The sequence below is a fragment of the Coregonus clupeaformis genome, chromosome 20 (genome assembly GCF_020615455.1).
Source record: "Coregonus clupeaformis isolate EN_2021a chromosome 20, ASM2061545v1, whole genome shotgun sequence".
NCBI lineage: Eukaryota > Metazoa > Chordata > Actinopteri > Salmoniformes > Salmonidae > Coregonus > Coregonus clupeaformis.
The window spans coordinates 35,430,150-35,716,167 of NC_059211.1; the positions used below are offsets into that span (position 1 = coordinate 35,430,150).

Consider the following 286,018-nt stretch of genomic DNA (forward strand, 5'->3'; position numbering starts at 1 on the left):
CCCAGCTGGACACTGCGGTGGAGATGGATCTGTGCGTAATGCCCGCTCTATATCCGTGTCCATCGCCCATACTACCGGCGCCACAATGCAGGAGGCCAGGAGTATGGGGGTGTTGTCTCTGGGCCTCTCCTCTATGTCATACAGCTGGGACAGTGCGTCTGCCTTCACGTTCTTCGTACCTGGAATGTATGATAGTGTAAAATCAAACCGGGTGAAGAATAGGGCCCACCTAGCCTGGCGAGAACTCAGCCTGGATGTACTCCAGGTTACGGTGGTCCGTCCAGACGAGGAAAGGGTGTTTCGCCCCTTCGAGCCAATGCCTCCACATGGTCAAAGCTCGGACAACAGCCAACAGCTCCCGATCACCAACGTCGTAGTTCTGCTCCGCCGGGCTGAGCTTCTTCGAGAAGAAAGCACACGGGCGGAGCTTGGGTGGCGTGCCCGAGCGTTGGGACAGGACAGCGCCTATCCCTACCTCGGACGCATCCACCTCTACTACAAACCGTAGTGATGGATCGGGGTGGGCCAGTACCGGAGCTGAGGTGAACAGACCGCGCAGTCTCCTGAAGGCCAGATCCACCTCAGCAGACCAGCGGAGCCGGGACGGCCCACCCTTCAACAGGGATGTGATGGGAGCTGCGACCTTGCCGAAGCCCCGGATAAACCTTCGGTAGTAGTTGGCAAAGCCAAGGAATCGCTGCACCTCCTTAACCGTGGTTGGTCGGCCAATTATGCACGGCTGAAATGCGATCTCCCTCCATCTCCACACCTGAGGTGGTAATGCGGTATCCGAGGAAGGAGACGGACTGCTGGAAAAACATACACTTCTCTGCCTTGGCATAAAGGTAATTTTCCAACAGTCTGGCAAGCACTTTGCGAACCAGGGACACATGCTCGCCGCAAGTAGCGGAATACACCAGGATGTCATCGATGTAGACCACTACACCGCGACCAAGCATGTCCTGTAACACCTCGTTCACAAAGGACTGGAAGTCCCCTGTAGATTGGGTCCCCTGTAGCTCAGTTGGTAGAGCATGGCGCTTGCAATGCCAGGTTGTGGGTTCGTTTCCCATGGGGGGCCAGTATGAAAAATGTATGCACTAACTGTAAGTCGCTCTGGATAAGAGCGTCTGCTAAATGACTAAAATGTAAATGTAAGACGGATGGAGCATTCATCAAACCGTAGGGCATCACCAGGTATTCATAATGCCCCGTGGTTGTGCTGAATGCCGTCTTCCACTCATCCCCATCCCGAACACGCACCAGGTTGTACGCACTCCTGAGATCTAGCTTTGTGAAGAAGCGCGCCCCATGCATTGACTCGATCACTGAAGGAATGAGGGGGAGAGGATAACTAAATCTAATCGTCTCCTTGTTTCAGTGATCGATAATCAATGCACGGGCGCAGACCTCGAGGTTCTTCACAAAGAAGAAACTCGAGGAGGCGGGTGAAGTGGAGGGATGTATGTGGCCCAGGGACTCGGAGACGTATGTTTCCATAGCCTCCGTTTCAGCCTGCGACAGGGGGCACACATGACTCCTGGGAGGTACAGCGTCTACCCGAAGGTCTATCGCACAATCCCCCGCCCGATGAGGTGGTAATTTAGTAGCACACGTCTTGGAAAACGTGTGCACCAAATTGAGGTATTCGGGGGGAATGCGCACGGTGGAGGTACCGTCTGGACTTTCTACCGTGGATGCATCAATGGAAACATCTAGACACCTACCCTGACATTCACGCAACCACCCCGTGAGAGCCCTCTGTGGCCATGAGAAAGTGGGGTTGTGGAGTGCTAGCCAAGGGATACCTAATACCACAGGGAAAGCAGGAGATTCAATAATCGAAAAAATAACCTGCTCACAATGAGTCTTCTGGGTGATCATGGTGACCGGTATAGTGACTTCCGTAACAAACCTGGACCCTAATGGTCGACTATCGAGTGCTCAGATGGGGAGTGGAATGGAGAGGGGAACCAATGAAATGCCTTGACGGCGTGCGAATGCCCTGTCCATAAAGTTCCCAGCTGCGCCTGAATGGACTAACGCCTTACACTGGGGAACTACCATGTGATCGGGAAAGTGGATAGGTAGGGTACAGTGTGCAACAGAGGGCTCTGAACAAGTGTGGGTGTTTGATACCTGGGGTGATGCGTGAGTGCCCTGCCTGCCGCCTCCCGGTCCAAAATAACGTTGACTACGACGTGTGGTGTACTGTCCCTTCGTGCCACCAGAGTGGCACTGTCGCTGTCCTCCTCTGCTCTCTCGGCGGTCGGCTCCACCCAGCTCCATCGGCTCGGGATCCGAGTCGTCCGTGGTAGAAACGGGCACACCCCTAACAGGACGTCCTCTGGCTGTCAGCAGGTTGTCCAAACGAATGGCCATGTCCACCAGTTTATCAAAGGACAACATGGTGTCCCGGCAGGCTAGCTCCCGTCGGACGTCCACCCGCAGATGGCACCGGAAATGGTCGATCAGGGCCCACTCGTTCCACCCGGACCCCGCTGCCAGCGTCCGAAACTCCAACGCGAAGTCCTGCGCGGTCCTCGTCCCCTGCCTCAGGTGGACCAGCCGCTCACCCGCCTCTCGACCCTCGGGCGGGTGATCGAAGACCGCCCAAAAGAGGCGAGCGAACTCCCTGTAGTCCTCCAATATGGCTCCTCCCTCGTTCCACACCGTGTTGGCCCACTCCAGGGCTTTCCCACAGAGGCAGGAAACGAGGATGGACACCTTCTCCCGCTCCAATGGCGCCGGTCTGATGCTGGCGAAGTAAAGCTCCAATTGGAGGAGGAATCCTGGCACAGCGCCGCCGTCCCATCAAACGCCCGTGGTCGGGATATCTGGATGCCTCCGGGTGCTGGGGTGTAGATGGCTGGATCCGATTGGCCAGCTGGTCTCGACAGATCGGGTCTTCTCATCTCAAGGCGTTGGACGACCTGAAGAACCCGATCCATCGCTTCCCCCAAGCTGGCCAGCATCGTGGAATGCTCCTGGACCCGTGCCACGACTCCAGGTATGCGCTCTTCTCCCGCTGACTCCATAGCAGGTGGGTGATTCTGTGGTGAGTGTGGTGAAAGGAGTCAGGCACAGGAGGGTAATCACCGAATACAGAGTTTATTCCTTCGTTGACACACAAATGCGCTCCAATAGCGATCAACGAAACAGTCACAGGGGAAACAAACATCCTTGGCAATTACACTGTAACGGAATCCAATAATACATAGGCACAGGGGGAAAATCAATCCTGGCAACACAATGTTATGAGTAGCTCCACCGAGCTACATACTCTCACAATTAACAATCACCCACAAGGACAAGGGGGCAGAGGGAACACTTATACACAGACTAATTAGGGGATTAGAACCAGGTGTGTGTGATTGACAAGACAATTGTGATGATGATTGGGGCGGCAGTGGTTAGTACTCCGGTGACGACGAACGCCGAAGCCTGCCCGAACAAGGAGGGGAGGCAGCCTCGGCCGAAGTCGTGACACAAACAGAGCATATCCCATATGCTGCAAAAACACCTATATGCCTCCCCTTCTAGTAGCCTATGCATTCACTACCTGGTTATGTTTTGAGATAACCAAACAAAAATGAAAAACAAGTCTTGTGAATGTTGGGCTGGTATCTAATTTCCTTATCATCAGGATATTCATTCCTTGGACCATGTTGATCATGTTCAGCTTCATTTATGAGAAGTGGAATTTCGATAGCATCCACTTTATCGGCAATGACAAAGGCAAATGCCATGTCTACCATTGTCGTGTTACCTAGAAACAGCGGAAGTTGTCCGACTTGCTATCGGTGCATACAGTTGAAGTCGGAAGTTTGCATACACCTTAGCCAAATACATTTAAACTCAGTTTTTCACAATTCCTGACTTTTAATCCAAGTACAAATTCCCTGTCTTAGGTCAGTTAGGATCACCACTTTATTTTAAGAATGTGAAATGTCAGAATAATAAATTTAAATTGTTTAACTTGGGTCAAACATTTTGGGTAACCTTCCACAAGCTTCCCACAATAAGTTGGGTGAATTTTGGCCCATTCCTCCTGACATAGCTGGTGTAACTGAGTCAGGTTTGTAGGCCTCCTTGCTCGCACACGCTTTTTCAGTTCTGCCCACAAATGTTCTATAGGATTGAGGTCAGGGCTTTGTGATGGCCACTCCAATACCTTGACTTTGTTGTCTTAAAGCCAATTAGCCACAACTATGGAAGTATGCTTGGGGTCATTGTCCATTTGGAAGACCCATTTGCGACCAAGCTTTAACTTCCTGACTGATGTCTTGAGATGTTGCTTCAATATATACACATAATTTTCCTTCCTCATGATGCCATCTATTTTGTGAAGTGCACCAGTCCCTCCTGCAGCAAAGCACCCCCACAGCCTGATGCTGCCACCCCCGTGCTTCACGGTTAGGATGGTGTTGTTCAGCTTGCAAGCCACCCCCCTTTTTCCTCCAAACATAACGATGGTCATTATGGCCAAACAGTTCTATTTTTGTTTCATCAGACCAGAGGACATTTCTCCAAAAAGTATGATCTTTGTCCCCATGTGCAGTTGCAAACCGTAGTCTGGCTTTTTTATGGCGGTTTTGGAGCAGTGACTTTTTCCTTGCTGAGTGGCCTCTCAGGTTATGTCGATATAGGGCTCGTTTTACTGTGGATATTGATACTTTTGTATCTGTTTCCTCCAGCATCTTCACAAGGTTCTTTGCTGTTGTTCTGGGATTGATTTGCACTTTTCGCACCAAAGTACGTTCATCTCTAGGAGACAGAACGCATCTCCTTCCTGAGCGGTATGACGGCTGCGTGGTCCCATGGTGTTTATACTTGCGTACTATTGTTTATACAGATGTACGTGGTACCTTCAGGCATTTGGAAATTGCTCCCAATAATGAACCAGACTTGTGGAGGTCTACAATTCTTGGCTGATTTCTTTTGATTTTCCCATGATGTCAAGCAAAGAGGCACTGAGTTTGAAGGTAGGCCTTGAAATACATCCACAGGGACACCTCCAAATGACTCAAATTATGTAAATTAGCCTATCAGAAGCTTCCTAAGCCTTGACATCATTTTCTGGAATTTTCCAAGCTGTTTAAAGGCACAGTGACCCACTGGAATTGTGATACAGTGAATTATAAGTGAAATAATCTGTCTGTTAACAATTGTTGGAAAAATTACTTGTGTCAAATTACTTGTGTCATGCACAAAGTAGATGTCCTAAACGACTTGCCAAAACTATAGTTTGTTAACAAGAAATGTGTGGAGTGGTTGAAAAACAAGTTTTAATGACTCCAACCTAAGTGTATGTAAACTTCCGACTTCAACTGTATGTATTCCCCTGACTTTACTCGTCAACTTCCGTCTACAGTCGACTACTTTCACCTAACCACTCAAACGCGCCCATTAATTTGTCCACTGAATACATGAATTGTGCAAAGTTAGTTCTTGTTTCATTCATGTCTTTGGTCACGTTCATGTGGGTCAAATAAAAACACCCTAATGATTGGTTGACAATAGAGCCTCACACAACACAGGCAATGGCTGCAGGATGAAGCTTAATATCCTTGTCATCTATCGCCCTCCAGGTTCCCTTGGAGAGTTCATCAATGAGCTTGACGCCTTGATAAGTTCCTTTCCTGAGGATGGCTCACCCCTCACAGTTCTGGGGGATTTCAACCTCCCTACGTCTACATTTGACTCATTTCTCTCTGCCTCCTTCTTTCCACTCCTCTCCTCTTTTGACCCCACCCTCTCACCGTCCCCCCCTACTCACAAGGCAGGCAATACACTTGACCTCATCTTTACTAGATGCTGTTTATCTACTAATCTCACTGCAACTCCCCTCCAAGTCTCCGACCACTACTTTGTATCCTTTTCTCTCTCCCTCTCCTCCAACACTACTCACTCTGCCCCTACACAGATGGTAATGCGCCGTCGCAACCTTCGCTCTCTCTCTCCCGCTACTCTCTCCTCTTCCATCCTATCATCTCTTCCCTCTGCTCAATCCTTCTCCCTCCAATCTCCTGATTCTGCCTCCTCAACCCTCCTCTCCTCCCTTTCTGCATCCTTTGACTCTCTATGTCCCCTATCCTCCCGGCCGGCTCGGTCCACCCCTCCAGCTCCGTGGCTTGATGACTCATTGCGAGCTCACAGAACAGAGCTCCGGGCAGCTGAGCGGAAATGGAAGAAAACTAGACTCCCTGCGGACCTGGCATCTTTTCACTCCCTCCTCTCTACATTTTCTTCATCTGTTTCTGCTGCTAAGGCCACTTTCTACCACTCTAAATTCCAAGCATCTGCCTCTAACCCTAGGAAGCTCTTTGCCACATTCTCCTCCCTGCTGAATCCCCCCATCCTCCCTCTCTGTGGATGACTTCTTCAACCATTTTGAAAAGAAGGTTGACGACATCCGATCCTAATTTGTTAAGTCAAATGACACTGCTGGTCCTGCTCACACTGCCCTACCCTATGCTTTGACTCCTTCTTCCCTCTCTCTCCAGATAAAATCTTGCGACTTGTGACGGCAGGCCGCCCCTCAACCTGCCCGCTTGACCCTATCCCCTCCTCTCTTCTCCAGACCATCTCCGGTGACCTTCTCCCTTACCTCACCTCGCTGATCAACTCATCCTTGACCGCTGGCTATGTCCCTTCCGTCTTCAAGAGAGCGAGAGTTGCACCCCTTCTCAAAAAACCAACACTCGATCCCTCTGATGTCAACAACTACAGACCAGTATCCCTTCTTTCTTTTCTCTCCAAAACTATTGAGCGTGCCGTCTTTAGCCAACTCTCCTGCTATCTCTCTCAGAATGACCTTCTTGATCCAAACCAGTCAGGTTTCAAGACTGGTCATTCAACTGAGACTGCTCTTCTCTGTGTCACGGAGGCTCTCCGCACTGCTAAAGCTAACTCTCTCTCCTCTGCTCTTGTCCTTCTAGACCTGTCTGCTGCCTTTGATACTGTGAACCATCAGATCCTCCTCTCCACCCTCTCCGAGCTGGGCATCTCCGGCGCGGCTCACTCTTGGATTGCGTCCTACCTGACCGGTCGCTCCTACCAAGTGGCGTGGCGAAGCTGTCTCCACACCACGTGCTCTCACCACTGGTGTCCCCCAGGGCTCAGTTCTAGGCCCTCTCCTATTCTCGCTATACACCAAGTCACTTGGCTCTGTCATATCCTCACATGGCCTCTCCTATCATTGCTACGCTGACGACACACAACTAATCTTCTCCTTTCCCCCTTCTGATAACCAGGTGGCGAATCGCATCTCTGCATGTCTGGCAGACATATCAGTATGGATGACGGATCACCACCTCAAGCTGAACCTTGGCAAGACGGAGCTGCTCTTCCTCCCGGGGAAGGACTGCCTGTTCCATGATCTCGCCATCACGGTTGACAACTCCGTTGTGTCCTCCTCCCAGAGTGCGAAGAGCCTTGGCGTGACCCTGGACAACACCCAGCTCTACAACATTCGGTGAGTACGACCCTGCCTTACACATAATAAAAAATACAAAAAAAAAAAAAAAAAAAAATGTAAAGTGGATATCCCACTGGCTATAAGGTGAATGCACCTATTTGTAAGTCGCTCTGGATAAGAGCGTCTGCTAAATGACGTAAATGTAAATGTAAATGTAAATGAAGTTGGTTAAGAGCAACTGCAGTCAAAACTTCATGACCTTCGATCACATGGTTTTTGTAAAGTTCATGTAGTCGTCATGTAGTCGCAAGTCAGACAATTTCTATCTCCATAATGCAACACTCTTTGGAATGTGGTGACCAACGATGGCCACCGACTTGACAAAATTGATCCGCTCGAACATGCCCAATGGCTGTGTTCGAGAGAATCAAATCAGTAATGTATCATGGGTAAATAGATCAGTCAGTCAGCAGTTGCCTGCACTATCGGCTGCAATGTCGAACAAGCCCAATATTTTAATACCATTTCAATTTAATTTATTTGCAAGTAACATGCTTGTTGTGCCAGGTGACATAGGTAAAAGGATGTACTTTTACCACAAATGCATGAATAGGCACGAATATAAATGGGTATTAAATATCATAAATGCTCATATTGCATTCGATCCCTCCTTACAAATAAATGAAACAGTATACTATTTAGAATTTTGAACTAGAGGGATTGGCATCTTTAAACCAGGCCAATCTAATTTTTATAATGTTCTGATATAATGACAGGGTTGGTTCTGTGACAAAGAAGGCATACAAATTATGTCAGGTTGTGTCTGTCTTCCATACAGTCAATGGTCTATTCAGTAGGTCAGTTAAAAAGATTGACAAAGGCTCCCCAGGCTTCACATTATAGTTTATTTGCTTAAAAAATCAAAATGGTGCAGACCTGGCTCAGCGGATTTCAAAATGCAGTGTGTAGGAATAGATACAAAAAAAGTGTACAATATTGAACCATCACTGTTGTTCTATACAGGAATCTCATAATAACAACATTCTCAAATATCTGAGCAAATAGTCAAAAAAATACAAAAAGAACAATATTTTCCATAAGACAACACTACCTGATAGAGGGGCCGCGTCCCAAATAACACCCTATTCCCTGTAAAGTGCACTACTTTTGACCAGAGCCCTGGTCAAAAGTAGTGCACTAAATAGGGAATAGGGTGCCATTTGGTACGAACCCAGGGTGTGGGACAAGAGGGATCCCAAAGGATTGTGTCCAAAATAGAGAGGAGCAATCCAGTGACACATATAGCAGACAAACGCCACAGCTCAACCTCAGAAGACATGACACAATTTTACAATGCCGCGAAACATTATACAACATTACGTTAAAAGGCACCACACAATACAAACTCACAAGGAGATTTTGCCACACATTTGTAATGTTGTAACCTACAAACTTTAAGGCGGATGTCATGTGCAAAAAAGTATTGAATATGTGTCAAACTACTGTACTACTCAGTGTCCTCTCAATAAAATGTGCTTTTTTTCTCTTTCACTTTCGCTTGACATTAAAAAAAATATCTGAAATGTGCAAAGATTTAAAGAATGATTGCATTATCATTATATTGGTTGGTCTTTCACAGGCATATTCCAGGCTTCCAGTGGTAGGGGTGGCTGGTGGGGACGGAAGGAGGGAGGGAATGCAGGAGGGAAGAGGCCCCGTTCTATGGTAGGGGTGGCTGGTGGGGAGGGAGGGGGGAAGTGAAGGAGGGTGGAGGCCCTGTTTTAGGTTGTGTCCCAAATGGCACCCTATTCCCTATATAGTGCACTGCTTTTGACCAGGGCCCATAGGGCTCTGGTCAAAAGTAGGGCACTTTATAGAAAGAATTGTGCCATTTGGGATGCACACCTAGCTAGATTCAGTTTCTGTAGGTTTTGCGGCCCTCTCCCTCTTTGAGGAAGGTCCATATGAGTGTGTTGACGATGTCAGGCTGGTCCTGCTGTAGCCAGTGGCTGGCCCCGGAGATGATGTTGAGTCGGAAGTGATTCCTGATGTAGACACGGCACGCCTCAGCCATCTCCTGCTCCAGGAAGGCATCTCTCTCACCCCACAACAACAACACCGGGGACTTGACATCATTCTGGCTCAGTGGGAGGGAACTGTTGAGAGAATATTAATAACAGACCTGAGATGAGTTGCTTAAAACTGGTTAAACTCAATCATATGATGTGCTATACAGATCTGAGATGGGTTGCTTGCATGAAACTGGTTACAGTAAACACTGGCGTTCCATCATGATGTAGCAGAGTTTTATATTTTCATGTGCTATCCATGTTACCTGTGGAGAAAGCATGATCAGATCTGAAATGGTTTGGGGTCAATTCCATTTCTACTCAGTCAATTATGGAAGTAAACTGAAAATTCAAATTTTCCACATTAAAAAGCAACCCATCTGAGAAGTAGAAAACTGGTTTAATGCAGACTTTCAATCCCATGATGTTTAGTATTCACGTGGTATCCATGTACAGTGCCTTGTAAAAGTATTCATCCCCCTTGGCGTTTTTCCTATTTTGTTGCATTACAACCTATAATTTAAATTGATTTTTATTTGGATTTCATGTAATGGACATACACAAAATAGTCCGAATTGGTGAAGTGAAATGAAAAAAATAACTTGTTTCAAAAAAAATCTAAAAAATTAATAATGGAAAAGTGGTGCGTGCATATGTATTCACCCCTTTGCTATGAAGCCCCTAAATAAGATCTGCTGCAACCAATTACCTTCAGAAGTCACATAATTAGTTAAATAAAGTCCACCTGTGTGCAATCTAAGTGTCACATGATCTGTCAGTATATATACACCTGTTCTGAAAGGCCCCAGAGTCTGCAACACCACAAAGCAAGGGGAACCACCAAGCAAGTGGCACCATGAAGACCAAGGAGCTCTCCAAACAGGTCAGGGACAAAGTTGTGGAGAAGTACAGATCAGGGTTGGGTTATAAAAAAATATCAGAAACTTTGAACATCCCACGGAGCACCATTAAATTCATTATTAAAAAATGGAAAGAATATGGCACCACAACAAACCTGCCAATAATAATAATAACAATTAATCATTTAGCAGACCCTCTTATCCAGAGCGACTTACAGGAGCAATTAGGATTAAGTGCCTTGCTCAAGGGCACATCGAGAGATTTTTCACCTAGTCGGCTCGGGGATTAGAACCAGCGACCTTTCGGTTACTGGCACAACGCTCTTAACCACTAAGCTACCTGCCGCCCTGCCAAGAGAGGGCCGCCCACCAAAACACACGGACCTGGCATGGAGGGCATTAATCAGAGAGGCAACAAAGAGACCAAAGATAACCCTGAAGGAGCTGCAAAGCTCCACAGCAGAGATTGGAGTCTGTCCATAGGACCACTTTAAGCCGTACACTCCACAGAGCTGGGCTCTACAGAAGAATGGCCAGAAAAATCCATTGCCTAAAGAAAAAAAGAAGCAAACACGTTTGGTGTTCACCAAAAGCCATGTGGGAGACTCCCCAAACATATGGAAGAAGGTACTCAGAGCTTTTTTGCCTTCAAGGAAAACGCTATGTCTGGCGCAAACCCAACACCACTCATCACCCCGGGAACACCATCCCCACAGAGAAGCATGGTGGTGGCAGCATCATGCTGTGGGGATGTTTTTCATCGGCAGGGACTGGGAAACGGGTCAGAATTGAAGGAATGATGGCTGGCACTAAATACAGGGAAATTCTTGAGGGAAACCTGTTTCAGTCTTCCAGACATTTGAGACTGGGACGGAGGTTCACCTTCCAGCAGGACAATGACCCTAAGCATACTGCTAAAGCAACACTTGAGTGGTTTAAGGGGAAACATTTAAATGTCTTGGAATGACCTAGTCAATGCCCAGACCTCAATTCAATTGATAATCTGTGGTATGACTTAAAGATTGCTGTACACCAGCGGAACCCATCCAACTTGAAGGAGCTGGAGCAGTTTTGCATTGAAGAATGGGCAAAAATCCCAGTGGCTAGATGTGCCAAGCTTATAGAGACATACCCCAAGAGACTTGCAGCTGTAATTGCTGCAAAAGGTGGCTCTAGTTATAGAATAGTTATGCACGCTCAAGTTCCGTTTTTTTGTCTTATTTCTTGTTTGTTTCACCCCAAAAAATATTTTGCATCTTCAAAGTGGTAGGCATGTTGTGTAAATCAAATGATACAACCCCCCCCAAAATCAATTTTAATTCCAGGTTGTAAGGCAACAAAATAGGAAAAATGCAAAGGTGGGTGAATACTTTTGCAAGCCACTGTATGTTACCTGTGTTGTAAACTTGTGGAGAGGCTAATTGAATAATGTATTTATAGAACACGTTTCTCACACTAATTGATAATGTGTCAGTGACATTATTATTATATAATTCAGAGCAGAATAAAATATGCTGTTCTGTTCTGAGAGATGCTGGCTGCTTAAGGAAGGAGAGCAGATGGTGAAGTCAGTCATGCATGTACAGTTCACATGTCAAAAACACATGTACTCTCTGATGCTGTGTGTGAGTGAGTGAGTGAGTGAGTGAGTGAGTGAGTGAGTGAGGAATAATTGTATCAACCCGGAATCATCCAGGCTTTGTCTTATTCATTATAGGAGTCAACTTGTCAAAGTCTTTGACTCAAAGACAAACAATACAACAAAACAAACTGAATACATTATTCCAAAGCCCAATTATTTCTCATCATGCAGTCTGATTCCAAGACCTCTTTACCACTGGCAAGCCAGGGGACTTATTATACAACCACTGAGTTTTCCTAAGAGGAACTTCTTATTGAATGTACTGTAGTATTGCACTCTGATCAAAACAGCATTTACAACACAAGGCGCTAATGATTCACATTATCATAAGGCGCTTGCAGTAATACTGTATCTCAAATGAGGAGGCACAACAATGGTGGTCAGCTACGACATGTTCACTGGGCATGTCATACATAAATCCCTACTTATGTATGCCCAAAGGAGACATCCAAATACAGAGCTCACTAAGGAAGAATTTCATCGGTTCATAATCTTCACCTGAAGACATTCCTGTAGTAGTTGAGGGCCCCGGTGAGGGCCCCTGGCTGGGAGAAGGCGTAGAGATAGGCCTCCATGTCCTCTGCAGTGAGCCATCGACCCTTCCTCCCAATGCCTGTACTACGGCTGGTGAACAGACCCTTCAGTGCCTACAGTACAGAGGGGACAGAAGGACACACTGGGTGAGTGTGTGTGTCTCCGGATGTGCTCAAGGTGTGATTGGAACTGGATGGCACACAGAGAGAAGGTCGCTTATGTCACTGTCACAGTAATACAGGTCATATGAGGCTCTAGAAAATGCCATGGCGGTTGTGTTGACTACTGTGAGATGACCTACACTCAACTGAGAAGGACTTAGGCATAACATCATGGATGACAACCGTCTCTCTCCCCTACAGTATATATTGGAACAAAATAAATATGGGAATGCATAGCTTTTTTTTTTTTAGACATGATCAATGTGATTGCCTTATTGTAACATAGTTAATCATTATTAATTATCCATTGATATTCATGATAGCTACAAAAAAAAAAAGAAGAGGCACAGCCATCACAACAAGAATTCCCTCCCCTTCGACACACACACACACACACACACACAAAATAAACTTCCTGTTGCCTGGAGCAGTTCTGTATTTTTCACCTTGAGATCACTCAAACACATGCAACATGCTTCACCTTGAAATCATTGATGGAGAGCATGAGCTCTGGGAAGCGAGGCAGCTGGAAGAAGAAGAAGTAGCTGGATTTGAGCAGCTGACTGGGATGACGCAGGGCATAATCTAGAAACATGGAGGAAAGAGGAGAGAAGAGAGAGGGAGAGAGGAGGGCAGGAGAGGAGGGAGGGAGGGAGGGAGGGAGGGAGAGGAGAGGAGGGGAGAAGAGGAGAGAACAGGAGAGAAAAGAGGAGAGGGAGAGAGGAGGGCAGGAGAGGAGAGGAGAGGAGAAGAGGAGAGAAAAGAGGAGAGGGAGAGCGGGAAAAGAGGAAAAGAAACCCAAAAAAGAGAGGATGAGAAAAATTGAGTAAGGAGCTCCAAAATAAATATAATATATATAATATGCCATTTAGCAGACGCTTTTATCCAAAGCGACTTACAGTCATGCGTGCATACATTTTTGTGTATGGGTGGTCCCGGGGATCGAACCCACTACCTTGGCGTTACAAGCGCCGTGCTCTACCAGCTGAGCTACAGAGGACTGCATACCACTTAGAATGAAGCAATGTTTTGGGCATGTATTCTATGTGGCATGCAAGTATGGACGTTAGAAGTGTGTACATTAAGAAATAGACGAATGCAGCGTAGTGCAGTTGCTATGGCGAGAGAGGCTGTGGATGTCTGCCAGTGACCTCCCCTCTATCCTCTCCTCTCACTTCCTCTACTCCAGCCCAGTCTAACCAGCTGCTCCAGCTCCATATTAAAGCACTACTGTATAATTACCTCCTCCATCTTCCCCTCAAGGAAGGAGACTGAGGAACTACCAGATGGATGCAGCAAACACTGCATGGAGGTAATAAAACCTCATAATTAAAGATGCTAATCATGCTAATAACCCCAGAGCCAAACATCTCTTCTCTAATTAGCACAAGGAGGAAGAGCAGGTTTCTCTCACATCCGATTGATTTAATAATTGTATATTTACATCCGATTTATCTAATAATTGTATATTTGTGACATACAGTAGGCTGTTTCATCTGTTGTTCATGGTGATGATGTACAAGTTAACACAGAGGGATAGGGGCAGTTCAGGACAATGACGTACCAGGGACTAGTCGATTGGTGTATTCAGTCCACAATGTACCCACCTATGTATTCACCTATGTAGTCCCTGTCATTTGTCAATGTACATTTTTATGTATTTTATGCTTGACTTTTTTTGTTAAACTAATTTCCTTTGCAAAACTGAAACTTGAACTTGAAAACAGAGGGTTGTTAGGATGTGCCAGTGAAGACAGAGGGGTGGGGGCAGTTTAGGACATACCACTGAAGACAGATAGATGGGGGCAGGTTAGGTCATACCACTGAAGACAGATGGATGGGGGCAGTTTAGGACATACCACTGAAGACAGATGGATGGGGGCAGTTTAGGACGATGAGTTTGGTGACCATCTCGGGGTATTGGATGGCGAACAACCAGGCGATGGTTCCTCCCCAATCATGGCCGACCAAGTGACATCTGTTGTAACCTGAGGAGAGATGGAGTAAGTCTGTGAGTGTGTGTGTGTTTGTCCAGCACCATCCATTCATCTTCTCTGAGTTGAGTCTCCTTGCCAAGATACAGTACCTCCTGAAGTAGAACAGTCCTCTTACAGTGTGCAATGTGAACAATGTGATGCCTGATTATTCAGCTTATTAGTCATCTTCTTAGTCAGCGTATAGGGAACAACGGAGCCAGTCTGGTGTGCAAGTGCGACAGATTATGTTTTGTATTTTGGGCAGGAGTCTGGCATGATGAATATAATGTTGATTTAAAAAGGGTCAATATTTTGCCTACAAAGAAAATAATAGTCAGTTTTACTGCTATTTGAAATATCAGTCTGACACAAGGTGAGGGATACTGGTGTTACACAGACACAGAGGCCCCCAGGTCTGAGTGGATACTTCCTGTTTCACTGAGTGATAGAGAGCGTGCTCTGTGCTGTCTGCTGCCAGCCCAGCAGGCTGGGGGCTCTGTAATGTGTGTGTATCAGCACGACGACCCATGGTCAGTCACCATGAGTCAGACGAAGCCTGTCATGTCCTGCTGTGTTGTAGGCCCACAGGATGTTCACAGGCTGTCCAGTCCACACAGTATTACAATGAGAAACAAGTTTAACTTTGACTCAGCTCAGGACACCAGGCTGTGTCACCCTGCCTCTTTGTTCCCATGGAGTGATGTTTCATAATACGAGTAGTCATGGTCCCTAAAGTGTTCATCCCTGAATCAGAGTGGGCATGTTTTGTTTCATCTTTCATCATATATACAACATACACCTGTCTTCTTGTGTATTTCTGCATAAACTAAGTAAACATGGATATAAAATACAGATAAAAGATGTGGTTGTCCACTCTCCTCTCTTACCTAGGTATTCCACAATGTCCTTGACGTCTGTGACCAGGTAGTCAAAGCGGTAGCTCTCTGTGGATGACGGCAAGTCGGACTCCCCGTAGCCTCGCATGTCAACGGCCACCACACGGAACTCACTCTTAAACTCACGCAGCTGGTGGCGCCAGGAAAACCTGGGGGCAGGTGGACAGACAGAGAGAAAGAGAGAGAGAGAGAGAGTGAGTGAGTGAGTGAGTGGGGAGAGATTGAAAGAGAGAGGGAGAGAGCGAGAGACGGACCGAGACAGAGAGAGAGACACACAATAACCATCTTAGTCTTGATGAGATGAGAAAGTCACACACAGGACAGTACTTCATAATTAAACCCTATCTCCACTACGGCAATCAAAAGAGGACATTCAGTATATTGCACACTGCTGAAAAACCACTTACACTTCTACCTAGGCATATATTCTTATATAACATACTGTGTTTCTCTCTTGAATATACCTACACAGTTGCTATATCTTAAACTGCATTATTTCTACTGGCACGCAGCTTCCCTTCTTCTCTTCCAAACTGAGTGCAGGTCACCTTTGTATAATATTAGATGTTTTTTCCCCCCGATTCTAATCCGCTCAATCATCATAGAGGAGAGCAAAAGCTCTCTAATTGAAGATCTTGTCTGCTGTGGATCTATCTGCTGTGGACTGGAGGCTGAGGCTCCTCAGAGCTCAAAGCCCCACAGAGGAGGAGCACAAGGCCTGACTGGGGTTCTGTTGAGTCAGGATAAGAGCTCTGAGGAGTAGTGCAGTTTAGGGAATACGGTGCCATTTGGGACACAGATCTGGAGCAGAGAAACCCAACATCTTAGAATATAGATGAGGTTTAAAATAACACAGGCACTTTGAGTTCCTTCACAGCCCCCCACCTCGCACCCAATCCCCCACACACCAAGACTCTCTCTATCCTGAGTGATAAGGTAAACTGGGGTTTAGCACTTTTTAAACACTGAATTTAGTAGGAGAAGAAAGTCGTAAGTGGAAGAGAGTCTGTCTGTCCAGCTAGCACGGCAGAGAGAGACGCTACATCCAAAATGGCACACTAATCCCTATTAAGTGCACTACATTTGACCAGGACCCATAGCGCTCTGGTCAAAAGTAGTGCACTATATACGGAATAGGGTGCCATTTGGGACACAGTTCATCATGGATTCCTGTGCAGTTGATGGGCAGTGAGGCGGAATAGACCCAAGAAGACCTGTTAATTAAGCCTGGTCCTGTCCTTTCTGCAGCTCTGTGAATTCCCTGAGATATGGACTAGCTTACAGCACTTGACAACCTCTTAATTCGGCCCCATTCCAGCGGTCGCCCTCACTACTACGCTCCATATAATTTTTTATGAAACATGGTGGAAAGAGGAACCTTAGAGCCTTAGCTATCCTAATAAGTAATGAAGTATAATAGGAATATTGTAATTGAAGAATCACATAATATGAAGATCCCAACTGAGAGATGGTCTTATGATGCAGAAGTAATGTACAGCAGAGCAGAGCGTTGGTTACATGATACAGTACTGTTGTGTGGGATTGATACAGTAGTGGGCTACTGTTATGGGGTCGGTGTTTCATGGGGGTCCTGGTTGGTTAGTTTTGGAGCTCCTTTCCTAAATGCTTTCTCAGCATAAAAACACAAAAATGAACTGGCCAGGCAATACCAATACATTCGTTTAGTCTCTATGGGCCTGTTTCCTGGACACAGATTAAGCATAGTCCTCGACTAAAAAGCAAGATAAATTGAGAATTTCAATTGAAAGTGCCTTTTAGTCCAGAACTAGGCTTAATCTGTGTCCGGGTTGAAACACCGGCCCTTTATGTGTGTATAATGTGCAGATGCACTGTGTAGTCTGCTAAATGGCTTATTATTATTATTATTATTATTATTATTATTATTAGTCTAGATGTCTTACCAGAACTCTGGGAAGCCATGCAAAAACAGCATGAGCGGTTTCCCTCTCTCTCCAGCAGCGACATAGTGAAACCTCAGACCAGACTCCTGAGAATAAAGAAAGGAGACAGAAGACAGATCAGTCAGTCACCAGGGACACACTGCTATAGGATGTCAACACTTCCCTGATCACGTAGGCTCTTACTGTCTGCTGGTCTCTGTCTGCGTCCCAAATGGCATCCTATTCCCTATATAGTGCACTTCTATGGGCTCTGGTCGAAAGTAGTGCACTACATAGGGAATAGGATGCCATTTGGGAAGTAGATACTGTCTGCTCTCTGTGACATAAAACTCTCATCATCACTGTGTGCTTTATGGCGCTGTAAAGCAGGGATAGAACAGGGACAGAGCATGGCATCCCATAAATTCAGCCCTGGCCTGACTTCTGTCTGGTCATTCCAGTATGATGCATTCTTTATATTATGAAATCTGTCACTAACATTTATAGCCAATTCTATTCAAATTCTTGTGAATTGATGTTGCAATAGCATGTAGAATAGGTTGTTCTTATGGTCTACCCATTGAGTAAAGTGTGGATTAATTTGTTTGGTTTATATGCATGGACTACTGTAGTTTACTGTATCTAATTTCTGATTTAATAACATTGTCTAGTTGTACCGCTCAAGCGTTTTCTGGCCAAATGTAGCTACTTACTGGCACCAAGTTAAATAGCACAGGTTACTTTGGATATCAAATAATATAGGGGATTCTTTTTACAACTGAACTGCCACATTCTTATTATGAGCATGCGTTTTATGCTATGTGAATCCTATATAAGGGACATTGTGTTCATAAATAAACATTTCAACAAAAAGTACAAATGAAATGTTAATCTACAGTTTATAGCACCTTTAATCTTGGTACTCATATGAAATCGTGACATTTGTCACGATTTACTATAGCTGCTGCTGTTATAGGGGACTGTCCGTTCAGCACTACGGCGTGAGCGCATATACAGAGACAGTAGATTAGAATAATAACAGAAGCCTACGCTGCAAATATAATATCTGCATATAGTGTTTCCCTGAAATTCGCCAAAAAAGAAACACCACGATTTACACGTAGCCTGCAGGCCTATTTGGATTGATTTCTGATTTCAATACTACAAGCACTAGGCACACACGGAATTACCTTCGCAGACGTCTCATGCACACAAAATACTATTTCCCAATCCCAAATAGGCTCCCTCTCACGTGCAATGTAAAGTGTGCCATACCTTTATTCTAACGTAACAGTGGGTTCCCAAGGACGTGTCATTCAGGCAAGCAGGGGGAGTTTCGCGAATTCCCCACTGGAAGGTGGTTGACGGCCTTAAAATGATGCTCCACCAAAGTTTCAGCAGCGCTACGGCAGTGCAGAGGGCACAATAACCGTATATCAACGACCAATACCCTAAAACTCGGATCTTCAGCGTGAGTCTGACTGTAAACAGGAGCAAGTTGTGGAGCACTCTCGTCATCTTTAAATTACTTAGGTAAAACGCAGATTACGTCACCTACGTATTGATTTATTATTTTGTTAATTATCTTGAAATATCTCTCATCGTTATCCCGTAGCTCCGCTAACAGCGCATCTGCTTGTCCTGTCTGTCTGCCGCTGTCCTAGGGAGGATCCCTGAATGAAATGTACAAGAGGGGAGCAGCACGTCAGACTCACGCGTGCGTGTGATGACAGTAGAGGCTGTTTATGAGACCCCGCGGCACCTGCAAAAGATTATTTTCTGAAACCCCTTTCCACGTGTTTAGACTGCAAAATAAGAGAGGTGGATGAGCAAGCAAATGCCTGTCTCAGATTGATCCAGGGACATGATTGTGACCTAGAGCTCTCTGGGATTAAAGGTGAAAGACAGTTAATGCCTCAAAGGGAAAGAAATGGTGATCGCTGACTCCTAGGGCTGTAATCCACTGCTCAATCCAAGGGTGCTGATATGGGAAGTAGGAATGTAAAAAGGTTAATAATGTACAGGACTGACTTCCAGTGAGTATGTAGCTATTATTGCAGTATATTGGCATGCAGTTGAGGGCATGAGTAAGACTAAATTAATATAGACAATTGCTAAGAATATACACTAAATTAAGGTGTAGTGAGTTCAATTTATCAAATCTTAGTCACTGAACAAATGCAAGTGTGTAGATCTGAATGTGCACTCGGTTTTCCAGTATTGAGTGAACTTTTTATTGTAATATAGACTCTTTCTGGATATCCTCCTTGATGGACTGGCTGATCATTAGTGCTTAACTTGGGTAGGAGCTCACCGGAACAGCAGCTAATGGGGATCCCTAATACATACAAACTGAGTACTGGCACCTAAAATGTTATATTGCTTGAGTTCCTACACCTCTTATAAAATATTAGCTTAAAAGTATTGTGAAGTTCCTTCACTTAAATAAACAGTACCAGCAACCAAAATGAGTACTATAACCTATTTCAGTCCAAGTCAAGCACTTCTATAATCATCCATGAAATCTCAACACTAAACAAACACAGAAAACACAGTGCTTCAATGAAAATCTTTTTTTATGATTTAGCTTTTAGTGTGATCTTCTCAAAATTATATTAGTTCTTTCTCTATAATGGTATGACATGCACTCATACCACAAGATACAGAATAAAGTGCTACTGTTCGTCATGTCAGAGAAATAAAAAACACTGCAGAATAGCTAGAACCATAGGATCAAACAAACCATTAACAAAGTCTTACATGTTGTCTCCCAAAACATTTAGTCAGGAATGGATCTTGATTAGAAAAAGCGAACAATGCAGGCATCAACAATGCCTAAAGTTCGCTATAAGCACACCACTATATATGGCACTTCAACTTTTTCAAGCAGAAACTCAAAACAAGGAAAGTGTATAGTTTTAAATAAGTCCCACATTTGAAACTTACATTTTGGCAAAGACTGACATCTTCAGCCTCCGTGTAACAAAATACCAAGTATGATTTCATACAGATAAACAAAAATATTTTATGTTCACACATTCTGGAACAGAAAGGCATTTTTATACTTAAGTCAGTCAAATAGGACATGTATTGTAAAAGTCAGAGCATCATATTGAAGATTTTTCCACAAAAAGGTGCAGAATTGTAACTATGAATGAAGTATGAAGATAAGCACTATAACTGGAGAAACAATACAGTGCAGTACATGGATATATATAATAGTATTACTATTTGGGAGTGTAGCAAACTCAAAAAAAGGTCAGGTTATGCATTTCAGCCAAGTCAAAGAGTTGGAATGTTAAGAAGTGTGTAAACCGCTTGATGTGTACTGCAGTCATAGGAGGACTCACCTAGTATAGTGCCCCAAATGGCACCCTATTCTCTATATAGTGCACTACTTTTTACAAGAGCCCTGTGGACCCTGGTCAAAAGTAATGCACAACAAAGGCAATAGGGTGCCATTTGGGATGTAACCTAGGTGAAAAGAAACAGAGCGAGGACTCCACGTGTTGGTGGAAACAGTTACATTTTCAACAGCTCTTCATTTTGCTAACTTTTTACTTAGTCTTCTTTTTCTCTAAGAGGTAAGCATTACTTCAGTGCAGCAGATATTTACAAAACCACCATCACCACAAGTAAAAAAATAAAAAAAATAAAAATAAAAGAAAGACAAACACCATCTATCTATGGTCCATTGAGTGTTTTTTTGTTGCAATATCAATATTTTACATCTTACAGTATCTTCTTACAGTTGACAACAATACTAAAATGTACTGGGGTTTTGTTATGTGATGCTGCTATAGTACAGTACAAGCTTCCCCTGGTAAGGATAGTAATAGGCTGTCCCAAATGGCTCCCTATTCCCTATTATTGTACTAATTTTGACCAGAGCCCAAAGTAGTGCACTATATAGGGGGTAGGATTGTCATTTGGAAAGCAACAATGACCCGTTTTCTTAATTTAGATGCAGCTTGCTCTGTTCAGACAGCCAGTGTCTGGAGGGAGAGAAGGAGCCTAGGGTGCTGTCTACTGGAACACCATGCTCATTTATTTATTGTCCAACAACAGAAGACATCAGTCGGTCACAAGCTGCACTGTCTGCTGCCATTTTAGTTTAGTCCAGGTTCTTCTCAAACGTTGCCATGATGTCACTCTGCATGGTCATGTCAATGATACCAGACATCTGAGGAAGGAGAGGACGTAGGTTATGAGATTACACAGTCTGGGATTAAACTGTACAAAAGAACAGAAGAATGACTGGCATAACAAGATACATGGAAGAAAAAAAACAATGAACTGAAGGAGGTATTTTGTTAAAAATATTTTCTTAATGAGAATAACCTGTATAAAAGGTTAGATAAAAGGAACGTACAGCCTCTCGTCTGCGTCGCTCCTGTTCTCTCCTGCGGGCCATCTCCCTCTCCTTGTCCACAGAGGTCTGAGTAGTGAGGGGCGGAGGAGGGGTTGGGGCAGCCGCTGGAGGCTCCTCTTTCAGGGTCTCTGGAGCTTTAGGAGGCGGAGGCTCCACGATGGCCTCTGTCTGCAGGGGGATCTCTGCTGGCTCTGGGGTTGGAGTTCTACAGGGCAGGGGCTCCGGTTCTGCTGCTCTAGGTGGCACTGGTACTGGCACCGATACTGGCATAGTCAGGCTGAACAGAACACATCACAACAATGTCAGCTGGCACATCAAGTACCACTCACGTATTGATAGAGATCTACTGTTTTATTTGAGTATTTTGGGTGAGGCAGCATTACCTACAAGATATGAAACTGATAAGACTACAGAATAAATTAAGAAAATATGTTTATGAGTGAATGGATGAATAATACCTGCTCTTCCCAGAAGCCATCTCCTTCATCTGCATCCTCCTTAGAATCAGAGCTTTCTCTCGCTCCTCCTTCTCTATGGCTGCCCTGCGAAACTTATCAAAGCTCTCCTTCGATGACCTCACCGTGGAGGTAGTGGAAATGGACATCTTCCTCAGACTAGCCCAGGAGTCCGCGTTCTTCAGGACAATATCCTACACAGGATAGTTTCACAAATGAAGTTACCTTTTTCGGACAAATAATATAAAACGCATCAATGGGCATGTATACAGTGTATTTCAAGTAATTAATGATGGTAGTGTTAAGTTTCATTCACATTTGCTTACTTTTTTGGCAGGCGTGTTTTTTCCATCTGCAGTGGTTTTATTCGCTGGATGAGATAGGCTGGTGGTGCCACCATCAATCACACTGTCAGAGGGTCTGGGATCTGGGGAGGCAGAGTAAATAGAGTCCATTAAAACGATTTCTGTAAAGAAATTCTGAAGGAAAACATTTACACAGCGTACACGGACACACAGTTCTGCTTACTAGGCTGTTTCTGAAGCATCCTGTAGTGAGTCTCCTCCAGTGCTTCTGAGGGCCTCCTGTCATCCTTCACAGGCTGCAACGGGCTGTCTTGTAGAGGGGACAACAGTACTGGGCACGGCTGCTACCACAAAGTGAGATTTACAGTGTTAAACCTCCATTACCACTCCCAGGGCTAAGGCCAATGCTATTTCACACAATCAACCGGCTGTCTCCACTCATTAAGGACTTGGCAAGTGAAATACACATTTAAATCGCAACAGAAAGGAAAATAACACTGTAGACTTGTATCAATTTTTATCAAATTTCCTTCCAAAAAAATATACCAAATCAACTCATGCGATATTAATAAATGCCAAGGACAGAGACATTTATTTAAACAGTGATTTAATCCAGTGTCACAATTCATCCATCAACAACAGGAAGAGGAGAGCATACCTCATATCTGCTGGCAGCAGCCTGTAGGAAACCTACAGGAGGAGAGGTCAGAGGGGACAGCAGCGCAGACAGACCTGATGTACAGGAGAAAAACAAAGCAGTGTATTATTCTCCACATAGACACGAACACTGTGGATGTAAGCAGGCAGCAGTTGATGGGGAGCAGAGCGGGACAAGATATGCAGCCTGTGCTACAGCGATGGTGACATGGCATCTATAACACACTGTAAACAAAGAGACAAAACACACCATCTACAGACATGATCAGCTATGGGCTGAGAAGCAGGCAGCACACAGGGGAGTGGACATGCTAACAGCTACAAGCTAGGGGGGAGGGTGATGCTTAGCTGACTGAAGAGACCTTACCTTCCTGTTGTGCCCTATCAGGTGGATTGAGATAAACTGGCCCAGTTTTCACCTCCTGTGTCTGGCCTGGTGAATGACACTGAGGAGAGGGGAGGTGTGCTAGGGGAGAGGGAGGGGGCCGGGGCGAACAGAGTAGGCTGGAGGGAGGTTTGTGTGTGGGGGTGGGTGTTGTGCTGAGTGGGTCTGTGGGCAGAGTTAGAGTCAGGGAGGGGTCACAGGAGGAGGAAGAAGGGGGAGTGAGGGATGGGGTAGTAGGGCTCTCAGATGAGGGGTCTTGTAGTTGGGGCTGACTGTCAGTGAGCTGCAGGGGAGCCACCATGTTTTTGCGAGGTAGTGGTGCTGCTTTGGAACTAGGTCTTGAAGGCTGCGGAGGCAGGCGGCTGTGTAAGGCTGAAGACAAGTGGGGAGGGGGAGATTCAAGAGAAACAGTAAGACAAGGCTTCCATTCCAATCTGACTTCATAGCTAAAATCAACTACACCCATGAGACACAGAAACACTGCCCAGAGAAACCTGGCACTCCAGCTATTTAATCTCGAACACAAAAAATGCAATCCTCATGTGATTTCCACAGGGGCCCCGGTCCAGCCTGCGACTTTCCATGGTCTTAAAACCTGCTCCTTTCAGGAGAAATTGCATTTCCATAGCTAGGGCTGACACTAAGGACTTTGGAAGAGCAGTGTCAACCACCTTTAAATAATCAAAGATAGTGTTACAGAACTTGGCATGGTTGTCCATCGAGTTCCTTTACAGCCCACACAGAATGTGAAGGCAACAAGCGTTTATTACCTGGGGGTGACATGAGCAGATCTAGAGGAGGCTGGGCTGGGTGTTGCTGTGTAGACTGGCCTTTAGTGACTGCTGCTGGGGGTGGAGAGGCAGGCGGGGGCTGGCTGGTCTGGAGAGAAGACTCCGACGATGAGCCTTTCTTCACAGATTTCTTCTTTTTAGACTTCAGATGGGAAGGAAAGGACTTACAATTTATAATAAAAATGCACTGTAGTTCCAACCTTCAAGTATATTCATCCAAATATCACAAAAGTGAAAGTATAACCATGTGAATTAGACCACTAGGTTAAAGGAAGTAGGGCCTATGTTACAGATTTACCTTCGTCTTGACCTTGTGGGGTGTGCCTTTGCTTTTGTTTTTCACTGAAAGAAAGGCACAATAGTAGTTTAATTTACCCACCGTTGGATAACTGGAAAATAAAAACTAAGATCTACTTCACTAACCTGAAATAATACCAAAACAATTCCACTGACCTACTCTGGAATCACTACTCTTTCATACCAATTTTCAGTTAAAGCTTAAGTTGTGGTTGCAAGCAAAATGTGTCAAGTAGGCTTTAACGATTTGTGACAAAAATGAAAAGAAAAACACAACTTAACAGTAAAATTGTCTATCAAAATGTATTTATTTGAACCTCTAGGTGTTGACCACCAAGACAAATACGTTTAAATTCTAACTATGTTAGGTTAAACTGGAACAAAAAAACATTAGCACTGGCTACAAAATGCAGTAGTGCAGCAGAAATCCTACTCCATCAAGGTCTGCATTAACGTTACAATCTGGCGAGTACTTTAAATACATCATAGATTGTATGCGTTTTAAGCTAATATTGCTCCTTACTAAATCGTGCAAAAATCCAACACAGAAAGTACAAAAATCAGAGTACAATCAAAACCAGTGTAATAGTGATGAGGACCAGCTTTGACTCTGCAATGGTTCAGAGTATGGAGGGTGAGATGAGGGGGGTGAAGAGCATGGTAACGCTGTCTGGTACTTCTCTAGCCCTACCCATCTGATTTTTGCTATGTTTATCAAAGATTTATAGCTACCGGTAGGAGTGAAAATAAGATGTTTAGCTTATAACTAGTGCCTGGTCTGTATGGGCAGTTTAAGAACTTGTCCCTATTCTTAATTGACTTCAGATTTGGACGGTAGCAGCAGTCTGGGGCCCGTTGGATAATTGACATTTTGCACAGAAGGCTGGCTGGCTGGCCTCAAAGGAAGGTCAAATAAATTCAGTGAAACTGCAACAAAACAATAACATTATTAAACATAAATATAGCACCCTAATAATCTGAAGGAGAGGTTTGTGTGACAGAGTTGGCTATATAGACAGACTAAGCGTACGTAATAATAAAATAAAACATACAAAAATACACATTCATATTTCTTCAAGTATTATGGTTTTGCCAGCAGGTGAAAAAGTGACAGAGTTCTGTGCTACAGGGGCTAGAGAATCCCAGAGGGTTTTAAGCCATATATTGTTCTCTGTGTAGAGAGTGGGGAAAGGGAGTGGGTAGGTAGGGTAGTGCTTAGTGCTGAGGAGAACAGCTAACCTGATTCAGAGTCCCTGCTATCAGAAGTGCTAGAATCACTACTACTGCTGGAGCTGTCAGAGCCGCTGCCCTCACTGAGATGGGACGGCTGGGCCAGGTCTGGGACAGCAGGAGCCATGGGGAGCTCATCTTGAGGGAAACAGAGAGGGACAACTGTCACGTATAGGACAACAGAGAGAAAGACTGAAGCAAGCACTGCACAGTTGAGTTATTCACTATTGGAGAGTAGAGAGAAAACATAGAAGAACCCATATTCCCTGACCCTCCTAAGGACAACAAGGCCCCTAGATCACAGACACACTGGTCCTTGACAGAGCCATATATACATTTGAGGGAGAGAGGCCAGGTTTTAGAACGGCCGCCATATTAGCGCCCATATAGAACTTTATTCTTGAAACGTTGGTGATGTAACAAAACGAGAGCGCCTCCGACTGTTCCCTAAGAAATGACCCACTGTAAACAAGCAAAACAAGTTGTTATTGATTAGCATTCGGGATAATGTGTATCCAAGTCTTTACTGTGTTGTAGTGTCAACAAATTGCATATCTGCTTTCAATGGACATCTTCATAGGTTTTGAAAACTATCAGAAATAAACATCATGAAGCAAAAGCGTTATCACTTAGCAATGGCTATGGAAGAGAAAGTGGCGCTCTCGGAACGTTCAACCGCATTGGCCCAACTCTTTATTTACACTGTATGGCTCTGGTCCATGCTACCACAGCTTCAGGGTTTACTTACTGGTTGTCTTTTTCTTCTTGGCCAGTGAGCTCGGCTCCTCAGTAATACTCTGGAGATGTTTCTCTGAATCCTGCTTCTTCACAGTCTGCATCTCTCCTTTGGTTTTCACCAGCTTATTCACTGGAAGAAAGAAGATGGAAAATAACTATGTCATTTGAGCCTGGTAATGTCCTTGGTCAGGAGTACAGAGATCTAAATTATGTGCAATTATCAACCCCCAAGGAAGCTCAGAAAGAAAGGTGTGTACTACAACTACTCACGCTTGGGTTTCTTGGGCCGTTTCCTGAGGCAGGTCATGGCGAAGCTCTCCAGGGCCCTGAGGGTGGAGGGCTTGAGGGTCTCAAAGTCGATCTCGATCTCCTCAGGGTTGGAGTCTCTGAGCGATGCCTCCCTGGCCTGAATGATGTTCACCACCTTGCCCAGTTTGTCCCCCGGAAGCTTGTTGATGTCCAGGCTCAGCTGCCTCTTCTCACCGTACGACATGGGCACCGCTGGCTCCTCTTCCTCATCAGACTTGTAGGGCACCACTGGGAGCGCCATCCTCCTCCTCTTGCAGTGCCTACAGAGGGGTGAAAAGACATTAAGAAACTCTAGGACGATGGAAGTTTGTTTCAAAGTAACATAGGCAACTGGCAACAATAGTTTGAACAAAATAGATAATAATCCTGTGTATTGGCTGAAGAAAAGGAGTCCCACTGGGGATAGGGATTAGAACACAATTAGAGCAATTTATCAACAATGTATTGGTCACTTACACAGCAGGCGTGCCCTTATTGATGCCCCTCTGCTGTACTTTGTGTTTCCTCAGGTCTTCTTCATGCTTCGGTCTACTACTCGTTTCCTTCTTCCTTCTTCTCTCCTTTGATTTCTCTTTCTTCTTTGGTTTGAGCAGGGGCTCCTGGGTGAGTTTCTGTAGCTGATCGTGCACCGCTTTCAACTGAAAAGAAGAGGAGGAGAGGGGGAATCAGTTAGATACAAGGTAGTAGGTAACAGAACAGTAATGTCAGCATGCCCAGGTAAGATGACACAACATACCTGTTCCTCTAGTTTAGCCAGCCGTAGAGCTCTGGCCTCCTCCTCTTCTTCCTCCTCCTCTTCCTCCTCCGTGCCAGAGGAGGACTCCGATTCAGAGGAGCTCTCGCTGTCACTGCTGCCTGTGCTGGAAGAGCTCTCAGGCCCATCTCCTCTCCCTTTCTTGTCCCTGTGGTGACCGTGGTGTCCTGGATCACCAGCACTCCTCACTGGCTCGTCTGGAAGCTTCAGCCAGCGTGCCTCAAACACATCCTGGTGGGTAGGGGCCACATGTCATCTAGTCAAACCTTCTCACCAACCATCTATTTTAATTCATATTGTACTTTCGTTATTGCATCGCAATTTATTTAGACAGCTTCTAGGGACTGGACTGGCTGAAACCAAGGGCAATCATACCTGGAGTTTTCTTGCCATAATAACAACCTCGTGGGTGGGTGGGTTGTATTTGTAACAGTTGGAAAACATGAGTCTGAAATCAGCAGCAAACTCCTGGGCATCCATGTATTCACGTCCGTCCATTTTTTTCTGTGAGAAAACACGTACATCTTCAGTGTCATCACAAATACTGTAATCTTCATAATAGTAAGAGAGAACAAGATACAGCTAGACCAAAGTAACCCTGGCAGATACTAACTAGCCTCTCTTGTTCAACACAAGTTTAGTTTAGTGTAATACGGCTATCTAACCCGTATGGTGCCCAGGTCCATGGGCTGCATGATGATGTCGTGGTAGTCACGTAGACCCAGGGCCTCCGTATCCACCGGCTTATAGAAGGGCCAGGCGTAGGCCGCGTGCCTCTTGGTGAACATCTCCTTCAGGATGCAGTTACAGAAGCGGAGCTGATCAGAGAGCTTACTCTTCTTGCTCTGGTGGTGCTGGGGAGAGTCCGGCAAGTCTTTCCTGGGGGGTTTGATGGGCCGACCGCTGCCCCGCCTGGAGAACAGCTTACAGGCTGTCGAGCCATCAATGATGGGGGACGACTTGCAGCTGGTGATCGGAGCAGAGGCTGTCGGCGTGGTGGTGTCTGCTTTTCTCTTCACACCTTTCTTGATCTGAAACGATATGAATACAACAGGGGTGGGTGTTATCTGAGAAGGGTGGAAATGCAATCACAAAATACAGACTAAACAGAGTTTGCACAGTATACATGTTACAAAGTATTCTGTAAACTACAAAAGCGATGTTTATGTGGCATGTATAAGTGGTATAGAGGTTAAAGCTGCTGTCAAAATATATACAGTACACACTGAGGTAATTGTGAAGAGGTACTGACTTTGGCTGCTATGTGTGAGGAGAGCTGGGCAGCAGGGGGGACGGTGTGGAGGGCCTCAGGAGGGATGACTGTCACCGTCTGCTGGAACACCACCTCAGACACAGGGGACTGGGGCCTCAGCTTCACCACACCTACACAGAGGAAGATATTTAGCAGGCAGAATGTACTCCTAGGAATACATGAAAGATAGTACAGCGCTCTATGGCCCTGGTCAAAAGTAGTTCATTATAAAGGGAATAGGGTGCCACCCATTTGGGACGCATACAATGTATGTGCACGATTAAGCAGCTGGTGCAGCCTACCAGCAGAGGAGGACTTCCTCCCACCCTTCACTGGTGTCTTGGTTGTGATGTCAGATATCTCAGTCTCTTCCTGGGGCATCTCAGCCACTCTCTGTAGGAAGATCTTCTCCAAGGCTTGGGCCATCAGAACTATGTCATCTCCAGGCTGGAAAAAATGTAATCACAATTATTGCGCTTTCTGTCATTCAATAGGAGACCATGTAGGCCTACACTACTGGTGTGTGGCGAATGAATACAACACGATTATGAAATAAATAAATAAAAAATCCTTACCCGATTATATACATAGCAGTTGGTGAAGAGTTTGTTGAAGTCCTGTATGCATTCCAATGCCTTGCAGTAATAATTATTCTGAAGACGCTTCTTGATGGTGCTCAAGTCCATTGGCGTCTTGATAATTGTATAGTAATCCTAAAATAGAGAAACAATGGGAAGTTGTTAAATACAAAAGTTAAGATTCTTAAGTGGCCATGATGGACGTGCATGGAGGAAATGCAGAAAAATAAACAAGTAAAATAAAACATTTGACAATTACATTTTAGTAATTTAGCAGACACTTACCTAGAGCAACTTGGTCAGTGCACTCAACTTACACTGAACAAAAACATAAAACGCAACATGTAAAGTGATGGTCCCATGTTTCATGAGCTGAAACAAAAGATCCCAGAAATGTTCCATATACACAAAAAGCTTATTTCTCTCAAATTTGGTGCACACATTTCTTTACATCCCTGTTAGTGAGCATTTCTCCTTTGTCAAGATAATCCATCCACCTGACAGGTGTAGCATATCAAGAAACTGAATAAACAGCATGATCATTACATAGGTGTGGCATATCAAGAAGCTGAATAAACAGCATGATCATTACATAGGTGTGGCATATCAAGAAGCTGAATAAACAGCATGATCATTACATAGGTGCACCTTGTGCTGGTAAGAATAAAAGGCCACATTAAAATGTGCAGTTTTGTCACACAACACAATGCCAGAGATGTCTCAAATTGAGGGAGCGTGCAATTGGTATGCTGACTGCAGGAATGTCCCTCAGAGCTGCTGGCAGAGAATTGAATGTTAATTTCTCTACCATAAGCAGCCTCCAACGTCATTTTAAAAGAATTTGGCAGTACGTCCAACCGGCCTCACAACCGCAGACCATCTGTAACCACGCAAGCCCAGGACCTCCACATCCGGCTTAGTCACCTACGGGATAGTCTGAGACCAGTCACCCAGACAGCTGATGAAACTGAGGAGTATTTCTGTCTGTAATAAAGCCCTTTTGTGGGGAAAAGCTCATTTTGATTGCCTGGGCCTGGCTCCTCCCAGGCCCACCTATGGCTTCGCCCCTGCCCAGTCATGTGAAATCCATTGATTAGGAGCTAATGAATTTATTTCAATTGACTGATTTCCTTATATGAACTAACTCAATAAAATCTTTGAAATTATTGCATGTTGCGTTTATATTTTTGTTCAGTATAGTAAGGAAAAACAACCATATATAAAAAGTCATTGCAAGTAACAAAAAGTGAGACTCACTGGAATGTGCAGTCCGACAGCATCGACAGGCGTCCTGAAAGGCCAGGAGAAGTTGTGTCTCCACAGGGCCTTGACTACCACCTTCTCCAGGTACTGCAGCTGGTTGGTGAGGCGACCAGGCTTCTTTGGGTTCTTGAACTTCGGCGGAGGAGGGTTCACGCCTCCCACCCTGGACATCGAGGGGCATTTGGCGTCTGTCATCGTGATGCAGTCCGAAGCGCAGTAGACACGGGTAGCAGTTCAGAGCGACACTTATTTTCCGTAGCTCAGCTCTCATCACACATCTTCCTCCAAGACTACTGAAAGAGAGGGGTGATTTTCAGCATGGATGTGCATTTCTCTATAGATAACTGTATAATAATAATAATAATAATAATAATGACAAAACCCCTTTTGATCCCCTGGTACAATATCCAGAGCAGAATCACACTGCCATGGTGATAAAGTTGCTGAATTTACCGTTTTATTAAGATGGGAAGACTTCAGCCACAATTTTAAAAAAAACACAGCCTTGAAAATGCCATCTGCATAAAATTAAAGATGGCTCTGAAAGCCCAATAGGTAAACCCATCACTGCCATATCGTACACCAGTGTGTCCATAGACGGCGCCATACAGGCACATTGATGTGGCGATTTTGTGCAACAAAAAAAAACAGTTTTACAAAATAAAATTACGAGCAAAACATAACTACAAAAAGCAAACAATTAATCCTATGCTATTCAGAACTGGTTTCTACTGCCACCTACTGGAACTGTTTATTTTGGGCTACAGGCAACATTACAATTCTGATGTCCAATGTTGTGGCATCTAAAGCTCCAAATTTGCTTACCTCAACTAACTGTAAGTCGCTCTGGATAAGAGCGTCTGCTAAATGACTAAAATGTAAATATGTCAGAGGAATATGGCTTGACAAACAAAACCGCAGATATTTGTACTAATTCTCCCATCAGAACCCACAGCAAAGCCCCTCTGTGAGCAGTCCTCTCCTCTACCATCCAACCAAATGGTCTTATGAAAAGTATGGGCGTATCAATTGACTCTACAAAGCACCATGCCAAGTGATGAACTTGTAAGCATCTATGTTTTCAGTCAAACATTTTGGACAATTAGTTACACTCAAATAAGTAGCAACATTCTAGGCATCAAGCATTAGGCCTCTTCACTTCGCAGAAAAAAATAGAAAATAGTCACTAAGTTCAAGGTTCTGCATCACAGTCTCAATGTTATATTCCAGGAAAATGGCTATTACATATTTGTATGATGATTCAACTTAACCCCTTGTTATTCCATTCAAAAACATTCATAAAGTACCTAACTTTAAGCCATGAAAATGATTCAACATAAGATGAATTACATAACATACGAACAAACTACGCTGTCCATAATACAGTAAACTATCGGCCCAATTTCTCTGGGAAATGCCCAATCAGTCAAACGTTTTCAACTTTTCACTCATAAAATGAGAAAAACACTTCCAACAGACTTGTAGGCAGGGGACGTTTAGTGTCATTCACCATCTTGAAATTCAAACTTGGTAGCTAACAGGTCACAAAAAAACATATGTGCTGGCACAGATGGATGCCTATGTTACCCACTTAACCAATCAAGAATATTGCAATCTTCCAAAAAAGGTACACATTAAATGAGATGTAACTTTTGCCCATACCCAATCAAAGAATTTACATTACAAGTTATGTTGATATTTCTAGGCAGTTTATTTTTTCTTTCAATAAATACAGTGTACTTTTACAGAAACTATAATTTGTCCTCCCAAGGACATACAAAACAGAAAATAAACATTAAAAATAAACATTAGAAAATGCAATTCATAACAAGACTAAAATGTGTTTACAATTAACGTTGCCTAATGTTAGATAATGAAGTAGTATGTTATAAAAAAAATACATGCAGCTAATACTGAACAAAACATTTTTGGGGGTGCAAAACTTAAGCTCTGGACTGAATAGAAAGAAAAACAACTTCATGCATTTTTATTTACTAGAAGAACCTAACGTTACAGATGAATGTGTGTATTACATGTGAGAAGTGATTGATATATAGGTGCATTTTATCATTTAAACATGCGGTTGTTTACTCACTAGTTACCACGAAAAACAACAATGCATCACTGTGCAATTTCTGACTGCCCTCTACTGGTAGACATGGGAGTAACTAGTTGGCATCATTAGCCATCAGGCCAGGGTCTGTGCTATTGGAATCCTTGGGAAGTCCCTTAGAAGCTCAGTTCTGGTGACCTTTTAAAACAGGCCATTTACTCCAAAATTAATGAAAATAAAATGATGCCGACAATCAAAAATATAATTTCCAACTCCAGAAACGGGCCCAATAACATATTGGTAAAAGTGTTTAAATTATTTCAACATAATATTTATATATTTCTTAATTTCATTATTTTACTTTTAGATGTGTATTGTTGTGAATTGTTAGATACTCTTGTACTGTTGGAGCTAGGAACAGAAGAATTTCACAACACCTGCAATAACATCTGCTAAATATGTGTATGTGACCATGCACAGAGTATATTATCATTCGTTATGCACTCAAAAAACATATTATTTTTGTTTCTATTACAAAGTGTGTCATTGCACTTTTAAGACACCATTGCGCCTTTAAGAGTTCTGTTGTGCATTTAAAATACCCAAATGCAGGACAAGAGGATGATTTTGCAGGACAGTGTAGTCTACATTAACTTTTTTAGGGACTATTCAGCTAACCATCCTAAAATCTTATAAGAAATGAGGTGGTGTAAACAGTAACACTATGCTATTATATTTGGTTCTGTTATGTAGAATCATTATGTGATCTTCCAATACATTTATTCAGCTTTGATCTTACTTTACTAAACAAGCACCATTGTGAGCAGTGGCGAGTGCACTCCAGCAGTACTACACCCCTGCTTCACCAAACAAGATAATTGAAAAGCACCTAGCCTACTCTTTTGCCTCATGCAACATTTGGTGATGCAGAAACGAGAGTCCACGTGGGGCTCTTTTATGAAAATCTGGGAATATTTGGCCACGGATACATTGCTGGTTGGTCTCAGCTCTCAGGGAATGTAAAACAGTTAGGAAGGGAGACTTAAAACAGGATAGAGTGAAGTACCAGAAAATATGTTAAAAGCAACTAATGAGCATGAAGAGCCTAAGGTTTGACGAAATTACCTTATATCTTTCAGTCTAATACAGCTATTAACTTTTGAAGCTCTGTCAGAAGCACGCTTTTTGTAAGTAGTTAGTCCCAATTGTCCTCCCAAGTTTAGCTTAAATTTATCCTGATTTAAGAAATGTGATGTTGAAGATAGGACTATGACATTGGCCTACGTCTCGTCTTGCGCAGAATATCAGATCTCAACAAAGATTGGAGATGTGTTTAACGCCTCGATCACGTCAATGCGCTAAATGGTACGCAGCATCATCTGGATATGTATGCAACAAAAGTTCAACATTCGCCTTCTGCTAACATTTCTGTCAAGCCATCTACCCATTAAGTTTGATGCACCGCAAAGCAAAGCTGCAAGGCAAACGCAGCGTTCCATTGGAAATGAACGTACTTCTTATGTACCAGAATGCAAGACACGGTCAGTGTGATTGAGGCCTTAAAGGCGCTACATGGTCATTCTGACGTCTGCAATGGCCATGTAGCATACTTCTTGTGCATCGCAGAACAGCACAGAGCTTTTGTGAAGGAAGTTAAGAGTTCATACAGGACATCTCGCCCTCACCTACCGTCAACCAAATCATGTCAATGCGGAACTATACTGAGCCCTCCGCATTGTTACAACATTTCAGACGCACATGGCGAAGCTGTTCGTCTGAATTCAATTTGGCCTCTGCGTGCCTCCGGTGGTTCCACATTTGCGCCACACCATCCATACAGCATCTCCGACCACATTTTCGGATCAAGCATGAATTGACTCTTACACACCGCTGTTTGAGTTCAGCATCGAAGTGGTGCGCGTTATAGACTATTTAAATGCCTTCATCTGAATATAGGAGTGTCAGAAAAAACATGCATGTCAGTTCAGTGCACACAGCGTAACAGAAAATAAAATATTTGAGAAGACACGCGTTTTGTAATATATCTAGTAGAACAGACATGCTTATGTAGGTAATAGGCAGCCAAGCGTCTGCTAAATTACTAAAATGTAATGCAAATCTCCAAACCACCCCCCCTGATATTTATATTGCGGATCTACACTGAAAAAACGATCTCTTCAGAATCCATGACGGAAATCCGTCGCAGTGACGGAGAACTTTAACCCCTGCTGTACATCGCCAGCTAGCCAACCTTAGTCAACTACAATAATAATTAGCAGACTAGTTCGTTAAATAACTTCGACTTTAACAATGTTAATTTCTAGTTAACGTTACAATCGTTACCTATAGTTTTTGCGAATCATTGGTCAACTCCACGCTTGCATCACGCAATTAACATGGTTGGACCGAAATGTGGCTAGCGCGTGAGCTAGATTAACAACGCGAAATTCGTCCCCAAACTCGAAAGCTTCGCCCAGCCTACAAAATATCAAATTCTACCTTATGTCGCTAATGCTTGACTCCTAAACATGGCGATTTTTTGCACTGAATGTGAAAAGCGAATCTTAGTTGGCTAGTTATAGCTTGTTAGCAATGCTAGTTAGCTTACGTAACAAAATGGTGACAGGAAACGATTTCCGTGTCAAGGGCCCACACAAAAAGGAGGCCAACCGCTCAAACTTGAAACAGCTCCCCCCCACACACGCCTTCCGTTTCAACGTTATAAGGAGATACACTGAAAATAACCAGCTGATTAAATGCAATGTGTTGGATATATATCCCGGACCTCTTTTCACATTTACCTTTCCGTCTCTGGCACAACAAGATTGTTTTTACTGCCGAACTGAGACAGACGCTCTTTGCCGGCCGTGTTCTGCTGGAACGATGCCCAATGAAACTGTCGCCGATGATGCGGTGGATAAAAATGTTGCTATTTTTAGTTTGCTAACAAATAATAAAAAAAACTATGCACGGTTTTAACAATATCAAGGAGGTTGAAAAGTAGTCTTCAATGGCGGACGTCTCTATGGGCAACCGCCTCATATTTATACACTTCAGTTCAGAACTCGAGCGGTGATTGGTCAAACAAGCTCACGTGATACATTCAGTCCATTTGTTCACTAGCGTGGGAGAGGATTTCGTTTTACTGAAATAAAAATATCCTAGATATTGTAACATCAAACATCGGTTCACCTTGAGCTCACTGACATTCGCGTCCTCTTTTTCGATGCGGTAACCTAGATATTTTGAAAGTTAGAGAAGGCACTCCTGAAAAACAAACACGGAAAAGCAGGGTATTTTTCAAATAGCAACATAACTGGTCAAACCACATCACATGACCATTCTAGAACCTTCCATTGACGTGTAAGTATGAAAATTGCCGCTAAACAATACATTTCTTGCGAACATTATACACAAATGTGTTTCTAATCGCCTGTCCCAAAGAAAGCGTACAGCCAAGCGGTGTAGCTGGTTCAGCTAAGAAAATCACAGTTTCTAAACCCAGAAGCGCAACATCGCGAGACTTCCGGGAACTCTTGCCAAACAGACCAAACAGACCAATCCGGGGTTTGGGGTTTGAGAAGTCAATGAGAGAATTGAACAATTCTTCATTAGTTGTTAATCTTCTCGAAATCTAAAGGCACAATCTAGATTCTAGCCAATTACTTAAGTAGTTGAACATGTTATTACTCCAATCTCGTGAAAGTGACAAGCTGACACGTTTTAATTTTCGTCAAAAATAACTTTATATCGAATGAGTGCCTCTGATTTGACGGCCTGCACATGCGCAGTTCGGCGCGAGACCACCGTTAGACCCGATGACGTTTTCTACGCATGAGCTTAGCTAGCCAACGTCGCCATGATATCGCCTACAAGTGTGATCGGGGATTTCTATTGGAGAAGCAGTTTTAGCCTATCTACATACTGTACTGTCTTTGAAATATGTTGAAATGCTTTTCGAGTGTGTGGGGGGGAATTCCGTCAAAATACGCATGCGTACTCTTTGGCTCTGCGATTGGCTCAGTAATTGGGCCTTACCTGACGTCATGTCTAGCCTTGTTGTTGGCTCAGCTGATACAGAATTGATTTGAACCAACCAGTGGGAAGGTGAAGTGTTGGGGAAGCTACTCAGAAAATATAGTTTACCAATTACTTTACACTAGAAGAAGTCACTGTTACAAGCCGGCTGCCACCCGGTACTCTACCCTGCACCTTAGAGACTGCTGCCTTATGTACATAGGCATCGAACACTGGTCAATTTAATAATGTATACATACTGTTTTACCCACTTCATATGTATATACTGTATTCCAGTCAAGGCTCATCCTATATAACTACTGCTGTACACACCTTTTCTATTCATATACTGTCCATCAGTGGAGGCTGCTGAGGAGAGGACGGCTCATAATAATGGCTGGAACAGTCAATGGAATGGCATCAAACACATGGAACCCATGTGTTTGATGTATTTGATACCATTCCACTCAATCCATTACCACCAGCCCGTTCTCCCCAATTAAGGTGTCACCAACCTCCTGTGCTGTCCATACTGTCTATACTCACCATTGTATGTATTATATATATACAGTTGAAGTCAGAAGTTTACATACACCTTAGCCAAATACATTTAAACTCAGTTTTTCACAATTCCTGACATTTAATCCTAGTAAAAGTTCCCTGTCTTAGGTCAGTTAGGATCACCACTTTATTTTAAAAATGTGAAATGTCAGAATAATAGTAGAGAGAATTATTTATTTCAGCTTTTATTTCTTTCATCACATTCCCAGTGGGTCAGAAGTTCACATACACTCAATTAGTATTTGGTAGCATTGCCTTTAAATTGTTTAACTTGGGTGAAATGTTTCAGGTAGCCTTCCACAAGCTTCCCACAATAAGTTGGTTGAATTTTGGCCCATTCCTCCTGACAGAGCTGGTGTAACTGAGTCAGGTTTGTAGGCCTCCTTGCTCGCACACGCTTTTTCAGTTCTGCCCACAAATGTTCTATAGGATTGAGGTCAGGGCTTTGTGATGGCCACTCCAATACCTTGACTTTGTTGTCCTTAAGCCATTTTGCCACAACTTTGGAAGTATGCTTGGGGTCATTGTCCATTTGCGACCAAGCTTTAACTTCCTGACTGATGTCTTGAGATGTTGCTTCAAAATATCCACATAATTTTCCTTCCTCATGATGCCATCTGTTTTGTGAAGTGCACCAGTCCCTCCTGCAGCAAAGCACCCCCACAGCATGATGCTGCCACCCCGTGCTTCACGGTTGGGATGGTGTTCTTCGGCTTGCAAGCTGCCCCCTTTTTCCTCCAAACATAATGATGGTCATTATGGCCAAACAGTTCTATTTTTGTTTTATCAGACCAGAGGACATTTCTCCAAAAAGTACGATCTTTGTCCCCATGTGCAGTTGCAAACTGTAGTCTGTCTTTTTTTATGGCGGTTTTGGAGCAGTGGCTTCTTCCTTGTTGAGCGGCCATTCAGGTTATGTCGATATAGGACTCGTTTTACTGTGGATATAGATATTTTTGTACCTGTTTCCTCCAGCATCTTCACAAGGTCCTTTGCTGTTGTTCTGGGAATGATTTGCACCAAAGTACGTTCATCTCTAGGAGACAGAACGCATCTCCTTCCATGGGCGGTATGATGGCTGCGTGGTCCCATGGTGTTTATACTTGCATACAATTGTTTGTACAGATGATCGTGGTACCTTCAGGCGTTTGGAAATTGCTCCCAAGGATGAACCAGACTTGTGGAGATCTACAATTTTGGCTGATTTCTTTTGATTTTCCCATGATGTCAAGCAAAGAGGCACTGAGTTTGAAGGTAGGCCTTGAAATACATCCACAGGTACACCTCCAATTGACTCAAATTATGTCAATTAGCCTATCAGAAGCTTCTAAAGCCACAACATCATTTTCTGGAATTTTCCAAGCTGTTTAAAGGCACAGTCAACTTAGTGTACTTCTGACCCACTGGAATTGTGATACAGTGAATTATAAGTGAAATCATCTGTCTGTAAACAATTGTTGGAAAAATTACTTGGGTCATGCACAAAGTAGATGTCCTAACCGACTTGCCAAAACTATAGTTTGTTAACAAGAAATGTGTGGAGTGGTTGAAAAACGAGTTTTAATGACTCCAACCTAAGTGTATGTAAACTTCCGACTTCAACTGTATGATACCAGGAAGAATGGCGCTGGAGGGGATGGCTGCCGTTTTACGGGCTCCTAACCAATTGTGCTATTTTGTGTGTTGTTTCGCATTGTTTGTAACTTATTTTGTACATAATGTTGATGCTATCGTCTCTTATGACCGAAAAGAGCTTCTGGATATCAGAACAGCGATTACTCACCTCGAACTGGATGAAGATTTTTTCTTTAATGAGTTGGAAGGGAAGGGTATAATGTTAATCCCAAACAAGGCCCAAGTCCCCATCATTTGCATGAAGAAAAGAAGGTTACCCACTCGTCAGCGAGTGGGTAACCCGCCTCTACCATCCGTTCTATTAGCCAACGTGCAATCACTGGAGAATAAACTGGATGAGCTACTGGTTTTGCTAGCACAGACTGGAATATGTTCTGTTTATTTAGTAAATATTTTCTTAACTCTATTGTCTTAAAACTGCATTGTTGGTTAAGGGCTTGTAAGTAAGCATTTCACGGTAACGTCTACACCTGTTTTATTCGGCGCATGTGACAAATACAATTTGATTTGATTGATTTGATATATATTTATATTCCGGACTCTGACATTGCTCGTTCTGATATTTCTAAATATATATTGTGATGTCACGAGAGGCTGTGTCCTGGAGGGACGTTACATCCCCCTGAGGTGGCTGCAAACCCAGACAGCTATGGCTCCATCTGCTGGTATGGTCGGGAACTCCACCCCTCTATGGCCAATCTTCCCACGCAGCTGAAACAAATGAGGAGCTGATGAGCTGAAGTTTTTGGGGAAGGGAAGAGACACAGTCTCCAACCGGGGCTCTCTGGAGGACAAGAGTGCTGCACGTCCACTTCCAGGAGGAATATAAGGATTTGGAGATACTTACCTTTGGGGAAATACTCACCTTTGGATATATGCACCGGTGGAAATACGTGTGGGACATTTGGAAGGACGTTTTGCTGGGTTGGCCACTAGCTGCAACGTGGAATACAGTAAGACTGGGGAAAAGTTATTTGAGCGAGGGAGAGTTATGATTTTGGATGTGGAAGAGACATCCCTGAACTGTTAACCCTTAAAGAGCCACCAGAGAACAGAATTGTGTTATACTTTCGTTAGTTTCCCAAGACCTTTAATAAAATCCTTGTTTTGGTTGAACCTGGTCTCCTTGCACTACTTGAGCAATCCCGCTGAAAGCTGTGTAGCCTCTCGTGACATCACAGATGGTGGAGAATACGGGCAGGCTCAAGCGTTAATAGTGCATGTCAGAGGAGGATACCGAAGGTTTGATCACCCAGTTTTCCAAGTTGGCCGTAGGCTCCCCGCCGACTGAAATGGAGGACATATTGAAAGCCCTTGTTGCTGGCCAGCAAGCCCAGATGCAAGCAACCGTGGCTCTCTTGGAGGAGCAAAAGAAAGCCAACCTTCTGAAGGCAGAGGAATTGCAGTTGCAGAGACAGAGGGTGGTCCAAAATACCCGCCCAATAAAGGCAAGTGCCTTTATATCTAAGATGGGAGCTACCGATGACATTGAGGCATACCTGCATGCATTTGAGGCCACGGCCACTAGGGAAGCCTGGCCCAAGCAACAGTGGGTTGGTCTGTTAGCCCCCTTTCTAACCGGGGAATCGCTGAATGCTGTCCGGGACCTGGGCCCTGACCAGGTTACTGACTATGATGCCCTGAAGTCTGAGATCCTCAGCAGATATGGACTCACAAAGTTTGGTATGGCCCAGCGCTTTCACAGCTGGACCTTCCAACCAGACCAACCTCCTCGGGCGCAGATGCATGAACTTGTCCGAATCGCAAGGAAATGGCTGGATCCGCAGAGGAATACAGCAGCGGCGGTGGTGGAGGCCGTTGTGGTGGATCGTTACCTACGCGCCCTGCCTTATGAGGCAAAACGGTTCATCAGTCAACAGGCCTTGACCACGGCTGATCTGACCGTGGAAGCTGTGGAAAAGTACCAGGCCACAGCGGAGATGCTGAATGCTTCCCGAAAAAGACCCCAGGAGGGCGGCCCCACCACAAATGGGAAGAACCCGTCCAAAGGACCCCCAAGGTCTCGAACCCAGCCACGTCAGGACTTATCCCGGCTCCAGGGGGAGCCAGAAACCAGGCGGGTCCAAGAAGAGTACACCAGGAGGGGGGAAACTCGACAGTGTTACCGGTGTGGGGAGATGGGACATATCTCCTGGCAGTGTGGGAAACCAGCCGATGAACCTATGCCCACTGCGGAGTCCTCCAGCTCAGCACCCACACACCGTTTTGCCTCGCTCTTGGGAGTCGTAGATGGCGGCCCAGATCGACCCCCCCACCTGCCCGGTAACTGTGAATCACCATGATGTGGAGGCCTTACTGGATTCTGGTAGCCAGGCCACCCTGGTGCGTAAGGATTTGGTGGGCCCAACGTGTCTGACCCCGGGAAAGTCCTCCCAGTTTCCTGTGTCCATGGGGACACCAGAGAATACCCCATTACTGAACTTACAATGACCAGCACACGGGGAACCATACACACGACGGCGGGGGTGGTTGATTCCCTCCCGTTCCTGTCCTAATTGGACGAGACTGCCCAGCCTTTTACCCACTCTGGAGAGAGTCTCAGGAGAGGATAACCCGAGTACCTCGGAAACGGAGAGGCAAGACTCATCCTGGGAAGGCTCCGGTGCAATCCTCCGAATTACTCACTCCCGCCCGGGCTCTGATAGGGATGGCAGGTGCCCAGACCGACACAGAGACGGAGCTACAGAATCTGGACAAAGAACTGTCTGGTCTGAAGGCGACCGCTGAGAGGTATCGGTTGTTAAAGCAACAGTTAGACATGAAGACAGAAGAGTTAGATATCCTCCAGGCTAAACTCCAACAGAGCTCCTTCCCTAAGCAACAGGAGGAGCTGGAGAGGCTGCGCAGGACCATCGAGGAGTGTGAGGAGACCCTGCGCAGTAGTAAGGAGGTCCAGAAGAAGGCAGAGGAGAAGTACAAGGTGTTGGAGAACAAGATGAAGAATGCGGAGGCAGAGAGAGAGAAGGAACTGAAAGCTGCTCAACAGAAGCTAAACTCTGCTAAAACCAAGGCTGATGCGTTCAGTAAGAAACTCAAGGAGAGACAACAGGAGGCTGAGTCCCTGGTCCTAGAGTTGGAGGAGTTGAAGAGAGAGCAGTCTGGCAAGCACCACGGCAATGCGGACGCCCTCTCCCGGCGTGATGCCTTCTTCGCTGCCTTTACCCCGACGAGGACGTCGGTCCCGAGGAGGGGGATGTGTGATGTCACGAGAGGCTGTGTCCTGGAGGGACGTTACATCCCCCTGAGGTGGCTGCAAACCCAGACAGCTATGGCTCCATCTGCTGGTATGGTCGGGAACTCCACCCCTCTATGGCCAATCTTCCCACGCAGCTGAAACAAATGAGGAGCTGATGAGCTGAAGTTTTTGGGGAAGGGAAGAGACACAGTCTCCAACCGGGGCTCTCTGGAGGACAAGAGTGCTGCACGTCCACTTCCAGGAGGAATATAAGGATTTGGAGATACTTACCTTTGGGGAAATACTCACCTTTGGATATATGCACCGGTGGAAATACGTGTGGGACATTTGGAAGGACGTTTTGCTGGGTTGGCCACTAGCTGCAACGTGGAATACAGTAAGACTGGGGAAAAGTTATTTGAGCGAGGGAGAGTTATGATTTTGGATGTGGAAGAGACATCCCTGAACTGTTAACCCTTAAAGAGCCACCAGAGAACAGAATTGTGTTATACTTTCGTTAGTTTCCCAAGACCTTTAATAAAATCCTTGTTTTGGTTGAACCTGGTCTCCTTGCACTACTTGAGCAATCCCGCTGAAAGCTGTGTAGCCTCTCGTGACATCACAATATACAGTGGGGGAAAAAAGTATTTAGTCAGCCACCAATTGTGCAAGTTCTCCCACTTAAAAAGATGAGAGAGGCCTGTAATTTTCATCATAGGTACACGTCAACTATGACAGACAAATTGAGATTTTTTTTCTCCAGAAAATCACATTGTAGGATTTTTAATGAATTTATTTGCAAATGATGGTGGAAAATAAGTATTTGGTCACCTACAAACAGGCAAGATTTCTGGCTCTCACAGACCTGTAACTTCTTCTTTAAGAGGCTCCTCTGTCCTCCACTTGTTACCTGTATTAATGGCACCTGTTTGAACTTGTTATCAGTATAAAATACACCTGTCCACAACCTCAAACAGTCACACTCCAAACTCCACTATGGCCAAGACCAAAGAGCTGTCAGAGGACACCAGAAACAAAATTGTAGACCTGCACCAGGCTGGGAAGACTGAATCTGCAATAGGTAAGCAGCTTGGTTTGAAGAAATCAACTGTGGGAGCAATTATTAGGAAATGGAAGACATACAAGACCACTGATAATCTCCCTCGATCTGGGGCTCCACGCAAGATCTCACCCCGTGGGGTCAAAATGATCACTAGAACGGTGAGCAAAAATCCCAGAACCACACGGGGGGACCTAGTGAATGACCTGCAGAGAGCTGGGACCAAAGTAACAAAGCCTACCATCAGTAACACACTACGCCGCCAGGGACTCAAATCCTGCAGTGCCAGACGTGTCCCCCTTCTTAAGCCAGTACATGTCCAGGCCCGTCTGAAGTTTGCTAGAGTGCATTTGGATGATCCAGAAGAGGATTGGGAGAATGTCATATGGTCAGATGAAACCAAAATATAACTTTTTGGTAAAAACCCAACTCATCGTGTTTGGAGGACAAAGAATGCTGAGTTGCATCAAAGAACACCATACCTACTGTGAAGCATGGGGGTGGAAACATCATGCTTTGGGGCTGTATTTCTGCAAAGGGACCAGGACGACTGATCCGTGTAAAGGAAAGAATGAATGGGGCCATGTATCGTGAGATTTTGAGTGAAAACCTCCTTCCATCAGCAAGGGCATTGAAGATGAAACGTGGCTGGGTCTTTCAGCATGACAATGATCCCAAACACACCGCCCGGGCAATGAAGGAGTGGCTTCGTAAGAAGCATTTCAAGGTCCTGGAGTGGCCTAGCCAGTCTCCAGATCTCAACCCCATAGAAAATCTTTGGAGGGAGTTGAAAGTCCGTGTTGCCCAGCGACAGCCCCAAAACATCACTGCTCTAGAGGAGATCTGCATGGAGGAATGGGCCAAAATACCAGCAACAGTGTGTGAAAACCTTGTGAAGACTTACAGAAAATGTTTGACCTGTGTCATTGCCAACAAAGGGTATATAACAAAAGTATTGAGAAACTTTTGTTATTGACCAAATACTTATTTTCCACCATAATTTGCAAATAAATTCATAAAAAATCCTACAATGTGATTTTCTGGATTTTTTTCCCTAATTTTGTCTGTCATAGTTGACGTGTACCTATGATGAAAATTACAGGCCTCTCTCATCTTTTTAAGTGGGAGAACTTGCACAATTGGTGGCTGACTAAATACTTTTTTCCCCCACTGTATATATATATATATATTTTTTTTTTTGTGGATTTGTGTGTTTTGTATTGTTAGGTATTACTGCACTGTTGGAGCTAGAAACATAAGCATTTCGCTGCACCTGCAAAATATGTGTACATGACCAATAACATTTGATTTGAAGTTAAGCTACACTAAAGCTACCCTTAAGAAAAATATACACTGAACAAAAATATAAACGCAACATGTAAAGTGTTTCATCAGCTGAAATAAAATGTAAATAAAAAGCTTATTCATCTAAAATGTTGTAAACACATTTATTTACATCCCTGTTACTGAGCATTTCTCCTTTGCCAAGATAATTCATCCACCTGACATGTGTGGCATATCAAGAAGCTGATTAAAAAGCATGATCATTACACAGGTGCAACTTGTGCTGGGGACAATAAAAGGCCACTCTAAAATGTGCAGTTTTGTCACACAGCAATGCAACAGATGTCTCAAGTTTTGAGGGAGCATGCAACTGACTACAGGAATGTCCCCCAGAGCTGTTGTCAGAAAATTTAATGTTAATTTCTCGACCATAAGCTGACTCCAACATCATTTTAGAGTATTTGGGAGTATGTCCAACCGGCTTCACAACCGCAGACCATGTATAACCACGCCAGCCCAGGACCTCCACATCCTGCTTCTTTACATTATTTTCTTAACTTTTTGCAAAAAAAATTAGTGTGTAGTTCCAGTAGTTAGCTACACCACTGCATGGCTAAAAAATAATCAACCACTGGTAACACTACCAAGATTTGAATTTAGTTCAACTGCCACCAAGCTTCCTCAAAATGTAGTTAAATTACCAATTGAACTACATATAGTTCACTATTCCCCAACACTGGTAAGGTATGGTCGAAGAGTAGATGATTAGGTTTCAAACTTCTCTAATATTGTTCTGTCATGGTGGGAGGGATATGGTAAGCCTGAGTGCCAGTCTGTTTGTGCTATCATTCCAACTCCTTGTCATTCATTATATGCCAAACATTGTTTGGCTTGACAATGACAGCAATGGGACCAGGATATGGGGAGAATCTCAATTGGTTTTGCTCGCCTCCTCTCTTCCATCCTCCGTCCTCTCCTCACATCTTTATGAAAAGGGTCAAAGGTAATCGAGGAGCGAAGGCTCTGATTCTGCCGGGAGACAGCGAGGAGGGGGAAGATGGCGGAAGAGGATGCTGAGTTCGAATTAAGCAGCGTGTCGAGTAAATATGGTGAAGACGAATGTTGGAACAAAAAGTGGAGCATACATGTATAAATGATAATGAATCGCTTCTTGTTGGGATGCATTTGTTGAGTAAGGATGCATATGTGGGAAACCCGTTTGAGGTGTCGAAAATGGTGAAGTATGCGCTTGGAAAAGTGGAGTCTGTCAGAGTGACCAGGAGTGGTCTTATTTTTATTAATTTATTTCTGAAGAGCAGAGGAAGATTGCAGTGGGCCTCAAAAGAATCCGGACAACAGAAGTTTTGTGTTTTGATCTTGTAGCCGGTGTAGTAGGATTCAATATTAGTCCTGTATTGACGCTTTGCCTGTTTGATGGTTCGTCTGAGGGCATAGCGGGATTTCTTATAAGTGTCCGGATTAGTGCAGCTGTTGCCTGTAATCCATGACTTCTGGTTGGGATATGTACGTACGGTCACTGTGGGGACGACGTCGTCGATGCACTTATTGATGAAGCCGGTGACTGAGGTGGTATACTCCTCAATGCCATTGGATGAATCCTGGAACATATTCCAGTCTGTGCTAGCATCCGCGTCATCTGACCACTTCCGTATTGAGCGAGTCACTGGTACTTCCTGCTTTAGTTTTTGCTTGTAAGCAGGAATCAGGAGGTTACAATTATGGTCAGATTTGCCAAATGGAGGGCGAGGGAGAGCTTTGTATGCGTCTCTGTGTGTGGAGTAAAGGTGGTCTAGAGTTTTTTTTCCTCTGGTTGCACATGTGACTTGCTGGTAAAAATGAGGTAAAACAGATTTAAGTTTGCCTGCATTAAAGTCCCTGGCCACTAGGAGCGCCGTTTCTGGATGAGCATTTTCTTGTTTGCTTATGGCCTTATACAGCTTGTTGAGTGCGGTCTTAGTGCCAGCATCGGTTTGTGGTGGTAAATAGACAGCTACGAAAAATATAGATGAGAACTCTCTTGGTAGATAGTGTGGTCTACAGCTTATCATGAGGTACTCTACCTCAGGCGAGCAATACCTCAATACTTCCTTAATATTAGACATCGTGCACCAGCTGTTATTGACAAATAGACACACACCCCCACCCCTCGTCTTACCAGACGTAGTTGTTCTGTCCTGCCGATGAACGGAAAACCCAGCCAACTGTATATTATCCGTGTTGTCGTTCAGCCACGACTCTGTGAAACATAAGATATTACCGGTTTTAATGTCCCATTAGTAGGATAGTCTCGAACGGAGATCATCCAGTTTATTCTCCAGTGATTGCACGTTGACCAATAGAACAGATGGTAGAGTCGGGTTACCCACTCGCCGACAAATTCTCAGAAGGCACCCAGATCTCCGCCCCCTGTATTTCTGTCTTTTCTTCACGCGAATGACAGGGATTTGGGCCTGGTCTCGGAGAAGCAGTATATCCTTCACGTTGGATTCGTTAAAGAAAAAATCTTTGTCCAGTTCGAGGTGAGTAATCACTGTTCTGATATCCAGGAGCTCTTTTCGGTCATAAGAGATAGTAGCATCAACATTATGTGCAAAATAAGTTACAAACAATGCGAAAAAACACACAAAATAGCAAGGGTTGGTTAGGAGCCCGTAAAACGGCAGCCATCCCCTCCAGCGCCATGGTACTACTCGTCATCTCAGGGGTGACGATGGATGTTCAGGTTGAATACCTGAAGAGAATTCCTGGTGTGGTTGGTGCCCGGCGTCTGACCCGCTAGGTGAATTGAAAAAAATAAGAAAGTCTGTCGGTCCTGTTGGTTTTTGATAAAGAGCAAATACCTACGCATGTGAAGTTTGGTTATGTAAGATAAGCCGTAAGAGCATTCGTCCCCAAACCACTGCAGTGTAAGAATTGTAAAGGATTTGGCCATGTTTCAAGTGTGTGCAGACGAACAGAGTATACTGAAGAAAGGTGTGTAGAAGGACAACGGTGTTGCAATTGTGGTGGGGATCATGATCCTGAGTTCCTGGAGTGCCCTGTAATGATGAAGGAAATTGAGGTGGCAAAAGTTAGAGCGGTCAATCAAATCTCCTATGTGGAGGCGATTAAAATAATTGAGAAAACAAGTGATGCTAGTGAAGAGATGGTAGTGGATACACCACAGCCTCTAGTAAATGTTTGCTGCCAGACAAAAGATACCCTGTGTGTTAAAAAGGTGGATTTTGTTGCGTTCATTGCCACAGTTATAAACTGTACAGCACAAGTCTCAAAGAAGTAGAAGAAACTAGATATTATTGTGGCTGCAGCAGAAACGTTTTTGGGACTCAAGGATTTTACATCGGAAGACTTGCAAGGGGTATTTGTTATGTATGGTACAACGTGCTGTACGTCGTACTGTACGTTGTTATGGTTTACGACAGTGTGCTGCTTTACGGATGAATGGGTTGTCAGAATGTGTGGCACATGTCATTAAACGACAGAGTGATGTACAATGTGAAACTGTGCAGATGTCCGTTCTTCTACAGCTAGGCTAGATATAACAGTATTGTCGCTGGAGGACCCGCCCTCCCAGGTCCTCCTTTATTTAAAAAAAGTTGTTTGATTTATTTTTGGTCGTTTTATGGTTGTTCTGTTACCATCCCTCATAGTAGGTGGCGGGATCCACATTAAATTGTGTGATCGCCAATATACCATAGAAGAAGAAGAAAAGGAGCGAAGGCGAGGAAACATTGAAACAAAATGCGCTTGTATGAAATGAGACACTCCTTCTCTCAAAATAAATGTGTAACGTGATGGCGGGTTTTAAAACACTTCCACGTGACAATACTATTGTGCATCCTCTGCCGAAGTAGTCTTGGAGAGGACAGACTTTTTCCCAATTGAGAATCTCTGCCATGGTGGGATAGGGTTTGGCATCAGATACCTAACAAGAACAACCATAGTTCCTATGCAGGACTGCTGGCACTTACATGGAGTTATAGGTAGGGGTGAAAGGTAGGCGGTATGGCAAAAATAAATAGTGGGGGTACGCCATACCGGTAAAACATGAGCCTATCACAATAATTAAAACAAAATGTCAAGAAAACTATAGGCTATTATACCACTTTGTATCATTACCAAAATTAGCGAATTAGATGAGAACATCATCACTGGTTGTGTTTATGCCATAATAAAAGGTAATACATTTTAAAAGTTACATTACAAATCTTTACAACATGGCTGACAGCGATCCTATTGAATTAATAGGGATTCTATATGTAATTCTATGATTAAGCCCATAAAAATTGTTGTCTCACGTCCCATACCTGGAAGAAATGAATTCTACTTTCATCCCTGGTTATAGGCCACATGTAGCAAAGATTGTCTATTATATCACAGATTATGCATTATATTGACCAGATACTCAAGTGGCAGCTCTAACAATGTCACGAATGTCGGTGGAATGTGGTAGGCCAGAGTCAAGCGCAGGACACAGAATGAGATGAAGAACCACTTTACTGAGTAGTAAAGAAATACAAGGAAAATCCTCCAAAACAACAAAGGAGGAGCAAAACCCGCTCACAATAATGACACTCGTACATACAATAAACACGCACACCAAACAGTGGACGTGAACAGGTTAAATAGGCAGACAAACTAACATAATGGGGAACGGGTGTGCGACAACAGACAACAATCAAGTGAACATAGAAACATATAACATAGAGCGGCAGCAGCTAGCACTCCGGTGACGACGAACGCCGAAGCCTGCCCGAGCCAGAAGGAAGGGCAGTCTCGGCTGAATCCGTGACAGTACCCCCCCCTGACGCGCGGCTCCCGCCGAGTGGGATGGTTCTGATGGAATTCTCTCAACAAGGATATCCCTCCTAGGAACCCAGCACCGCTCCTCCGGACCGTACCCCTCCCACTCCACAAGATACTGCAGGCCCCCCACCCTACGCCTCGAATCCAGGATGGAACGGACCGAGTACGCCGGTGCCCCCTCGATGTCCAGTGGGGGCGGAGGAACCTCCCGTATCTCAGATTCCTGGAGTGGACCAGCTACCACCGGCCTGAGGAGAGACACATGGAACGAGGGATTAATACGATAATTAACAGGAAGTTGTAACCTATAACATACCTCGTTCAATCTCCTCAGGACTTTAAATGGGCCCACAAACCGCCTACCCAACTTCCGGCAGGGCAGGCGAAGGGGCAGGTTTCGGGTCGAGAGCCAGACCTGGTCCCCCGGTGCATACACCGGGGCTTCACTGCGGTAGCGGTCGGCGCTCGCCTTCTGACGCCTGCTGGCCCGCTGCAGGCGTTCATGTGTAGCGTCCCAGGTCTCCTGCGAGCGCCGAACCCACTCGTCCACCGCAGGTACCTCGATCTGGCTCTGATGCCACAGTGCCAGGGCCGGCTGATAACCTAACACACACTGGAATGGTGTGAGGTCAGTTGAGGAGTGGCGGTTGGAGTTTATAGCCATCTCTGCCCAGGGTAGGAAAACCGACCACTCCCCTCGCCGGTCCTGGCAATACGACCTCAGAAACCTACCCACCTCCTGGTTAATTCTCTCCACCTGCCCGTTACTCTCGGGGTGAAAACCTGAGGTAAGGCTAACCGAGATCCCCAACCGTTCCATGAATGCCCTCCACACCCTTGAGGTGAACTGGGGACCCCAATCAGACACTATATCCTCAGGCAACCCGTAGTGCCGGAAGACGTGTGTAAACAGGGCCTCGGCAGTTTGTAGGGCCGTAGGGAGTCCGGACAGAGGAAGGAGGCGACAGGACTTAGAAAACCGATCCACAACGACCAGGATGGTTGTGTTCCCCCTTGAGGTAGGAAGATCAGTCATAAAATCCACCGATAGGTGGGACCACGGTCGTTGTGGAACGGGTAGGGGTTGTAATTTCACTCTAGGCAGGTGTCTAGGAGCCTTACACTGGGCGCACACCGAGCAGGAGGAAACATAAACCCTCACGTCCTTGGCTAAGGTGGGCCACCAGTACTTCCCACTAAGACAGGTCACTGTCCGACCGATGCCAGGATGACCAGAGGAGGGTGACGTGTGAGCCCAATAGATCAAACGATCGCGGACCTCTAGCGGTACGTACTTACGACCCTCTGGACACTGGGGAGGAGAGGGTTCGCTACGTAACGCCCGCTCGATGTCCGCGTCAACCTCCCACACCACCGGTGCCACCAGACATGACGTTGGAAGTATGGGAGTGGGCTCCACGGAACTCTCCTCTGTGTCATACAGTCGGGACAGAGCATCTGCCTTAGCATTCTGGGAGCCCGGCCTGTAAGAAAGGGTGAAAACAAAACGGGTTAGAAACATGGACCACCTTGCCTGGCGAGGGTTTAACCTCCTCACCGCTCGGATGTACTCCAGATTGCGGTGGTCAGTCAAAATGAGAAAAGGGTGTTTAGCCCCCTCAAGCCAATGTCTCCATGCCTTCAGGGCTTTGACCACCGGCAACAACTCCCGGTCCCCCACATCATAGTTGCGCTCCGCCGGGCTGAGCTTCTTCAAAAAGAAAGCACAGGGGCGGAGCTTGGGTGGCGTGCCCGAGCGCTGAGAAGGTACAGCGCCTATCCCAGCCTCGGATGCGTCCACCTCAACCGTGAAGGCCAAGGAGGGATCCGGATGAGCCAGCACTGGAGCTGAGGTAAACAGCTCCTTCAGGTGACTAAAAGCCCTGTCCGCCTCAGCTGACCACCGCAGACGCACCGGTCCCCCCTTCAGCAACGAGGTAATGGGAGCCGCTACATGACCAAAGCCCCGGATAAACCTCCGGTAGTAGTTGGCAAACCCCAAGAAACGCTGCACCTCCTTTACCGTGGTTGGAGTCGCCCAATTACGCACGGCCGAAACGCGGTCACTCTCCATCTTCACCCCAGACGCGGACATGTGGTACCCTAGGAATGAGATGGACTCATGAAAGAACAGGCATTTCTCTGCCTTGGCATACAGGTCATGCTCTAACAGTCTTTCAAGCACTTTACGCACCAGACACACATGCTCGGCCCTTGTAGTGGAGTATATAAGTATGTCATCAATATACTCCACTACCCCTTGTCCGCACAGGTCCCTGAAAATCTCATCCACAAATGATTGGAAGACTGATGGAGCATTCATTAACCCGTATGGCATGACAAGATACTCATAATGTCCAGAGGTGGTACTAAATGTCGTCTTCCACTCATCTCCCTCCCGGATATGCACTAGGTTGTACGCGCTCCTGAGATCCAATTTTGTGAAGAAGCGTGCCCCGTGCAATGAATCCGTCATACTAGCTAAAAAAAAAAACCACTGCATTCCACAATAAGAACATCATACCAAAGGTCAAGCATGGTGGTGGTGGTGTGATGGTTTGGGGATGATTTGCTGCCTCAGGACCTGGACGACTTGCCTTAATAGAAAGAACCATGAATTTAGCTCTGTATCAGAGAATTCTACAGGAGAATGTCAGACCATCCGTCTGTGAGCTGAAGCTGAAGCGCAGATGGGTCATGCAGCAAGACAATTATCCAAAACACACATCAAGTCTACATGAAAATGGCTAAAAAGCAACACATTTGAAGTTTTGGAAGTTCAAAGTCCAGACCTAATTCCAATTGAGATGTTGTGGCAGGACTTGAAACGAGCAGTTCATACTTGAAAACCCACACGTCACTGAGTTAAAGCAGTTCTGCATGGAAGAGTGGGCCAAAATTCCTCCACAGCGACGTGAGAGACTGATCAACAACTACAGGAAGCATTTGGTTGGAGTCATTGCAGCTAAAGGTGGCACAACCAGTTATTGAGTGTAAGGGGGCAATTACTTTTTCACACAGGGGAATTGGGTGTTGCATAACTTTGTTTATGAAATAAATGAAACAAATATGTAATTGTTGTGTTATTTGTTCACTTAAGTTCCCTTTATCTAATATTAGGTTTTGGTTGAAGATCTGATAACATTCAGTATCACAAATATGCAAAAGTAGAGAAAATTAGAAAGGGGGCAAATACTTTTTCATAGCACTGTATATTCGATCAAATAAGTCTCACATAGCAAATAAACCATACAAATGTTTGTTGACCAAATTCCAAACTTGCTCATTGACCTCCATACAAAAACTCCTTGCTTGGTGGGCGAAGAAACGCCACCTGCTTGGGAAGACAGATTTTGGGCCGAGTTGGGCCTCTCGCTTCACATCTTCCTCTCTGATTATATTGACAAGATATTAGAGTGACCACTCTAACAATGGAAATACATGTCCTCAAAGATGGAAGGCAGGCGAGATCAGGTGGGACCATTCTAGCCAATGTGAGGGTAGATACTCGTGTTAACGACATGCCATAGAGTTAGAGGGCTAATCTTTGTATCTGTGCCATTATAGTGAAGAAAGTAGAGGAAGATGCGTCAAGGGGGTGGGATCTTGAGAGGAGTGGTGTGAGTAGTAGATCTGTACCAGTACCAATTTTTAGCGTTTATAGCAATGGTTATCAACTGTACTGTAGGGATGGAACGTAAATCGCAGAAAATTGTGAGTGTAGGGTTAGATGGTAGGGTATTTGTTGATTGATTTGATTAATTTTTTCAAGCAAAGTATAAGGGAGTTACAGTGGCTTGGGAAAGTATTCCCCAACCTTAGCATTTTTCCTATTTTGTTGCCTTACAACCTGGAATTAAAATGGATTATTTGGGGGTTTGTATCATTTGATCTACACAACATGCCTACCACTTTGAAGATGCAAAATATTTTTTATTGTCAAACAAACAAGAAATAAGAGAAAAAAAAGACAACTTGAGCGTGTATAACTATTCACCCCCCCAAAGTCAATACTTTGTGGAGCCACCCTTGGCAGCAATTACAGCTGCAAGTCTCTTGGGGTATGTCTCTATAAGCTTGGCACATCTAGCCACTGGGATTTTTGCCCATTCTTCAAGGCAAAACTGCTCCAGCTCCTTCAAGTTGGATGGGTTCCGCTGGTGTACAGCAATCTTTAAGTCATACCACAGATTCTCAATTGGATTGAGGTCTGGGCTTTGACTAGGCCATTCCAAGACATTGAAATGTTTCCCCTTAAACCACTTGAGTGTTGCTTTAGCAGTATGCTTAGGGTCATTGTCCTGCTGGAAGGTGAACCTCTGTCTCAGTCTCAAATCTCTGGAAGACTGAAACAGGTTTCCCTCAAGAATGTCCCTGTATTTAGCGCCATCCATCATTCTTTCAATTCTGACCAGTTTCCCAGTCCCTGCCGAGGAAAAACATCCCCACAGCATGATGCTGCCACCACCATGCTTTACTGTGGGGATGGTGTTCTCGGGGTGATGAGAGGTGTTGGGTTTGCGCCAGACATGGCGTTTTCCTTGATGGCCAAAAAGCTCAATTTTAGTCTCATCTGACCAGAGTACCTTCTTCCATATGTTTGCGGTCTCCCACATGCCTTTGGCGAACACCAAACGTGTTTGCTTATTTTTTTCTTTAAGCAATGGCTTTTTTTCTGGCCACTCTTCCGTAAAGCCCAGCTCTGTGGAGTGTACAGCTTAAAGTGGTCCTATAGACAGATACTCCAATCTCCGCTGTGGAGCTTTGGAGCTCCTTCAGGGTTATCTTTGGCCTCTTTGTTGCCTCTCTGATTAATGCCCTCCTTGCCTGGTCCATGAGTTGGGCGGCCCTCTCTTGGCAGGTTTGTTGTGGTGCCATATTCTTTCAATTTTTTAATAATGTATTGAATGGTGCTCCGTGGGATGTTCAAAGTTTCTGATATTTGTTTTTAACCCAACCCTGATCTGTACTTCTCCACAACTTTGTCCCTGACCTGTTTGGAGAGCTCCTTGGACTTCATGGTGCCGCTTGTGTCACGATCGTTGATGAACGGGTCAGACCAAGGCGCAGCGTGAAATGCATACATGTTTATTGAACTGAATAAACATACAAAAAACAACAAAAGGTAACGAAACGTGACGTCGGAAGGCTATACACGAACAAGCCAAAACTCACCAAACACAAACAAGATCCCACAACACAGGCAGGAAAACTGGCTGCCTAAGTATGATCCCCAATCAGAGACAACGAGCGACAGCTGCCTCTGATTGGGAATCACACCCGGCCAAACATAGAAATAGAAACATAGAATCCACACATAGAAAAACCAAAACTTATATTCACACCCTGACCGAACTAACTAGTCTATAGGTCAGGGCGTGACAGCTTGCTTGGTGGTGCCCCTTGCTTAGTGGTGTTGCAGACTCTGGGGCCTTTCAGAACAGGTGTATATATACTGAGATCATGTGACAGATCATGTGACACTTAGATTGCACACAGGTGTACTTTATTTAACTAATTCTGTGACTTCTGAAGGTAATTGGTTGCACCAGATCTTATTTAGGGGCTTCATAGCAAAGGGGGTGAGTACATATGTATGCACCACTTTTCCGTTATTAATGTTTTAGAATTTTTTGAAACAAGGTCTTTTTTTCTTTCAACTTCACCAATTTGGACTATTTTGTGTATGTCCATTACATGAAATCCAAATAAAAATCAATTTAAGTTACAGGTTGTATTGCAACAAAATAGGAAAAACACCAAGGGGGATGAATACTTTTGCAAGGCACTGCATACTCCAGTCTAGTAGGTGGCGGTAATGCAACATTTATTGGATGCCAACCGCTGTTAAAGCTCATCAAAGAAGAAGAAGGGAAGAACTTCCTGCTCTAAGGAAGATGGACATCAGTGGTAAGATGGTGGACAGGAAAAAAAGGAGGAACGTGGAACATATTCTGAGTAAATATGGAGGGGGGGGGATTACACAGAACTTTTAGAATAGCTACAGAAGGAAATTGAACATGACGAGAGTGAGGATGAATTATCTGCGGTGGCATGTGTAGTGATGACTGCCGAGAAGGAGCTGAGTGTAGAGGGAAGCGGTGGGGTGAGGAAGGATCCTTGTTTTCTGGCTGATCCATATGTGGTGTCAGGTTGGGTGGAGAAGAGGTTGGGGACTGTTGAGTCGGTGAAAGTAACTAAAAATGGACTAGTGATGATTTATTGTGTTTCCTACGTCCAGAAGGAGTGGGTGCTCCGGACCATGGGACTAGGGACAAGAACTGTGACTTGCTTTGCTCTTCGGGGGCAGGGCGCCGTTGGAAGGAGTGATAACGGGGGGTGGTATTAAGTGTTGAGGAGGATCAGCTGAAATGGAAGATTCCTGGTATCTGTGACGCCCGGCGTTTGGTGTGACGCAGACCCGGTGGAGTGCATGGTGAAACGGAGAAGACTTTGTCTGTCCTGCTGAGTTTTGATGCAGAGTCTTTGCCCAACAAGGTCAAGTTAGGATGTGTCAGTTATCCCGTGAGAGCTTTTGTTCCAAAAATACTACAGTGTTTTAGGTGCAAAGCTTATGGTCATGTTGCAGTAGTGTGTAGGAGGGAGATTCCTAGATGTGCAGGAGGGCATGAGATGAAGGAATATGTAGTATCAGTGGAGAAAGTTGTATGTGTTAGCTGTGGGGGTGCCCATGGGGCTGGAGATCGGAGGTGTCCGGTGAGAGAAAGGCAGGTTGAGGTTGCCAGGGTCAGAGTAGCACAGAAAGTGTAATATGCTGAAGCAGTGAAGAGAGTGGTAGAGGAAGATGGGTACAGGGTGAGGGATCCTGAGAGGATTCCTGTGAGGAGGCAGAGACCAATAGAGACTGATGGGAATAATATGTGCTTTAGGAAGGTGAGTTTCTTAGCATTCATAGTCATGGTTGTCAACTGTACTGCAGAAATGGAACGCAAGTCACAGAAAATAGGTTGTGGTGGCAGCTGCAGACAAAAACTTGGGATTGCGAGATTTTACTGCAAAAGAGTTGCAGGGGGTGTTGAGTGGTAGTGTTCTGTCCTCCCAGACCGTAGGCCTGGAGTAGGATTAGATGGGGTTAAATAGTGGAATGGGGTGGTAAAGTTAATGGATTGTACAGTAGGTGGCGGCAATACACCAATAGGTGTAGTCTGCCCTTAAACCTTAAAGAAGAAGAAGAAGAAGAAGAAGAAGAAGAAGAAGAAGAAGAAGAAGAAGAAGAAGAAGAAGAAGAAGAAGAAGAAGGGTAGAGCGAAAACCAGCAGACACTCGGCCCTCATTGAGTTTGACACGTGAGTTTGACACGTGCTCTATTCAATCAAAGAAGCCTCACGTATCAAATTAGGAAATACATTTGTTGTTGACTAAATTCGACACTCTCATTGACCTCCATACAAAAACTCATTTTTTGTGGGCTTCTTTTCAGATTTTGGGCGGACTAAAACCTCTCCCTTCACCTCTTCCTTTCTGCATGTAGGTACACAGTGAACCAGTATCTGTGCTTTAGAGACCTCTCTAACGCCCAGAAAGCTCAGATTCAAACTCCCATTCACCAGCTCTGCAAGCGCTATGTCAAAATACGTAAATTGATCACCAAATATGGAGTTTGCTGAGCAACTATCTTCATTTACTCCCGTTACGGACGGTTTGTCCTTCCAGTGGTGTAAAGTACTTAAGTAGTTATTTTGGGGTATCTGTACTTTACTTTACTATTTATATTTTTGACTACTTTTACTTTTACTTCACTACATTCCTAAAGAAAATAATGTACTTTTTACGCCATACATTTTCCCTGACACCCAAAATACTTGTTACATTTTGAATGCTTAGCAGGAAAGGAAAATGGTGCAATTCATGCACATATCAAGAGAACATCCCTGGTCATCCCTACTGCCTCTGATCTGGCGGACTCACTAAACACATGCTTTGTTTGTAAATTATGTCTAAGTGTTGGAGTGTGCCCCTGGCTATACATGAATAGAAAAAAACAAGAAAATGGTGCCGTCTGGTTTGCTTAATATAAGGAATTGTAAATGATTTATACTTTTACTTTTGATACTTAAGTATATTTTAGCAATTACATTTACTTTTGTTACTTAAGTACATTTAAAACCAAATATTTTTACTCAAGTAGTATTTTTACTTTTACTCCGGTATGAAAGTTGGGTACTTTTTCCACCACTGGTACTTACAAAAAAGGTCAAAATAAAAATGTACAAGCAACCGAAAAAAAGCCTGTTCAGCATCTCCAATCACTCATTACTGCCACGCACAGGTCGGAAGTCTACAACAGCTCAATACATTGGAGGTGCCAAAGAGGACTGTTTTTGGTTACTTGTACATTTTTATTTAGACCTTTTTTGGAAGTACATACCGGCCGTAACGGGAGTAAATTAAGATAGTTGCTCAGCGACACTCCATATTTGGTGATCAACTAACATATTTTGACATTATAACACTTGCAGAGCTGGTGAATGGGAGTTTGAATCAGATCTTTCTGGGCATTAGAGGTCTCTACACTCACAGATACTGATTCACAGATACTAGTTCAGGTACACATGTTGTTTTGCTTCACACACATGCCTGCATGCACGCACGCACACACACACACATATACTATTTGTTTGCCGTTGTATTTGTGCTGTTGCCAGTACCTTCTTCTTCGGTGAGGTTTAACGGCGGTTGGCATCCATATGTTGCATTACTGCCCCCAACTGAACTAAAGTATAGAGCCATTACACTTTGTGATACAAAATGGGAAAGGGGAACTGGGAAAATAATTGTAATTACCCTACTACCTAACCCTATACTCATTAAAACCCATCACCTTATTCCACTACTTTAACCCTATCTGGTCCTACCCCAGGCAAACGGCCTGAGAGGACTGGACACTGCCACTCAACACACGCTGTAACTCTTCTGAAGTCAAATCTCGTACCCCCAAGTACTTCTCTGTAGCTGCCACTACAGCATCTACACTACATAAGTATGTGGACACCTGCTCGTCGAACATCTCATTCCAAAATCATGGGCATTAATATGTAGTTGGTCCCCCCTTTGCTGCTATAACAGTCGCTACTCTTCTGGGAAGGCTTTCCACTAGATGTTGGAACATTGCTGCAGGGACTTGCTTCCATTCAGCCACGAGCATTAGTGAGGTTGGGCACTGATGTTGGGCGATTAGGCCTGGCTCGCAGTCATCGTTCCAATTCATCCCAAAGGTGTTCAATGGGGTTGAGGTCAGGGCTCCTTGCAGGCCGGTCAAGTTCTTCCACGCCGATCTCGACAAACCATTTCTGTATGGCCCTCGCTTTGTGCACAGGGGCATTGTCATGCTGAAACAGGAAAGGGCCTTCCCCAAACTGTTACCACAAAATTGGAAGCACACAATCGTCTAGAATGTAATTGTATGCTGTAGCGTTAAGATTTCCCTTCACTGGAACTAAGGGGCCTAGCCCGAACCATATAAAACAGACCCAGACCATTATTCCTCCTCCACCAAACTTTACAGTTGGCACTATGCATTGGGGCAGGTAGCGTTCTCCTGGCATCCTCCAATCCCAGATTCCTCCGTTGGACTGCCAGATGGTGAAGTGTGATTCATCACTCCAGAGAACGCGTTTCCACTGCTCCAGAGTCCAATGGCAGCGAGCTTTACACCGCTCCAGCCGACGCTTGGCATTGCACATGGTGATTTTAGGCTTGTGTGTGGCTGCTTGGCCATGGAAACCCATTTCATGAAGCTCCCGATGAACAGTTCTTGGGCTGATGTTGCTTCCAGAGGCAGTTTGGAACTCGGAAGTTAGTGTTGCAACCGATGACAGACGATTTTTACACGCTACGCACTTCAGCACTTGCCGGTCCAGTTCTGTGAGCTTGTGTGGCCTACCTATCCTATGACGGTGCCACGTTGAAAGTCAACTTCACCCGACTCCTTTCCCACCCACCCTGAAACCACAAATGGTTATCCCCTGTCCCCACAGGAGGCATTTTGCCTCTTGCCAGGCTGTCCGTAATTGTAAATATGAACGTGTTCTTAATTGACTAGGAGGGACCAGGAAGTGTTAGGCAAGGTGAGAGGAGAGAGCATGGTTCTTACAGTCTCACTAGAACGCTTATGGAATTAATCTCATCATGTTTGTAAGGTCATATTTTGTATTGGATCTCTGTATTATTTATTCTACAATAAATGGGAACATCACTCAAATAACGATCTACCTCTGGAAAGCTCATTCTATGTGGACACGTCAGGAACTGCTCTCAGGAACTGCTTTTAAGCAGGTCAACATTCACAAGGCCGCATGCACTGACCAACTGGCAAGTGTCTTCACTGACATTTTCAACATGTCCCTGACTGAGTCTGTAATACCAACGTTTCAAGCAGACCACCATAGTCCCTGTGCCCAAGAACACGAAGATAACCTGCCTAAATGACTACCGACCCGTAGCACTCACATCTGTAGCCATGAAATGCTTTGAAAGGCTGGTCATGGCTCACATCAACACCATTATCCCAGAAACCCTAGATCCACTCCACTTTGCATACCACCCCAACAGATCCACAGATGATGCAATCTCTATTGCTCTCCACAATGCCCTTTCCCACCTGGACAAGAGGAATACCTACGTGAGAATGCTATTCACCGTGTGGTGCCAGGATAACATCCTCTCCCTCAACGTGATTAAGACAAAGGAGATGATTGTGGACTACAGGAAAAAAAAATATGACTGAGCACGCCCCCATTCTCATCGACAGGGCTGTAGTGGAACAGGTTGAGAGCTTCAAGTTCCTTGGTGTCCACATCACCAACAAACTATTGTCATGACTTGCCCTTATGGGCTGAGGATCAAAGATTCCTGCTAGGCAAAGGTTTGAACATCCCATTTCCTGGGGGCCAGTTTTATGACCGGTCGTAAATTCCTTGCAGAGACTCTCTTCCTTGCCATGAAGTATTGGGAGAAAGGACCCCTTTGTTAACAAAGGAAGTCTTCCTGCCAAAACTCCAACGAGTGACAGCTGCCTCTGATTGGGAATCACTCCCGGCCAAACATAGAAATATCAAACTAGATCTAAACATAGATATACAATGACATAGATCTCAACTGAAACTCACACCCTGACCCAACCAACAAGAGTTCTCTAGATCAGGGCGTGACACCATTCTAACCAGCACTACAACCAGAAACTCTACCAAGGACATTGGGATCTCTGGTGGGCAAACCAGAGTCCTACATCATCAACTCAAATATCGAGGACAGCTACATGTAAATACATGTTGCATTTCTAATCCGAATGAGCGTTATTAGGGTGCATAAGTATTATGATTACTGTGAGCGTAGTCTCCAAAGTAACCACGATAGTTTTAATCTGTCTCTCCCTTCCACTCTGACCCTCCTTCTACCCAAGCAGTCATGCGATTGTTAGTCCAGTCCACGTGGGACCTGTTTTCATTGTATTACGTTAGTAATCAATAACCTATGTGTGTTTTGTATTGTGTTATTATTTAGTTAGTTAGTAAATAAATAATTAAGCCAATTTGTGTATTGCTGATTCATCAATAAAGTTAGGGTTCTTGCAGGTTCAAGGATTATGCGACGTTCAGAATGAGACTGATAAGAGGTAATTATTTAATAAGTGACTGTTATCGATATATAACATATATATCTTCTAAGAGTTTAATTCGGGAGATGGTAACTTGTTAAACAACTTCTTCCGTGGTGCCCCAAATTCCTAATGAGTTAATTGTTACATGATTAATTTAATCGAGTGACAAATAAACATAGTTAGGTGATTCAATAAATAACAGTCATACATTAAAGTAAGTCACGTAACGACAAACTATCATGGTCCAAACACACCAAGACCATCATGAAGAGGGCACGACAAAGCCTATTCCCCCTCAGGAGACTGAAAAGATTTGGCATGGGTCCTCAGATCCTTAAAATGTTCTACAGCTGCACCATTGAGAGCATCCTGACTGGTTGCATCACTGCCTGGTATGGCAACTGCTTGGCCTCCGACCGCAAGGCACTACAGAGGGAAGTGCGTACGGCCCAGTACATCACCTCTGTAGCTCAGCTGGTAGAGCACGGCGCTTGTAACGCCAAGGTAGTGGGTTCGATCCCCAGGACCACCCATACACAAAAATGTATGCACGCATGACTGTAAGTCGCTTTGGATAAAAGCGTCTGCTAAATGGCATATTATTATTATTATTATTATTATTATTATTATTATTATTATTATTATTATTATTATTATTATTATCACTGGGGCCAAGCTTCCTGCCATCCAGGACCTCTATAGCAGGCAGTGTCAGAGGAAGGCCCTAAAAATTGTCAAAGACTTCAGCCACCCTAGTCATAGACTGTTCTCTCTACTACCGCACAGCAAGCGGTACCGGAGTGCCAAGTCTAGGTCCAAAAGGCTTCTTAACAGCTTCTACCCCCAAGCCATAAGACTCCTGAACAGCATTGTCCCCCCACCCCACCCCCTCCTTTACGCTGCTGCTACTCTCTGTGTATTATCTATGCATGGTCACTATAACTCTACCCACATGTACATATTACCTCAATTACCTCGACTAACCTGTGCCCCCGCACATTGAGTCTGTACCGGTACCCCCTGTATATAGCCTCCCTACTGTTATTTTATTTTACTGCTGCTCTTTTTAATTTTTTACTTATCTATTTTTTTACTTAACACTTATTTTTTCTTAAAACTGCATTGTTGGTTAAGGGCTCGTAAGTAAGCATTTCACTGTAAGGTCTACACCTGTTGTATTCGGCGCATGTGGCAAATAAAATTTGATTTGATTCAACCTGTGTCAATGGTGTTTCATTGGGAATCAAAAGTAATTCATGTTCATTCAGCAAAGTTTCTTTGTAAGTGCCTTTTTTAAACACGAACAATACTTATTCAAAGTTACCAATAGTGTTATGATTAACCACAAAATACATGAGGATTTGTCTGACAATACAGTAATGACAATGACAATACAGTAAAATTGTTGGCCTGCATGTTTATTGAATCAGAAGGAGTGCTATTTGCAAACAGCCACAGGAGGGCAGTATTACCCACATTTTGTGTGTTACAGAAACTACTCAGCCATCGGCAAACTGGAGAACTGACATGCAAGGACCATGCATTTAATATACTGTTATTTTCCATACATTGTTTGACAAAACTTTGTCACTCAGTGAGGCAGCCACAGTGTTTTGGTCATGGCTCGTGTGTTTACTGTTTTTGTTAACGTCTATATTCTGTCTGTATATTTTGTTTGCATATTTTGTCAGTTGCCGGCAGCACCACTTCACAGAGTCAAATTCCGGGTAAATGTACTTGGTGAATAAAGTGATTCTGATATGTCTATCAACAATCAATAGTCTCTGTCATTATATGGGATTTTCTTTCTCTGCACAAGATGAACATGCTGTGCAGTTCTGTTGGCTATTCAAACTGTGAGCTATTGTCCAGTGGGCAACTTTTGATGCCTTTTTCATGTTTGCTCATACATAACTCACATAATACATAATCACTCTTTGTGAGACAGAGGTCAGGGGTTATACCCCCTCACATTCCACAGAGATCATTGCTCATATGTGAGAACTGGTTCCTGTGACAAACTGTGCTTAGTAAATGAACAAGTAGAGCCAAACATGCCAAAGGCAAATCACTTGACTGTCTCACAATAAAAGAGAGAGTGGTTTGAAGCTGTGACCTTGAATCTGTAACGGTTTTGAAAATCTAAGCCAAATGTTTTTTTTCCCCTTACTCTTCAGGTTTATATTAAAATGTTAAGAATTCATAAAAACCACAGCTCCTTTTTTTTTTTTTACTACTAACTATAGTACTACTTTTACTTCACTGAAATTAGAAGATATCATGCTATTTTTATTTTCTTAATCACACTTATTTTTTCTCTCTGTCTGAGATGTCGGCCTACCCTCAGCCCAAACATTGAACACAAATAAACATACAGCAACATAAGCAGGCCTTTCACTGTCATCATACATACATATGTATGAGACGTAAAATGATTTGAGCCCTTTGAGCGTTAGCTTGTCAACTCTCAGAAGCAGCACATCAGTGTTGTTATGAAGGCATCAAGGTGTTCCAAAACAAAGTTTCCTCCCCTCTTGTCACAGGTGCCGGCTCATTAGTGGCAAATCAGCTCTCTGACATTTGTGTTGTACCCTGCCATATAGCATCTCCCTCTCTGTGGAGCGATGATATCACATCAAAGAAAAAACAGATCTGTTTGTTCAGAGATACGAGCTGAGACGAGTTGACGAGGTAGGTACAGATATATGCAGGCAATAATATCAACATACACACACACACATACACACACACACACACATCTGGATTTGAAATGATACAATGACTATGAGGTTAAAGTGCAGACTGACAGAAATTACAGCACTTTTTGTACATAGTCCCCCCATTTTAGGCGACCACATGAATGTAGACCTGTTTAGAAACATATTCTATTCTTATTTACAATAAAAGGGACTCCAAAATGACACAATACATTATTTACCATTCATTTCTTTAGCACACAAAATAATCTGAAACACAACCAAAACAAACAGCAAATGCATCCAACAAATTTGTAGAGTTACAAGCTTGATGTAATCATTATGTGTTAGGAATATGGGACCAAATACTAAACGTTTGAGTACTTTAATAAGTTAATTTGTCCCAATACTTTCGGTCCCCTAAAATGGGGGAACTATGTTCAAAAAGTGCTGTAATTAGTAAATGGTTCACCCGATATGAATGAAAATACCCTCAAATTAAAGCTGACAGTCTGCACTTTAATATCATAGTCATTGTATAATTTCAAATCCAAATTGCTAGAGTACAGAGCCAAAACAAATAAAAAAACGTGTCACTGTCCCAATACTTTTGGAGCTCACTGTATGATAAACAGAGTAGCAGCAGTGTAAATGATGATTGTATTTGTGTGTGTGTGTGTGTGTGTGTGTGTGTGTTGAGTCAGTGTAAATGTGTGTGCATGTTATGTGTGTGTGTAGAGTCCTGTGAGTGTGCATAGAGACGGTAATTTCTTTTTTTATACAAGAGTCAACTCAGTCCGTGTAGCCATTCTGTTAGCTATTTAGCAGTCTTATGGCTTGGGAATAGAAGCTGTTCAGGAGCCTGTTGGTGTCAGACTTTATGCACCGGTACCACTTGCCGTGTGGAAGCAGAGAGAACAGTCTAGGGCTTGGGTGGCTGGAGTATTTTACAATTTTCCGGGCCTTCCTTTCACACCGCCTGATATAGAGGTCCTGGATGGCAGGGATCTCGGCCCCAGTGATGTACTGGGCTGTCCGCACCACCCTCTGCAGTGCCATGCGATCGAGGGTGGTGCTGTTGATATACCACGCAGTGATGCAGCCAGTCAAGATGCTCTCAATGGTGCAGCTGTAGAACCTTTTGAGGATTTGAGGGCCCATGCCAAACCTTTTCAACTTCCTGAGGGGGAAGTCATTACAACTAATGACTTATTATGTGTTGAGTTTAAAAAAAATAAAACAACGACAACAACAACATTGGAAAATGCTGCTTATAAAGAGTCCCAAACATTGTCATTTTAATATTAATTATTAATTATGAATCATAACCCAATAATAACAATAATATTGTATTAATTGTATAGTTCAATTAGCCTATATTGTGTTTGCCTAATGCCATAATGTGCAATCTGTTTGGACCATAATTATACTTTCACTGTAATGACAGCAGCAACTGTCTGCTCTTCTCCAATGAAAACCAATTTGTTGACTGATGTAGCTAGCTAGTTTACCTCTCAGCCTCCTCCCACCACAAGACCCACCCCCAAAATGAAGTGCCTAGAGAAAACGGAGATAGGTATTTAAAAGTGTTAAGCGATAGTAGTGGACTCACTATTCATAAACTCGGCAAATTCTGTTACATGACATCCAACGTTGTTTTCCATGGACGCGGTGGGGTTTTGAAGTTTTTTCCAGGAAAGGAAAGGATACATTTCGCATCCATTCGAACCGCTGCAAGGCAAACTAGCTACAACTTACAACAAAGTTTACTTTGACGTTTCTGGATATTCTGCATGGTACGTCAGAGTTCTTATTCAAGCGTTAAAAGTTGTCAAACATGTTATACTAGGCCTACATTGTAATTATTTTAATGAAAATTATTTATATATATATCTGCATGTTTTACTGAACATCTCTGGGCCAAATAATTGCTGTGTCCGCGGCTCACAACCCCGCACTTCAAGGATGCAAATACGGCACGTTTTATGTCTGCTATTCTGTGATAGGCTATATTGTTGCAAGTGACTGAACAAATTTGTTGTCCACGGACGCTGTGTCACACTCGCAAACCAAAAGTGCTTTGACTGTTGCTTTGACATGTTCTTCCAATGCACACACAATAGTTCTTAGTGGATAAACAGGGATGAACTTTAGCATTTTGTTTTGCCACTTATCAACTTTTATGACGTCCTATTCTTTCCTGATTAAACAACTGTCCCAAAAGCTATTTGCAAAAAGATTTGGAGTATATTGAAACTGTCAAGCTCTCAAAACCAAACACGCATGGCCAGTTTCATGGTCCTTGGGCACACCTACAGCTACCCATCACCTCTCAATTAATGTGTCAGCATTGTTGCTTCTAATATTCAACTGGTTTATAACTGTCTATAACTAACTAAATCAATAAATATTCACATTGGATAATTGATTTCAATCATTTATTATAACATTTTAAATAGTAAACATAGTAATGCAGGCTTATGTATTAGGCTACATTAGTATTAGGCTATTTATTTGTGCAACCTTTGATTTAGACAACATGGTCAGAGGATCACTGGTGGGAAGGAACTTTAACATTACTCAACTGACCTGCCATAACCAGATATCACACCTTAGTGCTGAACATCACTCTTTTGTATGATTTTGTTTTGTATCCATGCCTTCAACAAATTCAAGTTGTGTTCAAGTGTAGCATCACTGATGTGAAAGCAAAGCATGATACCAACCTGTCTACAGCAATTTCCGATAGGATGTGAATGCATTAACCATAATGATTGATACGTTTGCAGTATGCATCTATCTTCCTTTAGTTCGAGTTCTCTGTAATTTTTGCAGATTTAGTTCTGCAGTTCTGTCATTTTAGGAGCCGTTTTCAGAAACCTTTGATGCATTATAATAATGTTATTGACTTGATAAAAGTGGACATAACTGTTTGCCTTGTTATGATGAAAGAATATCAGATATATACAATAGTATGTCTGATATGGGAAAAGTCATAATTAATGTACTTATAAAACATGAGCTGAAAAAAAGCTTTAGATTTCAGATCGAGCGCTGTGTCAGAAAGCTATTTGAATTGCTTTCTAAAGACTTGCTTTAGGGATTTCCTAGGAGGATTATTGTTGGGCAGCCTTGTAGGGCATTGTAGGCAGAGTCTGGGGCATGATAGGCTGTGTTAGTCAGCTGAAGCTATGCCCATTGCATTGTGAGACATACTTATGTTTGATAGCAGCTGTAGTGTTGTGCACATGTTTAATAGCTATATGTTTGATAGCTGAGGTAAGGGCTTGTACCTATTCCATGGTGTCAGAAGTAGGAAGACGGTGAGGAGGAGGATAATTTAAGATACTGTTTGAAGAGGTAGGGTTTCAGATGTTTTTGGAAGATGGGCAGGGACTCTGCTGTCCTAGCTTCAGGGGGAAGCTGGTTCCACCATTGGGGTGCCAGGACAGAGAAGAGCTTGGACTGGGCTGAGCGGGAGCTGCCCTCCCGTAGGGGTGGGAAGGCCAAGAGACCTAAGGTGGCAGAACGGAGTGCTCGGGTTGGGGTGTAGGGTTTGAGCATAGCCTGAAGGTAGGGAGGGGTAGTTCCTCTTGCTGTTCCTTAGGTAAGCAACATGGTCTTGTATTGGATGCGAGCTTCAACTGGAAGCCAGTGGAGTGTGCGGAGGAGCGGGGTGACATGAGAGAACTTGGGAAAGTTGAAAACCAGGCAGGCTGCTGCGTTCTGGATAAGTTGCAGGGGTTTGATGGCACAAGTTGGGAGCCCAGCCAACAGCGAGTTGCAGTATTCTAGACGGGAGAGGACAAGTGCCTGGATTAGGACCTGCGCCGCTTCCTGTGTGAGGTAGGGTCGTACTCTTCGGATGTAGAGCATGAACCTGCAGGAGCAGGTCACTGCTTTGATGTTTGCAGAGAACGACAGTGTGTTGTCCAGGGTCACACCAAGGTTCTTTGCACTCTGGGAGGGCGACACTGTGGAGTTGTCAACCGTGATGGAGAGGTCTTTGAGCGGGCAGGCCTTCCCGGGGAGGAAGAGCAGTTCCGTGTTGTCGAAGTTGATCTTGAGGTGGTGGGCCGACATCCAAGTTGAGATATCTGCCAGGCACGCAGAGATGCATTTCGCCACCTGAGTGTCAGAAGGGGGAAGGAGAAGAGTAGTTGAGTGTCATCCGCATAGCAATGATAGGACAGACCATGTGAGGATATGACAGAGTGACTTGGTGTATAGAGAGAAGAGGAGAGGGCCTAGAACCAAACTTTTTCAAACTGGTCCCCCTCGGGAATCAAACCCACAACCCTGGCGTTGCAAGCGCCATGCTCTACCAACTGAGCCACACGGGAGGACGGACAGACGGACGGCATGCACAGACAGACAGACAGACAGACAGACAGACAGACAGACAGACAGACAGACACACACACACACACACACACACACACACACACACACACACACACACACACACACACACAGAGAGAGAGAGAGAGACACCATCCCTAGTGTGCATCCCTTGCATTGACACGTGGCTTCTCACTTCCACAAGAGGGGATGTGGGGAGGGAAGATTAGTCTCTTCTGGACGAGCACATTGTCTATTATAAACAACTGTAGTTACTCTGCATCACTGGTGTCTTATGTAGTTGAGAAACTGAACTTTGTTTAGACTGAACAAGCCACTCTTAGAAAAAAGGGTTCCAAAAGGGTTCTTCAGGTGTCCCCATAAAATAACCCTTTTTGGTTCCATGTAGAACCCTCTGTGGAAAGGGTTTTACATGGAACCCAAAAGGGTTATACCTGGAACCAAAAGGGTTCTACCTAGAACCAAAAAGGGTTCTTATAAGGACAACCGCAGAACCGTTTTAGGTTCTAGATAGCACCTTTTTTTTTCTAAGAGTGTACTTCAATCAGTGAACTAGTGAAATGAGAGCAGCCAGATGGGTGTCATTTTAGGTTATGAAGCTTCTCAGTGTCCTATTGCAGAAACATAACTCAAATTCTGGATGGGAAGTTTTCCAGATGGACTAATGAACTGAGATGAGGTGGTTGGGGACGCTCATTCAGACACATTAGCCGTATTTAATAGGTGATTTATGCTTGAAGAGTGGCAGAGCATGCAAGTTACTGGTCTCTGGGTGGTTTGTGGCCAGCACTGGACATCCTTCATTAGACAGCCTTTGTTAGATTGGAGGGACTTACATTTACAGCCCTTTTTAACACTATTGATTCATGATCTGCCTACTAAGGATGCCTAAAACTCATAAAACTGTTTGAGTATCATTTTGCATTAGATGTGACTAGGGGCCAAATGTATCAAGTGTCTCAGTATAGGAGTGCTGATCTAGAATCAGTTTAGCCTTTTAGATCACAATGCACAAGTTTACATGGATGTGGGGGGACTAATCCTAGATCAGTACTCCTACTCCTAGATGCTTGCTACATACGGCCACAGTACTATGTTCATTCATCTCAGTTTATCTTCATGTAAACAATTCTGCCTGGATGCCTGGATTCAGGATAAGGCTGCTGCGTTTTGGAAACCATGTGGCATTTACGGTCCCTCCTACGCTGCTATAGTGTAGAGTACTTCATAGCTACTTATTATGTTCAGTCTGGGGTCTGCAGTGTCTCTAATGGGTTTTCCAGAGCAGCTTGGAGTGAAATGGAAGCTCTGCTTGGACGGATGGCTAGAGTTAAAAGACAAGTCACATGAGGTGATCCTACTGTTGCGGCAACAAAGAGTCAGTCAGTTTCTCGCATCGGTTTGAATCAGGGGAGAACGACTGCCCCCTCTCATTGAAGCCGCGGTAGTTCAAGGCCGACCGCGGTACTGTAGGCATTGTTTGCAGAACACAGGATCCCCCATTATAGTGAATGGAAAAATCTTTGGGGTCAATCTTCGTGTAAATAAATAAAATATTTTGAAGACAATCATGGTACCAATAATTGCTTTTAATACACCAGATGAATGTCCTTGAACCGATTATTTTAAAATCACACACAGAACAAATTATAAGGATAATTTAGTTACTGATGGCAGCCTGCAGTACCCCTGCTGGCCTTAAACTTGAGTTACTCAATGAGAGGGTGCAGTATTGGGCTTCTTTTTATTTTATTTTATTAGGATCTTCATTGGCCGACGCCAATGGCGACAGCGAGTCTTACTGGGGTCCGAAACATAACGAAAAATACATTACATTTTCAATTTACATACATTTAAAGCATTAACATGTAGTGTGTGTGTGTGTGTGTGTGTGTTTGTTTGCATCTATCAGTTACACATACATGTCAGTACATACACACAAAAGTAGGTCACATGGGGGAGAGGCGTTGTGCCGTGAGGTGAATCTTTATTTGTTTTTTGAAACCAGATTTGCTGTTCACTTGCGCTATATGAGATGGAAGAGAGTTCCATGCAATCATGGCTCTGTATGATACTGTACGTTTCCTTGGATTTGTTCTGGGGACTGTGAAAAGACCCCTGGTGACATGTCTGGTGGGGTAAGTGTGTGTGTGTCAGTGCTGTGTGTAAGTTGACTATGAAAACAATTAGGAATTTCCAACACATTAATGTTTCTTATAAAAACAAGAAGCAAAGCAGTCAGTCTTTCCTCAACTCTTAGCTAGCATGCAATGTCACTTCCTGGAGTAGCTCAAACTGCGCATTTTATGTCTCCATGAGACGCCATCTTAACTGACTTAATTTGGCTTCAATGCACTATTGAGTCTTCTCATAGGAATTCATGGTGTCACGTGATCGATGGCTTTGTCCATTCATAATGTATATACAGCCATTGGTTTGAATCCAGAGTCCAGACCCATGCAATAACCCTTAGACTGGTTGACTTGACTCTTTCATGATAGGCTGGGCCTGTTCTTTTTTTTCTCCTGGAAACAATTAGGCCTAATGAAAGTGCTTCTGAACCCACTGTGTCACAACCATCAATCTAAACGCTTCAGCACTTTCTCTCATTTCACTCTTCTTGCTCCAGACCACAACCGGTTTCCACTCTGTACTCTGTGGTGTCGCAAAACAGTTTAGCCCTGGCCTGAACACTCTGAATAATATAATGCCATCTAGCTTCACTTTGAAATGGTGTTTGGCCTAGAGAGGAGAATGGAGGGACAGAGTATACCTCCACTTATGAAAGGGGAAGGGGGGCGTTGGGAAAGGGGCCGACAAATCAGAAAGAGATGGCACCAGCCCCGCTCTGCGAGCTGGAAGTGTAATATTTGTCGTGATCATCCAAAATGACTTCCCAGCCCACACAGCTGCCAGGGTCTGAAAGGCCCTTTGTTCCAGCAGCTGTTTGCACTGTGGAGCTCAGCGATGCACCTTAGCCCTCTTCAGTTCTCATCAGCCCTCGGCTCCCTCTGTCGATGCACCTTAGCCCTCCTTCCATCTCTTAGGCCTCTATCCACTCCGTACTTCAGAGCACTGCAATGCACCTTAGGCATCCTTAGCCCTACTTAGGCCTCCGTCCGTACATCTCTCCTCCCATGCATTTCTCCTCCCATGCATCTCTCCACCCATGCACTCTCTCTGTTGCTGTGGACAGGTTAAGAGGTGCGTAGTAGGAAAAAGACAGAGATGCTTCATCTGTAACATGACCACATCTCTCTCACTCTGCTCATCACTGGGCGGGCAGTCACACCAGATCACCAGCATGTCTTCTTACACCAGTCTTGTCATCAACTGGCGGCAGCCATGATCCATGAGCGCTGATCATAGAGCAGCCCTGCTGGCCACTGGCCCAAATATTATATTATTCTGTAGGATAGATTCTGGAACTCATGTTGCTTTGAGGTGGGCTGGCAGGTAAGTCTGAGGGGGGAACATACAGTTGAAGTCGGAAGTTTACATACACCTAAGCCAAATACATTTAAACTCAGTTTTTCACAATTCCTGACATTTAATCCTAGTAAAAATTCCCTGTCTTAGGTCAGTTAGGATCACCACTTTATTTTAAAAATGTGAAATGTCAGAATAATAGTAGAGAGAATTATTTCTTTCAGCTTTTATTTCTTTCATCACATTCCCAGTGGGTCAGAAGTTCACATACACTCAATTAGTATCTGGTACATTGCCTTTAAATTGTTTAACTTGGGTGAAATGTTTTGGGTAGCCTTCAACAAGCTTCCCACAATAAGTTGGGTGAATTTTGGCCCATTCCTCCTGACAGAGCTGGTGTAACTGAGTCAGGTTTGTAGGCCTCCTTGCTCACACACACTTTTTCAGTTCTGCCCACAAATGTTCTATAGGATTGAGGTCAGGACTTCGTAATGGCCACTCCAATACCTTGACTTTGTTGTCCTTATGCCATTTTGCCACAACTTTGGAAGTATGCTTGTGGTCATTGTCCATTTGGAAGACCCATTTGCGACCAATCTTTAACTTCCTGAGTGATGTTGCTTCAATATATCCACATCATTTTCCTTCCTCATGATGCCATCTATTTTGTGAAGTGCACCAGTCCCTCCTGCAGCAAAGCACCCCCACAGCATGATACTGCCACCCCTGTGCTTCACGGTTGGGATGGTGTTCTTCGGCTTCCAAGCATCCCCATTTTTCCTCCAAACATAACGATGGTCATTATGGCCAAACAGTTCTATTTTTGTTTAATCAGACCAGAGGACATTTCTCCAAAAAGTACGATCTTTGTCCCCATGTGCAGTTGCAAACCGTAGTCTGGCTTTTCTATGGCGGTTTTGGAGCAGTGGCTTCTTCCTTGCTGAGCGGCCTTTCAGGTTATGTCGATATAGGACTTGTTTTACTGTGGATATAGATACTTTTGTACCTGTTTCCTCCAGCATCTTCACAAGGTCCTTTGCTGTTGTTCTGGGATTGATTTGCACTTTTCGCACCAAAGTACGTTCATCTCTAGGAGACAGAACGCGTCTCCTTCCTGAGCGGTATGACGGCTGCGTGGTCCCATGGTGTTTATACTTGCGTACTATTGTTTGTACAGATGAACGTGGTACCTTCAGGCGTTTGGAAATTGCTCCCAAGGATGAACCAGACTTGTGGAGGTCTACCATTTTTTTTCTGAGGTCTTGGCTGATTTCTTTTTATTTTCCCATGATGTCAAGCAAAGAGGCACTGAGTTTGAAGGTAGGCCTTGAAATACATCCACAGGTACATCTCCAATTGACTCAAATGATGTCAATTAGCCTATCAGAAGCTTCTAAAGCCATTACATCATTTTCTGGAATTTTCCAAGCTGTTTAAAGGCACAGTCAACTTAGTGTATGTAAACTTCTGACCCACTGGAATTGTGATACAGTGAATTATAAGTGAAATAATCTGTCTGTAAACAATTGTTGGAAAATGACTTGTGTCATGCACAAAGTAGATGTCCTAACCGACTTGCCAAAACTATAGTTTGTTAACAAGAAATTTGTGGAGTGGTTGAAAAAACAAGTTTTAATGACTTCAACCTAAGTTTATGTAAACTTCTGACTTCAACTGTACATTAAAATTAACAAAATTCTGATGTTGACATCATGTCATCTCCTGGTAACAATGGCGCCGGAAGAAATGGCTGCAGTTTTATGGACTCTTAACCAACCGTGCTATTTTGTGTGTTTTTTTGTATTGTTTGTAACTTGTTTTGTACATTAATGTTGCTGCTACCGTCTCTTATGACCGAATAGAGCTTCTGCTGGCGGTTATACACTGTATCGGCAGGATAGAACAGCAGCCTCTGGTAAGACAAAGGGTGGCGGTCTATGTATATTTGTAATCAACAGCTGGTGCACGATATCTATGGAAGTCTCAAGGTTTTGCTCGCCTGAGCTATAGTATCTCATGATACGCTGTAGACCACACTATCTACCAAGAGAGTTTTCATCTATATTCTTCGTCGCTGTCTATTTACCACCACAAACCGATGCTGGCACTAAGACCGCACTCAATGAACTGTATACGGCCATAAGCAAACAGGAAAACGCTCATCCAGAGGCGCCGGTCCTAGTGGCCGGGGACTTTAATGCATGGAAACTTAAATCCATTTTACCTAATTTCTACCAGCATGTTAAATGTGCAACCAGAGGGAAACAAACTCTACACCACCTTTACTCCACACACAGAGACACGTACAAAGCTCTCACTCGCCCTCCATTTGGCAAATCAGACCATAATTCTGATTCCTGTTTACAAGCAAAAACTAAAGCAGGAAGCATCAGTGACTCGGTCAATAACAAAGTGGTCAGATGAAGCAGATGCTAAGCTACAGGACTGTTTTGCTAGCACATTCTGGAATATGGTCCGGGATTCTTCCGATGGCGTTGAGGAGTACACCACATCAGTCACTGGCTTCATCAATAAGTGCATCGATGACGTCGTCCCCACAGTGACTGTACGTACATACCGCAACCAGAAGCCATGGATTACAGGCAACATCCGCACTGAGCTAAAGGGTAGAGCTGCCGCTTTCAAGGAGTGGGACTCTAACCCGGAAGCTTATAAGAAATCCCGCTATGCCCTCCGACGAACCATCAAACAGGCAAAGCGTCAATACAGGACTAAGATCGAATCATACTACACCGGCTCCGACGCTCGTCGGATGTGGCAGGGCTTGCAAACTATTACAGACTACAAAGGGAAGCACAGCCGCGAGCTGACCAGTGACACGAGCCTACCAGACGAGCTAAATCACTTTTATGCTCGCTTCGAGGCAAGTAACACTGAAACATGCATGAGAGCATCAGCTGTTCCGGACGACTGTGTGATCACGCTCTCCTTAGCCGAGTAAGACCTTTAAACGGGTCAACATTCACAAGGCCGAAGGGCCAGACGGATTACCAGGACGTGTACTCCGAGCATGCGCTGACCAAATGGCAAGTGTCTTCACTGACATTTTCAACCTCTCCCTGTCTGAGTCTGTAATACCAACATGTTTCAAGCAGACCACCATAGTCCCTGTGCCCAAGAATACTAAGGTAACCTGCCTAAATGACTACTGACCCGTAGCACTCACGTCTGTAGCCATGAAGTGCTTTGAAAGGCTGGTCATGGCTCACATCAACACCATTATCCCATAAACCCTAGACCCACTCAAATTTGCATACCGCCCCAACAGATCCACAGATGATGCAATCTCTATTGCGCTCCACACTGCCCTTTCACACCTGGAGAAGAGGAACACCTATGTGAGAATGCTATTCATTGAGTACTGCTCAGCGTTCAACACCATAGTGCCCTCAAAGCTCATCACTAAGCTAAGGACCCTGGGACTGAACACCTCCCTCTGCAAATGGATCCTGGACTTCCTGACGGGCCGCCCCCAGGTGGTAAGGGTAGGTAACAACACATCCGCCACGCTGATCCTGAACACGTGGGCCCCTCAGGGGTGCGTGCTCAGTCCCCTCCTGTACTCCCTGTTCACTCATGACTGCATGGCCAGGCACGACTCCAACACCATCATTAAGTTTTATGATGACACAACAGTGGTAGGCCTGATCACCGACAACGACGAGACAGCCTATAGGGAGGAGGTCAGAAACCTGGCCGTGTGGTGCCAGGACAACAACCTCTCCCTCAACGTGATCAAGACAAAGGAGATGATTCTGGACTACAGGAAAAAGAAGAGGACTGAGCACGCCCCCATTCTCATCGACGGGGCTGTAGTGGAGCAGGTTGAGAGCTTCAAGTTCCTTGGTGTCCACATCACCAACAAACTAACATGGTCCAAGCACCACAAGACAGTCGTGAAGAGGGCACGACAAAACCTATTCCCCCTAAGGAGACTTAAAAGATTTGGCATGGGCCTCAGATCCTCAAAAGGTTCTACAGCTGCACCATCTAGAGAATCCTGACTGGTTGCATCACTGCCTGGTATGGCAACTGCTCGGCCTCCGACCGCAAGGCACTACAGAGGGTAGTGCGTATGGCCCAGTACATCGCTGGGGCCAAGCTTCCTGCCATCCAGGACCTCTATACCAGGCGGTGTCAGAGGAAGACCCTAAAAATTGTCAGACTCCAGCCACCCTAGTCATAGACTGTTCTCTTAGCTACCTCACGGCAAGCGGTACCGGAGCGCCAAGTCTAGGTCCAAGAGGCTTCTAAACAGCTTCTACCCCCAAGCCATAAGACTCCTGAACATCTAATCAAATGGCTACCCAGACTATTTGCATTGCCTGCCCCCCCTCTTTTACACTGCTCCTACTCTCTGTTTATTATCCATGCATAGTCACTTTAATAACTCTACCTACATGTACATATTACCTCAATTAGGGAAATACCGAGCACAGTATATGACTGTGGTCTGTGTTGGCCCTCTACAATGTGAGAGCATACAGAGAGAGGAAACCACAATAGGGCTGGCCTCTGGCCTGTCAGGACTCTGCACTGGGGTCTTAATCTGAACGGCCATGCTGTGGTGGTGCATTCCTGTGTGTGCTGCATTAATGCTCTATTGTTCAGATAATCCTTTGCTTTTGTAGAGTAATCCTAACAACTCAATGAGCTATGAAAAATCCCTTTCCCTAACTGACTAACGTTGTGATAGTGATACTGAGGCAGGCTTACTGTTCACTTATCATTCCACAAAATATTTAAACATATGCACTATGTAGAAATCGCTCCGCCATTTCCTGGTTGCAAAAATTCTAATAGTTAGCCTAATTTCAGTTTATGTGACAAAATAAGCAAGTATAGTGTAGAGAATCATTTATACAATCCAACAATATTGTATTCAACTGTTTTGAAGCTGTTGTACAAAACCGAAAATAAAAGACGCAAAAATGAAACTTAAGACCAGGAAGCATAGAAATAGTGTTGTGGTTGTAATTTTTATCATGTATGATATGTGTATATTATAAATACATCATGAGACTCGTAATAAGACTAAGCAATTAGCCTATTAAAATGTTTATTTGACTCCATAAAGATAATTGGCAATATGCAAGAGACTATGGTTGAGTTACAGTAATAGGCAATGGAGAAATGTCTGAGAATGGAATTCTAAATACAAGTGTATTTAATTACTTTGTAAAATGAATGGATTCACACACAAGGCATCAGCTTAAGTTACAAAGCATTAACAAGCATTACAAGGCATTATTTTAAGCATGGTGAGAGAGAGAGGGAGAGAGAAACCATAGCCTGAAAGGCCATGCCCCAAAAGTCCATGGGGTGGAGAGAGGAAGAAATAAATAAATAAATAAAGGGTATTTCACCACAGCAGATCAGGAACAAATAAGAGAATGAACAATGAATCTTAGACCCTTTTGTAAGCATCTGAGTTGTAAGGATTCAAAACTTGAGTTGTTGACCAATAGTGTTACTCTAAAGTTAACCTCCAATCAGATATCAGACCTACATGATGTAACCTCTGCTTCTCAGAGGTGTGACAATTCAACACAGAGAATGCTGAATTCCTAAGACAACAGAGGAAATGAATACAGTTTATAAGAGTCACTTTGGGGGCTGGGCTGCCCTACATAATCCTCCTTTGGACGCATCTGATTCTGCATCAGACAGAAGTGTTCAAAACCGGACGGATTGGAGCCAAGACAATGCAGGAGTGGCTTCAGGACAAGTCTCTGGATGTCCTTGAGTGGCCCAGCCAGAGCCCAAACTTGAACCTGATCGAACATCTCTGGAGAGACCTGAAAATAGCTGTGCCGGGACGCTCCCCATCCAACCTGACAGAACTTGAGAGGATCTGCAGAGAAGAATGGGAGAAACTCCTCAAATACAGGAGAAAGCTCAAAATCTACCCTATGCTGCAAGTAGAATTGACATGGTCTGTCTCTACCTAAATCCCAACATTTCTGCATCGTATGACCACTTCTGTGATAAGAGTTACAAAACCTAACTGAATAGTTGGTTCTACTCTGTGGGCCTGCAGGCTGCCTAAAATGTACAGGAGGATTTCCTCTACCTAGGTTCCAACAACGCCTGATCATATGCCCTTCCCTTTTACAGAAATCACAACAACGCTTTGTGGGCTGTGTGGGATTATCCTCTGTACCTGTCCCAATAGCTGCAATGGGAGCTATTTTGGTAGCTTGGCCCGTTCGCACACCAGAGAGGAAGCATTACAAGGCATTATTCCAAGCATATAGATCCTAAGGTTAACTTACTCGACAAAGCATGAACAAAGAGATGCTTACTAGACCAAAGGCCTAGAAGTCTAGGAAATGATAATTGATCATATAACCTTCCTCCATGGACTGGATGCAGAATAAGAGAGAGAACAAAGGCATTTCATTCCATTTATAACATCTGAAAGTGTAACCTTTCAATCCAAGACCAACCACCATTGGCCAATCAAACGATACCAAGTTTACAGTGTAACCTGACCACCAAGGCCCAATCTCCACAGGGTGTCACAGCATTTAAAGGCTTGTGTGGGGAATGAGACCAAAGTAAATGAGACAGAATTCCTGAGAGGACAATAAAATCCCTTTGAGAGTAATTTAGAGTTCACCCTGTAGATATACAAGTTACCACAGAGATAATACATCCATATAGATAGCATCAGAGTTATCCTCAGTGAACAAGTTTCGGGAGGGGGATAGGGCTGACAAGTCCTTTGGCATTGACCTTTGTCTTCCTTGTGCTCCTGGACCATTTGCCATGCAACTCCAGGTGTCAGAGAGCACATCAGTTAGGGCCGAGCCTACAATGGCACACATAGAACAGATCTACCGCTTGCTTTCAATAAGAATGACAGATCTATAACTCACATTTCTATGTGAATTTGGTTGGGCCGCTCAAAAAATTACATATTGCAGCTTTAAAACTAAAAAGTAAAATCTGGCCATCATCCGTTTGAAAAAACGAACAAACTGTCACCATGTTGAAAATGTCCAGGATAAATGACATTCAAAGCATATTTTTGATCTCGCCTGGTACCCTAGTGTATTTGCTGTAGCCAACTTTTCTATTGTTGTCAAGCCATACACATCTTTGGCATGCCAACAAACGGACACAGAGAGCAGTTGGCTAAAGCTCAACCAGAATGGACCACCTGGCTAATTCTGATGCCTTTGTTTAAAAAAATGACTGACAAGGTTTTCTTTTTTTTAAGACTGATTTGACGTGGATGACACATGAGGGTTGTTGCGTTATAATCTTTTTTGACATATCAAAGCTTTGAGTTGTAAAAGGTAGAAAAAGAACTACAATATATAAAGATTTAATTAAACATAATGGTAAAACGTTTTTAATGAATTATATTCTATTTTATCAGGACATTATATGATCCATTATTAGATTCCATTCATTGATTTTAGAGTATTTAATTTTATTGTGTTAAGATAAAGGAAGCAATAGGAATTTAATTATTAAGACCATAAGGGTTTTATGGTGCTATGCCCTGTTTCAGATGGTGGTCTAGCAGGGTGTGGGCTATAGCCTGGTCAAGTTAAAAAGTTCAGCTATGGTCATGCTGATTAGCAGAAAAATCGACCCCACTAGCACAAAGCAGCTTAACCATGACCCTACTGGAGGATACAATCTTTCCCAACGATCTCAATTGAAATATCCCACCCACCCCATACCATGTTCAGAAAACAATGTTTTCACACCCACTGGCCACCCAGCCAAACCTCGACCCTCAGATACCTCTCTTTGACTGACCGTGCGTGGGCTGTGGTGGGGTAGGTGGGTGGCCGGTATGGGTACCAAGAACAGGGACTCAAAAAACTCACATGATGTCTAATTAGCCACATGAGATAAATCCTCCTGGTCTCCTGGGCCGCTGTCTCCCCTCTCTCCTGTCTCTTCTCATCAGTTCCACAGGGAAGTAGATCCTAATGCCCCTTCGGTTACTTACCACTGCTGAGTTCCAAATGGCACCCTATATCAGGGCACATAGGGCTCTGGTCAAAAGTAGTGCACTATGCAGGGAATAGGGTGCCATTTGGGATGCACAATCTGTCTTACTCTTTGGCTATGCTAAACGGTTAGCCACCATGTTCGGTTAGCCACCATGTTTCTCTGTCTCACTCTCTCTCTCTACTCCTGTTCTTTGCAGCAGGAGCTCCTGTGAGGTTTCTCTCTACTGACTGACTGTGTGGTGGAAGAAGAGTTGTCCTTGTGAAGCACCAGGAGGAAGGGAAGGCCGGCCAATACATCCTGTCCTCTTCTGAATAAGCTGTAGGCCAGTTCTACTACAGTATAACTGCAGCATTATGATGCCAGACAGACCCATTCTACCCCTGTTTCTCCTGGCGTTCTGCTGCTCAGCATTTGCAGGTAAGTCATCTTTGGCTGCTTATCTATCTGTAGACATAGGGATTTTTGAATGATAAATTATAGGCTATGTTTTTTTTATACAAATGTTCAAAGAAAGATAAGAATGAAGGCTTTTGGTAATACAGTAGCAAAACATGTATCAATCAATCAATCAATTTTATTTTATATAGCCCTTCTTACATCAGCTAATATCTCGAAGTGCTGTACAGAAACCCAGCCTAAAACCCCAAACAGCTAGTAATGCAGGTGTAGAAGCACGGTGGCTAGGAAAAACTCCCTAGAAAGGCAAAACCTAGGAAGAAACCTAGAGAGGAACCAGGCTATGAGGGGTGGCCAGTCCTCTTCTGGCTGTGCCGGGTGGAGATTATAACAGAACCATGCCAAGATGTTCAAAAATGTTCATAAGTGACAAGCATGGTCAAATAATAATCAGGAATAAATCTCAGTTGGCTTTTCATAGCCGATCATTTAGAGTTGAAAACAGCAGGTCTGGGACAGGTAGGGGTTTCGTAGCCGCAGGCAGAACAGTTGAAACTGGAATAGCAGCAAGGCCAGGCGGACTGGGGACAGCAAGGTGTCATCATGCCCGGTAGTCCTGACGTATGGTCCTAGGGCTCAGGTTCTCAGAGAGAAAGAGAGAACGAGAGAATTAGAGAGAGCATACTTAAATTCACACAGGACACTGGATAAGACAGGAGAAGTACTCCAGGTATAACCAACTAACCCCCAGCCCCCCCGACACATAAACTACTGCAGCATAAATACTGGAGGCTGAGACAGGAGCGGTCCGGAGACACTGTGGCCCCATCCGAAGAAACCCCGGACAGGGCCAAACAGGAAGGATATAACCCCACCCACTCCGCCAAAGCACAGCCCCCGCACCACTAGAGGGATATCCCCAACCACCAACTTACAATCCTGAGACAAGGCCGAGTATAGCCCACAGAGGTCTCCACCACAGCACAAACCAAGGGGGGCGCCAACCCAGACAGGAAGATCACGTCAGTAACTCAACCCACTCAAGTGACGCACCCCCCAGGGACGGCATGAAAGAGCACCAGCAAGCCAGTGACTCAGCCCCTGCAACAGGGTTAGAGGCAGAGAACCCCAGTGGAGAGGGGAACCGGCCCGGCAGAGACAGCAAGGGCTGTTCGTTGCTCCAGCCTTTCCGTTCACCTTCACACTCCTGGGCCAGACTACACTCAATCATATGACCTACTGAAGAGATAAGTCTTCAGTAAAGACTTAAAGGTTGAGACCGAGTCTGCGTCTCTCACATGGGTAGGCAGACTGTTCCATAAAAATGGAGATCTATAGGAGAAAGCCCTGCCTCCCGCTGTTTGCTTAGAAATTCTAGGGACAATTAGGAGGCCTGCGTCTTGTGACCGTAGCGTACGTATTGGTATGTACGGCAGGACCAACTCGGAAAGATAGGTAGGAGCAAGCCCATGTAACGCTTTATAGGTTAACAGTAAAACCTTGAAATCAGCCCTTGCCTTAACAGGAAGCCAGTGTAGGGAAGCTAGCACTGGAGTAATATGATCAAATTTCTTGGTTCTAGTCAGGATTCTAGCAGCCGTATTTAGCACTAACTGAAGTTTATTTAGTGCTTTATCCGGGTAGCCGGAAAATAGAGCATTGCAGTAGTCTAATCTAGAAGTAACAAATGCATGGATTAATTTTTCTGCATCATTTTTGGACAGAAAATTTCTGATTTTTGCAATGTTACGTAGATGGAAAAAAGCTGTCCTTGAAACAGTCTTGATATGTTCGTCAAAAAGAGAGATCAGGGTCAAGAGTAACGCCTAGGTCCTTCACAGTTTTATTTGAGACGACTTTACAACCATCAAGATGAATTGTCAGATTTAACAGAAGATCTCTTTGTTTCTTGGGACCTAGAACAAGCATCTCTGTTTTGTCCGAGTTTAAAAGTAAAAAAGTTTTCAGCCATCCACTTCCTTATGTCTGAAACACAGGCTTCTAGCGAGGGCAATTTTGGGGCTTCACCATGCTTCATTGAAATGTACAGCTGTGTGTCATCCGCATAGCAGTGAAAGTTAACATTATGTTTTCGAATAACATCCCCAAGAGGTAAAATATATAGTGAAAACAATAGTGGTCCTAAAACGGAACCTTGAGGAACACCGAAATGTACAGTTGATTTGTCGGAGGACAGACCATTCACAGAGACAAACTGATATCTTTCCGACAGGTAGGATCTAAACCAGGCCAGAACTTGTCCGTGTAGACCAATTTGGGTTTCCAGTCTCTCCAAAAGAATGTGGTGATCGATGGTGTCAAAGGCAGCACTAAGGTCTAGTAGCATCAATGAATTTTTGTGTTGTCTGAGAATTTATAGCACGACTTTTGATGCTCCTTGGTTGGGGTCTGAGCAGATTATTTGTTGCGATTGCAAACGTAATAAAATGGTGGTCCGATAGTCCAGGATTTTGTGGAAAAACATTAAGATCTACAACATTTATTCCATGGGACAAAACTAGGTCCAGAGTATGACTGTGGCAGTGAGTAGGTCCAGAGACATGTTGGACAAAACCCACTGAGTCGATAATGGCTCCGAAAGACTTTTGGAGTGGGTCTGTGGACTTCTCCATGTGAATATTAAAATCACCAAAAAATTAGAATATGATCTGCTATGACTACAAGGTCTGATAGGAATTCAGGAAACTCAGAGAGGAACGCTGTATATGGCCCAGGAGGCCTGTAAACAGTAGCTATAAAAAGTGATTGAGTAGGCTGCATAGATTTCATGACTAGAAGCTCGAAAGATGAAAACGTCATTTTTTTTTTTGTAAATTGAAATTTGCTATCGTAAATGTTAGCAACACCTCCGCCTTTGCGGGATGCACGGGGAATATGGTCACTAGTGTAACCAGGAGGTGAGGCCTCATTTAACACAGCAAATTCATCAGGCTTAAGCCATGTTTCAGTCAGGCCAATCACATCAAGATTATGATCAGTGATTAGTTCATTGACTATGACTGCCTTTGAAGTGAGGGATCTAACATTAAGTAACCCTATTTTGAGATGTGAGGTATCACGATCTCTTTCAATAATGGCAGGAATGGAGGAGGTCTTTATCCTAATAAGATTGCTAGGGTGAACACCACCATGTTTAGTTTTGCCCAACCTAGGTCGAGGCACAGACACAGTCTCAATGGGTATGGCTGAGCTGACTACACTGACTATGCTATTGGCAGACTCCACTAAGCTGGCAGGTTGGCTAACAGCCTGCTGCCTGGCCTGCACCCTATTTCACTGTGGGGCTAGAGGAGTTAGAGCCCTATCTATGTTGGTAGATAAGAGGAGAGCACCCCTCCAGTTAGGATGGAGTCCGTCACTCCTCAGCAGGTCAGGCTTGATCCTGTTTGTGGGTGAGTCCCAGAAAGAGGGCCAATTATCCACAAATGTTATCTTTTGGGAGGGGCAGAAAACAGTTTTCAACCAGCGATTGAGTGCTGAGACTCTGCTGTAGAGCTCGTCACTTCCCCTAACTGGGAGGGGGCCAGAGACAATTACTCGATGCCGACACATCTTTCTAGCTGATTTACACGCTGAAGCTATGTTGCACTTGGTGACCTCTGACTGTTTCATCCTAACATCGTTGGTGCCGACGTGGATAACAATATCTCTATACTCTCTACACTCGCCAGTTTTAGCTTTAGCCAGCACCATCTTTAGATTAGCCTTAACGTCGGTAGCCCTGCCCCCTGGTAAACAGTGTATGATCGCTGGGTGATTCGTTTTAAGTCTAATACTGCGGGTAATGGAGTCGCCAATGACTAGGGTTTTCAATTTGTCAGAGCTAATGGTGGGAGCCTTCGGAGTCTCAGACCCCGTAACGGGAGGAGTAGAGACTAGAGAAGACTCAGACTCAGACTCCGACTCGCTACATAATGGGGAAAACCGGTTGAAGGTTTCTGTCGGCTGAATGAGCGACACCGGTTGAGCATTCCAACAGTATTTCCCTCCAGAAGCCATGAGAAAGTTGTCCGGCTGCGGGGACTGTGCGGGGGGATTTATACTAACATTACTGTCTGTACTTACTGGTGGCACAGACGCTGTTTCTTCCTTTCCTACACTGATATTACCCTTGCCTAACGATTGCGTCTGAAGCTGGGCTTGTAGCACAGCTATTCTCGCCGTAAGGCGAGAATTCTCCTGTATATTATGAGTACAGCGAGTACAGCGACTGCAATTAGAAGACATCATGTTAATGTTACTACTTAGCTTCGGCTGTTGAAGATGTTGATGAACCATGTCCAGGTAAAGCGTCCGGAGTGAAAAAGTTGAATAAGGGAAAAAAGTTGCGATGGAAAAAAGGAAAATAACGTAAAGTTGGCAGCTAAAACGCACAGGAAAATGACTCTTCTGTCTCGGGATAAACGTCCGGGGTGAAAAAGTTTAACGAAAAAAGATGAGTGAGGACAAAACTAAAAAGTTGGTAAATTTGTTGAACACAGAGATTGATTAAACGTTTATTAAAAGTAAAACGTGAATAGTTTGTTAGGTAGCCAAGTAGCAACAAACAGCAGAGCAGCACGGAGACAATGCGGAAGCGAGACGGAAGTTTAGTGCTAGATGTTTTCTATGTGAGTAGTCAATGCATGCTCTTATCTATTGAGTCTTCACTGTGGAAGGCAGCCAAGCAGTGGAATCACTCTTAGGAACTGGAAGCACACTTTGCACTCCGGGCCTCATCAGGGCGAGCCTGGTGTTGCCTGTTTTTTCAGGCAATCACAAATCGCCCCACACTCTGGGAATTTCCCCTGTTTCTCTCAGCAGGCAGGCCTCCCCAGAGAAGAGAGTGGTTGTTGGAGCTCTGAGACTGAGGCAGGGCTGAGGCAGGGCTGAGGCAGGGCTGAGGCAGGGCTGAGGCAGGAAGAAAGTGCTGACAGCTTCGATCTCACAGCAGGTCCAGAAGGCCTCCATAATGTCTTCACGTGTATCTGCCAGATTGATTGAAATGAGATTCAGGCGAAGCCAAAAGCACTGTGATTTACAGCTGCTTGGCAAGGCAGACTGCAGAGATAGGAGAGAAGAAGAAAACAACAACACGCAAATAAACAAAAAAGATTATGCCTGCAGCAAACCTGTGGTTATGTGGCAGGCTTTCAGATGTTGAAGACTCAGTCTGCTTATCAACATTGGGTTCCACTTTAAATAAACTTAATAAACCACTTGTAAGACCTATGTAGGTGCTTCAGAAATATTAATAAGCAAATGGATGTAATTACCTTTTATATCACCCTTTATGGAGCATGATTATGATTGTAAATGATTTGTGAAGCATTTATGTAGTGTTTATCTAGACCTTTGAATCCTGTAAATCAGGGATCATCAACTACAGTAGATGCAGCTGCGGTCCGATTTTATCTTGAGTGGATGGTCGGGGGCCCGGAACATAATTTCAAATAATTTGTATACTGCAAATTGACCACAAGAAGCCCAAACAGATATAATATTTGACTAAAACATAATAATTTCAAACCTTGCTTACATTTTTATACAATCATGTGTCTCTCTATTATACGTGGGAATAATTGGGTGCAGATTTCCAAAATTATAGTCACTTGGAACTGATTTCCTGGTGTTTTAACAGTCTTTTATGCCAACAATGATTTAAAAAAAGAAATATATATATATACACACTACATGACCAAAAGTATGTGGACACCTGCTCGTCGAACATCTCATTCCAAAATCATGGGCATTAATATGGAGTTGGTCCCCCCTTTGCTGCTATAACAGCCTCCACTCTTCTGGGAAGGCTTTCCACTAGATGTTGGAACATTGCTGCGGGGACTTGCTTCCATTCAGCCACAAGAGCATTAGTGAGGTCAGGCACTGATGTTAGGCGATTAGGCCTGGCTCACAGTCGGCATTCCAATTAATCCCAAAGGTGTTCGATGGGGTTGAGGTCAGGGCTCTGTGCAGGCCAGTCAAGTTCTTTCACACCGATCTCGACAAACCATTTCTGTATGGACCTCGTTTTGTGCACAGGGAATTGTCATGCTGAAACAGGAAAGGGCCTTCCCCAAACTGTTGCCACAAAGTTGGAAGCACACAATCGTCTAGAATGTCATTGTATGCTGTAGCGTTAAGATTTCCCTTCACGGGAACTAAGGGTCCAAGCCGAACCATGGAAAACAGCCCCAGACCATTTTTCCTCCTCCACCAAACTTTACAGTTGGCACTATGCATTCCGGCAGGTAGCGTTGTCCTTGCATCCACCAAACACAGATTCGTCCGTCGGACTGCCAGATGGTGAAGCGTGATTAATCACTCCAGAGAACGTGTCTCCACTGCTCCAGAGTCCAATGGCGGCACGCTTTACACCACTCCAGCCGACGCTTGGCATTGCGCATTGTGATCTTAGGCTTGTGTGCGGCTGCTTGGCCATGGAAACCCATTTCATGAAGCTCCCGACGAACAGTTCTTGTGCTGACGTTGCTTCCAGAGGCAGTTTGGAACTCGGTAGTGAGTGTTGCAACCGAGGACAGATGATATTTACATGCTTCAGCACTCGGCGGTCCCATTCTGTGAGCTTGTGTGATCTACCACTTCGCGGCTGAGCTGTTGTTGCTCCTAGACGTTTCCACTTCACAATACCAGCACTTATAGTTGACCGGGGCAGCTCTAGCAGGGCAGAAATTTGATGAACTGACTTGTTAGAAAGGGGGCATCCTATGACGGTGCCACGTTGAAGGTCACTGGCCTTGCTGAAAAGCTCATTCTACTGCCAATGTTTGTCTATTGAGATTGCATGGCTGTGTGCTCGATTTTATACACCTGTCAGCAACAGGTGTGGCTAAAATAGCCGAATCCACTAATTTGAAGGGGTGTCCACATACTTTTGTATATATGTATATAGTGTACATAAAAAATACAGTGTATATACCGTATTGTTTTGCTCAGAAAACTTGAGGGGGCAAATAAATCCACCCGCGGGCCAAATTCCGAAGTTGTGGAACCCTGCTGTAAATGACTTAATCTTAAAGTATGACCCAACATAGAAAATATTTGTATTTCATTGTGAGTGCCTGAAGTGGAACGTTTTGATAATGACCATCATTACAACCTCAGCTTTGGCTGCAGTCTTTGCACTATTCTCTGTAGGCAGTTACCACTCTCTCTAGAGACTTGATGTTGACTATACAGCAAATAATAGCGGTCCAGGCTGGATCTGCTGTGAGTGGAGCAAACGCTATCTCTCCCACATTGACACAATGAGCTCACGCATGATATTTTCCACAAAATTCTTCCACTTGCACTCTGCTGCCAGCATTGCTGCATGTCCCAATACACCTCCACCTCACAACACACAAACACACAAACACACAAACACACACACACACACACACACACACACACACACACACACACACACACACACACCTGCCAAATTGACTTACAGTAACAGTGTTTAAACATTCCACACTAGCTAATAGATGACCAGCACATTGTATACAGTACATCTTAGATTGTGTTCATCATCATAAGGTGTAGTGTTTTCTAGTTACATGAGTAATATTTGTGAAGATCCTGCTGATGAAAGATGTTACTCTTACATTGTCTCAGTAGTTCGACCAATTAAGTGGTGTTAAAGACGTGACAAGCCTTGTGCTGAAGTGTGTGCCAAAAAAACTTGAAGGTGACTCTGAAAGATCACCAAAAAGACTATGAAACAAATAGAGATTCAAAGATAACAAATTATACTACAGAAGAGGTAAATAAGAGGAGAACGGGAACATTGCATCTTTGTTTTTGTTACACCTTCCAGCTTCTCTAAGTCCTTCTGAAGTCTCATCAAATACGGCCAGCGATCTCGCTCCCTCTCTTTTAGTCATGCTACAGTAAACAGTCACATCTGCCCTGTGAACTTGTCAGAAGGGCTCTTAGTTACGTAATGTTTAAATTGGTCAGTGATGAATCTTCTCTCATTGTAATGCAATCCAGGATACAAGCCATAACTCTCTCTGAAGTTTTACCCAAAGTACCTTGATGGCTCTCTTCCCATCTGTCTGTCTGTCTGCTCTGTCCTTCTTTGCTGCCTCTCTGTCTCTCTGTCTCTCGCTCCTCTCTCATCTCTCATCTCTTTCTCTTTCTCTTTCTGCCTCTCTCTCTCGGTCTGCTGCCTCTCTGTCTCTATCTCTCTCTCATTCTCTCTCCCTTTTCCCTGGGACTGTTTATACTTTTTGTGCATTTACCCTGCTACCTTTTCATTTCGCGTGTGCCTCTCCTCACCTTGACAAAACTCTTTATTCTCTGAAGGATATATTATGGACTGGTTGTGCCGACCTCAGGTTTCACTGTGAAATAAAAAGGGTAACCGGAGTCATGCCAGATATTAATTTGATGCACTTGCCAAAAACAGCTCAGGCAGGATGCTTGTTATACTGCAGGCACAATGCACGGCTGGTGGTTCTCTCAGAAACACACGCTCATGTGTTGAGTGCCGAGGCACTTTTTCTCCTTGAGCCGTTCACGTGTTATTATCTCATAAGCGGCTCTTTCTGATGAGTGACACATAGCCGAGAGAAAGGGGTAGTCTGAGTCTCAATTGGAAGGCATGGTGATACTGTATGTAGGGACTTTGGAATGATGACAGACACATAGATGGGCCTGAGGATTCACTCATATCAAGTTTTAACGGCTATAAAAGACAATGGTAACGTGACAAACTAAGTCAGGCACCCTGGCCTGAGTCATCAATTACTTAATTCCATGACTCCAAAGCCTGGTTCACACTGCAGGCCTTAATGCTCAAATCAGTTTTGTTTTTCAAATCCGTTGAACAAAAGGATGGCCTGTAAATCACAATCTACTGTATATCCACAATGCTGCTGTTAAGGCCTGCAGCATGAGGAGGAGACTGCCAAAATGGATTGTGCAACTGCTGTAATCTGAGGGGAGGATGGGGGAGGAAGGGGAAGAGGGGTCCAGTCCAAATCGACACACTCCGCACACACGCGCACACACACACACTCCACACACACACTGAGCCAAACTGAAGAGAGAGAGGTCCCTCCCAGCACGTTAAACCAGATGTTGGAGTGTGATTCATGCTAACAGTCAGAGCAGCCAGTCAGAGCGGTACAGAGACTATGACTGCGTACCAAATAGTAACCTATTCACTATATAGTGCACTGCTATTGACCATAGGGCTCTGTTTAAAAGTAATGCACTATGGAAGGAATAGCATGCCATTTGGGATGCACATATGACTGTGTGTGTTGTTGTAGACTAGAGAGTGGTGGGGATATTTACGTAGAAATGGGAGCCCTGCTTGCCTCGAGCGTCTCTACTTACAGACCTGGGCTCTTCCCCGCGGTTAAGTCTTTATCTCAACAACACTGCCGATGAGGGAGGAGGGAAAGACACAGGCTTTCTCTCAGCTTGAGAAAGTCATTTTGTAAGTAAGTGTAGATTTATTATTGAGATTAGTGATGAACAGCAGTGGATGTACACTGAGTGTACAAAACATTAAGAACACCTGCTCTTTCAATTACATAGACTGACCAGGTGAAAGCTATCATCCCTTATAGATGTCACTTGGTAAATCCACTTCAAACAGTGTAGATGAAGGAGAGGAGACGGGTTAAAGAAGGATTTTTAAGACTTAAGACAATTGAGACATGAATTGCATTTGTGCCATTCAGTGGGTGAATGGGCAAGACAAAATATTTAAGTGCCTATCAAATCAAATCAAATCAAATTGTATTGGTCACATACAGTGGGGAGAACAAGTATTTGATACACTGCTGATTTTGCAGGTTTTCCTACTTACAAAGCATGTAGAGCTCTGTAATTTTTATCATAGCTACACTTCAACTGTGAGAGACGGAATCTAAAACAAAAATCCAGAAAATCACATGTATGATTTTTAAGTAATTAATTTGCATTTTAATAACCTGCAAAATCGGCAGTGTATCAAATACTTGTTCTCCCCACTGTACATATATTTAGCAGATATTATTGCGGTTGTAGCGAAATGCTTGTGTTCCTAGCTCCAACAGTGCAGTAGTATCTAACAATTCACAACAATATACACAAATCTCAAAGTAAAATAATGGAATTAAGTAATATATAAATATTAGGACAAGCAATGTCACAGTGGCATTGACTAAAATACAGTAGAATAAAGTATATGAAATGAGTAAAACAGTATGTAAACAGTATTAAAGTGACCAGTGATTCCATGTCTATGTACATAGGGCATCAGCCTCTAAGGTGCAGGGTTGAGTAACCGGGTCGTAGCCGGCTACTGACAGTGACTAAGTTCAGGGCAGGGTACTGTGTGGAGGCCGGCTAGTGATGGCTATTTAACAGTCTGATGGCCTTGAGATAGAAGCTGTTTTTCAGTCTATCTGTCTCACCTTTGATGCACTTAGCGGCTGGGGAGAAGTCTGTCCATAATAAAGCCCTGCTCTGCCTTAACAGCACTATCAACAAGACAGGTCCTACGGGCCCTAGTTTTTTCGCACCTGGACTACTGTTCAATCGTGTGGTCAGGTGCCACGAGAAGGGACTTAGGAAAATTGCAATTGGCTCAGAACAGGGCAGCACGGCTGGCCCTTAGATGTACACAGAGAGCTAACATTAATAATATGCATGTCAATCTCTCATTGCTCAAAGTGGATAGAGATTGACTTCATCACTACTTGTATGTGTGAGAGGTATTGACATGTTGAATGCACCGAGCTGTCTGTTTGAACTACTGGCACACAGCTCGGACACCCATGCATACCCCACAAGACATGCCACCAGAGGTCTCTTCACAGTCCCCAAGTCCAGAACAGACTATGGGAGGGGCACAGTACTATATAGAGCCATGACTACTTGGAACTCTATTCCACATCAAGTAACTCATGCAAGCAGCAAGCAGATAAAAATACCTTATGGAACAGCGGGGACTGTGAAGCAACACAAACATAGGCACAGACACATGCATACAAACACACAATAACAAAACGTTTTGAGAATGACACAAGTATTGGTCTTCAAAAAGTTCGTTACTTCAGTGTTATGAGATATTTTTGTCAGATGTTACTATGTTATACTGAAGTATAATTACAAGCATTCCATAAGTGTCAAAGGCTTTTATTGACAATTACATTAAGTTTATGCAAAGAGCCAATATTTGCAGTGTTGACCCTTCTTTTTCAAGACCTCTGCAATCCGCCCTGTCAATTAACTTCTGGGCCACATCCTCACTGATAATCAATGCTTGGAGTTTGTCAGAATTTGTGGGTTTTTGTTTGTCCACCCGCCTCTTGAGGATCGACCACAAGTTCTCAATGGGATTAAGGTCTGGGGAGTTTCCTGGCCATGGACCCAAAATTTCGATGTTTTGTTCCCCGAGCCACTTAGTTATCACTTTTGCCTTATGGCAAGGTGCTCCATCATGCTAGAAAAGGCATTGGTGGTCACCAAACTGTTCTTGGATGGTTGGGAGAAGTTGCTCTCGGAGGATGTGTTGGTACCATTCTTTATTCATGTCTGTGTTCTTAGGCAAAATTGGGAGTGAGCACACTCCCTTGGCTGAGAAGCAACCCCACACATGAATGGTCTCAGTATGCTTTACTGTTGGCATGAAACAGGACTGATGGTAGCGCTCACCTTGTCTTCTCCGGACAAGTTGTTTTCCCAGATCCCGCAGCTGAATCAACTTTAGGAGACGGTCCTGGCACTTGCTGGACTTTCTTGGGCGCCCTGACGCCTTCTTCACAACAATTGAACCTCTCTTCTTGAAGTTCTTGATGATCCGATAAATGGTTGATTTAGGTGCAATCTTACTAGCAGCAATATCCTTGCCTGTGAAGCCTTTTTTGTGCAACCATGGTTAACAGAGGAAGAACAATGATTTCAAGCACCACCCTCCTTTTAAAGCTTCCACTCTGTTATTCTAACTCAATCAGCATGACAGAGTGATCTCCAGCCTTGTCCTCGTCAACACTCTCACCTGTGTTAACGAGAGAATCACTGACATGATGGCAGCTGGTCCTTTTGTGGCAGGGCTGAAATGCAGTGGAAATGTTTTTTTGGGATGAAGTTCATTTTCATGGCAAAGAGGGACTTTGCAATTAATTGCAATTCATCTGATCACTCTTCATGACATTCTGGAGTATATGCAAATTGCCATCATCAAAACTGAGGCAGCAGACTTTGTGAAAATTAGTATTTGTGTCATTCTCAAAACTTTTGACCACGACTGTACACACATGCAGACATGTATTTTGTGTTATGTGGTAGTAGAGTAGGGGCCTGAGGTCACACACTTAATGTGTTGTGAAATATGTTGTGAATGTATTGTAATGTCTTTAAAATTGTATAACTGCCTGAATTTTGCTGGACCCCAGGAAGAGTAGCTGCTGCCCCGCCTTATCGAACCATAATTAAGGGGATCCATAATAAATACAAATACAAATACCTGTACTGACCTCGCCTTCTGGATGATAGCGGGGTGAACAGGCTGTGGCTCGGATGGTTGATGTCTTTTTGGCCCTCCTGTGACATCTGGTGCAGTAGGTGTCCTGGAGGGCAGGCAGTGTGCGGGCGGTTTAGTTGCCGTACCAGGCGGTGATACAGCCAGACAGGATTCTCTCAGTGGTGCATCTGTAAAAGTTTGTGAGGGTCTTAGGGGCCAAGCCAAATTTATTCAGCCTCCTGAGGTTGAAGAGGCGCTGTTGCGCCTTCTTCACCACACTGTCTGTGTGGGTGGACCATTTCAGATTGTCAGGGATGTGTATGCCAAGGAACTTGAAGCTTTTCACCTTCTCCACTGCGGTCTCGTCGATGTGTATGGGGGCATGCTCTCTCTGCTGTTTCCTGAAGTCCACGATCAGGGAGGGAGAGGTTATTTTCCTGGCACCACTCCGCCAGGGCCCTCACCTCCTCCTTGTAGGCTGTCTCGTCATTGTTGGTAATCAGGCCTACTACTGTTGTGTCATCTGCAAACTTGATGATTGAGTTGGAGGTGTGCGTGGCAACACAGTCATGGGTGAACAGGGAGTACAGGAGGGGGCTGAGCATGCACCCTTGTGGGGCCCCTGTGTTGAGGATCAGCGTAGTAGAGGTGTTGTTTCCTACCTTCACCACCTGGTGGCGGCCCTTCAGGAAGTCCAGGACCCAGTTGCACAGGGCGGGGTTCAGACCCAGGGCCCGAGCTTAATGATGAGCTTGAAGGGTACGATGGTGTTGAAGGCTGAACTTTAGTCAATTAACAGTATTCTTACATAGGTATTGCTCTTGTCCAGATGGGATAGGGCAGTGTGCAGTGCAACGGCGATTGCATTGCGATCTATTGGGGTGGTATGCAAATTGAAGTGGGTCTAGGATGTCAGGTAAGGTGGAGGTGATATGATCCTTAACTAGCTTCTCAATGCACTTCATGATGACAGAAGTGAGTGCTACAGGGTGATAGTCATTTAGTTCAGTTACCTTTGCTTTCTTGGGTACAGGAACAATGGTGGACATCTTGAAGCGAGGGGGGACAGCAGACTGGGATAGGGAGAGATTGAATATGTCCATAAACATATTCAATATTAGAAAGGTGTTCTTAATGTTTTGTACACTCAGTTTATATGAAACTGTGGCATAATCATATATTTTTGGACTTGAGTGTAGGCGGGGGGCTAAACGGGACAGTTGAGTCATATGTCCTCTGGGGCATTCATTGCCAGAAATGAATCACTCAGACACAGGCACGCACACCTTGTACCTAAAAACTTGGCTAGTACACATTTTAGAGGTTATTCCTACTTGATCAGTGAGTCAGAGCTGGTAGCACATAGAGCTGGGTTCCACTTGCCAGTATGGTCTCACCAGAAAAACAAGCCATACTGTTACTGAAGCACCTCCGCAACACCACCTTACCTATAGCTTCCTCGAAAGCACACACATGGAGGAAGGCACTTCTCACTGTTCCAGTCTCTCTCCTCTGCTCCAGTAAGCAGTGGTCGGGTAAATAATATTCAGCCAGCACCCTAATGGGAGACCGCTGGGGTGATCCTGCATTTTCCATTGTGTTTCACAGCTCTATGAAAAAAATACAGGCAGGCCCCTGAAGGGAGGACGGAGAGAGTAAGAGTAAGGGAGTGATGTGGAGTGTGACTTCACTGAAGAAAGAGAAAGGAACAAATATTACTAGAGTGTAACTCTCTCTTGTCCTGGTGTTGGAAGAAGGTAGACAGAGTAGTAGGGCATGTCTCTGTTGTTTGCCTCTTTCATGGTAGGTTGTCAGAACTTGGCACTCTTCTTCTGACTAAGCAAGTGGGTGTGAGTTGAGTCATTTATTCACTGCAGGTTTAGCTAAAAGTCCTGATCTCTGTCCCCACATGTTTTCTGGATGGATATGAATTACTTGATATCCTCTCATTTTGAAGTTCATTATCAGGTTCTTTGTCATCACCACCAGACGTGACATGTCACTTTCTTTCTCTGCAGTAAACAATCTATATGCTTCCCTCCCTCTCCCTCCCTCATCTTAAGTAGGAGCAGGGATGTGAGTGAGTTAGCTGAAGGCTTCCAGGTGGTGGCTCTCCTCTCACCACCTCAGTCTCTCCCGAGCCTGGGACCCACCTTTCCCCCCTCCATTCCCCTCAGATAAGTTGTGCTGACAGGTCACGTCGGCTAAGCCCCACCGTCGGAAAGTTTCTTTGGAAAATATCAGCCAAGGATTCTTCCAAAGTAACAGATCCTCCTCAGTCTGAACACTAAATTACAGATATAATTTGCCTTAGATCACATGCACAGTCACACACAAACTAAATAATTATATTTTCAAGCTTGTTTTTTCACCTTGGGTCTCAGCTCTGGAAGATGGGACTTGCCTAACGAAGAGAGAGTAGTTGGTTGTGGTTAGCATCATTGCTGCTGTGTAGAGGATCGAGAGACTCATCACATTTACCACAAGGGTTTCTCCTCCACAATGTGATGCATGGTTATGTGTGAGGTGGAAAGTTATTCTGTTTATTGTATATTCGTGGGAGAAACAAACTTCTGTGAAAGTCTCACCCACGCGCCACTCTCATATTAAAACACTTGCACACTAAACTTTTTTATTAATTTCATGTCATGGTATCTTCCATTTTGTTGAGAAAAATTACCTGTTGTCCACACTGCTTGATGAACTATAACAACAATTTAAATATACTATATTTCAATTGTTCTACTGTATAAATAACAATATATTTGTCGAGCTGGTGGGCGAGCTCTGCTGTGTGGCAGTTAGTCAGATGTGTAGTTCTCTCTCATGGGGTTCTAGCGGAGGCTGATCTAAAGTCTCAGGCTCCTTTAAAATGTAAAGACCTGCCTTTGTTTTCTATTCATACTGGCCTCGCCGGCAACCCGCTGCTTCTCCTAACCCATCAGTCATAATGATGTACATAATGTATATAACAATATAATCAAAGTATTCATATGACTATAACACTAGGCGGCTAGCGCCACAGAGTGATTGATGCACTACATGACCAAAAGTATGTGGACACCTGCTCGTCGAACATCTCATTCCAAAATCATGGGCATGAATATGGAGTTGGTCCCACCGTTGCTGCTATAACAGCCTCCACTCTTCTGGGAAGGCTTTCCACTAGATGTTGGAACATTGCTGCGGGGACTTGCTTCCATTCAGCCACAAGTGTTATTGAGGTCGAGCACTGATGTTGGGAGATTAGGCCTGGCTCGCAGTCAGCTTTCCAATTCATCCCAAAGGTGTTCGATGGGGTTGAGGTCAGGGCTCTGTGCAGGCCTGTCAAGTTCTTCCATGGACCTCACTTTGTGCACTGGGGAATTGTCATCCAGGCTCTGTCGTAGCCGGCCGCGACCGGGTGACCCATGGGGCGGCGCACAATTGGCCCAGCGTCGTCCAGGGTAGGGGAGGGAATGGCAGGCAGGGATGTAGCTCAGTTGGTAGAGCATGGCGTTTGCATCACCAGGGTTGTGGGTTTGATTCCCACGGGGGGCCAATATGAAAAAATATTTTAAAAAAATAATGTATGCACTCACTAACTGTAAGTCGCTCTGGATAAGAGCGTCAGCTAAATGACTAAAATGTAAAAATGTAATGTAAATGTCATGCTGAAACAGGAAAGAGCCTTCCCCAAACTATTGCCACAAAGTAGCGTTAAGATTTCCATTCACTGGACCTAAGGGGCCTAGCCACATCATAAAAAACAGCCCCACACCATTATTCCTCCTCCACCAAACTTTACAGTTGGCACTAGGCATTGGGGCAGGTAGCGTTCTCCTGGCATCCGCCAAACCCAGATTTGTCTGTCGGGCTGCCAGATGGTGAACGTGTTTCCACTACTCCATAGTCCAATGGTGGCGAGCTTTACACCACTCCAGCCGACGCTTGGCATTGCGCATGGAGATCTTAGGCTTGTGTGCGGCTGCTCGGCCATGGAAACCCATTTCATGAAGCTCCTGACGAACAGTTATTGTGCTGACGTTGCTTCCAGAGGCAGTTCGGAACTCGGTAGTGAGTGTTGCAACTGAGGACAGAAAATTTTTACACACTACACGCTTCAGCACTCGGCGGTCCTGTTCTGTGAGCTTGTGTGGCCTACCACTTCGCGGCTGAGCCATTGTTGCTCCTAGACATTTCCACTTCACAATAACAGCACTTACAGTTGACCGGGGCAGTTCTAGCAGGGTGGAATTTTGACGAACTGACTTGTTGGAAAGGTGGCATCCTATGACGGTGCCATGTTGAAAGTCACTGAGCTCTTCAGTACGGGCCATTCTACTGTCAGTGTTTGTCTATGGAGATTGCATGGCTGTGTGCTCGATTTTCTACACCTGTCAGCAATGGGTGTGGCTGAAATAGCCGAATCCACTAATTTGAAGGGGTGTCCACATACTTTTGTATATATAGTGTTTGTTTTGGAGATAATCCCTCAAAAACTGCCCCACTATTGCCATGGCATCCAGACAACATACAGTATAATAATCCTATATATTTTTAAATCTTTACTTACTCCTCTTTGCTCCCTCTGGAACATATATCCACCTTTTCATGTTGTAATGACCCCAAATATTATTCTATTGACGTCAAAATTTCAGGCTATATCTCCATTGGAAGATTACAGTTGGTTTCATTATTTCCTGTAGAACCATGACCTAGATATTTATGTGCTGAGGCTGGATCCATAGTGTGTATATGAGTCAGTATATTTGAGGTGTAAAGGGGCTGTACTCTGTTTACCCTGATACTCAATCCCTTCCTGCTGTTTATGGTAAAAAACAAACAAGCAGGGGTACGTTTATTCAGTTGATATCACACACCACATTTATTTAGTGTGTGTACATGTCTGTCAGTGTTTCCGTTAGGAAAATGTGGCGCCGAACATTTGACAGGCAGCAATTTTTATTTATCGGACGTTTGAGCTCAGTGATATACAGTACGTTATGTTAGAATTTTCTTCTGATATACGGCCCAAAATGCACTAATAAACAACTGGCTTCAGTCAGTATGTAATTAAAAGCGTATTCCTGTCCCCAGCGTCTACAACTTCTAGCTGCTGATGTAACCTTCACAGGATCTGTATAGGACTTAGAGTCTGAAGAAGTGTTCTTTAATACTTAAAGTGAGGTGGGAGGAAACTTCACATTGGTGGTTTAACTAGACTGGCTTTTCAGCCTTTCTATTGTTGTAAAATCTTTCAGCTTTCTATTGTTGTAAAGTAAACACTAATATGAACAATACTAGACTGGCTTTTCAGCCTTTCTATTGTTGTAAAGTCGATATTAATATGAACAATACTAGACTTGCTTTTCAGCCTTTCAATTGTTGTAAAGTCAATACTAATATGAACAATACTAGACTGGCTTTTCAGCCTTTCTATTGTTGTAAAGTCAATACTAATATGAACAATACTAGACTTGCTTTTCAGCCTTTCTATAGTTGTAAAGTCAATACTAATATGAACAATACGAAGGGCCAAGATGAGAGCTGGCTGGGTGGGTCATTCAGAAAATGAATGGTGTCAGGAACAAGCAGGACAAGTGGCACTCAAGACCTTCACTGGGCCTGAAACCCTGGCAGAGAGGCCTGTGTGTGTGTGTGTGTGTGTGTGTGTGTGTGTGTGTGTGTGTGTGTGTGTGTGTGTGTGTGTGTGTGTGTGTGTGTGTCTGAGTCTGACTCACACTGGATTTGAGACCCTGAAAAGAGGCCTGAGACGGGTGGGAGGCTGAGAGAACAGGGTTAAGAGGGTGCTCCTGAGACCTCTGACAAGACTGGATGAAAGGCCCTGGGGTCTCTTTGGCGCCTGTGAGTGATGGGTGAAAGGTCATTGAAGTGGCTGGGCATTTATTCATTTACAATTCCTGTCTCCTGTTGCAAAAGGCCAAGGGACGAAAAAGCAAAAACATTTTAGATGTATGTTTATGTCACCCTCATTCTTGAATATCCAGTTATATAAAGGTGCCAACGGAAACATTTTTATCTTTCTACAACAATCCATCATAGTCAGTCATTTTTGTTAGCACATACTTAACCCTCCACTAAAGAATAGCATGACTTGGGAGAACTCTTTCTAGTCTCTACACCCATGAGTCCATACAATGCCTTGCAAAAGTTTTCAGACCCAAAAGGATTTCATCACATTTTATTGTGGGATTAAAATGGATTTAATTGTCATTTTTTGTCAACAATATCCACAAAATACTCTGTAATGTCAAAGTGGAAGAAACATACAAAAATTGTATTAATAAAAACAAATAACTTAAATATAGTCATTGTGTAAGTATTCAACCCCTTTGTTTAGGCAAGGCTAAATTAGTTCAGAAGTAAAATTTGGCTTAACAAATCACATAAAAAGTTAAGTGGCTCTAAAGTAATACTGCAATAAAACATGGCAAAGGAATACACTTTTTGGCCTAAATGCAAATCCCTTTGTTTGGGGAAAATCCAACACAACACATCACTGAGTAACTGCCTCCTTATTGTCAAGTATGGTGGTGGCTGCATCATGGTATTGGTATGCAAATACTGATGTACATGTAACGTTTTTCAGGATAAAAAGAAACGGGATAGGGTTAAGCGCAGGCAAAATCCGAGAGCTAAACCTGCTTCAGTCTGCTTTACACCAGACACTGGGAGAGCAATTCACCTTTCAGCAGGACAATAACCTACAACACAAGGCCAAATCTACACTGGAGTTGCTTACCAAGAAGACCGTGAATGTTCCTAATTGGCCAAGTTACAGTTTTGACTTAAATCTGCTTGAAATACTATGGCAAGACTATGGGAAGACTTGAACATTGCTGTCTGCCATGATCCCCAACATCTTGACAGAGCTTGAAGAATTTTTAAAAGAATAATTGGGAAATATTACACAATCCAGGTGTGCAAAGCTCTTAGAGACTTACCCAAGAAGACTCACAGCTGTAATTGCTGCCAAATGTGTTTCTAACATGTATGGACTCAGGGAGCTGAATACTTATGCAACGACTATATATATATTTTTTTTTTTGTTTGTTTATTCATCTTTTTATTTATTAATTTATTTTATTTTTTACTTTGACCCTACAAAGTATGGGTTAAATCCATTTTAATCCCACTTTGAAACAAAAAAAAGGTGAAGAAATCCAAGGGGTCTGAATACTTTTGCAAGGCACTGTACATGTTTCCTAGCCATTTTCACAGTTTTATCATCTTCACTATGCCCGGCGGAGAGGTAGTGTCAGCACTCAGCACCCAGTATCAGTAGAGACATACTATCACAGCCAGCCAGTAAAAGCTCTAGTCATGTACACACATGTTACTGGCCTGGTTCTCCTGGCTATCCCAGCTGTCTCACTTTACACAGTGGCTCCTGTGTTCCTGGGGGAACTAGCCATGCTATCCATCATGTCATCCATCAATTCAAAGGATGAAGATTTATGTCTACATACATACAAGGTTAGAGAGAGACATACCAAGACCGACCTACATACAAAGATAGAGACTAGAGAGAGAGACATACTGATCTGTAGGGATAGAGAGAGACATACCAAGTATGACCTGTGAGGAGCATATAGTATGTTGTGGACTGCTAATGTCTGTCTCCCCTCTCTAAGCTTGGTCTAATTGGATTTACAGTGCATACAGATGCTTTAGTTCAGTAACAGCTGTCCAATGCTCCCCTACATAGTCAGTAGTGTTGAGTACCTGCCTTATTCTGTGTCAGAAAATTCACTCACTGATTCCTCTTTCCATTATTTCCAAGCACTGGCTGATGATGTCATTTTTTACAAGGGTGATCTGTACAAAACGCAGCCGTTTTTATATCAATATCTGTACCTTACTGTAATAGTTTTCCATTCAAATGGACAGAAATAGCTTTTTAGCAAAAAACTATTTCTCAAGCAAGAATGTTGCTAGGACTGTCTGGGAGTGGTCAAGTGGGAGGAGAGAAAACGTAAAACTAGCTGTTATTGGCATAGAGGTTTGGAACGCTCTTTATTATTGGTCTATTAACCAATTTACCACCTGGTGATGTCGCTAGGCAAGTCGAAACTCCCACTCATGCAAACAGGCTTATTAGAAGGTCCTGTGTAGATTGTATTTTCAAACAGCAACTATCATTTTCAATCTTTTACAGTGTTAGTTTCATCAGCTGGAGTACAATATGATACAAAACACAGGAAAAACAGAATTTTGTCTGCACTGGGTCTTTAAGGTATCATATTCACACTCTAGCCCACTCCTGAATTAATCCATCTCAGTACATACAGTTTCTGCAACTGCTATGCCTGTGTATAAAATCTAAACAGATAGCCATTCCTAGACTGGGCCAGTCTGTTTATTATCACTTGATAGACAGATGGGTCCCGATTGGATTGACGGTTTCAGTCCTAGGTCAATAGCTCAATTGTGACTGTATTTTTTATGGACACAGATGTAGGATTTATGACTAGTATCCACACCTGGTAACACACTTGGAGATGGAACAAAGATTCATTAAAATATTCTTCTTACTGTTTTTTTCTTATGTAAATGTTATTCAGTTATGCAATCAAGCTTATTGTAAATCTTATTTTTCAGAATGGCAGCCCTTTCAATTATTACTATAATTTCATTGTTTATTACCGTTGTTTCGCAATAGCTAATACAATTTTGTCAGATCAGATTGATTCGTCAAATAAGGGATTGTTTGTCTGATGCTGGACCGTGGACAGGTTTGTGGGACGTTTGATCTCAGATTTCACGCTTTGATGGAAAAGTTATATGACTTTCCTGACCGACTGCAGGGCAGCCCCAGTCTCCCACTTCCTCCTCCCGTCCTCCCCTGTCAACCACTCTACACCCCCACCTCTTCCCCCCCTTCCTCCCCCATGTCTCCCCCTTCCTACCAACTTCCTCCCTCCCGTGCTTCCTCATTTTACAGGCTCATATTGGTTCATGATGAATCCATATTTCATAGCTAGCAGACATAATTAATTGAGCTAGTACTATCCCTATGAAAGGCTTTATTCACTTCCTGTATTTGTGGCCTCTGGCTAACTCAGCGCTGAGTGAGTTACTGTTAGTGTCAGCGCTGCGGGCCTAGTGATTGTGTAGTTCCAAACTAAAGCCCCTTAGAAAAACATGACCGGGCAGAATATTGCTCTCCCTAAACTGGTTTGCGTGTTCTGTTGACCCTGAGAATCTCTGCTAGGAGACGAGGACCAATGAGATTGGAGGATTGAGACCACAGGTTTAATGGATAGAACTACACATATTGACATAGTGGCCCCACCAATCTCCTGTCTATTACATGTATTTTCCTGTAATCAATCCTGCCTTATGATGTCTTTGTGTAATTGTTTTAAAACCCGTTTGCCTTTATTTGGGAATGTGTACAGGATACAGGATGTATTCTGATATAGGCAGTGCACAGGCAGCGTCATCTATTTTGTGAAACACACAAAAGTATCTCCCTCTGAAGAAATATACAATAGTCTACTGCTGAGGGATGCTGGGAATATGACACGTGCACTTGTGTCTGTCTGAGTGAGTGTGTGTGTGTGTGTGTGTGTGTGTGTGTGTGTGTGTGTGTGTGTGTGTGTGTGTGTGTGTGTGTGTGTGTGTGTGTGTGTGTGTGTGTGTGTGTGTGTGTGTGTGTGTGTGTGTGTAGTGCGTTGGGGGAAGGGTCTGTTTGTTTCTTATCGGAAATGGCTTTGTGGGAATATCAGATATGTTCCTAACGGGCACATGGTATGACATCACATCCTGTACCCAAGTCTTGGCATGTCACCAGCAGCATATTGTAGCAACAGAGTGCATTTCTTGGAATCTAGTCAGTGGCTGCATCCTTAAATGGCACTATATTTCCTATATAGATCACTATTTTTTACCTGGGCCTATAGGTCAAAAGCAGTACACTATATAGGGAATAGGTTCCCATTTGGAACACTTCCAGTGTGTTTAAATACGTCTTAAGTGGGTTGGTTTAGAGAGTATTTCTACAGTCTCTGAGATTTAAATATCGTTTAGAGTTTCTATACGCTTCCTGACTCTCCCACTAATAACCCTTTTGAGAGCGATCCCGATACTGTCTATCCACGTTCCTCATTCCCCAGTCTTCAACATCAGTGTAATAATCAAAGCACTCAACAAGCCTTTACTACAGAATCAATTTTAGTTCACATATACAGCTTCTGAGTAGAGACTGCTATACTGTGACCACCTGATTTAATCTGTGTATACTCAGACTGGTGGAGATTGAAAAGTACACCAGTTCTGCTACTGGCTGTCCGTGCTTCTCAACTCCCACAACGTCAGATAAGTTAAGTGGAGTATAAAGGAGTTATACTCATCTGAGTCAGAGTGCCTTATTATCTTTCAGTGTCAGTGCCTCCCCCATACATGAACTCTCTCTCTCTCTCTCTCTCTCTCTCTCTCTCTCTCTCTCTCTCTCTCTCTCTCAACTCCTAGTTTGATGTGTGAAGATGTGAATGCCTGTGGTTTCTACCCTGTGTAAATTCAGTAACCTATACCGTCGTCATCTGCTATTGATGACTTTCCCAGTATTACTATAAGAACCTAGGAAATTCAGCAACCTAAACTTCATCTACTCTCTCTAAGGCCTTTTCCAGTAGTACTACTATATAACCCAGTCAGCGTATTCATTCATCTGCATCCCAAATGACACATTCAGCTGCATCCCAAATGGCACCCTATCCCCTTTATAGTGCACTACTTTTGACCAGTGCCCACAGAGCCCCTTGACTCACTCTTGACAGCCCTCCCCTGGTATCTACAGTGAGGGGAAACAAGTATTTGATCCCCTGCTGATTTTGTACGTATGCCCACTGACAAAGAAATGATCAGTCTATCATTTTAATAGTAGGTTTATTTGAACAGTGAGAGACAGAATAACAACAAAAAAATCCAGAAAAACGCATGTCAAAAATGTTATAAATTGATTTGCATTTGAATCAGCAGGGGATCAAATACTTTTTTCCCTCGCTGTACATGATATACTGTAGGAGAGAGCGAGAAAGGGCAGTGTGTTTGTCAAAGGCACAGTGGGCTATCAGCTCTTTTTCATTTTCTCTGGCATCTAATTTGGCCGTGAAGCATGTGTGCGGGTGGCTTATTGGTCTTCCTCCACTCAAAGGACTTCATTGAAACTATGGCTCATATTGAAACTTCTAACAAATGCCTTTTCAGTACTGACTGACTGCCCCATGACGCCAAATGCCTTTTCAGTACTGACTGACTGCTCCATGACGCCAAATGCCTTTTCAGTACTGACTGACTGCCCCATGACGCCAAATGCCTTTTCAGTACTGACTGACTGCCCCATGACGCCAAATGCCTTTTCAGTACTGACTGACTGCCCCATGACGCCAAATGCCTTTTCAGTACTGACTGACTGCCCCATGACGCCAAATGCCTTTTCAGTACTGACTGACTGCCCCATGACGCCAAATGCCTTTTCAGTACTGACTGACTGCCCCATGACGCCAAATGCCTTTTCAGTACTGACTGACTGCCCCATGACGCCAAATGGCCTTGAATGACATTTATGTTTAGCAAATGGTTTCAGCAATGGTTTATTACAGTTACCCGTCATACATAGTTGAACCTTCCACAAGATAAGATGATTATACCATATCGTCACTGTCTGATGAAAACCTATGATCTCCAAAAACAGAGACTTTTCATAAAGATTGCCATATTTCTCCATTAATGAACACACAATTATAAAACTTCAGAAGTTATTTTGAATACATTTTCTTGGTCCTAGAGTCATGAAATGTTCAGAGTACATTGAGGGTATTTACTGCTTTCAATAAATATACAAAAATGAAAATTGGTAAAAATTGAGTTACGATGTTTTCATCAGACTGCAACGATATGTAAAAATAATTATCAAAATTTGATAGGAAAGGATAGAATACCTGTTACGGATACAGGTATCCTGTGTCTTTTTGTGTTTTTCCTCTCCTTCTGCCCTAATCACAGGTGTCCTTTATGTTCCTGATTGGTGGTCGTTGGGGGTGTCCCACCTGTCCAACATCCGTTGGTCTGCTGATTGCTGAGGTGGACCTATCAGTGGACATTCCTCTGTATTGCACCACCTTTTTCTGGTTTCCCACTTACACCTCCCATTGTTTAAAAGCCAGTCAGTTGTGTTTGTAGAGAGAGACTATTTTCCGTATGTGAGTATGGATACTGTGGTGTCCTGTGTTTTGTGTACGCACTCATTTGCTGGTTACTCTGTTTGGTAACTATGATGTGTGTTTCTGGGAAAAGGGGAATTTAAGCAAGTTGCCCTTGGGCATACATTACCCGTAGGAAGAAAACTGTCTAAAAACACTAGTTAGACCTGAGCGGACAACCCACTGTAATCTTTGTATGATTAGCAGTAGCTTAGCGGTTCTTGAGGCAGGCAAGATCAGTTTAGTTTTTTTTTACACTATTGTTTCCTTTCTTGGGTCCTGCTCAGCCCTTTTTCCCAAACCTTTACCGTGTGTTCAAAAATAAACATTTTATGTTTGACGGTAGTTTATGGTTGTCGTGTAGTTTTTGTTTTCACTGTTTCCATGTCACGATTCTAATTTGCATGAATTATGTTACGGGTCTCTTGTCCATCCATCCTAGATGCGTAAAGCCACGGGGTTCGTAACAATACCGTTATGAAAACAGGTTAACAGGATGTATATATGAACAAGTAGGTTAATGGCTTATAGCTGTAAAAGTTGTGGTCTGGTGTGTCTGTGCTCTCTTTAAACAGGTGCATGTGGGAGTGAAAGAAAAAGGCCTAGCATTTCCAGTCAGAAAGTTGAGGTAGCAGCAGAACGGTGGCTAAAACACCTTGTACAATATGTCTACCATCATTGACAGTTCATCCTTTATAGAACTGAGATGTCATCCTTCTGTTACTTTGATTACACGTTTATCAAATCATTATTTTCTAGCATGCTAGCCTGGGGAAACAAGACCGTTCTAGATCAGTCAGTTTTATAGAAACCTACAGTGAGGGATTTTGTACGTTTGCCCACTGACAAAGACCTGATCAGTCTATAATTTTAATGGTAGGTTTATTTGAACAGTGAGAGACAGAATAACAACAAAAAAATCCAGAAAAACGCATGTCAAAAATGTTATAAATTAATTTGCATTTTAATGAGGTAAATAAGTATTTGACCTCTCTGCAAAACATGACTTAGTACTTGGTGGCAAAACCCTTGTTGGCAATCACAGAGGTCAGACGCTTCTTGTAGTTGGCCACCAGGTTTGCACACATCTCAGGAGGGATTTTGTCCTACTCCTCTTTGCAGATCTTCTCCAAGTCATTAAGGTTTCGAAGCTGACGTTTGGCAACTCGAACCTTCAGTTCCCTCCACAGATTTTCTATGGGATTAAGGTCTGGAGACTGGCTAGGCCACTCCAGGACCTTAATGTGCTTCTTCTTGAGCCACTCCTTTGTTGCCTTGGCCGTGTGTTTTGGGTCATTGTCATGCTGGAATACCCATCCACAACCCATTTTCAATGCCCTGGCTGAGGGAAGGAGTTTCTCACCCAAGATTTGACGGTACATGGCCCCGTCCATCGTCCCTTTGATGCGGTGAAGTTGTCCCCTTAGCAGAAAAACACCCCCAAAGCATAATGTTTCCACCTCCATGTTTGACGGTGGGGATGGTGTTCTTGGGGTCATAGGCAGCATTCCTCCTCCTCCAAACACGGCGAGTTGAGTTGATGCCAAAGAGCTCGATTTTGGTCTCATCTGACCACAACACTTTCACTAGTTCTCCTCTGAATCATTCAGATGTTCATTGGCAAACTTCAGACGGGCCTGTATATGTGCTTTCTTGAGCAGGGGGACCTTGCGGGCGCTGCAGGATTTCAGTCCTTCACGGCGTAGTGTGTTACCAAATGTTTTCTTGGTGACTATGGTCCCAGCTGCCTTGAGATCATTGACAAGATCCTCCCGTGTAGTTCTGGGCTGATTCCTCACCGTTCTCATGATCATTGCAACTCCACGAGGTGAGATTTTGCATGGAGCCCCAGGCCGAGGGAGATTGACAGTTATTTTGTGTTTCTTCCATTTGCGAATAATCGCACCAACTGTTGTCACCTTCTCACCAAGCTGCTTGGCGATGGTCTTGTAGCCCATTCCAGCTTGTGTAGGTCTACAATCTTGTCGCTGACATCCTTGGAGAGCTCTTTGGTCTTGGCCATGGTGGAGAGTTTGGAATCTGATTGATTGATTGCTTCTGTGGACAGGTGTCTTTTATACAGGTAACAAGCTGAGATTAGGAGCACTCCCTTTAAGAGTGTGCTCCTAATCTCAGCTCGTTACCTGTATAAAAGACACATGGGAGCCAGAAATCTTTCTGCTTGAGAGGGGGTCAAATACTTATTTCCCTCATTAAAATACAAATCAATTTATTTCATTTTGACATGCGTTTTTCTGGATTTTGTTGTTGTTATTCTGTCTCTCACTGTTCAAATAAACCTACCATTAAAATTATAGACTGATCATTTCTTTGTCAGTGGGCAAATGTACAAAATCAGCAGGGGATCAAATACTTTTCCCCCTCACTGTATCTGATGTCAAGCTGGTGAAGTACACAGAAACTGTCCTCCATAGTTTTGTGTTTTTGTTGTCATTTATTATGATTTTTATTTGGTGCTCCTGGCTGTGACTAGGTCTTGGTGGTGAGGATAGTAGGTTATTGATGTTGAGTCTGTGGGTCCAGGCCAGGCAGGACCAGACCAGGCTGTCTGTACTCACACAGGTGTGCTCTATCCCACGCGTTGCACTCCTGCAGGGTCCTCTGTCTGTCTCATCTTTTTTTAACATAATTTGATCAACCAACATTGGCTTCACGCTGCGATTCACAGGTCCTTGACCTCATTTTCCACCATTACATTTTACATTTTAGTCATTTAGCAGACGCTCTTATCCAGAGCGACTTACAGTTAGTGAGTGCATACATTTTTGGATACTGGCCCCCCGTGGGAAGACAATTGACAATTGACCATGACCTTATTCTCCCAACCAAAATTGGGGATAAATATTTTTCTGTTAAGGTAGACATCACAGATGGAATATCACTTGTTACTGTCAGATATGACTGGATCTGCTGGGCTTAGGTCTTGGTGGTGTCTGCTCTGCAGTGTGTGTAGTCTGTCTAGTAAAGTGTCTGGTGGGCTGTCTAGGCTTGGTTGGTTTTTCATGCAGAGCGAACAACAGCTTCTCTCATTCCTCTCCTGTGGGCGTTCGTCCGGCTTGGCCTGGCCAGAGTGCCTAGCAGCTGCTGGACAGGATCTCTCTGTACTCCCTCCGCTGTGTAGTTAAGAAACACAGAGAGGGGGGAGAGAGAGGGGGGGAGAGCGAGAGGGGGGAAGAGGGAGAGCGAGGAGAGAGAGAGAGGGGGGAGAGAGAGAGGGGGAGAGAGAGAGAGGGAGAGAGAGAGGGGGAGAGAGAGAGAGAGAGGGGGGAGAGAGAGAGAGAGAGGGGGGAGAGAGAGAGAGAGAGAGAGGGGGAAGAGCGAGAGGGGGGGAGAGCGAGAGGGGGGAGAGCGGGGGGAGGGGGAAGAGAGGGAGGGGGAAGAGCGGGGGGAAGAGAGAGAGGGGGGAAGAGCGGGGGGAAGAGAGAGAGGGGGGAGAGAGGGAGGGGGAGAGGGAGGGGGAGAGAGAGGGGGAAGAGAGCGAGGGGGGAGAGCGAGAGGGGGGGAGAGAGGGAGAGGAGAGAGGGATGGGGGGGAGAGAGGGAGAGGAGAGAGAGAGGGTGGGGAGAGGAGAGAGAGGGGGAGAGCGGGGGGGAAGAGAGAGAGAGGGAGGGGGGGAGAGCGAGAGGGGGAGAGAGGGAGGAAGAGCGAGGGGGGGGGAGAGAAAGAGAGGGGGGAGAGAGAGGGGGGAAGAGCGGCGGTGGAGAGAGGGAGAGAGAGGTATGGACAAGGGGAGAGGGATCAGACATACAAGGTGACAGAAGAGACAAAGCTGTGGCAAGGCCAGCAGATGCAAGTCTTTTTCTTCTCCTCTTTCCCCCCCATCTCCGTGGAGGCTGCAGACTGTGATGACCATACCAGATGTGCAGGATTAGACTCCAGTTGGTTTCAGCTACACAGAAAAATACCAGATATTATGGCTATAATAGAGGATTGTTGTATAAGTACAATGCCTTCAGAAAGTATTCATACCCCTTGACTTATTCCACATTTTGTTGTGTTACAACCTCAATTCAAAATGTATTATATATTTTTTCTACACACAATACCTCATAATGGCAAAGTGAAAACATGTTTTTAGAAATGTTAGCAAATGTATTGAAAATGAAATACAGAAATATCTAATTTACATAAGTATTCGCACCCCTGAGTCAATACATGTTAGAATCACCTTTGGGAGCGATTACAGCTGTGAGTCTTTCTGGGTAAGTCTATAAGAGCTTCGCACACATGGATTGTACAATACTTATTTTTAAAATTCTTCAAGCTCTGTCAAGTTGGTTGTCGATCATTGCTAGACAGCCATATATTTTCAAGATGATTTAAGTCAAAACTGTAACTTGGCCACTCAGGAACATTCAATGTTGTCTTGGTAAACAACTCCAGTGTATATCTGGCCTTGTGTTTTTAGGTTATTGTCCTGCTGAAAGGTGAATTTGTCTACTAGTGTCTGTCAGAAAGCAGCCTGAGCCAGGTTTTCCTCTAGGATTTTGCCTGTGCTTAGCTCTATTCCGTTTCTTTTTATCCTAAAAAAATCCCTAGTTCTTGCCGATGACAATCATACCCATAACATGATGCAGCCACCACCATGCTTGAAAATATGTAGAGTGGTGCTCAGTGATGTGTTGTGTTGGATTTGGCCCAAAACTTTGTATTCAGGACATAAAGTAAATTTCTTTGCCACCTTTTTTGCACTTTTACTTTAGTGCCTTAGTGACTTATTTTTGTCAGGCTTCCTTCTTTTCACTAGTAACTACAATGTTGTTGATCCATTGTCAGTTTTCTCCTATCACAGCCATTAAACTCTGTAACTGTTTAATCTCTGAGCGGTTTCCTTCCTCTCCGGCAACTGAATTAGGAAGAATGTCTTTATCTTTGTAGTGACTAGAAGTATTGATACACCATCCAAAGAGTGATTAATAACTTTTATTTTTATTCATCTAACAATAGGTGCCTTTCTTTGTGAAGCATTGGAAAACCTCCCTGGTCTTTGTGGTTGAATCTGTGTTTGAAATTTCGCTTTGGATAAAAGCGTCTGCTAAATGGCATATTATATTAAATTCACTGCTCGACTGAGGGACCTTACAGATAATTGTGTGTGGGGTACAGAGATGAGGTAGTCATTCAAAAATCATGTTAGACACTATTATTGCACACAGAGTGAGTCCATGCAATGTATTATGTGAATTGTTAAGCAAATTGTTACTCTTGAATTTATTTAGGCTTGCCAAAACAAGCCAGTGACACAAAATCTCAATTTAATCAATTTTAAATTCAGGCTGTAACACAACAGAAATGTGGAAAAAGGGGTGTGAATACTTTGGATGTCTATTAAAGTTCCTGTGTATGAATATATAAACTAAGTTCCCTCTTGTAAATGTCTTGTAATGTAAATATGGCAGGCCCATAAATGAATATATAATTCACAAATAATCTGAGTTGTTGTCTGAGTTTGTGTAACTGCTTTAGTTTTGGTGGAAAGTATGGCCCTATTGTTGCTCAATCCCATCTCGGCCAAAACCATTTTGTCCTGATATGATTTTTATCTAGATACCGACGATTCCATTATTCTTTGGGATGGAAACTTTGTTTATTACCCACAGCTCCATTTGTGTTTCAGGGTTATAAAACAAATGTTTGGTTTCCTTCCATTACTGTCCAAATCTTCTGGATAATTTTTTCCAACACACTTTTATTGTCTCTGTATAGCCCTTTTTTCCAGGAAGTTAAATAAAGAAACAACATCACTGCCCAACAAGTACCGTAATCTCTTAGCCGTCTTCCAAAAAGGTCTAATTATTTGTCTGTCTGACTGGTGGGGTGGTTGTTATTTCACAATGTGTGGTGTGGGGAAAAAATTGAGTTTGAGTGCTCTGAGATTAGGACTGAAGGGTGAGGCGTGATGACTTTGGATAGAGTGGGACTGGCGTGTACTCCTTGGGGAGGAGAGGGGGGTTGGAACACAGATGCACCACAACAAGGTTTTGCCATTAAGGTTTTGCTGTTTTTTCCCCTTGACTCCAGCCATCCGTCACTGTGTTTTTGAATGTATGTTCCCATCAAGCACATCAAAGTAGAGCTCCTATGGGCTGTATGGGGAATGGATTCACTAGCACCAGGAGACAGCAGCTGTAGGAAGAGAGAATAGGTGAAAGACATCTGTCAGAGGCTCTCAGGGTCTCTCTCAGGAGAGACAAGACAATAGTAAAGCAATTCTGTCCTCGCAACATGCAGATAGGAAGGTATGTCATGTCTCAGGCTTTGTACGGATCACACGTATAGTGTGTGTGTGTGTACAGTACTGCAAAACAATAACAGTCTGTTCTCAGAGAGAAACCTTCCTCTAGCAACCCACTGTAGAGGTACAGTATTTTTGTCAGAGACGGTGAAGTTTTAAAGTTGTTATCTCCCCTGCCTTTCATTTTCTCTTTTAATTATTTCAAAATGTTTCCCCCTGTTCGCTATCGGCAACCATAGCGTGTTTATCGTGAAGTGTTTGAAACGTGAGCAGGGCCTGAGCTGACTGGTTGGCCCAAGGAATGTCTGTGAGGCTGTGGAGCAGAGTAGAGAGTAGGGACTGACCTGCAGGAGGAAAGTCTGGCCACAACTTGTCCCCTGAGACACAGTTTCTCTAATTGAAATGGCCTGTCCAATGCCTTGCACAAAACCTCAGGGCTGTGTGTGTTTTAAGTGTGTAAAATCACTAATGTTAATGTACAATAATGTTAACACTGTAGAGACATGTCAGATAGTGGCAGTGTAAGGTTGTAGCCCACCTGAAAGCTTGTGGCATGCGTTGCTTGTGCACATGGCTAAGGCTATGCCCTGATGTAAGAGCGGTCCACAGAGCAATGTGATTAGCTGGCTGATGTGCTGATGAGCTTACCATTGTGACCATGATGACATGCTGATGAGTTTACAAGCATGGTATGATCTGAGTTTAAATCCAAGCGCTCCAGACGCTCACTGCAGCCTGCTCTGTAGGTGAGGGACAAATGTGCTTTTCCAGGCCAGCAGACCAAACACAGAAACCCAGCCGGCCCCCCAGCCCCCTACCAGGCCTCCCAGACAGACTGGGCCTTAGTGTCCTCTACTGGGCTGCGTCCCAAATGGCACCCTATTTCCTATATAGTGCACTACTTTTATACTACTTATATAGTGCACTATACAGTGGGGAGAACAAGTATTTGATACACTGCCGATTTTGCAGGTTTTCCTACTTACAAAGCATGTAGAGGTCTGTAATTTTTATCATAGGTACACTTCAACTGTGAGAGACGGAATCTAAAACAAAAATCCAGAAAATCACATTGTATGATTTTTAAGTAATTAATTTGCATTTTATTGCATGACATAAGTATTTGATACATCAGAAAAGCAGAACTTAATATTTGGTACAGAAACCTTTGTTTGCAATTACAGAGATCATACGTTTCCTGTAGGTCTTGACCAGGTTTGCACACACTGCAGCAGGAATTTTGGCCCATTCTTCCATACAGACCTTCTCCAGATCCTTCAGGTTTCGGGGCTGTCGCTGGGCAATACGGACTTTCAGCTCCCTCCAAAGATGTTCTATTGGGTTCAGGTCTGGAGACTGGCTAGGCCACTCCAGGACCTTGAGATGCTTCTTACGGAGCCACTCCTTAGTTGCCCTGGCTGTGTGTTTCGGGTCATTGTCATGCTGGAAGACCCAGCCACGACCCATCTTCAATGCTCTTACTGAGGGAAGGAGGTTGTTGGCCAAGATCTCGCGATACATGGCCCCATCCATCCTCCCCTCAATACGGTGCAGTCGTCCTGTCCCCTTTGCAGAAAAGCATCCCCAAAGAATGATGTTTCAACCTCCATGCTTCACGGTTGGGATGGTGTTCTTGGGGTTGTAATCCTTCTTCTTCCTCCAAACACGGCGAGTGGAGTTTAGACCAAAAAGCTCTATTTTTGTCTCATCAGACCACATGACCTTCTCCCATTCCTCCTCTGGATCATCCAGATGATCATTGGCAAACTTCAGACGGGCCTGGACATGCGCTGGCTTGAGCAGGGGGACCTTGCGTGCGCTGCAGGATTTTAATCCATGACGGCGTAGTGTGTTACTAATGGTTTTCTTTGAAACTGTGGTCCCAGCTCTCTTCAGGTCATTGACCAGGGCTGATCCCTCACCTTCCTCATGATCATTGATGCCCCACGAGGTGAGATCTTACATGGAGCCCCAGACCGAGGGTGATTGACCGTCATCTTGAACTTCTTCCATTTTCTAATAATTGCGCCAACAGTTGTTGCCTTCTCACCAAGCTGCTTGCCTATTGTCCTGTAGCCCATCCCAGCCTTGTGCAGGTCTACAATTTTATCCCTCATGTCCTTACACAGCTCTCTGGTCTTGGCCATTGTGGAGAGGTTGGAGTCTGTTTGATTGAGTGTGTGGACAGGTGTCTTTTATACAGGTAACGAGTTCAAACAGGTGCAGTTAATACAGGTAATGAGTGGAGAACAGGAGGGCTTCTTAAAGAAAAACTAACAGGTCTGTGAGAGCCGGAATTCTTACTGGTTGGTAGGTGATCAAATACTTATGTCATGCAATAAAATGCAAATTAATTACTTAAAAATCATACAATGTGATTTTCTGGATTTTTGTTTTAGATTCCGTCTCTCACAGTTGACGTGTACCTATGATAAGAAATACAGACCTCTACATGCTTTGTAAGTAGGAAAACCTGCAAAATCGGCAGTGTTTAGTTGTAGCCTATTTATTATAATTAGTTATGATTGACTTTAGCTACCTATAGCATTATCTTCAGTTTTGAGTAACATCCAGGACCTCACAATGTTACCTGCACCACCTATTAGGCTAATCAGTGTGGAGAGAAATGAAAAGATACAAAAAGTGAGATTCTGATCCAGAGAGAGAAAAAGGAATCCCACAACCTCCATAATATGACCTTGTTAGGACAGCCCTTCGAGGAAGTTTTGTTAACAAGTTGTGCTCGTTATGTTCAACTGCTTGATCCCTGTTATAGTCCATCCGTTCTTGTTGTCCTCCAAGTCCAAGGTCACCAGTCTCTCTGTGCTGCAGGGCACCAGTGGGAGTGTAACACACTCACTCACACACACACACACACTGTAAACCAATCTGGTAGGCTTCTCGCCAATCTAACAGGCTTCTCACAGGAACACCTCCAGCGCCACATCTCCATAGCAACTTCTATAACTGACCACAGTCATAACGGCTAATTATGTGCAGTCCAGAGACAAGAGCACTAAAGTGTGAAGTGTGGTCCACCCCCTGTAGGGATTAGGGAACTAAGGGAAGGTCAGATCTGAACATTTAATGGAAAAGAGAAAGAGGTGAAAGTGACATAAAGGGGATTATAATGGAGGTCTCTCTGGGTCGTCTTGATTATACGTCTGGCACCATAACATCCTGTAGAGGGTCAGCTAGACACTGCTTTGTTCAGAGGCAAGGCCAGTCTTGTGTTAGTGGCCTGTTGAGGGTCAGAAAGCGTGGTGCTGCTCTTTGTTGAGAGGCCAGTCTGATGTGTTAGTAGGCTGTGGACTGGAGAGAATGGCCTACTTTGAGAAGTAATGAGCTTTGTGCGCAGACAGTGTTTTATTTTGCTATACCCAATTTAGATAATGATTATGTCACTCATTATGGTTGCATGCTGACACTCTTTATTTGCCCTCATCATTCATAACTTGTTCATCAAATAATTGCTGATTCATACACTATCTATTTATACTCAATCTAATTATGGACAGTCTATAAATGATTTACAGAACCTTCATATAAAGTGTTCTCCAGTTTGTTGGACTGTAGCTGCAGTGTGGAAAACGTCTTACCTCTGTGCTGTTGGCTTTTTCTTGAGGACTACTTTATGTTTATTTATTTTAATTTTTTGAATGAAGATTCTCTAGCTTCACACTGGTGATCTTGGATTCTTGAAAAAAACATTTAATGGATTCCACTCATCAAATGTGTATTTTCTCCCCCCAGGTCCGTTGTCTCGTAGCCCGTGTGAGCTGCTGCCAGTAGGCGTAGGCCACCCGGTGCAGGCTCTACTGAAGAGCTTCACGGCCCTGTCAGGCTGTGCCTCCCGTGGAACAATGGGTCTACCGCAGGAGGTCCACATCATCAACCTGAGGGGCAGCAGCCCTGAGGGGTCAGACGGCACACCTCCAGAGGTCAGTCACCTGTATATAATATAACCACCTATATAAAATACAATGTATAACAATATACTGTAAATAATATGATGGACCAGAGGACACACCTGACCAGAGGTCAGTCACTCACCTGGCTGAGCCAGCCCAGAACATCCACACCTGACCAGAGGTCAGTCACTCACCTGGCTGAGCCAGCCCAGAACACCCACACCTGGGCCAGCCATCACTGTTTCACACTATCATGCCAACCTCAACTGCACTGTGCAGGCTCAGATATGTCCTATCCAGCATGGTACCAGCAACTATGGTGGATGCATAACTAGGCCAGTGCAGTACAGCTCTGCTTGGCTCAGTAGTGTGAAAATTACTAGAGAATATTAATTGGTATTATAAAAATCAACACATGTGCTGTAGACCAGGGGTTCTAAAACCTTTTGGGGCCCAGGGACCCCTTTTGTGGTAGCAAATTCATTAGGGACCCCTTCATAGCTCGTGTAAGATAGAAATAGCATACCAGGAGTTTTACTATGACTTCCGCAGTGCATGTCTGGACAAACCATGTCTCGGGCCCTGGGAAGGAACATTTTAAAGGCCCGCCTCTTGGCATCGAAGACAACATTTAGCATTTTTCAAGCTTATTTCCTGTAATTCTACATACCTCTGTTTGGGTAAAAAGCTGAGGGCCTGGAGAAATGTAACCACTCTCAAATTCATAGACAGAGATATGGATGCAAGGACTGACTATCCATGATATCAAAATGATAGTTTTAACAATGTTTTTAGGCTATAGAGCAGGGTTCCCCCAACTGGCGGTCGTGGGTGATTTTTGTTTGCCCCCCAAGATTTCTGACTGAAAAACATATATAAAAATATATTTATTGTTGACTATAAAAACACCAGCAAATCAGCTCTAAGTGATTTTAATTTTGGAAATCTGTTCCAAAGTATTCACAGGCATAATAGAGAGGTATACAGTCTGTGATCGTATACAAATTGCAGTCAATGTGCAGTCTACAAATTATTTGTAATCATGTTCCGGCCCCCGACCATTCACAAAAATAATAAAATGGCCCGCGGCTGAATCTAGTTGATGATACCTGCTTTACAGTGTTTGTTTACATTTACATTGTTTACAAACATTGGAGTAAAACAAGCTTATATTTTGGGTTCTGATGGGGTACGACAGTTTAACTTTGCTCATGAGGCATTTATAAGTTATATTCTTCAAGAATCAATGGGTACATCATGGTATTCCCTACCATAAATTAATTTAGCAACTGAGGATTCTAGCTTTAAATTACAGTGCATTTTTTGGGAATACAAGATGTATTAAGTTTAAAAATGTATAAGTGGTGGAGCACTATGGAAACCAATATCCCTGTGAGCCTCCAAGGCCCATGTTGCCCAGGGTTAAGAACATCAATTGTAGATGAATAATATTATGTTGTATTGTATTTTATTACACCCTTTAAACTTATTCCATGGATCCCTTGGCCAAAAATATTCATACACATTTTTTATTATATATTTAAAAAATATATATACACTACCATTCAAAAGTTTGGGGTCACTTAGAAATGTCCTTGTTTTCGAAAGAAAATAAAAACAATTGTCCATTAAAATAACATCAAATTGATCAGAAATACAGTGTAGACATTGTTAATGTTGTAAATGGCTATTGTAGCTGGAAACGGCTGATTTTTTTATGGAATATCTACATAGGCGTACAGAGGCCCATTATCAGCAACCAACAGTCCTGTGTTCCAATGGCACGTTGTGTTTGCTAATCCAAGTTTATCATTTTAAAAGGCTAATTGATCATTAGAAAACCCTTTTGCAATTATGTTAGCACAGCTGAAAACTGTTGTGCTGATTAAAGAAGCAATACAACTGGCCTTCTTGAGACTAGTTGAGTATCTGGAGCATCAGCAATTGTGGGTTCAATTACAGGCTCAAAATGGCCAAAACAAATAACTTTCTTCTGAAACTCATCAGACTATTCTTGTTCTGAGAAATGAAAGCTATTCCATACGAGAAATTGCCAAGAAACTGAAGATCTCGTACAAAGCTGTGTATTACTCCCTCCACAGAACAGCGCAAACTGGCTCTAACCAGAATAGAAAGAGGAGTGGGAGGCCCTGGTGCACAACTGAGCAAGAGGACAAATACATTAGCGTGTCTAGTTTGAGAAACAGGCACCTCACAGGTCCTCAACTGGCAGCTTCATTAAATAGTACCCGCAAAACACCAGTCTCAAAGCCAACAGTGAAGAGGCGACTCCGGGATGCTGACCTTCTAGGCAGAGTTGCAAAGAAAAAGCCATATCTCAGACTGCCCATTTTAATATTTTATTTTTATTGGCCAGTCTGAGATATGGCTTTTTCTTTGCAACTCAGCCTAGGAGGTCAGCATTCCGGAGTCGCCTCTTCACTGTTGACGTTGAGACTGGTGTTTTGCGGGTACTATTTAATGAAGCTGCCAGTTGAGGACCTGTGAGGCGTCTGTTTTCTAAGTGACCCAAAACTTTTGAACTGTAGTGTATATATATTTTTTGTTGATCTGGCCGCAGACCCCCAGCAGTACCTCGGCAGTCCCCACTTTGATAACCCCTGCTGTACACTGTAGAGTCTCACTCTATCCACATCTTTATATACTGTTATACAGTAACTGTAACCCACAGTGCACAACTCTGTCAGACTGCTAAATATCTAACATGCTCCCAGCATACTGTTTTTACCATAACATAAACATTGATGTCAACAAAAATACTGGTGTCATTTTGAGTTTAGTGGCCTCAGCAGATGAGCACATTAAAAAAATCGTCACCTCCTCCTGTTGATAACTCGATCAGTATCGTTCCATGGGCAGTGTGCCATTCTAAAAAAGTACATAACGGTGTGGGTTGGCTTTCACTTTCAACAGCTCCATACCAAGATAATTGATGCTATAATTACTGGTAGACCTCTCTGGCTGTGAGCTGGGCAGACTCAAATGCTTTCTGGGGAGAGCTGCATTATTTCTTTTTTACTTTGTCATTGCTGAGCAGCAGGGCTGGAGAGAAATGTGTGAATGAAAGAACGAAGAAAAATAAAATAAAATATAGTGGACCCCCCTCCGCTTATCAAATTGTACTCATCCCAAGAATAACAGCAGCATTAACTGAGGAGGTAGTGGTGGGAGGTTGTTGCTCAATGTAGGGGAGATTACAATACACAATAGTTAGATGTTGTCAGCCATGCAGATCTTAGGTTGCAGGCAACCAGTCTGAATGCTGTTCTTGACCCAGAGTCATTAAAGACAGTAGACCAGAGAACCTTACATGACCTTTCTTGTGATTTATGCATTAGAGGGCAGGGTTATGGTCATTAGAGCACACTGTTGAAAAATGTTTAAAAAACTTAAACAAGCATTTTTTTACAGGATAGGTAGTACCTCCCTGTTTCACTCCATTTTCTTATTTTTGTTTGCCTATTGATTGAACACTACCCAGGCTTGGGTTATCTGTGTAAAGATGGATGGCTCTCCTGTCTCTCACCACTCTGCACACAGGCCCCCTCTCCCTGTGAGCTGCTCCTTCCATGGTGTATCTGTAGAGTACAATAGAGAACACTGTATCTGTAGAGTATAGTAGAGAACACTGTATCTGTAGAGTATAGTAGAGAACACTGTATCTGTAGAGTATAGTAGAGAACACTGTATCTGTAGAGTACAAGAAAGAACACTGTATCTGTAGAGTATAGTAGAGAACACTGTATCTGTAGAGTACAAGAAAGAACACTGTATCTGTAGTATAGTAGAGAACACTGTATCTGTAGAGTATAGTAGAGAACACTGTATCTGTAGAGTATAGTAGAGAACACTGTATCTGTAGAGTATAGTAGAGAACACTGTATCTGTAGAGTATAGTAGAGAACACTGTATCTGTAGAGTATAGTAGAGAACACTGTATCTGTAGAGTATAGTAGAGAACACTGTATCTGTAGAGTATAGTAGAGAACACTGTATCTGTAGAGTACAAGAAAGAACACTGTATCTGTAGAGTATAGTAGAGAACACTGTATCTGTAGAGTATAGTAGAGAACACTGTATCTGTAGAGTACAAGAAAGAACACTGTATCTGTAGTATAGTAGAGAACACTGTATCTGTAGAGTATAGGAGAGAACACTGTATCTGTAGAGTACAATAAAGAACACTGTAACTCTAGTATAGTAGAGAACACTGTATCTGTAGAGTATAGTAGAGAACACTGTATCTGTAGAGTATGGTAGATATCACTGTATCTGCAGCATCTATCCCCTGCCCTCTTCTGCCCCCATTTTAATCAGGGGCCCAGCAAATGGCGTCCGGTCCTTCCCCCCTGGTGCCGACAGGAAGCCGAAGAAAGGCTTGTTGGCCAAAACAACGCAGCAGAAGATTGTAAACATCCGTGGGAGATCAGATTGTTGTTGGAGGGCTCCACGGCTGCGTCCCAAATGACACCCTATTCCCCTACATAGTGCACTGCTTAGTAGTGCACTATATAGGAAATAGGATGTCATTTGGGACATAGCATTGTTGTTGGAGGGCTCAGCTCCATGATCCTGATAGTTGTAGTGTGTGCCAACTGCCTATAGGCTTGAACCCTTCTCTCTTTCAGGGTTTAGGCTTACAGTACAGGTGTATATCAGACTATTGAATGGCAAGACCCTCTGTTTACATTAACATTTGCTCTACCATAAGTCATGGGTGTCAGATCTCTCTGTGTTGACTGCGGACTGAAGGATGTGCTTGTGCTGTGATATTTAAGTGTCCCACTCCCTACCCCTACTGTCATGGTAGTGTGAAAAGCAGCATGTCTCGGCCTGCACTGGGGATTTCACTGCTGAGTTAGGCAGACTTAAATGTTGCTAAGGTCTGATGCATACACAAGAACAGGAACTGGGTGTCAGGCTGGTGTGTTATGTTGAGTCAGCATGCAAATAAAGACATCACTCTGGTGATTTTATCATAACACACCAGCCTGACTTGTGGGCTCCTGAGTGGCGCAGCGGTCTAAGACACTGCATCTCAGTGCTTGAGGCGTCACTACAGACCCCTTGGTTCGATTCCAGGCTGTATCACAACCGGCCGTGATTGGGAGTCCCATAGGGCGGTGCACAATTGGCCCAGCGTCGTCCGGGTTTGGCCGGTCATTGTAAATAAGAATTTATTCTTAACTGACTTGCCTAGTTAAATAAAGGTTAAATAACAAATAAAAATAACACCTTAGTGCACCTTGCATATATGTTTTTATTTAGCCTTTATTTTAACAGGGAATACCTATTGAGACCTAGTTGTCTTTTACAAAAGCGCCCTGTATATACAACATAAATATACACATTATACCCAACCTACAGTGGGGAAAAAAAGTATTTAGTCAGCCACCAATTGTGCAAGTTCTCCCACTTAAAAAGATGAGAGAGGCCTGTAATTTTCATCATAGGTACACGTCAACTATGACAGACAAAATTAGAAAAAAAAATCCAGAAAATCACATTGTAGGATTTGTAATGAATTTATTTGCAAATTATGGTGGAAAATAAGTATTTGGTCACCTACAAACAAGCAAGATTTCTGGCTCTCACAGACCTGTAACTTCTTCTTTAAGAGGCTCCTCTGCCCTCCACTCGTTACCTGTATTAATGGCACCTGTTTGAACTTGTTATCAGTATAAAAGACACCTGTCCACAACCTCAAACAGTCACACTCCAAACTCCACTATGGCCAAGACCAAAGAGCTGTCAAAGGACACCAGAAACAAAATTGTAGACCTGCACCAGGCTGGGAAGACTGAATCTGCAATAGGTAAGCAGCTTGGTTTGAAGAAATCAACTGTGGGAGCAATTATTAGGAAATGGAAGACATACAAGATCACTGATAATCTCCCTCGATCTGGGGCTCCACGCAAGATCTCACCCGTGGGGTCAAAATGATCACAAGAATGGTGAGCAAAAATCCCAGAACCACACGGGGGGACCTAGTGAATGACCTGCAGAGAGCTGGGACCAAAGTAACAAAGCCTACCATCAGTAACACACTACGCCGCCAGGGACTCAAATCCTGCAGTGCCAGACGTGTCCCCCTGCTTAAGCCAGTACATGTCCAGGCCGTCTGAAGTTTGCTAGAGTGCATTTGGATGATCCAGAAGAGGATTGGGAGAATGTCATATGGTCAGATGAAACCAAAATATAACTTTTTGGTAAAAACTCAACTCGTCGTGTTTGGAGGACAAAGAATGCTGAGTTGCATCCAAAGAACACCATACCTACTGTGAAGCATGGGGGTGGAAACATCATGCTTTGGGGCTGTTTTTCTGCAAAGGGACCAGGACGACTGATCCGTGTAAAGGAAAGAATGAATGGGGCCATGTATCGTGAGATTTTGAGTGAAAACCTCCTTCCATCAGCAAGGGCATTGAAGATGAAACGTGGCTGGGTCTTTCAGCATGACAATGATCCCAAACACACCGCCCGGGCAACGAAGGAGTGGCTTCATAAGAAGCATTTCAAGGTCCTGGAGTGGCCTAGCCAGTCTCCAGATCTCAACCCCATAGAAAATCTTTGGAGGGAGTTGAAAGTCCGTGTTGCCCAGCGACAGCCCCAAAACATCACTGCTCTAGAGGAGATCTGCATGGAGGAATGGGCCAAAATACCAGCAACAGTGTGTGAAAACCTAATGAAGACTTACAGACTTGTTTGACCTGTGTCATTGCCAACGAAGGGTATATAACAAAGTATTGAGAAACTTTTGTTATTGACCAAATACTTATTTTCCACCATAATTTGCAAATAAATTCATTAAAAATCCTACAATGTGATTTTCTGGATTTTTTCTTTCTCATTTTGTCTGTCATAGTTGACGTGTACCTATGATGAAAATTACAGGCCTCTCTCATCTTTTTAAGTGGGAGAACTTGCACAATTGGTGGCTGACTAAATACTTTTTTTCCCCACTGTATAGAGTAGAACACCTACTCATTCAAGGGTTTTTCTTTATGAAACTATTTTCTACATTGTAGAATAATAGTGAAGACATCAAAACTATGAAATAACACATATGGAATCATGTAGTAACCAAAAAAGTGTTAAACAAATCAAAATATATTGTGAATCAGGCCTTCATGGTCGAATTGCTGCAAATAAACCACTACTAAAGGACACAATAAGAAGAGACTTGCTTGGGCCAAGAAACACAAGCAATAGACATTAGACTGGTGGAAATTTGTCCTTTGGTCTGGAGTCCAAATTGGAGATTTTTGGTTCCAACTGCTGTGTCTTTGTGAGACGCGATGTGGGTGAGCGGATGATCTCTGCATGTGTATTTCCCACCGTAAAGCATGGAGGAGGAGGTGTTATGGTGTGGGGGTGCTTTACTGGTGACACTGTCTGTGATTTATTTAGAATTCAAGGCACACTTAACCAGCATGGCTACCACAGCATTCTGCAGCGATACGCCATTACATTTACATTTACATCATTTAGCAGACGCTCTTATCCCAGGTATTCCTTAAAGAGGTGGGGTTTCAAATGTCTCCAGAAGGTGGTGAGTGACTCCGCTGTCCTGCTGTCGTGAGGGAGCTTGTTCCACCATTGGGGTGCCAGAGCAGCGAACAGTTTTGACTGGGCTGAGCGGGAACTGTGCAGAGGTAGGGGAGCCAGCAGGCCAGAGGTGGATGAACGCAATGCCCTCGTTTGGGTGTAGGGACTGATCAGAGCCTGAAGGTACGGAGGTGCCGTTCCCCTCACAGCTCCGTAGGCAAGCACCATGGTCTTGTAGCAGATGCGAGCTTCAACTGGAAGCCAGTGGAGTGTGCGTAGGAGCGGGGTGACGTGAGAGAACTTGGGAAGGTTGAACACCAGACGGGCTGCGGCAACCCATCTGGTTTGGGCTTAGTGGGACTATCATTTGTTTTTCAACAGGACAATGACCCAACACACCTCCAGGCTGTGTAATTGCTATTTTACCAAGAAGGAGAGCGATGGAGTGCTGCATCAGATGACCTGGCCTCCACAATCCCTCGACCTCAACCAAATTAAGATGGTTTGGGATGAGTCGGACAGCAGAGTGAAGGAAAAGCAGCCAACAAGTGCTCAGCAAATGTGGGAACTCCTTCAAGACTGTTGGAAAAGCATTCCAGGTGAAGCTGGTTGAGAGAATGCCAATAGTGTGCAAAGCTGTCATCAAGGCAAAGGGTGGCTATTTGATTTGTTTAATACTTCTTTGGTTACTACATGATTCTATATAAGTGTTTTTTCCTAGTTTTGATGTCTTCACTATTATTCTACAATGTAGAAAATAGTAAAAATAAAGAGAAACCCTTGAATGAGTAGGTGTCCTAAAACTTTTGACCGGTAGTGTATATACACACATTAAAATACAGAAACACAGTCATGGGAAGCACAAATAAAACATCACAGAGGTTGATAGGACTTGCACTGTGGCCTATGCTGAAAACATTCTCTAAAGAACGAGCTTGAGGTAAATTATTTAATTAAAGGTCTCCTTTGAAACGTACAGTATCAACAAATTTCCCAAGAAGGATCGAGAGCGATGTTGGACAATAGAATACCATAGTATGAACACAATGTAACATAACACATTGAAGTAATTGTCACACTGAAAAGAAATGCATGCAGCGAAGTTAAGTCTGAGTGATGCCATACCTGTCATTACTCCACATCCAAAACATGTGCTGTTCTGATTGCACTCCTTTGGCTTATATTTCTTTATTCTGTAGAAGAACAACCTTGCCAAGAACAGAGATATCCTGCCACTTTTGAATAAGAGCAGCAACATATACACTGAGTGTACAAAACATTAGGAACACACACACGAGAGAGAGAGAGAGAGAGTCAGTGTTTCTGTAGTGTTTTCAGACAGTACATGAGACCACAGAAAACGCCTGAAGCCAAGTAATTACCAGCCTAATGATACCTTTGTCTGGTGTTCATCTCTCCTGGGTGGTAAGGGTACCCTTGAGAAAACTCTCTCTCTCGCTCTCTCTCTCGCTCTCTCTCTCTCTCGCCTGCGTACCTCTTAAATAAAGACCCTCTTTCCAATGTGGCTCATTTGACTTTGCCACTGTTGCAGTAGGGTAGGCTGGGCTCGTCACCTTTCTCCTCTGTATCACCAGTCGTCATATAAACCATCCAAACAGCTTAGCAACCGGGTACTACCTGGGGTTTGAACCTGTGACCCTCGCTCCTTTGGTGTTCTGAGTTCCGACACTTGTAGTTCCCTCCAAACAGCATAACACCCATGAGCACCAACAACACCACTTAGTGTGTTGTGAATTGTGTAATGAATGTATTGTAATGTTTTTAAAATTGTATAACTGCCTTAATATTGCTGGACCCCAGGAAGAGTAGATGCTGCCTTAGCAGCAGCTAATGGGGATCCATAATAAATACAAATACAAACACCCCTGCGGTGTGTCTAGTTGAGAGGGTTTTACTAAACCATATCACCTTGCTGCTCTGCTAATGTAAATCTGACTGGATGGGATCTACACAACATCTCTCTCTGGCTTCTCATCATTGAGGTAAAAAAATAAAAAAATATTATTGTCACATACACTGGATAGGTGCAGTGAAATGTGTTGTTTTACAGGGTCTGTCATAGTAGTTTAGCACCCCTGGAGCAAATTAGGGTTAAGTGCGTTGCACATCGACAGATTTTCACATAGTTGGCTCAGGTATTCGAACCAGCAACCTTTTGGTCACTGGCCCAAAACTCTATCCGCTAGGCTACCTGTCGCCAATACCTCAGAGGAGGAAGTAGCTAAACTTGTACAGCAGGCGTTAGTTGACTGCTGAGCCTCAGACACACAGAGCCCAGAATCTGGTCTGGTGGGTTTTCCTAGACTGGTTCAGACCCAGCCAGCTCTCTGACAGGGATGTGGGCTGCACTGTGCAGACGGCAGTGGTGTGGTGGCTGTGGCCATGTCGTTACCCTAACCTTGTCTGTGGTGAGAGTTGGTTGGCACCAGACACCCCTGTAGTTGATGGGAAAAGCTCCAATTCCGAACCCAACCCCTTCAATGTGGGACCATAAACGAAGGATGCATATACACTGAATATACAAAACATTAAGAACACCTGCTCTTTCCATGACATAGACTGACCAGGTGAAAGCTCTAATCCCTTATTGATGTCACTTGTTAAATCCACTTCAATTAGTGTAGATGAAGGGGAAGAGACAGGCTAAAGAAGGACTTTTAAGCCTTGAGACAATTGAGATATTGTGTATGTGTGCCATTCAGAAGGTGAATGGGCAAGACAAAAGATTTAAGTGCCTTTGAACAGGGTATGTCTACTGCCAGGCGCACCAGTTTGAGTGTGTCAAGAACTGCAACACTGCTGGGTTTTTCACGCTCAACAGTTTCCCGTGTGTATCAAGAATAGTCAACCACCCAAAGGACATCCAGCCAACTTGACACAACTGTGGGAAGTATTGTAGTCAACATGGGCCAGCATCCCTGTGGAACGCTTTCGAAACCTTGTAGAATCCATGCCTCGACAAATTGAGGCTGTTCTGAGGGCAAAATGATGGGGGGGGGGTCTACAGTGGCTGGCAGATAAGATTGTTCCGCTCACCGCTCACCACCACATTCCAACCCCTCAGGTATTTGTTGGTCTTCGATATCTCCTGCCCAATTATTGTGCCTCTTTTGATTTGAGGTAGAGATTGGTGCAGCACGGGACAAAGGCCAGAGAGGACCCTTTGACGTACACTACAGTATCCACATCTGGGATATATCTGGTCTGGAGACTGATACGCAACCAGAGACATAATGGGGACACCAAGGATGCGTCATAAATGGCACCCTACTCTCTTTATAGCGCACTGCTTTTGACCTGGGAAAAAGTGGTGCACTATGTAGGGAATAGGGTGCCATTTGGGACTAAGTCATAATAGGGAAACCAAGGCCTCTCTTTCTCACTCTGCAGTGTTGAGGTGGTGCTCTTCACGCTGAGAATAAACCCATGAGAGTTTAGCTGTCCAAAATCCTGCAATTATTTTCTCTTTAGAGACCTCTCCTGCTTGGTGTCACCGCCCAAATAACGACTTCAATTACTGTCATCTAATTCTGCTTGGGAGGTACAGAGTCCACCGAGCACATAGTCCAAAGCACACACTCTGTTCCCTAAGGATAACTGTCATGGCTTATGTCGACATTTGAGAATGGCTTGTTTTGCTAGTGAAATTCTCAGATGTAATATATCTCATGTGTTTTGTTTGTCATTTTGGCCAGTGTTAATGTTTTTCTGACTTTGTGTCATTGTTCATCTTCTGACTGCATTAGTTGGACTGTAAATCAGACTAATAAATGGTATTTTATATAAGCAATGTATTTTACTGAGGGAGGGAGAAGGGACATGTTCAAATATCATGGGAAACTCTTGTCATCATTGCAAAGAGTGCATTTAATTTCATGAGTTTCATTTCACATCATTGTGGGTGTCACATGAACCCCCCTAAGCAGTTTGTTTTTGGCCAGTTCCAAGATGTGTCCCAATTCTTTGCTCAACAACATATGTATGGATGATGATGATTCGCACACTCCGTTCTGCCAATGAACAATTGGTTGGTTACTTACCGGATAGAATGGAAAGTGCTGAATTGTTCTAGAATATTCCTGTTTGTTAGAAACATCCTAGATTGTCTGTGTAACATAACTATTGTCTGTCTATTTACCTAACCTTGCCTTCCAAAGCCCCCCTCTCTCACATGTGTTGTCTAGATTTTAGGGTCAGGATTGTGGAAGAGCCTAGGCATGTCCCTGTCCCTGGTCAACCCCTCTATCCCCCCTCTCCACCCACCCCTCCAAACCCTGTCCTTGGCTGCAGAAAGCAACTCCGTCTCAGGCAGAGAGTGATATGCATAATACTACTACTACTAATAATATATATAATAATTGTATAGTGCTTTTCAATACAGGTAAGAAGGTGCTTCACATCATAAAACAATAAAAAGAGGCACTGAATCTGCAAGCCTGGCCTGGCAGACCATTCCAAAGTCTAGGGGCCCTAATGGCAAATGCCTGGTCTCCTTTAGTTTTCAACCTAGACTTTGGAATCGTCAACAGTTCCCTGCCAGTGGATCTCAGGCTGCGTCCTGGCTCGTAAGGAGATAAAAGATCAGAGATATAGGATGGGGCTAAACCAAGCTTTAAACATGAAAATGGCTGGTAGCCAGTGTAGAGAAGCTAAAATAGGTGTGATATGGTTACATTTCCTGGTGCCTGTTAAAAGCCGAGCTGCAGCATTTTGAACTAACTGTACTAACTGATGATGGAGCGATTTCTGACTGAGACAGGTATACAAACAGTTACAGTAATCTAGGTGTGAGGAAATAAAATCATGCATACATTTCTCCAGATCAATGACTGAAATAAAAGACTTGACTTTAGCTATATTTTTTATATGATAAAAGCAGGACTGGACAACCTTCTTTACATGCTGCTTGAGGTTTAGATCAGGGTCAAAGAAGACACCAAGGCTTCTGTCCGTAGGCTTTACCTTGGTGGACAAATAACCATGGTTATTTACAATCTGAGATAGAGAGAGAGAAGTTGGCCCTGCACCGGTTCTCCCTGTGACCGTGGGTGTGTGTTTCTGTGGAGATAAGCGTCCTAACTAAACCAATCCTGATCCTTGACATTATAACGGCTGACCTTCCTACAGTACCTGAGACGGGGGTCCAGATGTGCCTATCTGGACATTCCGTAGTCTCAGTCTGCATCCCAAATGCCAGCCTATTCCTTTTAAAGTGGACTAGTTTTGACCATAGCATATGGACCCTGGTCAAAACTAGTGCACTATATAGGCCAAGGGATTAAGGTGCCATTTGGGACACAGATTATGTCTCTGTCTAGCCTTCCCTCATCCCTTGTCCTTCAGTCGTACACCCAGGCAGGGACCAGGGTTTGGTTTCACCACGTACACAGGCAGCCCTTGACACGTACACAGGCTGCCCTTGACACGTACACAGGCTGCCCTTGACACGTACACAGGCTGCCCTTGACACGTACACAGGCTGCCCTTGACACGTACACAGGCTGCCCATGACACGTACACAGGCTGCCCATGACACGTACACAGGCTGCCCATGACACGTACACAGGCTGCCCATGACACGTACACAGTCTGCCCATGACACGTACACAGGCTGCCCATGACATGTACATAAACTGCCTGTGATCATGACCTTCAGTCGCAGATGGAAGGGATACTCAGACACATAAACATTTCACTGGACATCTGATTTACTAACTCTGCCTAGTCTGCCTCCGCTCCTGTTACCAACATGAACTCTGTAAGCCTAGAGGGGGATGGAAAGTTGCCTGCACAAAGTAATTGCAGTCATGCATCTCCTGTCTCCTTAAGGTAAGCTGGCCTACTCCGTATTGAGACAAACACGAGGGAAAGTTTGCTAATACTGACATTCAAATCCATTTTATTCAGTCCTTTCAGGGGGCATGCTAATTCATCACCCTCTGCTCTACGTAATTAGGTTTTTCCTGTTTGCTTAGGAGTGTGTGTTGGATGCTTGTTGATGTCAGAGTTAGTACAGAGGTAGCTGGTCAGTCAGGGCAGTCAGTGATTATGGAGAGTTGTTTTCCCCAGTCTCTTCTCTGTCTCATGATGGAAGAGGGAGTGGTGACTGGCCCGTAGAACGGACTGTGTGTGTGGTGTGTTTTGATGTTTACAGTGGATTGGCCTGCAGCACAAGCAGGGGTCTGTGGCTTGCTCTGGCTGAGACTCTCTTCTCTGGCTGGGCTGTTTGGGCTCAGGGGCCGATGTGGAACATGTCCTTTTCTGTTTTGAACTGACTGTGCAGCAGCCAGGGACTGTTTTTTCAACTGAACTGACCTATCAAGTCAAGTACACAGCTACAGTGAGGGAAAAAAGTATTTGATCCCCTGCTGATTTTGTACGTTTGCCCACTGACAAAGACATGATCAGTCTATAATTTTAATGGTAGGTTTATTTGAACAGTGAGAGACAGAATAACAACAACAAAATCCAGAAAAACGCATGTCAAAAATGTTATAAATTGATTTGCATTTTAAATGAGGGAAATAAGTATTTGACCCCTCTGCAAAACATGACTTAGTACGTGGTGGCAAAACCCTTGTTGGCAATCACAGAGGTCAGACGTTTCTTGTAGTTGGCCACCAGGTTTGCACACATCTCAGGAGGGAGTTTGTCCCACTCCTCTTTGCAGATCTTCTCCAAGTCATTAAGGTTTCGAGCCTGACATTTGGCAACTCGAACCTTCAGCTCCCTCCACAGATTTTCTATGGGATTAAGGTCTGGAGACTGGCTAGGCCACTCCAGGACCTTAATGTGCTTCTTCTTGAGCCACTCCTTTGTTGCCTTGGCCGTGTGTTTTGGGTCATTGTCATGCTGGAATACCCATCCACAACCCATTTTCAATGCCCTGGCTGAGGGAAGGAGTTTCTCACCCAAGATTTGATGGTACATGGCCCCGTCCATCGTCCCTTTGATGCGGTGAAGTTGTCCTGTCCCCTTAGCAGAAAAACACCCCAAAAGCATAATGTTTCCACCACCATGTTTGACGGTGGGGATGGTGTTCTTGGGGTCATAGGCAGCATTCCTCCTCCTCCAAACACGGTGAGTTGAGTTGATGCCAAAGAGCTCGATTTTGGTCTCATCAGACCACAACACTTTCACCCAGATTCATTCAGATGTTCATTGGCAAACTTCAGACGGGCATGTATATGTGCTTTCTTGAGCAGAGGGACCTTGCGGGCGCTGCAGGATTTCAGTCCTTCACGGCGTAGTGTGTTACCAATTGTTTTCTTGGTGACTATGGTCCAGCTGCCTTGAGAACATTGACAAGATCATCCTGTGTAGTTCTGGGCTGATTCCTCACCGTTCTCATGATCATTGCAACTCCACGAGGTGAGATCTTGCATGGAGCCCCAGGCCGAGGGAGATTGACAGTTCTTTTGTGTTTCTTCTATTTGCGAAATATCGCACCAACTGCTGTCACCTTCTCACCAAGCTGCTTGGCGATGGTCATGTAGCCCATTCCAGCCTTGTGTAGGTCTACAATCTTGTCCCTGACATGCTTGGAGAGCTCTTTGGTTTTGGCCATGGTGGAGAGTTTGGAATCTGATTGATTGATTGCTTCTGTGGACAGGTGTCTTTTATACAGGTAACAAGCTGAGATTAGGAGCAATCTTTCTGATTGAGAGGGGGTCAAATACTTATTTCCCTCATTAAAATGCAAATCAAATGTATAACATTTGTCATGCGTTTTTCTGGATTTTGTTGTTGTTATTCTGTCTCTCACTGTTCAAATAAACCTACCATTAAAATTATATACTGATCATTTCTTTGTCAGTGGGCAAACGTACAAAATCAGCAGGGGATCAAATACTTATTTCCCTCACTGTATGTCCACGTACAGAGTTTCCTCCAAACCCAACTTCCACCCAGTAGTAACACCTTTTTACACCTTGTCTGTACAGACTGTGCACGCACCTTCAAGTTCCACTGTCTACACAGGGGAATTGATGGAACATAAGATCCATATAAAACCATGATCTTCCGTACAGTCAGGCCTATTTGTAACTATTTCTCAAAATGATTATTCTAATTGGACATTGGGTATAGGTTCAAGATATTACTGTAAATAGGTTTAGTTGCATGAGTCTCTCTTGTTACCAGGATGTGGTCCATGATATCTCTATCCTGATAACCATGCATCTGGTTTCCATGGTTACAGGGAGGGGCAAAGAGGAATGAGGATAGGGAGCAGGAAGAGGAACAGGATGTACACCAGGGGTCTCCAACAGGTCGATCGCGAGCTACCAGTAGCTCGCAGCCCAGCTATGAGTAGCTTGCCAAACAATTCTGAAAGTACATGCAATTTTCACGTGTTCCATCGCAAACTGTACAGACACCGCAAGCTCCCAGCTACTATTTAATCAATGCAACATTGACATTATCCCACCCCTGGTTAGCAACTATTGTCTTAAAAAGCCAAACCTAACACAATATCTGCCAATTAATTTCCAGCAATATTGTCTTGTCTGTCTGTGTGGTGCGCTTGTTTGTCAATCACTCCGTGTGTAGCCAGTTAATGTGATTATTGTCTTCTGGGTTGACAGAAATACTTTCCCCAAAACATTCTAAATTAAATGTTAACTGCAAAGTAGGCTTACCTGGCAGAAGTATATATTGAGTAAGAATATATTTTGTATCTATTGTTATTTGCAAACTTTGCCATGAAATGAGCAGAAGCAGTACAGAACCATCGCTAGACCGGGACATTAGACATAACATTCCTCACTTGCTAGATGTGCAATTAAAAGGGCCAGCTGAGAAATTAAAGGGGAACTACACTCAAAATAAAAAGGTGTTCTTCCAGACCTAAATAAGATGGTCTTCTGATGTGATTTAAGCATTGACATGGACTCAGAACATCAAATTGAGTTGTTTTTCTATGAACAATTGTCATTTTGAAAATGAAAAACAAAACAAAATGTAAAACCAGGAAAAATAATACTGAGAAAACATAATTTTGGGGAAAATATCTGAGTTTATAGGGCCCGTCTTAGAGTTGTTTATTAACCATTATTTTACCATGTAACGATCCCGGCAGTCTGAGTCGGGTCCTGTCTGTGTACTAGTTTTTCTGCTCGTGATCTCCAGTTTCCCGAGGGTTCTGGAACGCTCCCTGCCTGGTTGCCGGGCAACGTTGCTAGGCGGGAGCTCTCTTGATTTCCGCACCTGCATCCCATCAGCAATCTGCACACCTGGTCCTGATCATCACCCTTCTTAGGCTCTGGCCTAACATCCATTCCCTGCCGGATCGTTAGCCATGAACAGTATGTTTATCAGCGGATCAGTCTTAGAGCTTAGAGCATTAGTTTTGTTGTTTTGCACCTGGTTTGCTTGTTGTATGCTTACCTCCGTTTTGTTCTCCCTGCAGTCACTCGTCCGGAACCTTCACCCAACCTCTGCCTGATGGTCGGCGGCTGCCGAGCCATCATTGGATCAACTACTGCACCCTCAACAACTCATCCACGCCGCCCGCTCTGTTCCCTGGATTATTCAGCAGCACTCGTGGATCAGTTAAATAAACACTCACCTTTGACACCACTTACCTTGTCCTGGTCTGCTTCTGGGTTCTGGCTTAGTAAACCGTGACAGAACGATCCGGCCAGTAATGAACCCAGCGGACCTGGACTCTGTTCGCCATGCCATTACCCATCAGGAGAAGATGTTGGGCCATCATAGCACGGAGCTACAGGAGATCGCGTTGGCAGTTCGGAACCTTTCTACCGGTCTGACGGAGGTCCAGAACCAGCGCAAGTTTCCGGTGGAGGATCCACTACCGGTTTCACCCATCTCGCCTGCCGCTTCTGGAGCTGTGTCCTTCCGTGAGCCCAAGGTTCCGACGCCGGATAAATATGAGGGGGAGCTGGGAAGATGCCGTTCTTTCCTTATGCAGTGTGGGTTAGTGTTCGATCTACAGCCCTACTCTTATGCCACAGACAAGGCTAGGATAGCCTTTGTGATTGAGTTGCTGCGTGGTCGAGCGCTGGAGTGGGCTTCAGCCGTTTGGGAACGACAAGACCCCTGCATGGCTTCATACCAGGGGTTCACGGCCGAGATGAGGAAGCTCTTCGACCATTCCGTCCGAGGGAGGGACGCAGCTAGGCGCCTGTTTTCGCTTCACCAAGGAACTCGCAGCGTGGCCGACTTCGTGATCGAGTTCAAGACGTTGGCTGTGGAGAGTGGGTGGAATGAGGAGTCTCTGCAAGCGGCCTTTTACCAGGGTCTGTCGGAGCAGCTCAAGGATGAGTTGATCTCCTATCCGGAGCCTAGTGACCTGGACAGCTTGGTAGCCTTGTCTATTCGGGTGGATAATCGAGTCCGAGAGCGAAGGAGGGAGAAGCAATGGGTTCCGTCCAATCGATCAGCTTCTCAGGTTCCAGTCGGGTCGGGGATTGGACCAGAATACGTCGATCATCGTCCACCACACAGGATTAGTGGAGAGGTCCTGTCTCCCGATTCTGAACCAATGCAAGTAGGGCGGCACGGGTTAACCAAGGAGGAACGCCAACTCAGACGTAGGACTAACTGTTGCCTCTACTGTGGTGGTTCGGGACATTACCTCGCCACCTGTTCCCGGGCGGTCGTCAAACTGCGCGGCTCGCTAAAGTTGGGAGGACTTTTAGCGAGCCAGTTTCGACCTCTCAATACCTCTGTCAGACCCCGTTTCCCGGCTACCCTTATGAACAGGAATCAGAGCTTAGCGATTAACGCTTTTATCGATTCAGGTGCCGATGGAAGCTTTCTTGATGCCGAGTTGGTGGAACAGCTGGGGCTTTCCAAGGAGCAATTGCCGGAAGCCATTGAAGCGACCACTCTGAACGGCAGTAGTCTGGCACGTATCACGATGAGGACTGAACCGGTTAAGATGCTGTTGTCGGGGAATCATTCGGAGATGATTTCATTCTTCATTCTGCCGTCTTCCCATGTTCCTCTGGTCCTTGGATACCCCTGGCTGAAGGAACACAATCCCACGTTCGATTGGGTGACGGGCAAGGTAACGAGTTGGAGCCTTGATTGTCATGCTAACTGTCTCAAGACTGCCTGTCCCCATTCGGTTCCCAGTCAGGTGATTGAGGCTAAACCCCCAGATTTGTCCCTGGTTCCCGAGACATATCACGATTTGGGGGAAGTGTTCAGTAAGCAGAAGGCTCTGTCACTCCCTCCCCACCGACCTTATGATTGTGCCATCAACCTGTTCCCTGGAGCTGTCTACCCCAAGGGAAGGTTATACAGTATCTCCCGACCTGAACGTGAGGCTTTGGAGACCTACATCAAGGAGTCCCTAGCTGCTGGTCTCGTTCGTCCCTCGTCATCACCCCCTGGGGGCAGGATTCTTCTTTGTGGGTAAGAAGGATGGCTCTCTTCGACCGTGTATTGATTATCGGGGGTTGAATGACATCACGGTCAAGAACAAGTATCCCCTGCCCTTGATGAGTTCTGCCTTCGACTCCTTACAGGGTGCTACGGTGTTCACCAAGCTAGACCTACGCAATGCGTATCACATGGTCCGGATCAGAGAGGGGGACGAGTGGTTGACGGGTTTCAATACACCGATGGGTCACTTCGAGTATCAGGTGATGCCGTTTGGACTGACCAATGCTCCAGCGGTATTCCAGAGTATGGTGAACGACGTCCTGAGAGATATGATCGGTCTCTTTGTGTTTGTTTACCTGGATGACATTCTGATCTTCTCGAAGGAACCTTCCGACCACGTCCAGCATGTCCGGCAGGTTCTGCAGCGATTGTTGGAGAATCGCCTGTTCGTGAAGGCCGAGAAGTGCGAGTTTCACGCCCACACGACATCCTTTCTCGGGTACATCATCTCCAGGGGAGAGATTAGGATGGACCAGGAGAAGGTTAGAGCGGTTCTGGAATGGGCCCAGCCCGGTCACGAGATTGCAGCTCCAGAGATTTTTGGGGTTTGCGAATTTCTACCGCAGATTCATCCGGGATTACAGCCGTGTGGCCGCTCCGTTAACTGCCTTGACTTCCAGTATCAGGACCTTCAAGTGGAATCCGGAGGCGGATCGAGCGTTTCTGGATTTGAAGAGGCGATTCACCAACGCACCGATTCTCTCTCAGCCGGACACGGCCCGTCAGTTCGTCGTTGAAGTGGACCGCGTCTGATGTGGGAGTTGGCGCCATCCTGTCGCAGCGATGCTCCACGGACAGTAAACTCCATCCCTGCGCCTATTACTCTCGTCGCCTTTCGCCTGCGGAGAGGAATTACGATGTGGGTAACCGGGAGCTCCTCGCGGTGAAACTTGCCTTGGAGGAGTGGCGCCACTGGTTGGAGGGGGCGGAGCAACCGTTTATTGTCTGGACTGACCACAAGAATCTTGCTTACGTGCAATCGGCTAGACGTCTCAACTCCCCGTCAGGCCAGGTGGGCGTTGTTTTCGGACGATTCAATTTTTTCCCTGACGTTCCGACCTGGATCTAAGAACGGCAAGGCGGACGCCTTGTCCCGGATGTTCTCCAAGACGGAGGAGAGTGGGTCCAAGACCGAGACAATTCTCCCCCGGAACTGCGTCGTGGGAGCTGTTAGGTGGAAGATTGAGGAGGAGGTGATGGCGGCCCTTCGGACGCAGCCCGGTCCCGTAACGGTCCACCCGGTCGGTTGTTTGTGCCTGAGTCGGTTCGTCCTGCTGTCCTCAAATGGTCCCACGCCAGCAAGATGGCTTGTCACCCTGGCGTGGCTCGGACGATGGCGTTTCTTCGCAGACGTTTTTGGTGGCCTGCCATGGCCGAGGATACTCGGGGTTATGTTGCTGCCTGTCCAGTGTGTGCGCAGAATAAGAGTACCAATCGGCCCAGCCCTGGACTACTTCACCCCCTTCCTATTCCCCGGCGACCATGGTCGCATCTGGCCCTGGACTTTGTCACTGGGTTGCCCGTTTCTGAGGGAAACACGGTCGTTCTGACTATCGTGGACAGATTCAGCAAGTTCGCCCACTTTGTGCCTATTGCCAAGCTTCCCTCTGCCTCGGAGACGTCCGAGATCCTGGTTAGGGAGGTTTTCAGGGTCCACGGTTTGCCCAGTGATATCGTTTCCGACCGTGGCCCTCAGTTTACCTCTGCTGTCTGGAAGTCCTTCTGTTTGGCCATTGGAGCTACAGTCAGCCTCACATCTGGTTTTCACCCCCAATCTAATGGTCAGGCGGAGAGAGCCAACCAGAAGATGGAATCCACGCTACGCTGCCTTGTCTCCTCCAACCCCACCTCCTGGGTCTCTCAGTTGCCTTGGGTTGAGTATGCCCACAATACTCTCCCTACATCTGCCACTGGGATGTCTCCCTTCCAGTGCCTGTATGGCTACCAACCTCCCTTGTTCCCTTCTCAGGAGAAGGAGCTCTCAGTGCCCTCTGTTCAGGCCCATATTCGTCGTTGCCACCGGACCTGGCATCGGGCCAGAAAGGCACTCCTTAGAGTTTCGGACCGGTATCAGCTCCAGGCGAATCGTCGCCGGATCCCCGCTCCCACCTATACCATCGGAGATAGGGTCTGGTTGGCCACACGGGATCTTCCTTTACGGACTGAGTCTAGGAAGTTGTTACCGAAGTTCATTGGTCCGTTTGTGGTGGAGAAGGTGATCAATCCGGTGGCAGTTCGACTCAAACTACCGAGGACGCTCAGAGTCCATCCCACCTTTCATGTCTCCTGCCTCAAGCCTGTTCTCCTCAGTCCTCTGTTGCCTCCTCCGCCTCCTCCTCCTCCTCCTCGGATGATCGGAGGTGGTCCTGCCTACACGGTGCGACGCATCATGGATTCCAGACGGCGGGGCCGGGGTTTCCAGTATCTCGTGGACTGGGAGGGGTATGGTCCTGAAGAGAGGAGTTGGATTCCGCGGCGACAGATCCTAGATGCTGACCTCATTCGTGACTTCTACCGCCTCCATCCTGGCGCTCCGGGGAGTCCGCCCGGTGGCGTTCGTCGGAGGGGGGTACTGTAACGATCCCGGCAGTCTGAGTCGGGTCCTGTCTGTGTACTAGTTTTTCTGCTCGTGATCTCCAGTTTCCCGAGGGTTCTGGAACGCTCCCTGCCTGGTTGCCGGGCAACGTTGCTAGGCGGGAGCTCTCTTGATTTCCGCACCTGCATCCCATCAGCAATCTGCACACCTGGTCCTGATCATCACCCTTCTTAGGCTCTGGCCTAACATCCATTCCCTGCCGGATCGTTAGCCATGAACAGTATGTTTATCAGCGGATCAGTCTTAGAGCTTAGAGCATTAGTTTTGTTGTTTTGCACCTGGTTTGCTTGTTGTATGCTTACCTCCGTTTTGTTCTCCCTGCAGTCACTCGTCCGGAACCTTCACCCAACCTCTGCCTGATGGTCGGCGGCTGCCGAGCCATCATTGGATCAACTACTGCACCCTCAACAACTCATCCACGCCGCCCGCTCTGTTCCCTGGATTATTCAGCAGCACTCGTGGATCAGTTAAATAAACACTCACCTTTGACACCACTTACCTTGTCCTGGTCTGCTTCTGGGTTCTGGCTTAGTAAACCGTGACATACCAGGTAAATTGGCAGAAAACATAGTGCACTACTTTCTCTTGTACTCTAAGGACCCGGGGAAGAGTTGCAGGGGAGAGGAGGTGGTCCTCTGTAGCTCAGCTGGTAGAGCACGGCGCTTGTAACGCCAAGGTAGTGGGTTCGATCCCCGGGACCACCCATACACAAAAAAAATGTATGCACGCATGACTGTAAGTCGCTTTGGATAAAGCGTCTGCTAAATGGCATATTATTATTATTATTTATTATTATTATTATTATTATTATTATTATTATTATTAGGAGAAGAATGTTCCTATTTGAAAGCAAAAAAAAAGTGTAGTTTGCGACATGTTAAATTTTTTAAAAGTAGCTCTCATGCTAGAAAAGGTTGGAGACCCCTGATGTACACACACAGAACACACACACACATCACACACACCAGCTGCATTCTGTCAGGCCTGTTCTATATCCTCTCCACATCTACGTGTGAAACCCTCATGCTTTTTGAGTTCTTCCACGTTTTTACTTCAGAAGTGAGAGAAATTAATAGTTTCCTACCATGCTCCCAGTGAGCCCATTTTGTATGGACATACACCAGTCAGAGGCTGCATCACTAAATGGCTCCCTTTTCCCTGTATAGTGCACTACTTTTGACCAGAGCCCATCAAAAGTAGTGCACTATGTAGGGAATATGGTGCCATTTGGGATGCTGTCAGAGGCTCTGGGCCCTTATCCTTCTAATAACAGAGAGAAATGCACAGCTGCATTTGCCTGCTTCACAATATGCTGCCTCCTGGCTGCTGTCCAATACTCCATGGATAAATTGGCTAATTAAGTGAAACAGAACACCTCGGTGGTGACTGTGCATGTAGGTCTGACTCTGACAGTGATAGGCTCACATTTATACCTCTCAATGTTCAAACAATAACAAATAATCTCTGATGGAACACACCACGAGGTCTACTCTTTTGGGGACCTGAATATTGACTGGTTTTCACCAAGCTGTCTGCTCAAGAGGAAGCTTCTCATTGTAACCAGTGCCTGTAATCTGGTTCAGGTTATTATTCAACCTACCAGGGTGTTTACAAACACTACAGGAACAAGATCATCCACATGTACTCTATTGATCACATTTTTACTAATATTGTAGAACTTTGTTCTAAAGGTGTATCCGTACCCATTGGATCCAGTGATCACTATATATCCAGGAAAGCCAAAGTTCCAAAAGCTGGGCCTATAATAGTATATAAGACTAACTCCTGAGTGGCGCAGTGGTCTAAGGCACTGCATCGCAGTGCTAACTGTGCCACTAGAGATCCTGGTTCGAATCCAGGCTCTGTCGCGACCGGGAGACTCATGGGCGGCGCACAATTGGCCCAGCGTCGTCCAGGGTAGGGGAGGGAATGGCCGGCAGGGATGTAGCTCAGTTGATAGAGCATGGCGTTTGCAACACCAGGGTTGTGGGTTCGATTCCCACGGGGGGCCAGTATAAATAGATATGTATTCACTAACTGTAAGTCGCTCTGGATAAGAGCGTCTGCTAAATGACTAAAATGTAAAATGTAAATAAGAGATTATACAAAAGATTTTGCTGTGACTCTTATGTGGATGGTAAAAATATTTGTCGGTCTGATGTGATTAATAAGGAGCATCCAGACACTGAACTTGTTAAGAAACTGACTGGCTGACTTACTGCAAATTGAGAAATGATGTGACTAAACTCAACAAAAGAAGAAGAAACTGTATTATGAAGCCAAAATCAATTATATAAAAATGTTGGAGTACTTTAAATGAAATTATGGGCAGAAAGAAAAAATATTTCATAGAGTCAGATGGCTTATTCATCACAAAACCATTTGATGTTGGCAATTATTTAAACGATTACTTCATTGGCAAAGTGGGCAAACTTAGGTAGGAAATGCCAACAACGAACAGTGAGCCATCGTACTCATGCATAAAAAAACGAATAATGAAAGAAAATCATTGTAAGTTTGAGTTATGTAAAGTTAGTGTGGGAGAGATGGAAAAATTATTGTTATCGATCAATAATGACAAACCTCCTGGAAATGACAACTTAGATGGAAAGCTACTGAGGATGATAGCTGACTCTATAGCCACTCCTATCTGTCAAATTTAATCTGAGCCTAGAGGAAAGTCTTTGTCCTCAGGCCTGGAGGGAAGCCAAAGTGGTACCCAAGAGTAGTAAAGCAGCCTTTACTGGTTCTGACAGCAGACCTATCAGCTTGCTGCCAGCTCTTAGCAAACTGTTGGAAAAAATGCTGTTTGACCAAATACAATGTTACAGTGCATTCGGAAAGTAATCAGACGCCTTGACTTTTTCCACATTTTGTTACGTTACAGCCTTATTCTAAAATGTGACTCGTTTCAGGAAACTAGGCGTATGTCGCGCATCACTACTTCACAGGAGCACCATTTGAACGTTAACTGTATTTTTTAAATCAAAATGCGTTTTTTAGCAGAAATGCTTTCATGTGCCTTAATAACAAACTTGTATGCCATCTGTAAATACGAATAAAATGGTTAAATTATGAGCCTAGTTGGTTTAGCCCCAGAAAAAGACAGCAACCTTCCCACTAGCCATGATTGGCTGAGATAATGAGTGGGCTGGACATGCCGAGAGATGAGTTCGGATTGGTCTGCCATGTAGCACGCTTCTGTCTATAGTATGAGCTGGTCAGTATGTGTAGGTAATCCTTTCTAACGCAGCTTTTTTGAAAGATATCACGTAGTAGAACTGCATAAGTGTTGCTCTCCACTTTCTGGAGGACCGAGTTTTGAAATCAGTGGAATTAGAGTATGATAGCTAAGGAGATGGAGAAAATTATTGCGTTTGATTGCAAATATGCAGACGGAGTCGAAAAGAGAGCACAAAGAAGGCTGTTGCATAAAACACCTGTCTCCTGATTACATCTTCAAACTAAGGGGAACCATGGCTTCCGTGACAGAGAGGGAGAAGCGTCCATCCATGTATACGGGTAAGAGAGTCTAGCTAGCTACATTTTCAGATATTACACATTTCTAATTTTGTCAGAAAGTCATTTTAATTTCAAGTTAAAGTGTACTGTTAGCTAGCTAGATAACGCTAGCTGGCTGGCTAGCTAGCTAATATTACGTGTATGATCTGTGTAGTAATATTATTCGTATCTCAGAGCCATTTGCATTGCTAGTTATAGCGTAATGTTAGCTAGCTAACATTGAACCTGGTTGGTGAGCTACCTGCAGATTCATGCAGGGTAGTTACGTTATGAGTTGGGATTATGGTTCATTGTTTAGCTAGCTAACTACATGTCTAAACAAAAGACTCCACTATGCAAGTAACTATTTCAATAGAATGTTTATGATGTCACTGCGATAACTGTCGTTAGACGTAGCTGGTAAATTCGCTCTGGCTATCTACTCCGATTTCAGTGCGCTCTTGCCTGAGTGTGCCAGAGCGCAGAATAACTGACGAATTTACGAACGCTCAACACCCATTAAATATGGCCAGTGTCAGTAAACGTAGGCAAAAAAGTGTAATTACATATTTGCCAGCAGCACAGTTGCAGTCAGCAAAGCCCTAGATAACATAAAAACAGCCTAACCAGCTCTGCTAGGGCGAGTAAAATGGTCAGTGAGCTGTTCTCTCATTTGTGTCTGGAAGTAGCTAGCAAGCTAGCCAATATTAGCTTGGGTGCTTGACTACCGGAGTGCCAAGTCTAGGTCCAAAAGACTTCTCAACAGCTTCTACCCCCAAGCCATAAGACTCATGAACAGCTAATCATGGCTACCCGGACTATTTGCACTGCCCCCCCACCCCATCCTTTTTACGCTGCTGCTACTCTGTTAATTATTTATGCATAGTCACTTTAACTCTACCCACATGTACATATTACTTCAACTATCTCAACTAGCCGGTGCCCCCGCACATTGACTCTGCACCGGTACCCCCCTGTATATATAGCCTCCCTACTGTTATTTTATTTTACTTCTGCTCTTTTTTTCTCAACACTTTTTTTGTTGTTGTTTTATTTTTAATTTTTTTGTTAAAAATAAATGCACTGTTGGTTAAGGGCTGTAAGTAAGCATTTCACTGTAATGTCTGCACCTGTTGTATTCGGCGCATGTGACCAATACAATTTGATTTGATTTGATTTGCTGTTAGGTCAGAATGCTCGGATGAACCATACTCCTCCGCAAAAGAGTCCAGTGTGCGCTCTGAATGATCCAAGTACGAAACGCTCTGACTTTATGAACGTACATTCTGACAGCACTCTGAGTTTACGAACTCCCAGAGCACACTCTGGCACTCCAGATAAAATTTACAATATATATAAGCCAGCCTTTAGTTTTGAAACATTTGGTTGTTTAGTACATAGCCTCACATGTGAATCCTTAAAGTGATGGGTGAGGCTAAAGCTTAAGAGGGTGTGAACGATGCTGAATGGGTGTAGACAAAGAAGAGCTCTCCAGTAGGTACCAAAACATTCAAGGACCATTTTCTCAAAAGTGAGGTTAGAAGTTTATCAACTTTCAAATTGTGCTACATAAGATCGAGCTGGTCGGTCACAAATTGATTAAATTATATATTTTCCTCATCAATGTACACACGGTACCCCATAATGATACCCCATGAAGCGAAAACAGGTTGTTTTTCGATATTTTTGCTAATTTATAATTTTTTTATAAAAAAAATACCTTACTTACATCGGTATTCAGACCCTTTGCTATGAGACTCGAAATTGAGCTCCGGTGCATCCTGTTTCCATTGATCATCATTGAGATGTTTCTACAACTTGATTGGAGTCTACCAGTGGTAAATTAAATTGATTGAACATGATTTGGAAAGGCACACACCTGTCTATATAAGGTCCCACAGTTGACAGTGCATGTCAGAGAAAAACCAAGCCATGAGGTCAAAGGAAGTGTCCGGAGAGCTCCAAGACAGGATTGTGTCGAGGCACAGTTGTGGGGAAGGGTACCAAAAAATGTGCAGCATTGAAGGTCCCCAAGAACACAGTGGCCTCAATCATTCTTAAAAGGAATACGTTTGGAACCACCAAGACTCTTCCTAGAGCTGGTCGCCCGGCCAAACTGAGTAATCAGTGGAGAAGAGCCATGGTCAGGGAGGTGACCAAGAACCCAATGGTCACTCTGACAGAGCTCCAGAGTTCCTCTGTGGAGATGGGAGAACCTTCCAGAAGGACAACCATCTCTGCAGCACTCCACCAATCAGGTCTTTCTGGTAGAGTGGCCAGACGGAAGCCACTCCACAGTAAAAGGCACATGACAGCCCGCTTGGAGTTTGCCAAAAGGCACCTAAAGACTCTCAGACCATGAGAAACAAGATTCTCTGGTCTGATGAAACCAAGATTGAACTTTTTGCCTGAATGCTGAGCGTCACATCTGGAGGAAACCTGGCACCATCCCTACGGTGAAGCATGGTGGTAGCAGCATCATGCTGTGGGATGTTTTTCAGCGGCAGGGACTGGGAAACTAGTCAAGATCGAGGGAAAAATGAACGGCGCAAAGTAGGAACAGGCCGGGCCGGGATGGGCTGGCGACGCGCACCACTGGCTTGGTGCGAGGGGCAGGAACAGGCCGGGCTGGCGACAAGCACCACAGGCTTGGTGCGAGGGGCAGGAACAGGCCGGGCCGGACTGGCGACACGCACCACTGGCTTGGTGCGAGGGGCCGGAGCAGGCCGGACCGGGCTGGCGACGCGCACCACTGGCTTGGTGCGAGGAGCAGGAACAGGCCGGGCCGGGCTGGGAACACGCACCACTGGTTTGGTGCGAGGAGCAGGAACAGGCCGGGCCGTGCTGGTGACGTGCACCACTGGCCTGGTGCGAGGAGCAGGAACGGGCCGGACCGGACTGCGAAGGCGGACTGGAGGTCTGGAGCGGAGAGCTGGCACAACCCGTCCTGGCTGGCTGCCCACTTTCGCACTACACCTGCGGTGCGCTGGCACAGGACGGACTGGGCTGTGCACGCGCACTGGCGATACAGCTCGTAGAACTGGCGCAGGATACGCGGGACCGAGGAGGCATACTGGAGACCAGGAGCGTTGAGCCGGCACGCCCCGTCCTGGCTGGATGCCCATCTTCGCACGGCACGTGCGTGGTGCAAGCACAGGACGTACAGGACTGTGCTGGCGCACTGGCAACACAATACGTAGCTCCGCATAACATGGAGCTACGTACCAAAATGTTATTGGGGCTGTCTCTCGGGCTTCTTCCTCGACCGGCTTCCTCTGTGCTGCCGTTGCTCCTCTCCTGCCTGGGCATCTACCTTTGCCCATGGCCCTTTCCCCGCAAATATCTCCTCCCATGACCACCATTTGCCCACCTGTGACATGGCAATTCGCTCTTCCTGGGCACGCTGCTTGGTCCTCGTTTGGTGGGATCTTCTGTCACGATCGTTCATGAACGGGACTGACCAAGGTGCAGCGTGATATACGTACATGTTTATTAAATATTAAACACAACGACAAAACAACAAACAAAACGAAACGTCAAGTCCAAGGCAGCACAACACAACATACCTTAACTGGAACAAGATCCCACAACCCACTAGTGCCAATAGGCTGCCTAAGTATGGTCCCCAATCAGAGACAACGAGCTACAGCTGCCTCTGATTGGGAACCACACCGGCCAACATAGAAATACACATAATAGAACACCAACATAGAAATACCCAACATAGAACATACATACCCTGACTCAACATTTAAGCGTCCCCTGAGTCAGGGCGTGACAATGATCATGAGGAAGGTGAGGGATCAGCCCAGAACTACACGGCAGGACCTGGTCAATGACCTGAAGAGAGCTGGGACCACAGTCTCAAAGAAAACCATTAGTAACACACTACGCCGTCATGGATTAAAATCCTGCAGCGCACGCAAGGTCCCCCTGCTCAAGCCAGCGCATGTCCTGGCCCATCTGAAGTTTGCCAATGACCATCTGGATGATCCAGAGGAGGAATGGGAGAAGGTCATGTGGTCTGGTGAGACAAAAATTGAGCTTTTTGGTCTAAACTACACTCGCCGTGTTTGGAGGAAGAAGAAGGATGAGTACAACCCCAAGAACACCATCCCAACCGTGAAGCATGGAGGTGGAAAAATCATTCTTTGGGGATGCTTTTCTGCAAAGGGGACAGGACGACTGCACCGTATTGAGGGGAGGATGGAAGGGGCCATGTATCGCGAGATCTTGGCCAACAACCTCCTTCCCTCAGTAAGAGCATTGAAGATGGGTCGTGGCTGGGTCTTCCAGCATGACAACGACCCGAAACACACAGCCAGGGCAACTAAGGAGTGGCTCCGTAAGAAGCATCTCAAGGTCCTGGAGTGGCCCTAGCCAGTCTCCAGACCTGAACCCAATAGAAAATCTTTGGAGGGAGCTGAAAGTCCGTATTGCCCAGCGACAGCCCCGAAACCTGAAGGATCTGGAGAAGGTCTGTATGGAGGAGTGGGCCAAAATCCCTGCTGCAGTGTGTGCAAACCTGGTCAAGACCTACAGGAAACGTATGATCTCTGCAATTGCAAACAAAGGTTTCTGTACCAAATATTAAGTTCTGCTTTTCTGATGTATCAAATACTTATGTCATGCAATAAAATGCAAATTAATTACTTAAAAATCATACAATATGATTTTTATGGATTTTTGTATTAGATTCCGTCTCTCACAATTGAAGTGTACCTATGATAAAAATTACAGACCTCTACATGCTTTGTAAGTAGGAAAACCTGCAAAATCGGCAGTGTATCAAATACTTGTTCTCCCCACTGTATATACATATCCTTTAAAAAATATATATTTCCCTTTATTACTTCCAACCCCACCACCCCTTCCCTAATTGGAGTAAACTAGTGAAGAATAAATGACTGATGATTGGTTGAAATGGATAATAAGAAGATTGTGGGAGCTGTACTGTTAGATTTCAGTGCAGCCTTTGATATTATTGACCATATCCTGTTGTTGAGAAAACGTATGTGTTATGGCTTATCAACCTCTGCCATGTCGTGGATTCAGAGCTATCTCTCTAATAGAACTCAGAGGGTTTTCTTTAATGGAAGCTTCTTTAATGTCAAACATGTCAAGTGTGGTGTACCGCAGGGCAACTCTCTAGGCCCTCTACTCTTTTCTGTTTTTACCAATGACCTGCCATTGGCATTAAACAAAGCATGTGTGTCCATGTATGCTGATTGTTCAACCATATATGCATCAGCAACCACAGCTAATGAAGTCACTGACACCCTTCAAGAGTTGTAGTCTGGTTTGGAATGGGTGGCCAGTAATAAACTGGTCCTGAACGTCTCTAAAATGAAGAGCATTGTGTTTGGTACAAATCATTCCCTAAGTTCTAGACCTCAGCTGAATCTGGTAATAAATGGTGTGGCTGTTGAACAACTTGAGGAGACTAAATTACTTGGTGTTACCTTAGATTGTAAACTGTCATAGTGAAAATATATACAGTTGAAGTCGGAAGTTTACATACACCTTAGCCAAATACATTTAAACTCTGTTTTTCACAATTCCTGACAAAATTCCCTGTTTTAGGTCAGTTAGGTTCACCACTTTATTTTAAGAATGTGAAATGTCCGAATAATAGTAGCGAGAATGATTTATTTCAGCTTTCATCACATTCCCAGTGGGTCAGAAGTTTACATACACTCAAACTTGGGTCAAAAGTTTCGGGTAGCCTTCCACAAGCTTCCCACAATAAGTTGGGTGAATTTTGGCCCGTTCCTCCTGACAGAGCTGGTGTAACTGAGTCAGGTGTATGTAGGCCTCCTTGCTCGCACACGCTTTTTCAGTTCTGCCCACACATTTTCTATAGGATTGAGGTCAGGGCTTTGTGATGGCCACTCCAATACCTTGACTTTGTTGTCCTTAAGCCATTTTGCCACAACTTTGGAAGTATGCTTGGGGTCATTGTCCATTTGGAAGACCCATTTGCGACCAAGCTTTAACTTCCTGACTGATGTCTTGAGATGTTGCTTCAATATATCCACATAATTTTCCTTCCTCATGATGCCATGTATTTTGTGAAGTGCACCAGACCCTCCTGCAGCAAAGCACCACCACAGCATGATGCTGCCACCCCGTGCTTCACGGTTGGGATGGTGTTCTTCAGCTTGCAAGCAACGCCCTTTTTCCTCCAAACATAACGATGGTCATTATGGCCAAACAGTTCTATTTTTGTTTCATCAGACCAGAGGACATTTCTCAAAAAAGTAAGATCTTTGTCCCCATGTGCAGTTGCAAACCGTAGTCTGGCTTTTTTATGGCGGTTTTGGAGCAGTGGCTTCTTCCTTGCTGAGCGGCCTTTCAGGTTATGTCGATATAGGACTTGTTTTACTGTGGATATAGATACTTTTGTACCTGTTTCCTCCAGCATCTTCACAAGGTCCTTTGCTGTTGTTCTGGGATTCATTTGCACTTTTCACACCAAAGTACGTTCATCTCTAGGAGACAGAACGCGTCTCCTTCCTGAGAGGTATGATGGCTGCATGTTTATACTTGCGTACTATTGTTTGTACAGATGAACGTGGTACCTTCAGGTGTTTGGGAATTTCTCCCAAGGATGAACTAGACTTGTGGAGGTCTACCATTCTTTTTCTGAGGTCTTGGCTAATTTCTTTTGATTTTCTCATGATGCCAAGCAAAGAGGCACTGAGTTTGAAGGTAGGCCTTGAAATACATCCACAGGTACACCTCCAATTGACTCAAATGATGTCAATTAGCCTATCAGAATCTTCTAAAGCCATGACATCATTTTCTGGAATTTTCCAAGCTGTTTAAAGGCACAGTCAACTTAGTGTATGTAAACTTCTGACCCACTGGAATTGTGAAACAGTGAATTATAAGTGAAATAATCTGTCTGTAAACAATTGTTGGAAAAATTACTTGTCATGCACAAAGTAGATTTCCTAACCGACTTGCCAAAACGATAGTTTGTTAACAAGAAATGTGTGGAGTGGTTGAAAAACAAGTTTTAATGACTCCAACCTAAGTGTTTGTAAACTTCTGACTTCAACTGTAGATTCAATGGTTGTAAAGATGGGGAGAGGTCTGTCCGTAATAAAGAGATGCTCTGCTTTTTTGACACCACACAAAGCAAGTCCTGCAGACTCTAGTTATCGTCCAGTCATATGGTCCAGTGCTGCAAAGAAAGACCTAGTTAAGTTGCACCTGGCCCATACTATGCATGCCAGTCTCTCGGCTAAGAGTTGAGTAAAGACTTCTTGTTTTTATAAGAAATTCCAAATTGTTTGCAGAGAGAGAGAGAGAGAGAGAGAGAGAGAGAGAGCGAGAGAGAGAGAGACCATTCTCCACCAGTAGATCCCTGATAAGACTTGTAAGAACCAGGTCGAGGCTGTGTGTTCAGCAGCGTGGGAGGGAAATACTGGTCTCAGATAAAGGACATAATTATTTTGTGCCACTTGTAATGTTAATAAGTAACCCAGCTGGTAGCGAGTGAGTCAGAGAGAGAAAGAGCATTTCCTCAAGGTGGCGTTTCCCATGTCACTGGCTTGTGTGTCAAAAAATGTGTGCTGATATTTTGTCAATAACCAAACGTCATTCTGTCGTAGCAGCAGAGAGATAAACAGTAGAGGTCTGAGTGAATCTCCTAGTCTAGGTCTTTGTCCCAAATGGCACCATATTCTCTATTTTGTGCACTACTTTCAATCAGGCCGATAAAGTATTGCACTATATAGGGAATAGGGTGCAATTTGGCATGCACACATAGTCTGGGTCTGGCTGTATGATTGGCTGATAGGGCTGAAAATAAACAAATCGAGGGAGAGGGCCCGGACAGCAATCTCTCTCTCTCTCTCTCAAAATCAAATCAAATTGTATTGGTCGCGTACACATATTTAGCAGATGTTACCGCGAGTGTAGTGAAATGCTCCCAACAGTGCAGTAATACGTACCAATACAAAACACGCAAATCCCAAAAAGAAAAAGAAAGGAATGAAGAAATATTAGAACGAGCAATGTCAGAGTCCGGACTATAAATATATAAATATATATATATATATATATATATATATATGATGTTGTGTATAGACATTATGGGTACAGCAGTAGTTATATAGGATAGGCCTTGACTAGAATACAGTATATACAGGTAAAAGTCAGTAAATTAGAATATTTTGAAAAACTTGATTTATTTCAGTAATTGCATTCAAAAGGTGTAACTTGTACATTATATTTATTCATTGCACACAGACTGATGCATTCAAATGTTTATTTCATTTAATTTTGATGATTTGAAGTGGCAACAAATGAAAATCCAAAATTCCGTGTGTCACAAAATTAGAATATTGTGTAAGGGTTACATTTTGAAGACACCTGGTGCCACAAACTAATCAGCTGATTAACTCAAAACACCTGCAAAGGGCTTTAAATGGTCTCTCAGTCCAGTTCTGAAGCCTACACAAACATGGGGAAGACTTCAGATTTGACAGCTGTCCAAAAGGCGACCATCGACACATTGCACAAGGAGGGAAAGACACAAAAGGTTATTGCAGAAGAGGCTGGCTGTTCTCAGAGCTCTGTGTCCAAACACATTAATAGAGAGGCAAAGGGAAGGAAAAACTGTGGTCAGAAAAAGTGTACAAGCGATAGGGATCACCGCGCCCTAGTCAAGATTGTGAAAAAAACCCATTCAAAAATGTGGGGGAGATTCACAAGGAGTGGACAGCTGCTGGAGTCAGGGCTTCAAGATCCACCACCAAGAGACGCTTGAAAGACATGGGTTTCAACTGCCGCATACCTCGTGTCAAGCCACTGTTGACCAAGAAACAGCGCGAAAAGCGTCTCACCTGGGCTAAGGAAAAAAAGAGCTGGACTGCTGCTGAGTGGTCTAAAGTCATGTTTTCTGACGAAAGCAAATTTTGCATTTCCTTTGGAAATCGAGGTCCCAGAGTCTGGAGGAAGACAGGAGAGGCACAGGATCCACGTTGCCTGAAGTCTAGTGTAAAGTTTCCACCATCAGTGATGGTTTGGGGGTGCCATGTCATCTGCTGGTGTCGGTCCACTCTGTTTCCTGAGATCCAGGGTCAACGCAGCCGTCTACCAGCAAGTTTTAGAGCACTTCATGCTTCCTGCTGCTGACCTGCTCTATGGAGATGGAGATTTCAGGTTCCAACAGGACTTGGCGCCTGCACACAGCGCAAAATCTACCCGTGCCTGGTTTACGGACCATGGTATTTCTGTTCTAAATTGGCCAGCCAACTCCCCTGACCTTAGCCCCATAGAAAATCTGTGGGGTATTGTGAAAAGGAAGATGCAGAATGCCAGACCCAACAACGCAGAAGAGTTGAAGGCCACTATCAGAGCAACCTGGGCTCTCATAACACCTGAGCAGTGCCAGAAACTCATCGACTCCATGCCACGCCGCATTAATGCAGTAATTGAGGCAAAAGGAGCTCCAACCAAGTATTGAGTATTGTACATGCTCATATTTTTCATTTTCATACTTTTCAGTTGGCCAACATTTCTAAAAAATCCCTTTTTTGTATTAGCCTTAAGTAATATTCTAATTTTGTGACACACGGAATTTTGGATTTTCATTTGTTGCCACTTCAAATCATCAAAATTAAATGAAATAAACATTTGAATGCATCAGTCTGTGTGCAATGAATAAATATAATGTACAAGTTACACCTTTTGAATGCAATTACTGAAATAAATCAAGTTTTTCAAAATATTCTAATTTACTGACTTTTACCTGTATATACAAATTAAGTGGGTTAAACAGTATGTAAACATTATTAAAATGATCAGTTTTCAATGACTATGTACATAAGGCAGCAGTCTCTTAGGTGCAGGGTAGAGTACTGAGTGGTACTCAACTGTCTCTCACTCTCACACATTTCACTCACTCACTTACACACACACACACACACACACACAGGCCATTTTGTCTAATCAACTTCCCAAAGGCAAACATCAAACGAGAGATTATTTGCCGTGGATCAGCGTGAGGCTTAGCAGATTATTGTTTTATCAGTTGGAATTCATAGATACTGTAGCTGCTCTGAGCTCTGCCTGGAGGGTGACTGGCTGTACAGCTCCCCAGGCACAAATGGATGATAGCACAGCTCCTAAAGGACAGAGGTGTGGTGTAACATCTCTTTAGGCACTAAGAGTTGATTACAGAGAATACAGCTTCTATATGCGAAGATTGGAGTGGAACTGAGTGACACTACAAAGGGCAAGAGACATGTCAAACAACCTAGTGTACTGTAAATATACACAATGCCACCACTACTACTCTCTCTCTCTCTCTGGTAACATAGTTATTAGAGAACTAATTCTAACAGTAAGAAAATACTATTCCAAACCTCTTGGAATAGGGTAATTGTAGGGTGTGTTCGTAAATTCACTCTGGAGTGCCAGAGTGCGCTCAGAGTGTGCTCTGGGCATTCGTAAATGTAGTGTTGTCAGATTGTCAGTTCGTTTCGCTCTCGGAGTGTTCAGAGGGCACACTGGATGCTCTGGCCGAGGAGTAGAGTTGATCCGAGCATTCTGACCTCACAACGGCAGTCAAGCGCGCAAGCTAACTGGCTAAAGTTGGCTAGCTTGCTAGCTACTTCCAGACACAAATGGGAGAACACCTCACTCTGACCCTTTTACTTGCCCTAGCAGAGCTGGATAGGCTGTTTTCATGTTATCTAGAGCAGGGGTTCTCAAACTTTTTTTCACTCACCACGTCTATTTCTGTGGGCACAAGCACTGTTCATGACAAAAACTGTTCACACACCTCATGTTGGTTGAGAGAATGTTTCAGTTTTAAAGCTCATTTTCTTGCAATTCTATAAATGTAGCAATGTCTAATGTGTATTCATGTGATATTTGAGACAAAAAAATTACAACAAAATCTTTGGGCTAAAAAACCTAAATAAAAAAACGTTAGCTGACATGGGCTAGTTGATCTGGACATTTCTGACAAGTTATAAATAGCTCTCTAAGGTCTGCAATGACTAACATGACAAGAGGAACTGATGATGCACTACCCAAATTTCGAATTTGCACCTTGGTGGTCATATTCAGGTCATATTCAATGGGTGTTGCGCATTCGTAAATGTATCAGTTATTCTGGGCTCTGGCACACTCAAACGAGAGCGCTCTAAAATCGGAGTGAATTTACGAACGCACCGTAGTAGCAGAGAACCACATTTCTCTAGTCATCTGCCTCTTAATAAACAAGCAGCGATGGCACTGTCATCACCAGAGTCAGATGTCAAAACAAGCACTGACACAGCTATCTCTTCAGATCTATCTCCTCCTGGGTGTCCTGACACTGTGTTATGCTGAGCACACATATTATAGATGTATGGTTTATTTGAATAATGCTGACTGACACCCTGTAAAGGATCATTTAACATGTTCAATGGATATGAAGTTATATGATGGCACCTCTAGAATTGTTGTTCCCATGGGGATCAGAAGGGTTACTGTACATGACGTGAATGCACAGCATTCAGACAGAGATCTGGGTATGAGATCTGGGTCTGCATCATTCCCTCCTTGATGGAGCGTTGTTTTCCTCTGCATCTCCTAATTCCCCTGCCAGTCTACCTTATCACACCCTGATTACTATCATCCCATGAAGAAATATCTGCCCCTGAAGTCTTATCTGTCTGTGTGTCTCGGTGTGTATGTGTATGACCTGGGGTTGGAGGTTGGAGGCAGACTGATTAGCATCACTGTGCAGTGGAGAGTCTCCAGGTAGTGGCCCCAACGGCCCTCAGATCAGCAGGGTGACGGCCTGTGGGGTGCTGATAAGAGCAGTCAACAGGTTCCCTTCTTTGGCAGCCCTCTGAGTTGCTCCCTGCTATCTACCCCCACAGAAAGTTCTGCCCCTCTACTGTCTGAAAAGTGATCCAGAAAGAACCAAGATACAGACAACACAAACACATGCATGCACACACACACACCTATCTGATAAAGCTAGATCTTAATGTTCATGGGATAAGTTCCAGGCAATGCAAGGCTTTTCCAACAGCCTTTTCTGCTCTCGTCTAGTGCTGTCTGTCTGCTGTAGAGGAGTGATGATTGTGTTGCTGAGCATCCTGTTTTGAGCATGCCGCGACATGTTTCCCCAGGCCTAGTTATAGAATATGGCAAGTCATCGTATGGTGATATACTGTAGTCACGACCGAAGTTATTGGCACCCTTGATAAAGATGAGCAAGAAAATACTATAAAATAAATAATACAAATAATGAGCTATATTGTATGCTCAAAAAATACACAATTAAATTATTTTATAGTAATACAATTGCTCAGATACAAATATTTTGTTTTTGTTTTCAATACTCTGGCACCCACCCCTTGCGAGGATAATTGCGCTGAGCCTTTTTCTAAAATGTTTATGAGATTGGAGAACACGTTGGGAGGGATCTTAGACCGTTACAGAATCTTTCTGGATCCTTGATATTCTTCGTCTGCGCTTACGGACTGCCCTCTTCAATTCAAACCACAGTTTTTCAATGGGGTTTAAGTCCGGAGACTGAGATGGCCATTACATATGCTGATTTTGTGGTCAATTAACAATTTCTTTGTGGAATTTTATATGTGCTTGGGGTTATTGTTTTGCTGGAAGATCTACTTGTGGCGACGTTTCAGCCTCCTTGCAGAGGCAACCAGGTTTTGGGCTAAAATGTCCTAGTACAGAGTAAAGTTCATGACCTTAACAAGGGCCCCAGGACCAGGGGAAGCAAAATAGCCCTATAACATAAAAGATCCACCACCATATTTTACAGTATGTATGAGGTACTTGTCTGCATATGCAGACGCCAAACCTACCACTGGTTTGCGTGGCCAAAAAGCTCTATTTGAATTTTTCTCTGAGCAGTTGTATTAGTATGAAATAATATATAATTCCAGTTGTGACTTTATACAGTATATCAACCCAGTTACAAAGGGCTACTAAGAGGTACTATATACAAAGTCATTAGCCATCATATAGGCAGCTGCTCCAACCAACTGTATTTCTGTTATAATAAAGTGCCTGCTGCTTTCATTCTGAAGTTGATTGACCATTATTATTATTTGCCGAGGGAGGGAGGTAGAATATTTTGATAGATTAGTCTTACTGGCTGGCTAATTGAAGGATGTTTTGAGTTAGCACTGAGGACTGTCAGACTCATAATTAGTTCTGTCAATAAAGGAAACCACCCTGTTCCCAGTTTTTGCAGCCAGGGCTACTGAAAGCTGGAGGTTTGTGGGTGTGTACATGGGTACATGGGTACGTGTGCGTTTGCGTGTGCATGTGATAGTGTCAGGTCTGACTGACTGGATGGTGGTGTAGAGAGAGAGGTCTCTGACAGCTGTGTTATAGTAGTACTGAGGTACAGACTGCTTATTACCAGTGGGCTGTGCATACATTGGTTATGAAAGTTTGACTTTACTATGCTGGTGTATTATGAATGCTTGGTCGTGAAACATAATTTACTGGGACCTGAAAGGTCATGAAATTGCGTTCAGAATGCTTGACGCAGGCGGCTAGCCAAATGCCTTGAATCATGCTGTAGTTATTATTGTCTGACTTGGAATATGTTTTCGTCATACCTTAATACTGTAGATATCCACAGCCTAGTGCCTGTTTACATCAATTGGATCCTCCTCTCTTTGCGTGTTGTATTGGCATTCGTTGAAAATATGAATAATTGTTTATATAGTAATTAACTGAGAGTTTTGTATTTAATGGAATATTTTCCTTGTTTACGTCGGTATGCTCTGACCAGTCACGGTATGCTGCCTGGGACTGGCCTAGCGTGCCGGGGCTGGCAGCAGCTGTCATCCTGTGAGGGGTTTGATTTCACTGTAACGTGATAGGTCCAGACAAGCCCCCCTCCCTCCCTGTCCCTGGCCAGTCACTAGCATGGCTACTTCTCAAATGACACCCTAATTCCTACATAGCACACTAGTTTTGACCAGAGCCCAGACCCACCTAGGCTCTGGTCAAAATGTGTACACTATATAGGGAATAGGGTTCCATTTGGGACACAGCCCATGTGTCCTGGGCCTGGCTATGACTGTAATGGACCCTGGTCCCCCAAATCCCTGCACCAGCCTCCCAATCATCAATCAGGCTGGGCTTCCAGGCTCCCGCTGGGGCTCTCAGAGTCTCTCCATAGGGCCTCTAGTCTCCACAGGTGCCTCTGGAGGTGCGTGGCAGTCCCAGGTCCCAGGGCCAGGGCCACCTGATCCTAGCCCAGAGAACAGGCGTGTAGCTGGTAGTGCTGAGCGATTAACCTAAATGTAGGTTATTTTTCTTTTTTTAAACAACTACTTGACCGACATCGGTTCAATTATTATTGTCGGTCAATTAGTTGAATTCCATTTTTTTCGGGGGTTTTCTGTGAGATCAATTCGCACATCGCACAGTTTCTCTAGAGATAAATCAGATCCAATCTGAACTGTGCGATCTAGTAGGGAGTTGTAGTTTCCAACAGGCCAATATTCTACATAGTTTAGCACATAAAATGTGGTCATTAACAACAATGACCATAATCCATTGCTCGTCTACTTGTCCGGTCTGTGTTTCTTTTATGCCTGCTACGGAAGAGAGAATAGTGCGTGATCGTGAGGTGACATTGAGAGCAGCTGTTGCTTCACAAGGTATCTCTACCTGAAAATATATTATCTAAGTGATTGATAGTTGGTATTCAGCAGTCATAAAAGTGTGCCTTATTTACTTTGAAGAACTACAAAATAGTGATTTTGTCAGACAGCATAGGCAGCAGCTCTATAGAGATGAGATGATGACTAGAAACGTGTTGAAAATCCCAAATTGTTTGCATAGTCAACTTACACACAGCTCTGACACACACACTTACCCCACCAGACATGCCACCAGGGGTCTTTTCACAGTCCCCAAATCCAGAGCAAATTCAAGAAAGCGTACAGTATTATATAGAGCCATTATTGCATGGAACTCCGTTCCATCTCATATTGCTCAAATAAACAGCAAACCTGGTTTCAAAAAACAGATAAAGCAACACCTCACGGCACAACGCCTCTCCCCTATTTGACCTAGATAGTTTGTGTGTATGTATTGATATGTAGGCTACGTGTGCCTTTAAAAAAAATGTATGTAGTTCTGTCCTTGAGCTGTTCTTGTCTATTAATGTTCTGTCTTATGTCATGTTTCATGTTTTGTGTGGAACCCAGGAAGAGTAGCTGCTGCTTTTGCAACAGCTAATGGGGATCCTAATAAAATACCAAAATACTTGGAATGAAATAATAAAGTCATCAAATAAAGAAAATGATATATACACAACAACTGAAATATGTATCAAAGTAATATAATGTGAGTAAATGATGGTTAATAAGTGATAAGCAGTAATGGGCAAACATTACCATCATGGGACTTTTATTAATTGTTTTATTCTGTGCTGTTACAGCATTCAACCCACATAATGCATAGTGCATTTAATGTTATTATTTTCTAATAATCTAACCAAAACCGAACCGACCTCAAAAAGCACTAATCACTTAGCACTACTAGCTGGGCTTTGATCACTGGGGACTCTGGTCCTTTTCTCTTCACATCCTCCATGGGTCCCGGGCCCTTGGCCCTGCATGCTGTGACGTCTAAATCACATTACCACAGGCTGAGGAGCACAGAGTGCAGACCCAGTCAAAGTCCCCACGCGGGGTTGTGTTGGGTCTGCAACCATGACAATGGTTCCGGATGGAATCTGGATGGAAGGCATCTCAGTCTCTCTGTGGGCAGATAGAGACACACAGCATCTGCTGCTCAGCTCTCCTCTGTCCTCTACACATCTGGCTAGTAGGAGAGGAGATGGGGAGTGGGGACTGGGAGTGTGGACTGGCAGTGGGAGTGGGGACTGGGAGTGTGGACTGGGAGTGGGAATGGGAAAGTGGCTGTAAGTTCCAATGCTTCCACAGCTGATAGATTGGTATCACGTAATCTCCCCCCTTCCCACATTGATAAGTGTGAAAGATCACGAGTTGATGCATTCCTCAGTTGATCTATAATGTCTGGAAGTTGACTGGCTAAATGGCCTCACAGGTCTTCTCCAGGTATTTCTACGTCAGTGACCCTCCCATGGGCACATTCAGTCTGACGTGAGAGAGTGTATCACAACACAGTTAATCTTATTATTTTAGACTCTCTGGCACTACTTTCTCTTAACCTTTGCCATTTTGTTTCCCCACAACTGTGTTTATGCCTTTGCTTTCAGGTGACTCACTTCTTTTGGAATTGTTTCTGTCTGCTGCTAAAATTCCACAACTCTCTTTCTCTTTCTCTCTTTATTTCTCTCTCTCTCTCTCTCTCTCTCTCTCTCTCTCTCTCTCTCTCTCTCTCTCTCTCTCTCTCTCTCTCTCTCTCTCTCTCACCCCCCACCTTCCTCTCTCTCTCCCTGGTCAAAGCCAAGGCCCCTGGAGCCAGCTGTATATGAGAGCAGGTATGATTATATCTGAGTTGCCTTGCGTTAGGTTATTCTCCCAGGAGGGATGCAGAGGCTTTTTCCAGAGTCTGGACAGAGGGGGAGGTTTAAGTAGATTAGATGTTCATCTACAATTTTCCACAAGGACAAACATGAAGAAAGGGGTGAGAAAAAAAGAGGGAGAGAAGCTATGCAAGACTTACTTGTGGGGCTTTTGTCTCACTTGTTGTGTGACTGCATGTGTGTTTGTAATTGTGTGTATGTGTCTGGCTCAGAGCGTCTCTGAGCCAAGCCCCCTTGGAGATAAGCGTTCTGTAATTTCTTCCATTCGTCTCTCTCCGAGGCCCTTTTTATTATGATTATTGCAGCATTTTTATGGCCCATATCGCTAAATACTCTAATTTGTGCTCCTCCTCCTCTCCCTCTCTTCTCGAGGGCCTCAGTCCTTTATATCTGTGGGAGACTATGATCAAGAGGCTTTGAAGCCATGCATCTACTGTCTTTAGTACTATATTCTCTCTGCTGTGTCTGTCTCTAATATATTCTCTTTGCTGTGTCTCTCTCTAATATATTCTCTCTGTTGTGTCACTCTCTAATATACGCTCTCTGTTGTTTCTCTAATATATTCTCTCTGCTGTGTCTCTAATATAATCTCTCTGCTGTGTCTCTAATATATTTTCTCTGCTGTGTCTGTCTCTAATATATATTCTCTCTGCTGTATCTCTCTCAAATATAATCTCTCTGCTGTGTCTCTCTCTAATATATATGATCTCTGCTGTATCTCTCTCTAATATATTCTCTCTGCTGTGTCTAATATATCACTGCTGTGTCTCTAATATATTCTATCTGCTGTGTCTCTCTCTAATATATTCTCTCTGCTGTATCTCTCTCTAATATATTCTCTCTGCTGTATCTCTCTCTAATATATTCTCTCTGCTGTGTCTCTAATATATTATATCTGCTGTGTCTTTCTCTAATATATTCTATCTGCTGTGTCTCTCTCTAATATATTCTCTCTGCTGTATCTCTCTCTAATATATTCTCTCTGCTGTATCTCTCTCTAATATATTCTCTCTGCTGTGTCTCTAATATATTATATCTGCTGTGTCTTTCTCTAATATATTCTGTCTGCTGTTTCTCTAATATATTCTCTCTGCTGTGTCTCTCTCTAATGTACTCTCTTTGCTGTGTCTCTCTCTCCTCTGGCCTTAAAGTGCATGTCAAAGAGCAGCTTCAGCTTTTTTAATACCAACTGTCAACTTTGAATGCCAACTGCCTGTCACAGACAGTGGATAAACATGTCACTATCTCCTGGATAGCTCTGTTGAGGCATGAAGTTTGGAGTGTTTTAGAGATGGTCAATGGTAGAGATAGTGTGAGGAGACTGGGTCTGACAAGGTGTGTGTGTGTGTGTTCTCTTCATATCATGTCTCAGTGAACGTTTTCTTGGCTCAAGTGTACATCTGAAATGTCACTCTCAGAGACAATATCGTACTGTTTGTTGCGTTGCTGTTTTCATCATTTTTGACAGACATTGTAACTGAAAATGTGCTGACGCCAGTCACTATTAAAGACAGTAGCTAGAAGTCTCTATTCCCTCTTTTTCTCATCTGAACCTGCCTTGACTAATTGAGTTAGAATTGATTTAGGGCCAGTAAATGTAAATAAAATGACACTGTCAGAACTCGTTGTGGGTTGAGTTAGTGATTTACAAGCTCTGGTCGATTAGCCTGGGAATGGGAGGGAGGGAGGGAGGGAGGGGTTGGGGAGAGAGAGGTTGAGAGAGAGAGAGAGAGCGAGAGAGAGAGAGAGAGAGCGAGAGAGAGAGAGAGAGAGAGAGAGAGAGAGAGAGAGAGAGAGAGAGAGAGAGAGAGAGAGAGAGAGAGAGAGAGAGAGAGAGAGAGAGAGAGAGAGAGAGAGAGAGAGAGAGAGAGAGAGAGAGAGAGAGAGAGAGAGAGAGAGAGAGAGAGAGAGAGAGAGAGAGAGAGAGAGAGAGAGAGAGAGAGGCTGTTCTTATGCACGACGCAACGAGGAGTGCCTGGATACAGCCCTTAGCCGGGGTATATTGGCTATATACCACAAACCCCAGAGGTGCCTTATTGCTATTATAAACTGGTTACCATCGCATTGTGTCGTGCTTAAGAACAGCCCTTGGCCGTGGTATATTGGCCATATACCACACCTCCTCTGGCCTTATTGCTTAATTATATACCTCTAACCTTCTGTGTTGTTACCCTGTTCCCAGGTGGAGCTGCATCTGAAGCCCATCCAGTCCCTACTGGTTCACCAGAAGCCCCTGGTGTTCGTGCTAAACTCCCCCCAGCCTGTGGCCTGGGACATCAGGACAGAGAAACTAGCCCTAGGCATTAGACACACCTTCCATGTGAGTCCAGCTCCAACTAATTCCCCTTCCAATCTCTCTCTGTCTCTCTCTGTCTGTCTGTCTGTCTGTCTGTCTGTCTGTCTGTCTGTCTGTCTGTCTGTTTCTCTCTCTCTCTCTCTTTGTCTTTCTGTCTGTCTGTCTCTGTCTCTCTCCACAAAGTCACTTTCCAATGTCTCTCTCTTACTCCACTTACTCCCATGTCTTTCATACTCCCATTTCATTCATACCATTCTTTATTAACATTCAGGCGTGAGACGTTTAGAAACCAATCCTTTTGCAGAGGAAACCTGTGCTATGTTACGGTCTAAACTAGAAGAGCTTTCAGCTATTGTTTACAGATTAATCATGATAGCATACAGTCTGTGGACAACAACAACCAAACATGCACACATGCACCCCACCCATACACACACCCACATGCACACACGCACAGGCACACACACAGACACTCACACAGACACGCACCCTCCCACATTTCCTGTGGTGAGACATTAATGTCTGTATGGCAGTAGTTAGTGTGTAATGTGCAGCAGTGGTTTACCCATGGGTACAGGCTCTTCTTTACACTGTGCAGACACTCACACCTTCCACATCCTCTCACTGTAAACTCTAATAATCAGTGACAAAACTATACCACTTTGATGACTAACGCACCACTGCTTTAGGGCATCGTTGCTATCAACCCTCAAGTGATAAGAGGACTCTGGTTTATATGCCAAATGATGGGATATAGGTTGGCATGTACTTTATGCTTAGCCTGGTCCCAGATCTGTTTGTGCTGTTTGCCAACTGCTATGGTCATGGTCACACCAGGGTCGGTGAACTCGGTTGGCACTGGAGTCCCTAACAACATTATTGTTTTCCAGTCTGGCTGGTAAACCCTCCCTCCCCTTCGCTTCATGAAAACACTCACACATACCTTATAGTGGGGCACATGAAGGGGAGGGGAACATGGTGGTTTCTAGGAGCAGTGGGAGGCAGCAAACCCCAGCAGCTCCCCTGGACAGCTAGCCATATTTAGGAAGGAGACCAGAGGGCCTGCATGGTCTCTCTGTCTCTCTCTCTCGCTCGCTGTGAGACTTAATGAGAAAATTAAAATGGACTGGCCCAGATCTCCAGGCTGAGGCTAAGCCACCGTATCACATGAGAAAATCAGAGAGAAATGAGCGCAACAGGCCTAAATGGTTTAACTCAACCATGCTGCTCTACACTGTAAGCCTGGATGGATCTGTACACTCCTCTACACCTACCTTTCCATATATGCTGTGTAGACTTTCATGTAGCTTGCGGTTCTTCTGAAATAACCATTGTCAAATGTGAGTTAACACCATAGCATTCTGCAAGAATGCGTTAATAATACTCCATATTATTTCCATATGTGGTGGTGATGTGTTCTCATTGCATGCAAAACATCCTACCATGAAAACCAGAGCCCATACAATGTTTAACACAGATGCATGCACACATCCACATAAATGCACACACGCACGCACGCATTCATACACGAACACACACACAGACACACACACACTCATTGACGCACACCACGCACGCACATACAAACACACACACAGGGTCTTTCAAAAATATATATTAAGCCATCTTTATTTTGATCACTGAGAGAGCTGAGCTTCAGCAATAAACCCACAACCCTACATTCTTTACGGCTAAAACATTTTACATTTATAACAGATATAGCTAATAAATTAAATCTGTCTCCTAGCCCAAATTCATTCTCTCAGAAAGAGAGGCTTAGCCTGAAATCCGACCTTTGGCAGTGAAAAGACCTTGGTCTCCTCCGGCAACGAGAAGAGTGAGATCTCCGTCATCACCTCTGTGTTGAGTGGGATTACTGTGGTCATGTGAAGCTTTCTAGCTGACGTGCTAATATCCATCCACTTTTCCAGTGTGATGCTTTGAGCAGAGAAACCATTATATAGCCATATTACAGACCAGACCTTGGTTCAAACACTATTTGAAATAATTTAAAATACATCAGCTGGGCTTGATTGAGTTTGCCTGGCACAATGGAACCAATAGAATAGTTGCAAAAGTGAAAACCCTTCCCATCTGTCACATCCAGGCAGGCAAAAGCAAATGCTAAAATATTTGAAATATTTGAAATAGTATTTGAACCCAGGTCTACAACAGACCCATCTGTCTTAACCACAGACTCAGGTTTCACTCTGACACCCCTAGTGAGTACATCACACAGCATAACAACCTACATACCAGGCTCCCTTTTTAATTTAGTTATTTCCTGTACTAAGTGGAAATATTTCCATGTCAGATTGAACAAATTGACGTAGTTTATTCAGATGAATGTGCATCCAGGCTGCTTATGTTTTTAGAGATGTAAGCAGTAATTCTACATGCCGTTAGAGCCAGGGAGCCATTAGCAGGTGAACAGTGTAGTAAATGTCTCCTCATCAGACATAACAGCTGACAACAGTCATGAAGCCATGAAGCCCAGCCCACAGCCTACAGTACAGTACTAGGCCTTATGCTGTAGTGTATCTAATGTTGTTAGACATGGGATCTGACATGGGACCCTGTGCCTGCTTTCCCACTGTGAAGAGGGAAGGGATTCCTCCCTGGTGACAGTTTTAGTGTTCAGGGATACTTGAATGTACCCTCATAAGGTTTACAGTATCATATATACACATAAACATACTTAAGATTTTTCATGTAAATAGTTTATGTGAGATTGTCTTTATGGCCCTGGCAAGCTACACATACAGTGGGGGAAAAAATGATTTAGTCAGCCACCAATTGTGCAAGTTCTCCCACTTAAAACGATGAGAGAGGCCTGTAATTTTCATGTCTGTACATGTCAACTATGACAGACAAAATGAGAAAAGAATATCCAGAAAATCACATTGTAGGATTTTTAATGAATTTATTTGCAAATTATGGTGGAAAATAAGTATTTGGTCAATAACAAAAGTTTCTCAATACTTTGTTATATACCCTTTGAAAAAGGTCAAACGTTTTCTGTAAGTCTTCACAAGGTTTTCACACACTGTTGCTGGTATTTTGGCCCATTCCTCCATGCAGATCTCCTCTAGAGCAGTGATGTTTTGGGGCTGTCGCTGGGCAACACGGACTTTCAACTCCCTCCAAAGATTTTCTATGGGGTTGAGATCTGGAGACTGGCTAGGCCACTCCAGGACCCGTGAAATGCTTCTTACGAAGCCACTCCTTCGTTGCCCGGGCGGTGTGTTTGGGATCATTGTCATGCTGAAAGACCCAGCCACGTTTCATCTTCAATGCCCTTGCTGATGGAAGGAGGTTTTCACTCAAAATCTCACGATACATGGCCCCATTCATTCTTTCCTTTACACGGATCAGTCGTCCTGGTCCCTTTGCAGATAAACAGCCCCAAAGCATGATGTTTCCACCCCCATGCTTCACAGTAGGTATGGTGTTCTTTGGATGCAACTCAGCATTCTTTGTCCTCCAAACACGACGAGTTGAGTTTTTACCAAAAAGTTATATTTTGGTTTCATCTGACCATATGACATTCTCCCAATCCTCTTCTGGATCATCCAAATGCACTCTAGCAAACTTCAGACGGGCCTGGACATGTACTGGCTTAAGCAGGGGGACACGTCTGGCACTGCAGGATTTGAGTCCCTGGCGGCGTAGTGTGTTACTGATGGTAGGCTTTGTTACTTTGGTCCCAACTCTCTGCAGGTCATTCACTAGGTCCCCCGTGTGGTTCTGGGATTTTTGCTCACCGTTCTTGTGATCATTTTGACCCCACGGGTGAGATCTTGCATGGAGCCCCAGATCGAGGGAGATTATCAGTGGTCTTTTATGTCTTCCATTTCCTAATAATTGCTCCCACAGTTGATTTCTTCAAACCAAGCTGCTTACCTATTGCAGATTCAGTCTTCCCAGCCTGGTGCAGGTCTACAATTTTGTTTCTGGTGTCCTTTGACAGCTCTTTGGTCTTGGCCATAGTGGAGTTTGGAGTGTGACTGTTTGAGGTTGTGGACAGGTGTCTTTTATACTGATAACAAGTTCAAACAGGTGCCATTAATACAGGTAACGAGTGGAGGACAGAGGAGCCTCTTAAAGAAGAAGTTACAGGTCTGTGAGAGCCAGAAATCTTGCTTGTTTGTAGGTGACCAAATACTTATTTTCCACCATAATTTGCAAATAAATTCATTAAAAATCCTACAATGTGATTTTCTGGATTTTCTTTTCTCAATTTGTCTGTCATAGTTGACATGTACCTATGATGAAAATTACAGGCCTCTCTCATCTTTTTAAGTGGGAGAACTTGCACAATTGGTGGCTGACTAAATACTTTTTTCCTCCACTGTATACACGTGAGTCCTATGAGTTATATGTGAGTCCTATTGAGACACATTCACTCTAACAGTGAAGTGACTGTACCAGATTAGCTGTCTGTGTGTGGAGTGCCACTCCGGTCCTTAATTATGGCAAAGTAAGGTAAGGAGGAGGAGGAGGAGGAGAAGAAAGACACAGCCTTACAGCCCCATCACATCGCATGCAGCCAGATCTCCCCTGCTTAAAGCACCATCCTCATGACTAGAGCCACACTTGCCTCAACATACTCTCACTGGTCTGTCTGTCTGTCTGACACAAACACTATGACACTGTGAGGGCTGAGCTAGTGGAGTCAGACAGTGCCAAGTCCAGCTAGCAGCTTCCAGAGAGTTGGAGAGAAGGTGCTGTGTGGTGGATATATAGAGTAACAGAGTCAATAGTAACGGTTTGTAGGTCTTAACACCTCGACCTAGACCTCCTCTACGCTGTTCCCCCATTAGAGAGCCTGTTTCCTGGGGCTAATGGGCCCTGTATCAGCCCTGCTACACGCACTCGCGCACACACACACACACACACACACACACACACACACACACACACACACACACTTGATCAGCCCTGAATCAGCTCTGCCAAGGCCTCGTTTACTGGTCCCCCATTCTAAGGTCCACAGACAGACACAGATGGGCCCTGGAACCGTTTGAGTTTAGCCCTGCTCTGCCTGGTAAACACACTGTTGCTGTTGGCCCGCTGGAACCTCCTGCCTCCAGCCTTTTAAAATCCTCCTCGGCCCGAAATTCAAATGTAAAACATGCTCCGCAACACTCCCTGTCAATCAGAAGTACTGAGTAATGAAAGAACACCAAGTCTAACATGAAATAAAAGATGGACACAGCAAATCAAGCCAATGTAATTTCACCAGGGGACAATTACGATCCGAAAGAGGCATGTTTTCATGTCTTTAGGAAAGTTGGCTCTATGACTTTGAGTCTGTCTCAAATGGCACCCTATTCCCTATGTAGTGCACTACTTTTAATCAGGGCCCATAGTGAAAAAGGATGCGTCCTGTATTGCATATGGTGTTATCGTGCCTCTTTGTTTGACTAGTTTGATCTGAAACACATCTCTGTTCTCTCTGGCCTTTTAATGGAGCAACATTGTAAAGTTTAGCTGTTGGAATGTGTTACTCTTTCTGTGTTTGCCAAGTCTTTCTCGTTTTCACTCTCTTTTCTTTATTTTATTATATTATCAATTTCTCCTTTTTGTGTCTCTTTCTATCCTTCTTTCTCTCTCGCTCCCCCCTCTCTCTCTCTTTACCCCCTCTTTCTCTCTCGCTCTTTCGCTCTCTCGCTCTCTCTCTGTCTCTGTCTGTCTCTCTCGCTCTCTCTTTGTCTCGCTCTCTCTCTCTCTCGCTCTCTCTCTCTCGCTCTCTCTCTCTCTCTGTCAATTAAATTAAATTCAAAGGGCTTTATTGGCATGGGAAACATATGTTTACATTGCCAAAGCAAGTGAAATAGATAATAAACAAAAGTGAAATAAACAATCAAAAATGAACAGTAAACATTACACTCACAAGTTTCAAAGGAATAGACACATTTCAAATGTCATATTATGGCTATGTACAGTGTTATAATGATGTGCAAATCTCGCTCTCTTTCTTTTTTTCTCTCTGTCTTGTTCTCTCTCTCTCTCTCTCTCTCTCTCTCTCTCTCTCTCTCTCTCTCTCTCTCTCTCTCTCTCTCTCTCTCTCTCTCTCTCTCTCTCGTTCTATGTGGTTGTTAATTGGAACCATGGCCAGCCCAATATTGGCTTTGGTGCAGAGACAGATGGTGTTGTTTTCTACACAACAGCTCTCCCTGCCAGTTCTCTCACACACACACACACACACACACACACACACACACACACACACACACACACACACACACACACACACACACACCACATGCCATAAGCTTGATTAGCTATCTGGAGCCAGTCTAGAGAGAGCAGATAAAATCACCCACAAAAGCATTTATCGCATTTACATCATCACTGCTTTTAGAGCATGCTCTTATTATCTCCCATCCTCTCTCTCTCTCTCTCTCTCTCTCTCTCTCTCTCTCTCTCTCTCTCTCTCTCTCTCTCTCTCTCTCTCTCTCTCGCTCTCTCTCTCTCGCTCTCTCGCTCTCTCTCTGTGTGTCTCTGAGGCCTCTCTGTTTGAAACACCTCATCTTCTCCAAACAGACATGGTGTTTTCTCAGGCTGTGCTTTACTGTTGCTTAGTGTTTCTTAGCAAGCAGGATTGCAACACTCTGATAATTAATATAAAACATTTGGCATGGCGTCTCTCCTCTCCCCTCACCCCGACTGGCACATATGGCAGTAATATGTAGACGCACACACACAGGCAGAGAGGCCAGGAAACCAACCACAGGCAAATATGCTTTTAAAACGCCACAGACCATGAAGGGTACTGGGCAGCATGCACATGTTATTGTTGGGTTTTATACTTTGCGAAGAGAAGGAAGGGACCAATCTTACAGTAAGGAGGCTTAGCTCTCTATGGCTGTTAGGTAGACTTCAGTAGATTGTCGACAAATCTCTTTGAAAGTATGGGTCATATTTAATTGTGTCACATTGCATGTTCTACTGAACAGTTGAGGCTGACAAATGGCAAAGTTGAAGTTGCTTTTTCAACAGATATGACCCTTCTAATTGTGTTATACCCATGGAAATTAGGCTAGCCCGCTTGCCCGAAGCTAGTATTTTTCAGATTGGGCTTGTAGAAAATGTGCCAGACTAGAGTTCCATCCCTGGATATTCTCAAGTACCCTTATATTTGGCTTTGAACTGCTCAAGAACACCTCATTGGAGATTAGCTCCATGCTCAGTTAGGTAGAATGAGGTAAACTTTTGGCTTTGCAAAGTTCCATGGATCTCACCTCTGAGTGCAGACCTGAGCTGATTCCAGATAGACAGACAGAAAGAGCCCAGACAGACAGACAGGCCGTACTTGGAAGCGTTAGCTATGAGGTCATATGATGCAGCGAGCCCAGGACTAATCTAGTCTGTCTGTCTGGGTCTGTTTGTGAGCAGAGGACATATAAACAACACTGATTTATGTGTTCAGGGATAAGGCCCTTTCTCTCTCTACACGTTTAGTCATGTCCCCCTCTTCTCTTCTCAGGGAGAACGGGGTGATAAGAAGCTCAAGACAATGAGTAGCGTACATGCTATGACAGTAGGGACAATGAAAGGGACAAAAATGAATGTTCTGTGTATTGTATAAATCATTGAGTTAATCGTCCCATTGTGTCAGTCATTGATGTCTATGCATATAGCATTACTTTGACGTCTTTGCATATAGCACTACGTTGAAGTATTGTTAATACTCTGGGAGTGGAACAATTAAGAATAGCAATGCTTTGAAATGATATCATTTTCAAGCAGTTCTCTTGCAAGTTCTGGATTTACACTTTGTGTTCATGTAAAAGTGGATACTAGTGGGAATTACTTCAAACTTTCAAGTCTTTGATAAAAACGTTACTCATATATTTCGTTTATTACAAATTTTTCTCAAGCCCTCCTCTCTCTCTCTCTCTCTCTCTCTCTCGCTCTATTTTTCTCTCTCTCTCTCTCCCTCAGCTAACTGGTCGAGCCCAAGAGTGGGTCTCTCTGAGTCTCTTCTTTCATATTCCCATTTCATATTCTTGAGGTTCAAATCACCCTGGAAAGGCCTAGAGCTAATTTGGGTTTTCAGGCTTCCCCCTCTAATTATTTCAGACTAATTACAGTCATATTGCCACAATTAAATTGATCAACTTTGCTGAGCTTGCAAGGTTTCCCAAAGTAAACCCCAACCCCTTCCTCCTCCTCCATTTCCTCTTCCTCATCCTCATCCTCTTCCTCCTTCCCTCTCTTTGCTCAGTGCTCCTCCACGGCTCTATATCGCATTTGATAGCTTAAGTGAGGCAGTCAGGCAAAGGCATGGCACTCCATCTTTCTCCACTAAAGTTTTCCTTTCCTTCCTGCCGTAGTCGTAGTAAACGTTATCGCTAAAAATAAATATCTACGTAGCGGTGAATTCTTCGACAGTGTCTGTCTCCCTGGTCTTGGCATTTATTATCTGTCGTGACAATGCCAGGAACATAGAGAGGAGAGGCCAGGGGTCAGGCAGATGTTGCACATGGTGTTGGCTAGAGTGTGTGTGTGCGTGTGTGTGTGTGTGTTCGGGGGGAATGGAGAACCTCTCTGTCTGGAGCTCCAAATACTCAACAGAGATAATGTGACTAATTTTCACACAAACAAACGGACACTATGATCTGGAAAACGAACCAACGTTGCAGTAGATTCTTGTGTTTTGCTTTCCTCTATCCCCTCTTTGGAAAATTCCTACTACCCAAAATATGGGGAAGGCAACAAAATATGAATGATCCTATATGTCCTCCTACGCTTTAGTGAAAAGGTCCATACGGCACTACGCTCTATCAGTTTAGTGTTATGAGTTAATGTTTTAATTGGGCCTACCAGGCAGCACGCTGTCAGCTGCCGCCCCACTTTAGATAGGAGTTGTGTCCTTGGGAATAAGAAAAAAAAGCATGGAAATATAATGAGGTCGGCTATCTACACCAGACTGTGTGTTGGGGCTGCCTGGCTGGCCTGGGATGCTCAGCTCTACTCACAATTGTACTACAGTCAGTAGTAGGTTTTTCAGCGCATGTGAATGTTTATCCCTCTGAATGAAGCATATGGGTCGAGGTCCATTAAGAACCAACGGGGTGGTCTCTCTCTATCTCACTCTCTCTCTCTCCCTCTTTATCATTCTCTCTCTCTCTGCTCTTTGTTCCATGCACGCACACACACACACACTCACACACGCCAAGCTCAGACAAGTTTCTCTCTTTCCCTCCATCCCTCCCTCCATCCCTTCCTGCCAGAAGACAAACCAGCACTTCATTGTGGGCTTGGGGCTCCGCACACATTTTCTACTAATTTTCTTCTTCTTTTTTTCACTCTGCATATTACAGCTGGGTTTTGTGCTCTCACACTTTTTTACCTACCTAGGCTTAGGCTGCGTCCCATTGTATCACCCCACTCTCAGCCAGCTCGCATATGGCAAAATTATATACTTTTAGATGATCCCCAATGGCAACTCCAAACAAACATACTGCACTGATAAAAGTTGTCTCTTTCTTTTGTACTTCTGAGTTATTTGTGAGAGTGTGTGTGTGTGTGTGTGTGAGAGCACGCATAAACAGACATGCACATCTTGCATATGTGTTTCCTATGATGAAGACAGATAAGAGTTTGTGTATATGCAATCACGTGCGTGTGTGTATCTGCTAGCTACATTCATGACAGACAGCTCCATACTGCTCTAGCTGTGTGCTGCCATTTTGAAAAACCCCTGCACACTGTGATTACGCACAATAAAGGTTATATAAACAGTAGAAACCAGACACCTTATTGTGTAAGGGGACCTTGTGTGAAAATAAGGAGAGGACATTGCGAGAGGCCTTAAAATAATACATGGGGATGGAACTCCATGAGCCCAATAGAAAATACAGCTTCTTAACAGTAAATCACAGCTACCTTTTTGTAGTTTACCATTTTATATCCTCAGTAACTCTACATGTATTTCCTTCAATTGCTGAAATGTGTCACGATCGTCGGGTACAGAGGACCAAGGCGCAGCGTGGAAGGTGAACATATTTTATTAACTAGAATGAAAAACACGAACAAAACAACAAACGATAACGTGACGTCCAAAGGTGCAAAACACAAACCTATACAGGAACAAGATCCCACAAACACTGTGGGAAAACTGGCTGCTTAAGTATGGGTCCCAATCAGAGACAACAAGCAACAGCTGATACACGTTGCCTCTGATTGAGAACCACACTGGCCAACATAGAAATACTAAACTAGAACGAAAACAAATGAAAACTCACACCCTGGCTCAACATACTAGAGTCCCCAGAGCCAGGGCGTGACAGTACCCCAAAGGCGCGGACTCCGACCGCGCCAACCAAACACCACAGGGGAGGGACCGGGTGGGCACTCCACCTTGGCGGCGGATCCGGCTCCGGGCATGATCCCCACTCCCTCTCTAACCCCCCCAAAGTACCCCCTGGTCCGGTCTGGCCCTGCTGACCGGAGCTGGACTGCACACTGGTGGAGCGGATTGCTCTAGCTCCGGCGTGAAGCAGCTGACCCGTGCCGAACCAGGCACCGGTGGAACAGGCACGGGCTGTGCCGGACTGACGACGCACACCACTGGCTTGGTGTGGGGAGCAGGAACGGGCCGAGCCGGGCTGACGCAAACGCACCCCTGACTTGGTGCGGGGAGCAGGAGCGGGCCGGACCGGTTGATGAGCGCACCACTGACTTGGTGCGGGGAGCAGGAACGGGCCGGACCGGGCTGACGGCGCACCACTGACTTGGTGCGGGGAGCAGGAGCGGGCCGGACCGGGCTGACGAAGCACACCACTGACTTGGTGCGGGGGGCAGGAGCGGGTCGAACCGGGCTGACGATGCGCACCATAGGCTTGGTGCGTGGAGCAGGAACAGGCCGGGCCGGGCTGACGATGCGCACCATAGGCTTGGTGCGTGGAGCAGGAACAGGCCGGGCCGGGCTGACGACGCGCACCACAGGCTCGATGCGAGGAACAGGAACAGGCCGGACCGTACCGGGGACACACACCACTGGCCCTACGCAGGGATCAGGAACGGGCCGGACCGGACTGGTAACACACCCCAGTACCTCTCGCCGTGCCTCTACACTTTCCCTCTCCTCTGTGACCAGTGGCCCCCTTAACCTGGCAGCCTCCTCTGCAAACCCGCTGGACCGCTCTATCGCGGCCTCCTGCTGCCCCGTCGTCCACGGCGTGAGCCCCCCCCTCAAATTTTTCTGGGGGTCTCTCCTCATCGTGGGCCAGGCCCAGTCGAGGTTGATGTCCTTTAGCGATACCTCTGGCGCTGGCTCCTGGACACGCTGCTTGGTCCAGTGTTGGTGGGATCTTCTGTCACGATCGTCGGGTACAGAGGACCAAGGCGCAGCGTGGAAGGTGAACATATTTTATTAACTAGAATGAAAAACACGAACAAAACAACAAACGATAACGTGACGTCCAAAGGTGCAAAACACAAACCTATACAGGAACAAGATCCCACAAACACTGTGGGAAAACTGGCTGCTTAAGTATGGTTCCCAATCAGAGACAACAGCTGATACACGTTGCCTCTGGTTGAGAACCACACTGGCCAACATAGAAATACTAAACTAGAACGAAAACAAATGAAAACTCACACCCTGGCTCAACATACTAGAGTCCCCAGAGCCAGGGCGTGACAAAATGGAGACTGCTAAAAGTAATCCAAAGTTATTTGATGTAGATTAGACTATCAAAAATCATCCCTATGATATTAAATCAATGCTTATTAATATGTATATACAGTACCAGTCAAAAGTTTGAACACACCTACTCATTCCAGGGTTTTTCTTTATTTTTACTATTTTCTACATTGTAGAATAATAGTGAAGACATCAAACTATGAAATAACACATATGGAATCATGTAGTAACCAAAAAAGTGTTAAACAAATCAAAATATATTTTATATTTGAGATTCTTCAAATAGCCACCCTTTGCCTTGATGACAGCTTTGCACACTCTTGGCATTCTCTCAACCAGCTTCATGAGGTAGTCACCTGGAATGCATTTCAATTAACAGTTGTGCCTTCTTAAAAGTTAATTTGTGGAATTTCTTTCCTTCTTAATGCGTTTGAGCCAATCAGTTGTGTTGTGACAAGGTAGGGGAGGTATACAGAAGATGGCCCTATTTGGTAAAAGACCAAGTCCATATTATGCAAGAACAGCTCAAATAAGCAAAGAGAAACGACAGTCCATCATTACTTTAAGACATGAAGGCTAGTCAATATGGAAAATGTCAAGAACTTTGAAAGTTTCTTCAAGTGCAGTCGCAAAAACCATCAAGCGCTATGATGAAACTGGCTCTCATGAAGACCGCCACAGGAATGGAAGACCCAGAGTTACCTCTGCTGCAGAGGATAAGTTCATTAGAGTTACCAGCCTCAGAAATTGCAGCCCACCAAATAAATGCTTCTCTGTCAGGGGTGCTGAAGGTGGGTGTGGTGCAGGAATCAAGCGCAGGATGCAGAAGCTAAGTCCAAAAGACTTTAGTGAGTTATTCACGTAGTACACGAGAACAATAAGCCCGGAGGCGAAATAAAGGCGCACACAGGCGTCAAACAAAAGGCGCACTAACATGTGCGAAAACCTCTCCAAACAACGGAGGGAAGATACGTAGCTCAGAACACCAAACAGAGGAGCAATCACACACAACACCATACACACACAACGAGAACTAAATAGGACACTAATGAGGACTAACTAGACACAGGTGTACAACATCAAGACAAAACCAAACGAACATGAAACATAGATCGGTGGCAGCTAGTACTCCGGGGACGACGACCGCCGAAACCTGCCCGAACAAGGAGGAGGAGCAGCCTCGGCCGAAACCGTGACATTCACAGAGTTCAAGTAACAGACACATCTCAACATCAACTGTTCAGAGGGGACTGTGTGAATCAGGCCTTCATGGTCGAATTGCTGCAAAGAAACCACTACTAAAGGACACCAATAAGAAGAAGAGACTTGCTTGGGCCAAGAAACACGAGCAATGGACATTAGACCGGTGGAAATTTGTCCTTTGGTCTGGAGTCCAAATTGAAGATTTTTGGTTCCAACCACTGTGTCTTTGTGAGACGCAGTGTGGGTGAACGGATGATATCCGCATGTGTGTATTTCCCACCGTAAAGCATGGAGGAGGAGGTGTTATGGTGTGGGGGTGCTTTGCTGGTGACACTGTCTGTGATTTATTTAGAATTCAAGGAACACTTAACCAGCATGGCTACCACAGCATTCTGTTTTGGGCTTAGTGAGACTATCATTTGTTTTTCAACAGGACAATGACCCAACACACCTCCAGGCTGTGTAAGGGCTATTTTACCAAGAAGGAGAGTGATGGAGTGCTGCATCAGATGACCTGGCCTCCACAATCCCCCGACCTCAACCCAATTGAGATGATTTGGGATGAGTCGGACTGCAGAGTGAAGGAAAAGCAGCCAACAAGTGCTCAGCATATCTGGGAACTCCTTCAAGACTGTTGGAAAAGCATTCCAGGTGAAGCTGGTTGAGAGAATGCCAAGAGTGTGCAAATCTGTTATCAAGGCAAAGGGTGGCTATTTGAAGAATCTCAAATATAAAATATATTTTGATTTGTTTAACACTTTTTTGGTTACTACATGATTCCATATGTGTTATTTCATAGTTTTGATGTCTTTACTATTATTCTACAATATATAAAATAGTAAAAATAAAGAAAAACTCTTGAATGAGTAGGTGTTCTAAAACATTTGACCGGTAGTGTGTATATTTGCAAAAAAATAATATGGGGGATTGGAAATGATGCAGACAATTTCATTGATTGAAGTTACGATCTATATGCAATATTAAAGCTGATCTACCCCTTAAAAAAATATATTTAAAAAAAATGCTTATTGCTCTCTGCACTAGATATACCGATACTGTAAATCCCCACACCTTATTATTGTTCCCATGGTCTCTCTGTGTTTCTTCACCCTAGGTCCATAATGCTTTAGGTAGTTTCTTAGCGCCAGTTTCCCACACACTGATTAAGCCTTAGTCTCTCCAGACATCTGGGTTGCCTCCCACAATTTTCAAACGTTCCGGCTAGGGTCGGGTTTTCGAGACTAATTAAGCCTAGTCCTAGACAAAAAATAATTTCCAATGGAGATTCTCCATTGAGCTTGCTTTTTTGTCCAGGACTAGGCTTTATCTGTGGCTGGGAAACCAGCCCATAGTGTCATACAGAAACCTACTGTTTCACAATCATTCTGTGGAATCCCTACCTTCAGCTCTTTTCTCTCACAGGCAAAGTGATGTCCCTCTGTGGCTCCTGTAGCCCTGAGACAAGGCTGTAGAATCCTATAATTGACTATGAGTCTTATTACACCTACTGTAATGCCATAGCAGCCTACAGCCATGTCTCAGGGCTATGTCTCCTGATGTACAGTGTCTGTCTGTAACATCATTGTTTCTCTCCATCTTCCAGCTATCAGAGACCTCAGAGGTCCACTTCTCTGTGTCTTGTGTAGCGCTGATACATGGCTGTAGACTCCTGCAGTATAACTCCTAACACACTACAGCCATGTCCCAGGGCTATGTGTCTTGATGAACAGTGTCTGTCTGTAAAGCCGTGGTATCTCTCTTACTGACTGTCTGTAACATTGTTGTATCTCTCCTTTCTCCAGGTATCTGTGGGATCTGATGTCCACTTCCCTCCAGGGAACTTCTCTCTCCACTGTCATGTTCCGAAGGAGGTACTTCCCCATGGCAACGAGCACCTCCTCAACTGGGCCACCAAGAAGTACAGAGCCGTTACCTCCTTCTCCGAACTCAAGATTGCCCTGGACATCTACATCAAAGTGGGAGAAGGTGTGTTTTACTGTCAGAGGGAAGTTAAAACTGTTGCTCCAAAGGACAGTTTAAAAGAAGGTGCTACCTTTGGCTGTCCTTTCTGTAGGAGAACCATTGGTTTCACACATCATACAACCATACATCAAAGTGGGAGAAGGTGTGTTTCACTCTAAGAGGCAGGTTAGAAACGTTACCTCAGTTCCAAGGCAGACCACATTCTCGTTTAGAATGCCTGGGGAGACTTTTACACCTACTTCCACTAACTGTATATTTTCTTTGCCGAATGACAGGCCTTTTCTTCCCCACTAAACCTTAATTAAGGGGTTCCTACTCAGTAATTCATTCTCAATGGAGGCCATTGACAGTCCTGGGAGTTACTGGACCCTAGAGTGGCAGAGTGAACACTCTCTGTGTTCGGACTTCTCAGTTCCACTGGCCAGCTTTCAGTTGCACATAGACTTGGCCGGGAGGAAAGGACTTTGTACTCTTTTCTTTCTTTTGTAATCTGTCCGCTTGCTTTCCTTGCTTGTCACTTTTCTTATTTGACCATGAGCCCAAAGTCAGTGGAGTGAGGAAGAATTGACTAATGGAAATGCGTAGTAGGTTTGTGAGGGATTGCTGCTCTGATTGCTAGCTTGTGTGTGGGCCTGCTGCCAGACTTGAGGCCTGACAGACTAGTCCTGTGCACTATGAGAAAAATAGGGGAGTGGCAGAGAGAGGGAAACAAGAAGAAAAAAAGAGGTGAGATGGAGTTGTACCGAAGTTGACGAAACAAGAAGAAAATCTGTAGACTGAAGAGATCAGACATGGGACTGTTTCTTGCTATTCAAGTCTTCCAGCAGGTTTAGGCAAATATAATGCCTTGCAAAAGTATTCATCCCCCTTGGCGTTTTTCCTATTTTGTTGCATTACAACCTGTAATTTAAATAGATTTTTATTTGGATTTCATGTAATGGACATACACAAAATAGTCCAAATTGGTGAAGTTGAATGAAAAAAATAACTTGTTTCAAAAATTCAAAAAAATAGATAATGGAAAAGTGGTGCGTGCATATGTACATTTTACATTTTAGTCATTTAGCAGACGCTCTTATCCAGAGCGACTTACAGTTAGTGAGTGCATACATTTAAAATAAATAAAAAAATTACATTAAATATGTATTCACCCCCTTTGCTATGAAGCCCCTAAATAAGATCTGGTGCAACCAATTACCTTCAGAAGTCATATAATTAGTTAGATTGCACACAGGTGGACTTTATTTAAGTGTCACATGATCTGTCACATGATCTCAGTAAATATACACCTGTTCTGAAAGGCCCCAGAGTCTGCAACACCACTAAGCAAGGGGCACCACCAGGCAAGCGGCACCATGAAGACCAAGGAGCTCTCCAAACAGGTCAGGGACAAAGTTGTGGAGAAGTACAGATCAGGGTTGGGTTATAAAAAATATCTGAAACTTTGAACATCCCACGGAGCACCATTAAATCCATTATTAAAAAATGGAAAGAATATGGCACCACAACAAACCTGCCAAGAGAGGGCTGCCCACCAAAACTCACGGACCAGGCAAGGAGGGCATTAATCAGAGAGGCAACAAAGAAACCAAAGATAACCCTGATGGAGCTGCAAAGCTCCACAGCGGAGATTGGAGTATCTGTCTATAGGACCACTTTAAGCCGTACACTTCACAGAGCTGGGCTTTACGGAAGAGTGGCCAGAAAAAAGCCATTGCTTAAAGAAAAAAATAAGCAAACACGTTTGGTGTTCGCCAAAAGGCATGTGAGAGACTCCCCAAACATATGGAAGAAGGTACTCTGGTCAGATGAGAATAAAATTGAGCTTTTTGGCCATGAAGGAAAACGCTATGTCTGGTGCAAACCCAACACCTCTCATCACCCCCGAGAACGGCATGTTTTTCTTCGGCAGGGACTGGGAATCTGGTCAGAATTGAAGGAATGATGGATGGCGCTAAATACAGGGAAATTATTGAGGGAATAGTTATGCACGTTCAAGTTTTCTGTTTTTTTGTCTTATTTCTTGTTTGTTTCACAATAAAAATTATTTTGCATCTTCAAAGTGGTATGCATGTTGTATAAATCAAATGATACAAACCCCCAAAAAATCCATTTTAATTCCAGGTTGTAAGGCAACAAAATAGGAAAAATGCCAAGGGGGGTGAATACTTTCGCAAGTCACTTTACACAAGAGAGGGATCAATTTACGATATTCTCTCCTACTTAACTCCTCAAGCTGCTGTTAAGTAAGATGATAGGGGCCTTGCTCCTCAACTTGTGTCTATAGAAAGACCACTTCTGAGCAGCAAGGTTTGTAGTAAACTAAACTGTCGAAGGCATTAATGGGTTTAGGGAATGTGAGCTGTTCCTTGATAACTGTGAGCTGTAAGTGGAAAAAACTGTCAAGAGGTGTCTGAGCTAAAGCAGACAGTGGGGGCCTCATCTCCTCTCCTCTCCTCTCCTCTCCTCTCCTCTCCTCTCCTCTCCTCTCCTCTCCTCTCCTCTCCTCTCCTCTCCTCTCCTCTCCTCTCCTCTCCTCTCCACCAGTCAGTAGAGTTACTGTAGTAGGGAGGCTGGCTGTTGGAAGTCCAGGGCTCCTCCAGGGATGTTGTGTGATTGATCCATTGAAGCCATGCTTCACTTCTTCCTTTACTCTTTCACTCCCCACTGGTCCTTTGTAAACTGAACCGACAGCACGTTCAACTTCATCCTACATCAACATCCAGATAGTTAGGATACCTTTTAAAGACTATCTTTAACTGCAAGACAATAACACAGTTACTGCCAGGAGTGGAGGGGAGTAGTGGCTCCATTACACATTACAGCTGGGTTATGTCAAAATCAAATCAAATTGTATTGGTTACGTACACATATTTATCAAATCAAATCAAATCAAATTTTATTGGTCACATGCGCCGAATACAACAGGTGCAGACATTACAGTGAAATGCTTACTTACAGCCCTTAACCAACAGTGCATTTATTTTAAACAAAAAAAGTAAGAATAAAACAACAACAACAAAAAGTGTTGAGAAAAAAAGAGCAGAAGTAAAATAAAGTGACAGTAGGGAGGCCATATATACAGGGGGGTACCGTTGCAGAGTCAATGTGCGGGGGCACCGGCTAGTTGAGGTAGTTGAGGTAATATGTACATGTGGGTAGAGTTAAAGTGACTATGCATAAATACTTAACAGAGTAGCAGCAGCGTAAAAAGGATGGGGTGGGGGGGCAGTGCAAATAGTCCGGGTAGCCATGATTAGCTGTTCATGAGTCTTATGGCTTGGGGTAGAAGCTGTTGAGAAGTCTTTTGGACCTAGACTTGGCACTCCGGTACCGCTTGCCGTGCGGTAGCAGAGAGAACAGTCTATGACTAGGGTGGCTGGAGTCTTTGACAATTTTGAGGGCCTTTCTCTGACACCGCCTGGTATAGAGGTCCTGGATGGCAGGAAGCTTTGCCCCAGTGATGTACTGGGCCGTACGCACTACCCTCTGTAGTGCCTTGCGGTCAGAGGCCAAGCAGTTGCCATACCAGGCGGTGATGCAACCAGTCAGGATGCTCTCGATGGTGCAGCTGTAGAATTTTTTGAGGATCTGAGGACCCATGCCAAATCTTTTTTTGTCTCCTGAGGGGGAATAGGCTTTGTCGTGCCCTCTTCACGACTGTCTTGGTGTGTTTGGACCATGATAGTTCGTTGGTGATGTGGACACCAAGGAACTTGAAGCTCTCAACCTGTTCCACTACAGCCCCGTCGATGAGAATGGGGGCGTGCTCAGTCCTCTTTTTTTTCCCTGTAGTCCACAATCATCTCCTTTGTCTTGGTCACGTTGAGGGAGAGGTTGTTGTCCTGGCACCACACGGCCAGATCTCTGACCTCCTCCCCTATAGGCTGTCTCATCGTTGTCGGTGATCAGGCCTACCACTGTTGTGTCGTCTGCAAACTTAATGATGGTGTTGGAGTCGTGCCTGGCCATGCAGTCATGGGTGAACAGAGAGTACAGGAGGGGACTGAGCACGCACCCCTGAGGGGCCCCCGTGTTGAGGATCAGTGTGGCAGATGTGTTGTTACCTACCCTTACCACCTGGGGCGGCCCGTCAGGAAGTCCAGGATCCAGTTGCAGAGGGAGGTGTTTAGTCCCAGGATCCTTAGCTTAGTGATGAGCTTAGAGGGCACTATCGTGTTGAATGCTGAGCTGTAGTCAATGAATAGCATTCTCACGTAGGTGTTCCTCTTGTCCAGGTGGGAAAGGGCAGTGTGGAGTGCGATAGAGATTGCATCATCTGTGGATCTGTTGGGGCGGTATGCAAATTGGAGTGGGTCTAGGGTTTCTGGGATTATGCTGTTGATGTGAGCCATGACCAGTCTTTCAAAGCACTTCATGGCTACAGACGTCAGTGCTACGGGTCGGTAGCACTTGCGGGTGTAGCGAAATGCTTGTGTTCCTAGCTCCAACAGTGCAGTAATATATAACAATTCACAACAATACACAAATCTAAAGGTAAAAGAATGGAGAAATATTAAGAAATATATTATAATATATTATATATTATATTATTATTATATATAATATTAGGACGAGTTTAAATATATGTATGTATATATATTGTATATATATAGGGCTATCTTCTGATTTGTTTAACACTTTTTTGGTTACTACATGATTCCATATGTGTTACTTTAATAATTTTGATGTCTTCTCTATTATTCTACAATGTAGAAAATAGTAAAAATAAAGAAAAACCCTGGAATGAGTAGGTGTGTCCAAACCTTTGACAGGTACTGTACACACACATATATATATACATATATATATATATATATATATATATATATATATATATATATATATATATATATATATATATATATATGTGTGTGTACAGTACCTGTCAAAGGTTTGGACACACCTACTCATTCCAGGGTTTTTCTTTATTTTTACTATTTTCTACATTGTAGAATAATAGAGAAGACATCAAAATTATTAAAGTAACACATATGGAATCATGTAGTAACCAAAAAAGTGTTAAACAAATCAGAAGATAGCCCTATTTGGTAAAATACCTAGTCCATATTATGGCAAGAAAGCTCAAATAAGCAAAGAGAAATGACAGTCCATCATTACTTTACGACATAAAGGTCAGTCAATACGGAACATTTTAAGAACTTTGAAAGTTTCTTCAAGTGCAGTCGCAAAAACCATTAAGCGCTATGATGAAACTGGCTTACATGAGGACCGCCATAGGAATGGAAGACCCAGAGTTACCTCTGCTGCAGAGGATAAGTTCATTAGAGTTACCAGCCTCAGAAATTGCAGCCCAAATAAATGCTTCACAGAGTTCAAGTCACAGACACATCTCAACATCAACTGTTCAGAGGGGACTGTGTAAATCAGGCCTTCATGGTCGAATTGCTGCAAAGAAACCACTACTAAAGGACACCAATAATAAGAAGAGACGTGCTTGGGCCAAGAAACACGAGCAATGGACATTATACCGGTGGAAATGTGTCCTTTGGTCTGGAGTCCTAATTGGAGATTTTTGGTTCCAACCGCTTTGTCTTTGTGAGACGCGGTGTGGGTGAACGGATGATCTCTGCATGTGTAGTTCCCACCGTAAAGCATGGAGGAGGAGGTGTTATGGTGTGGGGGTGCTTTGCTGGTGACACTGTCTGTGATTTATTTAGAATTCAAGGCACACTTAACCAGCATGGGTACCACAGTATTGTGCGGTGATACGCCATCCCATCATGGTTTGGGCTGAGTGGGACTATCATTTGTTTTTCAAAAGGACAATGACCCAACACACCTCCAGGCTGTGTAAGGGCTATTTGACCAAGAAGGAGAGTGATGGAGTGCTGCATCAGATGACCTGATCTCCACAATCCCCCAACCTCAACCCAATTGAGATGATTTGAGATGAGTCGGACGGCAGAGTGAAGGAAAAGCAGCAAACAAGTGCTCAGCATATGTGGGAACTCATTTTACATTTACATTTTAGTCATTTAGCAGACGCTCTTATCCAGAGCGACTTACAGGAGCAATTAGGGTTAAGTGCCTTGCTCAAGGGCACATTTACGTCATTTAGCAGACGCTCTTATCCAGAGCGACTACAAATTGGTGCATTCACCCTATAGCCAGTGGGATAACCACTTTACAATTCTACTTTTTTTATTTTTTTTTATTTTTTTGGGGGGGGTAGAAGGATTACTTTATCCTATCCCAGGTGTTCCTTAAAGAGGTGGGGTTTCAAATGTCTCCGGAAGGTGGTGAGTGACTCCGCTGTCCTGGCGTCGTGAGGGAGCTTGTTCCACCATTGGGGTGCCAGAGGAGCGAACAGCTTTGACTGGGCTGAGCGGGAACTATGCTTCCGCAGAGGAAGGGGAGCCAGCAGGCCAGAGGTGGATGAACGCAATGCCCTCGCCTGGGTGTAGGGACTGATCAGACCCTGAAGGTACGGAGGTGCCGTTCCCCTCACTGCTCCATAGGCAAGCACCATGGTCTTGTAACGGATGCGAGCTTCAACTGGAAGCCAGTGGAGTGTGCGGAGGAGGGGGGTTACGTGAGAGAACTTGGGAAGGTTGAACACCAGACGGGCTGCGGCATTCTGGATGAGTTGTAGGGGTTTAATGGCACAGGCAGGGAGCCCAGCCAACAGCGAGTTGCAGTAATCCAGACGGGAGATGACAAGTGCCTGGATTAGGACCTGTGCCGCTTCCTGTGTAAGGCAGGGTCGTACTCTCCGAATGTTGTAGAGCATGAACCTGCAGGATCGGGTCACCGCCTTGATGTTGGCGGAGAACGACAGGGTGTTGTCCAGGGTCACGCCAAGGCTCTTCGCACTCTGGGAGGAGGACACAACGGAGTTGTCAACCGTGATGGCGAGATCATGGAACGGGCAGTCCTTCCCCGGGAGGAAGAGCAGCTCCGTCTTGCCAGGGTTCAGCTTGAGGTGGTGATCCGTCATCCATACTGATATGTCGGCCAGACATGCAGAGATGCGATTCGCCACCTGGTTATCAGAAGGGGGAAAGGAGAAGATTAGTTGTGTATCGTCAGCGTAGCAATGATAGGAGAGGCCATGTGAGGATATGACAGAGCCAAGTGACTTGGTGTATAGGGAGAAAAGGAGAGGGCCTAGAACTGAGCCCTGGGGGACACCAGTGGTGAGAGCACGTGGTGCGGAGACAGCTTCTCGCCACGCCACTTGGTAGGAGCGACCGGTCAGGTAGGACGCAATCCAGGAGTGAGCCGCGCCGGAGATGCCCAGCTCGGAGAGGGTGGAGAGGAGGATCTGATGGTTCACTGTATCAAAGGCAGCAGACAGGTCTAGAAGGACAAGAGCAGAGGAGAGAGAGTTAGCTTTAGCAGTGCGGAGAGCCTCCGTGACACAGAGAAGAGCAGTCTCAGTTGAATGACCAGTCCTGAAACCTGACTGGTTTGGATCAAGAAGGTCATTCTGAGAGAGATAGCAAGAGAGTTGGCTAAAGACGGCACGCTCAATAGTTTTGGAAAGAAAAGAAAGAAGGGATACTGGTCTGTAGTTGTTGACATCAGTGGGATCGAGTGTTGGTTTTTGAGAAGGGGTGCAACTCTCGCTCTCTTGAAGACGGAAGGGACATAGCCAGCGGTCAAGGATGAGTTGATCAGCGAGGTGAGGTAGGGGAGAAGGTCACCGGAGATGGTCTGGAGAAGAGAGGAGGGGATGGGGTCAAGCGGGCAGGTTGTTGGGCGGCCTGCAGTCACTAGTCGCAAGATTTTATCTGGAGAGAGAGGGGAGAAAGAAGTCAAAGCATAGGGTAGGGCAGTGTGAGCAGGACCAGCAGTGTCATTAGACTTAACAAACGAGGATCGGATGTCGTCAACCTTCTTTTCAAAGTGGTTGACAAAGTCATCCACAGAGAGGGAGGATGGGGGAGGATTCAGCAGTGAGGAGAATGTGGCAAAGAGCTTCCTAGGGTTAGAGGCAGATGCTTGGAATTTAGAGTGGTAGAAAGTGGCCTTAGCAGCAGAAACAGATGAAGAAAATGTAGAGAGGAGGGAGTGAAAAGATGCCAGGTCGGCAGGGAGTTTAGTTTTCTTCCATTTCCGCTCAGCTGCCCGGAGCTCTGTTCTGTGAGCTCGCAATGAGTCATCAAGCCACAGAGCTGGAGGGGAGGACCGAGCCGGCCGGGAGGATAGGGGACACAGGGAGTCAAAGGATGCAGAAAGGGAGGAGAGGAGGGTTGAGGAGGCAGAATCAGGAGATTGGAGGGAGAAGGATTGAGCAGAGGGAAGAGATGATAGGATGGAAGAGGAGAGAGTAGTGGGAGAGAGAGAGCGAAGGTTGCGGCGGCGCGTTACCATCTGTGTAGGGGCAGAGTGAGTAGTGTTGGAGGAGAGCGAGAGAGAAAAGGATACAAAGTAATGGTCGGAGACATGGAGGGGAGTTGCAGTGAGATTAGTAGAAGAGCAACATCTAGTAAAGATGAAGTCAAGCGTATTGCCTGCCTTGTGAGTGGGGGGATGGTGAGAGGGTGAGGTCAAAGAGGAGAGGAGTGAAAGAAGGAGGCAGAGAGAAATGAGTCAAATGTAGACGTGGGGAGGTTGAAATCCCCCAAGACTGTGAAGGGTGAGCCATCCTCAGGAAAGGAACTTATCAAGGCGTCAAGCTCATTGATGAACTCTCCAAGGGAACCTGGAGGGCGATAGATGACAAGGATATTAAGCTTAAATGGGCTAGTGACTGTGACAGCGTGGAATTCAAATGAGGAGATAGACAGATGGGTTAGGGGAAAAATTGAGAATGACCACTTGGGAGAGATGAGGATTCCTGTGCCACCACCCCTCTGACCAGATGCTCTCGGGGTATGCGAGAACACATGGTCAGACGAGGAGAGAGCAGTAGGAGTAGCAGTGTTTTCAGTGGTAATCCATGTTTCCGTCAGTGCCAGGGAAGTCGAGGGACTGGAGGGTGGCATAGGCTGGGATGAAGTCAGCCTTGTTGGCGGCAGAACGGCAGTTCCAGAGGCTGCCTGAGACCTGGAACTCCAGGTGTGTGGTGCGTGCAGGGACCACCAGGTTAGAGAGGCAGCAGCCACGCGGTGTGAGGCGTTTGTGTAGCCTGTGCGGAGAGGAGAGAACAGGGATAGGCAGAGGCATAGTTGACAGGCTGCAGCAGATGGCTACAATAATGCAGAGGAGATCGGGATGAAATGAACTAAACATCAGGGAAAGGAGAGAGCAGGCCTCCCTCACCAAAAAAAATATATATATATAACTCTCCCAACTTCCACCTCAGAAACTATAATTGTTTCACTGAACCACCCGAGTAAAACTCTCCCAACTTCCACTTTAGAAATTAGAATTGTTGTAAACTACAGCAGACTGTTATCAGTAGCTGTAATTAAGTACAGCAGCTACCAACCACCTAACGTTAATGCCTCGGATGAGGTTAGAAAAACAGCTGAATGGTAGCAGCTAGCTGGCTCAATCACAGGTACTCCTAAGCATGAAATAACATTGGAAACAATTAACCATAGTTGCAAAAAGTTAAGCTACCCGCTAGCTAGCTAGCTTTGTTGGTCCAAGTAGTGGGTAGGCTAGCCTCGTGCTTCGCCGGAGTCCGCCGAATACAGTCCTTACCTACAATAATTACCTACAATAACCTTCAATAACTACCTGAGTAAGCTACCTATAATACCAAATTAATTATTATTAATACCAAATTAATTATTATTAATACTATATTAATACTATAATACCTTCAAGACTGTTGGAAAAGCATTCCAGGTGAAGCTGGTTGAGAGAATGCCAAGAGTGTACAAAACTGTCATCAAGGGTGGCTATTTGAAGAATCTCAAATATATAATATATTTGGATTTGTTTAACACTTTTTTGGTTACAACATGATTCCATATGTGTTATTTCATAGTTTTGATGTCTTGACTATTATTCTACAGTGTTTAAAATAGTAAAAATGAAGAAAAAGTATTGAATGAGTAGGTGTGTCCAAACATTTGACCGGTACTGTATATATATACAGCCATGAAGTCAAAGGATGTTGATGTCTTTGATGATCTTTTTGGCCTTCCTGTGACATTGGGTGCTGTAGGTGTCCTGGAGGGCAGGCAGTATGCCCCCGGTGATGCGTTAGGCAGACCGCACCACCCTCTGGAGAGCCCTGCGGTTGCGGGCGGTGCAGTTGCCGTACCAGGCGGTGATACAACCCGACAGGATGCTCTCAATGGCGCATCTGTAAAAGTTTGTGAGAGTCTTAGGGGTCAAGCCTAATTTATTCAGCCTCCTGAGGTTGAAGAGGCGCTGTTTGCCTTCTTCACCACACTATCTGTGTGGGTGGACCATTTCAGATTGTCAGTGATGTGTATGCCGAGGAACTTGAAGATTTTCACCTTCTCCACTGTGGCCCCATCGATGTGTATGGGGGCGTGCTCCCTCTGTTGTCTCCTGAAGTCCACAATCAGCTCTTCATTTTATTGACGTTGAGGGAGAGGTTATTTTCCTGGAACCACTCCGCCAGGGCCCTGGGGTGGTATGCAAATTGAAGTGGGTCTAGGGTGTCAGGTAGCCTCTCAAAGCACTTCATGATGACAGAATTGAGCGCTACAGGGTGATAGTATTTTAGTTCAGTTACCTTTGCTTTCTTGGGTACAAGAACAATGGTGGACATCTTGAAGCAAGTGGGGACAGCAGACTGGGATAGGGAGTGATTGAATATGTCTATAAACACTCCAGCCAGCTGGTCTGCGCATGCTCTGAGGACGCAGCTAGGGATGCCGTCTGGGCTGGCAGCCTTGCGAGGGTTAAGACACTTAAATGTCTTACTCACATTGGCCACGAAGAACGAGAGCCCACAGCCCTCGGGAGCGGGCCGTGTCGGTGGCACTGTGTTATCATCAAAACGGGCAAAGAAGGTGTTTAGCTTGTCCAGAAGCAAGACGTCGGTGTCCATGACATGGCTGGCTTTCCCTTTGTAATCCGTGATTGTCTGGAGTCCCTGCCGCATACGTCTTGTGTCTGAGCCGTTCGGAGGGCATAACTGCACTGTTTGTATTCGATCATGGTCCCAGTCACCTTGCCGTGGTTAAATGCGGTGGTTCGTGGTTTCAGTTTTGCGTGAATGCTGTCATCTATCCATGTTTTTTGGTTAAGGGAGGTTTTAATAGTCACAGTGGGAACAACATCCCCTATACACTTCCTGATTAACTCAGTCGCTGTGTCAGTGTATACGTCAATGTTATTCTCAGAGGCAACCCGGAACATATCCCAGTACGCGTGATCGAAACAATCTTGAAGCATGGATTCTGATTGGTCAGACCAGCGTTGAATAGACCTTAGCACGGGTACTTCCTGTTTGATTTTTCTGCCTATAGGAAGGGTTGAGCACAATGGATTTGCCGAACGGAGGGCGGGGGAGGGCCTTGTAGCCATCCTGGAAGGGAGAGTAACAATGGGCAATAGTTTCTGAAGCGTGAGTAGTACAGGCAATGTGTTGATAGAACTTCGTAGCGTTTTCTTCAGATTTGCTTTGTTAAAGTCCCCAGCTACAATAAATTCGGCCACAGGATATGTGGTTTTCAGTTTGCACAAAGTCCAGTGTAGTTCCATGAGGGCCGTTGTGGTATCGGCTTGAGGGGAAACATACACGGCTGGTACTATAACCAAAGCAAATTCTCTTAGGAGGTAATACGGTCGGCATTTGATTGGTATTCTAGGTCGGGTGAACAAAAGGACTTGAGTTCCTGTACGTCATCACAATCACAACATGGATAGTTAATCATGAAACATACACCTCAGGCCTTTCTTCTGTGCTCTCCATGTTCTCTGCTCTCCATGTTCTCTGCTCTCCATGTTCTCAGTCACTTGGAGGAGAGCAGAGAGAACAGAGAGTGTGTGGTTGCTTAGCCTTGAAGCAGTCATCCATTCAGCCCCTCTCTCTGTCATTAGACCCTGTGGTTTGGCGAAGGCCCAACATGCCATGTTTACCTCAGAGAGAGAGCTTTAGCTTTCCCGTCTGTCTCCCTATGTCTTTCCCTCTCTGGTACCTTTTCATGAGGCGGGACAGATTTCCGCTTTGTTGTTTCAGGCCATTAATACACACATACACTCTCACACTCACACTCAAACACACTCACACTCTCTTCCCCAGCTCTTCAAAGTGCCATGAGGAGGTTTGGGGAGGAAGGTGCCAACCCTTTACTTTATATTCTCTAAACCTCACTACTGTCCAAGACCTTGTTTGCCAAATAAGGAAGCATCTGTCTTGTGATTCCTCTGAGGAAAGACCGCAGGGCTTAACTGTTCATGATCGGTAAAAGACAGAGAAGAGGATTGCATGCCTGGTAGGTTGGATGGAGAATAATAATATTTGAGTAAATAAATGATAACAAGTTAGAATGGTGTGAAACCTGACAGGAATGACTGATTGGACGTGTTTATGACGGCTAATGTTCAAAATGTATTTTCTAAATATATTGGCCTTCATTTGATCAGAAACTTGAATAATAGTGTTCAATACAAAACTGGTCTGTCTGTCGCTGTCTTTTACCAGCAACCCCAAAGTGTTCAGATATCTCAAAACGTTGGCTGAACACACCGTAGTGTAAATACTCTAACTAAATACCTCATCCATTTGCTCATGAGGAAAAATCTTGAAAGAAAAGAAAAACTTGCACACAAAGCTTCCCAGTATCACTTCAGTATATTAAGCTAACATATCGTCCTCTCTGCCTTCATCAGAGCATCTTCCTCTTGAGGATTAATCAGGTATAATCACATCACATCCAGTGTTCGACTTATACATTGAGTCATGATCTCACCTTGTAATCTCATCCACCCACCCTCTCCTTTACTCTTCCAGACCCAGTGTTCTCCGATACCTGCAAGATTGACAATAAGTTCCTGTCTCTGAACTACCTTGCTGGCTACGTAGAGCCACAGCCCTCTAAAGGCTGTGTCCTGTCTGGACCAGACCAGGACCAAGAGGTTCACATCATCGAGCTGCAAGCACCCAACTCCAGTAGGTCAGTACTGTAATCCACCACAACCATGACATAACCATAACACAACCGTAACATAACCATAACTCCAGCTGGTCAGTACTGTAGCCCACCACCTGAACCAAAACATTGTCTGACCCAAATAGGGCACACATTTATCCAGTTTGAGCTGGTTTCCTTGACACAGATTAAGCCTAGTTCTGGACTAAAGATCACTTTCAATGGAGATTCTCTATTGAGCATGCTTTAAATCAAGGAGCATGCTTAATCTGTCTCTGAGAAACTGTCCCTTTATGTCAATATGATACATATTATGTTGATCACACTAACTCTTATCATGAACCTTAATGATCTCAGTGTAATTTCCCCACTACAAGAGGTCAGAATGGTCTCTCTCTCTGGTCTCTGGTAGTTTGTGTTGGATACGAAGAAAGAGGGGGGTAATATTGACCTTATGACGTTCTGTTAAGAACTCTATATCAGGCTCAGAGTCTATGGGGTCGTCCCAAAATGGCACCCTATTCACTATATAGTGCACTACTTTTGATCAGGGCCTCTATGGCACTATATAAGGAATAGGGTGCCATTTGGGATGCAGCCTATCTCAGACTCTAGTCTGTATCTCCAGTCTGCCAGGTAATCGCCTCACTCTCCCAGTGGTGTGATTACTCTGTATACGCATGAAGAGCCCCGAAATACAGGGAATATGGCAGCCATGATGTATTTCACCATACTGCTGCTATGTGGTCTGGTCTGTTACACACATGTCCTCCTCTTTCTGGGAATACTTCCAGTTTCTTAATCAGTTGGCCAGACAGAGAGAAGGCATGTAAATACAGAGTGTTTTGGGCCTTCCAAAATTCTTATGTCTCTCTCTCTCTCTCTCTCTCTCTCTCTCTCTCCCCCCTTGAGCAGTGCATTCCAGGTGGATGTGATCGTTGATCTGAGGCCGTTGGGGGCAGATGTTCTGTTGCATCGTGACGTCGTACTGCTGCTGAAGTGTGAGAAGTCTGTCAACTGGGTCATCAAGGCTCACAGCGTCATCGGGAAACTGGATGTGGTGGTACGTGACTCTGAATGTAACAAACACAGCCTCTCCATTTGGGAAGTGCTGTTTTGACCTAAATAAAAATTATTATATTTTCAATAGTAGCAGCTTATTTAAAGGCCATCTCCAGAGACCCAAGACTCCATCCCTCAGCTTTATAGCAAACCAAGTGGCGGCACTGCTGTTGAGTTGTTTTTCAAATTGAGTAGTTCAACTTTCAGATTTTTCCCTCCAATATTTTTTTCACTGTCTCAGTAACACCTCACAATGGCACCGATGGTGTGAGGGGAGACAGGCAGAAGAACCATGTCACAATACATGACTAGACAGGCACAGGAGACCGACAGGCATGTCACCACTTTGCGTTGCTGACCAATGCATTTGTCACAATCTGAGGAGTGTTGAAGTGGCACCTGGTTTCAACCTGCCTGCAAGGGAGGGAGGGAGATGGATGAAGCGTGAAATATCAACCTGACAGCTCCAAGGGTTGTCATCGCATCAAATGAGAGGGGGAAAGGAGGAGGAGAAAGGGGGAAGAGAGACATTTTCATAGGATCACCACATCCTCACACAGCCTGACCTGTTTGTCATCCATGATAATGTGAGTTATGAGCGCTGCTGACTGCAGGCTCTGGCTGCATCCCAAATGGCACCCTGTTACCTATATAGTGCCAACTACTTAGCATGTTAGCTAACCCTTCCCCTAACCCTAACCGTTTTAGCTAACCCTAACCTTTTTAGCTAACCCTTCCCCTAACCCCTAGCCTAGCTAACACTAGCCACCTAGCTAGAATTCATAACATGCCATACGTTTAGCTAATTCTTTTATATATTTTTTTGTTTATTTTTTACTTTTGACCCCTTTTTCTCCCCAATTCGTAGTTACAGTCTTGTCCCATCGCTGCAACTCCTGTACGGACTCGGGAGAGGCGAAGGTCGAGAGCCATGCGTCCTCCGAAACAAGCCGCACAGCCTCTTGGCTCGCTTAACCGGAAGCCAGCCGCACCAATGTGTCGGAGGAAACACCGTACAACTGCCAATCGTGTCAGCGTGCATGCGCCCAGACCGCCACAGGAGTCGCTAGAGCGTGATGGGAAAAGGACATCCCAGCCGGCCAAACCCTCTCCTAACCCGGACGACGCTGGGCCAATTGTGCGCCGCCTCATGGGTCTCCCGTTCGCGGCCGGCTGCAACACAGCCCGGGATCGAACCCGGCTCTGTAGTGATGCCTCAAGCACTGCGATGCAGTGCCTTAGACCGCTGCGCCACTCGGGAGTACGTTTTGCTAATTCGTAACATATTGTACATTTAGCAAATTCATAACATATAATATGAATTGTAATTTGTAACATATCATACGAAATGGTTGATGGACATCCACAAATAATACATGCCATATGAAACGTAACATATCATACTAAATGGAGTGTCCTGGACTAAAGGAAGAAATCAACCTGGCCTGCCCTCCTCAGTTTACCTGGCCTGCCCTCAAGCTCAGTTTAGGCGCATGTTGCATCCCAAATGGCACACTATTCCCTATGTAATGCACTGCTTTTAACCAGGGTCCATTAATCTCTGGTCAAAAGTAGTGCACTATATAGGAAATAGGGTGCGATTTGGGACACAGACCCACACTCAGTCCCAGCCACCGTCTGCCTGTTTGTACAGCTGCACTTTAGGCTGTCACTGCACTGAATCAATCAGGCCAACAAAGCAGGTCTACGGTTGGCTACAGTAGTAGGTTACGCTAAGAGAAACAATAGGGGGAGGAGGGGATTGGAAACTGAGGACACATGGCAGCGATGTGCTGTGCTGCTGACCTACAGTTTACTGTTCTGGGACAGTACCAGCTTGCTCCCATATGGGTCGGCATGTAGCCTAGCGGTTAAGAGCGTTGGGCCAGTAACCGAAAGGTCGCTGGTTCAAATCCCCAAGCTGACTACGTGGAGGAAAAAATATGCCGATGTGCCCTTGAGCAAGGCACTTAACCCTAGTTGCTTTGGATAAGAGCGTCTGCTAAAATTTTAATATCTGTTTGACATGACAGTTAATGACCAAATATTATTTGTCACATGTGCCGAATACAACGGGTGTAGATTTAACCGTGAAATGCTCAGCTTGCAGATCTCGACAAACCATTTCTGTATGAGCCTTACTTTGTGCACAGGGTCATTGTCATGCTGAAACAGGAAGGGGCCTTCCCCAAACTGTTGCCACAAAGTTGAAAGCACAGAATCATCTAGAATGTCATTGTATGCTGTAGCGTTAAGATTTCCCTTCACTGGAACTAAGGGGCCTAGCTCGACCATGAAAAACAGCCCCAGACCATTATTCCTCCTCCACCAAACTTTACAGTTGGCACTATGCGTTAGTGCAGGTAGCGTTCTCCTGGCATCCGCCAAACCCAGATTAATCCGTCGGACTGCCAGATGATGAAGCGTGATTCATCACTCTAGAAAATGCGTTTCCACTGCTCCAGAGTCCAGTGGCGGCGAGCTTTACACCACTCCAGCCGACGCTTAGCATTGCGCATGGTGATCTTAGGCTTGTGTGCGGCTGCTTGGCCATGGAAACCCATTTCATGAAGCTCCCGACGAACAGTTATTGTGCTGACGTTGCTTCCAGAGGCAGTTTGGAACTCGGTAGTGAGTGTTGCAACCAAGGACAGACGATTTTTAAGCACTACATGCTTCAGCACTCGACGGTCCCGTTCTGTGACCTTGTTTGGCCTACCACTTGGCGGCTGAGCCGTTGCTCCTAGATATTTCCACTTCACAATAACAGCACTTACAGTTGACCGGGGCAGGTCTAGCAGGTTAGAAATCTGACTTGTTGGAAAGGTGGCATCCTATGACGGTGCCACGTTCAAAGTCACTGAGCTCTTCAGTAAGGCCATTCTACTTGCAATGTTTGTCTATGGAGATTGCATGGCTGTGTGCTCGATTTTATACACCTGTCAGCAACTGGTGTGGCTGAAATAACCTATTTGAAGGAGTGTCCACATACTTTTGTATACTTAGTGTATCAGTAAGGGATCATTATAGGAAACAGATAATACATTCAAATTGATATGTATACATTATTGATAACTTCAATTTCAAATGTTTACTTAATCTATGGACAGCTGCCCGTTGGTCCCGCTGGACGTGGTCACTTCTTTTCAGTTGAACTTAGGAACATGGAAAAACATTTAAATTACTCCTGGGTTGATAAGGGCTGTGAAATCTGCATGATCTGTCACACAGACTGTTGTGCTGTGACCGACATCATCAGTGTCTTCAGCAGACACATTTAGTTCTTCAAGTGTTGGCATTATCAAGTCCCATCGGAACAGCACAGACACTCAATTTCGGTCAAAATTGCCTTGCATTTTTCCCAGATTTTTCACATTTACACCACCAGTTCCCCGTGACTCTTTCCCCCATGCTGTCTCAGCTTCTATGTGTCCAAGCTCTTCATCAGTATATTCTGGCTCATATAAATATGGTTCTGCAAAGTATGCATCCTCTTCAGGCTTGTAGCTGTTCGACTCAGACATGTTTTGATTTTGATTGAATGATTTTGGGCGGTGTAGTGCTTGAAGGACGTGTCTGCACTGCGCTATCCTCGAGAACCAGGCTCCGTGGAATTTGGAGGTGTGGCTACGCGAGACTAGCAGCGCGCGGATGTAGTAGTGACGCAGAAATGAGTTCCAAGACAAGGGCAAAACAGGAAGTAAACACAGTTTGAGTTATACACATTTATGCTCGTAATAGTGTTTTGATATTGACATGCGTATAGCCCAGACGTTTTGAAGCACGTTTTTTGGGTGAGTCTGGCCACTACCACGATATGACTCATGCAAGCAACTAAGACAGCCAAAGAAATATCAGGAATGGAACTCTGACCAAAGCAACTGTCTGGATGATGCTTCAACACTAAAAGTAAGTGGAAAATGAGGTCTAACATGCTAAAAATCGAAATATCCCTTTAAGCATTCTTATGGCTATTTAGCAGTCTTATGGCTTGGGAGTAGAAGCTGTCTCGGAGCCTGTTGGTCCGACAGCCAATGCTCCGGTACCGTTTGCCGGATGGTAGCAGAGTGAACAGTCTATGACTTGGGTGGTTGGACTCCATTGGCAATTTTTCAGGCCTGATATAGAGGTCCTGGATGGCAGGGAGCTCGGCCCAAGTGATGTACTGGACTGTCCGCACCACCCTCTGTAGCGCTTTGCGATCGATGGTGGTGCATTTGCCATACCAAGCGGTGGTGCAGCCAGTCAAGATGCTTTCAATGGTGCAGCTGTAGAACTTTCTGAGGATCCAAGGGCCCAATCTTTTCAGCCTCCTGAGGGGAAAGTGCAGGTGTGTGTGGACCATGTTAAGTCCTTAGTGATGTGGATGCCAAGGAATTTGAAGCTCTGAACCAGCTCCACTACAGCCCTGTCTATGTGGATTGGGATGTGTTCTCCCCTCCTTCTCCTGTAGTCCACGATCAGCTCCTTGGTCTTATTGACGTTGAGGGAGAGGTTGTTGTAATGGCACCACACTGCCAAGTCTCTGACCTCCTCCCTGTAGGCTGTCTCATCGCCGTCGGTGATCAGGCCTACCACAATCGTGTCGTGAAATGACTGTCATGACAAGACAGAGAGCGTGCTGGTTTAAAATATGGTCAGATTGCTCTGTCTGTACTGATGGACGAGCGTCACATAGGAGTAACTCCACCTGTCGGAAGAAAATTACTGTATACTGTATGTCATTTTCAATATTCCATATGATTAATATAAACCTGTATTTACCTTTCTTTCAGACGCCAGATACCATCAGTCTGAGCCCCAACACAGAGAGGCTGATGGAGGTGTCTAGGACCCCTAAGCACCACCTCCCATCTGGCTCTCAGGCCCTGATCAAGTGGGCAGAGGATCATGGCTACGGACCGGTCACCTCCTACACCCACACCCCTGTAGCTAACACTTTCAACCTGAGGCTCAGGGAGCCAGGTGAGAAACACCCAGGCTTCTATAAGCCCTGATTGATTGATTGATGGATTGATATGAAAAAGTATTGAATTTATTTGGAGAACTCTAAAATTCGGTTTAAGACAATTGAGTGTGTTGTTGGTGCCCCCCCAAGAGTGACATGCTCGCATCCCCTGGTCGCTGCGAACAGTATTTTAGATTCTTTACAGAAAATAAAGAAAATATCAGATCCCAGATTGACAGTAGCCGACACCATACCAGCATTTCTGGTCAGGAGGCACTAGAGGCAACTACTCTGAGACTGTCTACTGCTTCCTTTAGCTCCTTTGAGTCCCTCCTTGATACTGTAGCTCACATGAAGACATCCTCCTGCCCCTTGGACGTGATCCCTACTAGACTACTAATATAAGGTATGCCTAATGTTGGCCCCAACATTCTGTCTATTGTAAATAGCTCCATGACCTCTGGCTCCTTTTCAAAAAACTGCTCTGGTCCAACCTCTCCCTAAAAAGCACAATCTAGACCCCTCCTCACTGAGTAATTATAGACCTATCTATAAACTTCCTTTTTTATCCAAGATTTTTAGAAGAAGTTGATTTCAAGCAATTGGTGGCTTATTTGGGCGGTATACCGTATACCGGGGTATTTGGAAATAGCCACGGGATGGTTTTTCAATACCGTCACCATTTAAACTATTTATTTAAAGTTTTTCAATAAATTGTAATATTGTTAGCTACTTTTTGAGTAAATACCTGCATTCAACTTGTGCAGTACATTAGGAGATAAAGCAGATTGCATTCTTCATTTCACCTGTCACATTATTTTACATTAAGAATCTTACCTTAGTTCCCCAGAACAGTTGACCCAGTCAAGTGTTTGTTTGTAAATAGCACAACAGGAGAAAGCGGGAGCAGGTCCAGCTGTGTATTGACAGGGGTCGCGTTTTATATTGAAAGCCAACAGTGTTTTTTTGCTTCACTAGAGTGATCAGGGATGTGCAGCTACAGTTTTCCTTCACAGAAAATACATTAGAGCAACATATTCTGCAAAAAATAGCTTAATTTTCATCAGATGACAACAGAAGTGCAACGCTATTTGGCTGGCAGCCACACATTTAAATGAGCTTACAATGAAAAAGCAAGGTATTTTTTGCAAAAACTATGCAGCGCCATATTTCTAATGTTTATCATAGAATGTAGCCAGCTATATTTCCTAATGTTTTGCTTAAAGTTAATCTAGCATTTTACGAGAGAAAAGTAGGCTGGCTACACCGATAAAAGTACTAGAGAAAAGTAGCTACACATTAGTCAGAGTGCTGTCTACTGATAGAATGCCCGTTCTGCTGATAGAAGATTTTAGATCTGCGTTTCCAAAACGCAGCAAAATATTTCTTATGCGTTTCATATTTTTTTCCTGCGTGAACAAACACAGAATTCTGCGTTAACGCGACCCCTAGTTTAACTTGCTAGTTATCTATGTAAGTGGCTGAATTAATAAGGTAACGGGGCATAATATTGGGTTAGTCAAAGCCCTTTGGATGAGTTATCTGTAGGCTATCTTGATTTCCTTGCGCTTTTTTCTCGTCTCTGTTCTCGGCCCGTCTGCTCCTCACCCATCTTCTCCAAGCAGAGCAGGCAGGCAGGCCAGTTGCCCTAGTGACTCCACACTCCACACAGACACAGCCTGTACACACGCTGCTCCAGAGTACTGTTCAGACAAGCATTGCTGAAAACTTTGAGTCTCTTGTTCACATTCGGTAGCTCCTACCTATATATGTATAACTTTATGAGCTGGATTGCCTGTCTTTCTCGTTAGCATATTTAGCTAGCAGCCTCCATGGAAATGTGTTATTACTTGTGCTAATTTTGTTAGCATTGTGGTAATAGATGCCCAATGGGCTTTTTTGCGTTTATTTTGGCACCCCCTTGTGTACTAATCCAGTAATACCGTAAATCCCGGGATAAGAGAAGGACTGTATGACGATATGAAAATCTGGATACCGCCCAACCCTACAAGTGACCTAAGCGACTTTGAGCGTGGTATGATCGTCGGTGCCGGGCACGCCGGTTCCAGTATCTCAGAAACGGCTGGCCTCCTGGGCTTTTCATGCATAACAGTGTCTAGGGTTTACAGAGAATGGTGCGACAAACAAAAAAATATCCAGTCAGCAGCAGTCCTGTGGGCGAAAACAGCTCGTTGATGAGAAAGGTCGAAGAGAATGGCAAGAATTGTGCAAGCTAACAGGCGGGCCACAAACAGGCAAATAACGGTGGTGGGCAGGTGTGCAGAATGGAATCTCGGAACGCACAACTCATCAGTCCTTGTCACGGATGGGCTGTTGCAGTAGATGACCACACCGGGTTCCACTACTATCAGCTAAAAACAAGAAGAAGCGGCTCCAGTGGGCGCGCGATCACCAACACTGGACAATTGAGGAGTGGAAAAACCTTGCCTGGTCTGATGAATCTCGGTTCCTGTTGCGTCATGCTGATGGAAGCCAGGATTAGGTATAAGCAGCATGAGTTCATTGCCCCATCCTGCCTGGTGTCAATGGTATAGGCTGGTGGTGTAATGGTGTGGGGAATGTTTTCCAGACACACATTAGGTCCCTTGATACCAATTGAGCAACGTTTGAACGCCACACCTTGTAGATTCCATTCCCTGAAGAATTCAGGCTGTTCTGGAGGCAAATGGGGGTCCGACCCGGTACTAGATGGGTGTACCTAACAAACTGGCCACTGAGAGTGTATGTTTACTATATTTAAAATAATAGATAATGTATGACAAATAGACATAGGTTCACTCAATTTAAGCAAGATATCTACTATGAAAATTAATTATGCTAATAATAATAATACACTTTATTTGTAAGCGCTTTTCATGATCATGAATTGTTCTAAAAGGATAAACTGTTATAGATTATTGATTTCACAACCACATACCATCGACATCCAATTTTAACTGTCCTTATAAAGACAATAGTCTGAAACTACATCTGCTAACTCTGAGCCAGTTTAGTTTCAGTGTTCCGTTCTGTTTCTGCTCTGTGCAATTTCCATGTCTTTAAAACCACCAGATGACACTTTAACACACGCCTGTAAGTGTGTGTGTATGTGTTTGTGTGTGTGTGTGTGTGTGTGTGTGTGAAAGTGTGTTTGAGTGTGTGTGCATTCATGCTTGTGCGTCTCTGTATCTGTGCATCTGTGTGTGTGACTAAAATGTGTCACACACACTTGACTTCCAGATGTGGTGGATCCCCTGGATTCAATGTTCCCTCCAGAACTCTTCATCTTACGGGACACCAACCCCCTCCTCTCTGGTGGTCAGGGGAGTGCCGCCCCGCACTCCGGTGGCCTGCCCTTCACCTTCCCCCTGCCCCCGCTCATGGAGCAGGGCCTGCCCTACCTGTCCCTGCCCCCCTCCCTGGATGACCGGCCCTGGCTGGGGCTGGGAGGGGAGCTGGGTGGGGAGCCTGAGGAGCAGCAGGGGACCCTCAGTGCGGGTCTCAGTGTTCAGTGTGAGGAGAGCAGGATAGTGGTCAGCATCGACCGAGAGAGTCTGCAGGTGAGGAGATACTTTAGTAGTCAGCCAACTGGTTTATCACTGTGACTAAATGTCTGCCTCCATTGCATCAAAAATGGAGGAAAGGCAGTTATGGAATTCCCACTTTTCATGCTTGATTTAACTGTATGAGTCTTCCTCTTTAATACTGACTGGCACTGACTTGAATGAACAGTGTGTAGTGTGTTTGCTACTTTTGTGTGTGTGCCCTACCACTTGGCACTATGAAGCAGGCACAACACGATAGACAACATCACAGTGTAGTAAAACCCACACACTGCAATTAGGGATAATTATGGTTAGACCACTATCCTGTGGTTTTATTTAACATCACACAGAGAAGTAGTCTGTGCTGTAGAGTGGCATAGTGACGTCTAATGCCACACTAGTCTAGTGCCATGTGTCGCAGTAACTTCTACTGACAGTATTGAGATTATCATGATTTACATTTTATTGCCAAGACTATAGATTATATTGACATTATATCGTTAAAAAAATACTTTATAGATGATTTACTATTTATTTATTATTTAATTACATTGTCTCTTTCCTCAGGCCAACGGTTACGCTAATGTCAACATGACTCTTCAAGACCCAGAATGCAAAGCAATGGTTAACTCCACCCACTACACGCTGGAGACCCCATTGGAGGGCTGTCAGACCGCCAAGTACCCCATGCACCCCGGTCCTATGGTCCTCTACATCAACTCAGTGAGTAGCACACTTACAGTACCAAATGGTCATCTACAACAACTCATTGAAGGCATGTTTCCTGGACCCTAGCCTACCATATGTTATCATACTCCCAAATCTTGTAAAGCTTGGAAATTGAGGTTGCCCAGACCCTAATAAGCATACTCCTGGACTAAAAAGAATCTCCATTTAAAATACTTTTAGTCCAAGAGTTGACTTAGTCTGTGTCTGGGAAACTAGCCCTATATGAGTACTGTATTCACATAATTAAATAGAAGCCGCAGGAAGTAGGGGTGCTGAGGGGGCTGCCGCACCGCCTGATAAATCAACATTTCAATAAATAAATAAACCCCCCCTCCCTCCCCCCCACAAAATGTGTGAACTAGGCCTTTATTACTCCTGGATAAAAAAAAATCTATCTTCTTGGATGCAGAGATAACTTCAAATCCCTATGTTCAAAACAAATTATTCTTCATTTAGCTGTTTCGCAATACATCACAGCCCTATGTCCTTGAATGGTCCTTGTTTGTTCCATCCTACAATAAAGCATTTTAATTACTTAGGCTGCGTCCTAAATGGCACCCTATTTATTAGGCTTGGGCGGTATCCAGATTGTCATACCTTCATACCGACCTTGTGCCATCCCAGGATATTTGGTAATACCGGCACTGAACACAAGGGGAGCTATTTTCAAACCCCACTGAGCCTCTGTAATCCAAAGGTTAGCAATGCTAACAAGTACATGTAAAATACCATAGAGAGTGCTAACTACATGCTAACGAGCGCATTGCGAACATTTGATACAGTCTCTGACTTAAACTATTTGCAGGACAGACATCCCAGCTCATAAAGTTATACAAGTAATTCAAAAATGCTACTCACAGTTTGTTGCACACACAAAACACATATTAGACAGCAAGGCTCTTGATCCAGTAGGGGATTCTCAGCTGTTACAAAGCGAAGCTTGATTTCGGAAGAAGCTAACCACTTAGCTAGATAGCTAACTAGCTACTAAATTAGCAAACCAAATACACAACAGCAGAGCATTTAGCACGTTTTAGTCAGTTAACTTAATAGTTATAAAATATCTAGCTGGCAAACATTTAGTTGTGAATTCCATACTGAAACTAGATCACCTGGCGCGTGCTGCACAACAGTGAGTGACTCTGGTCTCTGGTCTCTCATCATTGTGTGCTTGTAAACAAACACCACGTGACTGGGGACTACCAGTAAGATTCATAACGTATTGCACAAGTTGATTGCAGGTATTTACTTAAAAAGTAGCCATAAATATTATAATTAAAAACAAAACTTCAAATAAATAGTTTCAATGGTATTGACGGTATTGAAAAAACAGCCTGTGGCTATTTCTAAATACCCCAGTATATGGAATATACGGTATACCGCCCAAGTCTACTATTTACTATATAGTGCACTAGGGCCTTGGTCAAAAGTAGAACACTATATAGGGAATAGGGTGCCATTTGGGATGCATCCTTAGACTAGAGACTACACTGGCTGGTCAACAAGTGTGAAATAAGCACCAGTAGGAATAAACTAAATGTCAATGGCAGTAGTTGACCTCATTTAGTCCTTGTCCTCTAGCCCTAACTCACCTCTGACCCTGTAAACGTCTGAAGTACACAGAGTGGGCTTCCAATGTTTCTTTCCTGTGGAGAAAATGAAATATATGCTTCACAGGGTTCCACCTGAGAGAGCTCTCAGCTCTGGACTGTTGAAATCTCTGGACGTTCCCACGTTTTAATTTCAGCTCATCTGTTGTAGAATGTTTTGGAAGCTAGATTCAGACCAGAGCCGCATCACTGGTGTGCTGAGTAGGGTTGCAGATGGAGGGTATATTACTGGAAACTTTAGAAGTTTACCAGTAAACTACCAGGATTTTGGTATCTTTCAAGGAGTTTATGTAATATATCACAAGACATCTAGTGGCCCTTTTGGGTACGTGTCTGTAATAATCTCTGGCCCTCTGTGTGGCCTTATCACATGTAAAATATATGAAATAATTGAATAAGATTATTAAAAAGATAATACATTAAATGACAAAGCTGTAAAACAATATTCTAAATACAAACCATCAACTTAGTGAATACCATTGGTGTTTAATATGAGTGTTTCAGCATGAAATATCCTTTATATGTTTTCAAACTTTTATTTATTTTATTATGTCAATATGTATTTGTGTCAATGTTTTGGCGTCAAACTGGTGGCAGTTATGAAAAAAGTAAATAGTTAGAAGAGTTGCAGAGTTAATTGAAAATAATGGCATTGTGGATTAGATGCTTTTGTCTTTAATTAGGCTATTTTCTCTTGGTCAATACTTATTTCCCTCATTAAAATGCAAATCAATTGATAACATTTTTGACATGGGTTTTTCTGGATTTTTTTGTTGTTATTCTGTCTCTCACTGTTCAAATAAACCTACAATTAAAATTATAGACTGATCATTTCTTTGTCAGTGGGCAAACGTACAAAATCAGCAGGGGATCAAATACTTTTTTCCCTCACTGTATATAGTGCACTGTTTTTTACCAAAGCCCTGACAAAAGTAGTGCACTATATAGGCAATATGGTGCCATTTTAGATACACCCATAAAACATAATTTGGCGCCGATAGCTCGGCACGTGTCCTGTTCACCTTGTGAATATATCTGAACTATGTTCAATGATTCAATGATCAACACCCCTGTGTGGCTGACGTACAGATTCTAAAAAGTCAAGCTGAACCTGTTCAATGTGGGTTTGTCCCAAATGGCACCTTAGCTATTCCCTTGATAGTGCACTACTTTAGAACAGGGCCCATAGGGCTTTGGTCAAAAGTTTGTGCACTATAAAGGGAATAACTGGGGTGCCATTAAGGACGCATACTGAATCTGAACTGTGTTCACTGATGTGTTCAACTCCCCTGTGGTTGACATCCAGATCCTGATAAGTCATGCTGAGCCTAAGGATGGGAATGGTGGTCCCCTGGATTACGATGATCTAGAGTCCGGAGACGTGACCTTCCCTAGGGAGACAGAGCAGCTGGAGAGGCTGGAGAGGTCTGCTTTCCTGGAGCACACCACGGGGCCTGATCACAGGTCATCCATTCTGGTAAGACATCTATAATATAAGATAATATAGATTCTATATGATTGGCTCTCTCTCGCCGGACTAGAACACAGGTCCTCCATTCTCAAATCAAATCAAATCAAATGTTATTTGTCACATGCGCCGAATACAACAGGTGGAGACCTTACTGTGAAATGCTTACTTACAAGCCCTTAACTAACAATGCAGTTTTAAGAAAATAGAGTTAAGAAAATATTTACTAAATAAACTAAAGTAAAAAAAAATATATATTACACAGTAAAATAACAATAACGAGGCTATATACAGGGGGTACCGGTACCGAGTCAATGTGCGGGGGTACAGGTTAGTCGAGGTAATTTGTACATATAGGTAGGGGTAACGTGACTATGCATAGATAATAAACAGCGAGTAGCAGCTGTGTAAAAACAAAGGGGGGTCAATGCACTAATATGTTTTGCTGCGATGTGGGGGGGCCCCCAACCAGATCTCACTTAGGGCCCCCAAAAGGCTAGAGCTGGTCCTGTAGCTACATGACTCTGTTTGTTTGTTTTTCATGCATTTGGTCTCCCTCGAACAAGAGGTTGGTTTTCAAACTCAAGGGAGTTTATCCTGGTTAATGAACCCTAAATGAAAAAGGAATTAAGAGAGTAGCATTGCATGACAGGGCCTGCCTGGGGTTGAGAGAGTTGGGAGTCAAGACCAGACCACTGATCATCAATAAATAACATAGTACCTCCGCCTGAATCCTGTCCAGATGGTTGAAACTCCATCTCCCAGAGTCCCTCAGTGCTAGTAAAGACTCATCTGGCTTCTTAGGAGGATGGAAGATTCCAACTCTCACTGTCTACTCCCCACATTATCTTTATGTCTTGAACTTCTTCTGACCTGAACGTTTTGGGAAATCTGCCATCACGCTTTCCCTTTCATCTACAAAGTCTCTTTCCTTTCTCTCTCTGTGTCGCTATAGCCATACTCTTTACCCATGCACACTCTTCCTCTCTCCTCTTTGTCTCTCTCTTTCATTCCCTTCCTTCTGCCCGAGTGGCGCAGCGGTCTAAGGCACTGCATCTCAGTGCTAGAGGCGTCACTACAGACCCTGGTTCGATTCCAGGCTGTATCACAACCGGCCGTGATTGGGAGTCCCATAGGGTGGTCCCCAATTGGCCCAGCGTCGTCCAGGTTTGGCCGGGGTAGGCCGTCATTGTAAATAAGAATTTGTTCTTAACTGACTTGCCTAGTTAAATAAAGGTTAAATAAAATAAAAAATATCTCTGTATCCTTCAGTGATATTGCTGTGATGAAACACTTGACACACTCCTGGCCATGAAGGCCAGGTGGTGTGAGGGCCAGGGTGAGGACCAGGGGGGTGGTGAGGGTCAGGGTGAGGGTGAGGTTGAGGACCAGGGTAATGGCCAGAGTGAGGGCCAGGGTATGTTAGAACCATGATTATGTTGTGATTGGCTCTTCTCTCCTTCACCCCTCCAATTCCTGTTTTGATTGGCTCTTCTCTTGCCCCCCTCCCCCAGTTCAACTGTTTGGATTGGCTCTTCTCTCCTTCTCCGTCCAGTTCAACTGTTTTGACTGGCTTTCTCTCCTTCTCTCTCCCCCCTCTCTCCAGTTCAACTGCACCTACAGGAAGAACCAGGACACCCTAGGAGGATCAGGATCATCAGGATCGTTCCCCCGTATTGCCCCGGCTGCGAAGGAACCGCTCAGCACCGATGTCATGTTCAACATGGAGCTGTACAACACCCATCTCTTCCGTTATCCGTCTACCCAGGCCTTCCACACCGTCTCCAAAAATAAACAGGTCTTCGTAGAGGTAAACGAAGCAGTGAAATACTATAAACTGTACTAAATATATTTAAGCAGTACATTGTGTCGGTTGTATTTTTAGCCTGGGTGTGATTCGCTCAGATGAATATAATTAGTAGGCTAGTATCCAGATGTTAGGACATGTGGGTTGTTGGAGCAATTTCACAAGAGCCAGGATTGTCTGTATGTGTGTGTGTGTGTATATGTATGTGTCTCTGTCTCTGTCTCTCTAAATATGACGCCTGTCAAAACAACAGTGAGGACTGTTCTGTGTGTACACTGGTCTAGCTTCCACAGGGTCCGTTGATATTTGGTCTGGGTCCGAAGGATATATAGTTAACATATCCTCTTTCTGTTGTTAGCTACCCCTCACAGCCATCATCTCTGTCTCAAGTGTCCTGGCACATACTGTATGGCATTTAGAATTCTCCCCAGAGACCTTAACTTCTATTTATTCTGTCTGGCTAGTCCAGAATGCACCTTGCTAATAGCACTGAAAAGTAATTACTAAGAAGGTCCTATCAGGAGGTTGTGTAAGATAAGTTAGAGATCCACACAGTGAGGCTCTTTGAAGTGTTGATTTATGGAGGTATCTGAGGAGGACAGCTGCTCTGACAGTGTGGCCTCAGAGAGCCAGCAGCAACAAGTCACAAAGAGCTCTGTGTGTGGGGCCATGGGGCCTAGTCCTTAACCCCTCTCTAGCCCTTTCTCTCCCACCTCCACACCTCTCACACTGGGCTGAGATCTGCCATGCCATGCCCTGCCTTGGCCCCTGAGGCTACGGCCCAAACTAAGCTGTATAGGAAACTGCTGTTGTGCATCAAGTGTGTCATAACTTGTGTTACTCATAGGTCAGGTCACAGGCTGCATGTACAGTGCTCACTGGGTTTTCACTAGTCCCTGCCAACCATGAAATCTGTCCTTTGAACGCGGTGTGCGGGCGTGCCTGTGTGCGTGTTTGTGTGTCCGTGCCTGCGTGCATACATGTGTGCTTTTGACTGGGCAAGCTTTTTGACAACCTTGGAATGTCGATGGCACAGCCTGAAAACAGTAAAACACATGTTGGTTTTTCAGAGAAAAACGAGAGAGAAAGCAGCAGAGGGATAATAAGTCATGATGCGTCCCAAATGGCACCCTATTCCAGGGCCCATAGGTTTCTGGTCAAAAGTAGTGCACTATATGGGGAATAGGGTGCCATTTGGGACGCATCCCATAACTCAGGGAAATGCCTTGTGGTCTGCTGAAGGAAAGATCCTCTTTAAACGTTTGAAGGGACTGAAATCCACTTCAGGATTTGTGATTATTGGACCTGATAGCACTCTGATAGTGTTCCTTTAGCTTGTTCTCTGTGTTAAAACAAATAGTCAGCTCCTGGACTGACAGAGAGTGTACAGACATTTGCCAAGATGGTGTTCCTCACAAGACTTTGCAGACCGAAACAGATAGTTTGTCAATTCGACGACGTCAATGAGAGGATTCGTTAATAAAATCATTGGACATCTTTAGAGGCTGTATCAATCATATAACCTCCACTCATTGCTTACACATTATTAACTGTAAAATATTTTGGGACTTGAGTTGATTGTTTTTGTGAAAAATGACACAATGTTCCCTGTGTATTTAATACAAAAATCTTTCATCTTGATTTTCATGTTTTTTTTAAACTTTCTCCTGTCAGTGTAGTGGAGCCTTCAAAGTCGACCCAGATCTTGGCTTCATGATCCAGACCTGCTTCATCTCTGCCAACTCCAACCCCAACATCGCTTCAGACTACACACTTATCGAGAATATCTGCCCTAGGGACGAAACGGTCAAATACTACCCTCAGAGAGACCTCCCTATCCCCCACCCCCAGACCGATAGGAAGAGGTTCAGCTTCACCTTCAACTCACACTTCAATGAATCGTTGCTCTTCCTGCACTGTGAGATGTCCCTCTGCTCTAAGAGACCCCACAATAACCAGGGACTGGCAATGGTATGTTTTCATTTGTTTTCCGTATTTGTATTATTTCTTGACTTACTTGACGCCCTTGGCTCCTATAGTCCCAGTCGGTATTAGATAGAACGTCACGGCCCCGCTCGCCTGTGGGGAAAACAACCTGTGGTTACTTAGGTTACCCCATTGTCTCACAGAATGCACATTTATTGTTGTCTACTTGTTTTAGTCAATTACAAAACTACAGTTAAGAAAGGTACAACGTCTAAAGATTGCTTTTCAATGTTGCCTGCTCCCGAGCTTTCTCACTATTTAGAAAAATGTAATATTGTAGGGCTTCCCTCATGCCCTTTTTCATCAAGGTGCTAGGAGCCACGTGAGTGAGTGTTAGCTAGCTACTGACTGGAACATTAAGCTAGCCAAGACCAACTACACAAACAAACAGACTATACAGCAACAAGAAGTAAGTGGAGTTACAAACAGACTAAACAAGTTAAATGTCTTACCTGTAATTAAATGTTTTCCACACACATACAGTGCCTTCAGGAAGTATTCATACCCCTTGACTTATTCCACATTTTGTTGTCTTACAGCCTGAATTCAAAAAGGATTACATAGATTTTTTTTCTACACACAATACCCCATAATGACAGTGTTCTTAGAGATCTTTGCACATTTATTGAAAATTAAATACAGAAATATATAATTTAAATAAGTATTCACACCCCTGAGTCAATGCATGTTAGAATCACCTTTGGCAGCAAATACAGCTGTGAGTCTTTCTGGGTAAGTCTCTAAGAACTTTGCACACCTGGTTTCCCTCAACGTGATCAAGACAAAGGAGATGATCGTGGACTACAGGAAAAAAAAGAGGACTGAGCACGCCCCCATTCTCATCGACGGGGCTGTAGTGGAACAGGTTGAGAGCTTCAAGTTCCTTGGTGTCCACATCACCAACTAACTATCATGGTCCAAACACACCAAGACCGTCATGAAGAGGGCACGACAAAGCCTATTCCCCCTCAGGAGACTGAAAAGATTTGGCATGGGTCCTCAGATCCTCAAAAAGTTATACAGCTGCACCATCGAGAGTATCCTGACTGGTTGCATCACTGCCTGGTATGGCAACTGCTCGGCCTCCGACCGCAAGGCACTACAGAGGGTAGAGCGTACGGCACAGTACATCACTGGGGCCAAGCTCCCTGCCATCCAGGACCTCTATACCAGGCGGTGTCAGAGGAAGGCCCTAAAACGTATCAAAGACTCCAGCCAACCTAGTCATAGACTGTTCTCTCTGTTACCGCATGGCAAGCGGTACCGGAGCGCTAAGTCTAGGTCCAAAAGGCTTCTTAACAGCTTCTACCCCAAAGCCATAAGACTCCTGAACAGCTAATCATGGCTACCCGGACTATTTGCAAGCTCTGTCAAGTTGGTTGTTGTTCATTGCTAGACAGCCATGTTCAAGGCTAGCCCTAAATGTTCAAGCCTATTTCCGTCAAAACTGTAACTAGGCCACTCAGGAACATTCAATGTCGTCTTGGTAAGCAACTCCAGTGTATATTTGGCTTTATGTTTTAGGTTATTGTCCTGCTGAAAGGTGCAATTTTCTCCCAGTGTCTGTTGAAAAGCAGACTGAACCAGGTTTTCCTCTAGGATTTTGCCTGTGCTTAGCTCTATGGCGTTTATAAAAAATAAATTAAACTCCATAGTCCTTGCCAATGACAAGCATACCCTTAACATGATGCAGCCACCACCATGCTTGAAAATATGAAGAGTGTTACTTAGTGATGTGTTGTGTTGGATTTGCCCCAAACATAAAACTTTGTGTATTTAGGACATAAAGTAATGTATTTATTTTTTATTTAGGGGGTAGGTCAGCTTTAATATTACAGATGGATTGTAGCTTCCATCAATGTAATTGTCAGCATCATTTCCAATCCCCCATATTATTTATATATATATATATATATATATATATATATATATATATATATATATATATATATATATATACACACACAGTGGGGAGAACAAGTATTTGATACACTGCCGATTTTGCAGGTTTTCCTACTTACAAAGCATGTAGAGGTCTGTATTTCTTATCATAGGTACACGTCAACTGTGAGAGACGGAATCTAAAACAAAAATCCAGAAAATCACATTGTATGATTTTTAAGTAATTAATTTGCATTTTATTGCATGACATAAGTATTTGATCACCTACCAACCAGTAAGAATTCCGGCTCTCACAGACCTGTTAGTTTTTCTTTAAGAAGCCCTCCTGTTCTCCCTCATTACCTGTATTAACTGCACCTATTTGAACTCGTTACCTGTATAAAAGACACCTGTCCACACACTCAATCAAACAGACTCCAACCTCTCCACAATGGCCAAGACCAGAGAGCTGCGTAAGGACATCAGGGAAAAAATTGTAGACCTGCACAAGGCTGGGATGGGCTACAGGGCAATAGGCAAGCAGCTTGTTGAGAAGGCAACAACTGTTGGCGCAATTATTAGAAAATGGAAGAAGTTCAAGATGACGGTCAATCACCCTCGGTCTGGGGCTCCATGCAAGATCTCACCTCGTGGGGCATCAATGATCATGAGGAAGGTGAGGGATCAGCCCAGAACTACACGGCAGGACCTGGTCAATGACCTGAAGAGAGCTGGGACCACAGTCTCAAAGAAAACCATTAATAACACACTACGCCGTCATGGATTAAAGTCCTGCAGCGCACACAAGGTCCCCCTGCTCAAGCCAGCGCATGTCCAGGCCCATCTGAAGTTTGCCAATGACCATCTGGATGATCCAGAGGAGGAATGGGAGAAGGTCATGTGGTCTGATGAGACAAAAATATAGCTTTTTGGTCTAAACTCCACTCCGTGTTTGGAGGAAGAAGAAGGATGAGTACAACCCCAAGAACACCATCCCAACCGTGAAGCATGGAGGTAGAAACATCATTATTTGGGGATGCTTTTCTGCAAAGGGGACAGGATGACTGCACCGTATTGAAGGATGGATGGGGCCATGTATCGCGAGATCTTGGCCAACAACCTCCTTCCCTCAGTAAGAGCATTGAAGATGGGTTGTGGCTGGGTCTTCCAGCATGACAATGACCCGAAACACACAGCCAGGGCAACTAAGGAGTGGCTCCGTAAGAAGCATCTCAAGGTCCTGGAGTGGCCTAGCCAGTCTCCAGACCTGAACCCAATAGAACATCTTTGGCGGGAGCTGAAAGTCTGTATTGCCCAGCGACAGCCCCGAAACCTGAAGGATCTGGAGAAGGTCTGTATGGAGGAGTGGGCCAAAATCCCTGCTGCAGTGTGTGCAAACCTGGTCAAGACCTACAGGAAACGTGTGATCTCTGTAATTGCAAGCAAAGCTTTCCCTTATCCTACTTATAAAGCATGTAGTGGTCTGTAATTTTTATCATAGGTACACTTCAACGGTGAGAGACGGAATCTAAAACAAAAATCCAGAAAATCACATTGTATGATTCTTAAGTAATTAATTTGCATTTTATTTTATGACATAAGTATTTTATACATAAGAAAAGCAGAACTTAATATTTGATACAGAAACCTTTGTTTGCAATTACAGAGATCATACGTTTCCTGTAGGTCTTGACTAGGTTTGCATACACTGCAGCAGGGATTTTGGCCCACTCCTCCATACAGACCTTCTCCAGATCCTTCAGGTTTCGGGGCTGTCACTGGGCAATACGGACTTTCAGCTCCCTCCAAAGATTTTCAATTGGGTTCAGGTCTGGAGACTGGCTAGGCCACTCCAGGACCTTGAGATGCTTCTTACAGAGCCACTCCTTAGTTGCCCTGGCTGTGTGTTTCGGGTCGTTGTCATGCTGGAAGACAAAGCCACCATCCATCTTCAATGCTCTTACTAAGGGAAGGAGGTTGTTGGCCAAGATCTCGCGATACATGGCCCATCCATCCTCCCCTCAATACGGTGCAGTCGTCCTGTCCCCTTTTGCAGAAAAGCATCCCCAAAGAATTATGTTTACACCTCCATGCTTCACGGTTGGGATGGTGTTCTTAGGGTTGTACACATCCTTCTTCTTCCTCCAAACACGGCGAGTGGAGTTTAGACCAAAAAGCTCTATTTTTGTCTCATCAGACCACATGACCTTCTCCCATTCTTCCTCTGGATCATCCAGATGGTCATTGGCAAACTTCAGACGGGCCTGGTCATGCGCTGGCTTGAGCAGGGGGACCTTGCGTGCGCTGCAGGATATTAATCCATGACGGCGTAGTGTGTTACTAATGGTTTTCTTTGAGACTGTGGTCCCAGCTCTCTTCAGGTCATTGACCAGGTCCTGCCGTGTAGTTCTGGGCTGATCCCTCACCTTCCTCATGATCATTGATGCCCCACGAGGTGAGATCTTGCATGGAGCCCCAGACCGAGGGTGATTGACCGTCATCTTGAACTTCTTCCATTTTCTAATAATTGCGCCAACTGTTGTTGCATTCTCACCAAGCTGCTTGCCTATTGTCCTGTAGCCCATCCCAGCCTTGTGCAGGTCTACAATTTTATCCCTGATGTCCTTACACAGCTCTCTGGTCTTGGCCATTGTGGAGAGGTTGGAGTCTGTTTGATTGAGTGCGTGGACAGGTGTCTTTTATACATGTAACGAGTTCAAACAGGTGCAGTTAATACAGGTAATGAGTGGAGAACAGGAGGGCTTCTTAAAGAAAAATGAATAGGTCTGTGAGAGCCGGAATTCTTACTGGTTGGTAGGTGATCAAATACTTATGTCATGCAATAAAATGCAAATTAATTACTTAAAAATCATACAATGTGATTTTCTGGATTTTTGTTTTATATTCCGTCTCTCACAGTTGAAGTGTACCTATGATAAAAATACAGACCTCTACATGCTTTGTAAGTAGGAAAACCTGCAAAATCGGCAGTGTATCAAATACTTGTTCTCCCCACTGTATATATATATATATATATATATATATATATATATACACTACCGTTCAAAAGTTAAGGTTCACTTAGAAATGTCCTTGTTTTCGAAAGAATAACAATTATTGTGTCCATTAAAATAACATCAAATTGATCAGAAATACAGTGTAGACATTGTTAATGTTGTAAATGGCTATTGTAGCTGGAAACGGCAGATTTTTAATGGAATATCTACATAGGTGTACAGAGGCCCATTATCAGCAACCATCAGTCCTGTGTTCCAATGACACGTTGTGTTTGCTAATCCAAGTTTATCATTTTAAAAGGCTAATTGATCATTAGAAAACCCTTTTGCAATTATGTTAGCACAGCTGAAAACTGTTTAAAGAAGCAATAAAACTGGCCTTCTTGAGACTAGTTGAGTATCTGGAGCATCAGCAGTTGTTGGGTTCGATTACCGGCTCAAAATGGCCAGAAACAAATAACTTTCTTCTGAAACTCATCAGTCTATTCTTGTTCTGAGAAATGAAGGCTATTCCATGCGAGAAATTGCCAAGAAACTGAAGATCTCATACAACGCTGTGTACTACTCCCTTCAAAGAACAGCGCAAACTGGCTCTAACCAGAATAGAAAGAGGAGTGGGAGGCCCCGGTGCACAACTGAGCAAAAGGACAAATACATTAGAGTGTCTAGTTTGAGAAACAGGTGCCTCACAGGTCCTCAACTGTCAGCTTCATTAAATAGTACCCACAAAACACCAGTCTCAACGTCAACAGTGAAGAGGTGACTCCGGGAAGCCATATCTCAGACTGCCCATCTTAATCTTTTCTTTTTATTGGCCAGTCTGAGATATGGGTTTTTATATATAATGCTATATATAATCTTTAAAAATATATATTTTCCTTTATTATTTTCCCCTAACCCTACCACCCCTTCCCTAATTTGAGTAAACTAATGGACAACAACACTTAGGCTTCTACTTCCAGCTTATACATACTACTGTGTATTCATTTTATGGACACAATGTATTTTACAATAGTTATCTTTTGTTTGTTTTTAATACCATCCTTCAGTTACCCTCAACCTCTCCCATCTATCTCTGAAGACCATCCAGTTTGATTTCTATTTGCCATATATTTTTAACTGTGCTGTTTCACAAAAGTTCTGAACCTATATACATTTTATGGACACAGTATATTTTACTTTAGTTATCTTAATGTTTTTAGTCCCACTCTTCAGCTCCACTCAACCCCTCCCATCTATCTTTTAACACCATCCTTTTTTTATTTATATTTGCCATATATTTTTCAACTGTGCTGTGATGTTTCACAAAAGTTCTGAACCTTTCTATTCTCATAGTTTCTACAGATTGTAAATGAAATATATATATTTTTGCTAAAAGTATTATAATATTATTGATCGATTGACTATGACTTTTTAAATCAACCAGCAGTGCTATTTGCAGAGTTGGCTCCAGGTAAATGTTGCAATTCTTCAGCCATTCCTGGGCCTGCGACCAAAAACAAGCTACATATGGACAGTACCAAAACAAATGATGATTATGTCTCTTCGCAACAACATTTGCAGAGCTGGGATGGTTGTATCCCCCATATATATATAACATTCTATTGGTTTCAAAAATTTTGTATAATAATTGAAATTGAAAAATTCTACTTTTTGAATCCGGCGTCTTTTTGCGTATTAGTTCATAAACCATGTGCCATGGAATCGGTACATAAAAAATCTCTTCCCAACTATTTTGTAATCTATATGGTACAGCTGTCAATTTTTTGGTCCTTAAATGAAACTGGTATACTTTTTTTCATCACAATGTTGGTCTTTAATGCAGGGCCGACAGACAAGTTCCTTACTCTTTCCCCATTCCACTTGCCTCTTCCATTTTTGTGTTAATGCTGCAATTAGTTGGTTGTAATTTGGGTAGAGCAGACGTTTCCATATATTTTTGTTAGCTGCATGTGTGACATAACTCCACCAGTCCTGGTAAATATATAATTTTTTTAAACATTTTTTTCAAAAATTAGTATATTTGAGTTTAACCATGATATTTGTTGTATTACTTGTTCTGTCTTTTCTGGTGTATTAAACTGAAATTGCAACCAATTTAGAAATATTTTTGAGATGATTTCATTTTCAAATAACCAAAAGTGAGAGGTTGTAATCTGATTAAAGGGGAAAAGGCCATTCTTGAACATGGGGTGAGACATTCTTACTAATCTGCTATAGGAACCAGTTTGGATTTAAGTATAACTTTTGTATTACTGAATCCTTTAGTGAGAGGTCTAATTCTTTCATATTTAATTATTTCTGCCCTCCGAATTCATTTTCATTATATAAATAGGCCCGTTTAATTTTGTCTGGCTTGCCGTTCCAAATAAAATAAAATATATTTTGCTCATATAGTTTAAAAAACAGGTCGCTAGGTGTAGGCAAGGCCATAAGCAAATAGGTCAACTGGAATATGACTAAAGCGTTAATCAGGGTGATTTTTCAACAAAAAGACAGGTATTTTCCTTTCCATGATAGCAAGATCTTATCTATTTTTGCTAACTTTCTATTAAAATGTATTGTAGTGAGAAAATTTCTTTCTTTTGGAATATGAATACCGAGTATGTCCATAAAGTAACATATTTTGCGTTGTTTTCTTTCAGTTTTACTTCAGTGCCTTATTGCAAACAGGATGCATGTTTTGGAATAATTGTATTCTGTACAGGCTTCCTTCTTTTCACTCTGTCATTTAGGTTAGCATTGTGGATTAACTACAATGTTATTGATCCATCCTCAGTTTTCTCCTATCACAGCAATTAAACTCTGTCACCAAATCCCTGATTGTGCAACTGAGTTAGGAAGGACGCCTGTATCTTTGTAGTGACTCGGTGTACCATCCAAAGTGTAATTAATAACTTCACCATGCTCAAAGGGATATTCAATGTCTTTTTTATTTTTTTTATTTTTTACCCATCTACCAATAGGTACCCTTCTTTGCGAGGCACTGGAAAGCCCTCCCTGGTCTTTGTGGTTGAATCTGTGTTTGAAATTCACTGCTCGACTGAGGGACCTTACAGATAATTGTATGTGTGGGGTACAGAGATGAGGTAGTCATTAATAATCATGTTAAACACTATTATTGCACACAGAGTGAGTGCAACTTATTATGTGACTTGTTAAGCACATTTTTACTCCTAAACTTATTTAGGCTTGCCATAACAAACATTTTTTATAAATTTGTAAAAAATCTCTATTTAATCCATTTTAAATTCAGGCTGTAACACAACAAAATGTGGAAAACTTTCTGAAGGCAATGTAGCTACAGGTAGTCTACTTGGACACCGGTTCCCCACATCTCCCACTGTCCCACGCTGAATAGCCTGAAGCCACAGGGCTCTTCTCACAGGCTCTATTTCCCTACGTGGGAGCATTGTAAACCATTGGTTGTGATTTGTGATCTGGTTACATGTACAGTTGAAGTTGTAAGTTTACATACACTTAGGTTTGAGTCATTAAAACTCGTTTTTCAACCACTCCACAAATTTCTTGTTAACAAACTATAGTTTTGGCAAGTCGGTTAGGACATCTACTTTGTGCATGACACAAGTCATCTTCCCAACAATTGTTTACAGACAGATTATTTCACTTATAATTCACTGTATCACAATTCCAGTGGGTCAGAAGTTTACATACACTAAGTTGATTGTGTCTTTAAACAGCTTGGAAAATGCCAGAAAATGATGTAATGGCTGTAGAAGCTTCTGATAGGCTAATTGACATCATTTGAGTCAATTGGAGGTGTACCTGTGGATGTATTTCAAGGCCTACCTTCAAACTCAGTGCCCCTCTGCTTGACATCATGGGAAAATCAAAAGAAATCAGCCAAGACCTCAGAAATAAAATTGTAGACCTCCACAAGTCTGGTTCATCCTTGGGAGCAATTTCCAAATGCCTGAAGGTACCACGTTAATCTGTACAAACAATAGTGCGCAAGTATAAACACCATGGGACCACGCAGCCGTCATACCGCTCAGGAAGGAGACGCGTTCTGTCTCCTAGAGATGAAGGTACTTTGGTGTGAAAAGTGCAAATAAATCCCAGAACAACAGCAAAGGACCTTGTAAAGATGCTAGAGGAAACAGGTACAAAAGTATCTATATCCACAGTAAAACGAGACCTATATCGACATAACCTGATAGGCCGCTCAACAAGGAAGAAGCCACTGCTCCAAAACCGCCATAAAAAAGCCAGACTATGGTTTGCAACTGCACATGGGGACAAAGATTGTACTTTTTGGAGAAATGTCCTCTGGTCTGATGAAACAAAAATAGAACTGTTTGGCCATAATGACCATCGTTATGTTTGGAGGAAAAAGGGGGTGGCTTGCAAGCCAAAGAACACCATCCAACCGTGAAGCACGGGGGTAGCAGCATCATGCTGTGGTGGTGCTTTGCTGCAGGAGGGACTGGTGCACTTCACAAAATAGATGGCATCATGAGGAAGGAAAATTATGTGGATATATTGAAGCAACATCTCAAGACATCAGTCAGGACGTTAAAGCTTAGTCGCAAATGTGTCTTCCAAATGGACAATGACCCCAAGCATACTTCCAAAGCCCTGACCTCAATCCTATAGAACATTTGTGGGCAGAACTGAAAAAGCGTGTGCGAGCAAGGAGGCCTACAAACCTGACTCAGTTACACCATCTCTGTCAGGAGGAATGGGCCAAAATTCACCCAACTTATTGTGGGAAGCTTGTGGAAGGCTACCCGAAACGTTTGACCCAAGTTAAACAATTTAAAGGCAATGCTACCAAATACTAATTGAGTGTATGTAAACTTCTGACCCACTGGGAATGTGATGAAATAAATAAAAGCTGAAATAAATCATTCTCTCTACTATTATTCTGACATTTCACATTCTTAAAATAAAGTGGTGATCCTAACTGACCTAAGACAGGGAATTTTTACTAGGATTAAATGTCAGGAATTGTGAAAAACTGAGTTTAAATGTATTTGGCTAAGGTGTATGTAAACTTCCGACTTCAACTGTACATTGAATGTTTGTTTTCCCCAATTTGTGGGCATGGCCGAGGGGAATTTTTTATTATGATGTAATTGTCCACTAGGAGTAAACTGCAAGGAGCATAAGCCATTGATGAATGACCTCTATCTCACTCAGTTCGGTATTTAGAGATGCAGTATGAAGAGTTGTAGAGGTCGGCCCAGGAATTGAACCCTGTTCTTTCACGGGGCATGTGTAGTCCAGAGCCCGGCTGTGCCACTGCTAGACCAAACTCCTGCATTGCCATTGGTACATATTGTAGCATCTACGTCTTTCAAAGCCCTACATGCAGTAACCCAGACTTAACTGGCATGACCTGAATCTGTGGTCTATGCAATGATTCATACATTTCATGGTAGTTTGAAGAGCACTCAGCGTAAGTTACGTTGTGTTTACAGTGTGGCTGGGCAGTCCAGCCATTCAGAAGGTCTGTGCTCCAGTTTGCAGACTTGGCATGAGTTAGGCCTGCTGCACCATCTGTCAGTCTCAATCCATTCTGAACCAGAGCAGGAAGCATACATCTACTTCAGGTTTCCTAAGTAACCATCTGTAGAACCAAAACAAGCTGTCAGCTCAAGTGTCATTTTCACTTTACCCTCTCCTCACTGTACCAGAATCCCCCTCTCTCTCTTACCTTTAGCCCCCCCCCCTCTCTTTCTTTCTCTCTCTCTCTCTCTCTCTCTCTCTCTCTCTCTCTCTCTCTCTCTCTCTCTCTCTCTCTCTCTCTCTCTCTCTCTCTCTCTCTCTCTCTCTCTCTCTCTCTCTCTGTCTCTCCCTCCATCTCTCCCTCCATCTCTGCTAAGTCATTGCACTTTCATAACCTTTTCCAAGCAGTTCTTTCTGCTCAGTGCTCACCCAGCCGCCCTCTATTTGGGTCTCAGAGGGTATTTTACATTAAAATGTCCTGACAGAGTCAGGCTGGGGCTCCAAGCTGACTCACGCCAGAGCAGCGCTGCAGCTGATTATTTACATTATGGTTAGGATAGGGATCAGGGGAAGGAACATGAGTTTTGACCAGGTATGATTTCCTGGAAAATGATATGTGTGGTCAAAGATCAAAAGGGATGTATTGGTTGGTCTTATAAACTGCTTTTGTCATATGAATGAAAAGCATGTAACAGTCTCATGGCTGATAAATCATACAAAAAACATTTTATTTTAATAGGAAACTCCATGTGTTATGTAACATATGAAATTCATAAAATGTTAATTAAAGTAATATATGAAATATATTCACATGGTATATGAAATCCAAGGCTGAATTATCTTGGATTTCTCAGTGTTCTTATTGTGATTGTGTTTCTCTCCATGCAGTGTATCCAACCGGACGAGGCGTGTACGTCTGTCAACGGAGAGATCATCCTAGCCATGATGATGAACACCAAGACTTCTACCAAGACCCTAGTGGTGGTGGAAGAACGTGACACAGAGGAGGAGGAACCAGGTGAGTGGACTAATAACGCTAACGTACTGTACAGTCCTCATAACCAATGTAATCTCTATGATGAACCAGCTTATCCAAAATATATGAGGAAGATGGCATATACGAACTACTTCAAAGTACTCATTCCATCTTTCCCTCCTTCCCTTCTTCCCTCCCTCCCTATACATCAGAGACAGCCTAATCTTACTGTAGTCTCGCGAGACATACTGGAAGTCTTGTGCTGGCTGGCTAACATTTATATAAATGTCTGTGGAGAGAGACTAGTCTAACTGAGACATACTGTATGCGCAGCCTGCTGAACTAAGACACATGTAGAGAGCTGAACCAGTTGGCCAGAGGAGACAGAACTGTGTTGAAGGTCATTGAAGAAGGACAGGAAGACAGAGAGAGTAAATCAGAGAACAGTCTGGGTGGCAGGAAGGACGTCCCAGAGAAAACCAACCTCAGTTCTGCAGAAGGAGAGGAGTCACATTGCAGAGCACATCTCATCCTCCCTCCATCCCCCTGCCTCCCTGCATCTGGAGTTTATTAGCTTGTGGTGGGAGTGTGTGTGTGTGTGTGTGCATGTGTGTGTGTGTGTGCATGGGCGTGTGTGTGTGTGTGTGTGTGTGTGTGTGTGTGTGTGTGTGTGTGTGTGAGAGAGAGAGGTTGATTGGAGCATTGGAGCATAGCTGGGGTATGGGTGGCTTGCTGCTAGCGCTGAGGCCCCAGCCCAGTTCTACCACAGTTCTACCAAGCAGTACTGTGCGAAAGGAGTGGAAAAAGACGAGTCATCCACATCCATCCTGCACGGAGCTCCAGTTGTTTTCACTTAGAACCTTCTCTGTGGCCTCCCCTTCCCAGTAAAGAAAGGAGGGAGAAGTGGTCTTCTCGCTAGGTTTGGGAGAGTATCCAGAGCTTGAGGCCCCCTCATCGCTGCATTAGCAAATCGCACATTCACTCACTCAGTCAGTCAGTTGTTCTCCTCTCTGGGGCTCAGAGGGCTGGGAGTGTGTGTGTGTGTGTGTGTGATCAGAGAGAGGATGGGGCAGACTGGGGAGGCCCCGGGACCACGGAGGCCCGGGGGTGTCCTACATCACATTATACTCATTATGATCTAGATGGGACTGTTTTCACTGCCAGGGCTTTTCCAATCAGCATCCCCCTATGGGGTGATTACATCAACAAGTGGACTGTGGTCAGTGGGTGGGAAGAGTAAACCCCTATTGACTCACAAGTTGCGTCCCAAATGGCACCATATTCCCTATGGGCCCTGGTAAAAGTAGTGCACTATAAAGGGAATAGGCTGCCATTTAGGACGCAATACTTGTCTTACATGTCTAATCATACTATGTTAATCACTAAGGGCTGGCATTGTGCCCAGAGCAAATGAAGCATGGCAAACAGTAATGGGGACCTGGGGAGTGTTTACTACACTTGATTTGGCCTGTGTTAATAAATGAGCACCATGCCACTGCAGGGCCTAAACATTGGGTACAGACTCAGGCTGCATCAGAATCGGCACCCTATTCCCTATATAGTGCACTACTTTTTACCAGAGTCCTAAGGGAATAGGGTGCCACTTGATTTGACTGTGAGCACCACTCCTCTGCGGGTCTGAATATTGGGCTCAGCCTGAGATGTTGTAATCAAGGGATATGTCTTTCATTGATGATGTTTGGAAATAAAGAACCTCAACAACCTCAGCTGCTTTTAGCTATTGGTGATCAGAGACCCAGAAGGATGGAGTAATCACCCAAGTGGGCTGTGAGTATACAGTATATGCCAAACCTAGCCTACTGTAACCAAGCCAACCCTGGCAGTGGGCAGTGGTGTGTTGTGTTCCTGCCAATACCAGTACGTATTCCAGGCAGGGCTGTGGATTCATTTCCCGTGGCAAAGGGAGATTAAGTAAGCACAGATACGCCATAAACCCTAATGAAAAATATTGCTTGGCTCAGATACCATGCTTTTAATACAAAGGCATCTCTTATGCTGAGATGGCAAAGACAACAAGCAGTCATTTCAAGCAACCTGAGTCCTGTACTGGACAGTATCCCAACGAGTTCAGCTTGATCTCCAAATCAAAGAGGGTCGTTTGTAGGCAGTTTGGTGCACGGAAAAACATAACAGCCTCAAAGCTCAACCATCAAAGTTAGATGTACTGCCTCACAAGATAAATAAATTGTCACCCTTTTTGCTGAACTGTGAACTGTAAGGAAAACTCAACAGAAGGGACAGTAGTAATGTTGAGTACTGGTAAGATCGTTCAGCTATCAAAAGCAGTCTCTGCACACTTGAAGCTTAGCAGGTTCAGTGCTAAGCTTCAGATGCAAGTTATAATGTGCTAAGCTTTCAGTCAACAACCAACTTCGTCAGAGCACCGCCATTTTGTATCCCTATGCTTTTCTTTTGAAGTGGACTTGTTTACAGTACAGTAATTATACAACACATAAAACTTTCTAACTGAATTCCTGTTAGCTGACTGACTGCCTGTAAGTTGTGCAACCAAGTCAACTGGCGTATGGTTTATCTGAGTACAGGCCTCAGATGTCAAGGATCTCACATGGACTCCATTAGTCATTTCTACACACTTTGGGGATGTGGGTTAGAGGTCAAGGGTCAGAGGTTAAGAGAAACAAGGCACCATGCCACTAAAGGAGTGTTCTTCTGTTCTATTATGTGAACAGCAAATTCTGGGCAAACAAATTACGTTGACTCTATTGAGGTGCTATCGGTTCAAGGTCAACTGTGCCTAGAGCATACGGAGATGAGAACATCGCCTTGCCTTGCCTTTAGTGTACTCTCTCTCTTTCTCTCTCCCTCCCTCTCACACACGTAGCACAGCTGAGATCTTTGTGAAATCTGAATAAGTACGAAGAACAAAGCTTTGCTTCTTACATGGAGAATGGTTGGACCTTAGGGTCTCTTTCATACTGTTGGCAGATGTGCTAGTTGGAAAGTTGGTCTGGGAGGAAGACCCAGGGATAGCTGACTCAACCATCTTTGTTAGAGCACATGGGCAGGCGAGGCTAGGTGGGAACAGGGCAGGGACCCTTACACAAAACCTCAGAGCTGTGACCCATACTCAGAACCTCAGCCGGCCCAAAACCCCAACAGCAACCCAGAGGTGAGGCTTCCCAATCATAGTCTGACCAGGCTTGGAAAGTTATTCTGCTACAGTCTTTTCATACTTCATAAACTACAACTGTACTGTAAAACTAATTTCCACAGTGTCCTAGTTTTGTTGGCCTCATCTTGTCTTCGGCTCCTCTATCCTCTCCTCTGACCTGGAACTCGTTGGGCGTCTCTGATTGTTGACGGGTCAGCTTTTCATTCTCTTTATAACGAGCCAAAGGAACAGATAAGACTGGAGAGGTGGAGCAGTGGGAGGGAGGGATGATGGGAGGGTGGGATGATGGAGGGGAGGGATTGAGAGATGGAGCGGGACAGTCACCTGAGTGGTCTGGAGGGGAGGGATTGAGAGATGGAGCGTGACAGTCACTGAGTGGTCTGGAGGGGAGGGATTGAGAGATGGAGCGGGACAGTCACTGAGTGGTCTGGAGGGGAGGGATTGAGAGATGGAGTGGGACAGTCACTGAGTGGTCTGGAGGGGAGGGACTAAGAGATGGAGCGGGACAGTCACTGAGTGGTCTGGAGGGGAGGGATTGAGAGATGGAGCGGGACAGTCACTGAGTGGTCTGGAGGGGAGGGATTGAGAGATGGAGCGGGTCAGTCACTGAGTGGTCTGGAGGGGAGGGATTGAGAGATGGAGCGGGACAGTCACTGAGTGGTCTGGAGGGGAGGGACTGAGAGATGGAGTGGGACAGTCACTGAGTGGTCTGGAGGGGAGGGATTGAGAGATGGAGCGGGACAGTCACTGAGTGGTCTGGAGGGGAGGGATTGAGAGATGGAGCGGGACAGTCACTGAGTGGTCTGGAGGGGAGGGATTGAGAGATGGAGCGGGACAGTCACTGAGTGGTCTGGAGGGGAGAGATTGAGAGATGGAGCGGGACAGTCACTGAGTGGTCTGGAGGGGAGGGATTGAGAGATGGAGCGGGTCAGTCACTGAGTGGTCTGGAGGGGAGGGATTGAGAGATGGAGCGGGACAGTCACTGAGTGGTCTGGAGGGGAGGGAGGGATGAAGGGAGGGGGGTCTGTCATGTTACCGCCGTCCCATGTGAAATCCAACTATCCTCTGATGGTTCTGTCATTGTCCGTCATGAGGGAATGAAAACCCAAAGGTGTTCTTTCCCGGAATATCTTGGATCCGGAACAAATCTGGTCTTGAATTCGCCTCTACACAACTAGCACCATTGTATGGTTTGTTCAGAAGTAATTAGAAGCGAATTAGGTTTTTAAAAGCTGCCCAGATGACCTCAAATGAAGGAATAAGCAGAAATGTCAACAGGTTCATCTCGGCACTCTGTTCCCTTTGTAGTGCACTACTTTTGACCAGGGCACATAGGGGGCCATTTTCAAGACCTGGTTATCCCAAGGGAGTTGGGTTCATAAGTGCTGTCATTTTACATCACAGCAAATGTTCTTGACGCTTCAACACATAGTTGTAATGTGGTGTTTTCATGCATCTACAAATGTAATGTTGTTCAATTGTTGTTCTATGTTAACACCAGTCTGTGTTTTATGTTTCAGTTCATCCCACCCTCACGGCATCACAATACCCTGCTGACCCACTAGGGGAAAGTAAGTCAATCATTGACTAGGAGATTCTTAACCAATGGTTTTTATATCTCAGGATCTTAGACCACTTTGACATAATAATTGTTGACCAGATTGAGTATGTCATTTGCATATAATACATGCTGTCGCTACCTCGCCTTCAAACCAAGGTGCTGTCATGTTGTCAAGTCATTGAATAACAATCTGCATCGTTCTCTCTCTCAGCCATCTTGTATGTGTTGGACACTCCAACCGTGGTTGGGATCGCCTTCGCTGCATTTGTGATCGGTGCCCTGTTGACCGGAGCCATGTGGTTCATCTACTCTCATACAGGTACGTCTCTCTGACCTGTCCCTTTACCTGAGACACAGGGAAGTCTCATACAGTCACATCCACACTGGTATACAACTTAGAAAGTATGCTCAATACATTGCTTCATTCCAAGTGGTATGATAGTATGGACATTGGAACATTCACTAGTGGTATGCTTGTTTGGAACATAGACACTCATTGGAATTTATACATCTGTGTACTGTCCCTTTACCTGCTGTTACATGAGGTCCTACCTTTTGGACCTCATGTAAGACTGAAGGTTTCACCTTGATGGTAACCTCTCTGCACTGATAAGCGCTTCTAAAGAATGTCTGAACTACACAGTGCCAGAATGCTGTTTTATAATCAGAAAACATCCCATCGCTGACAGAGGCGAGTTAACAATAACCAGGGCCGTTGCTACATATGAGTACAACGAGGTCCAATCCTCGGCAAATTCTTCAAATAGATGTCAAAATGTGTATAATTGCAGGAAATTAGCTGTAAACTGCAATCACCAAAAAAGTTATGTTAAGCTAACGTATTTGTTTAACTTTTGTTAATAACATACTTTTTCTGCTAACAGATCCCTTTGTACAGATTAAATTATAGTTTTTAATCCCGGTGCTGAGTTAATGTGAGTTAATGTGTAGCGGCTAATTGTATAGCTAATAGGCTATGTGTTTGTAGATCAACTGAGGTGAATGAACCTACAGCAACCAATGTGATAATGGCTAAGGTAATTTTTGCTTGTTTTTGCTGTTCTCCAAATAGCATTTTAGAGTTTTTAAATTGTATAGAAATACAGTAAATGAGCTTTAACTTTCTTAAAATGTCTTGGATCCCCCAACCCCCCTCCGGACTAAAACTCAGACCCTGGCTACAGCCCTGGCAATAACATATGTGACTAGTTTCAGGAAACTAGGCGTATGTCGCGGGTCACTACTTCCCAGGAGAGCCATTTGAACGTATACTTTTTTTAAAAATCAAAATGCGTTTTTTGGCAGAAATGCGTTCTGGAACATGTGAACTTTCATATGCCTTAATAACAAACTTGTATGCCATCTGTAAATACAAATAACATTGTTAAATTACGAGCCTAGTTGGTTAAGCCACAGAAAAAGACAGCAACCTTCCCATTAGCCATGATTGGCTGAGATAATGAGTGGGCTGGACATGCCGAGAGAGGAGTTCGGAGTGGTCTGCCATATAGCATGCATCTGTCTATTTGAGCTGGTCAGTATGTGTAGGTAATACTGTCTAACGCTGCTTTTTAAAAAATGTATAGTGTAGTGGAGCTGCATAAGTGTTGCTCTCCACCCACTTTCTGGAGGATCGAGTTTTGAAATCAGTGGAATTAGAGAATGATAGCTAATGAGATGGAGAAAACACCTGTCTCCGGATTACATCTTTACATTCACATCATTTAGCAGACGCTCTTATCCAGAGCGACTTACAAATTGGTGCATTCAACTTATGATAGCCAGTGGGACAACCACCTTTTTTTATGTGGGGTGGGGGAAGAAGGATTACTTTATACTATTCCAGGTATTCCTTAAAGAGGTAGGGTTTCAAGTGTCGGCAAAAAGCGTAATTAAATTGTTGCCAGCAGCACAGTTACAGTCACCAATTTTCTGGATAACATGAAAACAGCCTAACAGCCAGAGGTAAACAATGAACCATAATCCCAATTTTGTGTCTGGAAGTAGCTAGCAAGTTAGCCAATGTTAGCCAGTTAGCTTGGGTGCTTGACTGCCATTGTGAGGTCAGAACGCTCGGATCAACCCTACTCATCGGCCAGAGCGTCAAGTGTGCGCTCTGAACGCTCCGAGAGCGAAACGAGATGGGTGGGGCTAAAGCTTAAGAGGGTGTGAACGATGCTGAATGGGTGTAGACAAAGAAGAGCTCTTCAGTAGGTACCAAAACATTCAAAGGCCATTTTCTCAAAAGTGAGATTACAAGTTTATCAACTTTCAAAGCAGAATTACTTTCCCATTGTTCCCTTAAATGCAGTGTATGATATACCATTTTGTAGCTCTGTGTCTCTGATTTTATCCAATGTAAAAAACACAATTTCTAATGTTGCTACATAAGACCGAATCAAGGCGGTCGGTCACATATTGACTCCTCTATTGTAAATATATCCTGTTTGTCAGCTTAAGCGACTCTTCTCTTTCCTGCCTTTGAATGGGTCTCAGGTCCTGCGGGGTGGTCGTATTCGCGGACACAATGGCCTCAGCTCGGACATAGAGAGGGGGCTGGCTGGAACAGAACAGGCCTGTCTGTGTTCTGCCTGGCTACCATGCTGTTGAGTTGATCCCCTCTCATCGATCCTTCATGTGTCCTCAGAGAAAACCATGAAATCATTAATAAACAAGATCAGGGTATTCTAGGTGAGATCATTGCCCTAAGGTTTAGATGACCACAGCACATAGAGCACCAAAGGCCTGTCTGTGTTCTGCCTGTTTGGCCACTGAAATACGGACATCTCAGAAAAGTGCAGCAAACTCCACTGATGTGCATTTCAGTTAATCAGTCCCAATTCAAAAACATGCTTTTTTTACTTTTATCTTTATCCCTCTGTTTATACTGGCACCTCTTTAAAACGTCCTTCATAAGACTTTTATGAGTTTCCTAGAGAGACCCGCCATTATAAACCCAAGCCTTTATATTCCCCTATGGCCCAAAATATTGTTGAGGTCAAGAGTTGAACTTCTTTAGGGAAACAGGTGTAAGGAATGTAGTTATGAAAAGATTAGGAGAGTTAAGCCCTTTTAGAAGTTGTGATAAAAAACACTGCAGGAATGTGATTCTAATATTGATGTTATAGCTAGTGGTTCCTCTGTTGGAGCATAACAGGCAGAGAGACCTACGCTTGTGTCCCAAATGGCACCCTATTCCCTATATAGTGCACTACTTTTGATGAGGCCCTTAGGGCTCTGATCAAAAGTAGTGCACTATATAGGGAATATGGTACTATTTGGGACGCATCCCTATTCTATTCTGATGTAGTCTTGGAAACTATTGACTTGTAACACCAAAATATCCCTACATGGAAACATTGGCAAGAATACCCAAAGAATTTATATTTTCTCAAAAACAACTTAAAATATCCGCAGCTGAATCATTTTAAAACCAGTGAATGATGAAACATGTAAAATGTACCCTCACTTATTCCCTCAGGAGGCGAAGGACAATGTTAGAGGTTTGTTCACATTAAAAGCCAAAACCACAATATTTTTTCTTTTCTACACTGTCTCACCCTCTCACAAAACAAGCCCATAAAGTTTCCTCCTTCGTCTGTGTGGACCCTATTTGGCCAAATCCTAAAAAGAAACTCCAAGATGGCTGAAGCATCCACCTGATGGCTCAAAACGGAACCTTTCAACAGACTAGGCATGAGTACACATTCTAATCAGGTACCAGTGTGTGGTTTCCCCTATCAGACTAGGCTCTGCAGATAGGACAGCTAGCTCACACTTTGATATTCCCCATGACTGGTATAGAAGGTCACACGTAGAACCAAGGAGGGTACTCTCAAGTATTCTTTATCATTACCTTGTGTTTGCAGCCACAGGGAAGTTACATTTATTTAATAAAAAATAAAATAAAGAAATTTGAATGTAACCTGAAACAGATATGAGGCATTTATTTATTAAAGCAATGTCTTCAGTCCAGTAGTGTATCCTGTGTATACAGGACGTGATAAGTACTATCCCTAGTATCGCTCTATTTTAGAATATGCCACATTAGGAATGTGGACTGCGTCCCGAATGGCACACTATTCCCTATATAGTGCAATACTTTTGACCAGAGCTCTATGGGCCCCGGTGAAAAGTAGTGCACTAAATAGGGAATAGGGTGCCATTTTAGGACACAGATATGGAGGAAGGATGATGTTATAGAAGAGGGGCTGTGATCTGTCTGCCTGCGTTGTGATAGCTCACGCCAGGGGTTAAGGGGGTTGCCACTGGAGACAAGGAGTGGGAGTTACCCGGGCACCGAACAGAACGTGTGAAGGAACAGGGTCAATAGACTGTTGCTTCACTTCAATGACATGTGATGTCACCATACGAGACGTTTCTCAATCAGGCCAGATGGTTTACAACAACATTTACAACAACATTAAATTACATTTATATAGCCCATTTGTGTCTGCCCGGCCAGACCTAGCTATCTGGCCAGCCGGCCGAACCTACCTATCTGGCAGGCCGGACCTACCTATCTGGCAGGCTGGCCGGACCTATCATGAGATTTATAGATTTGTGTATAAGCTTTTGTTTGGTCAAACTCTGTGACAGTATGGTGGAAAGCCAAGTATGCTTTTAGGGGCGAATCCTAACTTACACTTACGTCAAATTTTCACTTGGTCTCCCATAGATTTCAATGCATGACTAAATTCAATTTAGGATTTCGCTCTTTAGATTCCTACCAGGAAGTAAACTGACTTTCTTATTGAACTTTTCTTGGAGATAGAGAATGGACACAAAGGAGTTAAAGTGAGCCGAGGCCTTTTGTGTTTGACAGCCCATGCAGTGTTCTGTGAGTATATATGGACTGTGTTTAGCTTGAGCTCTTTGACAGCGCTGCTCTGGCAAACATTAGAGCAGAGAGAGAGACGAGGGGCCTGAAAGAGGGAACCAGAAGGACTGTGGGCCCAGAGCCGCGCAACACACACACACACACACACAAAAGTAAATTACAGTAATACCCAAACACAGAACCACTCCAGAAACCAAACAGAGATCGATATAGTAGGCACAGACTGCGTCCCAAATGGCACCGTATTCCCTATATAATGTACGACTGTTCACCAAGGCCTGTAGGGCTCTGGTCAAAAGTAGTGCAGTATATAGGAAATACGGTGCCATTTGGGACACAATCACAGACCCCATTTTTCCAGTCTCTCTCTCCGGGGAGACAGCTCAGATTGCAAACAAACAACATATGGAGTGCATTTTAATACCAGAAGCACAGTGTGCCAGATATGTAAAACAAACACAGGGATTTTTTCAGATGCCTTCAGTTCTCTGTCAGACAAGGTTTCCAAACAAATGGAAGCATTTTTATTTGCCCCCTAACTTTCTGTTTCCAGCTCTGGAGCCCAGGAATCTACAAACTGGAATGCTCATTTAAACACAGAACAATAAACAAGTCAGTGGTTTGAGGTCCAGGCAGAAGGCCTCTGTCTCATGTTTATTCTGATAAAGCTATGCTAATTGCTTGCAGATAACAGAGAGTGGAGAGCTATATTGAGAAGCCTCAGTTCAGGTCTTTCCATTTGAGACACTCTGTGCTGGATCAGGTGCTTTGATTGGCTGACTCAAAGGAGTTGAGTCCTTGTGTGTTAGGCGACTGTTACGTTCACTTAAAAACAAATGTCAGTGAAGTGATAATCACCACATGGGACAAGCAGCAGCACTGGGAGAACTGACGATTTTCATTTATACATCAGTCTGTTACCAGATTGAGCCGCTGGCCTCTAGATAACAAAAAACCTTGAATAAAATGCAGTGGCACAAAATAATGTAGCTAAAATCCAATTATTGTGATGTATTGCATCAAACCTTAACTCTCACTCTTTTTCCCTCTCTCCCCTCCCTCTCTCTCTCCCCCTCCCTCACTCTCTCCCCTCCCTCTCTCTCTCCCCCTCCCTCACTCACATCTGTATTTTTTCTTCTCGCCCCCTCCCACGTCTCTCTCCCTCTCTCTCTGTCTGTCTTTCTCTCTCCCCCTTTCTCCTCCACCCCTCTCCCTTTCTTTCACTTCCCTCCCTCTTCTCCCCTCACCTCCCTATCCAGGTGATACAGCTGGGCGACAGCAGGCCCAGAAGCCCCAACCCCCACCCTCAGAGAACAGCAGTGCGGCCCACAGTATTGGCAGCACACAAAGCACGCCCTGTTCAAGCAGCAGTACAGCATAGCCCAGGGGCCAGGCCGGGGCCAGTGGAGAGGAGCCCGACGGGGAGCCCCCTACCCCCCTGCAGGGCCATAGAAAGGGCTACAAGGGTCACAGGGAACTGGGTTTGTTGACACTTGTTTCCCCTCTGGATGAAATGAATTATTTTGGGATGCTTTGTGAAAACAAAGAAGAAGGATGATTTATTAAAGAAGAAAATAAGAAAATAATAAGAAAAAAAAATAATTACGAAATATTTTGTAAGATAAAAAAAACTAAAAAACAGTAACACACGTTAATGTCCCTGGTTAATTCAATTTATTTTAACACAAGTCATTAAGGCTTTGTGACAACTGCTGTACTACAAGGACTGGTCTGAGAGCGAAACAGTACTAGGGTTGTTCCACCAATTCGGTGCCTTTTGAGAAGTGTAACTTGGTCCAAAAAAAACTGTTGATTTCACCTAATTTTAACATTCTGTCACAAAGAGAACATGTTCAACATCATAAAACACAAATGTTCTAATCTCAACTGGTTAAATAAAAAAAATACTATAGTAAATGCCAAATAAAGTAACAGGATTGACCATAACAGGGTTGACGATTTCATCTTAAATCAGGCATAAATTCCCTTGAAAGGGGGAATGGAAGCGTGTTCTGTGTAACAGGGAGTGGCAATTGAATGCAAAATATTGAAATTGTTAAAACATTTCTAGACTCTCTATCTATTGGTAACAGGATTGACGTGTTATGCTAGACCCGCTTAGTTTTCCACCACAAAACACCAGAAAATGGCCAAAAAGAGTAGAACCTGCTCAACTGCTTTTACGCTATGATTTGGTTATTAGATGTTCAATGTTTCTTTTGAAAAAAATATTTTAAAAGGAATATTTTTACCATATTGCTAGGAGAGTTCAGTTCACATAACAGGGTTGACAATAAAATGAGGGACAGGTAAAGTACCAGTCAAAAGTTTGGACACACCTACTCATTCCAGGGTTTTTCTTTATTTTTTAACTATTTTCTACATTGTAGAATAATAGTGAAGACATCAAAACTATGAAATAATACACATGGAATCATTTAGTAACCAAAAAAGTGTTAAACAAATCAAAATATATTTTATATTTGAGATTCTTCAAAGTAGCCACCCTTTGCCTTGAAGACAGCTTTGCACACTCTTGGCATTCTCTCAACCAGCTTCATGAGGTAGTCACCTGGAATGCATTTCAATTAACAGGTGTGCCTTGTTAAAAGTTAATTTGTGGAATTTCTTTCCTTCTTAATGCGTTTGAGCCAATCAGTTGTGTTGTGACAAGGTAGGGTTGGTATACAGAAGATACCCTATTTGGTAAAAGACCAAGTCCATATTACGGCAAGAACAGCTCAAATAAGCAAAGAGAAACGACAGTCCATCATTACTTTAAGACATGAAGGTCAGTCAATCCGGAAAATGTCAAGAACTTTGAAAGATTCTTCAAGTGCAGTCGCAAAAACCATCAAGCGCTATGATGAAACTGGCTCTCATGAAGACCGCCACAGGAAAGGAAGACCCAGAGTTACCTCTGCTGCAGAGCATAAGTTCATTAGAATAACTGCACCTCAGATTGCAGCCCAAATAAATGCTTCACAGAGTTGAAGTAACAGACACATCTCAACATCAACTGTTCAGAGGAGACTGCGTGAATCAGGCCTTCATGGTCAAATTGCTACAAAGAAACCGCTACTAAAGGACACAATAATAATACGATTTTTGCTTGGGTCACCTTTATTTAACCAGGTAAGCCAGTTGAGAACAAGTTTTCATTTACAACTGCGACCTGGCCAAGATAAAGCAAAGCAATGCGATAAAAACAACAACAACACAGAGTTACATATGGAATAAACAAAAACGTACAGTCAATAACACAATAGAAAATAGAAAATCTATATACAGTGTGTGCAAATGTAGTAAGTTATGGAGGTAAGGCAATAAATAGGCCATAGTGCAAAATAATTACAATTTAGTATTAACACTGGAGTGATAGATGTGCAGAAGATGATGTGCAAATAGAGATACTGGGGTGCAAATTAGCAAAATAAATAACAATGTAAATAACAATATGGGGATGAGGTAGTTGGGTGGGCTAATTACAGATGGGCTGTGTACAGGTACAGTGATCGGTAAGCTGCTCTGACAACTGATGCTTAAAGTTAATGAGGGAGATAAGTGTCTCCAGTTTCAGAGATTTTTGTAGTTCGTTCCAGTCATTTGCAGCAGAGAACTGGAAGGAATGGCGGCCAAAGGAGGTGTTGGCTTTGGGGATGACCTGTGAGATATACCTGCTGGAGCGCATACTACGGGTGGGTGTTGCTATGGTGACCAATGAGCTAAGATAAGGCGGGGATTTGCCTAGAAGTGATTTATAGATGACCTGGAGCCAGTGGGTTTGGCGACGAATATGTAGTGAGGGCCAGCCAACGAGAGCGTACAGACATTAGACTGGTGGAAATTTGTCCTTTGGTCTGAAGTCCAAATTTGAGATTTTTGGTTCCAACTGCTGTGTCTTTGTGAGACGCAGAGTAGGTGAACAGATTATCTCCTCATGTGTGGTCCCCTCCGTGAAGCATGGAGGAGGAGGTGTGAAGGTGTGGGGGTGCTTTGCTGGTGACACTGTCAGTTATTTATTTAGAATTCAAGGCACACTTAACCAGCATGGCTACCACAGCATTCTGCAGCGATACGCCATCCCTTCTGCTTTGGGCTTAGTGGGACTATCAGTTGTTTTTCAACAGGACAGTGACCCAAAACACACCTCCAGGCTATGTAAGGGCTATTTGACCAAGAAGGAGAGTGATGGAGTGCTGCATCAGATGACCTGGCCTCCACAATCACCCGACCTCAACCCAATTGAGATGGTTTGGGATGAGTTTGACCGCATAGTGAAGGAAAAGCAGCCAACAAGTGCTCAGCATATGTGGGAACTCCTTCAAGACTGTTGTAAAAGCATTACAGGTGAAGCTGGTTGAGAGAATGCCAAGAGTGTGCAAAGCTGTCATCAAGGCAAAGGGTGTCTAATTTTAAGAATTTGTTTAACACTTTTTTGGTTAATACATGATTCCATATGTGTTATTTCATGTTATTAATGCTGAATATTTATTCATACTAAAAAGCAGATTTATTGAGTTCTGCATGTGGTCTATATTAAAGGTAACTTAATTTAATATAACAGGCTTTTAAAATTCTAAATTGGTGTACAATTTCTACTTAAAAGGGAAGCAAAAGGCACTCATTTCGTGGAACGACCCTCTAATACCCAGAATGGCAACAAGGCCTCACATTTATAGAGCACTAGAAGTCTAGCTACGGACAAAAAACAACTGTTAGTGAAATACAAGCCTTTTTTTATTTATTTTTATACAAATGCTGCTTTTTTTCTGCAACCCCAACAGATAATTTTGTTTGGACCTTAAATGGTCTAGTTTAGGCTGTAAACAAGCGAGTGTACACTAATAGCAATGGAGACAGTAAAGCTGCCTGTCTGCAAACAACATCTGTGGGTGTTAGCAAGACTAGTGAAATGAACAACATGGCTGTCAACAGGACTGCCTGTTAACTCCTATCCACATGCTATATACACTGAACAAAAATGTAAACGCAACATGCAACAATTTCAAAGATTTTACTGAGTTACAGTTCATATAAGGGAATCAGTCAATTGAAATAAATGCATTAGGCTCTAGTCTATGGATTTCACATGACTGGGAATAAAGATATGCATCTGTTGGAAACAGATACCTTAAAAAAATGGTAGGGGCATGGATCAGAAAACCAGTCAGTATCTGGTGAGTCCACCATTTGTCTCATGCAGTGTGACACATCTCCTCACATAGAGTTTATCAGGCTGTTGATTGTGGCCTGTGAAATGTTGTCCCACTCCTGTGCTGTGCGAAGTTGCTGGTTATTGGTGGGAACTGAAACACACTGTCGTACACGTTGATCCAGAGCATCCCAAACATGTTCAGTGGGTGACATGTCTGGTGAGTATGCAGGCCATGGAGGAACAGGGACATTTTCAGCTTCCAGGAATTGTGTACAGATCCTTGCGACATGGGGCCTTGCATTATCATGCTGAAACATGAGGTGATGGCAGCGGATGAATGGCATGCCAATGGGTCTCAGGATCTCGTCACGGTATCTCTGTGCATTCAAATTGCCATCGATAAAATGCAATTGTGTTTGTTGTCCGTGGCTTATGCCTGCCCATACCATAACCCCATAGCCACCATGGGGCACTCTGTTCACAGCATTGACATCAGCAAACTGCTTGCCCACCTGATGCCATACATGCTGTCTGCCATCTGCCTGGTACAGTTGAAACCGGGATTCATCCGTGAAGAGCACACTTCTCCAGCATGCCAGTGGCCATCGAATGTGAGCATTTGCCGAACTGCAGTCAGGTCATGACCCTGGTGAGGATTACTATCACGCAGATGAGCTTCCCTCAGATGGTTTCTGACAGTTTGTGCCGAAATCCATCGGCTGTGCAAACACACAGTTTCATCAGCTGTCCGGGTGGCTGATCTCAGATGATCCCGCAGGTGAAAAAGCTGGATGTGGAGGTCCTGGGCTGGCGTGGTTACACGTGGTCTGCGGTTGTGAGGCCGGTTGGACTTACTGCCAAATTCTCTAACGATGTTGGAGGCGGCTTATAGTAGAGAAATTAACATTAAATTCTCTGGCAACAGCTCTGGTGAACATTCCTGCAGTGAGCATGCCAATTGCATGCTCCCTCAAAACTTGACACATCTGTGGCATTGTGACGTGCGACAAAACTGAACATTTTAGAATGGCCTTTTATTGTCCCCAGCACAAGGTGCACCTCTGTAATGATCTGCTGTTTAATCACTATGCGGTTTAATCAGCTTCTTGATATGCCACACCTGTCAGGTGGATGGATTATCTTGGCAAAGGAGAAATGTTCACTAACAGGGATATAAACAATTTGCAAAACAAATTAGAGAAATAAGCTTTTTGTACATATGGAACATTTCTGAGATATTTTATTTCAGTTCATGAAACTTGAGACCATCACTTTACACGTTGCGTTTATGTTTTTGTTCAGTATAGATAAGAGATGCTACCTCCTATCATCATGCTATGTACAGTAGATAGGAGATGGTCAAATCAACCAGTTGCATCAGAGAGCAAAACCAGATAGAGCGAAGCATCCCATCATGTGCTATTAATCACTTGGAATGTGAAGGGACTTAATAACCAAGCAAGGTATAAATAGATCGATAGCTAGATGCCAAGACAAATGTGAAAGACAAAAGTAATGTGAACGATCTCTTGATGATAACCCTGTTTGTAAGCCAGCTAGTTTTGCATGCTATCGGTCATCTGTCTAAACTTACTGTTGTTACAACATTGTTGATTAAGTATCAGTGGTGTTTTTGTTTATACTGAGTGATGATTGCTTTGCAATCCTTAGTCTCACGTTTGATTGGTGTTACACAGCTTGGCATTAGGCATTATGGGTTCTCTTTACTATATAACAATTGTATTGTAAAGCTATGTATATTTTTGTGAATATTGTAAATAATCTAAAATGTTATAAGGAGAAAGTCAAAATATAATGTGCAAGGTTTTGTGCATTAGCAGCATTAGAAATATCATGTTGTTAAATAAGACATCGTTAAGTGGCTACGTTTGGCCAGTATTCCCAAAGATATAATAATGTTTGTATCCACTGTGAAGTAACTAAAATGCTACATGCTGCAGTGTTGGATCATAAATATACAGTATGGTTAAAAGTGAACTTGGGGCACAGTAATTGGGCATTACATTTAAAATACAAAACAACGTGCCTTTCTATCTGGGTCCGACACCACTAGAACTTCAGCTGTTTGTATTCTGATTGTACATAATAATATTGTACACAATTTCATACCAAAACGTGTATCTTTTGTGAACCTGATATGGTTGAGATTGTGTAATGAAAATATATGCCAAAATAGTCATTGGCTTGTTATGCTATTCTAATGTTCAGTAGATCTGACCCAGATTATCAAGTTTCAAGTTTATTTTCTATATGTAATAAAAACATTGGCAATCTTACTCACCAGAGCTCTTGCATCAAAATGAAATAGTTAAAAGCCCAGTCAAAAATGTGATTGTCCTGTGTTTTATATATATTTCCACACTATGAGGTTGGAACAATACTGTGAAAATGATGATAATGCCCTTTTAGTGTAAGAACTGTTTGAAAATACCTCCTGAAATGTCAGCCTGTTTTGGTGGGACGGAGTTTTGACCTGCCTGGTGACATCCCCAGGTGGTAAATTAGTTAATAGACCAAGAAGAAAGAGAGTTCCAAACCTCTCTGCCAATAACAGCTAGTTTTCAGTTTTCCCCTCCCCACTCAGACCACTCCCAGACAGTCAAGAATATTGGTTGAGAAATTGCTCTTTGCTAAGAAGCTATTTTTTTGTCTTTTTGACCATTTTAATTGAAAACAATCACAGTAAGGTACTTAATTGTTACCCAGAAATTATTTGATATTGAGATAAAAACAGCTGCATTGGACCTTTAAACATTGCCATATACTGGCTCCATCCTGGAATCTTAATGGTGTACTTGTTCTGACAAACATTCTACTACTCATTAATGAATTCATCCTGATTATTTGCGCTCTCAAGTAAAACATGTATTGTTTCTCTCTGTGTATATAGACAATTGGGGACTTAGATGTATGTAATGTGTGTTAGCAATGAGTACATTCATTGTGAGTGACATAAACAACTTTGTGTTGAGTTGTATTGTGTTGCTTCAGTTGTAATATCATATGCCATGCAAAGCTAATGCAAAGCAAAAGAATCCCACCGTCATAGAATCCATGAATGTTCTTTGGTGTGCCTTTACTTTTTGTATTTGGGGGTTTGAATAGATATATGTTTTTTTTATAGGAGAAAAGGGATGTTTAAAAAAAATCAATTTTACTATGTGTTTATATGTTTGGAAGGAAAATAGAAAACCCAATACATTAGAAAAATTTGTATTAGACCCTACTTTTATGTGTAATGTATTTTAAGTGTTGCTTGCTGCAGATCCTGATAGAGAAGGTATGTTATCTCAAAGCTTTGAGTCTTTCTTGTATGTAAACATGTATAGATGACTCCACAGAGGAAAACAGAGTATGAATATATAGTTGTGTATAAAATTATATATTTTTTTAAGTATTTACCTAGAGCCAATCTATTGTTGACTCTTTGAGTACTGTGAATTTTTTGTTTTGTGCTCTTTCTATTTTTTTGTAAATGTGCATATATTACTTTATATGTATTTCTGTTACTAAAGTTACATAAAAATATTAGCAATTTTCTTCATATGTGATGTTTTGATTAAATTGACCTCCTTAAAAGGATACTGTTTTTAGTGAATTTGTCCTATGTAAACATAGAGACAATTAGATATGATATAGCTTTACAAAAGTAATATATTTTATACCCATATCTTAAAAATAAATACAAATGTGACATTATTGATAATATATAAGTAAGCAAGACTGAATTGCTATAAACACAATGGAATAGTAGTACAACATAGTACTTCATTGTATTTTACATGAATCAAAAGAAAGGTTTTTTCTGTGTCGTCTGTTCCTATCACAATTTCAGCTCTTGTATTACAGGTTGAGTTGTATTCATACTCTGAACACTGGTCTTATTCAATGTCCTGTTCTGTGATTGTGCCAGACAGGTTTTTCCTTTTTTGTTTGAGCTATATTGTAAGTTCTCTCGGAAGGTTGCTTTCTCTAGTGGAATGGCAGTCTTAAAGCTGGATTCAATCCGTATTGGCGAATTATTGGGCGGAAGATCCACCTCAAAATGTCAAGGTAATTTCCGATTGAGCCGACATAAGGAACCTTTCCCTTGAATGTAGTCTCCGCGACTGCGGGAACATTGCCTTTAATTGTCCATCGCTCTATAAAGCGGCTCTTTAGCGCTACGGATTAAATAGAGCCCTTAGTCTGTATGTTACCATCATTTGCATGTATAACATTCCTGTAGTTCACTGGCTTTTCTTATCTACTGTGGGATGTTTACCCATGAACCTGTTGAACCCCAAATTACACTATGAGTTTGGATTCGATTAGATATTATACTTGTAAGTTTAGATCTCAAATTCAATCACTGTTAGTAGATCTTACAGTGATACAGTATTAAGCAAAGTAGATCAGCGGAGGTTTTGCATAATATCAGCGCTGAACAGTTAATTTGCCCAGTAAAATAATCCCTGAATTGCTAATTGTATAGCTTTTTTATTTGTTTGAACCTTTTCTCAATGTCTGCGTGTGTGTGTGTGCATGTGCGTGTGTGTGTGTGTGTGTGTCTGTGTGTGTACAGAATGTATGTACAGTATATGTATGTGTGCGTGTGATAGAGAGACAGATGTGTTCTGCTATTTACTATGTTGTGATGGTTGAAAGGGCCTTATGTTTTTCTCTATATGTTCGTGTCTACAATCCTTGAAGCTTTTCCACAATTGGACAGTCAAGGTAGATGGCCTCTTTCTACCATTGGTCAGTTGGCTGTAGTTTCATTACACACAACCAAAGGTCTCAAAGCTATTTGTTGATAAGATTGTTGTTTTTGTTTTGCAAAGCTTTTTGTAAATCATGCTGTAAATATGCATGGCATTTTGTATGCAAATTTGTATGCCTAATAAATTCTTATAATCATTCATAACTTGTTCGGTCAGTTTTTTTGTCTTCCTCTGATTAATACACTCAAGCAGCACATTTGTAAAGTAACAACATCAGTAACAACATCAGGCTGAAAATAAATGTTGGCCTATTGAATGTTGGTGAGAACCATATTGTCAAGTTCTGCGTGATTTCTGGCTGACCACAGCTCTGCCCAAACTTGAAAACGGCTTTATCCTTGATGAACGCAAAGGACAACTCAAAACTGTTCACTTTATGATTTTTTATTGTCATAAAGATGGAACAGAATAGGTTGATAACCTTCAAAACACACAAACAAAAACCCATGGATTAGTTACAAATAACTCTCAATTCCACTTTCTCAAAAATAAGCATAAACTAATGTTACTGAATCCTCAAACCTAACCAAACAATCATTTCATCATTTAGATTAACCTAGGATCATTGCAAGTTAATAATTAAATATCAATATCATAATTAAACATTTAACAATACACATGATTATAGTAACGTTACTGTCAAACAAAAGGGCATATAGAAGCATGAATTCACAACACATTCTGTCCTACCAGTTGCGTCTTTGGATGATCAGGAGCTGTGGTCATTGGTATCTCTTCTCAGGAATGAGTGAGAGCCAAGTAAGCTTTTACCAAACATTTCGATGCCATGCACATGCACTGCTTGTGGGTGCGCAGGTTAATATGGTCCCCAGAGCACTTCCTGGTGGTTGGTTTCAACAGCTCCGGTTGCATGGTTGCCCCCCTGCAGGTTGGGAGTGCTTTGAGCACCCTGGGTGGATTTAGGCTTGAGTGCTCGGTATAGCTTGTAGTCAGGAATTGACACAACACCTCCCACTTGACCTCCTGGTTCTTCAACCCAAGGAGGTCACACAGAACTGTGATGTGTTGGATTCAGTTACTCTATTTTTGATCCTGTTGCTGCTGCTCTTCAACTGGAAGCAAGACAACTATCCGTCTGACATCCCTGTGAAGAACTGTTGCTGGTATCTTGATTGAATGTTTTTCCATCTTTTTAGTGGGCTTCTTGAGCTAGAAGGGAGGATACCCATGACGTGCAGGGCAAGATTGGTACTGCAGTTTTTTCTTCATTAAAGATTTGGAATCTTCCTCCACAGAGCAAGAGTCCAGTGTTTTCCTCTTTGACCACAGCAAGCCTGCTGAGTGTGGTGTCTGGCCAGGTTACATCCTTTTGGGCTGCAAGGAAGAGATCCCTGAGTGCATCTTCACACTCCATGATGGTAAGTGTAGCTTTCTTGATTCTGGACTTGATCTCAAGAGCTGAAGGAATTTCCTTTTTCTTTGGCTTGCTTGTGGTGGTGGTCTTGGCTAGCATTTCTTTCCACCTTGTGGCAGCTCTCCACACCCAGGCAATGACTCTTGTCAACCTGGTTAAACTGCTGAACTTGCTGATGTTAAGGATATTCCCCACTGAATAACCAGAAGGTGGTCTTTGGACTTGGATTTGTTGCCCTCTTCCATTAGGGCTGCTTTGCAGGTCTTTACCTTTGTCAGAGGTTGGAGATATTGGTATACGTGGAGCATGTTGGATCTTTTTCCCCACCTGCGCTCTAGTCAGTGCTGCTGTAAAACATTTCCTTTGGAGCTTGTTTATGCCTTCTTTGGCATCTGCAGCGACTTCTTTGGCTGACTTTGTCGGCCAATCCTCTACAGGTCGTTTCAGAAACTCTGGGCCGTTCTGCCACACAGAGTTCTCTTTGAGGTCCTCTGGGGTTGCTCCTCTTGTCATGAGGTCAGCAATGTTTTGCTCACCTGGAATCCATCTCCAGTCCTCAACTGATGTGGACTTCTGGATCTCTCCCACTCTGTTTGCAAAAAGGTCTGGTACCCATAACTGTCCCTTTGGATTGCACCCAGCACAGTTTGACTATCTAACAGATGGATCCAACGTCCTACTTGCATCCGACTGTGCTTTTCAATGTATTTCCTGAGTCTTGCAGCGAACACTGCACCACAGACTTCAGCCTTCACTGGTTCTCCCTTTTTGGTCAAGTGGTGTAAGCTTGGCTTTGGACTCAACAAGACGGACCAGGATGCCTTGCTCGGTCTCCCACCTGAAGTATGCCACTGCTCCATAACTCTGGTCGCTCCCATCTGAGAATGTTATTCCCCAGGGTTCTCCAATCCTTTTGACTGGAGTCAGGCTTCTATGGAAGGTAATTTGGTTGAGGCGTGTGTATTCCTCAAACAGGTGGATTGCTTCTCCTCTAAGTTTCTCAGACAGAGGTGTGTCCCATGTGTCTCTTGTTAGAGTTTTGCCTCCAGTTTCTTGGAATGCTTTTCTGACTAAAATGGCTCCTTTCTGTTTGGCAGGTGTTGCAAGGCCTATTGGGTCATACAAACTAGCTACTTGGCTAAGCAGTTGCCTTCTGGTCAGTGGGTTTGGAGTTTTCATTCTCACTTCCTCTCCAACGAGATCTTGACTGATCCTCATCTTCTTTTGTCTCTTTGAGAAGTTTATCGAGGTCATGAGGTACAGTTTGTCTGATTCGACTAAATAACCAACTCCAAGGGCTCTGTTGTCTCCTTCTCTCACTTGGTTGGGGAGGATGAAGACTTCATCTGATGATGTTGGATGTTCTGATGTAGATGTTTGCCTCCCACTTTGGCCTGATCGGACCCACGGCTTGAGGAAGAATCCACCTGCCTTTAGGATTTCTTCGACTTTTTTGGTGGTTCCGTCTAGCTTTTTCAGGTCATTATGGGATGTCAGGATGTCATCTACGTAGGAATCCTCTTCAAGGACCCTCCGTTCCTCTTTCAGATGTGTGAACATGGGCAACTTCGCTGTTTCTCTCATGGCTAGTTGTGCGATACACCCTGCTGGTCGATCGCCCATGTTGACCCTGGTGATGGCATATTCCTCAATGTCCCCATCATCACCGTCTCTCCAGAGGAATCTATGGAGGTGCATCTCCAGGTCTTCGAGCCACACAGAATTGTACATCTTTTTGATGTCGCCGAGAGCAGCATGGATTCCTCTCCTGAACCTTAGCAGTACCGCTCGAATAGGATTAAGTACATCAGGCCCTTTCAGAAGAAGGTCATTCATGCTGCTTCCTCTAAACCTCTGGCTGCTGTTCCATACCAGTCGGACAGGTGTAGTTATAGAGTGTGGGTTTGGTGCTATCAAGTGACTGACGTACCATACTGGACCTTTCCAGTCGGCAATGGTCTTTCTAGTGAGTTTCTTTGCTGCCTTCCTTTCCACCATCTCATGAACTTGAGTTGTGTATGCTGCACGCCAATCTGGTTCTCTCTTGAGTTGTTTCTCCGTCCTCAGAAACGTGGCTTCCACTGCGCTTCTGTTGTTGGGCAGGGAACTTGGATCTTCAATCCAAGGGTATTTTGTGTCCCAGTGAGGCTCCTGACTATGCACATCTGATTCCACGTAACTGAGACCTTGCCTGATTATCTCAAGCTCTCTTTCTTCACTAAGAGTCATGTCTTTGCCTCCTGGTTGACAGTTACCACAACGACATCCTCCACACATGGGTTCACAGGCCGCACCAATGCTGTCCCACTTCCACCAGTCCAAGAAGTCTTTGCCAATAACAGTGGTTTTAGTTTCAGCTCTAGATTCTTGCATCTCAGCAATTTCTTGATACTTTACTGCTGTGATTCTCATAGATCGTGCAAAATGAGTTTCAGAATTGTGCAGGGCCATGTCCACTACTTCACAGAGGTCTGGATGTGCTCCTCCAACGGTCTTTCCTAAAGGGCTCTCCCACAGGACAAGATCTCCTACTACCTTTACTCTCTGTGGAGCAAGTCTTCCTTCCCGGTGGCTTATGAGAAGCTCAACATGTTCTGGTCTGTGAAGGTCTTCCAGGTTGGTATCGGGGAAGAACTTCTTGAGGTGTTGTGCTTTGATTGCTCTGTGAACTTTTGCAATCTCATCCAACCCATAACAGATCAGCTCATGAGCTTTCTCCGTGCCTCTTGGTGTCTTGACTCTCACCTTGAGTAAGTATATTTTGGTCTTCACCTTCATGGCCATGCCTCCAACTCCATGGACGACTAGTGTGATCCTTTCACTTGAAGCTTCAGTCTCCTGGCGGCTGTGTGAGTGATGTAGTTGGTGTCTGATGCTAAGTCAATGAGAGTTCCAATTTTCTGCCCTGCGTTAGTAGTTACTTCGAGAAGCATAAGAATAACTGGTAATTCACGTGTGCTTGAGTCCATTACCCCAGGAAGGCTTCCTCCAGTGCAGTGTGATTTTGCCATGTTGGTGAAAGCATTCCTGAATTTTTTCTGCCACGTCCGGGGTGAGCTCACGTATTAATCTCTCTTGCTCCTCTGTGAATGTTTGCCTCCTGGTGCTGGGTTTTCCACTTTCACGTATTCTTTCCTCTTAGCCCCTCCTTTAAGGCAGAGAAAGAAATGGTGATCCGAGGAGCTTCCTCTTTTGCAGTCTCTGTTTCTGCAAAGGTAAGTGTCCGTACATTCCTCATCCTCTCCATGACATCTGAGGCATCTTCTGCATGCTCCCAGTCTTTCGACAGCATTCAGCTTCTCACTAGGCTTTAGTTCTTTGAACTGCTTACAAAAAGAAAATCTTCTCACGGTGCTTTTCATCTCCACACACAACGCATCCTCCCTTTCTCGTGGACCTTGTGGAAGCATACCGCTTCTCCGGGTACGTAGCTTTCTTTTCAGGGTTTTCACTTACACCCAACTGGTCCAGTTTCTCCAGTATGTCCTCTTGTGTCTTTAAAAATCTTAGAAGGCTGTCGAAGTGATTGTCAGGTGTGACTCCATTTCTTGGGTTGACCATGAATGTCAGCCAGTCCCTCTTCATGTTATCCGGCAGCTTGCTCTCTATGGATCTGATGACAAGGGGATTCTTTATGGCTCCACTGCTTTCGAGCTCCGTGAGGTCATTCAGGGCCTTTTCCACAGCTTGAATCAGGTCAATAACCTTCCTTGGTTGGTGTGACTTTAAAGGAGGGATCCTCTCCAGGTCCTCAATTATCTCCAAAGCAATTGTTGGCTTGTTTCCATACCGGTTTTGGAGTACTCTAAACATGTCTTCAGCACTGTTATATGATGACAGGCGCAGGTCTCTACATATTCTCTCTCGTCCACACTGTCAAGAAGTTGAAACTTCTTCACCTCCACTGAACCAGTTGGCTCTCCCTGCTTTTGCAGGCTCTCCCAGTCTTTCCTCCATCTGTGGAAATTCCTCCTAAGCCCAGTGAATTTAGGTAGACTGGTTGGTTTTATTCTCACCACTGGTTGTGGGACTGCTCTTGGTTGAAGCTCTGTAGGTCTTCTGTCCTCTTCTGCAATTCTCTGTGCGATGAGGAATTCTGTTCTTTTGGCCTCGAGGTTACTGCCGAATATTCTCAGATCTTTTACTCTGCCTGTCAGATCTGCAGTCTCATCGTGTGGGACCCATTTTTCCCAGTCTTTCAGGCTTTCACTTGCATCATGGATTAGCTTCCTCGCTCTTTCCAGCTGTAGTTCATAGCCGTCCCTGTTAATAGCAGTGACGGGGTTTCTTTGGCTCTGTCACAGGCTTTCTCCGCTTCTTGGATTGCAAAGTCTACCTCCTCTTTACCGTATCTTGGCCAGAGGTTGAATTGGACTGCCTCTCGGATTTCCTCCAATTTCATGTCGCACTCTTCAATCGTCCTTTCAAGATCAGCATGCTGGTCCTTGTCGAGCTTGACCTCTTCATCTCCCTTAGTTCCCGCTCAGCCAGTAGGCCAGCCGCATAGTCATCATTTGAATCACCGACACTTCTAGCCAGGGAACTGAGCTTGCTGAACTCCTCTTGTAGTTCATGCTTAATCATACCAGCTGCAGCTTTACTCAGGTAGTTCGCTTGTCTGGTGAAAGCAGATTTGGCTAAGGTCCGCTCTTGCTTCAGTTGCTTGACTGTTTTCCCAAAAGTTTCCTTGGCCATGGTGTAGAGTTTCACAGGCAATTCTTCCTTTGCGTCGACAGCTTGACTTCAGCCCTTTGATCCTCGTCTTCACTGCCGCGCTGGTTATCAACTGTCAAGTTCTGCGTGATTTCTGGCTGACCACAGCTCTGCCCAAACTTGAAAACGGCTTTATCCTTGATGAACGCAAAGGACAACTCAAAACTGTTCACTTTATGATTTTTTATTGTCATAAAGATGGAACAGAATAGGTTGATAACCTTCAAAACACACAAACAAAAACCCATGGATTAGTTACAAATAACTCTCAATTCCACTTTCTCAAAAATAAGCATAAACTAATGTTACTGAATCCTCAAACCTAACCAAACAATCATTTCATCATTTAGATTAACCTAGGATCATTGCAAGTTAATAATTAAATATCAATATCATAATTAAACATTTAACAATACACATGATTATAGGAACGTTACTGTCAAACAAAAGGGCATATAGAAGCATGAATTCACAACACATTCTGTCCTACCAGTTGCGTCTTTGGATGATCAGGAGCTGTGGTCATTGGTATCTCTTCTCAGGAATGAGTGAGAGCCAAGTAAGCTTTTACCAAACATTTCGATGCCATGCACATGCACTGCTTGTGGGTGCGCAGGTTAATATGGTCCCCAGAGCACTTCCTGGTGGTTGGTTTCAACAGCTCCGGTTGCATGGTTGCCCCCTGCAGGTTGGGAGTGCTTTGAGCACCCTGGGTGGATTTAGGCTTGAGTGCTCGGTATAGCTTGTAGTCAGGAATTGACACAACACATATGCTACATACTGTACTCTACTTAGTCATTATCTCACTCAGAACAGTGTAGATATCCCTATTCCTGTGGGCCTAGTCTTATAAAAATGAGTTGAAGTAATGATGTGTTAGGTTTGGCAGCGTGTTGATGTCATCAGGCCCCTCTTGGGGAGGGAGAGGGAAAGAGAGAGTGAGCGGGCCCAGGTCGAGTTGGATAGGAGATCTGATGATGATGTCATCCCAAACCATGTTTGACCTGACCAGTCTAGGCCCCACTTCTCAAACCTCACTGACCACTAGAAGCCAAAGAGTCCTGGCTGCATACTTTATGTGGCCCTGCCTGTATGATGTCACTCTGTTGACCTGAGTGCCTGGCCATCGGCCTCTGCCTCTTCCGTTTCCTCATGACTGTGTGTAAAGGCTTCTAGTAAGACATGTTGCTTGTAAAATAAAATAAAACAATTAACAAAGATTAAATTGCAACTGAACGAAGTGAGTGCTCAGCCCTTTGTCATTTTTATTTGATTGACGGTTGGCTTCAAGCATTGTTTTATGCAAGAGGATAGAGTTGAGCAGGACCTTTCCCGTTACGTGTGTGAAGTCTCACAGAACCAGTCCAGTAGTGATTTCTCACTCATTGAGACAGGCCCCTCTCTAAATGATGACTAATTAGTTTAGCACACCTCTCCAACTCTTCATTCATACACCTCCACAGCCAGATTTCTGAGATTATAACAGAACAAAAGCACAACCATTCAAACAGACCAGACACTTTGTTTGTACAATCCAAGCTAAAGCACTCAGACACAGGATACATCCCAAATCGAGAGCTTGGGACTATAAGGTTATATCTGCAAAAAGATGGTTCTGACATAATTGGCTTTAAAGTTCCGAACCCTCATTGGTTTGAATGGTGTCAGCAATTCTGATATTGTATTCTTTCAAACTTAACAACATGAGTTGGGGTAATTAGAGTACTATATAGGTAGAGAACATTGAACAGAACAAGGCTATGTCAATAACTCAGTTTTGACAAAAATGCAGATAGAACCACGCTCTCAAAATGACACCTTATTGCCTATACAGCGCGCCACATTTGACCAGGGCCCATGCACTATAGGGAATAGGGCTCCATTTGGGAAGCGGCCACAGACTTTCTGTTCATCAGAAAGTATTTAATCATATCAACAACCCAGAGAGAGGATTACTGTAGAACCATAGAATCACAGATATGGGAACGAAACCTTCGATTCAATTTGGCCAATGGCACTTTTGACACTGACTGCATTGGGGAGGCCAGTTTTAATGTGGACCAGTGTAGATTGAACTTTCAATATGACGCTATGATGCTATCTTATGAGGTTTAGATACTGATCAAGAGTTGTAAATTCAATGCTGCATTTGTGAAATGCAAATGCTGCAGTATGAAAAATGTATGCAATCACTAAAACTGTAAGTCGCTCTGGATAAGAGCGTCTGCTAAATGATTTAAATGTAAAAATGTGAAAAGTAATTTGTACTGAGTAGGCTTTAGATACAGTATACCATAGCACCTCTTACAGACTCCAAACTAATGATCAGTGATTTCTGCGTGCTAGTGTTCATTAGATATGAATACTAGCCTAACACGAACGTCAAACAAATCTCAAACACCAAGATAACTTCACCCCAGAGGTTTACCCTACATATGAGTATGACCCAGGCATAAATCCACACCTGACATAGTAGTAGACAATCTATGTTTAGCCTCCTAATGTAGCACAGCTGGCCCCCACTCGCTCCACACATAAAGAAAAATGACTATGGTACATTTGATATCGCTTGCCAGTGTCCATAAAATAGTCTCATTGTGCTGACTTGCAGACAGTGTTTTGATTGTGCCACGTGGGTAATGTGTGTATATTTACTTGGAGAGGTTGAAGAGCCTCACTTTTATAGCTGGAACACTGGAGCGATTCCAATAAAATATCTATAGCCTCAGAATCACACCACCGCACACTATGAAAAAGCTCAATCAAAACCACACAAATGCACACACACGTGCACGCATGCATACCCATACACAGACACAGACATACATACACAGTTATGTTTTACTATCCGTGTGGGGACCAAAATATGTATTCCCTTTCAAAATCCAATTTTTCCCTAACCCCAAACCTAAAACTATACCTAACCCTAACTCCTAACCCTACACCTAACCCCTATCCCCTAACCTTAACCCTAACCTTAATTTTCCTCATAGGGACTGGAGAAATGTCCCCCACTTTTCCTTGTTTTACTAACCTTGTGAGGACTTCTGGTACCCACAAGGATAGTTCAACAAAACACACACACACACACCACAGAAATGTGTCTCAAAACAACACTGAATTGTTTTTATACACAAATACATTCCTCATTGTGGCCTCTCTATTTGGGCAACTGGTCTTATCTCAGTAACTGTTCCTAAATCTGCTTATCAAATGGAGGATTGCAGGCGCCTAAATGAATGCTGGCGATCAAATCGAATCAAATTGTATTTGTCACATACACGTGTTAAGCAGATGTTACTGTGGGTGTAGGGAAATGCTTGTGCATCTAGCTCCGACAGTGCAGTAATATCTAACAAGTAATATCCAACAATTTCACAACATATACCCAATACACACAAATCTAAGTAAGGAATGGAATTAAGAATATATACATATATGGACAAGCAATGACAGAGCGGCATGGACTGAGATACAGTAGAATATTATAGAATACAGTATATACATATGAGATGAGTAATGCAAAATATGTAAACATTATTAAAGTGACTAGTGTTCCATTTCTTAAAGTGGCCAGTGATTTCAATAGGCAGCAGCAGCCTCTAATGTGCAAGTAATGGCTATTTAACAGTCTGATGGCCTTGAGATAGAAGCTGTTTTTCATTCTCTCGGTCCCAGCTTTGATGCACCTGTACTGACCTCGCCTTCTGGATGATAGCAGGGCGAACAGGCAGTGGCTCAGGTGGTTGATGTCCTTGATTATCTTTTTGGCCTTCCTGTGACAGATGAATGATGGCCTTGGCTATTACATGACAATGTTGTCCTTCAACCAAGAGGTCTATTAGGGCTAATACCCCCACTCTTCCGCCCACTGAAACCAAACACAAATACAACAATGCTCAGAGGGAATGCCAATTTTCAACAAAACAGCGACAAAGATTTCACAATGCAGTATGCTATGCACACATATACAGTTGATTAGTATTATGGAAAATGTGAATGCATACAACACATCTGTAAACTGCATAGAGGGTATAACTGTTTTCTGAGGGACTTTTGTTTGCGTTACTTGTAAACTGTGAAGTAGGGATGTCCACTGTTTATTTTCTACCGACGGTCAACTCTCTTCTGCACCGAAGCAAGCTTATCTTTCAAACTGAGTGTCACCTAAAATTCTTCTCAATCATAATTACAGTAATCAGAGTGTAATGACACTACAGTAAACACATACAGTGAGGGGGAAAAGTATTTGATCCCCTGCTGATTTTGTACGTTTGCCCACTGACAAAGAAATGATCAGTCTATAATTGTAATGGTACGTTTATTTGAACAGTGAGAGACAGAATAACAACAAAGAAATCCTGAAAAACGCATGTCAAAAATGTTATAAATTGATTTGCATTTTAATGAGGGAAATAAGTATTTGACCCCCTCTCAATCAGAAAGAGTTCTGGCTCCCAGGTGTCTTTTATACAGGTAACGAGCTGAGATTAGGAGCACACTCTTAAAGGGAGTGCTCCTAATATCAGCTTGTTACCTGTATAAAAGACACCTGTCCACAGAAGCAATCAATCAGATTCCAAACTCTCCACCATGGCCAAGACCAAAGAGCTCTCCAAGGATGTCAGGGACAAGATTGTAGACCTACACAAGGCTGGAATGGGCTACAAGACCATCGCCAAGCAGCTTGGTGAGAAGGTGACAACAGTTGGTGCGATTATTCGCAAATGGAAGAAACACAAAATAACTGTCAATCTCCCTCGGCCTGGGGCTCCATGCAAGATCTCACCTCGTGGAGTTGCAATGATCATGAGAACGGTGAGGAATCAGCCCAGAACTACACGGGAGGATCTTGTCAATGATCTCAAGGCAGCTGGGACCATAGTCACCAAGAAAACAATTGGTAACACATTACGCCGTGAAGGACTGAAATCCTGCAGCGCCCGCAAGGTCCCCCTGCTCAAGAAAGCACATATACATGCCCGTCTGAAGTTTGCCAGTGAACATCTGAATGATTCAGAGGAGAACTGGGTGAAAATGTTGTGGTCAGATGAGACCAAAATGGAGCTCTTTGGCATCAACTCAACTCGCCGTGTTTGGAGGAGGAGGAATGCTGCCTATGACCCCAAGAACACCATCCTCACCGTCAAACATGGAGGTGGAAACATGATGCATTGGGGGTGTTTTTCTGCTAAGGGGACAGGACAACTTCACCGCATCAAAAGGGACGATGGACGGGGCCATGTACCGTCAAATCTTGGGAGAGAACCTCCTTCCCTCAGCCAGGGCATTGAAAATGGGTCGTGGATGGGTATTCCAGCATGACAATGACCCAAAACACACGGCCAAGGCAACAAAGGAGTGGCTCAAGAAGAAGCACATTAAGGTCCTGGAGTGGCCTAGCCAGTCTCCAGACCTTAATCCCATAGAAAATCTGTGGCGGGAGCTGAAGGTTCGAGTTGCCAAACGTCAGCCTCGAAACCTTAATGACTTGGAGAAGATCTGCAAAGAGGAGTGGGACAAAATCCCTCCTGAGATGTGTGCAAACCTGGTGGCCAGAGGGGTCAAATACGTATTTCCCTCATTAAAATGCAAATCAATTTATAACATTTTTGACATGTGTTTTTCTGGATTTTTTTGTTGTTATTCTGTCTCTCACTGTTCAAATAAACCTACCATTAAAATTATAGACTGATCATTTCTTTGTCAGTGGGCAAACATACAAAATCAGCAGGGGATCAAATACTTTTTTCCCTCACTGTAGCTATCAATGACCATTTCAAGACCATCAAAGTCCATCAGAAAATACTCAACTTTTCAGTAATTATGTTTGTATAGATCATCATATCTTGGCAGAGTACTTCCTGTAAAAGCAGATTAATGATACATGTAATGCCTAAATTTTATTCCAATAATATGAACATTAATTTGATTTATTGTGCTTTTATAGGTGCTTGTACTGAGAATTGGATCCATTGTAATTAAGGCGCTTGGCTCATTTTTCAGACTCTGGTGTTGGAGTGGATTTTAAGTACCTGTCTTAATTAAACAACTGGCAGAGACTAATTTAGTAAAGTAAAGCCCAGTTGGAAAATAAACCCATATTCCTGGAGGATGGCAGAGGGCTGTAAAATACAGATGTGTGCACCAGCTGCCAGCAACTGCCTGCCTGCCGAGTCTCCCTGGTCTGCCAGCCTGCCAGAGACAGGGTACAGATGTTGTGGGACGTTCAGGACTAGGAGGAGAAGGAGGGAAGCAGGGAAGGAGAGAAAAAGGGAAGGAGGGAAGGAGAGAACCAGGGAAGGTGGGAAGGAGGGAAACAGGGAAGGCCACACTATTAAGATTCCATCCCAGACCTGAGAGAGAGAGAGAGAGAGAGAGAGAGGCTGAGGAAGGAGAAAGGGAGAGAGAGAGAGAGATAGAGCTGCCCTGCCAGGGCTCTGAGCACTGCTGCTCCACTCTGCAACCCAACAGCAGCACTACTTACCAGGCTTTAGACACAACCAGATGTCTACCCTCTCAACCAATAATCACATCAAATACACACCTCAGCTCTGATTGGTCGATGGCACGCCCCAGGCGATCACTGAAAGATGTCATCTAGAAAACAGATGTGTAGGGTGTGCTGAGAGTGGTGAAACTCTGCTGTTGCCCAGGGCACCACTGAAAGGTGAGTGGAGCAGACCTGACCTGCAGTTACAAGGAAAGGTATAAATATGCCATGATGGAAATACACACCCCTTAAGTCTGCTGGGCTTTGACAGGAAATCCCATTGGGAAAAACGGGCAAACCTGCGCTGAGGTGGAGAAAGTGTTTGTGTTTGCTTGGAAAATCGAATGTCCACATGTTTGCACACATTATGTGGCCAATTACTCATACTCTGTATTTATGTACTTGTAGACGTGTACACATGTGTGAAAGAGATTGTGATTTTGTGTATCCAACTGAAACCCTTGCTTCCTCTAAGATGTGCTGCTACTTTTCTCTATGATGACCACCAATCTGAATGGGAATCCTCTATCATCTGTTTCTGTTTCTTACATGCAATATGCTTTGTGGACTTCACCGGACAGAGGTTGCTCTCCGGTTTTGTGATGAAAAACAGGTGTGGTTGAATTTATTCTACCACCGTGTCTTCTTATTGTCTCGGCATACAAGAAAAATTGATTGTGCATAACTATGAACCCCCCAAAGTCAATACTTTGTAGAGCCACCTTTTGCAGCAATTACATATATGGACAAGCAATGACAGAGCGGCATGGACTAAGATACAGTCTCTATAAGCTTGGCACATCTAGCCACTGGGACTTTTGCCCATTCTTCAAGGCAAAACTGCTCCAGCTCCTTCAAGTTGGATGGGTTCCACTGGTGTACAACAATCTTTAAGTCATACCACAGATTCTCAATTGGATTGAGGTCTGGACTTTGACTAGGCCATTCCAAGACATTTAAATGTTTCCCCTTAAACCACTCAAGTGTTGCTTTAGCAGTATGCTTAGGGTCATTGTCCTGCTGGAAGGTAAACCTCCATCCCAGTCTCAAATCTCTGGAAGACTGAAACATGTTTCCCTCAAGAATTTCCCTGTATTTAGCGCCATCCATCATTCTTTCAATTCTGACCAGTTTCCCAGTCCCTGCCGATGAAAAACATCCCCACAGCATGTTGCTGCCACCACCATGCTTCACTGTGGGGATGGTGTTCTCGGGGTGATGAGAGGTGTTGGGTTTGCGCCAGACATAGCGTTTTCCTTGATGGCCAAAAAGCTCAATTTTAGTCTCATCTGACCAGAGTACCTTCTTCCATATGTTTGGGGAGTCTCCCACATGCCTTTTGGCGAACACCAAACGTGTTTGCTTTTTGTTTTCTTTAAGCAATGGCTTTTTTCTGGCCACTCTTCCGTAAAGCCCAGCTCTGTGGAGTGTACGGCTTAAAGTGGTCCTATGGACAGATATTCCAATCTCCGATGTGGAGCTTTGCAGCTCCTTCAGGGTTATCTTTGGTCTCTTTTTTACCTCTCTGATTAATGCCCTCCTTGCCTGGTCCGTGAGTTTTGTTGGGCGGCCCTCTCTTGGCAGGTTTGTTGTGGTGCCATATTCTTTCAATTTTTTTATAATGGATTTAATGGTGCTCCGTGGGATGTTCAAAGTTTCTGATATGTTTTTGTAACCCAACCCTAATCTGTACTTTTCCACAACTTTGTACCTGACCTGTTTGGAGAACTCCTTGGTCTTCATGGTGCTGCTTGCTTGGTGGTGCCCCTTGCTTAGCGGTGTTGCAGACTCTGGGGCCTTTCAGAACAGATGTATATATACTGAGATTATGTGACACTTAGATTGCACACAGGTGGACTTTATTTAACTAATTATGTGACTTCTGAAGGTAATTGGTTGCACCAGATCTTATTTAGGGGCTTCATAGCAAAGGGGGTGAATACATATGCACGCACCACTTTTCCGTAATTTATTTTTTAGAATATTTTGAAACAAGTTATTTTTTTCATTTCACTTGTGTATGTCCATTACATGAAATCCAAATAAAAATCAATTTAAATTACAGGTTGTAATGCAACAAAATAGGAAAAACGGCAAGGGGGATGAATACTTTTGCAAGGCACTGTATGAAGTGGGAGAGCTAGCTAGCTATGTGTTCAGGATGAATTTAGCTTTTATAATTTTGGGATACATATTTACTGCCCCAAATCACTACAACCTGTTGCTTGTGCTTTAGCTGTCACCTTGATAAATTGGCTACACTGGCTAGCTAGCTAGTACTACTAGCTTATCGTCTAGCTAGTGGCTAGCAGCGCTAGCTAGCGGCAAATATACTGATAACTAACCCCGTTTTTCTGTACTTCGAATTCTAAATGTAATTTCACCACCCTTGCTGTTGGTGGCAGTAATGCACCATCCTCTCTGGCACCATTCAACATCCTGTCTAATCTCATAGGTCAGGTGATCCAGGTGGTTGTCATAGTATAGCCCTAAAACGAACTGTCATTTACCTAGCGCTGATATTCTAACATTATTTATATGTTTAAGTCTACAAAATGAAGGATGAAAAAATACGAAATGTAGCTAATTGAGAGTTGAGGTGTTTTTTGCAGATGGTAGTTAGGCAGTGAGGTGGACTAGGGGCGCGAGGCAGCAGTAAGGCAACAGTCGTATTTACATTGTGAATGAGATGGGTGATTAAGTGTCTCTTGTTGGCTAAACGGTTGAATTCCACAGACACGTTACCGTAAGGCTTCCCTCATGGGTCTACTTCTCCTCTCAATCTCAAAACCAGACTCTTCCTCTTGTCTCTGTCACGGTTATGGTTAGGTCAGACCTGACATGGTTTGTCTCTCAGACGTGTCTGTCTGTCTGTCTGTCTCTCTCTCTCTCTCTCTCTCTCTCTCTCTCTCTCTCTCTCTCTCTCTCTCTCTCTCTCTCTCTCGTCTGTCTACCTGTCTCTATTGGCACTCCTGTTGAATTGTGAGCAGGCCTATAAGCCAGGTAAAATGTATGTTCTGTTCTAGTGGACTTTCAGGGGAGGCACGTAGTATAGTAACTTTAATATTTCATTTTATGTCCTAGACTTCTTGATCTTTTTGTCTATTTGTCAAATCACATAGTTCCAGATGCTATATTTTCTATCCATTCTGCTTCATGTCCTTACTTTTAATTGACAACTTTCAGCCAGGTCAGTATAGAAGGTATAGAATACTGTACAGTACAATACGGCACAGTACAGAATCAATAAACATCCAGAATAATGTTCAACTGCACTGGGGATTTGCGGTGTATATTAATGACACCATGGCAATATCAGTAACAATGTAATGGTTATCTTTGTTATTTTAATTACTCAATCACATAAATACTCACCCCAGTTAGTGACTTGGCATACTATGCCATTTCAATACTTGAGTCAGTCCTCCCTCTTGCATATGTGCTTGATTTAAGAAGTTTAAACACTGTAGGAACCAATGATGTGCAGTATATACAGTCACCTCCAAAATTATTCGCACCCTTGATAAAGATGAGCAAAAAAGACTGTATAAAATAAATCATACAAATAATGAGCTATATTGTATGCTCAAAAAAAGGGGGAAATTATATTATTTTATACTAATACAATTGCTCAGAGAAAGAGATTTTTTTAACAAGTAAAAAAACGAAATCTCAAAAAGATAGGAGTCAAAATTATTGGGCACACCTAAAGATTCTTATAAATTAAATAAAATAAAATGTAATCTGTATGAACATTCAACTTTTTAAAATTAATCTCAGTTTAAGGAACTGTATTTTGGCCTTCCATGGCTTCCTGTTTTACTGGGGAAACAAAATGAGGTAACACGCATGTAAAATCATTTTGTCATCCATCCCCATTGGGAAAGGCAAAGAACTCACAAATGAAAAGAGACAAATGGTTGTTGACTTTCATAAACCAGGCAATGGGTACAAAAAAGCAACAGAAAAAACAAATATACCACTTACCACTATTAGGGCAACGATTAACGAAGTTTAAAACCACTGGAACAGTAGTCAACTTGCCTGGTAGAGGACCCAAGTGTATCTTGTCTCCACGCACAGTGAGGAAGATGGTTTGGGAGACAAAAAAAAGTCAAAGTGCCACAGATGGAGAATTACAGAACCTGATCGCATCTTGGGGTCACCAAGTCTCCAAAACTACAGTTAGATGCCACCTCCATGCCAATAGGCAACCAATAAATGTAAATGCCTGGAGTTTGCTAAACGACATTGGCACTTCGATTGGAACCAGGTGCTATGGTCAGATGAGATTAAAATAGAGCTCTTTGGCCACACACACCAGTGGTGGGTTTGGCATTGAAGGAAGAATGCATATGCAGAAGAAAACCTCATACCTACTGTAAAATATGGTGGTGGATGTTTAATGTTATGGGGCTATTTTGCGTTAACTGGTCCTGGGGCTAATCCTCGGGACGTCCCTACCCTAAACCTTAACCCTAACCCTAACCCTAACCCTAACCCTAACCCTTACCCTTACCCTAACCCTAACCCTAACCTTAACCCTACCATAACCATTTAAAATGTCAACTTCAATGGAGAAGGGACGTTCCAAGGTTACCTTGATAGCACATTCTACTTCTACTAGATCCATAATGTCACCCAGACAGACGTGCCATGCTAGAGTTACATAAACAGTCCTCTCGATGGGGACCAGGTTACACAGTAAAGGGCCTTTCTGTGTGGAGCCATATAGAGCACCTATCATGCTAGGAGGGGCATCTGCTCCTATTGCCCTGGACCCTGGACCCATATTCATAAAGCGTCCCGGAGTAGGAATGCTGATCTAGGATCTGTTTCTTTGCCTTTTATATTATAATGAATGGACCAAGTCCTATCATCCTGATGCCTTTAGTGTAAACCGTCCACCCCCAGCCCCTCAGCCTATTGGCCCAGCCATGGTCGGCTGCCCAAGAGAGATTTCTCACACTATATGGTCATTGTAGTAAAAGAACTCGGGGTTCACGACCCTAAACAATTTATTTAAAGTTACTTTCTTGTTTATTTTAATGTCTCGTATGTGTTCTTTTTAAAAAATATATATATATATTTTTCTGTGAAGGTTCTGGGGGTATCCTTTGGAGTAGCACAGCTGTTATGGTTAGTATGGTACAACACGCCTCTCACACTTAAACATGAATGGCACCGGAAAGTGTCTGCATTAACCTCTGTAGAAATACTCTGCTGTTAAACTGTGATAGTCGACAACTGCATTTAACAACTGGTTAACAACTTCTCCTGCAAAACATCATGCTGTGAATTCAAATTTTTTCCCTGAGAAAATAAATGAAAAACTTCCCCAGTGATGGAAATGTCATAGATATAGGATTAAAGAATTTAGGTCCATGAAAATGCCGAGCATATTTCTTCACCCCTGACACCTGCTGCTGCAGATGTTGCCGCTCACAGATTCAACGTCACATTACTAGAAGTTGTTCAATTTAATAATAAGCAAACAGATGCATTTAATTTGTGCTGCATTTTCAATAATGAGGGAAATGGATTTACTATCCCACTACACCTCAGCACAGAGGGTAAATCAGACAGGATATATGACGCTGATGGCCACGGCTCTACAACAGGCAGGCAGTGATGAGTGGTGCTAGAAGAGGAGACACTGTCCGCGTCCTAAATGGCACCCTTCCCCCTATATAGTGCACTACTTTTGACCAGACCATGTTGAAAAGTAATGCACTACATAGGGAATAGGGTGCCATTTGGGAATAGCGAGTGCCTGGTTTGATCCACTAATGTTTTCCACAGCTGCACCACCACCACCCATCTGTGTATTTCTTACGTAGTTATAGTTGTTGATGCTATAATCCAGTACTCCAGCTATGTGTGTTAGCTATATACTAAGGGGCTAGAAACAAACCATTATGGAAAACAACGTCTGTGGTAGTCAATTTCCATGGGTAAAATGTCCACCTTTTGTTTTGTAGCTGATTCTTCTGCATGGGCATTTAACCATTGGATATTGCAACAATACTTTGACGTGATGGTAGTCTAGAAGTTGTGTATAGTATTGTATTGTTTTGTATTGTATTCAATTCTGTTCTATTTTAATCTATTGTATTCTATTCTAACCATGGTTTATTTTATTTTAGACTGCACTGCACACAGATATGGAAGCTGGTGGGGACTGGGAACAACCATAATGGTTTCATTATGCTCTTCTGATCAACTACTTAGGCCCTATAATCCATTTCCTGTCTAGTTCCTGTTTACAGAGCCAAGATGGTGTGGAATCACAATATCTCTTTGTTTGCTTTGTTGTATTTTATGTCCTCTTCTCTTCCTCAAAATCAAAACGTTTACCAAATGCATCTTTATTAGTTACAGAATCAAAGTTTTAGAAAGTTTATGTTTTTATTTATCATATCCATTTAACCAGTATTATCTCCTGTCTTTATGTTCAGTCAGATGAATAAAGTATCATTTTCAAATCAAAGCAAACCTTTGCTCCCTAAACTTTATTGGTCAGTTTCTCACAGTTACAATGCAAATTATTTTTCATTCAGAGTATCAAACATTCAGTATGCCTCCCTCCCTCAATCCCTCCATCACTCAATCCCAGAATCCTCCACTGTGTTCCATCTCCCCTGACAACCGTCCATTTCTCCATAATAATAATAAATGATAAAACTACATGGGACAGAATCAATATTTAGAATCTCTTTTCTTTTCTCTCTTCTCTTCTTTACATTGGCTGAGAGGATTGCAATGTCTGTCTCTTACTCTCACAGTCCACTTTGTTTTTCTAAACTGAATAGATAAGTTAACTTATAAGATAAACACATATAGTTAAGACAGGTTATTCTCTCAACATATTCCCCTTTAAATATGCCTTGTAACAAATTGATAGCATATGTGAAATAATGAGATAATCTGGGTGTCACGTTCGTTGAAGGACGGGTCAGACCAAGGTGCAGCGTGGAATGCGAACATGTTTATTAAATCAAATAAACATTAAACAAAACAAGAAACAACGTAACGTGAAGTCCTCAGGCTAAACACATACAAGCCTAACACGGAACACAACTAAAGATTGCAAACAGGCTACTTAAGTATGATCCTCAATCAGAGACAACGAGCGACAGCTGCCTCTGATTGGGAATCACACCCGGCCAAACATAGAAACACAATAACTAGAATGTGAACATAGAAATAATAACATAGATTTCCACACCCTGACTCAACATACAAGAGTCCCATAAGTCAGGGTGTGACAATACCCCCCCCCCCAAAGGTGCGGACTCCGACCGCACAAACCTGACATAACAGGGTAGGGTCCGGGTGGGCATTCCGCCTCGGAGGCGGATCCGGCTCCGGGCGTGACGACCACATTCTCTCAGCCTCCCCGTTGCGCCCCTGGTCTGGTCCTCGGCTCTCTGCTTCCCCTCTCCTTCCTCCCACGATGCACCAAGCCCTGTCTGGGCCCTGGTGTGGGAGACCCCAAACCTGGAGAGGGGCTGACGTCTGGGTCTGGACTGGAGCCACTGACTGGAGCTGGACTGGGCACCGGTGGAGCCTACTGCTCTGGCTCCGGAGTGGAGCTGCTGACCGGAGCTGGACTATGCACCGGTGGAGCGGACTGCTCTGGCTCCGGAGTGGAGCTGCTGACCGGAGCTGGACTGGGCACCGGTGGAGCGGACTGCTCTGGCTCCGGAGTGGAGCAACCGATGGAACGGGCACGGGCCGTGCCGGACTGGACACACGCTCCACTGGTCTGGTGCGAGGAGCAGGCATGGGCCGGAACGGACTAGGAACACGCACCACTGGTCTGGTGCGAGGAGCAGGAACGGGCCGGGCCGGACTGGCAACACGCACCACTGGCTTGGTGCGGGGAGCAGGCACGGGCCGTACCGGACTGGGAACACGCAACACTGGCCTGGTGCGAGGAACAGGAATGGGCCGGGCCGGACTGGGAACACGCACCACTGGTCTGGTGCGAGGAGCAGGAACGGGCCGTGCCGGACTGGGGACACACACCACTGGCTTGGTGCGGGGAGCAGGTACGGGTCGTACCGGGCTGGCGACACGCACCACTGGCTTGGTGCGAGGAACAGGAACGGGCCGTACCGGACTGGGAACACGCACCACTGGCCTGTTGCGAGGAACAGGAACGGGCCGGGCCAGACTGGGAACACGCACCACTGGCCTGTTGCGAGGAACAGGAACGGGCCGGGCCAGACTGGGAACACGCACCACTGGTCTGGTGCGAGGAGCAGGAACGGGCCGGGCCGGACTGGGGACACACACCACTGGCTTGGTGCGGGGAGCAGGCACGGGCCGTACCGGACTGGGAACATGCACCACTGGCCTGGTGTGAGGAACAGGAACGGGCCGGGCCGGACTGGGGAGACAAACCACTGGCTTGGTACGAGGAGCAGGTACGGGCCGTACAGGACTTGTGAGGTGCACTGGTGACACAGTGCGTACAACCGGATCAGGATATACTGGACCTTGGAGGCGCACTGGAGACCAGGAGCGTTGAGCCGGCACAACCCGTCCTGGCTGGCTGCCCACTTTCGCACGATAAGTGCGGGGCGCTGGCACAGAACGCACTGGGCTGTGCATGCGCACTGGCGATACAGTGCGTATCTCCGCATACATGGGTTCACACATACAAGCCTAACACGGAACAAGATCCCACAACTAAAGATTGCAAACAGGCTACTTAAGTATGATCCCCAATCAGAGACAACGAGCGACAGCTGCCTCTGATTGGGAATCACACCCGGCCAAACATAGAAACACAATAACTAGAATGTGAACATAGAAATAATAACATAGATTTCCACACCCTGACTCAACATACAAGAGTCCCATAAGTCAGGGTGTGACGCTGGGACAACGCTGATTACACACGTTGTCACGGTTTCGGCCGAGGCTGCTCCTCCTCCTGGTTCGGGCAGGCTTCGGCGGTCGTCGTCTCCGGAGTACTAGCTGCCACCGATCTATGTTTCATGTTCGTTTGGTTTGGTCTTGATGTTGTACACCTGTGTCTAGTTAGTCCTCGTTAGTGTTCTATTTAGTTCTCGTTGTGTGTGTCTGTGTTTGTGTGTGATTGTTTCGCTGTCGTGTTTGTGCGCTACTGTTGCCTTGTGCATTTCGTATTTTCCTCCTCTGTGTTAGGAGGTTATTTACGCACTGTTTTGTGCGCCTTTTGGTTTTCGCCTGTGTGCGGACTTTCTCGCCTCCGGGCGTTTGACTCGTTATTTTTGAGTGTGCTTTTCACTAAAGTCTATTGGACTTAATTTTCTGCGTCCTGCATCTGATTCCTGCACCACACCCACCTACAGCAACCACTGACAGAATCACACACCATAATGGAATCAGCAGGATCGGCCGTGACACCTGTGTCACTCGAGGAGCATATCCATTGGCAAGATGGCCAGATAAGACAACTGAAGACCGCTCTACAGGACGTGATCAACACCCTGCACCGATGGGAAGCCAGCAGGGTACCCACACCTCCACCTACCCTGCCCACCCCATCGGCCGGTCCACCAGTCCCAGGTCCGGAACCCAGGAGGATTCGGCTCTCGCTCCCGAGGGCGTATGACGGAACAGCTGCCGGGTGTCAGGGGTTCCTCCTGCAGGTGGAGCTCTACCTGGCCACTGTACACCCGGTGCCCTCGGGACACGAGAGCGTTTCCGCCCTCATCTCCTGTCTCTCGGGAAAGGCGTTGGAGTGGGCTAACGCTGAGTGGAGGAAGATGGACGCCAACACCATCTCCTACGCCGAGTTCTCCCGCCGCTTCAAGGCCGTGTTTGACCATCCACCTGAGGGCAAAGCGGCGGGGGAGCGGCTAGTCCACTTGAGACAGGGGAGGAGGAGCGCACAGGCGTTTGCTTTAGAGTACCGGACTCTAGCGGCGGATGCAGGGTGGAGTGAGCGGGCTCTCATCGACCATTTTCGGTGTAGCCTCCGGGAGGACGTTCAACGAGAGTTGGCCTGCAGGGATACCCATCTGACTTTTGACCAGTTGGTTGATATGTCCATCCGTTTAGACACCCTGCTGGCCACCCGTGGACGTTCCGAGGGGGGTCCGTCCATTCCGCCCTCCGGCACCTCCGAGCCGAGCCCTATGGAGCTCGGGGGTGCCGGCGCTAGAGAACGGAGGAGGAGGAGCCCGAGGGGGCCTGTCTCCTGCACCAAGTGCGGTCGTGGAGGGCACACTGCGGCCAGGTGCTGGGGAGGGTTCTCCGGGGGAGAAGACAACAGGCCACGCACTGGGGGGGCCTCCCAGGTGAGTAGACGCTCCACTTACCCAGAGCTTTCTGTTGCGCACTTTTGTATACCTGTTGGTTTTCCACAGGTTGCACCTCATTCCCAGCATAAGGCGCTAGTAGATTCAGGCGCAGCTGGGAATTTTGTTGATCGAAAGTTTTGTTTAGAGTTAGGGATCCCTCTCCTACCTGTTGACAAACCTTTTCCCGTTCATGCCTTAGATAGCCGCCCGTTGGGGTCGGGGTTGATCAGGGAAGTCACAGCGCCACTTAGGATGTGTGCGCTGGGGGGTCATGAAGAGACTATACAGCTGTATCTGATCGACTCTCCTGCGTACCCAGTGGTGCTGGGAATTCCCCTGGTTAAGCACCCATAACCCTGCTATTTCGTGGCAACAGAGGGCTCTCGATGGGTGGTCTGTTCAGTGTGAGGGGCGATGTCTGGGTGTTTCCGTGGGGGCGACTTCGGTGGAAAGTCCAAACCAAGTGCCCGCACTGCACATTCCGCCTGAATATGGGGATTTAGCTCTTGTGTTTAGCAAAACTAGGGCGACGCAGTTGCCTCCCCATAGACAGGGGGATTGTGCGATTGATCTCCAGGCAGGAGCAGCGCTCCCACGGAGCCATGTGTATCCTTTGTCTCAAGAGGAGAGAAAAGCTATGGAGACTTACATAGCCAAATCTTTGAGACAGGGATACATTCGGCCTTCCACTTCCCCCGCCTCTTCGAGTTTCTTTTTTGTGAAAAAGAAAGATGGAGGGTTGCGCCCGTGCATTGATTACCGTGGTCTCAATCAGATTACTGTGAAATACAGTTATCCACTCCCTCTGATTGCGACCATGACGGAGTCATTGCATGGGGCGCGGTTTTTCACAAAATTGGATCTCAGGAGCGCGTATAACTTGGTGCGCATTAGGGAGGGCGATGAATGGAAAACAGCGTTTAGTACCACGTCAGGTCATTTCGAATATCTGGTCATGCCATATGGGTTGATGAATGCTCCATCAGTCTTTCAATCCTTCGTAGATGACATTTTCCGGGATATGCAGGGACAAGGGGTGGTCGTGTACATTGATGATATTCTGGTGTACTCGTCTACCCGAGCCGAGCATGTAACCCTGGTGCGACGTGTATTGAGGAGGCTGTTGGAGCACGACCTATATGTCAAGGCAGAGAAATGTCTGTTTTTCCAGGAGTCGGTCTCCTTTTTGGGTTATCGGTTGTCCGCGTCAGGGGTGAGAATGGAGGTGGATCGTGTGTCCGCTGTGCGTAATTGGCAAACTCCAACCACTGTAAAAGAGGTGCAGCAGTTCTTGGGCTTTGCGAATTATTACCGGAGGTTTATCCGGGGGTTTTGGACAGGTGGCAGCTCCCATCACGTCCCTTCTGAAAGGGGGGTCCGGTGCGCCTGCAGTGGTCAGCTGATGCGGACAGGGCCTTTGGGAGACTGAAGGACCTGTTTACGTCGGCTCCGGTGCTGGCGCATCCGGATCCCACAATCCCCTTTCAGGTTGAGGTGGACGCGTCTGAGGCTGGTATAGGGGCCGTGCTCTCTCAACGGTCCGGCTCGCCACCTAAACTCCGCCCCTGTGCCTTTTACTCCAAAAAGCTCAGCCCGGCGGAGCGTAACTATGACGTTGGGGACAGGGAGCTGTTAGCTGTAGTTCAGGCCCTTAAGGTGTGGAGGCATTGGCTTGAGGGGGCTCAACACCCTTTCCTCATTTTGACTGACCATCGGAACCTGGAGTACATCCGGGCAGCGAGGAGACTGAACCCTCGCCAGGCTCGATGGAGTATGTTTCTCACCAGGTTCGTATTTAAAATCACGTACATCCCTGGGTCCCAGAATGGCAAGGCAGATGCACTGTCCCGGCGGTATGACACGGAGGAGAGGTCCGTTGAGCCTACTCCCATACTACCGGAGTCTTGCCTTGTGGCACCGGTGGTGTGGGAGGTCGATGCCGAGATCGAGCGAGCGTTGCGTGCACCGACCCCAGCCCTCCACAATGTCCTGAGGGTCGGAAGTACATTCCGCTCGAGATTCGGGATCGACTCATCTACTGGGCTCACACGTCACCCTCCTCTGGACATCCGGGTATTGGCCGGACAGTGCATTGCCTTAGCACTAAATACTGGTGGCCTACTTTGGCTAGGGATGTGAGGGTTTACGTCTCCTCCTGCTCGGTGTGCGCCCAGTGTAAGGCGCCCCGACATCTGCCCAGGGGTAAGTTACAGCCCCTACCCGTTCCACAACGACCATGGTCCCACCTCTCGGTGGATTTTGTAACAGACCTTCCCCTCTCTCAGGGGAATACCACCATCCTGGTCGTTGTGGACCGGTTCTCTAAGGCCTGTCGTCTTCTCCCTATGTCGGGTCTTCCTACTGCCCTACAGACCGCTGAGGCCCTATTTACCCACGTCTTCCGGCATTACGGGGTCCCCGAGGATATAGTGTCGGATCGAGGCCCCCAGTTTACCTCCCGTGTGTGGAGAGCGTTTATGGAGCGTTTGGGGGTCTCGGTTAGCCTTACCTCGGGGTACCACCCGGAGAGTAACGGGCAGGTAGAACGTGTCAACCAGGATGTGGGTAGGTTTCTGAGGTCGTATTGCCAGGACCGGCCTGAGGAGTGGGCGCGTTACATTCCCTGGGCCGAGATGGCCCAGAACTCTCTCCGCCACTCCTCTACTAACCTAACCCCTTTCCAATGTGTATTAGGTTACCAGCCGGTTCTGGCACCGTGGCAGCAGAGCCAGATCGAGGCCCCTGCGGTGGATGATTGGATGAGGCGCTCGGAAGAGACGTGGAACGCTGCCCACGTCCACCTGCAGCGGGCCGTCCTTCGTCACAAGGCGAGCGCCGATCTCCACCGCAGTGAGGGGCCGGTGTACGCACCCAGAGATCGAGTCTGGCTCTCTACCAGAAACCTACCCCTCCGCCTGCCCTGCCGGAAGCTGGGTCGGCGGTTTGTGGGGCCCTTTAAAGTCCTGAGAAGATTGAACGAGGTGTGTTATAGGTTACATCTACCTGTTGAATATAAGAATATTAACCCCTCATTCCATGTGTCTCTTCTCAGGCCGGTGGTAGCTGGTCCACTTCAGGACAATGAGATAGGAGAGACTCCTCCGCCCCCATTGGACATCGAGGGGGCTCCGGCGTACACCGTTCGGTCCATCTTGGACTCCAGACGCCGGATGGGGGGTCTCCAGTATCTCGTGGAGTGGCAGGGGTACGGCCCGGAGGAGCGGTGCTGGGTGCCGTGGAGGGACATCCTAGACCCATCTCTCCTGTCGGAGTTCCACCGGGACCATCCCGCGCGCCCTGCTCCGCGTCCTCCTGGTCGTCCCCCGAGGCCGGGGTCGGCGCACGGCTGGAGCCGCGCGTCAAGGGGGGTACTGTCACGGTTTCGGCCGAGGCTGCTCCTCCTCCTGGTTCGGGCAGGCTTCGGCGGTCGTCGTCTCCGGAGTACTAGCTGCCACCGATCTATGTTTCATGTTCGTTTGGTTTGGTCTTGATGTTGTACACCTGTGTCTAGTTAGTCCTCGTTAGTGTTCTATTTAGTTCTCGTTGTGTGTGTCTGTGTTTGTGTGTGATTGTTTCGCTGTCGTGTTTGTGCGCTACTGTTGCCTTGTGCATTTCGTATTTTCCTCCTCTGTGTTAGGAGGTTATTTACGCACTGTTTTGTGCGCCTTTTGGTTTTCGCCTGTGTGCGGACTTTCTCGCCTCCGGGCGTTTGACTCGTTATTTTTGAGTGTGCTTTTCACTAAAGTCTATTGGACTTAATTTTCTGCATCCTGCATCTGATTCCTGCACCACACCCACCTACAGCACCCACTGACACACGTTTGTGAGGTCAAACTCTCCTCTATAGTTCAAAGTCATGAAAGAGGTATTCTATTGGTTTTATTGCTTGGCCTTCAGGCAACAGATGAAATGCCTCACAATGCAAAAGCCTAACAATAGTCCATTAATAAGCGGTTGTCACGCCCTGGCTCTGGGACTCTTATATGTTGAGCCAGGGTGTGTAGATTCTATGTGTTTGTGTTTCTATGTTAGGATCTAGTTCATGTGTATCTATGTTGGCCGGGTTGGTTCTCAATCAGAGGCAACGAGAATCAGCTGTTGCTTGTTGTCTCTGATTGGGAACCATACTTAGGCAGCCTGTTTGGCACAGTGTATTGTGGGATCTTGTTCCGTGTATGGTTTGTGTTTTGTTACCAAGGACTTCACGTATCGTTTTGTTGTTTTGTTCATGTGGTGAATATAATAATGAAGTATGTTCGCATTCCACGCTGCGCATTGGTCCAATCCTTTCGACGATCGTGACAGCGGTAACCCTGTAAATACATTGTGAATTGAAAATAGTTATTAACAAGGAAAGGAGCAATTTTTAGAAGCATGTTACAGGGAACATCAACTATCTTTCAGCCACGTGCAAATTTTTTTGGGTCAGGGGGCCGGAACAAAATTACAAATAATTTGCAGACTGCAAATTGACCGCAAGAAGCCCAAACAGATATAACATTTGACTAAAACATAATAATTTCAAACCTTGCTTAGGTTTGTATACGATCACATATATTTCTCTATTATGCGTGGGAATACTTTTGGAACGGATTTCCAAAATTAAAATCACTTAGAGAATTTACATTTAGCTTACAGACCAACATATGGAACTACAAGATCAACATATGGAGGCATGTCCATTCATATAACCATTTCTATTAATATATTATATTAGTAGAATGCTCCACCACAATGGAGAACCTAAAATAACTCCCTTTCTGCAAAAGCCAAGGACTTTTGTACAGAGCTCACAGGGATTTGTATAAATAATGATTCAATTTGTCCCAACAGATCTTGATGTTATAGTTGCATGCCTATTAGTGTGGTGAGGCTCAGAAGGCAAAATAGTAGTTTTGAGGAGCGAGATTATATCAGTCAATAGCCAGTTCCAGAACTAAAGAAATAAGCATTTTGTTTGTTATTTTCTTTAACAGAGCTCTGGAACTGGAACTGAACCATGTAGATGGAATTTATAAACCAGCCATTCTGAATGCCTTTGACCCGTTGAAAGAAATTGGAAAGAAACCCTGGTATTATGGCATATCAGACTTTTGGACTGGGGTTTGGTCTGACATTGTTGATTAGCATGTGTGATATGCCACACTGCCAGAGAAATGTAGCTAGCTTGTTGTGTAACAACCCAAACTGCATCCTTATGGCAAGCTCAGAGACCATGGCTGCGTCCCAAATGGCACCCTATTCCCTATATAGTGCACTACTTTTGACCAGAGCCGTGTGGGCCCTGCTCAACAATAGTGCAGGGAATAGGGTGCCATTTGGCACGTACACTAACCCTAGAGGAAGCTCTACAGTATGGCTCTAAACCACATGGTTAATGACACCAGTATGGCTAGTAGCATGACAGCTGTGGCTGCCTTACCAAATCCCCATTCCTAATGTAATCACAGAGTCAACGAGAGAGAGAGAGAGAGAGAGAGAGAGAGAGAGAGAGAGAGAGAGAGAGAGAGAGAGAGAGAGAGAGAGAGAGAGAGAGAGAGAGAGAGAGAGAGAGAGAGAGAGAGAGAGAGAGAGAGAGAGAGAGAGAGAGAGAGAGAGAGAATAAAAAATTGTGGCCTTCAATGGCCCACAAATGGCAATTATACTCTTGGTTCCCAGAGAAAGGGAGGCGTTTTTTCACCCAATATGTTTAGCATTTTAAACAGGATTTGAAGGCTGACAGCTCAGTCACAGCACACTACAGTAGGACCCATTAGAAGTCTTTGAAACTTAGAAGTCAACTTCTCAGCTTTTCACTTTGTTTTGAGGGATTGTTCAAACAAATACATTATATACAAACATTGTACAGAAAATAATCTGTTGTAAAATCAGGTAATTTTGAGATGTGGCCTGGCTAACCTTGACTACGTGGCGTCCTTGTCTTCCTAGCCTGTCTGGTTCTTCAGACAGACAGACAGACAGACAGACAGACAGACAGACAGACAGAGAGAGAGAGCGAGAGAGAGAGAGAGAGAGAGAGAGAGAGAGAGAGAGAGAGAGAGAGAGAGAGAGAGAGGATGGAAGGAGAGAAAAATGGACAGGGATAGACAGAGACACAGATGCTGCACAGAGAAGTAATGCAAAAATATTGTAACAAATAAACATTCATGACGGAATGTTCCTTGTGTAGAAAGGGAAGAAGAAGACGCTCCCAGGGGGTAATATAACTCCTGGCAGGGTGCTGGGACACACGCCACTGGTGCCTCAGCGATGTCTCCTTAGGACAGAGGGGGATAACTCATCCTCACATGGACACGTGCGGACGTTGTAGGTTCCTTCTGTGTTACGTCTGGGCTTCAGATAGAGGTCTATTATGCAGGGTCTTTATGGGCGAGTGTTTAATAGCCTTGGATAAGAACATATGTCTTAGCAGAGACACACTGGACAGACAGTTGAGGTCACTGTCTCAAACCGTATATATGTGTTAGTAGCCTTGTATAAGCCTTGGCTTATGCAAGCCGGATCGGCTCATGGAAGCAGGAGCCTATCTCCTCCTTCTATAGCGTGAGGCAACCTGATGTAAACCCCCTGGACAGGACACTAGTCTATTGCTTAGCCCCAATCTATCTCCTTAATGCTGAGTGTCAAGTAGAGAGACACTGGGTCCCATTTTTACAGTCTTTGGTATGACTTGACCAGGGAACGAACTTCCAAACTTCACAGGGAGGACACTCTAACCACAAGGCCACTGAGTTGGTCGTATATGTGTTTACTGATATCTTTTATATTTCAGTCTTACAGGACTGATGTCTGATGTGGATAATCAAATCTCCCTCACATAGGTCATGATTCCATCCAATCTATTTAACTTATAATAGACAACTTAAAAATGTTAGCATGGACCATTCTTCTTTCCTACATGTACAACACGTAGGGATCCCATGCCATTTGCTGTGAAAAAGCTCAATGAACTGAGGAGTGCTCATCTCCGGGCCAGACCTCATCCCGTCAGGAAACTGTACCGTGATTTCAGTTGGCACTGTACTGTATGGTCTTTCCACTGCCGCCAGACTGAGATGCGTTGATTGGCACGGTGCAGGGCCATGGTCACACTCTGTGAAGGGAGAGGTTTGTCATGGACCTTTGCCAACTCAGGGTTGCGCAACCCTAAATCTGAGCTCACCCCTGTGTTTAGTATGGGAGGTGTGTGTGTGTGTGGATTGGGGTTGTTTATCCAGACCACTAGACCCTATCTAATAAGAAGACAGCCCAGAGGGAAAGAGAGGTCTCACGGGGAAAGAGAGGTCTCAGAGTGAAAGAGAGATATCAGAGGGAAAGAGTGGTCTCACAGGGAAAGAGAGATCTCTGAGAGAAAGAGAGGTCTCAGAGGGAAAGAAAGGTCTCAGAGGGAAAGAAAGGTCTCAGAGGGAAAGAGAGGTCTCAGAGGGAAAGAAAGGTCTCAGAGGGAAAGAGAGGTCTCAGGGGGAAAGCTAGTCTAAATCCTCTCCTAATTTGAAGTTTAACTGAGTTTAACTGAGATCACGGTTGGTCATGATAAGCCTCCAAACACAGACAGAACCCCATTCCCTATGTAGTGCACTACTTTTGACCAGTGCCCATGGGGAAAAGGGTGCCAGTTGGAACACAAACAGAGACTTCAGAGTCCTCTTCAACTGCCCAGTGAACTATTTCCAGTAAGTCTTCCCTTCCTAGAAACTTGTTTGTTATAGGATATTGCCTTGGTTTTTGTAGATGTTTGTTATGATGGACAGTGAATGTAATGTGTTTAATGGATGGGTTACTACTGTCTGATTCAGATTCCTGTTTACTCCAACACATAGCTGCCAGGCACCTAGGGAAATGGGATGGGGGTCTGTGTGTGTGTGTGTTTGTGTGTGTGTGTGTGTGTGTGTTTGTGTGTGTGTGTGTGTGTGTGTGTGTGTGTGTGTGTGTGTGTGTGTGTGTGTGTGTGTGTGTGTGTGTGTGTGTGTGTGTGTGTGCGTGTGCGTGTACGTGTGTGTGTGTGTAAGGTTACGGCTCTGAGCTCATTTGCAGTCCTGTCAGGACCCTTTGTGATGGGAGATAATACAAGCCACCCTCACTTCTTACATCTTTCTCTGGAGTTGAGCTGTTGAGACTGATATACCACACACACACACACACACACACACACACACACACACACACACACACACACACACACACACACACACATACACACACACACATACATACAAGCCCACACACACACATATTTTGTTAACTTCATTTTTTTCATAAAATCGCTTGAGACTTCTTACCCCCAAAACAGCACTGTACTGAGAATCAGTCACAGCTCAACTGTAGGCCTAAAGATAAAATATAAATATGGTTTCGCATACATAAGCCGACATTAACACATATAATGTGTCATAATGTCAGTCATATAGGATATGAATAAGTAACTATTCATATGGTATGTGTCCATCACTCAACATATGCCCAGGTAACTAACCGTGCAACTCTTGGACCCCCTCTACTGCGGATTTGGTAGAAAACTGGACAGAGAGAATCCATTCCAGAAGATTTGTCCGTCTACAGCGCCCTCTTCTGGTGATATAGGTGACAAAATGCCACAATTACACAATAACAAAAACATCTATGATTTAACTCTTGTGTGGTGTTCATGTTTTTGTTATTCACCCAATGTTCACAGGTCTGATGGACCCACAACATTATTTGTTTTTTAAAACAATACAGCCATAACAATTTATGTAAAAATACTTAATACTTAGATGTTGACTTATATCAACTACAAGCAATATAGACAGCATACATGGTTAATATTTGCCATTTACCTCTGCTAGATCACGTTGATCAATAAAAGTGCTATTTGTTTTTTTGGGATAAAATTAGATTTTTGTAAACAAAAATCAATTATAATCAAGACATGGGTGGAATAAATCATGTTTATCTTGAACAAATATAAATGAAACAAGGTTTTCATCACTATTGATGTTTATTGCTTTGAACTGAACAAATTGGAAGGACAAATTTTACATACAGTATTTTATGGAAATGATAAATGAGCCCCATTGAACACAAATTAAGGCCAGTCTACACACCACATGAGGGACAGAGTTTTACTGTGTGTGTGTTGCAAATTTATTTCTTGCACTTGTACTTGTACTGTGTCTTCCTGTCCTTCTTGGGTCCACACACATCGCAGCACTTCTTCTTGTTGCTACCGGCTGCAATCTAGAATGATGAAAATGCATAGTTCAGGAATTTTGCTAACATCTCACTCACATATATAGTTACAGCAGGCCAAGGTAGGAGAGTCAGACACACACACATGCAACAACATCACTCACGCTTACTTCCTGTATTAGAGTTGTTGGTTCTGTTGGTCGGGCAGATGGGGCACCAGCATCCTGCTCCTGAATCCTGGGGTCCTTGGGATATGTTACCTCATCTGGATTTGAGGTCTTACCAATGCCTTACCCAGCTCCTCGAGAAAGAGCCGTCTCCTCCGGAGCTTCCCCCTGTTCCAATCTGGGTTCAACGCCATCCGCGTTGTACACCGAGATGTCCAAGATGTTGAAGAATATCACAAGTGGCCAGCGTAGGGTTCCTCTTTTGCAGCTGTAGCCAGTCACCAGCTTGTCTAAATTGTCCACCCCTCCTTCTGTTTCATTGTAATCCATTATGATTTCTGGTTTTTGATGTTCCTGGCCACAGATTCTCCCATCCCTATGCAGCGTACTCATGAGTACCACATTTTTGCCTTTCTTTGGCATGTAGGACACTAGAGACGTGTCGGCCGTGAACACAAACTTAGAGGAATTGATAGGCCTGTTCTGTGTATTCAACAGCTGAGGTGGGAGCTCTGATTTCTTTTTTCGTACTGTTCCTACCATCGTCAGCTTCCTCTTGAGGACCTCCTGTCCCAGCTTGTGCGAAGTAAAAAAGTTATTGCGTGTGATGTTGTGGCCACAGAGTCCCTGTGTCACGTCCAGGACAACCCGCATCCCTTGGTTCTACTCAGGGGCTCCTCCATCTGGCTTCTCTGTATACTCTTGCAAGTTCCCTGCAAATGATGAAGCAGCATCACAGGCAGCCCAGATCTTGATTCCATATTTTGCGGGTTTAGATTGTATGTACTGCCTGAAGGGGCAGCGGCCCCTAAATGGCATAAGCTGCTCATCAACAGTAACGTTGGGCCCAGGGTTGTAAAACAGGGGAAGGCGGTCCAGAGACATGATCCTCATATTCGGAAAATCCTTCATCTTCCAAAGTGGAAGATGCTCCTTCCATACTAGCTTCTCTCTCTGCAAAAACATTTTCTAAGGCCCTCTGAGCAGAGATTATTTTTGCCATACTGATTGATTGTGGTAAAGAGCCACACATGCAAAGCTATTTATTTGTTGTGTCCCTCCCCCAATTTGCACCTGGCTGGGGTAGAGTGTGGGAAAATACTGCATTTTTTACAATGTATCGAAATAATGTGTTGAAATAATTTATTGTAATAACATTGTGCAGGTTCCCGCAAGACATTGTGAGGTTTCACACTCTACAAAGGGTAAAGAGTGCGAGAAAAGAGGGAGACAGACAGGTTCTAGGTGCAATGTTGAAACAGCAGGCCTATGGAGGAGGAAGACAGAGTGAAGGCACACAGCAAACCTTTTTGTTTAATTTTTACTTGTTTTTGCCTACACACACACTTATATTACCCTAGGGTCAGGTGGACCCGAACACCACATATGTAATATAAATGTGTAGGGGGGTGCACAGTGTGCACTCAATGAAAATGTGTTATTTTACATGTTCTTCACAGAAAATGAGCAAAGGCCAATGAGTCTCAGGTTGAAAACATTATTCATTGTATCATTTTTCTTTTAGTAAACATTGAAAATGGGTCCCACAGAGCTGAACACCACACAAGGGTTAATGCACACTTTACTACAATGTCTATGAGAGAAAGTAAGGAAGAAAGGAAAAAAAAGTTGTTTCTAAGATGAATTATCATTCTGTCATTAGGTGCTTGATAGTATTCTGGTCGAGTGAATAAGGTACTGACCACTCTTTTTTTCACGTGAATGCTCTAACTCTCTTGCCATAGATGAATCACCTTCCATGCTGCATCATATGGAATGGATGTTTTCTGTTCTCCTTAAGAATTCCATGGTCAGCATGATGCAGAACCTCGCTGTGTTTAGTCTACCAAGAGGGACCAAGATCTCTCTCTCTCTCTCTCTCTCTCTCTCTTTCTCTCTCTCTCTCTCTCTCTCTCTCTCTCTCTCTCTCTCTCTCTCTCTCTCTCTCTATTCAATTCAATTCAAAGGGCTTTATTGGCATGGGAAACATATTTTTACATTGCCAAAGGAAGTGAAATAGATTATAAACAAAAGTGAAATAAACAATATGAAATGAACAGTAAACATTACACTCAAAAAACTTCAAAAGGAATAGAGGCATTTCAAATGTCATATTATGGCTATATATAGTGTTAAAACAATGTGCAAATAGTTAAAGTACAAAAAGGAAAATAAATAAACATAAATATGGGTTGTATTTATAATTGTGTTTGTTCTTCACTGGTTGCCCTTTTCTTGTGACAACAGGTCACAAATCTTGCAGCTGTGATGGCACACTGTGGTATTTCACCCAATATATATGGGAGTTTATCAAAATTGGATTTGTTTTCGAATTCTTTGTGGGTCTGTGTAATCTGAGGGAAATATGTGTCTCTAATATGGTCATACATTTTGCAGGAGGTTAGGAAGTACAGCTCAGTTTCCACCTCCTTTTGTGGGCAGTGTGCACATAGCCTGTCTTCTCTTGAGAGCCAGGTCTGCCTACAGTGGCCTTTCTCAATAGCAAGGCTATGCTCATTGAGTCTGTACATAGTCAAAGCTTTCCTTAATTTTGGGTCATTCACAGTGGTCAGGTATTCTGCCACTGTGTACTCTGTGTTTAGGGCCAAATAGCATTCTAGTTTGCTCAGTTTTTTTGTTAATTCTTTCCAATGTGTCAAGTAATTATATTTTTGTTTTCTCATGATTTGGTTGGATCTAATTGTGTTGCTGTCCTGGGGCTCTGTGGGGTCTGTTTGTGTTAGTGAACAGAGCCCCAGGACCAGCTTGCTTAGGGGACTCTTCTCCAGATTAATCTCTCTATAGGTGATGGCTTTGTTATGGAAGGTTTGGGTATTGCTTCCTTTTAGGTGGTTGTAGAATTTAACGTCTCTTTTCTGGATTTTGATCATTATGTTGTACACAGAGGATATTTTTGCAGAATTCTGCATGCAGAGTCTCAATTTGGGGTTTGTCCCATTTTGTAAATTCTTGGTTGGTGAGCGGACCCCAGACCTCACAACTATAAAGGGCAATGGGTTCTATAACTGATTCAAGTATTTATAGCCAGATCCTAATTGTTATGTCAAATGTTATGTTCCTTTTGATGGGGTAGAAGCCCCTTCTTGTCTCTCTCTCTAACTCTCTCTCTCTCTCTCTCTCTCTCTCTCTCTCTCTCTCTCAATTCAATTGGCTTTATTGGCATGGGAAACATATGTTTACATTACCAACCATTTAACATGTTATATTATTGGCTATGTACAGTGTTGTAACAATGTGCAAATGGTTGAAGTACGAAAGGGAAAATAAATAAACAGATATATAGTTGTCCTTTTCTTGTGGCAGTAGGTCCCAAACTTGCTGCTGTGGTGGCACACTGTGGTACTTCACCTAAAAAATATAGGAGTTTATCAAGATTGATCTCTCTCTCTCTCTCTCTCTCTCTCTCTCTCTCTCTCTCTCTCTCTCTCTCTCTCTCTCTCTCTCTCTCTGCTCTCTCACTTCTCTCTCTCTCTCTCTCTCTCTCTCTCTCTCTCACTTTCTCTCCCCTTTTTCTCTCTCTCTCTCTCTCTCTCTCTCTCTCTCTCTCTCTCTCTCTCTCTCTCTCTCTCTCTCTCTCTCTCTCTCTCTCGCTCTCTCACTTGCTCTCTCTCTCTCTCTCTCTCTCTCTCTCTATCTCACTTTCTCTCCCCCTTTTCTCTTTTTCTCTCTCTCTCCCTCTCTCTCCCCCCCAATCTCCCTGCAGGTGTCTCAGAGGAGGAATGTGATATATAAGCAGAGATCTTGACAGGATGTTCTGTTGAAATAAGTCTCTCTTCACAGGTCCCCCAAAGGTGACAACAGGTTGGCTAACAGAACCGCCCCTCACTCCTGCCCCATCATTCTTCGCCCCTCCCCCCCTCCTCTCCCAACCACACTGACTCCATCCTTTCACCATTCTATCCTCAAAATCTTGGTGGCTCTGTTATTTTTGTCTGGCATCACCAGACAAAAACAGGAATACATTTATGTTGTTGTCTTCAGAATTCAGAGTGCACTCAAGCACTGTACTAAGTGAAAGGGACCTGTATGTACCAGAAGTCATACACTTATCTGTTTACATTTATCTTAGCATGTAACTGAGGCAAATTAAGGAGCTGTTTAACAGTTTTGGTCATTTTCATTTCATCACCTTATTTGGAAAAGCGATTCTATATGGTCGTCAGCTAGAATTTACTACTGTTGGATCTATTCTCTAAACCAAACAGCTCTTGAGAAGTCTGGTGTGGTGGCGTAAATGTCTCTTGCAGAAGAGTTTCGTAAGAGTGTGTCAGTATACTCTATCTTACCCTGGCTGAGAGCCACTACTCTGGCATGGTCCACACAGACACTTGGCCAAGCAACTTCCTGAACAACCAGCTGCAGCAGTAAGTGTGCTCTCCTACTCAGGTCTGTAGTGTGCTGCTATGGAATATGCATAGGAATGCAGACTTTGGCCCATGGATGCAGTCTGCAGTCGTCTGGACTCCCCCACATGTGCCCCTCACTCAACAGTTGTGTAGTCTGCGTCTGTGGGGTTCAATTCAGTTCGAATGGCTTATATGGTTTTGTGTGTCCTATTTATTCGCAATGGGAGAGGAGACCGTTAGGATGGAAATACCGTAGCACTTATTGGACCGTAACCTCTGGGAAACAAATTGATCTGGGTATAAGTAGCTCCTATGTGCAGGTCAGCGTGTGGGCAACCGTAACGCGCACAGTGATTTATAATTCAGTTTTACCTGATGTTGTCACTTCATACATCAATGTTGTAAGGTGTCCTCAAGAAGGCTCTGTGACGCTAGGCCTCCCTTCCACTCAGCCCTGCATATGTGAGATATGACCGAGGTTCAAACCTGCTTATCCTGCATTCCACAAGGAAAGGTTACTCATCATCACACAAGTTATGGGCAGAGACAACCACACCAAACAATCAAATAAGCACACAAATACAACACTACATGACCAAAAGTGGACACCTGCTCGTCGAACATCTCATTCCAAAATCATGGGCATTCATATGGAGTTGGTCCCCCCTTTGCTGCTATAACAGCCTCCACTCTTCTGCGAAGGCTTTCCACTAGATGTTGGAACATTGCTGTAGGGACTTACTTCCATTCAGCCACAAGAGCGTTAGTGAGGTTGGGCAGTGATGTTGGGTGATTAGGCCTGGCTCACAGTCGATGTTCCAATTCATCCCAAAGGTGTTCGATGGGGTTGAGGTCATGGCACTATGCATTGGGGCAGGTAGCATTCTCCTGGCATCCGCCAAACCCAGATTAGTCCGTCGGATTGCCAGTTGGTGAAGCGTGATTCATCACTCCAGAGAACGCAATTCTACTGCTCAAGAGTCCAATGGCGGCAAGCTTTACATCACTCCAGCTGACTTGGAATTGAGCATTGGAATTGAGCATTGTGAACTTAGGCTTGTGTGCGGCTGCTCGGCCATGGAAACCCATTTCATGAAGCTCCCGACAAACAGTTATTGAGCCGACGTTGCTTCCAGCGGCAGAACTCGGTAGTGAGTGTTGCAACCATGGACAGACGATTTTGACACTCGGCGGTCGCGTTTTGTGAGCTTGTGGGGCCTACCATTTCGTGGCTGAGCCGTTGTTGCTCCTAGACGTTTCCACTTCACAATACCAGCACTTACAGTTGACCGGGTCAGCTCTAGCAAGGTATACATTTTATGAACTGACTTGATGATGAGGTGGCATCCTATGACAGTGCCACATTGAAAGTCACTGAGCTCTTCAGTAAGGCCATTCTACTGCCAATGTTTGTCTATGGAGATTGCATGGCTGTGTGCTTGATTTTATACACCTGTCAGCAACGGGTGTGGCTGAAATAGCCGAATCCACTAATTTGAAGGGGTGTCCACATACTTTTGTATATTCTGTATAGTGTATATTGTATACACTTTGTTTGCCTCTTCACAGTATTGTGAAGTGGCAAACCGTTGGAGACAATTGTCTAACTTCTCATGGCTGGGGAGTTATTAGCACAGCCCCATTGCATCATGCTTCACCCATGGTGATGTTCTACTGATTCCCCAATCCTTTTCAATTAAAACAAATGCTCTTAACAGTTACAATAGTACAATCTAACTGCACTAAAGCTGATCAAACCTGTTCTATGATTATCAATCAATCATCCTTTTAGTAAATCATTTTCAAGGATATTTTTTAAGATGCCCCAAAAACATACTGTATATCAAAACAAAAATACCAACGGTATAATTACTTCAACCCCCTCAACTCCACCATCTACCAGAGGACTGAATTTATTTGGACTTAACCACACCATTTCATCAGGAATTGGGGCAATAGTCTTGTTAGCAACTCAGACTGACTGGGGATTGGGTGTCCCTGGTCCCACCGTAGCCTCAGTCCTATTTATCCACAGCCATCTAGTATTCTTTTGTAATGCTGCATTAACTGGAGAATATGGTTGGTCATCCACAATTCTCTTTATAGAGAGCAATGCATGAGACTGAGAGGCCCAAATGGGCTTATTGAAATAATGAGCGCATACATCCAACATCTGACACCCACTCTAAAAAACACAAAACAGAATCACAAGATGTTTTTGAAGAGAACAAACACATCGGTGATATTTAAAGTATTCTGTTTATTTCTCTTCCTCAGATATCCAGCGAAGAAGAAAACAATATTATTGCAGACTTCCAAAGCGGCCCTTGTCTCAAGTGAGTGAAACTAATCAGGCTACTGCGTTGCTTGCCCAAGGTCTTCCCAATGTGATTAACATTGTTCAGCCCCCCAAGTCAGGCAACATGAAAGGAAGAGAGCACAGCAGCTCTAAAGAGTGCTCCTTCGTCTTTGCAATTTACTTCAATCCTGCTTGCTTAAACTTGCTTACAGAAAGATCAATTCCCAAACTTCATGGGCCAACATCACTATCTTGTCCATGATGAATAATTTAATTGGGTGATAACCTTAAACTTTCTGTATTGCCTCTCTAATATATCTCCCCAAACAATGCAGGGAAGATCAAAACTGAATCTGTGTGCTCTTGCTTGGGCTTGGCCAAAAGAAGAAGCAAAATATAATTATTTGCTATTCGATCAATCAATCAATCAATTTTATTTTATATAGCCCTTCTTACATCAGCTAATATCTCGAAGTGCTGTACAGAAACCCAGCCTAAAACCCCAAACAGCTAGTAATGCAGGTGTAGAAGCACGGTGGCTAGGAAAAACTCCCTAGAAAGGCAAAACCTAGGAAGAAACCTAGAGAGGAACCAGGCTATGAGGGGTGTCTCTCAATGTTTGCAGAACTTTCTAAATTACAAATTGACTGTTAAATACAAGACACATACCATAACCATGGAGACAAAAAAGAAAACAGCCCTTTGTGTGTTGCTTTTACAATTGAGAAAAACTGTAACATTTGAGAAATACTGTAACTGATATGACCTTTTCATAGTGAAACCAAAATGTACCCACATTTGAACTGGTTAATTGGCATTATGCTGTGGTTCTGCAGCCTATCTGGTAATGGGTGTCATTATATGTGAAAATGACTTGCCAAATGGGATGTATATCAACTTTCAGTATGGCTCAGTCAGTACAGTTTGTGCTCACCTCAACGAACGCCTAGTACACGCTCAGGTTGTACAACTGATACACAACCCATTTGACACAGCTGTGATACAACAGATAGTGTTTAATAATATAATAATAATATGCCATTTAGCAGACGCTTTTATCCAAAGCGACTTACAGTCATGTGCGCATACATTTTTACGTATGGATGGTCCCGGGGATCGAACCCACTACCCTGGCGTTACAAGCGCCATGCTCTACCAATTGAGCTACAGAGTTTATCTGCACACAAATGTTTACACAAACGTGAAGACAGTTGTCCCTGGAATGATCCCAGACATCCATACCTTAGAACTCTGAGACAGGAAGAAATAGGAGCAGAGATAGTGAGCAAAATAACAAATTGTTTTAGATTTCTATAACTGAATAGTGTTAATGACAGTTTTAAAGCATATAAAATACAGATGTGAGTCTATGGTTCTACACCACTCATCAATGAATCATGCCCCTTGGTCTACTTTCCAACGGATACCAGCACCAGCCGCAGAGTTTTGCCTAGGCTGTGAGAAATTAAGCTACATCAAAGAAATCTTCTTAAAAGAGCAAGTTTAGAGGAATTAATATTTGATAAAGCTGAATCCCTGCATAAGCACACAGGCAATGAGTGGCTGGTGGTTAATCTCTGAAGAGTATTAAAGACTCTAATATGCCATATTTACTGATATTAGGAATTAAAACAGCATATAATATGCATTAAAAAAATCGTTTTACATATTAAAATATGATTTTCAGATTGCTGATGTAATAGCGTTTAATAGGTCTAATTTGAGAGGGCACAATTTAAAGCGCTACAGGAAGAGATCCTCTACCACCTTGTGGCTATATTCCTCCACTGCATAGAGAGGAAAAGTTCCTATAAAATATGTAGAAATATGATCTGACTATTTAATGTATTGTAATTTCACACATTAATCAAGAGAAGAAGAAGAGAATAGAGCTAGATATTCAAGTATATCATGAACAAAGGAGGGTCAGCTCAGCTGATTTGAGAATGAACTCTCTCCTAATAATTTTTACTGAGTGGCTGTGGATCTGAATTCTCTGCACATGTGCGTGATTCTCTACTATATGCTCAGTCTCTGCACAGTCTCTGCTCTACTTGTTCGGCTGTCCAGAGAACAGGCAAATTGGCAAATTTCTGTGATGAATGGAGAATGGTGCAGTACTCGTTTAATAAAATCAGATCAAAGCTGAATGAATGCAAGATAACAGAACCAAATATAATATCATAGTATTACTTTACTGTAAGACAAAAAACAGCACCTAATTTCTTAAGAGATTTTAGGATGATTGCACAAATGGTCACATTTTTCTTTCATGCCAAAACTCAACAATGTGCGCCACTTGGCAAAATATGTGCTTTGATTGAAACAGGTATGCTACTCTTAGAAAAAAAGGATCCTTATAAAACCAAAAAGGGTTCTATCGCTTGCTTCATACAGTGAGGGAAAAAAGTATTTGATCCCCTGCTGATTTTGTACGTTTGCCCACAGACAAAGACAAGATCAGTCTATCATTTTAATGGTAGGTTTATTTGAACAGTGCGAGACAGAATAACAACAACAAAAATCCAGAACAACGCATGTCAAAAATGTTATAAATTGATTTGCATTTTAATGAGGGAAATAAGTATTTGACCCCTCTGCAAAACATGACTTAGTACTTGGTGGCAAAACCCTTGTTGGCAATCACAGAGGTCAGACGTTTCTTGTAGTTGGCCACCAGGTTTGCACACATCTCAGGAGGGATTTTGTTCCACTCTTCTTTGCAGATCTTCTCCAAGTCATTAAGCTTTCGAGGCTGACGTTTGGCAACTCGAACCTTCAGCTCCCTCCACAGATTTTCTATGGGATTAAGGTCTGGAGACTGGCTAGGCCACTCCAGGACCTTAATGTGCTTCTTCTTGAGCCACTCCTTTGTTGCCTTGGCCGTGTGTTTTTGGTCATTGTCATGCTGGAATACCATCCACGACCCATTTTCAATGCCCTGGCTGAGGGAAGGAGGTTCTCACCCAAGATTTGACGGTACATGGCCCCGTCCATCGTCCCTTTGATGCGGTGAAGTTGTCCTGTCCCCTTAGCAGAAAAACACCCCCAAAGCATAATGTTTACACCTCCATGTTTGACGGTGGGGATGGTGTTCTTGGGGTCATAGGCAGCATTCCTCCTCCTCCAAACACGGCGAGTTGAGTTGATGCCAAAGAGCTCGATTTTGGTCTCATCTGACCACAACACTTTCACCCAGTTCTCCTCTGAATCATTCAGATGTTCATTGGCAAACTTCAGACGGCCCTGTATATGTGCTTTCTTGAGCAGGGGGACATTGCGGGTGCTGCAGGATTTCAGTCCTTCACGGCGTAATATGTTACCAAATGTTTTCTTGGTGACTATGGTCCCAGCTGCCTTGAGATCATTGACAAGATCCTCCCGTGTAGTTCTGGGCTGATTCCTCACCGTTCTCATGATCATTGCAACTTCACGAGGTGAGATCTTGCATGGAGCCCCAGGCCGAGGGAGATTGACAGTTCTTTTGTGTTTCTTCCATTTGTGAAATATCGCACCAACTATTGTCACCTTCTCACCAAGCTGCTTGGCGATGGTCTTGTAGCCCATTCCAGCCTTGTGTAGGTCTACAATCTTGTCCCTGACATCCTTGGAGAGCTCTTTGGTCTTGGCCATGGTGGAGAATTTGGAATCTGTTTGATTGATTGCTTCTGTGGACAGGTGTCTTTTATACAGGTAACAAGCTGAGATTAGGAGCACTCCCTTTAAGAGAGTGCTCCTAATCTCAGCTCGTTACCTGTATAAAAGACACCTGGGAGCCAGAAATCTTTCTGATTGAGAGGGGGTCAAATACTTATTTCCCTCATTAAAATGCAAATCAATGTATAACAAATTTTACATGCGTTTTTCTGGATTTTTTTGTTGTTATTCTGTCTCTCACTGTTCAAATAAACCTACCATTAAAATTATAGACTGATCATATCTTTGTCAGTGGGCAAACGTACAAAATCAGCAGGGGATCAAATACCTTTTTCCCTCACTGTACATACCTCCTCTCAGTCAGCAACAGTCGTCTATTGGCTTCATGAATCATAGTCCCATCAATTGACTCCACACTGAAATACTGAAATAAAAGTAACAATTAGCTAATTGCCAATGTCAGGCTGGGTCTGTAGCTCTATTTGGCATATCCCATAATAAAAAATAATGTTTATTTGAAAGTTTTAGCTGGCTAGCTTGTAAAGTGGCTAATTAAAGTAGCCTAGATTTTTCTGTTTAGCTAGCTAGCTAGCTTGCAAGAGTGCTAAAATTCTAATAACATTTCAACTTTATTTAACTAGCTTATAGTTTATCATATGACTTTGGCATCATATATTTGAATTAAATAATACACTTTGCTTACCTTTATACATGGAAAAATAACATGCATATTGGTAGGATACTTGCAAGTTGGTTCAACCACCATCCTCTGTCTGTCTTGTGTGGTCATGCTGGAATGGCAGTTGGTTTTTGAATCGGAATGGCAGTTACATTATGAATAGACCAAAAGGCTCTATATAGAACCCCTTTTTTGAGTGCATGCTTTTATTAAACATATTATTTCCTCTTGCTTCTAGCTAGCATTTAGTTTGCAACAGCACAGGTTTATATGAACCTTGCCATTTGCCTCTCAGACCTTGGCAAAAATGTTACAAAATATGAATTTGATCTTCCCCCTGCCATAGAGAGCTAATGTGTTGGATGTCAACTAGCCATGTTAGCTGTTATTTCAGAGTTTGATGTGGATGGGTTAGCTTTTGTTAGCTGTTGTTTTCTAAAATCCCCATTACACTGGGGTAGGGATAGAACCGTCAAGGTTATTTGCCTTCACTGGGTATATATATATATATATAGAACCTTTTTTGCAAACGGGTTCTTTAATCTCGTCAAAAGAACCAAAAGCTTATTTATAAACTGAGTGGTTTGAAACCCTGAATGCTGATTGGCTGAAAGCCGTGGTACAGTGCCTTGCAAAAGTATTTATCCCCCTTGGTGTTTTTCCTATTTTGTTGCATTACAACCTGTAATTTAAATGGATTTTTATTTGGATTGCATGTAATGGACATACACAAAATAGTCCAAATTGGTGAAGTGAAATTTAAAAAATAACTAATGTATTCACCCCCTTTGCTATGAAGCCCCTAAATAAGATCTGGTGCAATCAATTACCTTCAGAAGTCACATAATTAGTTAAATAAAGTCCACCTGTGTGCAATCTAAGTGTCACATGATCTGTCACAAGATCTCAGTATATATACAACTGTTCTGAAAGGCCCCAGAGTCTGCAACACCACTAAGCAAGGGGCACCACCAAGCAAGCGGCACCATAAAGACCAAGGAGCTCTCCAAACAGGTCAGGGACAAAGTTGTGGAAAAGTACAGATCAGGGTTAGGTTATAAAAGAATATTCAAAACTTTGAACATCCCACAGAGCACCATTAAATCCATTATAAAAAAATGGAAAGAATATGGCACCACAACAAACCTGCCAAGAGAGGGCCGCCCACCAAAACTCATGGACTAGGCAAGGAGGGTATTAATCAGAGCGGCAACAAAGAGACCAAAGATAACCCTGAAGGAGCTGCAAAGCTCCACAGCGGAGATTGGAGTATCTGTCCATAGGACCACTTTAAGCCATATACTCCACAGAGCTGGGCTTTACGGAAGAGTGGCCAGAAAAAAGCCATTGCTTTAAGAAAAAGCAAACACGTTTGGTATTCGCCAAAAGGCATGTGGGAGACTCCCCGAACATATGGAAGAAGGGACTCTGGTCAGATGAGACTAAAATTGAGCTTTTTGGCCATCAAGGAAAACGCTATGTCTGGCGCAAACCCAACACCTCTCATCACCCCGAGAACACCATCCCCACAGTGAAGCATGGTGGTGGCAGCATCATGCTGTGGGGATGTTTTTCATCGGCAGGGACTGGGAAACTGATCAGAATTGAAGGAATGATGGATGGCGCTAAATACAGGGAAATTCTTGAGGGAAACCTGTTTCAGTCTTCCGGAGATTTGAGACTGGGACGGAGGTTCACCTTCTAGCAGGACAATGACCCTAAGCATACTGCTAAAGCAACACTCTAGTGGTTTAAGGGGAAACATTGAAATGTCTTGGAATGGCCTAGTCAAAGCCCAGACCTCAATCAAATTGAGAATCTGTGGTATGACTTAAAGATTGCTGTACACCAGCGGAACCCATCCAACTTGAAGGAGCTGGAGCAGTTTTGCCTTGAAGAATGGGAAAAAATCCAAGTGGCTAGATGTGCCAAGCCTATAGAGACATACCCCAAGAGACTTGCAGCTGTAATTGCTGCAAAAGGTGGGGGGGTGAATAGTTATGCACACTCAAGTTTTCCGTTTTTTTGTCTTATTTCTTGTTTGTTTCACAATAACAAATATTTTGTATCTTCAAAGTGGTAGGCATGTTGTGTAAATCAAATGATACAAACCCCCAAAAACTCAATTTTAATTCCAGGTTGTAAGGCAACAAAATAGGAAAAATGCAAAGGGGGGTGAATACTTTCGCAAGCCACTGTATATCAGACCGTATACCACGGGTATGACAAAAAATATATAATTACGTTGGTAACCAGTTTATAATAGCAATATGGCACCTCTGGGATTTGTGGTGTATGGCCAATATACCACAGCTAATGGCTGTATCCAGGAACTCCGCGTTGCATCGTGCATAAGAACAGCCCTTAGCCGTGGTATATTGGCCATATACCACACCCCCTCGTGCATTATTGCTTAAATATAGAACCCCATAGAACCCTTTTTCCTAAGAGTATACAGCTTGTTAACCCCATCTGCTCTAAAATTCTCTCACTGTACATAAATTAAAACAACACTATACATAACTCAAGATATTCTCATGAAACTGATTGAGATCAAATTGTTGTCAAAACGTTTCACCGGTAAAACTTTAGGAATTATCATTCGCGATTGACAGTAAGAAGTTGAAGGGAGGGTGACCACAAAAAATGGTGCGTAAAGTAGAGGCAAAGAAACACCTGCGCAGAAGGTGACCTGGATCTTCAGCTCTGGAGAAGAGACTTCCAGGGGGATGTGACAGGGACGTGACGGGGGCGGAACGGGGGCGGAACGGGGGCGGAACGGGGCGGTTACCTTCGGATCCACAACCTTCTTTTTATTGTTAAAATGTCTATCATAACAATAAAAGTCTACTGTTTCCCCCTTTGGCAGTGTCAGAGGGAAGTATAGACAAATGAAATGCTAAAACGGGACAGTAAAGGTGATTTAATTAGGCCAGAGAGGTTCAGGCTAACACCTCTATAACACACCAAAGGTCACTGTCCAATTAACATGCTAAAATGGCTAGAGGACCCCAGCCAGACTGAAGCTGCTATAGTCAACCTTTCTGAATAAAACATGGACAAAAACACAGGAAAACATGGTGATACCGGAGGGATTTGTCAAATGGAGTCTACATTTTGAGCAACAGTCTTTAAGACAGGTGGATGAACACACAGGTGACCTTGATTTTATGGTTGATACGTGTGTCGAGGCCTGAAACAGCTTTCATTAGTGACTCAGAGTCCCTGTGCAGCAGGAGAGATAGGGTGCGACCCATTCGGCACCCATTTCCCTATTTAGTGCACTACCATTTCCTCCCTCCCTCTCGTCCTCCCTCCATCCCTCTCATCCTCCCTCCCTCCCTCTCGTCCTCCCTCCCTCCCTCCCTCTCGTCCTCCCTCCCTCCCTCTCGTCCTCCCTCCCTCTCGTCCTCCTTCCATCTCATCCTCCCTCCCTCTCGTCCTCCCTCCCTCCCTCCCTCCGGTGAAATGGCGAACTCTGTAATCTTATGTATTCTATCTCGTGCCCCATGATTTAGACTGGTTCTCTGCCTCTCTCTTTGTTAACTGGCTTCAGTATGGTGTAGTTTTCTGTGATGTTCCGACACCATGGCTGGAGGCAGGAGTCTGCAGCACCCAGGATCACAGAAAAAAGTGAGCCACTGCAAAATTTAGAAAAATGGCTCACAGTACCCCAAGGTAGGGAATAAATTGCAGATGATAACTAGTAGCGTGAGGCACAAACAGCATATTACATTCTCAGAGGTTTTTTAGCTTCTCGTTTTGCAGACCAAAATCAAACTTTGGGAACGTGCGTACACTTGGTAGGCATTTAAAATAATTATTTCATGTTCTGAAAACAGAGGCCTTGTGTCAATTCTGATATCTCTCACAAAGACACTGCACACTCTTTGGGAGGGATTACTACAGTGCCATTGTGCTCTCTCTTCCATCTGAGTACATACAATGATACGTTATGGGCGGCAGGTAGCCTAGCGGTTGGAGCGTTGGGTCTGTAACCGAAAGGTCGCTAGTTTGAATCCTCAAGGTGAAAAATCTGTTGACGTACCCTTGAGCAAGGCACTTAACCCTAATTTTCAGACCCTGGCCATGACCCCACTCTCTGAGGGTGTCACAGGGGGAGTTGGGATATGCAAAAAACACATTCCTAATTCACTCTTGTACATCTGTAAAATTTGACATGACTCACCTAATTATTATTATATATGGGTAATAGAGAGACTGAGTCACAAAAAACCTCTCATCTTATGTGAATTTATCTTTAAATACATATGATGAATCTCTGAACTCCATCCCTCCCTTAAATAAAGAACTGTGCCTAAAAAAATAAATTGGTATTGCATTGCAAATATTCCTCATTTTCAGCATTAATGATTAATGATCAACACATTTAATAATTTAATCAAAATATTTTTGCACTTCCTATTAATATTCAATAGGCCAAATACTTCAGACATTTCAGAATCTGTATCCACACACTGTTTCCTGTAGATAATGGCTGTTGCTCCCAATATAATTATCTCCATACTGTACATACAGTACAAAGACTTTGCTCTTAACATTTGCTTCATTTAATGAATATTTCATAATGTAACAAATGCGAGAGATTTAGAGAACTTGCCATACCCACCTAAGGGTAAAAGGGTGTAAAAGGCTTGAGATGTTTCTATATTTTGGTATTACTTTTTTTAAATCAAGGTATCATCTATCAAGGTTGACAATTTGACAATTACATATTTTTGTGTCAAAGGTCACCTAGGTCATGTGATATACAGTAGTGTATTCTAAGATTTACCTTGCTTTCATCAGACGGTGAAATTAGTTTTTAAATGGGGCATGCAAGATCCAGTATTAGATTCACATTGGTAGTGCGACAGGACAGCCATCAAACCTTTAGGGATAAAAACATAATTACTACTGAAAAACAAATCCCTGATTCATCGATACAAAGTGTTCACTACTGTTACCATGGGAAAGTTAGCCATTCCTTGATATACATTTAAATGACTAGTATTATTAGATTAGACTAGATTAGAATGAAGGACAGGGATTGGCTAAATCAAGTCTGACCTGAGAGAAGGAGGAAAAGAAGAACAAACAATTTCCTAGGTATTACTGCTATAACTGCTCATGGCAGAGGCTATTATCCAGAAGGTACTGTTTAACTGTAATTGAGGCTCTGTCAGCAATATCATTTGGAAGAAAAATTCAACAAAGTTCTTTCAAATGAAACCATTTATCGCCAGCTTGTCCCTGATAGCGGTATTTATCTTATGATAAAATATAAATGAGGTCTCATGCTGGAGTAAACAAGACCCTAAAGATAAACAATTTAACAGGAAATGAAAATGATCCAGATTGCAAGATAAGAAACAGAAACATTTGAGTCAAAATGGTAGCAATCCATATGGGTTAACCATATGGATGACTGTACAGAGGTGCCAATTGGAAGATGTGTTATCCATGCTGTACAGTATGTAGTAAAACCATATATTATGACTCTCATTTGTAGCTTGAAATGCACTCAGTGTGTTATCATCATTATACAATTTAAACAAGGGTTAAAGCTGACTGGTTTACTTGTGTGAGAGCAGTGAGGCATTAAAAATACAATAGTAGCACATTTACACCAGTAAAATATTTAATATGGAACATTCTAGAATTCCCTTAGATTCTAGAATGACTAGCTCATTAGGCAAATATGCTGTAATCATCATTCTGTCCAACAGCCCAGTGGTTCCCAAACTGTGGGGCGTGCCCCAGAGGGGTGGGCAGGAGGTGCGTGGGGCCCCTCCCCAAAATAAATAAATATATTATAATGAACTCTGTCCGGCTATAAAATTACTCTTGAAAGTTGTAATAGTAGAATGCACAAGGTGCAATTTCGAAATTGGGTAGTGCATCATCAGTTCCTCTTGTCATGTAAGTCACCTTAGAGAGCTATTTTTAACTTGTCAGAAATGGCCAGATCAACTAGCCCATGTCAGCTAACGTTTTTTTACCCCATAGATATTGTTTAAAAAAATGTGTCACTCAAATATCACATGAATACACATTAGACATGGCAAAATGTATAGAGTTGCAAGAAAATATGCTTTAAAACTGCTAAATGTTCTTTGTACCCCATGACAAAATGTGTAGAATTGCAGGAAATAAGCTTTAAACCTGCAAAATGTTCTCCACCAACAAGAGGGGTTGTGAACAGTATGTGTCATGAACAGTGCTTGTGCCCATAGAAATAGACGTGGCGCGTGTGAGAGCGCACAGGAGGGGCGTGGGATATTTCCCAACGCTGGAAGGGGGGCCCTGAGTGAAAAAGTTTGGGAACCCCTGCAACAGCCGGCCAGGACAGCATAGTCATAATCAGGGGATATAACGATATACATATCAAAGTCATCAGCCTTGTAGTCCCATACAAGATGATTTTATACACTATAATGCTGTGCTGGCTGGCAGCTATCTTTCCTGTCTTTTAGATCCCCTTGAACTTGATAGATCAGTTAAGATAGGCTAGAGTAGGCCTACCTGTGCTTTGTCGAGGAATAGCCTGCTAAATTGCAGACCCTGCTGAATCTTTTATGCCACTGCAATAAGGTTGTGGCAACTCACAAATACATTGGTTTGAAAATGTATCTACACTAGCCTTGTTACCAATGACTATAAAGAGTTTATTATAGACAAAATAATGTATTTTCCTGATTTATATAGTCACAAACAGAGTCTGGACATATTAGAAATGGTTAAGTTCTAACAGCAACCACCCACAGGGTTATCAGTTGTTATGGGTCAATAGTTCAACAATGATAAAGTGAGAGACCATTAATCAAGTGTGTCTTCGAATAAGGATGAAACGCTGGAATGGATACCTAGAACCGCAACCGCAGGGCTCTCCACAGGGTGGTGCGGTCTGCCCAACGCATTACCGGGGGCAAACTACCCGCCCTCCAGGACACCTACAGCACCCGATGTCACAGGAAGGCCAAAAAGATAATCAAGGACATCAACCACCCAAGCCACTGCCTGTTCACCCTGCTATCATCCAGAAGGCGAGGTCAGTACAAGTGCATCAAAGCTGGGACCGAGAGACTGAAAAACAGCTTCTATCTCAAGGCCATCAGACTGTTAAATAGCCATCCCTAGCACATTAGAGGCTGCTGCCTATAGACATAGACTAGAAATCACTTTAATAATGTTTACATATTTTGCATTACTCATCTCATATGTATATACTATATTCTATAATATTCTACTGTATCTTAGTCCATGGCGCTCTGTCATTGCTCGTCCATATATGTATATATTCTTAATTCCATTCCTTACTTAGATTGTGTGTATTGGGTATATGTTGTGAAATTGTTAGATATTACTTGTTAGATATTACTGCACTGTCAGAGCTAGAAGCACAAGAATTTCGCTACACCTGCTAAACACGTGTATGTGACAAATACAATTTTATTTGATTTAGAATAGAATAGATTTCAGTACAGTTAAGTACATTTTAGCAGACACTTATCAAGAGAGACTTACAGGAGCAACTAGGGTTAAGTGCCTTGCTCAAGGGCACATCAACCGATTTTTCACCTAGTTGGCTCTGGGATTCAAACAAGTGAATCCAGGCTCTGTCGTAGCCGGCCGCGACCGGGAGACCCATGGGGCAGCGCACAATTGGCCTAGCGTCGTCCAGGGTAGGGTAGGGAATGGCCGGCAGGGATGTAGCTCAGTTGGTAGAGCATGGCGTTTGCAAACGCCAGGGTTGTGGGTTCATTTCCCACGGGGGGCCAGTATGAAAAATAAAAATAATGTATGCACTCACTAACTGTAAGTCGCTCTGGATAAGAGCGTCTGCTAAATGACTTAAAATGTAAAAAGTGACCTTTCAGTTACTGGCCTAACACTCTTAACCACTAGGCTACCTGCCGCCCCAGTCAATTGTAAAGTAATGCACAAAGAAATGGTAGTGTTTAAAGTAAAAATATACTACTACAATAAAACAATATTGTATGATGTCACATGATATTTCATTTTGAGAGAAGAAGGGGTAGAATCAGGAAGCAAAAGGTGTGGGTATACAATAATGTCATTTCCCCCACCCCCACCTTTCCAATACAATGTTGAGTGAAATCCATGTACAGTACAATGAATTTAACATTTGATGGTGTCCGGCTACAATGTAACATTCTGCTGTCTAGCGAACATTTTGACGGTGTGTATTGGGCAACATTATCA

The 286,018-nt window shown here is 44.1% G+C and overlaps 3 protein-coding genes across 7 annotated transcripts; 1 reads left to right on the forward strand and 2 right to left on the reverse strand.

The window, feature by feature from the left end:
• Positions 1–8,317: 8,317 nt before the first annotated feature.
• Positions 8,318–19,136, reverse strand: LOC121532821 (epoxide hydrolase 4-like). Its single transcript, XM_041838610.1, has 7 exons — positions 18,735–19,136; positions 17,481–17,566; positions 15,550–15,707; positions 14,546–14,674; positions 13,168–13,271; positions 12,490–12,638; positions 8,318–9,576 (listed from the first exon to the last, which is right to left on the reverse strand). The coding sequence occupies exons 1-7, from the start codon at positions 18,975–18,977 to the stop codon at positions 9,336–9,338; spliced, it is 1,110 nt and encodes a 369-aa protein (XP_041694544.1). The 5' UTR covers positions 18,978–19,136; the 3' UTR covers positions 8,318–9,335.
• Positions 19,137–20,017: 881 nt separating this feature from the next.
• LOC121533922 (bromodomain testis-specific protein-like) lies at positions 20,018–36,374 on the reverse strand. Of its 5 annotated transcripts, none has more exons than XM_041840281.2 (21): positions 36,091–36,374; positions 30,840–31,138; positions 29,580–29,717; positions 29,307–29,451; positions 29,005–29,135; positions 28,418–28,783; positions 28,128–28,256; positions 27,735–27,983; positions 27,455–27,636; positions 26,960–27,258; positions 26,700–26,819; positions 25,961–26,089; positions 24,723–24,766; positions 24,404–24,566; positions 23,616–24,005; positions 23,250–23,323; positions 22,815–22,935; positions 22,613–22,713; positions 22,290–22,480; positions 21,832–22,108; positions 20,018–21,642 (listed from the first exon to the last, which is right to left on the reverse strand). In XM_041840281.2, the coding sequence occupies exons 2-21, from the start codon at positions 31,038–31,040 to the stop codon at positions 21,574–21,576; spliced, it is 3,519 nt and encodes a 1,172-aa protein (XP_041696215.1). In that variant the 5' UTR covers positions 31,041–31,138; positions 36,091–36,374; the 3' UTR covers positions 20,018–21,573. The 5 variants fall into 5 exon arrangements, with proteins under 5 accessions (XP_041696215.1, XP_041696216.1, XP_041696217.1 ...); XM_041840282.2 differs by lacking the exon at positions 36,091–36,374 and adding an exon at positions 35,700–36,067 and having other exon boundaries at positions 30,840–31,135; XM_041840283.2 differs by lacking the exon at positions 36,091–36,374 and adding an exon at positions 35,700–36,067 and having other exon boundaries at positions 22,815–22,932.
• Positions 36,375–65,365: 28,991 nt separating this feature from the next.
• Positions 65,366–226,961, forward strand: LOC121533923 (transforming growth factor beta receptor type 3-like). Its single transcript, XM_041840285.1, has 17 exons — positions 65,366–65,590; positions 79,780–80,000; positions 114,667–114,854; positions 158,628–158,765; positions 173,406–173,589; positions 186,440–186,602; positions 187,494–187,641; positions 192,416–192,605; positions 195,829–196,148; positions 196,701–196,856; positions 199,779–199,949; positions 201,547–201,750; positions 203,422–203,718; positions 214,992–215,121; positions 219,754–219,804; positions 220,006–220,113; positions 225,894–226,961. Exons 2-17 carry the CDS (start codon positions 79,937–79,939, stop codon positions 226,013–226,015), a joined length of 2,634 nt encoding a protein of 877 aa, XP_041696219.1. The 5' UTR covers positions 65,366–65,590; positions 79,780–79,936; the 3' UTR covers positions 226,016–226,961.
• Positions 226,962–286,018: the final 59,057 nt, after the last annotated feature.

Excerpts from the sequence above, each read along its gene's own strand:
- LOC121532821 (XM_041838610.1), bottom strand. The coding sequence starts at position 18,977 with ATGACGAGAGTGCTCCACAACTTGCTCCTGTTTACAGTCAGACTCACG. Across the intron at positions 13,272-14,545 it reads CCATCCATCTGTCTTCAGTG|ATTATGCCCTGCGTCATCCC; the intron begins GTATGTCCTAAA and ends CCATGTTTCTAG. Across the intron at positions 12,639-13,167 it reads TCTCCATCAATGATTTCAAG|GCACTGAAGGGTCTGTTCAC; the intron begins GTGAAGCATGTT and ends TCTGTACTGTAG.
- LOC121533922 (XM_041840281.2), bottom strand. The coding sequence starts at position 31,040 with ATGACAGACGCCAAATGCCCCTCGATGTCCAGGGTGGGAGGCGTGAAC. Across the intron at positions 29,452-29,579 it reads ACTGCTATGTATATAATCGG|CCTGGAGATGACATAGTTCT; the intron begins GTAAGGATTTTT and ends CATTTTTTCCAG. Across the intron at positions 21,643-21,831 it reads AGCGACGCAGACGAGAGGCT|ATGTCTGGTATCATTGACAT; the intron begins GTACGTTCCTTT and ends CTCCTTCCTCAG.
- LOC121533923 (XM_041840285.1), top strand. The coding sequence starts at position 79,937 with ATGATGCCAGACAGACCCATTCTACCCCTGTTTCTCCTGGCGTTCTGC. Across the intron at positions 192,606-195,828 it reads CCTGAGGCTCAGGGAGCCAG|ATGTGGTGGATCCCCTGGAT; the intron begins GTGAGAAACACC and ends CTTGACTTCCAG. Across the intron at positions 201,751-203,421 it reads ATAAACAGGTCTTCGTAGAG|TGTAGTGGAGCCTTCAAAGT; the intron begins GTAAACGAAGCA and ends TTCTCCTGTCAG.